A 288,358-nucleotide genomic window follows, 5' to 3' on the forward strand; every position below is an offset into this window, starting at 1 on the left:
AACCACTTTTTAAACCCTTACAGTGACCAAAATTGCCATTTTACAGAGTTTTCGCTTACTCAAAAGCTTCAATTTTGACCAGTTTCAGGCACAGAAATGATTTAAACACACTTATTTTAGTTGAAAAAGTAATAATTCACATCCAACAGTCATTTAAAGTCAAAAGATTAAATGTTAAAATTTCATCAATATTGACCACTTTTTTGAACGTTCGACTGGTCCGGGGTCATTGTTTTTCATCATAAAATTGATTTTTTGGACTCTACCAAAAATTATTCAAAATGTCATTTGGATCGGGCCTCATGTTGAATAACCACTTTTTAAACCCTCACAGTGACCAAAATTGCCATTTTTACAGAGTTTTCGCTTACTCAAAAGCTTCAATTTTGGCCAATTTCAGGCACAGAAATGACTTTAAACACACTTATTTTAGTTGAAAAAGTAATAATTCACATCCAACAGTCATTTAAAGTCAAAAGATTAAATGTTAAAATTTCATCAATTTGACCATTTTCTGAACGTTTGACAGGTCCGGGGTCATCGTTTTTCATCATAAAATTGATTTTTTGGACTCTACCAAAAATGATTCAAAATGTCATTTGGATCGGGCCTCATGTTGAATAACCACTTTTTAAACCCTTACAGTGACCAAAATTGCCATTTTACAGAGTTTTCGCTTACTCAAAAGCTTCAATTTTGACCAATTTCAGTCAGAGACATGACTTTAACCCCTTCAGTGCTAATGACAAGGGTAACTCGTCATGGAGTTTCCATTGATTTCAATGGAAAGTCAATGGATCCACCCGCACACCCCTTAGCAGCCAAGTGGTTACACACACTTATTTTAGTTGAAAAAGTAACAATTCACATCCAACAGTCATTTACCGTCAAAAGATTAAATGTTAAAATTTCATCAATATTGACCATTTTTTGAATGTTCGACAGGTCCGGGGTCATCGTTTTTCATCATAAAATTGATTTTTTGGACTCTACCAAAAATGATTCAAAATGTCATTTGGATCAGGCCTCATGTTGAATAACCACTTTTTAAACCCTCTCAGTGACCAAAATTGCCATTTTACAGAGTTTTCGCTTACTCAAAAGCTTCAATTTTGACCAATTTTAGGCACAGAAATGATTTAAACACACTTATTTTAGTTGAAAAAGTAATAATTCACATCTAACAGTCATTTAAAGTCAAAAGATTAAATGTTAAAAGTTTATCAATATTGACAATTTTCTGAACGTTCGACAGGTCCGGGGTCATCGTTTTTCATCATAAAATTGATTTTTTGGACTCTACCAAAAATGATTCAAAATGTCATTTGGATCGGGCCTCATGTTGAATAACCACTTTTTAAACCCTCACAGTGACCAAAATTGCCATTTTTACAGAGTTTTCGCTTACTCAAAAGCTTCAATTTTGGCCAATTTCAGGCACAGAAATGACTTTAAACATATTTGAAAAAGTAATAATTCACATCCAACAGTCATTTAAAGTCAAAAGATTAAATGTTAAAATTTCATCAATATTGACCATTTTCTGAACGTTCGACAGGTCCGGGGTCATCGTTTTTCATCATAAAATTGATTTTTTGGACTCTACCAAAAATGATTCAAAATGTCATTTGGATCGGGCCTCATGTTGAATAACCACTTTTTAAACCCTCACAGTGACCAAAATTGCCATTTTTACAGAGTTTTCGCTTACTCAAAAGCTTCAATTTTGACCAATTTCAGGCACAGAAATGACTTTAAACACACTTATTTTAGTTGAAAAAGTAATAATTCACATCGAACAGTCATTTAAAGTCAAAAGATTAAATGTTAAAATTTCATTAATATTGACCATTTTTTGAACGTTCGACAGGTCCGGGGTCATCGTTTTTCATCATAAAATTGATTTTTTGGACTCTACCAAAAATGATTCAAAATGTTATTTGGATCGGGCCTCATGTTGAATAACCACTTTTTAAACCCTCACAGTGACCAAAGTTGCCATTTTTACAGAGTTTTCGCTTATTCAAAAGCTTCAATTTTGGCCAATTTCAGGCACAGAAACGACTTTAAACACACTTATTTTAGTTGAAAAAGTAATAATTCACATCCAACAGTCATTTAAAGTCAAAAGATTAAATGTTAAAATTTCATCAATATTGACCACTTTTTTGAACGTTCGACAGGTCCGGGGTCATCGTTTTTCATCATAAAATTGATTTTTTGGACTCTACCAAAAATGATTCAAAATGTCATTTGGATCGGGCCTCATGTTGAATAACCACTTTTTAAACCCTCACAGTGACCAAAATTGCCATTTTTACAGAGTTTTCGCTTACTCAAAAGCTTCAATTTTGGCCAATTTCAGGCACAGAAATGACTTTAAACACACTTATTTTAGTTGAAAAAGTAATAATTCACATCCAACAGTCATTTAAAGTCAAAAGATTAAATGTTAAAATTTCATCAATTTGACCATTTTCTGAACGTTCGACAGGTCCGGGGTCATCGTTTTTCATCATAAAATTGATTTTTTGGACTCTACCAAAAATGATTCAAAATGTCATTTGGATCGGGCCTCATGTTGAATAACCACTTTTTAAACCCTTACAGTGACCAAAATTGCCATTTTACAGAGTTTTCGCTTACTCAAAAGCTTCAATTTTGACCAATTTCAGTCAGAGACATGACTTTAAACACACTTATTTTAGTTGAAAAAGTAACAATTCACATCCAACAGTCATTTACCGTCAAAAGATTAAATGTTAAAATTTCATCAATATTGACCATTTTTTGAATGTTCGACAGGTCCGGGGTCATCGTTTTTCATCATAAAATTGATTTTTTGGACTCTACCAAAAATGATTCAAAATGTCATTTGGATCGGGCCTCATGTTGAATAACCACTTTTTAAACCCTCTCAGTGACCAAAATTGCCATTTTACAGAGTTTTCGCTTACTCAAAAGCTTCAATTTTGGCCAATTTCAGGCACAGAAATGACTTTAAACATACTTATTTTAGTTGAAAAAGTAATAATTCACATCCAACAGTCATTTAAAGTCAAAAGATTAAATGTTAAAATTTCATCAATATTGACCATTTTCTGAACGTTCGACAGGTCCGGGGTCATCGTTTTTCATCATAAAATTGATTTTTTGAACTCTACCAAAAATGATTCAAAATGTCATTTGGATCGGGCCTCATGTTGAATAACCACTTTTTAAACCCTCACAGTGACCAAAATTGCCATTTTTACAGAGTTTTCGCTTACTCAAAAGCTTCAATTTTGACCAATTTCAGGCACAGAAATGATTTAAACACACTTATTTTAGTTGAAAAAGTAAAAATTCACATCCAACAGTCATTTAAAGTCAAAAGATTAAATGTTAAAATTTCATCAATATTTACCATTTTTTGAACGTTCGACAGGTCCGGGGTCATCGTTTTTCATCATAAAATTGATTTTTTGGACTCTACCAAAAATGATTCAAAATTTCATTTGGATCAGGCCTCATGTTGAATAACCACTTTTTAAACCCTTACAGTGACCAAAATTGCCATTTTACAGAGTTTTTGCTTACTCAAAAGCTTCAATTTTGACCAGTTTCAGGCACAGAAATGATTTAAACACACTTATTTTAGTTGAAAAAGTAATAATTCACATCTAACAGTCATTTAAAGTCAAAAGATTAAATGTTAACATTTTATCAATATTGACCATTTTCTGAACGTTCGACAGGTCCGGGGTCATCGTTTTTCATCATAAAATTGATTTTTTGGACTCTACCAAAAATGATTCAAAATGTCATTTGGATCGGGCCTCATGTTGAATAACCACTTTTTAAACCCTCACAGTGACCAAAATTGCCATTTTTACAGAGTTTTCGCTTACTCAAAAGCTTCAATTTTGACCAATTTCAGGCACAGAAATGACTTTAAACACACTTATTTTAGTTGAAAAAGTAATAATTCACATCCAACAGTCATTTAAAGTCAAAAGATTAAATGTTAAAATTTCATCAATATTGACCATTGTCTGAACGTACGACAGGTCCGGGGCATCGTTTTTCATCTTAAAATTGATTTTTTGGACTCTACCAAAAATGATTCAAAATGTCATTTGGATCGGGCCTCATGTTGAATAACCACTTTTTAAACCCTCACAGTGACCAAAATTGCCATTTTTACAGAGTTTTCGCTTACTCAAAAGCTTCAATTTTGACCAATTTCAGGCACAGAAATGACTTTAAACACATTTATTTTAGTTGAAAATGTAATAATTCACATCCAACAGTCATTTAAAGTCAAAAGATTAAATGTTAAAATTTCATCAATATTGACCATTTTTTGAACGTTCGACAGGTCCGGGGTCATCGTTTTTCATCATAAAATTGATTTTTTGGACTCTACCAAAAATGATTCAAAATGTTATTTGGATCGGGCCTCATGTTGAATAACCACTTTTTAAACCCTTACAGTGACCAAAATTGCCATTTTACAGAGTTTTCGCTTACTCAAAAGCTTCAATTTTGACCAATTTCAGGCACAGAAATGATTTAAACACACTTATTTTAGTTGAAAAAGTAATAATTCACATCCAACAGTCATTTAAAGTCAAAAGATTAAATGTTAAAATTTCATCAATATTGACCACTTTTTTGAACGTTCGACTGGTCCGGGGTCATTGTTTTTCATCATAAAATTGATTTTTTGGACTCTACCAAAAATTATTCAAAATGTCATTTGGATCGGGCCTCATGTTGAATAACCACTTTTTAAACCCTCACAGTGACCAAAATTGCCATTTTTACAGAGTTTTCGCTTACTCAAAAGCTTCAATTTTGGCCAATTTCAGGCACAGAAATGACTTTAAACACACTTATTTTAGTTGAAAAAGTAATAATTCACATCCAACAGTCATTTAAAGTCAAAAGATTAAATGTTAAAATTTCATCAATTTGACAATTTTCTGAACGTTCGACAGGTCCGGGGTCATCGTTTTTCATCATAAAATTGATTTTTTGGACTCTACCAAAAATTATTCAAAATGTCATTTGGATCGGGCCTCATGTTGAATAACCACTTTTTAAACCCTTACAGTGACCAAAATTGCCATTTTACAGTGTTTTCGCTTACTCAAAAGCTTCAATTTTGACCAATTTCAGTCAGAGACATGACTTTAAACACACTTATTTTAGTTGAAAAAGTAACAATTCACATCCAACAGTCATTTACCGTCAAAAGATTAAATGTTAAAATTTCATCAATATTGACAATTTTTTGAATGTTCGACAGGTCCGGGGTCATCGTTTTTCATCATAAAATTGATTTTTTGGACTCTACCAAAAATGATTCAAAATGTCATTTGGATCGGGCCTCATGTTGAATAACCACTTTTTAAACCCTCTCAGTGACCAAAATTGCCATTTTACAGAGTTTTCGCTTACTCAAAAGCTTCAATTTTGACCAATTTCAGGCACAGAAATGACTTTAAACACACTTATTTTAGTTGAAAAAGTAATAATTCACATCCAACAGTCATTTAAAGTCAAAAGATTAAATGTTAAAATTTCATCAATATTGACCATTTTCTGAACGTTCGACAGGTCCGGGGTCATCGTTTTTCATCATAAAATTGATTTTTTGGACTCTACCAAAAATGATTCAAAATGTCATTTGGATCGGGCCTCATGTTGAATAACCACTTTTTAAACCCTCACAGTGACCAAAATTGCCATTTTTACAGAGTTTTCGCTTACTCAAAAGCTTCAATTTTGACCAATTTCAGGCACAGAAATGACTTTAAACACACTTATTTTAGTTGAAAAAGTAATAATTCACATCCAACAGTCATTTAAAGTCAAAAGATTAAATGTTAAAATTTCATCAATATTGACCATTTTCTGATCGTTCGACAGGTCCGGGGCCATCGTTTTTCATCATAAAATTGATTTTTTGGACTCTACCAAAAATGATTCAAAATGTTATTTGGATCGGGCCTCATGTTGAATAACCACTTTTTAAACCCTCACAGTGACCAAAATTGCCATTTTTACAGAGTTTTCGCTTACTCAAAAGCTTCAATTTTGACCAATTTCAGGCACAGAAATGACTTTAAACACATTTATTTTAGTTGAAAATGTAATAATTCACATCCAACAGTCATTTAAAGTCAAAAGATTCAATGTTAAAATTTCATCAATATTGACCATTTTTTGAACGTTCGACAGGTCCGGGGTCATCGTTTTTCATCATAAAATTGATTTTTTGGACTCTACCAAAAATGATTCAAAATGTTATTTGGATCGGGCCTCATGTTGAATAACCACTTTTTAAACCCTTACAGTGACCAAAATTGCCATTTTACAGAGTTTTCGCTTACTCAAAAGCTTCAATTTTGACCAGTTTCAGGCACAGAAATGATTTAAACACACTTATTTTAGTTGAAAAAGTAATAATTCACATCCAACAGTCATTTAAAGTCAAAAGATTAAATGTTAAAATTTCATCAATATTGACCACTTTTTTGAACGTTCGACTGGTCCGGGGTCATTGTTTTTCATCATAAAATTGATTTTTTGGACTCTACCAAAAATTATTCAAAATGTCATTTGGATCGGGCCTCATGTTGAATAACCACTTTTTAAACCCTCACAGTGACCAAAATTGCCATTTTTACAGAGTTTTCGCTTACTCAAAAGCTTCAATTTTGGCCAATTTGAGGCACAGAAATGACTTTAAACACACTTATTTTAGTTGAAAAAGTAATAATTCACATCCAACAGTCATTTAAAGTCAAAAGATTAAATGTTAAAATTTCATCAATTTGACCATTTTCTGAACGTTTGACAGGTCCGGGGTCATCGTTTTTCATCATAAAATTGATTTTTTGGACTCTACCAAAAATGATTCAAAATGTCATTTGGATCGGGCCTCATGTTGAATAACCACTTTTTAAACCCTTACAGTGACCAAAATTGCCATTTTACAGAGTTTTCGCTTACTCAAAAGCTTCAATTTTGACCAATTTCAGTCAGAGACATGACTTTACACACACTTATTTTAGTTGAAAAAGTAACAATTCACATCCAACAGTCATTTACCGTCAAAAGATTAAATGTTAAAATTTCATCAATATTGACCATTTTTTGAATGTTCGACAGGTCCGGGGTCATCGTTTTTCATCATAAAATTGATTTTTTGGACTCTACCAAAAATGATTCAAAATGTCATTTGGATCGGGCCTCATGTTGAATAACCACTTTTTAAACCCTCTCAGTGACCAAAATTGCCATTTTACAGAGTTTTCGCTTACTCAAAAGCTTCAATTTTGACCAATTTTAGGCACAGAAATGATTTAAACACACTTATTTTAGTTGAAAAAGTAATAATTCACATCTAACAGTCATTTAAAGTCAAAAGATTAAATGTTAAAAGTTTATCAATATTGACAATTTTCTGAACGTTCGACAGGTCCGGGGTCATCGTTTTTCATCATAAAATTGATTTTTTGGACTCTACCAAAAATGATTCAAAATGTCATTTGGATCGGGCCTCATGTTGAATAACCACTTTTTAAACCCTTACAGTGACCAAAATTGCCATTTTACAGAGTTTTCGCTTACTCAAAAGCTTCAATTTTGACCAGTTTCAGGCACAGAAATGATTTAAACACACTTATTTTAGTTGAAAAAGTAATAATTCACATCCAACAGTCATTTAAAGTCAAAAGATTAAATGTTAAAATTTCATCAATATTGACCACTTTTTTGAACGTTCGACTGGTCCGGGGTCATTGTTTTTCATCATAAAATTGATTTTTTGGACTCTACCAAAAATTATTCAAAATGTCATTTGGATCGGGCCTCATGTTGAATAACCACTTTTTAAACCCTCACAGTGACCAAAATTGCCATTTTTACAGAGTTTTCGCTTACTCAAAAGCTTCAATTTTGGCCAATTTGAGGCACAGAAATGACTTTAAACACACTTATTTTAGTTGAAAAAGTAATAATTCACATCCAACAGTCATTTAAAGTCAAAAGATTAAATGTTAAAATTTCATCAATTTGACCATTTTCTGAACGTTTGACAGGTCCGGGGTCATCGTTTTTCATCATAAAATTGATTTTTTGGACTCTACCAAAAATGATTCAAAATGTCATTTGGATCGGGCCTCATGTTGAATAACCACTTTTTAAACCCTTACAGTGACCAAAATTGCCATTTTACAGAGTTTTCGCTTACTCAAAAGCTTCAATTTTGACCAATTTCAGTCAGAGACATGACTTTACACACACTTATTTTAGTTGAAAAAGTAACAATTCACATCCAACAGTCATTTACCGTCAAAAGATTAAATGTTAAAATTTCATCAATATTGACCATTTTTTGAATGTTCGACAGGTCCGGGGTCATCGTTTTTCATCATAAAATTGATTTTTTGGACTCTACCAAAAATGATTCAAAATGTCATTTGGATCGGGCCTCATGTTGAATAACCACTTTTTAAACCCTCTCAGTGACCAAAATTGCCATTTTACAGAGTTTTCGCTTACTCAAAAGCTTCAATTTTGACCAATTTTAGGCACAGAAATGATTTAAACACACTTATTTTAGTTGAAAAAGTAATAATTCACATCTAACAGTCATTTAAAGTCAAAAGATTAAATGTTAAAAGTTTATCAATATTGACAATTTTCTGAACGTTCGACAGGTCCGGGGTCATCGTTTTTCATCATAAAATTGATTTTTTGGACTCTACCAAAAATGATTCAAAATGTCATTTGGATCGGGCCTCATGTTGAATAACCACTTTTTAAACCCTCACAGTGACCAAAATTGCCATTTTTACAGAGTTTTCGCTTACTCAAAAGCTTCAATTTTGGCCAATTTCAGGCACAGAAATGACTTTAAACATATTTGAAAAAGTAATAATTCACATCCAACAGTCATTTAAAGTCAAAAGATTAAATGTTAAAATTTCATCAATATTGACCATTTTCTGAACGTTCGACAGGTCCGGGGTCATCGTTTTTCATCATAAAATTGATTTTTTGGACTCTACCAAAAATGATTCAAAATGTCATTTGGATCGGGCCTCATGTTGAATAACCACTTTTTAAACCCTCACAGTGACCAAAATTGCCATTTTTACAGAGTTTTCGCTTACTCAAAAGCTTCAATTTTGACCAATTTCAGGCACAGAAATGACTTTAAACACACTTATTTTAGTTGAAAAAGTAATAATTCACATCGAACAGTCATTTAAAGTCAAAAGATTAAATGTTAAAATTTCATCAATATTGACCATTTTTTGAACGTTCGACAGGTCCGGGGTCATCGTTTTTCATCATAAAATTGATTTTTTGGACTCTACCAAAAATGATTCAAAATGTTATTTGGATCGGGCCTCATGTTGAATAACCACTTTTTAAACCCTCACAGTGACCAAAGTTGCCATTTTTACAGAGTTTTCGCTTATTCAAAAGCTTCAATTTTGGCCAATTTCAGGCACAGAAATGACTTTAAACACACTTATTTTAGTTGAAAAAGTAATAATTCACATCCAACAGTCATTTAAAGTCAAAAGATTAAATGTTAAAATTTCATCAATATTGACCACTTTTTTGAACGTTCGACAGGTCCGGGGTCATCGTTTTTCATCATAAAATTGATTTTTTGGACTCTACCAAAAATGATTCAAAATGTCATTTGGATCGGGCCTCATGTTGAATAACCACTTTTTAAACCCTCACAGTGACCAAAATTGCCATTTTTACAGAGTTTTCGCTTACTCAAAAGCTTCAATTTTGGCCAATTTCAGGCACAGAAATGACTTTAAACACACTTATTTTAGTTGAAAAAGTAATAATTCACATCCAACAGTCATTTAAAGTCAAAAGATTAAATGTTAAAATTTCATCAATATTGACCACTTTTTTGAACGTTCGACAGGTCCGGGGTCATCGTTTTTCATCATAAAATTGATTTTTTGGACTCTACCAAAAATGATTCAAAATGTCATTTGGATCGGGCCTCATGTTGAATAACCACTTTTTAAACCCTTACAGTGACCAAAATTGCCATTTTACAGAGTTTTCGCTTACTCAAAAGCTTCAATTTTGACCAATTTCAGTCAGAGACATGACTTTAAACACACTTATTTTAGTTGAAAAAGTAACAATTCACATCCAACAGTCATTTACCGTCAAAAGATTAAATGTTAAAATTTCATCAATATTGACCATTTTTTGAATGTTCGACAGGTCCGGGGTCATCGTTTTTCATCATAAAATTGATTTTTTGGACTCTACCAAAAATGATTCAAAATGTCATTTGGATCGGGCCTCATGTTGAATAACCACTTTTTAAACCCTCTCAGTGACCAAAATTGCCATTTTACAGAGTTTTCGCTTATTCAAAAGCTTCAATTTTGGCCAATTTCAGGCACAGAAATGACTTTAAACACACTTATTTTAGTTGAAAAAGTAATAATTCACATCCAACAGTCATTTAAAGTCAAAAGATTAAATGTTAAAATTTCATCAATATTGACCACTTTTTTGAACGTTCGACAGGTCCGGGGTCATCGTTTTTCATCATAAAATTGATTTTTTGGACTCTACCAAAAATGATTCAAAATGTCATTTGGATCGGGCCTCATGTTGAATAACCACTTTTTAAACCCTCTCAGTGACCAAAATTGCCATTTTACAGAGTTTTCGCTTACTCAAAAGCTTCAATTTTGACCAATTTTAGGCACAGAAATGATTTAAACACACTTATTTTAGTTGAAAAAGTAATAATTCACATCCAACAGTCATTTAAAGTCAAAAGATTAAATGTTAAAATTTCATCAATATTGACCACTTTTTTGAACGTTCGACAGGTCCGGGGTCATCGTTTTTCATCATAAAATTGATTTTTTGGACTCTACCAAAAATGATTCAAAATGTCATTTGGATCGGGCCTCATGTTGAATAACCACTTTTTAAACCCTTACAGTGACCAAAATTGCCATTTTACAGAGTTTTCGCTTACTCAAAAGCTTCAATTTTGACCAATTTCAGTCAGAGACATGACTTTAAACACACTTATTTTAGTTGAAAAAGTAACAATTCACATCCAACAGTCATTTACCGTCAAAAGATTAAATGTTAAAATTTCATCAATATTGACCATTTTTTGAATGTTCGACAGGTCCGGGGTCATCGTTTTTCATCATAAAATTGATTTTTTGGACTCTACCAAAAATGATTCAAAATGTCATTTGGATCGGGCCTCATGTTGAATAACCACTTTTTAAACCCTCACAGTGACCAAAATTGCCATTTTTACAGAGTTTTCGCTTACTCAAAAGCTTCAATTTTGGCCAATTTCAGGCACAGAAATGACTTTAAACATATTTGAAAAAGTAATAATTCACATCCAACAGTCATTTAAAGTCAAAAGATTAAATGTTAAAATTTCATCAATATTGACCATTTTCTGAACGTTCGACAGGTCCGGGGTCATCGTTTTTCATCATAAAATTGATTTTTTGGACTCTACCAAAAATGATTCAAAATGTCATTTGGATCGGGCCTCATGTTGAATAACCACTTTTTAAACCCTCACAGTGACCAAAATTGCCATTTTTACAGAGTTTTCGCTTACTCAAAAGCTTCAATTTTGACCAATTTCAGGCACAGAAATGACTTTAAACACACTTATTTTAGTTGAAAAAGTAATAATTCACATCGAACAGTCATTTAAAGTCAAAAGATTAAATGTTAAAATTTCATCAATATTGACCATTTTCTGAACGTTCGACAGGTCCGGGGTCATCGTTTTTCATCATAAAATTGATTTTTTGGACTCTACCAAAAATGATTCAAAATGTTATTTGGATCGGGCCTCATGTTGAATAACCACTTTTTAAACCCTCACAGTGACCAAAGTTGCAATTTTTACAGAGTTTTCGCTTATTCAAAAGCTTCAATTTTGACCAATTTCAGGCACAGAAATGACTTTAAACACACTTATTTTAGTTGAAAAAGTAATAATTCACATCCAACAGTCATTTAAAGTCAAAAGATTAAATGTTAAAATTTCATCAATATTGACCACTTTTTTGAACGTTCGACAGGTCCGGGGTCATCGTTTTTCATCATAAAATTGATTTTTTGGACTCTACCAAAAATGATTCAAAATGTCATTTGGATCGGGCCTCATGTTGAATAACCACTTTTTAAACCCTCACAGTGACCAAAATTGCCATTTTTACAGAGTTTTCGCTTACTCAAAAGCTTCAATTTTGGCCAATTTCAGGCACAGAAATGACTTTAAACATACTTATTTTAGTTGAAAAAGTAATAATTCACATCCAACAGTCATTTAAAGTCAAAAGATTAAATGTTAAAATTTCATCAATATTGACCATTTTCTGAACGTTCGACAGGTCCGGGGTCATCGTTTTTCATCATAAAATTGATTTTTTTGGACTCTACCAAAAATGATTCAAAATGTTATTTGGATCGGGCCTCATGTTGAATAACCACTTTTTAAACCCTCACAGTGACCAAAGTTGCCATTTTTACAGAGTTTTCGCTTATTCAAAAGCTTCAATTTTGGCCAATTTCAGGCAGAGACATGACTTTAAACACACTTATTTTAGTTGAAAAAGTAATAATTCACATCCAACAGTCATTTAAAGTCAAAAGATTAAATGTTAAAATTTCATCAATATTGACCACTTTTTTGAACTTTCGACAGGTCCGGGGTCATCGTTTTTCATCATAAAATTGATTTTTTGGACTCTACCAAAAATGATTCAAAATGTTATTTGGATCGGGCCTCATGTTGAATAACCACTTTTTAAACCCTTACAGTGACCAAAATTGCCATTTTACAGAGTTTTCGCTTACTCAAAAGCTTCAATTTTGACCAATTTCAGGCACAGAAATGATTTAAACACACCTATTTTAGTTGAAAAAGTAAAAATTCACATCCAACAGTCATTTAAAGTCAAAAGATTAAATGTTAAAATTTCATCAATATTTACCATTTTTTGAACGTTCGACAGGTCCGGGGGGTCATCGTTTTTCATCATAAAATTGATTTTTTGGACTCTACCAAAAATGATTCAAAATTTCATTTGGATCAGGCCTCATGTTGAATAACCACTTTTTAAACCCTTACAGTGACCAAAATTGCCATTTTACAGAGTTTTTACTTACTCAAAAGCTTCAATTTTGACCAGTTTCAGGCACAGAAATGATTTAAACACACTTATTTTAGTTGAAAAAGTAATAATTCACATCCAACAGTCATTTAAAGTCAAAAGATTAAATGTTAAAATGTCATCAATATTGACCACTTTTTTGAACGTTCGACAGGTCCGGGGTCATCGTTTTTCATCATAAAATTGATTTTTTGGACTCTACCAAAAATGATTCAAAATGTCATTTGGATCGGGCCTCATGTTGAATAACCACTTTTTAAACCCTCACAGTGACCAAAATTGCCATTTTTACAGAGTTTTCGCTTACTCAAAAGCTTCAATTTTGGCCAATTTCAGGCACAGAAATGACTTTAAACATAATTATTTTTGTTGAAAAAGTAATAATTCACATCCAACAGTCATTTAAAGTCAAAAGATTAAATGTTAAAATTTCATCAATATTGACCATTTTCTGAACGTTCGACAGGTCCGGGGTCATCGTTTTTCATCATAAAATTGATTTTTTGGACTCTACCAAAAATGATTCAAAAAATGTCATTTGGATCGGGCCTCATGTTGAATAACCACTTTTTAAACCCTCACAGTGACCAAAATTGCCATTTTTACAGAGTTTTCGCTTACTCAAAAGCTTCAATTTTGACCAATTTCAGGCACAGAAATGACTTTAAACACACTTATTTTAGTTGAAAAAGTAATTATTCACATCGAACAGTCATTTAAAGTCAAAAGATTAAATGTTAAAATTTCATCAATATTGACCATTTTTTGAACGTTCGACAGGTCCGGGGTCATCGTTTTACATCATAAAATTGATTTTTTGGACTCTACCAAAAATGATTCAAAATGTCATTTGGATCGGGCCTCATGTTGAATAACCACTTTTTAAACCCTCACAGTGACCAAAATTGCCATTTTTACAGAGTTTTCTCTTACTCAAAAGCTTCAATTTTGACCAATTTCAGGCACAGAAATGACTTTAAACACACTTATTTTAGTTGAAAAAGTAATAATTCACATCCAACAGTCATTTAAAGTCAAAAGATTAAATGTTAAAATTTCATCAATATTGACCACTTTTTTGAACGTTCGACAGGTCCGGGGTCATCGTTTTTCATCATAAAATTGATTTTTTGGACTCTACCAAAAATGATTCAAAATGTCATTTGGATCGGGCCTCATGTTGAATAACCACTTTTTAAACCCTCACAGTGACCAAAATTGCCATTTTTACAGAGTTTTCGCTTACTCAAAAGCTTCAATTCTGGCCACTTTCAGGCACAGAAATGACTTTAAACACACTTATTTTAGTTGAAAAAGTAATAATTCACACCCAACAGTCATTTAAAGTCAAAAGATTAAATGTTAAAATTGCATCAAAATTGACCACTTTTTTGAACGTTCGACAGGTCCGGGGTCATCGTTTTTCATCATAAAATTGATTTTTTGGACTCTACCAAAAATGATTCAAAATGTCATTTGGATCGGGCCTCATGTTGAATAACCACTTTTTAAACCCTCACAGTGACCAAAATTGCCATTTTTACAGAGTTTTCCCTTACTCAAAAGCTTCAATTTTGGCCAATTTCAGGCACAGAAATGACTTTAAACATACTTATTTTAGTTGAAAAAGTAATAATTCACATCCAACAGTCATTTAAAGTCAAAAGATTAAATGTTAAAATTTCATCAATATTGACCATTTTCTGAACGTTCGACAGGTCCGGGGTCATCGTTTTTCATCATAAAATTGATTTTTTTGGACTCTACCAAAAATGATTCAAAATGTTATTTGGATCGGGCCTCATGTTGAATAACCACTTTTTAAACCCTCACAGTGACCAAAGTTGCCATTTTTACAGAGTTTTCGCTTATTCAAAAGCTTCAATTTTGGCCAATTTCAGGCAGAGACATGACTTTAAACACACTTATTTTAGTTGAAAAAGTAATAATTCACATCCAACAGTCATTTAAAGTCAAAAGATTAAATGTTAAAATTTCATCAATATTGACCACTTTTTTGAACGTTCGACAGGTCCGGGGTCATCGTTTTTCATCATAAAATTGATTTTTTGGACTCTACCAAAAATGATTCAAAATGTTATTTGGATCGGGCCTCATGTTGAATAACCACTTTTTAAACCCTTACAGTGACCAAAATTGCCATTTTACAGAGTTTTCGCTTACTCAAAAGCTTCAATTTTGACCAATTTCAGGCACAGAAATGATTTAAACACACTTATTTTAGTTGAAAAAGTAAAAATTCACATCCAACAGTCATTTAAAGTCAAAAGATTAAATGTTAAAATTTCATCAATATTGACCACTTTTTTGAACGTTCGACAGGTCCGGGGTCATCGTTTTTCATCATAAAATTGATTTTTTGGACTCTACCAAAAATGATTCAAAATGTCATTTGGATCGGGCCTCATGTTGAATAACCACTTTTTAAACCCTCACAGTGACCAAAATTGCCATTTTTACAGAGTTTTCCCTTACTCAAAAGCTTCAATTTTGGCCAATTTCAGGCACAGAAATGACTTTAAACATACTTATTTTAGTTGAAAAAGTAATAATTCACATCCAACAGTCATTTAAAGTCAAAAGATTAAATGTTAAAATTTCATCAATATTGACCATTTTCTGAACGTTCGACAGGTCCGGGGTCATCGTTTTTCATCATAAAATTGATTTTTTTGGACTCTACCAAAAATGATTCAAAATGTTATTTGGATCGGGCCTCATGTTGAATAACCACTTTTTAAACCCTCACAGTGACCAAAGTTGCCATTTTTACAGAGTTTTCGCTTATTCAAAAGCTTCAATTTTGGCCAATTTCAGGCAGAGACATGACTTTAAACACACTTATTTTAGTTGAAAAAGTAATAATTCACATCCAACAGTCATTTAAAGTCAAAAGATTAAATGTTAAAATTTCATCAATATTGACCACTTTTTTGAACGTTCGACAGGTCCGGGGTCATCGTTTTTCATCATAAAATTGATTTTTTGGACTCTACCAAAAATGATTCAAAATGTTATTTGGATCGGGCCTCATGTTGAATAACCACTTTTTAAACCCTTACAGTGACCAAAATTGCCATTTTACAGAGTTTTCGCTTACTCAAAAGCTTCAATTTTGACCAATTTCAGGCACAGAAATGATTTAAACACACTTATTTTAGTTGAAAAAGTAAAAATTCACATCCAACAGTCATTTAAAGTCAAAAGATTAAATGTTAAAATTTCATCAATATTGACCACTTTTTTGAACGTTCGACAGGTCCGGGGTCATCGTTTTTCATCATAAAATTGATTTTTTGGACTCTACCAAAAATGATTCAAAATGTCATTTGGATCGGGCCTCATGTTGAATAACCACTTTTTAAACCCTCACAGTGACCAAAATTGCCATTTTTACAGAGTTTTCGCTTACTCAAAAGCTTCAATTCTGGCCACTTTCAGGCACAGAAATGACTTTAAACACACTTATTTTAGTTGAAAAAGTAATAATTCACACCCAACAGTCATTTAAAGTCAAAAGATTAAATGTTAAAATTGCATCAATATTGACCACTTTTTTGAACGTTCGACAGGTCCGGGGTCATCGTTTTTCATCATAAAATTGATTTTTTGGACTCTACCAAAAATGATTCAAAATGTCATTTGGATCGGGCCTCATGTTGAATAACCACTTTTTAAACCCTCACAGTGACCAAAATTGCCATTTTTACAGAGTTTTCGCTTACTCAAAAGCTTCAATTTTGGCCAATTTCAGGCACAGAAATGACTTTAAACATACTTATTTTAGTTGAAAAAGTAATTATTCACATCGAACAGTCATTTAAAGTCAAAAGATTAAATGTTAAAATTTCATCAATATTGACCATTTTTTGAACGTTCGACAGGTCCGGGGTCATCGTTTTACATCATAAAATTGATTTTTTGGACTCTACCAAAAATGATTCAAAATGTCATTTGGATCGGGCCTCATGTTGAATAACCACTTTTTAAACCCTCACAGTGACCAAAATTGCCATTTTTACAGAGTTTTCTCTTACTCAAAAGCTTCAATTTTGACCAATTTCAGGCACAGAAATGACTTTAAACACACTTATTTTAGTTGAAAAAGTAATAATTCACATCCAACAGTAATTTAAAGTCAAAAGATTAAATGTTAAAATTTCATCAATATTGACCACTTTTTTGAACGTTCGACAAGTCCGGGGTCATCGTTTTTCATCATAAAATTGATTTTTTTGGACTCTACCAAAAATGATTCAAAATGTCATTTGGATCGGGCCTCATGTTGAATAACCACTTTTTAAACCCTCACAGTGACCAAAATTGCCATTTTTACCGAGTTTTCGCTTACTCAAAAGCTTCAATTCTGGCCACTTTCAGGCACAGAAATGACTTTAAACACACTTATTTTAGTTGAAAAAGTAATAATTCACACCCAACAGTCATTTAAAGTCAAAAGATTAAATGTTAAAATTGCATCAATATTGACCACTTTTTTGAACGTTCGACAGGTCCGGGGTCATCGTTTTTCATCATAAAATTGATTTTTTGGACTCTACCAAAAATGATTCAAAATGTCATTTGGATCGGGCCTCATGTTGAATAACCACTTTTTAAACCCTCACAGTGACCAAAATTGCCATTTTTACAGAGTTTTCGCTTACTCAAAAGCTTCAATTTTGGCCAATTTCAGGCACAGAAATGACTTTAAACATACTTATTTTAGTTGAAAAAGTAATAATTCACATCCAACAGTCATTTAAAGTCAAAAGATTAAATGTTAAAATTTCATCAATATTGACCATTTTCTGAACGTTCGACAGGTCCGGGGTCATCGTTTTTCATCATAAAATTGATTTTTTGGACTCTACCAAAAATGATTCAAAATGTTATTTGGATCGGGCCTCATGTTGAATAACCACTTTTTAAACCCTTACAGTGACCAAAATTGCCATTTTACAGAGTTTTCGCTTACTCAAAAGCTTCAATTTTGACCAATTTCAGGCACAGAAATGATTTAAACACACTTATTTTAGTTGAAAAAGTAAAAATTCACATCCAACAGTCATTTAAAGTCAAAAGATTAAATGTTAAAATTTCATCAATATTTACCATTTTTTGAACGTTCGACAGGTCCGGGGTCATCGTTTTTCATCATAAAATTGATTTTTTGGACTCTACCAAAAATGATTCAAAATTTCATTTGGATCAGGCCTCATGTTGAATAACCACTTTTTAAACCCTTACAGTGACCAAAATTGCCATTTTACAGAGTTTTCGCTTACTCAAAAGCTTCAATTTTGACCAGTTTCAGGCACAGAAATGATTTAAACACACTTATTTTAGTTGAAAAAGTAATAATTCACATCCAACAGTCATTTAAAGTCAAAAGATTAAATGTTAAAATTTCATCAATATTGACCACTTTTTTGAACGTTCGACAGGTCCGGGGTCATCGTTTTTCATCATAAAATTGATTTTTTGGACTCTACCAAAAATGATTCAAAATGTCATTTGGATCGGGCCTCATGTTGAATAACCACTTTTTAAACCCTCACAGTGACCAAAATTGCCATTTTTACAGAGTTTTCGCTTACTCAAAAGCTTCAATTTTGGCCAATTTCAGGCACAGAAATGACTTTAAACATACTTATTTTTGTTGAAAAAGTAATAATTCACATCCAACAGTCATTTAAAGTCAAAAGATTAAATGTTAAAATTTCATCAATATTGACCATTTTCTGAACGTTCGACAGGTCCGGGGTCATCGTTTTTCATCATAAAATTGATTTTTTGGACTCTACCAAAAATGATTCAAAATGTCATTTGGATCGGGCCTCATGTTGAATAACCACTTTTTAAACCCTCACAGTGACCAAAATTGCCATTTTTACAGAGTTTTCGCTTACTCAAAAGCTTCAATTTTGGCCAATTTCAGGCACAGAAATGACTTTAAACACACTTATTTTAGTTGAAAAAGTAATTATTCACATCGAACAGTCATTTAAAGTCAAAAGAATAAATGTTAAAATTTCATCAATATTGACCATTTTTTGAACGTTCGACAGGTCCGGGGTCATCGTTTTACATCATAAAATTGATTTTTTGGACTCTACCAAAAATGATTCAAAATGTCATTTGGATCGGGCCTCATGTTGAATAACCACTTTTTAAACCCTCACAGTGACCAAAATTGCCATTTTTACAGAGTTTTCGCTTACTCAAAAGCTTCAATTTTGACCAATTTCAGGCACAGAAATGACTTTAAACACACTTATTTTAGTTGAAAAAGTAATAATTCACATCCAACAGTCATTTAAAGTCAAAAGATTAAATGTTAAAATTTCATCAATATTGACCACTTTTTTGAACGTTCGACAGGTCCGGGGTCATCGTTTTTCATCATAAAATTGATTTTTTGGACTCTACCAAAAATGATTCAAAATGTCATTTGGATCGGGCCTCATGTTGAATAACCACTTTTTAAACCCTCACAGTGACCAAAATTGCCATTTTTACAGAGTTTTCGCTTACTCAAAAGCTTTAATTTTGGCCAATTTCAGGCACAGAAATGACTTTAAACATACTTATTTTTGTTGAAAAAGTAATAATTCACATCCAACAGTCATTTAAAGTCAAAAGATTAAATGTTAAAATTTCATCAATATTGACAATTTTCTGAACGTTCGACAGGTCCGGGGTCATCGTTTTTCATCATAAAATTGATTTTTTGGACTCTACCAAAAATGATTCAAAATGTCATTTGGATCGGGCCTCATGTTGAATAACCACTTTTTAAACCCTCACAGTGACCAAAATTGCCATTTTTACAGAGTTTTCGCTTACTCAAAAGCTTCAATTTTGACCAATTTCAGGCACAGAAATGACTTTAAACACACTTATTTTAGTTGAAAAAGTAATTATTCACATCGAACAGTCATTTAAAGTCAAAAGATTAAATGTTAAAATTTCATCAATATTGACCATTTTTTGAACGTTCGACAGGTCCGGGGTCATCGTTTTACATCATAAAATTGATTTTTTGGACTCTACCAAAAATGATTCAAAATGTCATTTGGATCGGGCCTCATGTTGAATAACCACTTTTTAAACCCTCACAGTGACCAAAATTGCCATTTTTACAGAGGTTTCGCTTACTCAAAAGCTTCAATTTTGACCAATTTCAGGCACAGAAATGACTTTAAACACACTTATTTTAGTTGAAAAAGTAATAATTCACATCCAACAGTCATTTAAAGTCAAAAGATTAAATGTTAAAATTTCATCAATATTGACCATTTTTTGAACGTTCGACAGGTCCGGGGTCATCGTTTTTCATCATAAAATTGATTTTTTGGACTCTACCAAAAATGATTCAAAATGTTATTTGGATCGGGCCTCATGTTGAATAACCACTTTTTAAACCCTTACAGTGACCAAAATTGCCATTTTTACAGAGTTTTCGCTTACTCAAAAGCTTCAATTTTGACCAATTTCAGGCACAGAAATGATTTAAACACACTTATTTTAGTTGAAAAAGTAATAATTCACATCCAACAGTCATTTAAAGTCAAAAGATTAAATGTTAAAATTTCATCAATATTGACCACTTTTTTGAACGTTCGACTGGTCCGGGGTCATTGTTTTTCATCATAATATTGATTTTTTGGACTCTACCAAAAATTATTCAAAATGTCATTTGGATCGGGCCTCATGTTGAATAACCACTTTTTAAACCCTCACAGTGACAAAAATTGCCATTTTTACAGAGTTTTCGCTACTCAAAAGCTTCAATTTTGGCCAATTTCAGGCACAGAAATGACTTTAAACACACTTATTTTAGTTGAAAAAGTAATAATTTACATCAAACAGTCATTTAAAGTCAAAAGATTAAATGTTAAAATGTCATCAATATTGACCATTTTCTGAACGTTCGACATGTCCGGGGTCATCGTTTTTCATCATAAAATTGATTTTTTGGACTCTACCAAAAATGATTCAAAATGTCATTTGGATCGGGCCTCATGTTGAATAACCACTTTTTAAACTCTTACAGTGACCAAAATTGCCATTTTTACAGAGTTTTCGCTTACTCAAAAGCTTCAATTTTGACCAATTTCAGGCACAGAAATGACTTTAAACACACTTATTTTAGTTGAAAAAGTAATAATTCACATCCAACTGTCATTTAAAGTCAAAAGATTAAATGTTAAAATTTCATCAATATTGACCATTTTTTGAACGTTCGACAGGTCCGGGGTCATCGTTTTTCATCATAAAATTGATTTTTTGGACTCTACCAAAAATGATTCAAAATGTTATTTGGATCGGGCCTCATGTTGAATAACCACTTTTTAAACCCTTACAGTGACCAAAATTGCCATTTTACAGAGTTTTCGCTTACTCAAAAGCTTCAATTTTGACCAATTTCAGGCACAGAAATGATTTAAACACACTTATTTTAGTTGAAAAAGTAATAATTCACATCCAACAGTCATTTAAAGTCAAAAGATTAAATGTTAAAATTTCATCAATATTGACCACTTTTTTGAACGTTCGACTGGTCCGGGGTCATTGTTTTTCATCATAAAATTGATTTTTTGGACTCTACCAAAAATTATTCAAAATGTCATTTGGATCGGGCCTCATGTTGAATAACCACTTTTTAAACCCTCACAGTGACAAAAATTGCCATTTTTACAGAGTTTTCGCTACTCAAAAGCTTCAATTTTGGCCAATTTCAGGCACAGAAATGACTTTAAACACACTTATTTTAGTTGAAAAAGTAATAATAATTCACATCAAACAGTCATTTAAAGTCAAAAGATTAAATGTTAAAATTTCATCAATATTGACCATTTTCTGAACGTTCGACTGGTCCGGGGTCATCGTTTTTCATCATAAAATTGATTTTTTGGACTCTACCAAAAAGGATTCAAAATGTCATTTGGATCGGGCCTCATGTTGAATAACCACTTTTTAAACCCTCACAGTGACCAAAATTGCCATTTTTACAGAGTTTTCGCTTACTCAAAAGCTTCAATTTTGGCCAATTTCAGGCACAGAAATGACTTTAAACACACTTATTTTAGTTGAAAAAGTAATAATTCACATCCAACAGTCATTTAACGTCAAAAGATTAAATGTTAAAATTTCATCAATATTGACCACTTTTTTGAACGTTCGACAGGTCCGGGGTCATCGTTTTTCATCATAAAATTGATTTTTTGGACTCTACCAAAAATTATTCAAAATGTCATTTGGATCGGGCCTCATGTTGAATAACCACTTTTTAAACCCTCACAGTGACCAAAATTGCCATTTTTACAGAGTTTTCGCTTACTCAAAAGCTTCAATTTTGACCAATTTCAGGCACAGAAATGACTTTAAACACACTTATTTCAGTTTAAAATGTAATAATTCACATCCAACAGTCATTTAAAGTCAAAAGATTAAATGTTAAAATTTCATCAATATTGACCATTTTTTGAACGTTCGACAGGTCCGGGGTCATCATTTTTCATCATAAAATTGATTTTTTGGATTCTACCAAAAATGATTCAAAATGTCATTTGGATCGGGCCTCATGTTGAATAACCACTTTTTAAACCCTCACAGTGACCAAAATTGCCATTTTTACACAGTTTACGCTCACTCAAAAGCTTCAATTTTGACCAATTTCAGGCACAGAAATGACTTTAAACACACTTATTTTAGTTGAAAAAGTAATAATTCACATCCAACAGTCATTTAAAGTCAAAAGATTAAATGTTAAAATTTCATCAATATTGACCATTTTTTGAACGTTCGACAGGTCCGGGGTCATCGTTTTTCATCATAAAATTGATTTTTTGGACTCTACCAAAAATGATTCAAAATGTTATTTGGATCGGGCCTCATGTTGAATAACCACTTTTTAAACCCTTACAGTGACCAAAATTGCCATTTTACAGAGTTTTCGCTTACTCAAAAGCTTCAATTTTGACCAATTTCAGGCACAGAAATTATTTAAACACACTTATTTTAGTTGAAAAAGTAATAATTCACATCCAACAGTCATTTAAAGTCAAAAGATTAAATGTTAAAATTTCATCAATATTGACCATTTTTTGAACGTTCGACTGGTCCGGGGTCATCGTTTTTCATCATAAAATTGATTTTTTGGACTCTACCAAAAATGATTCAAAATGTCATTAGGATCGGGCCTCATGTTGAATAACCACTTTTTAAACCCTCACAGTGACCAAAATTGCCATTTTTTTTTTCATCATAAAATTGATTTTTTGGACTCTACCAAAAATTATCCAAAATGTCATTTGGATAGGGCCTCATGTTGAATAACCACTTTTTAAACCCTCACAGTGACAAAAATTGCCATTTTTACAGAGTTTTCGCTTACTCAAAAGCTTCAATTTTGGCCAATTTCAGGCACAGAAATGACTTTAAACACACTTATTTTAGTTGAAAAAGTAATAATTCACATCCAACAGTCATTTAAAGTCAAAAGATTAAATGTTAAAATTTCATCAATATTGACCATTTTCTGAACGTTCGACAGGTCTGGGGTCATCGTTTTTCATCATAAAATTGATTTTTTGGACTCTACCAAAAATGATTCAAAATGTCATTTGGATCGGGCCTCATGTTGAATAACCACTTTTTAAACCCTCACAGTGACCAAAATTGCCATTTTTACAGAGTTTTCGCTTACTCAAAAGCTTCAATTTGACCAATTTCAGGCACAGAAATGACATTAAACACACTTATTTCAGTTGAAAATGTAATAATTCACATCCAACAGTCATTTAAAGTCAAAAGATTAAATGTTAAAATTTCATCAATATTGACCATTTTTTGAACGTTCGACAGGTCCGAGGTCATCGTTTTTCATCATAAAATTGATTTTTTGGATTCTACCAAAAATGATTAAAAATGTCATTTGGATCGGGCTTCATGTTGAATAACCACTTTTTAAACCCTCACAGTGACCAAAATTGCCATTTTTACACAGTTTTCGCTCACTCAAAAGCTTCAATTTTGACCAATTTCAGGCACAGAAATGACTTTAAACACACTTATTTTAGTTGAAAAAGTAATAATTCACATCCAACAGTCATTTAAAGTCAAAAGATTAAATGTTAAAATTTCATCAATATTGACCATTTTTTGAACGTTCGACAGGTCCGGGGTCATCGTTTTTCATCATAAAATTGATTTTTTGGACTCTACCAAAAATGATTCAAAATGTTATTTGGATCGGGCCTCATGTTGAATAACCACTTTTTAAACCCTTACAGTGACCAAAATTGCCATTTTACAGAGTTTTCGCTTACTCAAAAGCTTCAATTTTGACCAATTTCAGGCAGAGACATGACTTTAAACACACTTATTTTAGTTGAAAAAGTAATAATTCACATCCAACAGTCATTTAAAGTCAAAAGATTAAATGTTAAAATTTCATCAATATTGACCATTTTTTGAATGTTCGACAGGTCCGGGGTCATCGTTTTTCATCATAAAATAGATTTTTTGGACTCTACCAAAAATGATTCAAAATGTCATTTGGATCGGGCCTCATGTTGAATAACCACTTTTTAAACCCTCACAGTGACCAAAATTGCCATTTTACAGAGTTTTTGCTTACTCAAAAGCTTCAATTTTGACCAATTTCAGGCACAGAAATGATTTAAACACACTTATTTTAGTTGAAAAAGTAATAATTCACATCCAACAGTCGTTTAAAGTCAAAAGATTAAATGTTAAAATTTCATCAATATTGACCATTTTTTGAACGTTCGACTGGTCCGGGGTCATCGTTTTTCATCATAAAATTGATTTTTTGGACTCTACCAAAAATGATTCAAAATGTCATTAGGATCGGGCCTCATGTTGAATAACCACTTTTTAAACCCTCACAGTGACCAAAATTGCCATTTTTACAGAGTTTTCGCTTACTCAAAAGCTTCAATTTTGGCCAATTTCAGGCACAGAAATTACTTTAAACACACTTATTTTAGTTGAAAAAGTAATAATTCAAATCCAACAGTCATTTAAAGTCAAAAGATTAAATGTTAAAATTTCATCAATATTGACCATTTTCTGAACGTTCGACAGGTCCGGGGTCATCGTTTTTCATCATAAAATTGATTTTTTGGACTCTACCAAAAATGATTCAAAATGTCATTTGGATCGGGCCTCATGTTGAATAACCACTTTTTAAACCCTCACACTGACCAAAATTGCCATTTTTACAGAGTTTTCGCTTACTCAAAAGCTTCAATTTTGGCCAATTTCAGGCACAGAAATGACTTTAAACACACTTATTTTAGTTGAAAAAGTAATAATTCACATCCAACAGTTATTTAAAGTCAAAAGATTAAATGTTAAAATTTCATCAATATTGACCATTTTTTGAACGTTCGACAGGTCCGGGGTCATCGTTTTTCATCATAAAATTGAATTTTTGGACTCTACCAAAAATGATTCAAAATGTCATTTGGATCAGGCCTCATGTTGAATAACCACTTTTTAAACCCTCACAGTGACCAAAATTGCCATTTTTACAGAGTTTTCTCTTACTTAAAAGCTTCAATTTTGGCCAATTTCAGGCACAGAAATGACTTTAAACACATTTATTTTAGTTGAAAAAGTAATAATTCACATCCAACAGTCATTTAAAGTCAAAAGATTAAATGTTAAAATTTCATCAATATTGACCATTTTTTGAACGTTCGACAGGTCCGGGGTCATCGTTTTTCATCATAAAATTGATTTTTTGGACTCTACCAAAAATGATTCAAAATGTTATTTGGATCGGGCCTCATGTTGAATAACCACTTTTTAAACCCTTACAGTGACCAAAATTGCCATTTTACAGAGTTTTCGCTTACTCAAAAGCTTCAATTTTGACCAATTTCAGGCACAGAAATTATTTAAACACACTTATTTTAGTTGAAAAAGTAATAATTCACATCCAACAGTCATTTAAAGTCAAAAGATTAAATGTTAAAATTTCATCAAAATTGACCATTTTTTGAACGTTCGACTGGTCCGGGGTCATCGTTTTTCATCATAAAATTGATTTTTTGGACTCTACCAAAAATGATTCAAAATGTCATTAGGATCGGGCCTCATGTTGAATAACCACTTTTTAAACCCTCACAGTGACCAAAATTGCCATTTTTTTTTTCATCATAAAATTGATTTTTTGGACTCTACCAAAAATTATCCAAAATGTCATTTGGATCGGGCCTCATGTTGAATAACCACTTTTTAAACCCTCACAGTGACAAAAATTGCCATTTTTACAGAGTTTTCGCTTACTCAAAAGCTTCAATTTTGGCCAATTTCAGGCACAGAAATGACTTTAAACACACTTATTTTAGTTGAAAAAGTAATAATTCACATCCAACAGTCATTTAAAGTCAAAAGATTAAATGTTAAAATTTCATCAATATTGACCATTTTCTGAACGTTCGACAGGTCTGGGGTCATCGTTTTTCATCATAAAATTGATTTTTTGGATTCTACCAAAAATGATTAAAAATGTCATTTGGATCGGGCCTCATGTTGAATAACCACTTTTTAAACCCTCACAGTGACCAAAATTGCCATTTTTACAGAGTTTTCGCTTACTCAAAAGCTTCAATTTGACCAATTTCAGGCACAGAAATGACATTAAACACACTTATTTCAGTTGAAAATGTAATAATTCACATCCAACAGTCATTTAAAGTCAAAAGATTAAATGTTAAAATTTCATCAATATTGACCATTTTTTGAACGTTCGACAGGTCCGGGGTCATCGTTTTTCATCATAAAATTGATTTTTTGGATTCTACCAAAAATGATTAAAAATGTCATTTGGATCGGGCCTCATGTTGAATAACCACTTTTTAAACCCTCACAGTGACCAAAATTGCCATTTTTACACAGTTTTCGCTCACTCAAAAGCTTCAATTTTGACCAATTTCAGGCACAGAAATGACTTTAAACACACTTATTTTAGTTGAAAAAGTAATAATTCACATCCAACAGTCATTTAAAGTCAAAAGATTAAATGTTAAAATTTCATCAATATTGACCATTTTTTGAACGTTCGACAGGTCCGGGGTCATCGTTTTTCATCATAAAATTGATTTTTTGGACTCTACCAAAAATGATTCAAAATGTTATTTGGATCGGGCCTCATGTTGAATAACCACTTTTTAAACCCTTACAGTGACCAAAATTGCCATTTTACAGAGTTTTCGCTTACTCAAAAGCTTCAATTTTGACCAATTTCAGGCAGAGACATGACTTTAAACACACTTATTTTAGTTGAAAAAGTAATAATTCACATCCAACAGTCATTTAAAGTCAAAAGATTAAATGTTAAAATTTCATCAATATTGACCATTTTCTGAACGTTCGACAGGTCTGGGGTCATCGTTTTTCATCATAAAATTGATTTTTTGGACTCTACCAAAAATGATTCAAAATGTCATTTGGATCGGGCCTCATGTTGAATAACCACTTTTTAAACCCTCACAGTGACCAAAATTGCCATTTTTACAGAGTTTTCGCTTACTCAAAAGCTTCAATTTGACCAATTTCAGGCACAGAAATGACATTAAACACACTTATTTCAGTTGAAAATGTAATAATTCACATCCAACAGTCATTTAAAGTCAAAAGATTAAATGTTAAAATTTCATCAATATTGACCATTTTTTGAACGTTCGACAGGTCCGGGGTCATCGTTTTTCATCATAAAATTGATTTTTTGGATTCTACCAAAAATGATTAAAAATGTCATTTGGATCGGGCCTCATGTTGAATAACCACTTTTTAAACCCTCACAGTGACCAAAATTGCCATTTTTACACAGTTTTCGCTCACTCAAAAGCTTCAATTTTGACCAATTTCAGGCACAGAAATGACTTTAAACACACTTATTTTAGTTGAAAAAGTAATAATTCACATCCAACAGTCATTTAAAGTCAAAAGATTAAATGTTAAAATTTCATCAATATTGACCATTTTTTGAACGTTCGACAGGTCCGGGGTCATCGTTTTTCATCATAAAATTGATTTTTTGGACTCTACCAAAAATGATTCAAAATGTTATTTGGATCGGGCCTCATGTTGAATAACCACTTTTTAAACCCTTACAGTGACCAAAATTGCCATTTTACAGAGTTTTCGCTTACTCAAAAGCTTCAATTTTGACCAATTTCAGGCAGAGACATGACTTTAAACACACTTATTTTAGTTGAAAAAGTAATAATTCACATCCAACAGTCATTTAAAGTCAAAAGATTAAATGTTAAAATTTCATCAATATTGACCATTTTTTGAATGTTCGACAGGTCCGGGGTCATCGTTTTTCATCATAAAATTGATTTTTTGGACTCTACCAAAAATGATTCAAAATGTCATTTGGATCGGGCCTCATGTTGAATAACCACTTTTTAAACCCTCACAGTGACCAAAATTGCCATTTTTACAGAGTTTTCGCTTACTCAAAAGCTTCAATTTGACCAATTTCAGGCACAGAAATGACATTAAACACACTTATTTCAGTTGAAAATGTAATAATTCACATCCAACAGTCATTTAAAGTCAAAAGATTAAATGTTAAAATTTCATCAATATTGACCATTTTTTGAACGTTCGACAGGTCCGGGGTCATCGTTTTTCATCATAAAATTGATTTTTTGGATTCTACCAAAAATGATTAAAAATGTCATTTGGATCGGGCCTCATGTTGAATAACCACTTTTTAAACCCTCACAGTGACCAAAATTGCCATTTTTACACAGTTTTCGCTCACTCAAAAGCTTCAATTTTGACCAATTTCAGGCACAGAAATGACTTTAAACACACTTATTTTAGTTGAAAAAGTAATAATTCACATCCAACAGTCATTTAAAGTCAAAAGATTAAATGTTAAAATTTCATCAATATTGACCATTTTTTGAACGTTCGACAGGTCCGGGGTCATCGTTTTTCATCATAAAATTGATTTTTTGGACTCTACCAAAAATGATTCAAAATGTTATTTGGATCGGGCCTCATGTTGAATAACCACTTTTTAAACCCTTACAGTGACCAAAATTGCCATTTTACAGAGTTTTCGCTTACTCAAAAGCTTCAATTTTGACCAATTTCAGGCAGAGACATGACTTTAAACACACTTATTTTAGTTGAAAAAGTAATAATTCACATCCAACAGTCATTTAAAGTCAAAAGATTAAATGTTAAAATTTCATCAATATTGACCATTTTTTGAATGTTCGACAGGTCCGGGGTCATCGTTTTTCATCATAAAATTGATTTTTTGGACTCTACCAAAAATGATTCAAAATGTCATTTGGATCGGGCCTCATGTTGAATAACCACTTTTTAAACCCTCACAGTGACCAAAATTGCCATTTTTACAGAGTTTTCGCTTACTCAAAAGCTTCAATTTTGACCAATTTCAGGCACAGAAATGACTTTAAACACACTTATTTTAGTTGAAAAAGTAATAATTCACATCCAACAGTCATTTAAAGTCAAAAGATTAAATGTTAAAATTTCATCAATATTGACAATTTTCTGAACGTTCGACAGGTCCGGGGCCATCGTTTTTCCTCATAAAATTGATTTTTTTGGACTCTACCAAAAATGATTCAAAATGTCATTTGGATCGGGCCTCATGTTGAATAACCACTTTTTAAACCCTCACAGTGACCAAAATTGCCATTTTTACAGAGTTTTCGCTTACTCAAAAGCTTCCATTTTGACCAATTTCAGGCACAGAAATGACTTTAAACACATTTATTTTAGTTGAAAATGTAATAATTCACATCCAACAGTCATTTAAAGTCAAAGGATTAAATGTTAAAATTTCATCAATATTGACCATTTTTTGAACGTTCGACAGGTCCGGGGTCATCGTTTTTCATCATAAAATTGATTTTTGGACTCTACCAAAAATGATTCAAAATGTTATTTGGATCGGGCCTCATGTTGAAAAACCACTTTTTAAACCCTTACAGTGACCAAAATTGCCATTTTACAGAGTTTTCGCTTACTCAAAAGCTTCAATTTTGACCAATTTCAGGCACAGAAATGATTTAAACACACTTATTTTAGTTGAAAAAGTAATAATTCACATCCAACAGTCGTTTAAAGTCAAAAGATTAAATGTTAAAATTTCATCAATATTGACCATTTTTTGAACGTTCGACTGGTCCGGGGTCATCGTTTTTCATCATAAAATTGATTTTTTGGACTCTACCAAAAATGATTCAAAATGTCATTTGGATCGGGCCTCATGTTGAATAACCACTTTTTAAACCCTCACACTGACCAAAATTGCCATTTTTACAGAGTTTTCGCTTACTCAAAAGCTTCAATTTTGGCCAATTTCAGGCACAGAAATGACTTTAAACACACTTATTTTAGTTGAAAAAGTAATATTTCACATCCAACAGTTATTTAAAGTCAAAAGATTAAATGTTAAAATTTCATCAATATTGACCATTTTTTGAACGTTCGACAGGTCCGGGGTCATCGTTTTTCATCATAAAATTGATTTTTTGGACTCTACCAAAAATGATTCAAAATGTCATTTGGATCAGGCCTCATGTTGAATAACCACTTTTTAAACCCTCACAGTGACCAAAATTGCCATTTTTACAGAATTTTCGCTTACTCAAAAGCTTCAATTTTGACCAATTTCAGGCACAGAAATGACTTTAAACACACTTATTTCAGTTGAAAATGTTATAATTCACATCCAACAGTCATTTAAAGTCAAAAGATTAAATGTTAAAATTTCATCAATATTGACCATTTTTTGAACGTTCGACAGGTCCGGGGTCATCGTTTTTCATCATAAAATTGATTTTTTGGACTCTACCAAAAATGATTCAAAATGTTATTTGGATCGAGCCTCATGTTGAATAACCACTTTTTAAACCCTTACAGTGACCAAAATTGCCATTTTACAGAGTTTTCGCTTACTCAACAGCTTCAATTTTGACCAATTTCAGGCACAGAAATGATTTAAACACACTTATTTTAGTTGAAAAAGTAATAATTCACATCCAACAGTCATTTAAAGTCAAAAGATTAAATGTTAAAATTTCATCAATATTGACCATTTTCTGAACGTTCGACAGGTCCGGGGTCATCGTTTTTCATCATAAAATTGATTTTTTGGACTCTATCAAAAATGATTCAAAATGTCATTTGGATCGGGCCTCATGTTGAATAACCACTTTTTAAACCCTCACAGTGACCAAAATTGCCATTTTTACAGCGTTTTCGCTTACTCAAAAGCTTCAATTTTGGCCAATTTCAGGCACAGAAATGACTTTAAACACACTTATTTTAGTTGAAAAAGTAACAATTCACATCCAACAGTTATTTAAAGTCAAAAGATTAAATGTTAAAATTTCATCAATATTGACCATTTTTTGAACGTTCGACAGGTCCGGGGTCATCGTTTTTCATCATAAAATTGATTTTTTGGACTCTACCAAAAATGATTCAAAATGTTATTTGGATCGGGCCTCATGTTGAATAACCACTTTTTAAACCCTTACAGTGACCAAAATTGCCATTTTTACAGAGTTTTCGCTTACTCAAAAGCTTCAATTTTGACCAATTTCAGGCACAGAAATGATTTAAACACACTTATTTTAGTTGAAAAAGTAATAATTCACATCCAACAGTCATTTAAAGTCAAAAGATTAAATGTTAAAATTTCATCAATATTGACCACTTTTTTGAACGTTCGACTGGTCCGGGGTCATTGTTTTTCATCATAATATTGATTTTTTGGACTCTACCAAAAATTATTCAAAATGTCATTTGGATCGGGCCTCATGTTGAATAACCACTTTTTAAACCCTCACAGTGACAAAAATTGCCATTTTTACAGAGTTTTCGCTACTCAAAAGCTTCAATTTTGGCCAATTTCAGGCACAGAAATGACTTTAAACACACTTATTTTAGTTGAAAAAGTAATAATTTACATCAAACAGTCATTTAAAGTCAAAAGATTAAATGTTAAAATGTCATCAATATTGACCATTTTCTGAACGTTCGACATGTCCGGGGTCATCGTTTTTCATCATAAAATTGATTTTTTGGACTCTACCAAAAATGATTCAAAATGTCATTTGGATCGGGCCTCATGTTGAATAACCACTTTTTAAACTCTTACAGTGACCAAAATTGCCATTTTTACAGAGTTTTCGCTTACTCAAAAGCTTCAATTTTGACCAATTTCAGGCACAGAAATGACTTTAAACACACTTATTTTAGTTGAAAAAGTAATAATTCACATCCAACTGTCATTTAAAGTCAAAAGATTAAATGTTAAAATTTCATCAATATTGACCATTTTTTGAACGTTCGACAGGTCCGGGGTCATCGTTTTTCATCATAAAATTGATTTTTTGGACTCTACCAAAAATGATTCAAAATGTTATTTGGATCGGGCCTCATGTTGAATAACCACTTTTTAAACCCTTACAGTGACCAAAATTGCCATTTTACAGAGTTTTCGCTTACTCAAAAGCTTCAATTTTGACCAATTTCAGGCACAGAAATGATTTAAACACACTTATTTTAGTTGAAAAAGTAATAATTCACATCCAACAGTCATTTAAAGTCAAAAGATTAAATGTTAAAATTTCATCAATATTGACCACTTTTTTGAACGTTCGACTGGTCCGGGGTCATTGTTTTTCATCATAAAATTGATTTTTTGGACTCTACCAAAAATTATTCAAAATGTCATTTGGATCGGGCCTCATGTTGAATAACCACTTTTTAAACCCTCACAGTGACAAAAATTGCCATTTTTACAGAGTTTTCGCTACTCAAAAGCTTCAATTTTGGCCAATTTCAGGCACAGAAATGACTTTAAACACACTTATTTTAGTTGAAAAAGTAATAATAATTCACATCAAACAGTCATTTAAAGTCAAAAGATTAAATGTTAAAATTTCATCAATATTGACCATTTTCTGAACGTTCGACAGGTCCGGGGTCATCGTTTTTCATCATAAAATTGATTTTTTGGACTCTACCAAAAAGGATTCAAAATGTCATTTGGATCGGGCCTCATGTTGAATAACCACTTTTTAAACCCTCACAGTGACCAAAATTGCCATTTTTACAGAGTTTTCGCTTACTCAAAAGCTTCAATTTTGGCCAATTTCAGGCACAGAAATGACTTTAAACACACTTATTTTAGTTGAAAAAGTAATAATTCACATCCAACAGTCATTTAACGTCAAAAGATTAAATGTTAAAATTTCATCAATATTGACCACTTTTTTGAACGTTCGACAGGTCCGGGGTCATCGTTTTTCATCATAAAATTGATTTTTTGGACTCTACCAAAAATTATTCAAAATGTCATTTGGATCGGGCCTCATGTTGAATAACCACTTTTTAAACCCTCACAGTGACCAAAATTGCCATTTTTACAGAGTTTTCGCTTACTCAAAAGCTTCAATTTTGACCAATTTCAGGCACAGAAATGACTTTAAACACACTTATTTCAGTTTAAAATGTAATAATTCACATCCAACAGTCATTTAAAGTCAAAAGATTAAATGTTAAAATTTCATCAATATTGACCATTTTTTGAACGTTCGACAGGTCCGGGGTCATCATTTTTCATCATAAAATTGATTTTTTGGATTCTACCAAAAATGATTCAAAATGTCATTTGGATCGGGCCTCATGTTGAATAACCACTTTTTAAACCCTCACAGTGACCAAAATTGCCATTTTTACACAGTTTACGCTCACTCAAAAGCTTCAATTTTGACCAATTTCAGGCACAGAAATGACTTTAAACACACTTATTTTAGTTGAAAAAGTAATAATTCACATCCAACAGTCATTTAAAGTCAAAAGATTAAATGTTAAAATTTCATCAATATTGACCATTTTTTGAACGTTCGACAGGTCCGGGGTCATCGTTTTTCATCATAAAATAGATTTTTTGGACTCTACCAAAAATGATTCAAAATGTCATTTGGATCGGGCCTCATGTTGAATAACCACTTTTTAAACCCTCACACTGACTAAAATTGCCATTTTTACAGAGTTTTCGCTTACTCAAAAGCTTCAATTTTGGCCAATTTCAGGCACAGAAATTACTTTAAACACACTTATTTTAGTTGAAAAAGTAATATTTCACATCCAACAGTTATTTAAAGTCAAAAGATTAAATGTTAAAATTTCATCAATATTGACCATTTTTTGAACGTTCGACAGGTCCGGGGTCATCGTTTTTCATCATAAAATTGATTTTTTGGACTCTACCAAAAATGATTCAAAATGTCATTTGGATCAGGCCTCATGTTGAATAACCACTTTTTAAACCCTCACAGTGACCAAAATTGCCATTTTTACAGAATTTTCGCTTACTCAAAAGCTTCAATTTTGACCAATTTCAGGCACAGAAATGACTTTAAACACACTTATTTCAGTTGAAAATGTTATAATTCACATCCAACAGTCATTTAAAGTCAAAAGATTAAATGTTAAAATTTCATCAATATTGACCATTTTTTGAACGTTCGACAGGTCCGGGGTCATCGTTTTTCATCATAAAATTGATTTTTTGGACTCTACCAAAAATGATTCAAAATGTTATTTGGATCGAGCCTCATGTTGAATAACCACTTTTTAAACCCTTACAGTGACCAAAATTGCCATTTTACAGAGTTTTCGCTTACTCAACAGCTTCAATTTTGACCAATTTCAGGCACAGAAATGATTTAAACACACTTATTTTAGTTGAAAAAGTAATAATTCACATCCAACAGTCATTTAAAGTCAAAAGATTAAATGTTAAAATTTCATCAATATTGACCATTTTCTGAACGTTCGACAGGTCCGGGGTCATCGTTTTTCATCATAAAATTGATTTTTTGGACTCTATCAAAAATGATTCAAAATGTCATTTGGATCGGGCCTCATGTTGAATAACCACTTTTTAAACCCTCACAGTGACCAAAATTGCCATTTTTACAGCGTTTTCGCTTACTCAAAAGCTTCAATTTTGGCCAATTTCAGGCACAGAAATGACTTTAAACACACTTATTTTAGTTGAAAAAGTAACAATTCACATCCAACAGTTATTTAAAGTCAAAAGATTAAATGTTAAAATTTCATCAATATTGACCATTTTTTGAACGTTCGACAGGTCCGGGGTCATCGTTTTTCATCATAAAATTGATTTTTTGGACTCTACCAAAAATGATTCAAAATGTTATTTGGATCGGGCCTCATGTTGAATAACCACTTTTTAAACCCTTACAGTGACCAAAATTGCCATTTTACAGAGTTTTCGCTTACTCAAAAGCTTCAATTTTGACCAATTTCAGGCACAGAAATGATTTAAACACACTTATTTTAGTTGAAAAAGTAATAATTCACATCCAACAGTCATTTAAAGTCAAAAGATTAAATGTTAAAATTTCATCAATATTGACCACTTTTTTGAACGTTCGACTGGTCCGGGGTCATTGTTTTTCATCATAAAATTGATTTTTTGGACTCTACCAAAAATTATTCAAAATGTCATTTGGATCGGGCCTCATGTTGAATAACCACTTTTTAAACCCTCACAGTGACAAAAATTGCCATTTTTACAGAGTTTTCGCTACTCAAAAGCTTCAATTTTGGCCAATTTCAGGCACAGAAATGACTTTAAACACACTTATTTTAGTTGAAAAAGTAATAATAATTCACATCAAACAGTCATTTAAAGTCAAAAGATTAAATGTTAAAATTTCATCAATATTGACCATTTTCTGAACGTTCGACAGGTCCGGGGTCATCGTTTTTCATCATAAAATTGATTTTTTGGACTCTACCAAAAAGGATTCAAAATGTCATTTGGATCGGGCCTCATGTTGAATAACCACTTTTTAAACCCTCACAGTGACCAAAATTGCCATTTTTACAGAGTTTTCGCTTACTCAAAAGCTTCAATTTTGGCCAATTTCAGGCACAGAAATGACTTTAAACACACTTATTTTAGTTGAAAAAGTAATAATTCACATCCAACAGTCATTTAACGTCAAAAGATTAAATGTTAAAATTTCATCAATATTGACCACTTTTTTGAACGTTCGACAGGTCCGGGGTCATCGTTTTTCATCATAAAATTGATTTTTTGGACTCTACCAAAAATTATTCAAAATGTCATTTGGATCGGGCCTCATGTTGAATAACCACTTTTTAAACCCTCACAGTGACCAAAATTGCCATTTTTACAGAGTTTTCGCTTACTCAAAAGCTTCAATTTTGACCAATTTCAGGCACAGAAATGACTTTAAACACACTTATTTCAGTTTAAAATGTAATAATTCACATCCAACAGTCATTTAAAGTCAAAAGATTAAATGTTAAAATTTCATCAATATTGACCATTTTTTGAACGTTCGACAGGTCCGGGGTCATCATTTTTCATCATAAAATTGATTTTTTGGATTCTACCAAAAATGATTCAAAATGTCATTTGGATCGGGCCTCATGTTGAATAACCACTTTTTAAACCCTCACAGTGACCAAAATTGCCATTTTTACACAGTTTACGCTCACTCAAAAGCTTCAATTTTGACCAATTTCAGGCACAGAAATGACTTTAAACACACTTATTTTAGTTGAAAAAGTAATAATTCACATCCAACAGTCATTTAAAGTCAAAAGATTAAATGTTAAAATTTCATCAATATTGACCATTTTTTGAACGTTCGACAGGTCCGGGGTCATCGTTTTTCATCATAAAATAGATTTTTTGGACTCTACCAAAAATGATTCAAAATGTTATTTGGATCGGGCCTCATGTTGAATAACCACTTTTTAAACCCTTACAGTGACCAAAATTGCCATTTTACAGAGTTTTCGCTTACTCAAAAGCTTCAATTTTGACCAATTTCAGGCACAGAAATTATTTAAACACACTTATTTTAGTTGAAAAAGTAATAATTCACATCCAACAGTCATTTAAAGTCAAAAGATTAAATGTTAAAATTTCATCAATATTGACCATTTTTTGAACGTTCGACTGGTCCGGGGTCATCGTTTTTCATCATAAAATTGATTTTTTGGACTCTACCAAAAATGATTCAAAATGTCATTAGGATCGGGCCTCATGTTGAATAACCACTTTTTAAACCCTCACAGTGACCAAAATTGCCATTTTTTTTTTCATCATAAAATTGATTTTTTGGACTCTACCAAAAATTATCCAAAATGTCATTTGGATAGGGCCTCATGTTGAATAACCACTTTTTAAACCCTCACAGTGACAAAAATTGCCATTTTTACAGAGTTTTCGCTTACTCAAAAGCTTCAATTTTGGCCAATTTCAGGCACAGAAATGACTTTAAACACACTTATTTTAGTTGAAAAAGTAATAATTCACATCCAACAGTCATTTAAAGTCAAAAGATTAAATGTTAAAATTTCATCAATATTGACCATTTTCTGAACGTTCGACAGGTCTGGGGTCATCGTTTTTCATCATAAAATTGATTTTTTGGACTCTACCAAAAATGATTCAAAATGTCATTTGGATCGGGCCTCATGTTGAATAACCACTTTTTAAACCCTCACAGTGACCAAAATTGCCATTTTTACAGAGTTTTCGCTTACTCAAAAGCTTCAATTTGACCAATTTCAGGCACAGAAATGACATTAAACACACTTATTTCAGTTGAAAATGTAATAATTCACATCCAACAGTCATTTAAAGTCAAAAGATTAAATGTTAAAATTTCATCAATATTGACCATTTTTTGAACGTTCGACAGGTCCGAGGTCATCGTTTTTCATCATAAAATTGATTTTTTGGATTCTACCAAAAATGATTAAAAATGTCATTTGGATCGGGCTTCATGTTGAATAACCACTTTTTAAACCCTCACAGTGACCAAAATTGCCATTTTTACACAGTTTTCGCTCACTCAAAAGCTTCAATTTTGACCAATTTCAGGCACAGAAATGACTTTAAACACACTTATTTTAGTTGAAAAAGTAATAATTCACATCCAACAGTCATTTAAAGTCAAAAGATTAAATGTTAAAATTTCATCAATATTGACCATTTTTTGAACGTTCGACAGGTCCGGGGTCATCGTTTTTCATCATAAAATTGATTTTTTGGACTCTACCAAAAATGATTCAAAATGTTATTTGGATCGGGCCTCATGTTGAATAACCACTTTTTAAACCCTTACAGTGACCAAAATTGCCATTTTACAGAGTTTTCGCTTACTCAAAAGCTTCAATTTTGACCAATTTCAGGCAGAGACATGACTTTAAACACACTTATTTTAGTTGAAAAAGTAATAATTCACATCCAACAGTCATTTAAAGTCAAAAGATTAAATGTTAAAATTTCATCAATATTGACCATTTTTTGAATGTTCGACAGGTCCGGGGTCATCGTTTTTCATCATAAAATAGATTTTTTGGACTCTACCAAAAATGATTCAAAATGTCATTTGGATCGGGCCTCATGTTGAATAACCACTTTTTAAACCCTCACAGTGACCAAAATTGCCATTTTACAGAGTTTTTGCTTACTCAAAAGCTTCAATTTTGACCAATTTCAGGCACAGAAATGATTTAAACACACTTATTTTAGTTGAAAAAGTAATAATTCACATCCAACAGTCGTTTAAAGTCAAAAGATTAAATGTTAAAATTTCATCAATATTGACCATTTTTTGAACGTTCGACTGGTCCGGGGTCATCGTTTTTCATCATAAAATTGATTTTTTGGACTCTACCAAAAATGATTCAAAATGTCATTAGGATCGGGCCTCATGTTGAATAACCACTTTTTAAACCCTCACAGTGACCAAAATTGCCATTTTTACAGAGTTTTCGCTTACTCAAAAGCTTCAATTTTGGCCAATTTCAGGCACAGAAATTACTTTAAACACACTTATTTTAGTTGAAAAAGTAATAATTCAAATCCAACAGTCATTTAAAGTCAAAAGATTAAATGTTAAAATTTCATCAATATTGACCATTTTCTGAACGTTCGACAGGTCCGGGGTCATCGTTTTTCATCATAAAATTGATTTTTTGGACTCTACCAAAAATGATTCAAAATGTCATTTGGATCGGGCCTCATGTTGAATAACCACTTTTTAAACCCTCACACTGACCAAAATTGCCATTTTTACAGAGTTTTCGCTTACTCAAAAGCTTCAATTTTGGCCAATTTCAGGCACAGAAATGACTTTAAACACACTTATTTTAGTTGAAAAAGTAATAATTCACATCCAACAGTTATTTAAAGTCAAAAGATTAAATGTTAAAATTTCATCAATATTGACCATTTTTTGAACGTTCGACAGGTCCGGGGTCATCGTTTTTCATCATAAAATTGAATTTTTGGACTCTACCAAAAATGATTCAAAATGTCATTTGGATCAGGCCTCATGTTGAATAACCACTTTTTAAACCCTCACAGTGACCAAAATTGCCATTTTTACAGAGTTTTCTCTTACTTAAAAGCTTCAATTTTGGCCAATTTCAGGCACAGAAATGACTTTAAACACATTTATTTTAGTTGAAAAAGTAATAATTCACATCCAACAGTCATTTAAAGTCAAAAGATTAAATGTTAAAATTTCATCAATATTGACCATTTTTTGAACGTTCGACAGGTCCGGGGTCATCGTTTTTCATCATAAAATTGATTTTTTGGACTCTACCAAAAATGATTCAAAATGTTATTTGGATCGGGCCTCATGTTGAATAACCACTTTTTAAACCCTTACAGTGACCAAAATTGCCATTTTACAGAGTTTTCGCTTACTCAAAAGCTTCAATTTTGACCAATTTCAGGCACAGAAATTATTTAAACACACTTATTTTAGTTGAAAAAGTAATAATTCACATCCAACAGTCATTTAAAGTCAAAAGATTAAATGTTAAAATTTCATCAAAATTGACCATTTTTTGAACGTTCGACTGTTCCGGGGTCATCGTTTTTCATCATAAAATTGATTTTTTGGACTCTACCAAAAATGATTCAAAATGTCATTAGGATCGGGCCTCATGTTGAATAACCACTTTTTAAACCCTCACAGTGACCAAAATTGCCATTTTTTTTTTCATCATAAAATTGATTTTTTGGACTCTACCAAAAAATTATCCAAAATGTCATTTGGATCGGGCCTCATGTTGAATAACCACTTTTTAAACCCTCACAGTGACAAAAATTGCCATTTTTACACAGTTTTCGCTTACTCAAAAGCTTCAATTTTGGCCAATTTCAGGCACAGAAATGACTTTAAACACACTTATTTTAGTTGAAAAAGTAATAATTCACATCCAACAGTCATTTAAAGTCAAAAGATTAAATGTTAAAATTTCATCAATATTGACCATTTTCTGAACGTTCGACAGGTCTGGGGTCATCGTTTTTCATCATAAAATTGATTTTTTGGACTCTACCAAAAATGATTCAAAATGTCATTTGGATCGGGTCTCATGTTGAATAACCACTTTTTAAACCCTCACAGTGACCAAAATTGCCATTTTTACAGAGTTTTCGCTTACTCAAAAGCTTCAATTTGACCAATTTCAGGCACAGAAATGACATTAAACACACTTATTTCAGTTGAAAATGTAATAATTCACATCCAACAGTCATTTAAAGTCAAAAGATTAAATGTTAAAATTTCATCAATATTGACCATTTTTTGAACGTTCGACAGGTCCGGGGTCATCGTTTTTCATCATAAAATTGATTTTTTGGATTCTACCAAAAATGATTAAAAATGTCATTTGGATCGGGCCTCATGTTGAATAACCACTTTTTAAACCCTCACAGTGACCAAAATTGCCATTTTTACACAGTTTTCGCTCACTCAAAAGCTTCAATTTTGACCAATTTCAGGCACAGAAATGACTTTAAACACACTTATTTTAGTTGAAAAAGTAATAATTCACATCCAACAGTCATTTAAAGTCAAAAGATTAAATGTTAAAATTTCATCAATATTGACCATTTTTTGAACGTTCGACAGGTCCGGGGTCATCGTTTTTCATCATAAAATTGATTTTTTGGACTCTACCAAAAATGATTAAAAATGTTATTTGGATCGGGCCTCATGTTGAATAACCACTTTTTAAACCCTTACAGTGACCAAAATTGCCATTTTACAGAGTTTTCGCTTACTCAAAAGCTTCAATTTTGACCAATTTCAGGCAGAGACATGACTTTAAACACACTTATTTTAGTTGAAAAAGTAATAATTCACATCCAACAGTCATTTAAAGTCAAAAGATTAAATGTTAAAATTTCATCAATATTGACCATTTTTTGAATGTTCGACAGGTCCGGGGTCATCGTTTTTCATCATAAAATTGATTTTTTGGACTCTACCAAAAATGATTCAAAATGTCATTTGGATCGGGCCTCATGTTGAATAACCACTTTTTAAACCCTCACAGTGACCAAAATTGCCATTTTTACAGAGTTTTCGCTTACTCAAAAGCTTCAATTTGACCAATTTCAGGCACAGAAATGACATTAAACACACTTATTTCAGTTGAAAATGTAATAATTCACATCCAACAGTCATTTAAAGTCAAAAGATTAAATGTTAAAATTTCATCAATATTGACCATTTTTTGAACGTTCGACAGGTCCGGGGTCATCGTTTTTCATCATAAAATTGATTTTTTGGATTCTACCAAAAATGATTAAAAATGTCATTTGGATCGGGCCTCATGTTGAATAACCACTTTTTAAACCCTCACAGTGACCAAAATTGCCATTTTTACACAGTTTTCGCTCACTCAAAAGCTTCAATTTTGACCAATTTCAGGCACAGAAATGACTTTAAACACACTTATTTTAGTTGAAAAAGTAATAATTCACATCCAACAGTCATTTAAAGTCAAAAGATTAAATGTTAAAATTTCATCAATATTGACCATTTTTTGAACGTTCGACAGGTCCGGGGTCATCGTTTTTCATCATAAAATTGATTTTTTGGACTCTACCAAAAATGATTCAAAATGTTATTTGGATCGGGCCTCATGTTGAATAACCACTTTTTAAACCCTTACAGTGACCAAAATTGCCATTTTACAGAGTTTTCGCTTACTCAAAAGCTTCAATTTTGACCAATTTCAGGCAGAGACATGACTTTAAACACACTTATTTTAGTTGAAAAAGTAATAATTCACATCCAACAGTCATTTAAAGTCAAAAGATTAAATGTTAAAATTTCATCAATATTGACCATTTTTTGAATGTTCGACAGGTCCGGGGTCATCGTTTTTCATCATAAAATTGATTTTTTGGACTCTACCAAAAATGATTCAAAATGTCATTTGGATCGGGCCTCATGTTGAATAACCACTTTTTAAACCCTCACAGTGACCAAAATTGCCATTTTTACAGAGTTTTCGCTTACTCAAAAGCTTCAATTTTGACCAATTTCAGGCACAGAAATGACTTTAAACACACTTATTTTAGTTGAAAAAGTAATAATTCACATCCAACAGTCATTTAAAGTCAAAAGATTAAATGTTAAAATTTCATCAATATTGACAATTTTCTGAACGTTCGACAGGTCCGGGGCCATCGTTTTTCCTCATAAAATTGATTTTTTTGGACTCTACCAAAAATGATTCAAAATGTCATTTGGATCGGGCCTCATGTTGAATAACCACTTTTTAAACCCTCACAGTGACCAAAATTGCCATTTTTACAGAGTTTTCGCTTACTCAAAAGCTTCCATTTTGACCAATTTCAGGCACAGAAATGACTTTAAACACATTTATTTTAGTTGAAAATGTAATAATTCACATCCAACAGTCATTTAAAGTCAAAAGATTAAATGTTAAAATTTCATCAATATTGACCATTTTTTGAACGTTCGACAGGTCCGGGGTCATCGTTTTTCATCATAAAATTGATTTTTGGACTCTACCAAAAATGATTCAAAATGTTATTTGGATCGGGCCTCATGTTGAAAAACCACTTTTTAAACCCTTACAGTGACCAAAATTGCCATTTTACAGAGTTTTCGCTTACTCAAAAGCTTCAATTTTGACCAATTTCAGGCACAGAAATGATTTAAACACACTTATTTTAGTTGAAAAAGTAATAATTCACATCCAACAGTCGTTTAAAGTCAAAAGATTAAATGTTAAAATTTCATCAATATTGACCATTTTTTGAACGTTCGACTGGTCCGGGGTCATCGTTTTTCATCATAAAATTGATTTTTTGGACTCTACCAAAAATGATTCAAAATGTCATTTGGATCGGGCCTCATGTTGAATAACCACTTTTTAAACCCTCACACTGACCAAAATTGCCATTTTTACAGAGTTTTCGCTTACTCAAAAGCTTCAATTTTGGCCAATTTCAGGCACAGAAATGACTTTAAACACACTTATTTTAGTTGAAAAAGTAATATTTCACATCCAACAGTTATTTAAAGTCAAAAGATTAAATGTTAAAATTTCATCAATATTGACCATTTTTTGAACGTTCGACAGGTCCGGGGTCATCGTTTTTCATCATAAAATTGATTTTTTGGACTCTACCAAAAATGATTCAAAATGTCATTTGGATCAGGCCTCATGTTGAATAACCACTTTTTAAACCCTCACAGTGACCAAAATTGCCATTTTTACAGAATTTTCGCTTACTCAAAAGCTTCAATTTTGACCAATTTCAGGCACAGAAATGACTTTAAACACACTTATTTCAGTTGAAAATGTTATAATTCACATCCAACAGTCATTTAAAGTCAAAAGATTAAATGTTAAAATTTCATCAATATTGACCATTTTTTGAACGTTCGACAGGTCCGGGGTCATCGTTTTTCATCATAAAATTGATTTTTTGGACTCTACCAAAAATGATTCAAAATGTTATTTGGATCGAGCCTCATGTTGAATAACCACTTTTTAAACCCTTACAGTGACCAAAATTGCCATTTTACAGAGTTTTCGCTTACTCAACAGCTTCAATTTTGACCAATTTCAGGCACAGAAATGATTTAAACACACTTATTTTAGTTGAAAAAGTAATAATTCACATCCAACAGTCATTTAAAGTCAAAAGATTAAATGTTAAAATTTCATCAATATTGACCATTTTCTGAACGTTCGACAGGTCCGGGGTCATCGTTTTTCATCATAAAATTGATTTTTTGGACTCTATCAAAAATGATTCAAAATGTCATTTGGATCGGGCCTCATGTTGAATAACCACTTTTTAAACCCTCACAGTGACCAAAATTGCCATTTTTACAGCGTTTTCGCTTACTCAAAAGCTTCAATTTTGGCCAATTTCAGGCACAGAAATGACTTTAAACACACTTATTTTAGTTGAAAAAGTAACAATTCACATCCAACAGTTATTTAAAGTCAAAAGATTAAATGTTAAAATTTCATCAATATTGACCATTTTTTGAACGTTCGACAGGTCCGGGGTCATCGTTTTTCATCATAAAATTGATTTTTTGGACTCTACCAAAAATGATTCAAAATGTTATTTGGATCGGGCCTCATGTTGAATAACCACTTTTTAAACCCTTACAGTGACCAAAACTGCCATTTTACAGAGTTTTCGCTTACTCAAAAGCTTCAATTTTGACCAATTTCAGGCACAGAAATGATTTAAACACACTTATTTTAGTTGAAAAAGTAATAAGTCACATCCAACAGTCATTTAAAGTCAAAAGATTAAATGTTAAAATTTCATCAATATTGACCACTTTTTTGAACGTTCGACTGGTCCGGGGTCATCGTTTTTCATCATAAAATTGATTTTTTGGACTCTACCAAAAATGATTCAAAATGTCATTTGGATCGGGCCTCATGTTGAATAACCACTTTTTAAACCCTCACAGTGACCAAAATTGCCATTTTTACAGAGTTTTCGCTCACTCAAAAGCTTCAATTTTGACCAATTTCAGGCACAGAAATGACTTTAAACACACTTATTTTAGTTGAAAAAGTAATAATTCACATCCAACAGTCATTTAAAGTCAAAAGATTAAATGATAAAATTTCATCAATATTGACCATTTTTTGAACGTTCGACAGGTCCGGAGTCATCGTTTTTCATCATAAAATTGATTTTTTGGACTCTACCAAAAATGATTCAAAATGTTATTTGGATCGGGCCTCATGTTGAATAACCACTTTTTAAACCCTTACAGTGACCAAAATTGCCATTTTACAGAGTTTTCGCTTACTCAAAAGCTTCAATTTTGACCAATTTCAGGCACAGAAATGATTTAAACACACTTATTTTAGTTGAAAAAGTAATAATTCACATCCAACAGTTATTTAAAGTCAAAAGATTAAATGTTAAAATTTCATCAATATTGACCATTTTCTGAACGTTCGACAGGTCCGGGGTCATCGTTTTTCATCATAAAATTGATTTTTTGGACTCTACCAAAAATGATTCAAAATGTCATTTGGATCGGGCCTCATGTTGAATAACCACTTTTTAAACCCTCACAGTGACCAAAATTGCCATTTTTACAGTGTTTTCGCTTACTCAAAAGCTTCAATTTTGGCCAATTTCAGGCACAGAAATGACTTTAAACACACTTATTTTAGTTGAAAAAGTAATAATTCACATCCAACAGTTATTTAAAGTCAAAAGATTAAATGTTAAAATTTCATCAATATTGACCATTTTTTGAACGTTCGACAGGTCCGGGGTCATTGTTTTTCATCATAAAATTGATTTTTTGGACTCTACCAAAAATGATTCAAAATGTTATTTGGATCGGGCCTCATGTTGAATAACCACTTTTTAAACCCTTACAGTGACCAAAATTGCCATTTTACAGAGTTTTCGCTTACTCAAAAGCTTCAATTTTGACCAATTTCAGGCACAGAAATGATTTAAACACACTTATTTTAGTTGAAAAAGTAATAATTCACATCCAACAGTCATTTAAAGTCAAAAGATTAAATGTTAAAATTTCATCAATATTGACCACTTTTTTGAACGTTCGACAGGTCCGGGGTCATCGTTTTTCATCATAAAATTGATTTTTTGGACTCTACCAAAAATGATTCAAAATGTCATTTGGATCGGGCCTCATGTTGAATAACCACTTTTTAAACCCTCACAGTGACCAAAATTGCCATTTTTACAGAGTTTTCGCTTACTCAAAAGCTTCAATTTTGGCCAATTTCAGGCACAGAAATGACTTTAAACACACTTATTTTAGTTGTAAAAGTAATAATTCACATCCAACAGTTATTTAAAGTCAAAAGATTAAATGTTAAAATTTCATCAATATTGACCATTTTTTGAACGTTCGACAGGTCCGGGGTCATCGTTTTTCATCATAAAATTGATTTTTTGGACTCTACCAAAAATGATTCAAAATGTCATTTGGATCAGGCCTCATGTTGAATAACCACTTTTTAAACCCTCACAGTGACCAAAATTGCCATTTTTACAGAGTTTTCGCTTACTCAAAAGCTTCAATTTTGACCAATTTCAGGCACAGAAATGACTTTAAACACACTTATTTCAGTTGAAAATGCAATAATTCACATCCAACAGTCATTTAAAGTCAAAAGATTAAATGTTAAAATTTCATCAATATTGACCATTTTTTGAACGTTCGACAGGTCCGGGGTCATCGTTTTTCATCATAAAATTGATTTTTGGGACTCTACCAAAAATGATTCAAAATGTTATTTGGATCGAGCCTCATGTTGAATAACCACTTTTTAAACCCTTACAGTGACCAAAATTGCCATTTTACAGAGTTTTCGCTTACTCAACAGCTTCAATTTTGACCAATTTCAGGCACAGAAATGATTTAAACACACTTATTTTAGTTGAAAAAGTAATAATTCACATCCAACAGTCATTTAAAGTCAAAAGATTAAATGTTAAAATTTCATCAATATTGACCATTTTCTGAACGTTCGACAGGTCCGGGGTCATCGTTTTTCATCATAAAATTGATTTTTTGGACTCTATCAAAAATGATTCAAAATGTCATTTGGATCGGGCCTCATGTTGAATAACCACTTTTTAAACCCTCACAGTGACCAAAATTGCCATTTTTACAGCGTTTTCGCTTACTCAAAAGCTTCAATTTTGGCCAATTTCAGGCACAGAAATGACTTTAAACACACTTATTTTAGTTGAAAAAGTAACAATTCACATCCAACAGTTATTTAAAGTCAAAAGATTAAATGTTAAAATTTCATCAATATTGACCATTTTTTGAACGTTCGACATGTCCGGGGTCATCGTTTTTCATCATAAAATTGATTTTTTGGACTCTACCAAAAATGATTCAAAATGTTATTTGGATCGGGCCTCATGTTGAATAACCACTTTTTAAACCCTTACAGTGACCAAAATTGCCATTTTACAGAGTTTTCGCTTACTCAAAAGCTTCAATTTTGACCAATTTCAGGCACAGAAATGATTTAAACACACTTATTTTAGTTGAAAAAGTAATAAGTCACATCCAACAGTCATTTAAAGTCAAAAGATTAAATGTTAAAATTTCATCAATATTGACCACTTTTTTGAACGTTCGACAGGTCCGGGGTCATCGTTTTTCATCATAAAATTGATTTTTTGGACTCTACCAAAAATGATTCAAAATGTCATTTGGATCGGGCCTCATGTTGAATAACCACTTTTTAAACCCTCACAGTGACCAAAATTGCCATTTTTACAGAGTTTTCGCTTACTCAAAAGCTTCAATTTTGGCCAATTTCAGGCACAGAAATGACTTTAAACACACTTATTTTAGTTGTAAAAGTAATAATTCACATCCAACAGTTATTTAAAGTCAAAAGATTAAATGTTAAAATTTCATCAATATTGACCATTTTTTGAACGTTCGACAGGTCCGGGGTCATCGTTTTTCATCATAAAATTGATTTTTTGGACTCTACCAAAAATGATTCAAAATGTCATTTGGATCAGGCCTCATGTTGAATAACCACTTTTTAAACCCTCACAGTGACCAAAATTGCCATTTTTACAGAGTTTTCGCTTACTCAAAAGCTTCAATTTTGACCAATTTCAGGCACAGAAATGACTTTAAACACACTTATTTCAGTTGAAAATGCAATAATTCACATCCAACAGTCATTTAAAGTCAAAAGATTAAATGTTAAAATTTCATCAATATTGACCATTTTTTGAACGTTCGACAGGTCCGGGGTCATCGTTTTTCATCATAAAATTGATTTTTGGGACTCTACCAAAAATGATTCAAAATGTTATTTGGATCGAGCCTCATGTTGAATAACCACTTTTTAAACCCTTACAGTGACCAAAATTGCCATTTTACAGAGTTTTCGCTTACTCAACAGCTTCAATTTTGACCAATTTCAGGCACAGAAATGATTTAAACACACTTATTTTAGTTGAAAAAGTAACAATTCACATCCAACAGTTATTTAAAGTCAAAAGATTAAATGTTAAAATTTCATCAATATTGACCATTTTTTGAACGTTCGACAGGTCCGGGGTCATCGTTTTTCATCATAAAATTGATTTTTTGGACTCTACCAAAAATGATTCAAAATGTTATTTGGATCGGGCCTCATGTTGAATAACCACTTTTTAAACCCTTACAGTGACCAAAACTGCCATTTTACAGAGTTTTCGCTTACTCAAAAGCTTCAATTTTGACCAATTTCAGGCACAGAAATGATTTAAACACACTTATTTTAGTTGAAAAAGTAATAAGTCACATCCAACAGTCATTTAAAGTCAAAAGATTAAATGTTAAAATTTCATCAATATTGACCACTTTTTTGAACGTTCGACTGGTCCGGGGTCATCGTTTTTCATCATAAAATTGATTTTTTGGACTCTACCAAAAATGATTCAAAATGTCATTTGGATCGGGCCTCATGTTGAATAACCACTTTTTAAACCCTCACAGTGACCAAAATTGCCATTTTTACAGAGTTTTCGCTCACTCAAAAGCTTCAATTTTGACCAATTTCAGGCACAGAAATGACTTTAAACACACTTATTTTAGTTGAAAAAGTAATAATTCACATCCAACAGTCATTTAAAGTCAAAAGATTAAATGATAAAATTTCATCAATATTGACCATTTTTTGAACGTTCGACAGGTCCGGAGTCATCGTTTTTCATCATAAAATTGATTTTTTGGACTCTACCAAAAATGATTCAAAATGTTATTTGGATCGGGCCTCATGTTGAATAACCACTTTTTAAACCCTTACAGTGACCAAAATTGCCATTTTACAGAGTTTTCGCTTACTCAAAAGCTTCAATTTTGACCAATTTCAGGCACAGAAATGATTTAAACACACTTATTTTAGTTGAAAAAGTAATAATTCACATCCAACAGTTATTTAAAGTCAAAAGATTAAATGTTAAAATTTCATCAATATTGACCATTTTCTGAACGTTCGACAGGTCCGGGGTCATCGTTTTTCATCATAAAATTGATTTTTTGGACTCTACCAAAAATGATTCAAAATGTCATTTGGATCGGGCCTCATGTTGAATAACCACTTTTTAAACCCTCACAGTGACCAAAATTGCCATTTTTACAGTGTTTTCGCTTACTCAAAAGCTTCAATTTTGGCCAATTTCAGGCACAGAAATGACTTTAAACACACTTATTTTAGTTGAAAAAGTAATAATTCACATCCAACAGTTATTTAAAGTCAAAAGATTAAATGTTAAAATTTCATCAATATTGACCATTTTTTGAACGTTCGACAGGTCCGGGGTCATTGTTTTTCATCATAAAATTGATTTTTTGGACTCTACCAAAAATGATTCAAAATGTTATTTGGATCGGGCCTCATGTTGAATAACCACTTTTTAAACCCTTACAGTGACCAAAATTGCCATTTTACAGAGTTTTCGCTTACTCAAAAGCTTCAATTTTGACCAATTTCAGGCACAGAAATGATTTAAACACACTTATTTTAGTTGAAAAAGTAATAATTCACATCCAACAGTCATTTAAAGTCAAAAGATTAAATGTTAAAATTTCATCAATATTGACCACTTTTTTGAACGTTCGACAGGTCCGGGGTCATCGTTTTTCATCATAAAATTGATTTTTTGGACTCTACCAAAAATGATTCAAAATGTCATTTGGATCGGGCCTCATGTTGAATAACCACTTTTTAAACCCTCACAGTGACCAAAATTGCCATTTTTACAGAGTTTTCGCTTACTCAAAAGCTTCAATTTTGGCCAATTTCAGGCACAGAAATGACTTTAAACACACTTATTTTAGTTGTAAAAGTAATAATTCACATCCAACAGTTATTTAAAGTCAAAAGATTAAATGTTAAAATTTCATCAATATTGACCATTTTTTGAACGTTCGACAGGTCCGGGGTCATCGTTTTTCATCATAAAATTGATTTTTTGGACTCTACCAAAAATGATTCAAAATGTCATTTGGATCAGGCCTCATGTTGAATAACCACTTTTTAAACCCTCACAGTGACCAAAATTGCCATTTTTACAGACTTTTCGCTTACTCAAAAGCTTCAATTTTGACCAATTTCAGGCACAGAAATGACTTTAAACACACTTATTTCAGTTGAAAATGCAATAATTCACATCCAACAGTCATTTAAAGTCAAAAGATTAAATGTTAAAATTTCATCAATATTGACCATTTTTTGAACGTTCGACAGGTCCGGGGTCATCGTTTTTCATCATAAAATTGATTTTTTGGACTCTACCAAAAATGATTCAAAATGTTATTTGGATCGGGCCTCATGTTGAATAACCACTTTTTAAACCCTTACAGTGACCAAAATTGCCATTTTACAGAGTTTTCGCTTACTCAAAAGCTTCAATTTTGACCAATTTCAAGCACAGAAATGATTTAAACACACTTATTTTAGTTGAAAAAGTAATAATTCACATCCAACAGTCATTTAAAGTCAAAAGATTAAATGTTAAAATTTCATCAATATTGACCATTTTCTGAACGTTCAACAGGTCCGGGGTCATCGTTTTTCATCATAAAATTGATTTTTTGAACTCTACCAAAAATGATTCAAAATGTCATTTGGATCGGGCCTCATGTTGAATAACCACTTTTTAAACCCTCACACTGACCAAAATTGCCATTTTTACAGAGTTTTCGCTTACTCAAAAGCTTCAATTTTGGCCAATTTCAGGCACAGAAATGACTTTAAACACACTTATTTTAGTTGAAAAAGTAATAATTCACATCCAACAGTTATTTAAAGTCAAAAGATTAAATGTTAAAATTTCATCAATATTGACCATTTTTTGAACGTTCGACAGGTCCGGGGTCATCGTTTTTCATCATAAAATTGATTTTTTGGACTCTACCAAAAATGATTTAAATTGTTATTTGGATCGGGCCTCATGTTGAATAACCACTTTTTAAACCCTTACAGTGACCAAAATTGCCATTTTACTGAGTTTTCGCTTACTCAAAAGCTTCAATTTTGACCAATTTCAGGCACAGAAATGATTTAAACACACTTATTTTAGTTGAAAAAGTAATAAGTCACATCCAACAGTCATTTAAAGTCAAAAGATTAAATGTTAAAATTTCATCAATATTGACCACTTTTTTGAACGTTCGACTGGTCCGGGGTCATCGTTTTTCATCATAAAATTGATTTTTTGGACTCTACCTAAAATGATTCAAAATGTTATTTGGATCGGGCCTCATGTTGAAAAACCACTTTTTAAACCCTTACAGTGACCAAAATTGCCATTTTACAGAGTTTTCGCTTACTCAAAAGCTTCAATTTTGACCAATTTCAGGCACAGAAATGATTTAAACACACTTATTTTAGTTGAAAAAGTAATAATTCACATCCAACAGTCGTTTAAAGTCAAAAGATTAAATGTTAAAATTTCATCAATATTGACCATTTTTTGAACGTTCGACTGGTCCGGGGTCATCGTTTTTCATCATAAAATTGATTTTTTGGACTCTACCAAAAATGATTCAAAATGTCATTAGGATCGGGCCTCATGTTGAATAACCACTTTTTAAACCCTCACAGTGACCAAAATTGCCATTTTTACAGAGTTTTCGCTTACTCAAAAGCTTCAATTTTGGCCAATTTCAGGCACAGAAATGACTTTAAACACACTTATTTTAGTTGAAAAAGTAATAATTCACATCCAACAGTTATTTAAAGTCAAAAGATTAAATGTTAAAATTTCATCAATATTGACCATTTTTTGAACGTTCGACAGGTCCGGGGTCATCGTTTTTCATCATAAAATTGATTTTTTGGACTCTACCAAAAATGATTCAAAATGTCATTTGGATCAGGCCTCATGTTGAATAACCACTTTTTAAACCCTCACAGTGACCAAAATTGCCATTTTTACAGAATTTTCGCTTACTCAAAAGCTTCAATTTTGACCAATTTCAGGCACAGAAATGACTTTAAACACACTTATTTCAGTTGAAAATGTTATAATTCACATCCAACAGTCATTTAAAGTCAAAAGATTAAATGTTAAAATTTCATCAATATTGACCATTTTTTGAACGTTCGACAGGTCCGGGGTCATCGTTTTTCATCATAAAATTGATTTTTTGGACTCTACCAAAAATGATTCAAAATGTCATTTGGATCAGGCCTCATGTTGAATAACCACTTTTTAAACCCTCACAGTGACCAAAATTGCCATTTTTACAGAGTTTTCGCTTACTCAAAAGCTTCAATTTTGACCAATTTCAGGCACAGAAATGACTTTAAACACACTTATTTCAGTTGAAAATGCAATAATTCACATCCAACAGTCATTTAAAGTCAAAAGATTAAATGTTAAAATTTCATCAATATTGACCATTTTTTGAACGTTCGACAGGTCCGGGGTCATCGTTTTTCATCATAAAATTGATTTTTTGGATTCTACCAAAAATGATTCAAAATGTCATTTGGATCGGGCCTCATGCTGAATAACCACTTTTTAAACCCTCACAGTGACCAAAATTGCCATTTTTACAGAGTTTTCGCTCACTCAAAAGCTTCAATTTTGACCAATTTCAGGCACAGAAATGACTTTAAACACACTTATTTTAGTTGAAAAAGTAATAATTCACATCCAACAGTCATTTAAAGTCAAAAGATTAAATGTTAAAATTTCATCAATATTGACCATTTTTTGAACGTTCGACAGGTCCGGGGTCATCGTTTTTCATCATAAAATTGATTTTTTGGACTCTACCAAAAATGATTCAAAATGTTATTTGGATCGGGCCTCATGTTGAATAACCACTTTTTAAACCCTTACAGTGACCAAAATTGCCATTTTACAGAGTTTTCGCTTACTCAAAAGCTTCAATTTTGACCAATTTCAAGCACAGAAATGATTTAAACACACTTATTTTAGTTGAAAAAGTAATAATTCACATCCAACAGTCATTTAAAGTCAAAAGATTAAATGTTAAAATTTCATCAATATTGACCATTTTCTGAACGTTCAACAGGTCCGGGGTCATCGTTTTTCATCATAAAATTGATTTTTTGAACTCTACCAAAAATGATTCAAAATGTCATTTGGATCGGGCCTCATGTTGAATAACCACTTTTTAAACCCTCACACTGACCAAAATTGCCATTTTTACAGAGTTTTCGCTTACTCAAAAGCTTCAATTTTGGCCAATTTCAGGCACAGAAATGACTTTAAACACACTTATTTTAGTTGAAAAAGTAATAATTCACATCCAACAGTTATTTAAAGTCAAAAGATTAAATGTTAAAATTTCATCAATATTGACCATTTTTTGAACGTTCGACAGGTCCGGGGTCATCGTTTTTCATCATAAAATTGATTTTTTGGACTCTACCAAAAATGATTCAAAATGTTATTTGGATCGGGCCTCATGTTGAATAACCACTTTTTAAACCCTTACAGTGACCAAAATTGCCATTTTACTGAGTTTTCGCTTACTCAAAAGCTTCAATTTTGACCAATTTCAGGCACAGAAATGATTTAAACACACTTATTTTAGTTGAAAAAGTAATAAGTCACATCCAACAGTCATTTAAAGTCAAAAGATTAAATGTCAAAATTTCATCAATATTGACCACTTTTTTGAACGTTCGACTGGTCCGGGGTCATCGTTTTTCATCATAAAATTGATTTTTTGGACTCTACCAAAAATTATTCAAAATGTCATTTGGATCGGGCCTCATGTTGAATAACCACTTTTTAAACCCTCACAGTGACCAAAATTGCCATTTTTACAGAGTTTTCGCTTACTCAAAAACTTCAATTTTGACCAATTTCAGGCACAGAAATGACTTTAAACACATTTATTTTAGTTGAAAATGTAATAATTCACATCCAACAGTCATTTAAAGTCAAAAGATTAAATGTTAAAATTTCCTCAATATTGACCATTTTTTGAACGTTCGACAGGTCCGGGGTCATCGTTTTTCATCATAAAATTGATTTTTGGACTCTACCAAAAATGATTCAAAATGTTATTTGGATCGGGCCTCATGTTGAAAAACCACTTTTTAAACCCTTACAGTGACCAAAATTGCCATTTTACAGAGTTTTCGCTTACTCAAAAGCTTCAATTTTGACCAATTTCAGGCACAGAAATGATTTAAACACACTTATTTCAGTTGAAAAAGTAATAATTCACATCCAACAGTCGTTTAAAGTCAAAAGATTAAATGTTAAAATTTCATCAATATTGACCATTTTTTGAACGTTCGACTGGTCCGGGGTCATCGTTTTTCATCATAAAATTGATTTTTTGGACTCTACCAAAAATGATTCAAAATGTCATTAGGATCGGGCCTCATGTTGAATAACCACTTTTTAAACCCTCACAGTGACCAAAATTGCCATTTTTACAGAGTTTTCGCTTACTCAAAAGCTTCAATTTTGGCCAATTTCAGGCACAGAAATTACTTTAAACACACTTATTTTAGTTGAAAAAGTAATAATTCAAACCCAACAGTCATTTAAAGTCAAAAGATTAAATGTTAAAATTTCATCAATATTGACCATTTTCTGAACGTTCGACAGGTCCGGGGTCATCGTTTTTCATCATAAAATTGATTTTTTGGACTCTACCAAAAATGATTCAAAATGTCATTTGGATCGGGCCTCATGTTGAATAACCACTTTTTAAACCCTCACACTGACCAAAATTGCCATTTTTACAGAGTTTTCGCTTACTCAAAAGCTTCAATTTTGGCCAATTTCAGGCACAGAAATGACTTTAAACACACTTATTTTAGTTGAAAAAGTAATAATTCACATCCAACAGTTATTTAAAGTCAAAAGATTAAATGTTAAAATTTCATCAATATTGACCATTTTTTGAACGTTCGACAGGTCCGGGGTCATCGTTTTTCATCATAAAATTGATTTTTTGGACTCTACCAAAAATGATTCAAAATGTCATTTGGATCAGGCCTCATGTTGAATAACCACTTTTTAAACCCTCACAGTGACCAAAATTGCCATTTTTACAGAATTTTCGCTTACTCAAAAGCTTCAATTTTGACCAATTTCAGGCACAGAAATGACTTTAAACACACTTATTTCAGTTGAAAATGTTATAATTCACATCCAACAGTCATTTAAAGTCAAAAGATTAAATGTTAAAATTTCATCAATATTGACCATTTTTTGAACGTTCGACAGGTCCGGGGTCATCGTTTTTCATCATAAAATTGATTTTTTGGATTCTACCAAAAATGATTCAAAATGTCATTTGGATCGGGCCTCATGTTGAATAACCACTTTTTAAACCCTCACAGTGACCAAAATTGCCATTTTTACAGAGTTTTCGCTCACTCAAAAGCTTCAATTTTGACCAATTTCAGGCACAGAAATGACTTTAAACACACTTATTTTAGTTGAAAAAGTAATAATTCACATCCAACAGTCATTTAAAGTCAAAAGATTAAATGATAAAATTTCATCAATATTGACCATTTTTTGAACGTTCGACAGGTCCGGGGTCATCGTTTTTCATCATAAAATAGATTTTTTGGACTCTACCAAAAATGATTCAAAATGTTATTTGGATCGGGCCTCATGTTGAATAACCACTTTTTAAACCCTTACAGTGACCAAAATTGCCATTTTACAGAGTTTTCGCTTACTCAACAGCTTCAATTTTGACCAATTTCAGGCACAGAAATGATTTAAACACACTTATTTTAGTTGAAAAAGTAATAATTCACATCCAACAGTCATTTAAAGTCAAAAGATTAAATGTTAAAATTTCATCAATATTGACCACTTTTTTGAACGTTCGACAGGTCCGGGGTCATCGTTTTTCATCATAAAATTGATTTTTTGGACTCTACCAAAAATGATTCAAAATGTCATTTGGATCGGGCCTCATGTTGAATAACCACTTTTTAAACCCTCACAGTGACCAAAATTGCCATTTTTACAGAGTTTTCGCTTACTCAAAAGCTTCAATTTTGGCCAATTTCAGGCACAGAAATGACTTTAAACACACTTATTTTAGTTGTAAAAGTAATAATTCACATCCAACAGTTATTTAAAGTCAAAAGATTAAATGTTAAAATTTCATCAATATTGACCATTTTTTGAACGTTCGACAGGTCCGGGGTCATCGTTTTTCATCATAAAATTGATTTTTTGGACTCTACCAAAAATGATTCAAAATGTCATTTGGATCAGGCCTCATGTTGAATAACCACTTTTTAAACCCTCACAGTGACCAAAATTGCCATTTTTACAGACTTTTCGCTTACTCAAAAGCTTCAATTTTGACCAATTTCAGGCACAGAAATGACTTTAAACACACTTATTTCAGTTGAAAATGCAATAATTCACATCCAACAGTCATTTAAAGTCAAAAGATTAAATGTTAAAATTTCATCAATATTGACCATTTTTTGAACGTTCGACAGGTCCGGGGTCATCGTTTTTCATCATAAAATTGATTTTTTGGACTCTACCAAAAATGATTCAAAATGTTATTTGGATCGGGCCTCATGTTGAATAACCACTTTTTAAACCCTTACAGTGACCAAAATTGCCATTTTACAGAGTTTTCGCTTACTCAAAAGCTTCAATTTTGACCAATTTCAAGCACAGAAATGATTTAAACACACTTATTTTAGTTGAAAAAGTAATAATTCACATCCAACAGTCATTTAAAGTCAAAAGATTAAATGTTAAAATTTCATCAATATTGACCATTTTCTGAACGTTCAACAGGTCCGGGGTCATCGTTTTTCATCATAAAATTGATTTTTTGAACTCTACCAAAAATGATTCAAAATGTCATTTGGATCGGGCCTCATGTTGAATAACCACTTTTTAAACCCTCACACTGACCAAAATTGCCATTTTTACAGAGTTTTCGCTTACTCAAAAGCTTCAATTTTGGCCAATTTCAGGCACAGAAATGACTTTAAACACACTTATTTTAGTTGAAAAAGTAATAATTCACATCCAACAGTTATTTAAAGTCAAAAGATTAAATGTTAAAATTTCATCAATATTGACCATTTTTTGAACGTTCGACAGGTCCGGGGTCATCGTTTTTCATCATAAAATTGATTTTTTGGACTCTACCAAAAATGATTTAAATTGTTATTTGGATCGGGCCTCATGTTGAATAACCACTTTTTAAACCCTTACAGTGACCAAAATTGCCATTTTACTGAGTTTTCGCTTACTCAAAAGCTTCAATTTTGACCAATTTCAGGCACAGAAATGATTTAAACACACTTATTTTAGTTGAAAAAGTAATAAGTCACATCCAACAGTCATTTAAAGTCAAAAGATTAAATGTTAAAATTTCATCAATATTGACCACTTTTTTGAACGTTCGACTGGTCCGGGGTCATCGTTTTTCATCATAAAATTGATTTTTTGGACTCTACCTAAAATGATTCAAAATGTTATTTGGATCGGGCCTCATGTTGAAAAACCACTTTTTAAACCCTTACAGTGACCAAAATTGCCATTTTACAGAGTTTTCGCTTACTCAAAAGCTTCAATTTTGACCAATTTCAGGCACAGAAATGATTTAAACACACTTATTTTAGTTGAAAAAGTAATAATTCACATCCAACAGTCGTTTAAAGTCAAAAGATTAAATGTTAAAATTTCATCAATATTGACCATTTTTTGAACGTTCGACTGGTCCGGGGTCATCGTTTTTCATCATAAAATTGATTTTTTGGACTCTACCAAAAATGATTCAAAATGTCATTAGGATCGGGCCTCATGTTGAATAACCACTTTTTAAACCCTCACAGTGACCAAAATTGCCATTTTTACAGAGTTTTCGCTTACTCAAAAGCTTCAATTTTGGCCAATTTCAGGCACAGAAATGACTTTAAACACACTTATTTTAGTTGAAAAAGTAATAATTCACATCCAACAGTTATTTAAAGTCAAAAGATTAAATGTTAAAATTTCATCAATATTGACCATTTTTTGAACGTTCGACAGGTCCGGGGTCATCGTTTTTCATCATAAAATTGATTTTTTGGACTCTACCAAAAATGATTCAAAATGTCATTTGGATCAGGCCTCATGTTGAATAACCACTTTTTAAACCCTCACAGTGACCAAAATTGCCATTTTTACAGAATTTTCGCTTACTCAAAAGCTTCAATTTTGACCAATTTCAGGCACAGAAATGACTTTAAACACACTTATTTCAGTTGAAAATGTTATAATTCACATCCAACAGTCATTTAAAGTCAAAAGATTAAATGTTAAAATTTCATCAATATTGACCATTTTTTGAACGTTCGACAGGTCCGGGGTCATCGTTTTTCATCATAAAATTGATTTTTTGGACTCTACCAAAAATGATTCAAAATGTCATTTGGATCAGGCCTCATGTTGAATAACCACTTTTTAAACCCTCACAGTGACCAAAATTGCCATTTTTACAGAGTTTTCGCTTACTCAAAAGCTTCAATTTTGACCAATTTCAGGCACAGAAATGACTTTAAACACACTTATTTCAGTTGAAAATGCAATAATTCACATCCAACAGTCATTTAAAGTCAAAAGATTAAATGTTAAAATTTCATCAATATTGACCATTTTTTGAACGTTCGACAGGTCCGGGGTCATCGTTTTTCATCATAAAATTGATTTTTTGGATTCTACCAAAAATGATTCAAAATGTCATTTGGATCGGGCCTCATGCTGAATAACCACTTTTTAAACCCTCACAGTGACCAAAATTGCCATTTTTACAGAGTTTTCGCTCACTCAAAAGCTTCAATTTTGACCAATTTCAGGCACAGAAATGACTTTAAACACACTTATTTTAGTTGAAAAAGTAATAATTCACATCCAACAGTCATTTAAAGTCAAAAGATTAAATGTTAAAATTTCATCAATATTGACCATTTTTTGAACGTTCGACAGGTCCGGGGTCATCGTTTTTCATCATAAAATTGATTTTTTGGACTCTACCAAAAATGATTCAAAATGTTATTTGGATCGGGCCTCATGTTGAATAACCACTTTTTAAACCCTTACAGTGACCAAAATTGCCATTTTACAGAGTTTTCGCTTACTCAAAAGCTTCAATTTTGACCAATTTCAAGCACAGAAATGATTTAAACACACTTATTTTAGTTGAAAAAGTAATAATTCACATCCAACAGTCATTTAAAGTCAAAAGATTAAATGTTAAAATTTCATCAATATTGACCATTTTCTGAACGTTCAACAGGTCCGGGGTCATCGTTTTTCATCATAAAATTGATTTTTTGAACTCTACCAAAAATGATTCAAAATGTCATTTGGATCGGGCCTCATGTTGAATAACCACTTTTTAAACCCTCACACTGACCAAAATTGCCATTTTTACAGAGTTTTCGCTTACTCAAAAGCTTCAATTTTGGCCAATTTCAGGCACAGAAATGACTTTAAACACACTTATTTTAGTTGAAAAAGTAATAATTCACATCCAACAGTTATTTAAAGTCAAAAGATTAAATGTTAAAATTTCATCAATATTGACCATTTTTTGAACGTTCGACAGGTCCGGGGTCATCGTTTTTCATCATAAAATTGATTTTTTGGACTCTACCAAAAATGATTCAAAATGTTATTTGGATCGGGCCTCATGTTGAATAACCACTTTTTAAACCCTTACAGTGACCAAAATTGCCATTTTACTGAGTTTTCGCTTACTCAAAAGCTTCAATTTTGACCAATTTCAGGCACAGAAATGATTTAAACACACTTATTTTAGTTGAAAAAGTAATAAGTCACATCCAACAGTCATTTAAAGTCAAAAGATTAAATGTTAAAATTTCATCAATATTGACCACTTTTTTGAACGTTCGACTGGTCCGGGGTCATCGTTTTTCATCATAAAATTGATTTTTTGGACTCTACCAAAAATTATTCAAAATGTCATTTGGATCGGGCCTCATGTTGAATAACCACTTTTTAAACCCTCACAGTGACCAAAATTGCCATTTTTACAGAGTTTTCGCTTACTCAAAAACTTCAATTTTGACCAATTTCAGGCACAGAAATGACTTTAAACACATTTATTTTAGTTGAAAATGTAATAATTCACATCCAACAGTCATTTAAAGTCAAAAGATTAAATGTTAAAATTTCCTCAATATTGACCATTTTTTGAACGTTCGACAGGTCCGGGGTCATCGTTTTTCATCATAAAATTGATTTTTGGACTCTACCAAAAATGATTCAAAATGTTATTTGGATCGGGCCTCATGTTGAAAAACCACTTTTTAAACCCTTACAGTGACCAAAATTGCCATTTTACAGAGTTTTCGCTTACTCAAAAGCTTCAATTTTGACCAATTTCAGGCACAGAAATGATTTAAACACACTTATTTCAGTTGAAAAAGTAATAATTCACATCCAACAGTCGTTTAAAGTCAAAAGATTAAATGTTAAAATTTCATCAATATTGACCATTTTTTGAACGTTCGACTGGTCCGGGGTCATCGTTTTTCATCATAAAATTGATTTTTTGGACTCTACCAAAAATGATTCAAAATGTCATTAGGATCGGGCCTCATGTTGAATAACCACTTTTTAAACCCTCACAGTGACCAAAATTGCCATTTTTACAGAGTTTTCGCTTACTCAAAAGCTTCAATTTTGGCCAATTTCAGGCACAGAAATTACTTTAAACACACTTATTTTAGTTGAAAAAGTAATAATTCAAACCCAACAGTCATTTAAAGTCAAAAGATTAAATGTTAAAATTTCATCAATATTGACCATTTTCTGAACGTTCGACAGGTCCGGGGTCATCGTTTTTCATCATAAAATTGATTTTTTGGACTCTACCAAAAATGATTCAAAATGTCATTTGGATCGGGCCTCATGTTGAATAACCACTTTTTAAACCCTCACACTGACCAAAATTGCCATTTTTACAGAGTTTTCGCTTACTCAAAAGCTTCAATTTTGGCCAATTTCAGGCACAGAAATGACTTTAAACACACTTATTTTAGTTGAAAAAGTAATAATTCACATCCAACAGTTATTTAAAGTCAAAAGATTAAATGTTAAAATTTCATCAATATTGACCATTTTTTGAACGTTCGACAGGTCCGGGGTCATCGTTTTTCATCATAAAATTGATTTTTTGGACTCTACCAAAAATGATTCAAAATGTCATTTGGATCAGGCCTCATGTTGAATAACCACTTTTTAAACCCTCACAGTGACCAAAATTGCCATTTTTACAGAATTTTCGCTTACTCAAAAGCTTCAATTTTGACCAATTTCAGGCACAGAAATGACTTTAAACACACTTATTTCAGTTGAAAATGTTATAATTCACATCCAACAGTCATTTAAAGTCAAAAGATTAAATGTTAAAATTTCATCAATATTGACCATTTTTTGAACGTTCGACAGGTCCGGGGTCATCGTTTTTCATCATAAAATTGATTTTTTGGATTCTACCAAAAATGATTCAAAATGTCATTTGGATCGGGCCTCATGTTGAATAACCACTTTTTAAACCCTCACAGTGACCAAAATTGCCATTTTTACAGAGTTTTCGCTCACTCAAAAGCTTCAATTTTGACCAATTTCAGGCACAGAAATGACTTTAAACACACTTATTTTAGTTGAAAAAGTAATAATTCACATCCAACAGTCATTTAAAGTCAAAAGATTAAATGATAAAATTTCATCAATATTGACCATTTTTTGAACGTTCGACAGGTCCGGGGTCATCGTTTTTCATCATAAAATAGATTTTTTGGACTCTACCAAAAATGATTCAAAATGTTATTTGGATCGGGCCTCATGTTGAATAACCACTTTTTAAACCCTTACAGTGACCAAAATTGCCATTTTACAGAGTTTTCGCTTACTCAACAGCTTCAATTTTGACCAATTTCAGGCACAGAAATGATTTAAACACACTTATTTTAGTTGAAAAAGTAATAATTCACATCCAACAGTCATTTAAAGTCAAAAGATTAAATGTTAAAATTTCATCAATATTGACCATTTTCTGAACGTTCGACAGGTCCGGGGTCATCGTTTTTCATCATAAAATTGATTTTTTGGACTCTACCAAAAATGATTCAAAATGTTATTTGGATCGGGCCTCATGTTGAATAACCACTTTTTAAACCCTTACAGTGACCAAAACTGCCATTTTACAGAGTTTTCGCTTACTCAAAAGCTTCAATTTTGACCAATTTCAGGCACAGAAATGATTTAAACACACTTATTTTAGTTGAAAAAGTAATAATTCACATCCAACAGTCATTTAAAGTCAAAAGATTAAATGATAAAATTTCATCAATATTGACCATTTTTTGAACGTTCGACAGGTCCGGAGTCATCGTTTTTCATCATAAAATTGATTTTTTGGACTCTACCAAAAATGATTCAAAATGTTATTTGGATCGGGCCTCATGTTGAATAACCACTTTTTAAACCCTTACAGTGACCAAAATTGCCATTTTACAGAGTTTTCGCTTACTCAAAAGCTTCAATTTTGACCAATTTCAGGCACAGAAATGATTTAAACACACTTATTTTAGTTGAAAAAGTAATAATTCACATCCAACAGTCATTTAAAGTCAAAAGATTAAATGTTAAAATTTCATCAATATTGACCATTTTCTGAACGTTCGACAGGTCCGGGGTCATCGTTTTTCATCATAAAATTGATTTTTTGGACTCTACCAAAAATGATTCAAAATGTCATTTGGATCGGGCCTCATGTTGAATAACCACTTTTTAAACCCTCACAGTGACCAAAATTGCCATTTTTACAGTGTTTTCGCTTACTCAAAAGCTTCAATTTTGGCCAATTTCAGGCACAGAAATGACTTTAAACACACTTATTTTAGTTGAAAAAGTAATAATTCACATCCAACAGTTATTTAAAGTCAAAAGATTAAATGTTAAAATTTCATCAATATTGACCATTTTTTGAACGTTCGACAGGTCCGGGGTCATTGTTTTTCATCATAAAATTGATTTTTTGGACTCTACCAAAAATGATTCAAAATGTTATTTGGATCGGGCCTCATGTTGAATAACCACTTTTTAAACCCTTACAGTGACCAAAATTGCCATTTTACAGAGTTTTCGCTTACTCAAAAGCTTCAATTTTGACCAATTTCAGGCACAGAAATGATTTAAACACACTTATTTTAGTTGAAAAAGTAATAATTCACATCCAACAGTCATTTAAAGTCAAAAGATTAAATGTTAAAATTTCATCAATATTGACCACTTTTTTGAACGTTCGACAGGTCCGGGGTCATCGTTTTTCATCATAAAATTGATTTTTTGGACTCTACCAAAAATGATTCAAAATGTCATTTGGATCGGGCCTCATGTTGAATAACCACTTTTTAAACCCTCACAGTGACCAAAATTGCCATTTTTACAGAGTTTTCGCTTACTCAAAAGCTTCAATTTTGGCCAATTTCAGGCACAGAAATGACTTTAAACACACTTATTTTAGTTGAAAAAGTAATAATTCACATCCAACAGTTATTTAAAGTCAAAAGATTAAATGTTAAAATTTCATCAATATTGACCATTCTTTGAACGTTCGACAGGTCCGGGGTCATCGTTTTTCATCATAAAATTGATTTTTTGGACTCTACCAAAAATGATTCAAAATGTCATTTGGATCAGGCCTCATGTTGAATAACCACTTTTTAAACCCTCACAGTGACCAAAATTGCCATTTTTACAGAGTTTTCGCTTACTCAAAAGCTTCAATTTTGACCAATTTCAGGCACAGAAATGACTTTAAACACACTTATTTCAGTTGAAAATGTAATAATTCACATCCAACAGTCATTTAAAGTCAAAAGATTAAATGTTAAAATTTCATCAATATTGACCATTTTTTGAACGTTCGACAGGTCCGGGGTCATCGTTTTTCATCATAAAATTGATTTTTTGGATTCTACCAAAAATGATTCAAAATGTCATTTGGATCGGGCCTCATGCTGAATAACCACTTTTTAAACCCTCACAGTGACCAAAATTGCCATTTTTACAGAGTTTTCGCTTACTCAAAAGCTTCAATTTTGGCCAATTTCAAGCACAGAAATGATTTAAACACACTTATTTTAGTTGAAAAAGTAATAATTCACATCCAACAGTCATTTAAAGTCAAAAGATTAAATGTTAAAATTTCATCAATATTGACCATTTTTTGAACGTTCAACAGGTCCGGGGTCATCGTTTTTCATCATAAAATTGATTTTTTGGACTCTACCAAAAATGATTCAAAATGTCATTTGGATCGGGCCTCATGTTGAATAACCACTTTTTAAACCCTCACAGTGACCAAAATTGCCATTTTTACAGAGTTTTCGCTTACTCAAAAGCTTCAATTTTGGCCAATTTCAGGCACAGAAATGACTTTAAACACACTTATTTTAGTTGAAAAAGTAATAATTCACATCCAACAGTTATTTAAAGTCAAAAGATTAAATGTTAAAATTTCATCAATATTGACCATTTTTTGAACGTTCGACAGGTCCGGGGTCATCGTTTTTCATCATAAAATAGATTTTTTGGACTCTACCAAAAATGATTCAAAATGTTATTTGGATCGGGCCTCATGTTGAATAACCACTTTTTAAACCCTTACAGTGACCAAAATTGCCATTTTACAGAGTTTTCGCTTACTCAAAAGCTTCAATTTTGACCAATTTCAGGCACAGAAATGATTTAAACACACTTATTTTAGTTGAAAAAGTAATAAGTCACATCCAACAGTCATTTAAAGTCAAAAGATTAAATGTTAAAATTTCATCAATATTGACCACTTTTTTGAACGTTCGACTGGTCCGGGGTCATCGTTTTTCATCATAAAATTGATTTTTTGGACTCTACCAAAAATTATTCAAAATGTCATTTGGATCGGGCCTCATGTTGAATAACCACTTTTTAAACCCTCACAGTGACCAAAATTGCCATTTTTACAGAGTTTTCGCTTACTCAAAAGCTTCAATTTTGGCCAATTTCAGGCACAGAAATGACTTTAAACACACTTATTTTAGTTGAAAAAGTAAAAATTCACATCCAACAGTCATTTAAAGTCAAAAGATTAAATGTTAAAATTTCATCAATATTGACCATTTTTTGAACGTTCGACAGGTCCGGGGACATCGTTTTTCATCATAAAATTGATTTTTTGGACTCTACCAAAAATGATTCAAAATGTCATTTGGATCGGGCCTCATGTTGAATAACCACTTTTTAAACCCTCACAGTGACCAAAATTGCCATTTTTACAGAGTTTTCGCTTACTCAAAAGCTTCAATTTTGACCAATTTCAGGCACAGAAATGACTTTAAACACATTTATTTTAGTTGAAAATGTAATAATTCACATCCAACAGTCATTTAAAGTCAAAAGATTAAATGTTAAAATTTCATCAATATTGACCATTTTTTGAACGTTCGACAGGTCGGGGTCATCGTTTTTCATCATAAAATTGATTTTTTGGACTCTACCAAAAATGATTCAAAATGTTATTTGGATCGGGCCTCATGTTGAATAACCACTTTTTAAACCCTCACAGTGACCAAAATTGCCATTTTTACAGAGTTTTCGCTTACTCAAAAGCTTCAATTTTGGCCAATTTTAGGCACAGAAATGACTTTAAACACACTTATTTTAGTTGAAAAAGTAATAATTCACATCCAACAGTCATTTAACGTCAAAAGATTAAATGTTAAAATTTCATCAATATTGACCACATTTTTGAACGTTCGACAGGTCCGGGGTCATCGTTTTTCATCATAAAATAGATTTTTTGGACTCTACCAAAAATTATTCAAAATGTCATTTGGATCGGGCCTCATGTTGAATAACCACTTTTTAAACCCTCACAGTGACCAAAATTGCCATTTTTACAGAGTTTTTGCTTACTCAAAAGCTTCAATTTTGACCAATTTCAGGCACAGAAATTACTTTAAACACACTTATTTCAGTTGAAAATGTAATAATTCACATCCAACAGTCATTTAAAGTCAAAAGATTAAATGTTAAAATTTCATCAATATTGACCATTTTTTGAACGTTCGACAGGTCCGGGGTCATCGTTTTTCATCATAAAATTGATTTTTGGACTCTACCAAAAATGATTCAAAATGTTATTTGGATCGGGCCTCATGTTGAAAAACCACTTTTTAAACCCTTACAGTGACCAAAATTGCCATTTTACAGAGTTTTCGCTTACTCAAAAGCTTCAATTTTGACCAATTTCAGGCACAGAAATGATTTAAACACACTTATTTTAGTTGAAAAAGTAATAATTCACATCCAACAGTCGTTTAAAGTCAAAAGATTAAATGTTAAAATTTCATCAATATTGACCATTTTTTGAACGTTCGACTGGTCCGGGGTCATCGTTTTTCATCATAAAATTGATTTTTTGGACTCTACCAAAAATGATTCAAAATGTCATTAGGATCGGGCCTCATGTTGAATAACCACTTTTTAAACCCTCACAGTGACCAAAATTGCCATTTTTACAGAGTTTTCGCTTACTCAAAAGCTTCAATTTTGGCCAATTTCAGGCACAGAAATTACTTTAAACACACTTATTTTAGTTGAAAAAGTAATAATTCAAATCCAACAGTCATTTAAAGTCAAAAGATTAAATGTTAAAATTTCATCAATATTGACCATTTTCTGAACGTTCGACAGGTCCGGGGTCATCGTTTTTCATCATAAAATTGATTTTTTGGACTCTACCAAAAATGATTCAAAATGTCATTTGGATCGGGCCTCATGTTGAATAACCACTTTTTAAACCCTCACACTGACCAAAATTGCCATTTTTACAGAGTTTTCGCTTACTCAAAAGCTTCAATTTTGGCCAATTTCAGGCACAGAAATGACTTTAAACACACTTATTTTAGTTGAAAAAGTAATAATTCACATCCAACAGTTATTTAAAGTCAAAAGATTAAATGTTAAAATTTCATCAATATTGACCATTTTTTGAACGTTCGACAGGTCCGGGGTCATCGTTTTTCATCATAAAATTGATTTTTTGGACTCTACCAAAAATGATTCAAAATGTCATTTGGATCAGGCCTCATGTTGAATAACCACTTTTTAAACCCTCACAGTGACCAAAATTGCCATTTTTACAGAATTTTCGCTTACTCAAAAGCTTCAATTTTGACCAATTTCAGGCACAGAAATGACTTTAAACACACTTATTTCAGTTGAAAATGTTATAATTCACATCCAACAGTCATTTAAAGTCAAAAGATTAAATGTTAAAATTTCATCAATATTGACCATTTTTTGAACGTTCGACAGGTCCGGGGTCATCGTTTTTCATCATAAAATTGATTTTTTGGATTCTACCAAAAATGATTCAAAATGTCATTTGGATCGGGCCTCATGTTGAATAACCACTTTTTAAACCCTCACAGTGACCAAAATTGCCATTTTTGCAGAGTTTTCGCTCACTCAAAAGCTTCAATTTTGACCAATTTCAGGCACAGAAATGACTTTAAACACACTTATTTTAGTTGAAAAAGTAATATTTCACATCCAACAGTCATTTAAAGTCAAAAGATTAAATGATAAAATTTCATCAATATTGACCATTTTTTGAACGTTCGACAGGTCCGGGGTCATCGTTTTTCATCATAAAATTGATTTTTTGGACTCTACCAAAAATGATTCAAAATGTTATTTGGATCGGGCCTCATGTTGAATAACCACTTTTTAAACCCTTACAGTGACCAAAATTGCCATTTTACAGAGTTTTCGCTTACTCAACAGCTTCAATTTTGACCAATTTCAGGCACAGAAATGATTTAAACACACTTATTTTAGTTGAAAAAGTAATAATTCACATCCAACAGTCATTTAAAGTCAAAAGATTAAATGTTAAAATTTCATCAATATTGACCATTTTCTGAACGTTCGACAGGTCCGGGGTCATCGTTTTTCATCATAAAATTGATTTTTTGGACTCTATCAAAAATGATTCAAAATGTCATTTGGATCGGGCCTCATGTTGAATAACCACTTTTTAAACCCTCACAGTGACCAAAATTGCCATTTTTACAGCGTTTTCGCTTACTCAAAAGCTTCAATTTTGGCCAATTTCAGGCACAGAAATGACTTTAAACACACTTATTTTAGTTGAAAAAGTAACAATTCACATCCAACAGTTATTTAAAGTCAAAAGATTAAATGTTAAAATTTCATCAATATTGACCATTTTTTGAACGTTCGACAGGTCCGGGGTCATCGTTTTTCATCATAAAATTGATTTTTTGGACTCTATCAAAAATGATTCAAAATGTCATTTGGATCGGGCCTCATGTTGAATAACCACTTTTTAAACCCTCACAGTGACCAAAATTGCCATTTTTACAGCGTTTTCGCTTACTCAAAAGCTTCAATTTTGGCCAATTTCAGGCACAGAAATGACTTTAAACACACTTATTTTAGTTGAAAAAGTAACAATTCACATCCAACAGTTATTTAAAGTCAAAAGATTAAATGTTAAAATTTCATCAATATTGACCATTTTTTGAACGTTCGACAGGTCCGGGGTCATCGTTTTTCATCATAAAATTGATTTTTTGGACTCTACCAAAAATGATTCAAAATGTCATTTGGATCGGGCCTCATGTTGAATAACCACTTTTTAAACCCTCTCAGTGACCAAAATTGCCATTTTACAGAGTTTTCGCTTACTCAAAAGCTTCAATTTTGACCAATTTTAGGCACAGAAATGATTTAAACACACTTATTTTAGTTGAAAAAGTAATAATTCACATCCAACAGTCATTTAAAGTCAAAAGATTAAATGTTAAAATTTCATCAATATTGACCATTTTCTGAACGTTCGACAGGTCCGGGGCCATCGTTTTTCATCATAAAATTGATTTTTTGAACTCTACCAAAAATGATTCAAAATGTCATTTGGATCGGGCCTCATGTTGAATAACCACTTTTTAAACCCTCACAGTGACCAAAATTGCCATTTTTACACAGTTTTCGCTTACTCAAAAGCTTCAATTTTGACCAATTTCAGGCACAGAAATGACTTTAAACACATTTATTTTAGTTGAAAATGTAATAATTCACATCCAACAGTCATTTAAAGTCAAAAGATTAAATGTTAAAATTTCATCAATATTGACCATTTTTTGAACGTTCGACAGGTCCGGGGTCATCGTTTTTCATCATAAAATTGATTTTTTGGACTCTACCAAAAATGATTCAAAATGTTATTTGGATCGGGCCTCATGTTGAATAACCACTTTTTAAACCCTCACAGTGACCAAAATTGCCATTTTTACAGAGTTTTCGCTTACTCAAAAGCTTCAATTTTGGCCAATTTTAGGCACAGAAATGACTTTAAACACACTTATTTTAGTTGAAAAAGTAATAATTCACATCCAACAGTCATTTAACGTCAAAAGATTAAATGTTAAAATTTCATCAATATTGACCACATTTTTGAACGTTCGACAGGTCCGGGGTCATCGTTTTTCATCATAAAATAGATTTTTTGGACTCTACCAAAAATGATTCAAAATGTCATTTGGATCGGGCCTCATGTTGAATAACCACTTTTTAAACCCTCACAGTGACCAAAATTGCCATTTTTACAGAGTTTTTGCTTACTCAAAAGCTTCAATTTTGACCAATTTCAGGCACAGAAATTACTTTAAACACACTTATTTCAGTTGAAAATGTAATAATTCACATCCAACAGTCATTTAAAGTCAAAAGATTAAATGTTAAAATTTCATCAATATTGACCATTTTTTGAACGTTCGACAGGTCCGGGGTCATCGTTTTTCATCATAAAATTGATTTTTGGACTCTACCAAAAATGATTCAAAATGTTATTTGGATCGGGCCTCATGTTGAAAAACCACTTTTTAAACCCTTACAGTGACCAAAATTGCCATTTTACAGAGTTTTCGCTTACTCAAAAGCTTCAATTTTGACCAATTTCAGGCACAGAAATGATTTAAACACACTTATTTTAGTTGAAAAAGTAATAATTCACATCCAACAGTCGTTTAAAGTCAAAAGATTAAATGTTAAAATTTCATCAATATTGACCATTTTTTGAACGTTCGACTGGTCCGGGGTCATCGTTTTTCATCATAAAATTGATTTTTTGGACTCTACCAAAAATGATTCAAAATGTCATTAGGATCGGGCCTCATGTTGAATAACCACTTTTTAAACCCTCACAGTGACCAAAATTGCCATTTTTACAGAGTTTTCGCTTACTCAAAAGCTTCAATTTTGGCCAATTTCAGGCACAGAAATTACTTTAAACACACTTATTTTAGTTGAAAAAGTAATAATTCAAATCCAACAGTCATTTAAAGTCAAAAGATTAAATGTTAAAATTTCATCAATATTGACCATTTTCTGAACGTTCGACAGGTCCGGGGTCATCGTTTTTCATCATAAAATTGATTTTTTGGACTCTACCAAAAATGATTCAAAATGTCATTTGGATCGGGCCTCATGTTGAATAACCACTTTTTAAACCCTCACACTGACCAAAATTGCCATTTTTACAGAGTTTTCGCTTACTCAAAAGCTTCAATTTTGGCCAATTTCAGGCACAGAAATGACTTTAAACACACTTATTTTAGTTGAAAAAGTAATAATTCACATCCAACAGTTATTTAAAGTCAAAAGATTAAATGTTAAAATTTCATCAATATTGACCATTTTTTGAACGTTCGACAGGTCCGGGGTCATCGTTTTTCATCATAAAATTGATTTTTTGGACTCTACCAAAAATGATTCAAAATGTCATTTGGATCAGGCCTCATGTTGAATAACCACTTTTTAAACCCTCACAGTGACCAAAATTGCCATTTTTACAGAATTTTCGCTTACTCAAAAGCTTCAATTTTGACCAATTTCAGGCACAGAAATGACTTTAAACACACTTATTTCAGTTGAAAATGTTATAATTCACATCCAACAGTCATTTAAAGTCAAAAGATTAAATGTTAAAATTTCATCAATATTGACCATTTTTTGAACGTTCGACAGGTCCGGGGTCATCGTTTTTCATCATAAAATTGATTTTTTGGATTCTACCAAAAATGATTCAAAATGTCATTTGGATCGGGCCTCATGTTGAATAATCACTTTTTAAACCCTCACAGTGACCAAAATTGCCATTTTTGCAGAGTTTTCGCTCACTCAAAAGCTTCAATTTTGACCAATTTCAGGCACAGAAATGACTTTAAACACACTTATTTTAGTTGAAAAAGTAATATTTCACATCCAACAGTCATTTAAAGTCAAAAGATTAAATGATAAAATTTCATCAATATTGACCATTTTTTGAACATTCGACAGGTCCGGGGTCATCGTTTTTCATCATAAAATTGATTTTTTGGACTCTACCAAAAATGATTCAAAATGTTATTTGGATCGGGCCTCATGTTGAATAACCACTTTTTAAACCCTTACAGTGACCAAAATTGCCATTTTACAGAGTTTTCGCTTACTCAACAGCTTCAATTTTGACCAATTTCAGGCACAGAAATGATTTAAACACACTTATTTTAGTTGAAAAAGTAATAATTCACATCCAACAGTCATTTAAAGTCAAAAGATTAAATGTTAAAATTTCATCAATATTGACCATTTTCTGAACGTTCGACAGGTCCGGGGTCATCGTTTTTCATCATAAAATTGATTTTTTGGACTCTATCAAAAATGATTCAAAATGTCATTTGGATCGGGCCTCATGTTGAATAACCACTTTTTAAACCCTCACAGTGACCAAAATTGCCATTTTTACAGCGTTTTCGCTTACTCAAAAGCTTCAATTTTGGCCAATTTCAGGCACAGAAATGACTTTAAACACACTTATTTTAGTTGAAAAAGTAACAATTCACATCCAACAGTTATTTAAAGTCAAAAGATTAAATGTTAAAATTTCATCAATATTGACCATTTTTTGAACGTTCGACAGGTCCGGGGTCATCGTTTTTCATCATAAAATTGATTTTTTGGACTCTACCAAAAATGATTCAAAATGTCATTTGGATCGGGCTTCATGTTGAATAACCACTTTTTAAACCCTCACAGTGACCAAAATTGCCATTTTTACAGAGTTTTCGCTTACTCAAAAGCTTCAATTTTGACCAATTTCAGGCACAGAAATGACTTTAAACACATTTATTTTAGTTGAAAATGTAATAATTCACATCCAACAGTCATTTAAAGTCAAAAGATTAAATGTTAAAATTTCATCAATATTGACCATTTTTTGAACGTTCGACAGGTCCGGGGTCATCGTTTTTCATCATAAAATTGATTTTTTGGACTCTACTAAAAATGATTCAAAATGTTATTTGGATCGGGCCTCATGTTGAATAACCACTTTTTAAACCCTCACAGTGACCAAAATTGCCATTTTTACAGAGTTTTCGCTTACTCAAAAGCTTCAATTTTGGCCAATTTTAGGCACAGAAATGACTTTAAACACACTTATTTTAGTTGAAAAAGTAATAATTCACATCCAACAGTCATTTAACGTCAAAAGATTAAATGTTAAAATTTCATCAATATTGACCACTTTTTTGAACGTTCGACAGGTCCGGGGTCATCGTTTTTCATCATAAAATAGATTTTTTGGACTCTACCAAAAATGATTCAAAATGTCATTTGGATCGGGCCTCATGTTGAATAACCACTTTTTAAACCCTCACAGTGACCAAAATTGCCATTTTTACAGAGTTTTTGCTTACTCAAAAGCTTCAATTTTGACCAATTTCAGGCACAGAAATTACTTTAAACACACTTATTTCAGTTGAAAATGTAATAATTCACATCCAACAGTCATTTAAAGTCAAAAGATTAAATGTTAAAATTTCATCAATATTGACCATTTTTTGAACGTTCGACAGGTCCGGGGTCATCGTTTTTCATCATAAAATAGATTTTTGGACTCTACCAAAAATGATTCAAAATGTTATTTGGATCGGGCCTCATGTTGAAAAACCACTTTTTAAACCCTTACAGTGACCAAAATTGCCATTTTACAGAGTTTTCGCTTACTGAAAAGCTTCAATTTTGACCAATTTCAGGCACAGAAATGATTTAAACACACTTATTTTAGTTGAAAAAGTAATAATTCACATCCAACAGTCGTTTAAAGTCAAAAGATTAAATGTTAAAATTTCATCAATATTGACCATTTTTTGAACGTTCGACTGGTCCGGGGTCATCGTTTTTCATCATAAAATTGATTTTTTGGACTCTACCAAAAATGATTCAAAATGTCATTAGGATCGGGCCTCATGTTGAATAACCACTTTTTAAACCCTCACAGTGACCAAAATTGCCATTTTTACAGAGTTTTCGCTTACTCAAAAGCTTCAATTTTGGCCAATTTCAGGCACAGAAATTACTTTAAACACACTTATTTTAGTTGAAAAAGTAATAATTCAAATCCAACAGTCATTTAAAGTCAAAAGATTAAATGTTAAAATTTCATCAATATTGACCATTTTCTGAACGTTCGACAGGTCCGGGGTCATCGTTTTTCATCATAAAATTGATTTTTTGGACTCTACCAAAAATGATTCAAAATGTCATTTGGATCGGGCCTCATGTTGAATAACCACTTTTTAAACCCTCACACTGACCAAAATTGCCATTTTTACAGAGTTTTCGCTTACTCAAAAGCTTCAATTTTGGCCAATTTCAGGCACAGAAATGACTTTAAACACACTTATTTTAGTTGAAAAAGTAATAATTCACATCCAACAGTTATTTAAAGTCAAAAGATTAAATGTTAAAATTTCATCAATATTGACCATTTTTTTGAACGTTCGACAGGTCCGGGGTCATCGTTTTTCATCATAAAATTGATTTTTTGGACTCTACCAAAAATGATTCAAAATGTCATTTGGATCAGGCCTCATGTTGAATAACCACTTTTTAAACCCTCACAGTGACCAAAATTGCCATTTTTACAGAATTTTCGCTTACTCAAAAGCTTCAATTTTGACCAATTTCAGGCACAGAAATGACTTTAAACACACTTATTTCAGTTGAAAATGTTATAATTCACATCCAACAGTCATTTAAAGTCAAAAGATTAAATGTTAAAATTTCATCAATATTGACCATTTTTTGAACGTTCGACAGGTCCGGGGTCATCGTTTTTCATCATAAAATTGATTTTTTGGATTCTACCAAAAATGATTCAAAATGTCATTTGGATCGGGCCTCATGTTGAATAACCACTTTTTAAACCCTCACAGTGACCAAAATTGCCATTTTTACAGAGTTTTCGCTCACTCAAAAGCTTCAATTTTGACCAATTTCAGGCACAGAAATGACTTTAAACACACTTATTTTAGTTGAAAAAGTAACAATTCACATCCAACAGTTATTTAAAGTCAAAAGATTAAATGTTAAAATTTCATCAATATTGACCATTTTTTGAACGTTCGACAGGTCCGGGGGTCATCGTTTTTCATCATAAAATTGATTTTTTGGACTCTACCAAAAATGATTCAAAATGTCATTTGGATCGGGCTTCATGTTGAATAACCACTTTTTAAACCCTCACAGTGACCAAAATTGCCATTTTTACAGAGTTTTCGCTTACTCAAAAGCTTCAATTTTGACCAATTTCAGGCACAGAAATGACTTTAAACACATTTATTTTAGTTGAAAATGTAATAATTCACATCCAACAGTCATTTAAAGTCAAAAGATTAAATGTTAAAATTTCATCAATATTGACCATTTTTTGAACGTTCGACAGGTCCGGGGTCATCGTTTTTCATCATAAAATTGATTTTTTGGACTCTACCAAAAATGATTCAAAATGTTATTTGGATCGGGCCTCATGTTGAATAACCACTTTTTAAACCCTCACAGTGACCAAAATTGCCATTTTTACAGAGTTTTCGCTTACTCAAAAGCTTCAATTTTGGCCAATTTTAGGCACAGAAATGACTTTAAACACACTTATTTTAGTTGAAAAAGTAATAATTCACATCCAACAGTCATTTAACGTCAAAAGATTAAATGTTAAAATTTCATCAATATTGACCACTTTTTTGAACGTTCGACAGGTCCGGGGTCATCGTTTTTCATCATAAAATAGATTTTTTGGACTCTACCAAAAATGATTCAAAATGTCATTTGGATCGGGCCTCATGTTGAATAACCACTTTTTAAACCCTCACAGTGACCAAAATTGCCATTTTTACAGAGTTTTTGCTTACTCAAAAGCTTCAATTTTGACCAATTTCAGGCACAGAAATTACTTTAAACACACTTATTTCAGTTGAAAATGTAATAATTCACAACCAACAGTCATTTAAAGTCAAAAGATTAAATGTTAAAATTTCATCAATATTGACCATTTTTTGAACGTTCGACAGGTCCGGGGTCATCGTTTTTCATCATAAAATAGATTTTTGGACTCTACCAAAAATGATTCAAAATGTTATTTGGATCGGGCCTCATGTTGAAAAACCACTTTTTAAACCCTTACAGTGACCAAAATTGCCATTTTACAGAGTTTTCGCTTACTGAAAAGCTTCAATTTTGACCAATTTCAGGCACAGAAATGATTTAAACACACTTATTTTAGTTGAAAAAGTAATAATTCACATCCAACAGTCGTTTAAAGTCAAAAGATTAAATGTTAAAATTTCATCAATATTGACCATTTTTTGAACGTTCGGTCCGGGGTCATCGTTTTTCATCATAAAATTGATTTTTTGGACTCTACCAAAAATGATTCAAAATGTCATTAGGATCGGGCCTCATGTTGAATAACCACTTTTTAAACCCTCACAGTGACCAAAATTGCCATTTTTACAGAGTTTTCGCTTACTCAAAAGCTTCAATTTTGGCCAATTTCAGGCACGGAAATTACTTTAAACACACTTATTTTAGTTGAAAAAGTAATAATTCACATCCAACAGTCATTTAACGTCAAAAGATTAAATGTTAAAATTTCATCAATATTGACCACATTTTTGAACGTTCGACAGGTCCGGGGTCATCGTTTTTCATCATAAAATAGATTTTTTGGACTCTACCAAAAATGATTCAAAATGTCATTTGGATCGGGCCTCATGTTGAATAACCACTTTTTAAACCCTCACAGTGACCAGAATTGCCATTTTTACAGAGTTTTTGCTTACTCAAAAGCTTCAATTTTGACCAATTTCAGGCACAGAAATTACTTTAAACACACTTATTTCAGTTGAAAATGTAATAATTCACATCCAACAGTCATTTAAAGTCAAAAGATTAAATGTTAAAATTTCATCAATATTGACCATTTTTTGAACGTTCGACAGGTCCGGGGTCATCGTTTTTCATCATAAAATTGATTTTTGGACTCTACCAAAAATGATTCAAAATGTTATTTGGATCGGGCCTCATGTTGAAAAACCACTTTTTAAACCCTTACAGTGACCAAAATTGCCATTTTACAGAGTTTTCGCTTACTCAAAAGCTTCAATTTTGACCAATTTCAGGCACAGAAATGATTTAAACACACTTATTTTAGTTGAAAAAGTAATAATTCACATCCAACAGTCGTTTAAAGTCAAAAGATTAAATGTTAAAATTTCATCAATATTGACCATTTTTTGAACGTTCGACTGGTCCGGGGTCATCGTTTTTCATCATAAAATTGATTTTTTGGACTCTACCAAAAATGATTCAAAATGTCATTAGGATCGGGCCTCATGTTGAATAACCACTTTTTAAACCCTCACAGTGACCAAAATTGCCATTTTTACAGAGTTTTCGCTTACTCAAAAGCTTCAATTTTGGCCAATTTCAGGCACAGAAATTACTTTAAACACACTTATTTTAGTTGAAAAAGTAATAATTCAAATCCAACAGTCATTTAAAGTCAAAAGATTAAATGTTAAAATTTCATCAATATTGACCATTTTCTGAACGTTCGACAGGTCCGGGGTCATCGTTTTTCATCATAAAATTGATTTTTTGGACTCTACCAAAAATTATTCAAAATGTCATTTGGATCGGGCCTCATGTTGAATAACCACTTTTTAAACCCTTACAGTGACCAAAATTGCCATTTTACAGAGTTTTCGCTTACTCAAAAGCTTCAATTTTGGCCAATTTCAGGCACAGAAATTACTTTAAACACACTTATTTTAGTTGAAAAAGTAATAATTCAAATCCAACAGTCATTTAAAGTCAAAAGATTAAATGTTAAAATTTCATCAATATTGACCATTTTCTGAACGTTCGACAGGTCCGGGGTCATCGTTTTTCATCATAAAATTGATTTTTTGGACTCTACCAAAAATTATTCAAAATGTCATTTGGATCGGGCCTCATGTTGAATAACCACTTTTTAAACCCTTACAGTGACCAAAATTGCCATTTTACAGAGTTTTCGCTTACTCAAAAGCTTCAATTTTGACCAATTTCAGGCACAGAAATGATTTAAACACACTTATTTTAGTTGAAAAAGTAATAATTCACATCCAACAGTCATTTAAAGTCAAAAGATTAAATGTTAAAATTTCATCAATATTGACCACTTTTTTGAACGTTCGACAGGTCCGGGGTCATCGTTTTTCATCATAAAATTGATTTTTTGGACTCTACCAAAAATGATTCAAAATGTCATTTGGATCAGGCCTCATGTTGAATAACCACTTTTTAAACCCTCACAGTGACCAAAATTGCCATTTTTACAGAGTTTTCGCTTACTCAAAAGCTTCAATTTTGACCAATTTCAGGCACAGAAATGACTTTAAACACACTTATTTCAGTTGAAAATGTAATAATTCACATCCAACAGTCATTTAAAGTCAAAAGATTAAATGTTAAAATTTCATCAATATTGACCATTTTTTGAACGTTCGACAGGTCCGGGGTCATCGTTTTTCATCATAAAATTGATTTTTTGGATTCTACCAAAAATGATTCAAAATGTCATTTGGATCGGGCCTCATGCTGAATAACCACTTTTTAAACCCTCACAGTGACCAAAATTGCCATTTTTACAGAGTTTTCGCTTACTCAAAAGCTTCAATTTTGGCCAATTTCAAGCACAGAAATGATTTAAACACACTTATTTTAGTTGAAAAAGTAATAATTCACATCCAACAGTCATTTAAAGTCAAAAGATTAAATGTTAAAATTTCATCAATATTGACCATTTTTTGAACGTTCAACAGGTCCGGGGTCATCGTTTTTCATCATAAAATTGATTTTTTGGACTCTACCAAAAATGATTCAAAATGTCATTTGGATCGGGCCTCATGTTGAATAACCACTTTTTAAACCCTCACAGTGACCAAAATTGCCATTTTTACAGAGTTTTCGCTTACTCAAAAGCTTCAATTTTGGCCAATTTCAGGCACAGAAATGACTTTAAACACACTTATTTTAGTTGAAAAAGTAATAATTCACATCCAACAGTTATTTAAAGTCAAAAGATTAAATGTTAAAATTTCATCAATATTGACCATTTTTTGAACGTTCGACAGGTCCGGGGTCATCGTTTTTCATCATAAAATAGATTTTTTGGACTCTACCAAAAATGATTCAAAATGTTATTTGGATCGGGCCTCATGTTGAATAACCACTTTTTAAACCCTTACAGTGACCAAAATTGCCATTTTACAGAGTTTTCGCTTACTCAAAAGCTTCAATTTTGACCAATTTCAGGCACAGAAATGATTTAAACACACTTATTTTAGTTGAAAAAGTAATAAGTCACATCCAACAGTCATTTAAAGTCAAAAGATTAAATGTTAAAATTTCATCAATATTGACCACTTTTTTGAACGTTCGACTGGTCCGGGGTCATCGTTTTTCATCATAAAATTGATTTTTTGGACTCTACCAAAAATTATTCAAAATGTCATTTGGATCGGGCCTCATGTTGAATAACCACTTTTTAAACCCTCACAGTGACCAAAATTGCCATTTTTACAGAGTTTTCGCTTACTCAAAAGCTTCAATTTTGGCCAATTTCAGGCACGGAAATGACTTTAAACACACTTATTTTAGTTGAAAAAGTAAAAATTCACATCCAACAGTCATTTAAAGTCAAAAGATTAAATGTTAAAATTTCATCAATATTGACCATTTTTTGAACGTTCGACAGGTCCGGGATCATCGTTTTTCATCATAAAATTGATTTTTTGGACTCTACCAAAAATGATTCAAAATTTCATTTGGATCAGGCCTCATGTTGAATAACCACTTTTTAAACCCTTACAGTGACCAAAATTGCCATTTTACAGAGTTTTCGCTTACTCAAAAGCTTCAATTTTGACCAATTTCAGGCACAGAAATGATTTAAACACACTTATTTTAGTTGAAAAAGTAATAATTCACATCCAACAGTCATTTAAAGTCAAAAGATTAAATGTTAAAATTTCATCAATATTGACCACTTTTTTGAACGTTCGACAGGTCCGGGGGTCATCGTTTTTCATCATAAAATTGATTTTTTGGACTCTACCAAAAATGATTCAAAATGTCATTTGGATAGGGCCTCATGTTGAATAACCACTTTTTAAACCCTCACAGTGACCAAAATTGCCATTTTTACAGAGTTTTCGCTTACTCAAAAGCTTCAATTTTGGCCAATTTCAGGCACAGAAATGACTTTAAACACACTTATTTTAGTTGAAAAAGTAATAATTCACATCCAACAGTCATTTAAAGTCAAAAGATTAAATGTTAAAATTTTATCAATATTGACCATTTTCTGAACGTTCGACAGGTCTGGGGTCATCGTTTTTCATCATAAAATAGATTTTTTGGACTCTACCAAAAATGATTCAAAATGTCATTTGGATCGGGCCTCATGTTGAATAACCACTTTTTAAACCCTCACAGTGACCAAAATTGCAATTTTTACAGAGTTTTCGCTTACTCAAAAGCTTCAATTTTGACCAATTTCAGGCACAGAAATGACTTTAAACACACTTATTTTAGTTGAAAAAGTAATAATTCACATCCAACAGTCATTTAAAGTCAAAAGATTTAATGTTAAAATTTCATCAATATTGACCATTTTCTGAACGTTCGACAGGTCCGGGGTCATCGTTTTTCATCATAAAATTGATTTTTTGGACTCTACCAAAAATGATTCAAAATGTCATTTGGATCGGGCCTCATGTTGAATAACCACTTTTTAAACCCTCACAGTGACCAAAATTGCCATTTTTACAGAGTTTTCGCTTACTCAAAAGCTTCAATTTTGGCCAATTTCAGGCACAGAAATGACTTTAAACACACTTATTTTAGTTGAAAAAGTAATAATTCACATCCAACAGTTATTTAAAGTCAAAAGATTAAATGTTAAAATTTCATCAATATTGACCATTTTTTGAACGTTCGACAGGTCCGGGGTCATCGTTTTTCATCATAAAATTGATTTTTTGGACTCTACCAAAAATGATTCAAAATGTTATTTGGATCGGGCCTCATGTTGAATAACCACTTTTTAAACCCTCACAGTGACAAAAATTGCCATTTTTACAGAGTTTTCGCTTACTCAAAAGCTTCAATTTTGGCCAATTTCAGGCACAGAAATGACTTTAAACACACTTATTTTAGTTGAAAAAGTAATAATTCACATCCAACAGTCATTTAAAGTCAAAAGATTAAATGTTAAAATTTCATCAATATTGACCATTTTCTGAACGTTCGACAGGTCCGGGGTCATCGTTTTTCATCATAAAATTGATTTTTTGGACTCTACCAAAAATGATTCAAAATGTCATTTGGATCGGGCCTCATGTTGAATAACCACTTTTTAAACCCTCACAGTGACCAAAATTGCCATTTTTAAGAGTTTTCGCTTACTCAAAAGCTTCAATTTGACCAATTTCAGGCACAGAAATGACATTAAACACACTTATTTCAGTTGAAAATGTAATAATTCACATCCAACAGTCATTTAAAGTCAAAAGATTAAATGTTAAAATTTCATCAATATTGACCATTTTTTGAACGTTCGACAGGTCCGGGGTCATCGTTTTTCATCATAAAATTGATTTTTTTGGACTCTACCAAAAATTATTCAAAATGTCATTTGGATCGGGCCTCATGTTGAATAACCACTTTTTAAACCCTCACAGTGACCAAAATTGCCATTTTTACAGAGTTTTCGCTTACTCAAAAGCTTCAATTTTGGCCAATTTCAGGCACAGAAATGACTTTAAACACACTTATTTTAGTTGAAAAAGTAATAATTCACATCCAACAGTTATTTAAAGTCAAAAGATTAAATGTTAAAATTTCATCAATATTGACCATTTTTTGAACGTTCGACAGGTCCGGGGTCATCGTTTTTCATCATAAAATTGATTTTTTGGACTCTACCAAAAATGATTCAAAATGTTATTTGGATCGGGCCTCATGTTGAATAACCACTTTTTAAACCCTTACAGTGACCAAAATTGCCATTTTACAGAGTTTTCGCTTACTCAAAAGCTTCAATTTTGACCAATTTCAGGCACAGAAATGACTTTAAACACACTTATTTTAGTTGAAAAAGTAATAATTCACATCCAACAGTCATTTAAAGTCAAAAGATTAAATGTTAAAATTTCATCAATATTGACCATTTTCTGAACGTTCGACAGGTCCGGGGTCATCGTTTTTCATCATAAAATTGATTTTTTGGACTCTACCAAAAATGATTCAAAATGTCATTTGGATCGGGCCTCATGTTGAATAACCACTTTTTAAACCCTCACAGTGACCAAAATTGCCATTTTTAAGAGTTTTCGCTTACTCAAAAGCTTCAATTTGACCAATTTCAGGCACAGAAATGACATTAAACACACTTATTTCAGTTGAAAATGTAATAATTCACATCCAACAGTCATTTAAAGTCAAAAGATTAAATGTTAAAATTTCATCAATATTGACCATTTTTTGAACGTTCGACAGGTCCGGGGTCATCGTTTTTCATCATAAAATTGATTTTTTTGGACTCTACCAAAAATTATTCAAAATGTCATTTGGATCGGGCCTCATGTTGAATAACCACTTTTTAAACCCTCACAGTGACCAAAATTGCCATTTTTACAGAGTTTTCGCTTACTCAAAAGCTTCAATTTTGGCCAATTTCAGGCACAGAAATGACTTTAAACACACTTATTTTAGTTGAAAAAGTAATAATTCACATCCAACAGTTATTTAAAGTCAAAAGATTAAATGTTAAAATTTCATCAATATTGACCATTTTTTGAACGTTCGACAGGTCCGGGGTCATCGTTTTTCATCATAAAATTGATTTTTTGGACTCTACCAAAAATGATTCAAAATGTTATTTGGATCGGGCCTCATGTTGAATAACCACTTTTTAAACCCTTACAGTGACCAAAATTGCCATTTTACAGAGTTTTCGCTTACTCAAAAGCTTCAATTTTGACCAATTTCAGGCACAGAAATGACTTTAAACACACTTATTTTAGTTGAAAAAGTAATAATTCACATCCAACAGTCATTTAAAGTCAAAAGATTAAATGTTAAAATTTCATCAATATTGACCATTTTCTGAACGTTCGACATGTCCGGGGTCATCGTTTTTCATCATAAAATTGATTTTTTGGACTCTACCAAAAATGATTCAAAATGTCATTTGGATCGGGCCTCATGTTGAATAACCACTTTTTAAACCCTCACAGTGACCAAAATTGCAATTTTTACAGAGTTTTCGCTACTCAAAAGCTTCAATTTTGGCCAATTTCAGGCACAGAAATGACTTTAAACACACTTATTTTAGTTGAAAAAGTAATAATTCACATCCAACAGTTATTTAAAGTCAAAAGATTAAATGTTAAAATTTCATCAATATTGACCATTTTTTGAACGTTCGACAGGTCCGGGGTCATCGTTTTTCATCATAAAATTGATTTTTTGGACTCTACCAAAAATGATTCAAAATGTTATTTGGATCGGGCCTCATGTTGAATAACCACTTTTTAAACCCTTACAGTGACCAAAATTGCCATTTTACAGAGTTTTCGCTTACTCAAAAGCTTCAATTTTGACCAATTTCAGGCACAGAAATTATTTAAACACACTTATTTTAGTTGAAAAAGTAATAATTCACATCCAACAGTCATTTAAAGTCAAAAGATTAAATGTTAAAATTTCATCAATATTGACCATTTTTTGAACGTTCGACTGGTTAGGGGTCATCGTTTTTCATCATAAAATTGATTTTTTGGACTCTACCAAAAATGATTCAAAATGTCATTAGGATCGGGCCTCATGTTGAATAACCACTTTTTAAACCCTCACAGTGACCAAAATTGCCATTTTTTTTTTCATCATAAAATTGATTTTTTGGACTCTACCAAAAATTATCCAAAATGTCATTTGGATCGGGCCTCATGTTGAATAACCACTTTTTAAACCCTCACAGTGACAAAAATTGCCATTTTTACAGAGTTTTCGCTTACTCAAAAGCTTCAATTTTGGCCAATTTCAGGCACAGAAATGACTTTAAACACACTTATTTTAGTTGAAAAAGTAATAATTCACATCCAACAGTCATTTAAAGTCAAAAGATTAAATGTTAAAATTTCATCAATATTGACCATTTTCTGAACGTTCGACAGGTCCGGGGTCATCGTTTTTCATCATAAAATTGATTTTTTGGACTCTACCAAAAATGATTCAAAATGTCATTTGGATCGGGCCTCATGTTGAATAACCACTTTTTAAACCCTCACAGTGACCAAAATTGCCATTTTTAAGAGTTTTCGCTTACTCAAAAGCTTCAATTTGACCAATTTCAGGCACAGAAATGACATTAAACACACTTATTTCAGTTGAAAATGTAATAATTCACATCCAACAGTCATTTAAAGTCAAAAGATTAAATGTTAAAATTTCATCAATATTGACCATTTTTTGAACGTTCGACAGGTCCGGGGTCATCGTTTTTCATCATAAAATTGATTTTTTGGATTCTACCAAAAATGATTCAAAATGTCATTTGGATCGGGCCTCATGTTGAATAACCACTTTTTAAACCCTCACAGTGACCAAAATTGCCATTTTTACACAGTTTTCGCTCACTCAAAAGCTTAAATTTTGACCAATTTCTGGCACAGAAATGACTTTAAACACACTTATTTTAGTTGAAAAAGTAATAATTCACATCCAACAGTCATTTAAAGTCAAAAGATTAAATGTTAAAATTTCATCAATATTGACCATTTTTTGAACGTTCGACAGGTCCGGGGTCATCGTTTTTCATCATAAAATTGATTTTTTGGACTCTACCAAAAATGATTCAAAATGTTATTTGGATCGGGCCTCATGTTGAATAACCACTTTTTAAACCCTTACAGTGACCAAAATTGCCATTTTACAGAGTTTTCGCTTACTCAAAAGCTTCAATTTTGACCAATTTCAGGCAGAGACATGACTTTAAACACACTTATTTTAGTTGAAAAAGTAACAATTCACATCCAACAGTCATTTACCGTCAAAAGATTAAATGTTAAAATTTCATCAATATTGACCATTTTTTGAATGTTCGACAGGTCCTGGGTCATCGTTTTTCATCATAAAATTGATTTTTTGGACTCTACCAAAAATGATTCAAAATGTCATTTGGATCGGGCCTCATGTTGAATAACCACTTTTTAAACCCTCACAGTGACCAAAATTGCCATTTTTAAGAGTTTTCGCTTACTCAAAAGCTTCAATTTGACCAATTTCAGGCACAGAAATGACATTAAACACACTTATTTCAGTTGAAAATGTAATAATTCACATCCAACAGTCATTTAAAGTCAAAAGATTAAATGTTAAAATTTCATCAATATTGACCATTTTTTGAACGTTCGACAGGTCCGGGGTCATCGTTTTTCATCATAAAATTGATTTTTTGGATTCTACCAAAAATGATTCAAAATGTCATTTGGATCGGGCCTCATGTTGAATAACCACTTTTTAAACCCTCACAGTGACCAAAATTGCCATTTTTACACAGTTTTCGCTCACTCAAAAGCTTAAATTTTGACCAATTTCTGGCACAGAAATGACTTTAAACACACTTATTTTAGTTGAAAAAGTAATAATTCACATCCAACAGTCATTTAAAGTCAAAAGATTAAATGTTAAAATTTCATCAATATTGACCATTTTTTGAACGTTCGACAGGTCCGGGGTCATCGTTTTTCATCATAAAATTGATTTTTTGGACTCTACCAAAAATGATTCAAAATGTTATTTGGATCGGGCCTCATGTTGAATAACCACTTTTTAAACCCTTACAGTGACCAAAATTGCCATTTTACAGAGTTTTCGCTTACTCAAAAGCTTCAATTTTGACCAATTTCAGGCAGAGACATGACTTTAAACACACTTATTTTAGTTGAAAAAGTAACAATTCACATCCAACAGTCATTTACCGTCAAAAGATTAAATGTTAAAATTTCATCAATATTGACCATTTTTTGAATGTTCGACAGGTCCTGGGTCATCGTTTTTCATCATAAAATTGATTTTTTGGACTCTACCAAAAATGATTCAAAATGTCATTTGGATCGGGCCTCATGTTGAATAACCACTTTTTAAACCCTCTCAGTGACCAAAATTGCCATTTTACAGAGTTTTCGCTTACTCAAAAGCTTCAATTTTGACCAATTTTAGGCACAGAAATGATTTAAACACACTTATTTTAGTTGAAAAAGTAATAATTCACATCCAACAGTCATTTAAAGTCAAAAGATTAAATGTTAAAATTTCATCAATATTGACCATTTTCTGAACGTTCGACAGGTCCGGGGCCATCGTTTTTCATCATAAAATTGATTTTTTGGACTCTACCAAAAATGATTCAAAATGTCATTTGGATCGGGCCTCATGTTGAATAACCACTTTTTAAACCCTCACAGTGACCAAAATTGCCATTTTTACAGAGTTTTCGCTTACTCAAAAGCTTCAATTTTGACCAATTTCAGGCACAGAAATGACTTTAAACACATTTATTTTAGTTGAAAATGTAATAATTCACATCCAACAGTCATTTAAAGTCAAAAGATTAAATGTTAAAATTTCATCAATATTGACCATTTTTTGAACGTTCGACAGGTCCGGGGTCATCGTTTTTCATCATAAAATTGATTTTTTGGACTCTACCAAAAATGATTCAAAATGTTATTTGGATCGGGCCTCATGTTGAATAACCACTTTTTAAACCCTCACAGTGACCAAAATTGCCATTTTTACAGAGTTTTCGCTTACTCAAAAGCTTCAATTTTGGCCAATTTTAGGCACAGAAATGACTTTAAACACACTTATTTTAGTTGAAAAAGTAATAATTCACATCCAACAGTCATTTAACGTCAAAAGATTAAATGTTAAAATTTCATCAATATTGACCACATTTTTGAACGTTCGACAGGTCCGGGGTCATCGTTTTTCATCATAAAATAGATTTTTTGGACTCTACCAAAAATTATTCAAAATGTCATTTGGATCGGGCCTCATGTTGAATAACCACTTTTTAAACCCTCACAGTGACCAAAATTGCCATTTTTACAGAGTTTTTGCTTACTCAAAAGCTTCAATTTTGACCAATTTCAGGCACAGAAATTACTTTAAACACACTTATTTCAGTTGAAAATGTAATAATTCACATCCAACAGTCATTTAAAGTCAAAAGATTAAATGTTAAAATTTCATCAATATTGACCATTTTTTGAACGTTCGACAGGTCCGGGGTCATCGTTTTTCATCATAAAATTGATTTTTGGACTCTACCAAAAATGATTCAAAATGTTATTTGGATCGGGCCTCATGTTGAAAAACCACTTTTTAAACCCTTACAGTGACCAAAATTGCCATTTTACAGAGTTTTCGCTTACTCAAAAGCTTCAATTTTGACCAATTTCAGGCACAGAAATGATTTAAACACACTTATTTTAGTTGAAAAAGTTATAATTCACATCCAACAGTCGTTTAAAGTCAAAAGATTAAATGTTAAAATTTCATCAATATTGACCATTTTTTGAACGTTCGACTGGTCCGGGGTCATCGTTTTTCATCATAAAATTGATTTTTTGGACTCTACCAAAAATGATTCAAAATGTCATTAGGATCGGGCCTCATGTTGAATAACCACTTTTTAAACCCTCACAGTGACCAAAATTGCCATTTTTACAGAGTTTTCGCTTACTCAAAAGCTTCAATTTTGGCCAATTTCAGGCACAGAAATTACTTTAAACACACTTATTTTAGTTGAAAAAGTAATAATTCAAATCCAACAGTCATTTAAAGTCAAAAGATTAAATGTTAAAATTTCATCAATATTGACCATTTTCTGAACGTTCGACAGGTCCGGGGTCATCGTTTTTCATCATAAAATTGATTTTTTGGACTCTACCAAAAATGATTCAAAATGTCATTTGGATCGGGCCTCATGTTGAATAACCACTTTTTAAACCCTCACACTGACCAAAATTGCCATTTTTACAGAGTTTTCGCTTACTCAAAAGCTTCAATTTTGGCCAATTTCAGGCACAGAAATGACTTTAAACACACTTATTTTAGTTGAAAAAGTAATAATTCACATCCAACAGTTATTTAAAGTCAAAAGATTAAATGTTAAAATTTCATCAATATTGACCATTTTTTGAACGTTCGACAGGTCCGGGGTCATCGTTTTTCATCATAAAATTGATTTTTTGGATTCTACCAAAAATGATTCAAAATGTCATTTGGATCGGGCCTCATGTTGAATAACCACTTTTTAAACCCTCACAGTGACCAAAATTGCCATTTTTACACAGTTTTCGCTCACTCAAAAGCTTAAATTTTGACCAATTTCTGGCACAGAAATGACTTTAAACACACTTATTTTAGTTGAAAAAGTAATAATTCACATCCAACAGTCATTTAAAGTCAAAAGATTAAATGTTAAAATTTCATCAATATTGACCATTTTTTGAACGTTCGACAGGTCCGGGGTCATCGTTTTTCATCATAAAATTGATTTTTTGGACTCTACCAAAAATGATTCAAAATGTTATTTGGATCGGGCCTCATGTTGAATAACCACTTTTTAAACCCTTACAGTGACCAAAATTGCCATTTTACAGAGTTTTCGCTTACTCAAAAGCTTCAATTTTGACCAATTTCAGGCAGAGACATGACTTTAAACACACTTATTTTAGTTGAAAAAGTAACAATTCACATCCAACAGTCATTTACCGTCAAAAGATTAAATGTTAAAATTTCATCAATATTGACCATTTTTTGAATGTTCGACAGGTCCTGGGTCATCGTTTTTCATCATAAAATTGATTTTTTGGACTCTACCAAAAATGATTCAAAATGTCATTTGGATCGGGCCTCATGTTGAATAACCACTTTTTAAACCCTCTCAGTGACCAAAATTGCCATTTTACAGAGTTTTCGCTTACTCAAAAGCTTCAATTTTGACCAATTTTAGGCACAGAAATGATTTAAACACACTTATTTTAGTTGAAAAAGTAATAATTCACATCCAACAGTCATTTAAAGTCAAAAGATGAAATGTTAAAATTTCATCAATATTGACCATTTTTTGAACGTTCGACAGGTCCGGGGTCATCGTTTTTCATCATAAAATTGATTTTTTGGACTCTACCAAAAATGATTCAAAATGTTATTTGGATCGGGCCTCATGTTGAATAACCACTTTTTAAACCCTCACAGTGACCAAAATTGCCATTTTTACAGAGTTTTCGCTTACTCAAAAGCTTCAATTTTGGCCAATTTTAGGCACAGAAATGACTTTAAACACACTTATTTTAGTTGAAAAAGTAATAATTCACATCCAACAGTCATTTAACGTCAAAAGATTAAATGTTAAAATTTCATCAATATTGACCACATTTTTGAACGTTCGACAGGTCCGGGGTCATCGTTTTTCATCATAAAATAGATTTTTTGGACTCTACCAAAAATTATTCAAAATGTCATTTGGATCGGGCCTCATGTTGAATAACCACTTTTTAAACCCTCACAGTGACCAAAATTGCCATTTTTACAGAGTTTTTGCTTACTCAAAAGCTTCAATTTTGACCAATTTCAGGCACAGAAATTACTTTAAACACACTTATTTCAGTTGAAAATGTAATAATTCACATCCAACAGTCATTTAAAGTCAAAAGATTAAATGTTAAAATTTCATCAATATTGACCATTTTTTGAACGTTCGACAGGTCCGGGGTCATCGTTTTTCATCATAAAATTGATTTTTGGACTCTACCAAAAATGATTCAAAATGTTATTTGGATCGGGCCTCATGTTGAAAAACCACTTTTTAAACCCTTACAGTGACCAAAATTGCCATTTTACAGAGTTTTCGCTTACTCAAAAGCTTCAATTTTGACCAATTTCAGGCACAGAAATGATTTAAACACACTTATTTTAGTTGAAAAAGTTATAATTCACATCCAACAGTCGTTTAAAGTCAAAAGATTAAATGTTAAAATTTCATCAATATTGACCATTTTTTGAACGTTCGACTGGTCCGGGGTCATCGTTTTTCATCATAAAATAGATTTTTTGGACTCTACCAAAAATGATTCAAAATGTCATTAGGATCGGGCCTCATGTTGAATAACCACTTTTTAAACCCTCACAGTGACCAAAATTGCCATTTTTACAGAGTTTTCGCTTACTCAAAAGCTTCAATTTTGGCCAATTTCAGGCACAGAAATTACTTTAAACACACTTATTTTAGTTGAAAAAGTAATAATTCAAATCCAACAGTCATTTAAAGTCAAAAGATTAAATGTTAAAATTTCATCAATATTGACCATTTTCTGAACGTTCGACAGGTCCGGGGTCATCGTTTTTCATCATAAAATTGATTTTTTGGACTCTACCAAAAATGATTCAAAATGTCATTTGGATCGGGCCTCATGTTGAATAACCACTTTTTAAACCCTCACACTGACCAAAATTGCCATTTTTACAGAGTTTTCGCTTACTCAAAAGCTTCAATTTTGGCCAATTTCAGGCACAGAAATGACTTTAAACACACTTATTTTAGTTGAAAAAGTAATAATTCACATCCAACAGTTATTTAAAGTCAAAAGATTAAATGTTAAAATTTCATCAATATTGACCATTTTTTGAACGTTCGACAGGTCCGGGGTCATCGTTTTTCATCATAAAATTGATTTTTTGGACTCTACCAAAAATGATTCAAAATGTCATTTGGATCAGGCCTCATGTTGAATAACCACTTTTTAAACCCTCACAGTGACCAAAATTGCCATTTTTACAGAATTTTCGCTTACTCAAAAGCTTCAATTTTGACCAATTTCAGGCACAGAAATGACTTTAAACACACTTATTTCAGTTGAAAATGTTATAATTCACATCCAACAGTCATTTAAAGTCAAAAGATTAAATGTTAAAATTTCATCAATATTGACCATTTTTTGAACGTTCGACAGGTCCGGGGTCATCGTTTTTCATCATAAAATTGATTTTTTGGATTCTACCAAAAATGATTCAAAATGTCATTTGGATTGGGCCTCATGTTGAATAACCACTTTTTAAACCCTCACAGTGACCAAAATTGCCATTTTTGCAGAGTTTTCGCTCACTCAAAAGCTTCAATTTTGACCAATTTCAGGCACAGAAATGACTTTAAACACACTTATTTTAGTTGAAAAAGTAATATTTCACATCCAACAGTCATTTAAAGTCAAAAGATTAAATGATAAAATTTCATCAATATTGACCATTTTTTGAACGTTCGACAGGTCCGGGGTCATCGTTTTTCATCATAAAATTGATTTTTTGGACTCTACCAAAAATGATTCAAAATGTTATTTGGATCGGGCCTCATGTTGAATAACCACTTTTTAAACCCTTACAGTGACCAAAATTGCCATTTTACAGAGTTTTCGCTTACTCAACAGCTTCAATTTTGACCAATTTCAGGCACAGAAATGATTTAAACACACTTATTTTAGTTGAAAAAGTAATAATTCACATCCAACAGTCATTTAAAGTCAAAAGATTAAATGTTAAAATTTCATCAATATTGACCATTTTCTGAACGTTCGACAGGTCCGGGGTCATCGTTTTTCATCATAAAATTGATTTTTTGGACTCTATCAAAAATGATTCAAAATGTCATTTGGATCGGGCCTCATGTTGAATAACCACTTTTTAAACCCTCACAGTGACCAAAATTGCCATTTTTACAGCGTTTTCGCTTACTCAAAAGCTTCAATTTTGGCCAATTTCAGGCACAGAAATGACTTTAAACACACTTATTTTAGTTGAAAAAGTAACAATTCACATCCAACAGTTATTTAAAGTCAAAAGATTAAATGTTAAAATTTCATCAATATTGACCATTTTTTGAACGTTCGACAGGTCCGGGGTCATCGTTTTTCATCATAAAATTGATTTTTTGGACTCTATCAAAAATGATTCAAAATGTCATTTGGATCGGGCCTCATGTTGAATAACCACTTTTTAAACCCTCACAGTGACCAAAATTGCCATTTTTACAGCGTTTTCGCTTACTCAAAAGCTTCAATTTTGGCCAATTTCAGGCACAGAAATGACTTTAAACACACTTATTTTAGTTGAAAAAGTAACAATTCACATCCAACAGTTATTTAAAGTCAAAAGATTAAATGTTAAAATTTCATCAATATTGACCATTTTTTGAACGTTCGACAGGTCCGGGGTCATCGTTTTTCATCATAAAATTGATTTTTTGGACTCTACCAAAAATGATTCAAAATGTCATTTGGATCGGGCCTCATGTTGAATAACCACTTTTTAAACCCTCTCAGTGACCAAAATTGCCATTTTACAGAGTTTTCGCTTACTCAAAAGCTTCAATTTTGACCAATTTTAGGCACAGAAATGATTTAAACACACTTATTTTAGTTGAAAAAGTAATAATTCACATCCAACAGTCATTTAAAGTCAAAAGATTAAATGTTAAAATTTCATCAATATTGACCATTTTCTGAACGTTCGACAGGTCCGGGGCCATCGTTTTTCATCATAAAATTGATTTTTTGAACTCTACCAAAAATGATTCAAAATGTCATTTGGATCGGGCCTCATGTTAAATAACCACTTTTTAAACCCTCACAGTGACCAAAATTGCCATTTTTACAGAGTTTTCGCTTACTCAAAAGCTTCAATTTTGACCAATTTCAGGCACAGAAATTACTTTAAACACATTTATTTTAGTTGAAAATGTAATAATTCACATCCAACAGTCATTTAAAGTCAAAAGATTAAATGTTAAAATTTCATCAATATTGACCATTTTTTGAACGTTCGACAGGTCCGGGGTCATCGTTTTTCATCATAAAATAGATTTTTTGGACTCTACCAAAAATGATTCAAAATGTTATTTGGATCGGGCCTCATGTTGAATAACCACTTTTTAAACCCTCACAGTGACCAAAATTGCCATTTTTACAGAGTTTTCGCTTACTCAAAAGCTTCAATTTTGGCCAATTTTAGGCACAGAAATGACTTTAAACACACTTATTTTAGTTGAAAAAGTAATAATTCACATCCAACAGTCATTTAACGTCAAAAGATTAAATGTTAAAATTTCATCAATATTGACCACATTTTTGAACGTTCGACAGGTCCGGGGTCATCGTTTTTCATCATAAAATAGATTTTTTGGACTCTACCAAAAATGATTCAAAATGTCATTTGGATCGGGCCTCATGTTGAATAACCACTTTTTAAACCCTCACAGTGACCAAAATTGCCATTTTTACAGAGTTTTTGCTTACTCAAAAGCTTCAATTTTGACCAATTTCAGGCACAGAAATTACTTTAAACACACTTATTTCAGTTGAAAATGTAATAATTCACATCCAACAGTCATTTAAAGTCAAAAGATTAAATGTTAAAATTTCATCAATATTGACCATTTTTTGAACGTTCGACAGGTCCGGGGTCATCGTTTTTCATCATAAAATTGATTTTTGGACTCTACCAAAAATGATTCAAAATGTTATTTGGATCGGGCCTCATGTTGAAAAACCACTTTTTAAACCCTTACAGTGACCAAAATTGCCATTTTACAGAGTTTTCGCTTACTCAAAAGCTTCAATTTTGACCAATTTCAGGCACAGAAATGATTTAAACACACTTATTTTAGTTGAAAAAGTAATAATTCACATCCAATAGTCGTTTAAAGTCAAAAGATTAAATGTTAAAATTTCATCAATATTGACCATTTTTTGAACGTTCGACTGGTCCGGGGTCATCGTTTTTCATCATAAAATTGATTTTTTGGACTCTACCAAAAATGATTCAAAATGTCATTAGGATCGGGCCTCATGTTGAATAACCACTTTTTAAACCCTCACAGTGACCAAAATTGCCATTTTTACAGAGTTTTCGCTTACTCAAAAGCTTCAATTTTGGCCAATTTCAGGCACAGAAATTACTTTAAACACACTTATTTTAGTTGAAAAAGTAATGATTCAAATCCAACAGTCATTTAAAGTCAAAAGATTAAATGTTAAAATTTCATCAATATTGACCATTTTCTGAACGTTCGACAGGTCCGGGGTCATCGTTTTTCATCATAAAATTGATTTTTTGGACTCTACCAAAAATGATTCAAAATGTCATTTGGATCGGGCCTCATGTTGAATAACCACTTTTTAAACCCTCACAGTGACCAAAATTGCCATTTTTACACAGTTTTCGCTCACTCAAAAGCTTAAATTTTGACCAATTTCTGGCACAGAAATGACTTTAAACACACTTATTTTAGTTGAAAAAGTAATAATTCACATCCAACAGTCATTTAAAGTCAAAAGATTAAATGTTAAAATTTCATCAATATTGACCATTTTTTGAACGTTCGACAGGTCCGGGGTCATCGTTTTTCATCATAAAATTGATTTTTTGGACTCTACCAAAAATGATTCAAAATGTTATTTGGATCGGGCCTCATGTTGAATAACCACTTTTTAAACCCTTACAGTGACCAAAATTGCCATTTTACAGAGTTTTCGCTTACTCAAAAGCTTCAATTTTGACCAATTTCAGGCAGAGACATGACTTTAAACACACTTATTTTAGTTGAAAAAGTAACAATTCACATCCAACAGTCATTTACCGTCAAAAGATTAAATGTTAAAATTTCATCAATATTGACCATTTTTTGAATGTTCGACAGGTCCTGGGTCATCGTTTTTCATCATAAAATTGATTTTTTGGACTCTACCAAAAATGATTCAAAATGTCATTTGGATCGGGCCTCATGTTGAATAACCACTTTTTAAACCCTCTCAGTGACCAAAATTGCCATTTTACAGAGTTTTCGCTTACTCAAAAGCTTCAATTTTGACCAATTTTAGGCACAGAAATGATTTAAACACACTTATTTTAGTTGAAAAAGTAATAATTCACATCCAACAGTCATTTAAAGTCAAAAGATTAAATGTTAAAATTTCATCAATATTGACCATTTTCTGAACGTTCGACAGGTCCGGGGCCATCGTTTTTCATCATAAAATTGATTTTTTGGACTCTACCAAAAATGATTCAAAATGTCATTTGGATCGGGCCTCATGTTGAATAACCACTTTTTAAACCCTCACAGTGACCAAAATTGCCATTTTTACAGAGTTTTCGCTTACTCAAAAGCTTCAATTTTGACCAATTTCAGGCACAGAAATGACTTTAAACACATTTATTTTAGTTGAAAATGTAATAATTCACATCCAACAGTCATTTAAAGTCAAAAGATTAAATGTTAAAATTTCATCAATATTGACCATTTTTTGAACGTTCGACAGGTCCGGGGTCATCGTTTTTCATCATAAAATTGATTTTTTGGACTCTACCAAAAATGATTCAAAATGTTATTTGGATCGGGCCTCATGTTGAATAACCACTTTTTAAACCCTCACAGTGACCAAAATTGCCATTTTTACAGAGTTTTCGCTTACTCAAAAGCTTCAATTTTGGCCAATTTTAGGCACAGAAATGACTTTAAACACACTTATTTTAGTTGAAAAAGTAATAATTCACATCCAACAGTCATTTAACGTCAAAAGATTAAATGTTAAAATTTCATCAATATTGACCACATTTTTGAACGTTCGACAGGTCCGGGGTCATCGTTTTTCATCATAAAATAGATTTTTTGGACTCTACCAAAAATTATTCAAAATGTCATTTGGATCGGGCCTCATGTTGAATAACCACTTTTTAAACCCTCACAGTGACCAAAATTGCCATTTTTACAGAGTTTTTGCTTACTCAAAAGCTTCAATTTTGACCAATTTCAGGCACAGAAATTACTTTAAACACACTTATTTCAGTTGAAAATGTAATAATTCACATCCAACAGTCATTTAAAGTCAAAAGATTAAATGTTAAAATTTCATCAATATTGACCATTTTTTGAACGTTCGACTGGTCCGGGGTCATCGTTTTTCATCATAAAATTGATTTTTTGGACTCTACCAAAAATGATTCAAAATGTCATTAGGATCGGGCCTCATGTTGAATAACCACTTTTTAAACCCTCACAGTGACCAAAATTGCCATTTTTACAGAGTTTTCGCTTACTCAAAAGCTTCAATTTTGGCCAATTTCAGGCACAGAAATTACTTTAAACACACTTATTTTAGTTGAAAAAGTAATAATTCAAATCCAACAGTCATTTAAAGTCAAAAGATTAAATGTTAAAATTTCATCAATATTGACCATTTTCTGAACGTTCGACAGGTCCGGGGTCATCGTTTTTCATCATAAAATTGATTTTTTGGACTCTACCAAAAATGATTCAAAATGTCATTTGGATCGGGCCTCATGTTGAATAACCACTTTTTAAACCCTCACACTGACCAAAATTGCCATTTTTACAGAGTTTTCGCTTACTCAAAAGCTTCAATTTTGGCCAATTTCAGGCACAGAAATGACTTTAAACACACTTATTTTAGTTGAAAAAGTAATAATTCACATCCAACAGTTATTTAAAGTCAAAAGATTAAATGTTAAAATTTCATCAATATTGACCATTTTTTGAACGTTCGACAGGTCCGGGGTCATCGTTTTTCATCATAAAATTGATTTTTTGGATTCTACCAAAAATGATTCAAAATGTCATTTGGATCGGGCCTCATGTTGAATAACCACTTTTTAAACCCTCACAGTGACCAAAATTGCCATTTTTACACAGTTTTCGCTCACTCAAAAGCTTAAATTTTGACCAATTTCTGGCACAGAAATGACTTTAAACACACTTATTTTAGTTGAAAAAGTAATAATTCACATCCAACAGTCATTTAAAGTCAAAAGATTAAATGTTAAAATTTCATCAATATTGACCATTTTTTGAACGTTCGACAGGTCCGGGGTCATCGTTTTTCATCATAAAATTGATTTTTTGGACTCTACCAAAAATGATTCAAAATGTTATTTGGATCGGGCCTCATGTTGAATAACCACTTTTTAAACCCTTACAGTGACCAAAATTGCCATTTTACAGAGTTTTCGCTTACTCAAAAGCTTCAATTTTGACCAATTTCAGGCAGAGACATGACTTTAAACACACTTATTTTAGTTGAAAAAGTAACAATTCACATCCAACAGTCATTTACCGTCAAAAGATTAAATGTTAAAATTTCATCAATATTGACCATTTTTTGAACGTTCGACAGGTCCGGGGTCATCGTTTTTCATCATAAAATTGATTTTTTGGACTCTACCAAAAATGATTCAAAATGTTATTTGGATCGGGCCTCATGTTGAATAACCACTTTTTAAACCCTCACAGTGACCAAAATTGCCATTTTTACAGAGTTTTCGCTTACTCAAAAGCTTCAATTTTGGCCAATTTTAGGCACAGAAATGACTTTAAACACACTTATTTTAGTTGAAAAAGTAATAATTCACATCCAACAGTCATTTAACGTCAAAAGATTAAATGTTAAAATTTCATCAATATTGACCACATTTTTGAACGTTCGACAGGTCCGGGGTCATCGTTTTTCATCATAAAATAGATTTTTTGGACTCTACCAAAAATTATTCAAAATGTCATTTGGATCGGGCCTCATGTTGAATAACCACTTTTTAAACCCTCACAGTGACCAAAATTGCCATTTTTACAGAGTTTTTGCTTACTCAAAAGCTTCAATTTTGACCAATTTCAGGCACAGAAATTACTTTAAACACACTTATTTCAGTTGAAAATGTAATAATTCACATCCAACAGTCATTTAAAGTCAAAAGATTAAATGTTAAAATTTCATCAATATTGACCATTTTTTGAACGTTCGACAGGTCCGGGGTCATCGTTTTTCATCATAAAATTGATTTTTGGACTCTACCAAAAATGATTCAAAATGTTATTTGGATCGGGCCTCATGTTGAAAAACCACTTTTTAAACCCTTACAGTGACCAAAATTGCCATTTTACAGAGTTTTCGCTTACTCAAAAGCTTCAATTTTGACCAATTTCAGGCACAGAAATGATTTAAACACACTTATTTTAGTTGAAAAAGTTATAATTCACATCCAACAGTCGTTTAAAGTCAAAAGATTAAATGTTAAAATTTCATCAATATTGACCATTTTTTGAACGTTCGACTGGTCCGGGGTCATCGTTTTTCATCATAAAATTGATTTTTTGGACTCTACCAAAAATGATTCAAAATGTCATTAGGATCGGGCCTCATGTTGAATAACCACTTTTTAAACCCTCACAGTGACCAAAATTGCCATTTTTACAGAGTTTTCGCTTACTCAAAAGCTTCAATTTTGGCCAATTTCAGGCACAGAAATTACTTTAAACACACTTATTTTAGTTGAAAAAGTAATAATTCAAATCCAACAGTCATTTAAAGTCAAAAGATTAAATGTTAAAATTTCATCAATATTGACCATTTTCTGAACGTTCGACAGGTCCGGGGTCATCGTTTTTCATCATAAAATTGATTTTTTGGACTCTACCAAAAATGATTCAAAATGTCATTTGGATCGGGCCTCATGTTGAATAACCACTTTTTAAACCCTCACACTGACCAAAATTGCCATTTTTACAGAGTTTTCGCTTACTCAAAAGCTTCAATTTTGGCCAATTTCAGGCACAGAAATGACTTTAAACACACTTATTTTAGTTGAAAAAGTAATAATTCACATCCAACAGTTATTTAAAGTCAAAAGATTAAATGTTAAAATTTCATCAATATTGACCATTTTTTGAACGTTCGACAGGTCCGGGGTCATCGTTTTTCATCATAAAATTGATTTTTTGGACTCTACCAAAAATGATTCAAAATGTCATTTGGATCAGGCCTCATGTTGAATAACCACTTTTTAAACCCTCACAGTGACCAAAATTGCCATTTTTACAGAATTTTCGCTTACTCAAAAGCTTCAATTTTGACCAATTTCAGGCACAGAAATGACTTTAAACACACTTATTTCAGTTGAAAATGTTATAATTCACATCCAACAGTCATTTAAAGTCAAAAGATTAAATGTTAAAATTTCATCAATATTGACCATTTTTTGAACGTTCGACAGGTCCGGGGTCATCGTTTTTCATCATAAAATTGATTTTTTGGATTCTACCAAAAATGATTCAAAATGTCATTTGGATCGGGCCTCATGTTGAATAACCACTTTTTAAACCCTCACAGTGACCAAAATTGCCATTTTTGCAGAGTTTTCGCTCACTCAAAAGCTTCAATTTTGACCAATTTCAGGCACAGAAATGACTTTAAACACACTTATTTTAGTTGAAAAAGTAATATTTCACATCCAACAGTCATTTAAAGTCAAAAGATTAAATGATAAAATTTCATCAATATTGACCATTTTTTGAACGTTCGACAGGTCCGGGGTCATCGTTTTTCATCATAAAATTGATTTTTTGGACTCTACCAAAAATGATTCAAAATGTTATTTGGATCGGGCCTCATGTTGAATAACCACTTTTTAAACCCTTACAGTGACCAAAATTGCCATTTTACAGAGTTTTCGCTTACTCAACAGCTTCAATTTTGACCAATTTCAGGCACAGAAATGATTTAAACACACTTATTTTAGTTGAAAAAGTAATAATTCACATCCAACAGTCATTTAAAGTCAAAAGATTAAATGTTAAAATTTCATCAATATTGACCATTTTCTGAACGTTCGACAGGTCCGGGGTCATCGTTTTTCATCATAAAATTGATTTTTTGGACTCTATCAAAAATGATTCAAAATGTCATTTGGATCGGGCCTCATGTTGAATAACCACTTTTTAAACCCTCACAGTGACCAAAATTGCCATTTTTACAGCGTTTTCGCTTACTCAAAAGCTTCAATTTTGGCCAATTTCAGGCACAGAAATGACTTTAAACACACTTATTTTAGTTGAAAAAGTAACAATTCACATCCAACAGTTATTTAAAGTCAAAAGATTAAATGTTAAAATTTCATCAATATTGACCATTTTTTGAACGTTCGACAGGTCCGGGGTCATCGTTTTTCATCATAAAATTGATTTTTTGGACTCTATCAAAAATGATTCAAAATGTCATTTGGATCGGGCCTCATGTTGAATAACCACTTTTTAAACCCTCACAGTGACCAAAATTGCCATTTTTACAGCGTTTTCGCTTACTCAAAAGCTTCAATTTTGGCCAATTTCAGGCACAGAAATGACTTTAAACACACTTATTTTAGTTGAAAAAGTAACAATTCACATCCAACAGTTATTTAAAGTCAAAAGATTAAATGTTAAAATTTCATCAATATTGACCATTTTTTGAACGTTCGACAGGTCCGGGGTCATCGTTTTTCATCATAAAATTGATTTTTTGGACTCTACCAAAAATGATTCAAAATGTCATTTGGATCGGGCCTCATGTTGAATAACCACTTTTTAAACCCTCTCAGTGACCAAAATTGCCATTTTACAGAGTTTTCGCTTACTCAAAAGCTTCAATTTTGACCAATTTTAGGCACAGAAATGATTTAAACACACTTATTTTAGTTGAAAAAGTAATAATTCACATCCAACAGTCATTTAAAGTCAAAAGATTAAATGTTAAAATTTCATCAATATTGACCATTTTCTGAACGTTCGACAGGTCCGGGGCCATCGTTTTTCATCATAAAATTGATTTTTTGAACTCTACCAAAAATGATTCAAAATGTCATTTGGATCGGGCCTCATGTTGAATAACCACTTTTTAAACCCTCACAGTGACCAAAATTGCCATTTTTACAGAGTTTTCGCTTACTCAAAAGCTTCAATTTTGACCAATTTCAGGCACAGAAATGACTTTAAACACATTTATTTTAGTTGAAAATGTAATAATTCACATCCAACAGTCATTTAAAGTCAAAAGATTAAATGTTAAAATTTCATCAATATTGACCATTTTTTGAACGTTCGACAGGTCCGGGGTCATCGTTTTTCATCATAAAATTGATTTTTTGGACTCTACCAAAAATGATTCAAAATGTTATTTGGATCGGGCCTCATGTTGAATAACCACTTTTTAAACCCTCACAGTGACCAAAATTGCCATTTTTACAGAGTTTTCGCTTACTCAAAAGCTTCAATTTTGGCCAATTTTAGGCACAGAAATGACTTTAAACACACTTATTTTAGTTGAAAAAGTAATAATTCACATCCAACAGTCATTTAACGTCAAAAGATTAAATGTTAAAATTTCATCAATATTGACCACATTTTTGAACGTTCGACAGGTCCGGGGTCATCGTTTTTCATCATAAAATAGATTTTTTGGACTCTACCAAAAATGATTCAAAATGTCATTTGGATCGGGCCTCATGTTGAATAACCACTTTTTAAACCCTCACAGTGACCAAAATTGCCATTTTTACAGAGTTTTTGCTTACTCAAAAGCTTCAATTTTGACCAATTTCAGGCACAGAAATTACTTTAAACACACTTATTTCAGTTGAAAATGTAATAATTCACATCCAACAGTCATTTAAAGTCAAAAGATTAAATGTTAAAATTTCATCAATATTGACCATTTTTTGAACGTTCGACAGGTCCGGGGTCATCGTTTTTCATCATAAAATTGATTTTTGGACTCTACCAAAAATGATTCAAAATGTTATTTGGATCGGGCCTCATGTTGAAAAACCACTTTTTAAACCCTTACAGTGACCAAAATTGCCATTTTACAGAGTTTTCGCTTACTCAAAAGCTTCAATTTTGACCAATTTCAGGCACAGAAATGATTTAAACACACTTATTTTAGTTGAAAAAGTAATAATTCACATCCAATAGTCGTTTAAAGTCAAAAGATTAAATGTTAAAATTTCATCAATATTGACCATTTTTTGAACGTTCGACTGGTCCGGGGTCATCGTTTTTCATCATAAAATTGATTTTTTGGACTCTACCAAAAATGATTCAAAATGTCATTAGGATCGGGCCTCATGTTGAATAACCACTTTTTAAACCCTCACAGTGACCAAAATTGCCATTTTTACAGAGTTTTCGCTTACTCAAAAGCTTCAATTTTGGCCAATTTCAGGCACAGAAATTACTTTAAACACACTTATTTTAGTTGAAAAAGTAATAATTCAAATCCAACAGTCATTTAAAGTCAAAAGATTAAATGTTAAAATTTCATCAATATTGACCATTTTCTGAACGTTCGACAGGTCCGGGGTCATCGTTTTTCATCATAAAATTGATTTTTTGGACTCTACCAAAAATGATTCAAAATGTCATTTGGATCGGGCCTCATGTTGAATAACCACTTTTTAAACCCTCACACTGACCAAAATTGCCATTTTTACAGAGTTTTCGCTTACTCAAAAGCTTCAATTTTGGCCAATTTCAGGCACAGAAATGACTTTAAACACACTTATTTTAGTTGAAAAAGTAATAATTCACATCCAACAGTTATTTAAAGTCAAAAGATTAAATGTTAAAATTTCATCAATATTGACCATTTTTTGAACGTTCGACAGGTCCGGGGTCATCGTTTTTCATCATAAAATTGATTTTTTGGACTCTACCAAAAATGATTCAAAATGTCATTTGGATCAGGCCTCATGTTGAATAACCACTTTTTAAACCCTCACAGTGACCAAAATTGCCATTTTTACAGAATTTTCGCTTACTCAAAAGCTTCAATTTTGACCAATTTCAGGCACAGAAATGACTTTAAACACACTTATTTCAGTTGAAAATGTTATAATTCACATCCAACAGTCATTTAAAGTCAAAAGATTAAATGTTAAAATTTCATCAATATTGACCATTTTTTGAACGTTCGACAGGTCCGGGGTCATCGTTTTTCATCATAAAATTGATTTTTTGGATTCTACCAAAAATGATTCAAAATGTCATTTGGATCGGGCCTCATGTTGAATAATCACTTTTTAAACCCTCACAGTGACCAAAATTGCCATTTTTGCAGAGTTTTCGCTCACTCAAAAGCTTCAATTTTGACCAATTTCAGGCACAGAAATGACTTTAAACACACTTATTTTAGTTGAAAAAGTAATATTTCACATCCAACAGTCATTTAAAGTCAAAAGATTAAATGATAAAATTTCATCAATATTGACCATTTTTTGAACATTCGACAGGTCCGGGGTCATCGTTTTTCATCATAAAATTGATTTTTTGGACTCTACCAAAAATGATTCAAAATGTTATTTGGATCGGGCCTCATGTTGAATAACCACTTTTTAAACCCTTACAGTGACCAAAATTGCCATTTTACAGAGTTTTCGCTTACTCAACAGCTTCAATTTTGACCAATTTCAGGCACAGAAATGATTTAAACACACTTATTTTAGTTGAAAAAGTAATAATTCACATCCAACAGTCATTTAAAGTCAAAAGATTAAATGTTAAAATTTCATCAATATTGACCATTTTCTGAACGTTCGACAGGTCCGGGGTCATCGTTTTTCATCATAAAATTGATTTTTTGGACTCTATCAAAAATGATTCAAAATGTCATTTGGATCGGGCCTCATGTTGAATAACCACTTTTTAAACCCTCACAGTGACCAAAATTGCCATTTTTACAGCGTTTTCGCTTACTCAAAAGCTTCAATTTTGGCCAATTTCAGGCACAGAAATGACTTTAAACACACTTATTTTAGTTGAAAAAGTAACAATTCACATCCAACAGTTATTTAAAGTCAAAAGATTAAATGTTAAAATTTCATCAATATTGACCATTTTTTGAACGTTCGACAGGTCCGGGGTCATCGTTTTTCATCATAAAATTGATTTTTTGGACTCTACCAAAAATGATTCAAAATGTCATTTGGATCGGGCTTCATGTTGAATAACCACTTTTTAAACCCTCACAGTGACCAAAATTGCCATTTTTACAGAGTTTTCGCTTACTCAAAAGCTTCAATTTTGACCAATTTCAGGCACAGAAATGACTTTAAACACATTTATTTTAGTTGAAAATGTAATAATTCACATCCAACAGTCATTTAAAGTCAAAAGATTAAATGTTAAAATTTCATCAATATTGACCATTTTTTGAACGTTCGACAGGTCCGGGGTCATCGTTTTTCATCATAAAATTGATTTTTTGGACTCTACTAAAAATGATTCAAAATGTTATTTGGATCGGGCCTCATGTTGAATAACCACTTTTTAAACCCTCACAGTGACCAAAATTGCCATTTTTACAGAGTTTTCGCTTACTCAAAAGCTTCAATTTTGGCCAATTTTAGGCACAGAAATGACTTTAAACACACTTATTTTAGTTGAAAAAGTAATAATTCACATCCAACAGTCATTTAACGTCAAAAGATTAAATGTTAAAATTTCATCAATATTGACCACTTTTTTGAACGTTCGACAGGTCCGGGGTCATCGTTTTTCATCATAAAATAGATTTTTTGGACTCTACCAAAAATGATTCAAAATGTCATTTGGATCGGGCCTCATGTTGAATAACCACTTTTTAAACCCTCACAGTGACCAAAATTGCCATTTTTACAGAGTTTTTGCTTACTCAAAAGCTTCAATTTTGACCAATTTCAGGCACAGAAATTACTTTAAACACACTTATTTCAGTTGAAAATGTAATAATTCACATCCAACAGTCATTTAAAGTCAAAAGATTAAATGTTAAAATTTCATCAATATTGACCATTTTTTGAACGTTCGACAGGTCCGGGGTCATCGTTTTTCATCATAAAATAGATTTTTGGACTCTACCAAAAATGATTCAAAATGTTATTTGGATCGGGCCTCATGTTGAAAAACCACTTTTTAAACCCTTACAGTGACCAAAATTGCCATTTTACAGAGTTTTCGCTTACTGAAAAGCTTCAATTTTGACCAATTTCAGGCACAGAAATGATTTAAACACACTTATTTTAGTTGAAAAAGTAATAATTCACATCCAACAGTCGTTTAAAGTCAAAAGATTAAATGTTAAAATTTCATCAATATTGACCATTTTTTGAACGTTCGACTGGTCCGGGGTCATCGTTTTTCATCATAAAATTGATTTTTTGGACTCTACCAAAAATGATTCAAAATGTCATTAGGATCGGGCCTCATGTTGAATAACCACTTTTTAAACCCTCACAGTGACCAAAATTGCCATTTTTACAGAGTTTTCGCTTACTCAAAAGCTTCAATTTTGGCCAATTTCAGGCACAGAAATTACTTTAAACACACTTATTTTAGTTGAAAAAGTAATAATTCAAATCCAACAGTCATTTAAAGTCAAAAGATTAAATGTTAAAATTTCATCAATATTGACCATTTTCTGAACGTTCGACAGGTCCGGGGTCATCGTTTTTCATCATAAAATTGATTTTTTGGACTCTACCAAAAATGATTCAAAATGTCATTTGGATCGGGCCTCATGTTGAATAACCACTTTTTAAACCCTCACACTGACCAAAATTGCCATTTTTACAGAGTTTTCGCTTACTCAAAAGCTTCAATTTTGGCCAATTTCAGGCACAGAAATGACTTTAAACACACTTATTTTAGTTGAAAAAGTAATAATTCACATCCAACAGTTATTTAAAGTCAAAAGATTAAATGTTAAAATTTCATCAATATTGACCATTTTTTTGAACGTTCGACAGGTCCGGGGTCATCGTTTTTCATCATAAAATTGATTTTTTGGACTCTACCAAAAATGATTCAAAATGTCATTTGGATCAGGCCTCATGTTGAATAACCACTTTTTAAACCCTCACAGTGACCAAAATTGCCATTTTTACAGAATTTTCGCTTACTCAAAAGCTTCAATTTTGACCAATTTCAGGCACAGAAATGACTTTAAACACACTTATTTCAGTTGAAAATGTTATAATTCACATCCAACAGTCATTTAAAGTCAAAAGATTAAATGTTAAAATTTCATCAATATTGACCATTTTTTGAACGTTCGACAGGTCCGGGGTCATCGTTTTTCATCATAAAATTGATTTTTTGGATTCTACCAAAAATGATTCAAAATGTCATTTGGATCGGGCCTCATGTTGAATAACCACTTTTTAAACCCTCACAGTGACCAAAATTGCCATTTTTACAGAGTTTTCGCTCACTCAAAAGCTTCAATTTTGACCAATTTCAGGCACAGAAATGACTTTAAACACACTTATTTTAGTTGAAAAAGTAACAATTCACATCCAACAGTTATTTAAAGTCAAAAGATTAAATGTTAAAATTTCATCAATATTGACCATTTTTTGAACGTTCGACAGGTCCGGGGTCATCGTTTTTCATCATAAAATTGATTTTTTGGACTCTACCAAAAATGATTCAAAATGTCATTTGGATCGGGCTTCATGTTGAATAACCACTTTTTAAACCCTCACAGTGACCAAAATTGCCATTTTTACAGAGTTTTCGCTTACTCAAAAGCTTCAATTTTGACCAATTTCAGGCACAGAAATGACTTTAAACACATTTATTTTAGTTGAAAATGTAATAATTCACATCCAACAGTCATTTAAAGTCAAAAGATTAAATGTTAAAATTTCATCAATATTGACCATTTTTTGAACGTTCGACAGGTCCGGGGTCATCGTTTTTCATCATAAAATTGATTTTTTGGACTCTACCAAAAATGATTCAAAATGTTATTTGGATCGGGCCTCATGTTGAATAACCACTTTTTAAACCCTCACAGTGACCAAAATTGCCATTTTTACAGAGTTTTCGCTTACTCAAAAGCTTCAATTTTGGCCAATTTTAGGCACAGAAATGACTTTAAACACACTTATTTTAGTTGAAAAAGTAATAATTCACATCCAACAGTCATTTAACGTCAAAAGATTAAATGTTAAAATTTCATCAATATTGACCACTTTTTTGAACGTTCGACAGGTCCGGGGTCATCGTTTTTCATCATAAAATAGATTTTTTGGACTCTACCAAAAATGATTCAAAATGTCATTTGGATCGGGCCTCATGTTGAATAACCACTTTTTAAACCCTCACAGTGACCAAAATTGCCATTTTTACAGAGTTTTTGCTTACTCAAAAGCTTCAATTTTGACCAATTTCAGGCACAGAAATTACTTTAAACACACTTATTTCAGTTGAAAATGTAATAATTCACATCCAACAGTCATTTAAAGTCAAAAGATTAAATGTTAAAATTTCATCAATATTGACCATTTTTTGAACGTTCGACAGGTCCGGGGTCATCGTTTTTCATCATAAAATAGATTTTTGGACTCTACCAAAAATGATTCAAAATGTTATTTGGATCGGGCCTCATGTTGAAAAACCACTTTTTAAACCCTTACAGTGACCAAAATTGCCATTTTACAGAGTTTTCGCTTACTGAAAAGCTTCAATTTTGACCAATTTCAGGCACAGAAATGATTTAAACACACTTATTTTAGTTGAAAAAGTAATAATTCACATCCAACAGTCGTTTAAAGTCAAAAGATTAAATGTTAAAATTTCATCAATATTGACCATTTTTTGAACGTTCGGTCCGGGGTCATCGTTTTTCATCATAAAATTGATTTTTTGGACTCTACCAAAAATGATTCAAAATGTCATTAGGATCGGGCCTCATGTTGAATAACCACTTTTTAAACCCTCACAGTGACCAAAATTGCCATTTTTACAGAGTTTTCGCTTACTCAAAAGCTTCAATTTTGGCCAATTTCAGGCACAGAAATTACTTTAAACACACTTATTTTAGTTGAAAAAGTAATAATTCACATCCAACAGTCATTTAACGTCAAAAGATTAAATGTTAAAATTTCATCAATATTGACCACATTTTTGAACGTTCGACAGGTCCGGGGTCATCGTTTTTCATCATAAAATAGATTTTTTGGACTCTACCAAAAATGATTCAAAATGTCATTTGGATCGGGCCTCATGTTGAATAACCACTTTTTAAACCCTCACAGTGACCAAAATTGCCATTTTTACAGAGTTTTTGCTTACTCAAAAGCTTCAATTTTGACCAATTTCAGGCACAGAAATTACTTTAAACACACTTATTTCAGTTGAAAATGTAATAATTCACATCCAACAGTCATTTAAAGTCAAAAGATTAAATGTTAAAATTTCATCAATATTGACCATTTTTTGAACGTTCGACAGGTCCGGGGTCATCGTTTTTCATCATAAAATTGATTTTTGGACTCTACCAAAAATGATTCAAAATGTTATTTGGATCGGGCCTCATGTTGAAAAACCACTTTTTAAACCCTTACAGTGACCAAAATTGCCATTTTACAGAGTTTTCGCTTACTCAAAAGCTTCAATTTTGACCAATTTCAGGCACAGAAATGATTTAAACACACTTATTTTAGTTGAAAAAGTAATAATTCACATCCAACAGTCGTTTAAAGTCAAAAGATTAAATGTTAAAATTTCATCAATATTGACCATTTTTTGAACGTTCGACTGGTCCGGGGTCATCGTTTTTCATCATAAAATTGATTTTTTGGACTCTACCAAAAATGATTCAAAATGTCATTAGGATCGGGCCTCATGTTGAATAACCACTTTTTAAACCCTCACAGTGACCAAAATTGCCATTTTTACAGAGTTTTCGCTTACTCAAAAGCTTCAATTTTGGCCAATTTCAGGCACAGAAATTACTTTAAACACACTTATTTTAGTTGAAAAAGTAATAATTCAAATCCAACAGTCATTTAAAGTCAAAAGATTAAATGTTAAAATTTCATCAATATTGACCATTTTCTGAACGTTCGACAGGTCCGGGGTCATCGTTTTTCATCATAAAATTGATTTTTTGGACTCTACCAAAAATGATTCAAAATGTCATTTGGATCGGGCCTCATGTTGAATAACCACTTTTTAAACCCTCACACTGACCAAAATTGCCATTTTTACAGAGTTTTCGCTTACTCAAAAGCTTCAATTTTGGCCAATTTCAGGCACAGAAATGACTTTAAACACACTTATTTTAGTTGAAAAAGTAATAATTCACATCCAACAGTTATTTAAAGTCAAAAGATTAAATGTTAAAATTTCATCAATATTGACCATTTTTTGAACGTTCGACAGGTCCGGGGTCATCGTTTTTCATCATAAAATTGATTTTTTGGACTCTACCAAAAATGATTCAAAATGTCATTTGGATCAGGCCTCATGTTGAATAACCACTTTTTAAACCCTCACAGTGACCAAAATTGCCATTTTTACAGAATTTTCGCTTACTCAAAAGCTTCAATTTTGACCAATTTCAGGCACAGAAATGACTTTAAACACACTTATTTCAGTTGAAAATGTTATAATTCACATCCAACAGTCATTTAAAGTCAAAAGATTAAATGTTAAAATTTCATCAATATTGACCATTTTTTGAACGTTCGACAGGTCCGGGGTCATCGTTTTTCATCATAAAATTGATTTTTTGGATTCTACCAAAAATGATTCAAAATGTCATTTGGATCGGGCCTCATGTTGAATAATCACTTTTTAAACCCTCACAGTGACCAAAATTGCCATTTTTGCAGAGTTTTCGCTCACTCAAAAGCTTCAATTTTGACCAATTTCAGGCACAGAAATGACTTTAAACACACTTATTTTAGTTGAAAAAGTAATATTTCACATCCAACAGTCATTTAAAGTCAAAAGATTAAATGATAAAATTTCATCAATATTGACCATTTTTTGAACATTCGACAGGTCCGGGGTCATCGTTTTTCATCATAAAATTGATTTTTTGGACTCTACCAAAAATGATTCAAAATGTTATTTGGATCGGGCCTCACGTTGAATAACCACTTTTTAAACCCTTACAGTGACCAAAATTGCCATTTTACAGAGTTTTCGCTTACTCAACAGCTTCAATTTTGACCAATTTCAGGCACAGAAATGATTTAAACACACTTATTTTAGTTGAAAAAGTAATAATTCACATCCAACAGTCATTTAAAGTCAAAAGATTAAATGTTAAAATTTCATCAATATTGACCATTTTCTGAACGTTCGACAGGTCCGGGGTCATCGTTTTTCATCATAAAATTGATTTTTTGGACTCTATCAAAAATGATTCAAAATGTCATTTGGATCGGGCCTCATGTTGAATAACCACTTTTTAAACCCTCACAGTGACCAAAATTGCCATTTTTACAGCGTTTTCGCTTACTCAAAAGCTTCAATTTTGGCCAATTTCAGGCACAGAAATGACTTTAAACACACTTATTTTAGTTGAAAAAGTAACAATTCACATCCAACAGTTATTTAAAGTCAAAAGATTAAATGTTAAAATTTCATCAATATTGACCATTTTTTGAACGTTCGACAGGTCCGGGGTCATCGTTTTTCATCATAAAATTGATTTTTTGGACTCTACCAAAAATGATTCAAAATGTCATTTGGATCGGGCTTCATGTTGAATAACCACTTTTTAAACCCTCACAGTGACCAAAATTGCCATTTTTACAGAGTTTTCGCTTACTCAAAAGCTTCAATTTTGACCAATTTCAGGCACAGAAATGACTTTAAACACATTTATTTTAGTTGAAAATGTAATAATTCACATCCAACAGTCATTTAAAGTCAAAAGATTAAATGTTAAAATTTCATCAATATTGACCATTTTTTGAACGTTCGACAGGTCCGGGGTCATCGTTTTTCATCATAAAATTGATTTTTTGGACTCTACCAAAAATGATTCAAAATGTTATTTGGATCGGGCCTCATGTTGAAAAACCACTTTTTAAACCCTTACAGTGACCAAAATTGCCATTTTACAGAGTTTTCGCTTACTGAAAAGCTTCAATTTTGACCAATTTCAGGCACAGAAATGATTTAAACACACTTATTTTAGTTGAAAAAGTAATAATTCACATCCAACAGTCGTTTAAAGTCAAAAGATTAAATGTTAAAATTTCATCAATATTGACCATTTTTTGAACGTTCGACTGGTCCGGGGTCATCGTTTTTCATCATAAAATTGATTTTTTGGACTCTACCAAAAATGATTCAAAATGTCATTAGGATCGGGCCTCATGTTGAATAACCACTTTTTAAACCCTCACAGTGACCAAAATTGCCATTTTTACAGAGTTTTCGCTTACTCAAAAGCTTCAATTTTGGCCAATTTCAGGCACAGAAATTACTTTAAACACACTTATTTTAGTTGAAAAAGTAATAATTCAAATCCAACAGTCATTTAAAGTCAAAAGATTAAATGTTAAAATTTCATCAATATTGACCATTTTCTGAACGTTCGACAGGTCCGGGGTCATCGTTTTTCATCATAAAATTGATTTTTTGGACTCTACCAAAAATGATTCAAAATGTCATTTGGATCGGGCCTCATGTTGAATAACCACTTTTTAAACCCTCACACTGACCAAAATTGCCATTTTTACAGAGTTTTCGCTTACTCAAAAGCTTCAATTTTGGCCAATTTCAGGCACAGAAATGACTTTAAACACACTTATTTTAGTTGAAAAAGTAATAATTCACATCCAACAGTTATTTAAAGTCAAAAGATTAAATGTTAAAATTTCATCAATATTGACCATTTTTTGAACGTTCGACAGGTCCGGGGTCATCGTTTTTCATCATAAAATTGATTTTTTGGACTCTACCAAAAATGATTCAAAATGTCATTTGGATCAGGCCTCATGTTGAATAACCACTTTTTAAACCCTCACAGTGACCAAAATTGCCATTTTTACAGAATTTTCGCTTACTCAAAAGCTTCAATTTTGACCAATTTCAGGCACAGAAATGACTTTAAACACACTTATTTCAGTTGAAAATGTTATAATTCACATCCAACAGTCATTTAAAGTCAAAAGATTAAATGTTAAAATTTCATCAATATTGACCATTTTTTGAACGTTCGACAGGTCCGGGGTCATCGTTTTTCATCATAAAATTGATTTTTTGGATTCTACCAAAAATGATTCAAAATGTCATTTGGATCGGGCCTCATGTTGAATAACCACTTTTTAAACCCTCACAGTGACCAAAATTGCCATTTTTACAGAGTTTTCGCTCACTCAAAAGCTTCAATTTTGACCAATTTCAGGCACAGAAATGACTTTAAACACACTTATTTTAGTTGAAAAAGTAATATTTCACATCCAACAGTCATTTAAAGTCAAAAGATTAAATGATAAAATTTCATCAATATTGACCATTTTTTGAACGTTCGACAGGTCCGGGGTCATCGTTTTTCATCATAAAATTGATTTTTTGGACTCTACCAAAAATGATTCAAAATGTTATTTGGATCGGGCCTCATGTTGAATAACCACTTTTTAAACCCTTACAGTGACCAAAATTGCCATTTTACAGAGTTTTCGCTTACTCAACAGCTTCAATTTTGACCAATTTCAGGCACAGAAATGATTTAAACACACTTATTTTAGTTGAAAAAGTAATAATTCACATCCAACAGTCATTTAAAGTCAAAAGATTAAATGTTAAAATTTCATCAATATTGACCATTTTCTGAACGTTCGACAGGTCCGGGGTCATCGTTTTTCATCATAAAATTGATTTTTTGGACTCTATCAAAAATGATTCAAAATGTCATTTGGATCGGGCCTCATGTTGAATAACCACTTTTTAAACCCTCACAGTGACCAAAATTGCCATTTTTACAGCGTTTTCGCTTACTCAAAAGCTTCAATTTTGGCCAATTTCAGGCACAGAAATGACTTTAAACACACTTATTTTAGTTGAAAAAGTAACAATTCACATCCAACAGTTATTTAAAGTCAAAAGATTAAATGTTAAAATTTCATCAATATTGACCATTTTTTGAACGTTCGACAGGTCCGGGGTCATCGTTTTTCATCATAAAATTGATTTTTTGGACTCTACCAAAAATGATTCAAAATGTCATTTGGATCGGGCTTCATGTTGAATAACCACTTTTTAAACCCTCACAGTGACCAAAATTGCAATTTTTACAGAGTTTTCGCTTACTCAAAAGCTTCAATTTTGACCAATTTCAGGCACAGAAATGACTTTAAACACATTTATTTTAGTTGAAAATGTAATAATTCACATCCAACAGTCATTTAAAGTCAAAAGATTAAATGTTAAAATTTCATCAATATTGACCATTTTTTGAACGTTCGACAGGTCCGGGGTCATCGTTTTTCATCATAAAATTGATTTTTTGGACTCTACCAAAAATGATTCAAAATGTTATTTGGATCGGGCCTCATGTTGAATAACCACTTTTTAAACCCTCACAGTGACCAAAATTGCCATTTTTACAGAGTTTTCGCTTACTCAAAAGCTTCAATTTTGGCCAATTTTAGGCACAGAAATGACTTTAAACACACTTATTTTAGTTGAAAAAGTAATAATTCACATCCAACAGTCATTTAACGTCAAAAGATTAAATGTTAAAATTTCATCAATATTGACCACTTTTTTGAACGTTCGACAGGTCCGGGGTCATCGTTTTTCATCATAAAATAGATTTTTTGGACTCTACTAAGCATGGGCGGATTTTGCGTATTGGCAATCCGCGGATCTGCGTATTTGCGTATTTGCGGATTGCGACAATACGCAAAATCCGCGGATCCCAGCGTATTTTTTTTTTTGCGTGTTCGCACGGGTTTCTGCAAGTTCGCGAGGGTTTTATTGTACAAAACGCTCGCGAACGTGCAGAAACCCGTGCGAACACAATGTGGCTACTCATGGCCAAACGGACGGGCTTCCATGCGAGTGGGCATGCCTCTTGTGTGTATAAAAGGTCAGAGACCGATCAGAGCAGCAGATGAAGATGTTAAATCATGCCTCAAGACAAACGTATTCCATTTCCAATCCATAGCACTTTTAAGGGCACATTGTGATATTACGGCTCTGCAAGAGCTCGAAAAGAGGGTTTTTAAAAATAAATGTTTTTATTAGCATTTAAGTCAAAGTAGAACAGTGACACAACTGCAAACAGATCAAGGAGACATGAAAGAAAGGGGGGGTTCGAGGAAGGGGAAAAGGGAGGAGGAAGGGCAGCACAATATATCTTAGCACAGTAGATTACATCAGATTCTGGTAGTGCGTAATCAGTTTTAATGGCAGTGTGAGGCTAGATTGGGTAAAGAAGGCACATTGCCCAGCCTCGACGGCGCTCTCGATTGTTTCTGGGCTGATGAATGAGTCACTGCATTTGAGCTTCAACAAGTTCCAGGGACCATCTGTGTACTGTTTCCAACGGCGCCAGCAAGCTGCCAGCGCCGTTGAAAAATAGTTACAAAGTTAGCTGCACCTGCTCTGTGCAAGCTAACTTTGTAACTATTTTACAACGGCGTTGGCAGCTTGCTGGCGCCATTACATGAGTGGGTGGGGGGAAGGGTGGGGGGAATCCGTTACATCCGCGGATTTTGTCGGATTTTTGGGAAAATACGTAAAATACACGGATTGCGTATTCACCAAAAATCCGAAAAATCCGTGGACGTAACGTATTTGCCGCCCATGCTTAGACTCTACCAAAAATGATTCAAAATGTCATTTGGATCGGGCCTCATGTTGAATAACCACTTTTTAAACCCTCACAGTGACCAAAATTGCCATTTTTACAGAGTTTTTGCTTACTCAAAAGCTTCAATTTTGACCAATTTCAGGCACAGAAATTACTTTAAACACACTTATTTCAGTTGAAAATGTAATAATTCACATCCAACAGTCATTTAAAGTCAAAAGATTAAATGTTAAAATTTCATCAATATTGACCATTTTTTGAACGTTCGACAGGTCCGGGGTCATCGTTTTTCATCATAAAATAGATTTTTGGACTCTACCAAAAATGATTCAAAATGTTATTTGGATCGGGCCTCATGTTGAAAAACCACTTTTTAAACCCTTACAGTGACCAAAATTGCCATTTTACAGAGTTTTCGCTTACTGAAAAGCTTCAATTTTGACCAATTTCAGGCACAGAAATGATTTAAACACACTTATTTTAGTTGAAAAAGTAATAATTCACATCCAACAGTCGTTTAAAGTCAAAAGATTAAATGTTAAAATTTCATCAATATTGACCATTTTTTGAACGTTCGACTGGTCCGGGGTCATCGTTTTTCATCATAAAATTGATTTTTTGGACTCTACCAAAAATGATTCAAAATGTCATTAGGATCGGGCCTCATGTTGAATAACCACTTTTTAAACCCTCACAGTGACCAAAATTGCCATTTTTACAGAGTTTTCGCTTACTCAAAAGCTTCAATTTTGGCCAATTTCAGGCACAGAAATTACTTTAAACACACTTATTTTAGTTGAAAAAGTAATAATTCAAATCCAACAGTCATTTAAAGTCAAAAGATTAAATGTTAAAATTTCATCAATATTGACCATTTTCTGAACGTTCGACAGGTCCGGGGTCATCGTTTTTCATCATAAAATTGATTTTTTGGACTCTACCAAAAATGATTCAAAATGTCATTTGGATCGGGCCTCATGTTGAATAACCACTTTTTAAACCCTCACACTGACCAAAATTGCCATTTTTACAGAGTTTTCGCTTACTCAAAAGCTTCAATTTTGGCCAATTTCAGGCACAGAAATGACTTTAAACACACTTATTTTCGTTGAAAAAGTAATAATTCACATCCAACAGTTATTTAAAGTCAAAAGATTAAATGTTAAAATTTCATCAATATTGACCATTTTTTGAACGTTCGACAGGTCCGGGGTCATCGTTTTTCATCATAAAATTGATTTTTTGGACTCTACCAAAAATGATTCAAAATGTCATTTGGATCAGGCCTCATGTTGAATAACCACTTTTTAAACCCTCACAGTGACCAAAATTGCCATTTTTACAGAATTTTCGCTTACTCAAAAGCTTCAATTTTGACCAATTTCAGGCACAGAAATGACTTTAAACACACTTATTTCAGTTGAAAATGTTATAATTCACATCCAACAGTCATTTAAAGTCAAAAGATTAAATGTTAAAATTTCATCAATATTGACCATTTTTTGAACGTTCGACAGGTCCGGGGTCATCGTTTTTCATCATAAAATTGATTTTTTGGATTCTACCAAAAATGATTCAAAATGTCATTTGGATCGGGCCTCATGTTGAATAACCACTTTTTAAACCCTCACAGTGACCAAAATTGCCATTTTTACAGAGTTTTCGCTCACTCAAAAGCTTCAATTTTGACCAATTTCAGGCACAGAAATGACTTTAAACACACTTATTTTAGTTGAAAAAGTAATATTTCACATCCAACAGTCATTTAAAGTCAAAAGATTAAATGATAAAATTTCATCAATATTGACCATTTTTTGAACGTTCGACAGGTCCGGGGTCATCGTTTTTCATCATAAAATTGATTTTTTGGACTCTACCAAAAATGATTCAAAATGTTATTTGGATCGGGCCTCATGTTGAATAACCACTTTTTAAACCCTCACAGTGACCAAAATTGCCATTTTTACAGAGTTTTCGCTTACTCAAAAGCTTCAATTTTGGCCAATTTTAGGCACAGAAATGACTTTAAACACATTTATTTTAGTTGAAAATGTAATAATTCACATCCAACAGTCACTTAAAGTCAAAAGATTAAATGTTAAAATTTCATCAATATTGACCATTTTTTGAACGTTCGACAGGTCCGGGGTCATCGTTTTTCATCATAAAATTGATTTTTTGGACTCTACCAAAAATGATTCAAAATGTTATTTGGATCGGGCCTCATGTTGAATAACCACTTTTTAAACCCTCACAGTGACCAAAATTGCCATTTTTACAGAGTTTTCGCTTACTCAAAAGCTTCAATTTTGGCCAATTTTAGGCACAGAAATGACTTTAAACACACTTATTTTAGTTGAAAAAGTAATAATTCACATCCAACAGTCATTTAACGTCAAAAGATTAAATGTTAAAATTTCATCAATATTGACCACTTTTTTGAACGTTCGACAGGTCCGGGGTCATCGTTTTTCATCATAAAATAGATTTTTTGGACTCTACCAAAAATGATTCAAAATGTCATTTGGATCGGGCCTCATGTTGAATAACCACTTTTTAAACCCTCACAGTGACCAAAATTGCCATTTTTACAGAGTTTTTGCTTACTCAAAAGCTTCAATTTTGACCAATTTCAGGCACAGAAATTACTTTAAACACACTTATTTCAGTTGAAAATGTAATAATTCACATCCAACAGTCATTTAAAGTCAAAAGATTAAATGTTAAAATTTCATCAATATTGACCATTTTTTGAACGTTCGACAGGTCCGGGGTCATCGTTTTTCATCATAAAATAGATTTTTGGACTCTACCAAAAATGATTCAAAATGTTATTTGGATCGGGCCTCATGTTGAAAAACCACTTTTTAAACCCTTACAGTGACCAAAATTGCCATTTTACAGAGTTTTCGCTTACTGAAAAGCTTCAATTTTGACCAATTTCAGGCACAGAAATGATTTAAACACACTTATTTTAGTTGAAAAAGTAATAATTCACATCCAACAGTTATTTAAAGTCAAAAGATTAAATGTTAAAATTTCATCAATATTGACCATTTTTTGAACGTTCGACAGGTCCGGGGTCATCGTTTTTCATCATAAAATTGATTTTTTGGACTCTACCAAAAATGATTCAAAATGTCATTTGGATCAGGCCTCATGTTGAATAACCACTTTTTAAACCCTCACAGTGACCAAAATTGCCATTTTTACAGAATTTTCGCTTACTCAAAAGCTTCAATTTTGACCAATTTCAGGCACAGAAATGACTTTAAACACACTTATTTCAGTTGAAAATGTTATAATTCACATCCAACAGTCATTTAAAGTCAAAAGATTAAATGTTAAAATTTCATCAATATTGACCATTTTTTGAACGTTCGACAGGTCCGGGGTCATCGTTTTTCATCATAAAATTGATTTTTTGGATTCTACCAAAAATGATTCAAAATGTCATTTGGATCGGGCCTCATGTTGAATAACCACTTTTTAAACCCTCAAAGTGACCAAAATTGCCATTTTTACAGAGTTTTCGCTCACTCAAAAGCTTCAATTTTGACCAATTTCAGGCACAGAAATGACTTTAAACACACTTATTTTAGTTGAAAAAGTAATATTTCACATCCAACAGTCATTTAAAGTCAAAAGATTAAATGATAAAATTTCATCAATATTGACCATTTTTTGAACGTTCGACAGGTCCGGGGTCATCGTTTTTCATCATAAAATTGATTTTTTGGACTCTACCAAAAATGATTCAAAATGTTATTTGGATCGGGCCTCATGTTGAATAACCACTTTTTAAACCCTTACAGTGACCAAAATTGCCATTTTACAGAGTTTTCGCTTACTCAACAGCTTCAATTTTGACCAATTTCAGGCACAGAAATGATTTAAACACACTTATTTTAGTTGAAAAAGTAATAATTCACATCCAACAGTTATTTAAAGTCAAAAGATTAAATGTTAAAATTTCATCAATATTGACCATTTTTTGAACGTTCGACAGGTCCGGGGTCATCGTTTTTCATCATAAAATTGATTTTTTTGGACTCTACCAAAAATGATTCAAAATGTCATTTGGATCAGGCCTCATGTTGAATAACCACTTTTTAAACCCTCACAGTGACCAAAATTGCCATTTTTACAGAATTTTCGCTTACTCAAAAGCTTCAATTTTGACCAATTTCAGGCACAGAAATGACTTTAAACACACTTATTTCAGTTGAAAATGTTATAATTCACATCCAACAGTCATTTAAAGTCAAAAGATTAAATGTTAAAATTTCATCAATATTGACCATTTTTTGAACGTTCGACAGGTCCGGGGTCATCGTTTTTCATCATAAAATTGATTTTTTGGATTCTACCAAAAATGATTCAAAATGTCATTTGGATCGGGCCTCATGTTGAATAACCACTTTTTAAACCCTCACAGTGACCAAAATTGCCATTTTTACAGAGTTTTCGCTCACTCAAAAGCTTCAATTTTGACCAATTTCAGGCACAGAAATGACTTTAAACACACTTATTTTAGTTGAAAAAGTAATATTTCACATCCAACAGTCATTTAAAGTCAAAAGATTAAATGATAAAATTTCATCAATATTGACCATTTTTTGAACGTTCGACAGGTCCGGGGTCATCGTTTTTCATCATAAAATTGATTTTTTGGACTCTACCAAAAATGATTCAAAATGTTATTTGGATCGGGCCTCATGTTGAATAACCACTTTTTAAACCCTTACAGTGACCAAAATTGCCATTTTACAGAGTTTTCGCTTACTCAACAGCTTCAATTTTGACCAATTTCAGGCACAGAAATGATTTAAACACACTTATTTTAGTTGAAAAAGTAATAATTCACATCCAACAGTCATTTAAAGTCAAAAGATTAAATGTTAAAATTTCATCAATATTGACCATTTTCTGAACGTTCGACAGGTCCGGGGTCATCGTTTTTCATCATAAAATTGATTTTTTGGACTCTACCAAAAATGATTCAAAATGTTATTTGGATCGGGCCTCATGTTGAATAACCACTTTTTAAACCCTCACAGTGACCAAAATTGCCATTTTTACAGAGTTTTCGCTTACTCAAAAGCTTCAATTTTGGCCAATTTTAGGCACAGAAATGACTTTAAACACATTTATTTTAGTTGAAAATGTAATAATTCACATCCAACAGTCACTTAAAGTCAAAAGATTAAATGTTAAAATTTCATCAATATTGACCATTTTTTGAACGTTCGACAGGTCCGGGGTCATCGTTTTTCATCATAAAATTGATTTTTTGGACTCTACCAAAAATGATTCAAAATGTTATTTGGATCGGGCCTCATGTTGAATAACCACTTTTTAAACCCTCACAGTGACCAAAATTGCCATTTTTACAGAGTTTTCGCTTACTCAAAAGCTTCAATTTTGGCCAATTTTAGGCACAGAAATGACTTTAAACACACTTATTTTAGTTGAAAAAGTAATAATTCACATCCAACAGTCATTTAAAGTCAAAAGATTAAATGTTAAAATTTCATCAATATTGACCATTTTTTGAACGTTCGACAGGTCCGGGGTCATCGTTTTTCATCATAAAATAGATTTTTGGACTCTACCAAAAATGATTCAAAATGTTATTTGGATCGGGCCTCATGTTGAAAAACCACTTTTTAAACCCTTACAGTGACCAAAATTGCCATTTTACAGAGTTTTCGCTTACTGAAAAGCTTCAATTTTGACCAATTTCAGGCACAGAAATGATTTAAACACACTTATTTTAGTTGAAAAAGTAATAATTCACATCCAACAGTCGTTTAAAGTCAAAAGATTAAATGTTAAAATTTCATCAATATTGACCATTTTTTGAACGTTCGACTGGTCCGGGGTCATCGTTTTTCATCATAAAATTGATTTTTTGGACTCTACCAAAAATGATTCAAAATGTCATTAGGATCGGGCCTCATGTTGAATAACCACTTTTTAAACCCTCACAGTGACCAAAATTGCCATTTTTACAGAGTTTTCGCTTACTCAAAAGCTTCAATTTTGGCCAATTTCAGGCACAGAAATTACTTTAAACACACTTATTTTAGTTGAAAAAGTAATAATTCAAATCCAACAGTCATTTAAAGTCAAAAGATTAAATGTTAAAATTTCATCAATATTGACCATTTTCTGAACGTTCGACAGGTCCGGGGTCATCGTTTTTCATCATAAAATTGATTTTTTGGACTCTACCAAAAATGATTCAAAATGTCATTTGGATCGGGCCTCATGTTGAATAACCACTTTTTAAACCCTCACACTGACCAAAATTGCCATTTTTACAGAGTTTTCGCTTACTCAAAAGCTTCAATTTTGGCCAATTTCAGGCACAGAAATGACTTTAAACACACTTATTTTAGTTGAAAAAGTAATAATTCACATCCAACAGTTATTTAAAGTCAAAAGATTAAATGTTAAAATTTCATCAATATTGACCATTTTTTGAACGTTCGACAGGTCCGGGGTCATCGTTTTTCATCATAAAATTGATTTTTTGGACTCTACCAAAAATGATTCAAAATGTCATTTGGATCAGGCCTCATGTTGAATAACCACTTTTTAAACCCTCACAGTGACCAAAATTGCCATTTTTACAGAATTTTCGCTTACTCAAAAGCTTCAATTTTGACCAATTTCAGGCACAGAAATGACTTTAAACACACTTATTTCAGTTGAAAATGTTATAATTCACATCCAACAGTCATTTAAAGTCAAAAGATTAAATGTTAAAATTTCATCAATATTGACCATTTTTTGAACGTTCGACAGGTCCGGGGTCATCGTTTTTCATCATAAAATTGATTTTTTGGACTCTACCAAAAATGATTCAAAATGTCATTTGGATCGGGCTTCATGTTGAATAACCACTTTTTAAACCCTCACAGTGACCAAAATTGCCATTTTTACAGAGTTTTCGCTTACTCAAAAGCTTCAATTTTGACAAATTTCAGGCACAGAAATGACTTTAAACACATTTATTTTAGTTGAAAATGTAATAATTCACATCCAACAGTCATTTAAAGTCAAAAGATTAAATGTTAAAATTTCATCAATATTGACCATTTTTTGAACGTTCGACAGGTCCGGGGTCATCGTTTTTCATCATAAAATTGATTTTTTGGACTCTACCAAAAATGATTCAAAATGTTATTTGGATCGGGCCTCATGTTGAATAACCACTTTTTAAACCCTCACAGTGACCAAAATTGCCATTTTTACAGAGTTTTCGCTTACTCAAAAGCTTCAATTTTGGCCAATTTTAGGCACAGAAATGACTTTAAACACACTTATTTTAGTTGAAAAAGTAATAATTCACATCCAACAGTCATTTAACGTCAAAAGATTAAATGTTAAAATTTCATCAATATTGACCACTTTTTTGAACGTTCGACAGGTCCGGGGTCATCGTTTTTCATCATAAAATAGATTTTTTGGACTCTACTAAGCATGGGCGGATTTTGCGTATTGGCAATCCGCGGATCTGCGTATTTGCGTATTTGCGGATTGCGACAATACGCAAAATCCGCGGATCCCAGCGTATTTTTTTTTTTGCGTGTTCGCACGGGTTTCTGCAAGTTCGCGAGGGGTTTATTGTACAAAACGCTCGCGAACGTGCAGAAACCCGTGCGAACACAATGTGGCTACTCATGGCCAAACGGACGGGCTTCCATGCGAGTGGGCATGCCTCTTGTGTGTATAAAAGGTCAGAGACCGATCAGAGCAGCAGATGAAGATGTTAAATCATGCCTCAAGACAAACGTATTCCATTTCCAATCCATAGCACTTTTAAGGGCACATTGTGATATTACGGCTCTGCAAGAGCTCGAAAAGAGGGTTTTTAAAAATAAATGTTTTTATTAGCATTTAAGTCAAAGTAGAACAGTGACACAACTGCAAACAGATCAAGGAGACATGAAAGAAAGGGGGGGTTCGAGGAAGGGGAAAAGGGAGGAGGAAGGGCAGCACAATATATCTTAGCACAGTAGATTACATCAGATTCTGGTAGTGCGTAATCAGTTTTAATGGCAGTGTGAGGCTAGATTGGGTAAAGAAGGCACATTGCCCAGCCTCGACGGCGCTCTCGATTGTTTCTGGGCTGATGAATGAGTCACTGCATTTGAGCTTCAACAAGTTCCAGGGACCATCTGTGTACTGTTTCCAACGGCGCCAGCAAGCTGCCAGCGCTGTTGAAAAATAGTTACAAAGTTAGCTGCACCTGCTCTGTGCAAGCTAACTTTGTAACTATTTTACAACGGCGTTGGCAGCTTGCTGGCGCCATTACATGAGTGGGTGGGGGGAAGGGTGGGGGGAATCCGTTACATCCGCGGATTTTGTCGGATTTTTGGGAAAATACGTAAAATACACGGATTGCGTATTCACCAAAAATCCGAAAAATCCGTGGACGTAACGTATTTGCCGCCCATGCTTAGACTCTACCAAAAATGATTCAAAATGTCATTTGGATCGGGCCTCATGTTGAATAACCACTTTTTAAACCCTCACAGTGACCAAAATTGCCATTTTTACAGAGTTTTTGCTTACTCAAAAGCTTCAATTTTGACCAATTTCAGGCACAGAAATTACTTTAAACACACTTATTTCAGTTGAAAATGTAATAATTCACATCCAACAGTCATTTAAAGTCAAAAGATTAAATGTTAAAATTTCATCAATATTGACCATTTTTTGAACGTTCGACAGGTCCGGGGTCATCGTTTTTCATCATAAAATAGATTTTTGGACTCTACCAAAAATGATTCAAAATGTTATTTGGATCGGGCCTCATGTTGAAAAACCACTTTTTAAACCCTTACAGTGACCAAAATTGCCATTTTACAGAGTTTTCGCTTACTGAAAAGCTTCAATTTTGACCAATTTCAGGCACAGAAATGATTTAAACACACTTATTTTAGTTGAAAAAGTAATAATTCACATCCAACAGTCGTTTAAAGTCAAAAGATTAAATGTTAAAATTTCATCAATATTGACCATTTTTTGAACGTTCGACTGGTCCGGGGTCATCGTTTTTCATCATAAAATTGATTTTTTGGACTCTACCAAAAATGATTCAAAATGTCATTAGGATCGGGCCTCATGTTGAATAACCACTTTTTAAACCCTCACAGTGACCAAAATTGCCATTTTTACAGAGTTTTCGCTTACTCAAAAGCTTCAATTTTGGCCAATTTCAGGCACAGAAATTACTTTAAACACACTTATTTTAGTTGAAAAAGTAATAATTCAAATCCAACAGTCATTTAAAGTCAAAAGATTAAATGTTAAAATTTCATCAATATTGACCATTTTCTGAACGTTCGACAGGTCCGGGGTCATCGTTTTTCATCATAAAATTGATTTTTTGGACTCTACCAAAAATGATTCAAAATGTCATTTGGATCGGGCCTCATGTTGAATAACCACTTTTTAAACCCTCACACTGACCAAAATTGCCATTTTTACAGAGTTTTCGCTTACTCAAAAGCTTCAATTTTGGCCAATTTCAGGCACAGAAATGACTTTAAACACACTTATTTTCGTTGAAAAAGTAATAATTCACATCCAACAGTTATTTAAAGTCAAAAGATTAAATGTTAAAATTTCATCAATATTGACCATTTTTTGAACGTTCGACAGGTCCGGGGTCATCGTTTTTCATCATAAAATTGATTTTTTGGACTCTACCAAAAATGATTCAAAATGTCATTTGGATCAGGCCTCATGTTGAATAACCACTTTTTAAACCCTCACAGTGACCAAAATTGCCATTTTTACAGAATTTTCGCTTACTCAAAAGCTTCAATTTTGACCAATTTCAGGCACAGAAATGACTTTAAACACACTTATTTCAGTTGAAAATGTTATAATTCACATCCAACAGTCATTTAAAGTCAAAAGATTAAATGTTAAAATTTCATCAATATTGACCATTTTTTGAACGTTCGACAGGTCCGGGGTCATCGTTTTTCATCATAAAATTGATTTTTTGGATTCTACCAAAAATGATTCAAAATGTCATTTGGATCGGGCCTCATGTTGAATAACCACTTTTTAAACCCTCACAATGACCAAAATTGCCATTTTTACAGAGTTTTCGCTCACTCAAAAGCTTCAATTTTGACCAATTTCAGGCACAGAAATGACTTTAAACACACTTATTTTAGTTGAAAAAGTAATATTTCACATCCAACAGTCATTTAAAGTCAAAAGATTAAATGATAAAATGTCATCAATATTGACCATTTTTTGAACGTTCGACAGGTCCGGGGTCATCGTTTTTCATCATAAAATTGATTTTTTGGACTCTACCAAAAATGATTCAAAATGTTATTTGGATCGGGCCTCATGTTGAATAACCACTTTTTAAACCCTTACAGTGACCAAAATTGCCATTTTACAGAGTTTTTGCTTACTCAACAGCTTCAATTTTGACCAATTTCAGGCACAGAAATGATTTAAACACACTTATTTTAGTTGAAAAAGTAATAATTCACATCCAACAGTCATTTAAAGTCAAAAGATTAAATGTTAAAATTTCATCAATATTGACCATTTTCTGAACGTTCGACAGGTCCGGGGTCATCGTTTTTCATCATAAAATTGATTTTTTGGACTCTACCAAAAATGATTCAAAATGTTATTTGGATCGGGCCTCATGTTGAATAACCACTTTTTAAACCCTCACAGTGACCAAAATTGCCATTTTTACAGAGTTTTCGCTTACTCAAAAGCTTCAATTTTGGCCAATTTTAGGCACAGAAATGACTTTAAACACATTTATTTTAGTTGAAAATGTAATAATTCACATCCAACAGTCACTTAAAGTCAAAAGATTAAATGTTAAAATTTCATCAATATTGACCATTTTTTGAACGTTCGACAGGTCCGGGGTCATCGTTTTTCATCATAAAATTGATTTTTTGGACTCTACCAAAAATGATTCAAAATGTTATTTGGATCGGGCCTCATGTTGAATAACCACTTTTTAAACCCTCACAGTGACCAAAATTGCCATTTTTACAGAGTTTTCGCTTACTCAAAAGCTTCAATTTTGGCCAATTTTAGGCACAGAAATGACTTTAAACACACTTATTTTAGTTGAAAAAGTAATAATTCACATCCAACAGTCATTTAACGTCAAAAGATTAAATGTTAAAATTTCATCAATATTGACCACTTTTTTGAACGTTCGACAGGTCCGGGGTCATCGTTTTTCATCATAAAATAGATTTTTTGGACTCTACCAAAAATGATTCAAAATGTCATTTGGATCGGGCCTCATGTTGAATAACCACTTTTTAAACCCTCACAGTGACCAAAATTGCCATTTTTACAGAGTTTTTGCTTACTCAAAAGCTTCAATTTTGACCAATTTCAGGCACAGAAATTACTTTAAACACACTTATTTCAGTTGAAAATGTAATAATTCACATCCAACAGTCATTTAAAGTCAAAAGATTAAATGTTAAAATTTCATCAATATTGACCATTTTTTGAACGTTCGACAGGTCCGGGGTCATCGTTTTTCATCATAAAATAGATTTTTGGACTCTACCAAAAATGATTCAAAATGTTATTTGGATCGGGCCTCATGTTGAAAAACCACTTTTTAAACCCTTACAGTGACCAAAATTGCCATTTTACAGAGTTTTCGCTTACTGAAAAGCTTCAATTTTGACCAATTTCAGGCACAGAAATGATTTAAACACACTTATTTTAGTTGAAAAAGTAATAATTCACATCCAACAGTCGTTTAAAGTCAAAAGATTAAATGTTAAAATTTCATCAATATTGACCATTTTTTGAACGTTCGACTGGTCCGGGGTCATCGTTTTTCATCATAAAATTGATTTTTTGGACTCTACCAAAAATGATTCAAAATGTCATTAGGATCGGGCCTCATGTTGAATAACCACTTTTTAAACCCTCACAGTGACCAAAATTGCCATTTTTACAGAGTTTTCGCTTACTCAAAAGCTTCAATTTTGGCCAATTTCAGGCACAGAAATTACTTTAAACACACTTATTTTAGTTGAAAAAGTAATAATTCAAATCCAACAGTCATTTAAAGTCAAAAGATTAAATGTTAAAATTTCATCAATATTGACCATTTTCTGAACGTTCGACAGGTCCGGGGTCATCGTTTTTCATCATAAAATTGATTTTTTGGACTCTACCAAAAATGATTCAAAATGTCATTTGGATCGGGCCTCATGTTGAATAACCACTTTTTAAACCCTCACACTGACCAAAATTGCCATTTTTACAGAGTTTTCGCTTACTCAAAAGCTTCAATTTTGGCCAATTTCAGGCACAGAAATGACTTTAAACACACTTATTTTAGTTGAAAAAGTAATAATTCACATCCAACAGTTATTTAAAGTCAAAAGATTAAATGTTAAAATTTCATCAATATTGACCATTTTTTGAACGTTCGACAGGTCCGGGGTCATCGTTTTTCATCATAAAATTGATTTTTTGGACTCTACCAAAAATGATTCAAAATGTCATTTGGATCAGGCCTCATGTTGAATAACCACTTTTTAAACCCTCACAGTGACCAAAATTGCCATTTTTACAGAATTTTCGCTTACTCAAAAGCTTCAATTTTGACCAATTTCAGGCACAGAAATGACTTTAAACACACTTATTTCAGTTGAAAATGTTATAATTCACATCCAACAGTCATTTAAAGTCAAAAGATTAAATGTTAAAATTTCATCAATATTGACCATTTTTTGAACGTTCGACAGGTCCGGGGTCATCGTTTTTCATCATAAAATTGATTTTTTGGATTCTACCAAAAATGATTCAAAATGTCATTTGGATCGGGCCTCATGTTGAATAACCACTTTTTAAACCCTCAAAGTGACCAAAATTGCCATTTTTACAGAGTTTTCGCTCACTCAAAAGCTTCAATTTTGACCAATTTCAGGCACAGAAATGACTTTAAACACACTTATTTTAGTTGAAAAAGTAATATTTCACATCCAACAGTCATTTAAAGTCAAAAGATTAAATGATAAAATTTCATCAATATTGACCATTTTTTGAACGTTCGACAGGTCCGGGGTCATCGTTTTTCATCATAAAATTGATTTTTTGGACTCTACCAAAAATGATTCAAAATGTTATTTGGATCGGGCCTCATGTTGAATAACCACTTTTTAAACCCTTACAGTGACCAAAATTGCCATTTTACAGAGTTTTCGCTTACTCAACAGCTTCAATTTTGACCAATTTCAGGCACAGAAATGATTTAAACACACTTATTTTAGTTGAAAAAGTAATAATTCACATCCAACAGTTATTTAAAGTCAAAAGATTAAATGTTAAAATTTCATCAATATTGACCATTTTTTGAACGTTCGACAGGTCCGGGGTCATCGTTTTTCATCATAAAATTGATTTTTTGGACTCTACCAAAAATGATTCAAAATGTCATTTGGATCAGGCCTCATGTTGAATAACCACTTTTTAAACCCTCACAGTGACCAAAATTGCCATTTTTACAGAATTTTCGCTTACTCAAAAGCTTCAATTTTGACCAATTTCAGGCACAGAAATGACTTTAAACACACTTATTTCAGTTGAAAATGTTATAATTCACATCCAACAGTCATTTAAAGTCAAAAGATTAAATGTTAAAATTTCATCAATATTGACCATTTTTTGAACGTTCGACAGGTCCGGGGTCATCGTTTTTCATCATAAAATTGATTTTTTGGATTCTACCAAAAATGATTCAAAATGTCATTTGGATCGGGCCTCATGTTGAATAACCACTTTTTAAACCCTCACAGTGACCAAAATTGCCATTTTTACAGAGTTTTCGCTCACTCAAAAGCTTCAATTTTGACCAATTTCAGGCACAGAAATGACTTTAAACACACTTATTTTAGTTGAAAAAGTAATATTTCACATCCAACAGTCATTTAAAGTCAAAAGATTAAATGATAAAATTTCATCAATATTGACCATTTTTTGAACGTTCGACAGGTCCGGGGTCATCGTTTTTCATCATAAAATTGATTTTTTGGACTCTACCAAAAATGATTCAAAATGTTATTTGGATCGGGCCTCATGTTGAATAACCACTTTTTAAACCCTTACAGTGACCAAAATTGCCATTTTACAGAGTTTTCGCTTACTCAACAGCTTCAATTTTGACCAATTTCAGGCACAGAAATGATTTAAACACACTTATTTTAGTTGAAAAAGTAATAATTCACATCCAACAGTCATTTAAAGTCAAAAGATTAAATGTTAAAATTTCATCAATATTGACCATTTTCTGAACGTTCGACAGGTCCGGGGTCATCGTTTTTCATCATAAAATTGATTTTTTGGACTCTACCAAAAATGATTCAAAATGTTATTTGGATCGGGCCTCATGTTGAATAACCACTTTTTAAACCCTCACAGTGACCAAAATTGCCATTTTTACAGAGTTTTCGCTTACTCAAAAGCTTCAATTTTGGCCAATTTTAGGCACAGAAATGACTTTAAACACATTTATTTTAGTTGAAAATGTAATAATTCACATCCAACAGTCACTTAAAGTCAAAAGATTAAATGTTAAAATTTCATCAATATTGACCATTTTTTGAACGTTCGACAGGTCCGGGGTCATCGTTTTTCATCATAAAATTGATTTTTTGGACTCTACCAAAAATGATTCAAAATGTTATTTGGATCGGGCCTCATGTTGAATAACCACTTTTTAAACCCTCACAGTGACCAAAATTGCCATTTTTACAGAGTTTTCGCTTACTCAAAAGCTTCAATTTTGGCCAATTTTAGGCACAGAAATGACTTTAAACACACTTATTTTAGTTGAAAAAGTAATAATTCACATCCAACAGTCATTTAAAGTCAAAAGATTAAATGTTAAAATTTCATCAATATTGACCATTTTTTGAACGTTCGACAGGTCCGGGGTCATCGTTTTTCATCATAAAATAGATTTTTGGACTCTACCAAAAATGATTCAAAATGTTATTTGGATCGGGCCTCATGTTGAAAAACCACTTTTTAAACCCTTACAGTGACCAAAATTGCCATTTTACAGAGTTTTCGCTTACTGAAAAGCTTCAATTTTGACCAATTTCAGGCACAGAAATGATTTAAACACACTTATTTTAGTTGAAAAAGTAATAATTCACATCCAACAGTCGTTTAAAGTCAAAAGATTAAATGTTAAAATTTCATCAATATTGACCATTTTTTGAACGTTCGACTGGTCCGGGGTCATCGTTTTTCATCATAAAATTGATTTTTTGGACTCTACCAAAAATGATTCAAAATGTCATTAGGATCGGGCCTCATGTTGAATAACCACTTTTTAAACCCTCACAGTGACCAAAATTGCCATTTTTACAGAGTTTTCGCTTACTCAAAAGCTTCAATTTTGGCCAATTTCAGGCACAGAAATTACTTTAAACACACTTATTTTAGTTGAAAAAGTAATAATTCACATCCAACAGTTATTTAAAGTCAAAAGATTAAATGTTAAAATTTCATCAATATTGACCATTTTTTGAACGTTCGACAGGTCCGGGGTCATCGTTTTTCATCATAAAATTGATTTTTTGGACTCTACCAAAAATGATTCAAAATGTCATTAGGATCGGGCCTCATGTTGAATAACCACTTTTTAAACCCTCACAGTGACCAAAATTGCCATTTTTACAGAGTTTTCGCTTACTCAAAAGCTTCAATTTTGGCCAATTTCAGGCACAGAAATGACTTTAAACACACTTATTTTAGTTGAAAAAGTAATAATTCACATCCAACAGTTATTTAAAGTCAAAAGATTAAATGTTAAAATTTCATCAATATTGACCATTTTTTGAACGTTCGACAGGTCCGGGGTCATCGTTTTTCATCATAAAATTGATTTTTTGGACTCTACCAAAAATGATTCAAAATGTCATTTGGATCAGGCCTCATGTTGAATAACCACTTTTTAAACCCTCACAGTGACCAAAATTGCCATTTTTACAGAATTTTCGCTTACTCAAAAGCTTCAATTTTGACCAATTTCAGGCACAGAAATGACTTTAAACACACTTATTTCAGTTGAAAATGTTATAATTCACATCCAACAGTCATTTAAAGTCAAAAGATTAAATGTTAAAATTTCATCAATATTGACCATTTTTTGAACGTTCGACAGGTCCGGGGTCATCGTTTTTCATCATAAAATTGATTTTTTGGACTCTACCAAAAATGATTCAAAATGTCATTTGGATCGGGCCTCATGTTGAATAACCACTTTTTAAACCCTCAAAGTGACCAAAATTGCCATTTTTACAGAGTTTTCGCTCACTCAAAAGCTTCAATTTTGACCAATTTCAGGCACAGAAATGACTTTAAACACACTTATTTTAGTTGAAAAAGTAATATTTCACATCCAACAGTCATTTAAAGTCAAAAGATTAAATGATAAAATTTCATCAATATTGACCATTTTTTGAACGTTCGACAGGTCCGGGGTCATCGTTTTTCATCATAAAATTGATTTTTTGGACTCTACCAAAAATGATTCAAAATGTTATTTGGATCGGGCCTCATGTTGAATAACCACTTTTTAAACCCTTACAGTGACCAAAATTGCCATTTTACAGAGTTTTCGCTTACTCAACAGCTTCAATTTTGACCAATTTCAGGCACAGAAATGATTTAAACACACTTATTTTAGTTGAAAAAGTAATAATTCACATCCAACAGTCATTTAAAGTCAAAAGATTAAATGTTAAAATTTCATCAATATTGACCATTTTCTGAACGTTCGACAGGTCCGGGGTCATCGTTTTTCATCATAAAATTGATTTTTTGGACTCTATCAAAAATGATTCAAAATGTCATTTGGATCGGGCCTCATGTTGAATAACCACTTTTTAAACCCTCACAGTGACCAAAATTGCCATTTTTACAGCGTTTTCGCTTACTCAAAAGCTTCAATTTTGGCCAATTTCAGGCACAGAAATGACTTTAAACACACTTATTTTAGTTGAAAAAGTAACAATTCACATCCAACAGTTATTTAAAGTCAAAAGATTAAATGTTAAAATTTCATCAATATTGACCATTTTTTGAACGTTCGACAGGTCCGGGGTCATCGTTTTTCATCATAAAATTGATTTTTTGGACTCTACCAAAAATGATTCAAAATGTTATTTGGATCGGGCCTCATGTTGAATAACCACTTTTTAAACCCTTACAGTGACCAAAACTGCCATTTTACAGAGTTTTCGCTTACTCAAAAGCTTCAATTTTGACCAATTTCAGGCACAGAAATGATTTAAACACACTTATTTTAGTTGAAAAAGTAATAAGTCACATCCAACAGTCATTTAAAGTCAAAAGATTAAATGTTAAAATTTCATCAATATTGACCACTTTTTTGAACGTTCGACTGGTCTGGGGTCATCGTTTTTCATCATAAAATTGATTTTTTGGACTCTACCAAAAATGATTCAAAATGTCATTTGGATCGGGCCTCATGTTGAATAACCACTTTTTAAACCCTCACAGTGACCAAAATTGCCATTTTTACAGAGTTTTCGCTCACTCAAAAGCTTCAATTTTGACCAATTTCAGGCACAGAAATGACTTTAAACACACTTATTTTAGTTGAAAAAGTAATATTTCACATCCAACAGTCATTTAAAGTCAAAAGATTAAATGATAAAATTTCATCAATATTGACCATTTTTTGAACGTTCGACAGGTCCGGGGTCATCGTTTTTCATCATAAAATTGATTTTTTGGACTCTACCAAAAATGATTCAAAATGTTATTTGGATCGGGCCTCATGTTGAATAACCACTTTTTAAACCCTTACAGTGACCAAAATTGCCATTTTACAGAGTTTTCGCTTACTCAACAGCTTCAATTTTGACCAATTTCAGGCACAGAAATGATTTAAACACACTTATTTTAGTTGAAAAAGTAATAATTCACATCCAACAGTCATTTAAAGTCAAAAGATTAAATGTTAAAATTTCATCAATATTGACCATTTTCTGAACGTTCGACAGGTCCGGGGTCATCGTTTTTCATCATAAAATTGATTTTTTGGACTCTATCAAAAATGATTCAAAATGTCATTTGGATCGGGCCTCATGTTGAATAACCACTTTTTAAACCCTCACAGTGACCAAAATTGCCATTTTTACAGCGTTTTCGCTTACTCAAAAGCTTCAATTTTGGCCAATTTCAGGCACAGAAATGACTTTAAACACACTTATTTTAGTTGAAAAAGTAACAATTCACATCCAACAGTTATTTAAAGTCAAAAGATTAAATGTTAAAATTTCATCAATATTGACCATTTTTTGAACGTTCGACAGGTCCGGGGTCATCGTTTTTCATCATAAAATTGATTTTTTGGACTCTACCAAAAATGATTCAAAATGTTATTTGGATCGGGCCTCATGTTGAATAACCACTTTTTAAACCCTTACAGTGACCAAAACTGCCATTTTACAGAGTTTTCGCTTACTCAAAAGCTTCAATTTTGACCAATTTCAGGCACAGAAATGATTTAAACACACTTATTTTAGTTGAAAAAGTAATAATTCACATCCAACAGTCATTTAAAGTCAAAAGATTAAATGTTAAAATTTCATCAATATTGACCACTTTTTTGAACGTTCGACAGGTCCGGGGTCATCGTTTTTCATCATAAAATTGATTTTTTGGACTCTACCAAAAATGATTCAAAATGTCATTTGGATCGGGCCTCATGTTGAATAACCACTTTTTAAACCCTCACAGTGACCAAAATTGCCATTTTTACAGAGTTTTCGCTTACTCAAAAGCTTCAATTTTGGCCAATTTCAGGCACAGAAATGACTTTAAACACACTTATTTTAGTTGTAAAAGTAATAATTCACATCCAACAGTTATTTAAAGTCAAAAGATTAAATGTTAAAATGTCATCAATATTGACCATTTTTTGAACGTTCGACAGGTCCGGGGTCATCGTTTTTCATCATAAAATTGATTTTTTGGACTCTACCAAAAATGATTCAAAATGTCATTTGGATCAGGCCTCATGTTGAATAACCACTTTTTAAACCCTCACAGTGACCAAAATTGCCATTTTTACAGAGTTTTCGCTTACTCAAAAGCTTCAATTTTGACCAATTTCAGGCACAGAAATGACTTTAAACACACTTATTTCAGTTGAAAATGCAATAATTCACATCCAACAGTCATTTAAAGTCAAAAGATTAAATGTTAAAATTTCATCAATATTGACCATTTTTTGAACGTTCGACAGGTCCGGGGTCATCGTTTTTCATCATAAAATTGATTTTTTGGATTCTACCAAAAATGATTCAAAATGTCATTTGGATCGGGCCTCATGCTGAATAACCACTTTTTAAACCCTCACAGTGACCAAAATTGCCATTTTTACAGAGTTTTCGCTCACTCAAAAGCTTCAATTTTGGCCAATTTCAGGCACAGAAATGACTTTAAACACACTTATTTTAGTTGAAAAAGTAATAATTCACATCCAACAGTCATTTAAAGTCAAAAGATTAAATGTTAAAATTTCATCAATATTGACCATTTTTTGAACGTTCGACAGGTCCGGGGTCATCGTTTTTCATCATAAAATTGATTTTTTGGACTCTACCAAAAATTATTCAAAATGTTATTTGGATCGGGCCTCATGTTGAATAACCACTTTTTAAACCCTTACAGTGACCAAAATTGCCATTTTACAGAGTTTTCGCTTACTCAAAAGCTTCAATTTTGACCAATTTCAAGCACAGAAATGATTTAAACACACTTATTTTAGTTGAAAAAGTAATAATTCACATCCAACAGTCATTTAAAGTCAAAAGATTAAATGTTAAAATTTCATCAATATTGACCATTTTCTGAACGTTCAACAGGTCCGGGGTCATCGTTTTTCATCATAAAATTGATTTTTTGAACTCTACCAAAAATGATTCAAAATGTCATTTGGATCGGGCCTCATGTTGAATAACCACTTTTTAAACCCTCACAGTGACCAAAATTGCCATTTTTACAGAGTTTTCGCTTACTCAAAAGCTTCAATTTTGGCCAATTTCAGGCACAGAAATGACTTTAAACACACTTATTTTAGTTGAAAAAGTAATAATTCACATCCAACAGTTATTTAAATTCAAAAGATTAAATGTTAAAATTTCATCAATATTGACCATTTTTTGAACGTTCGACAGGTCCGGGGTCATCGTTTTTCATCATAAAATTGATTTTTTGGACTCTACCAAAAATGATTCAAAATGTTATTTGGATCGGGCCTCATGTTGAATAACCACTTTTTAAACCCTCACAGTGACCAAAATTGCCATTTTTACAGAGTTTTCGCTTACTCAAAAGCTTCAATTTTGACCAATTTCAGGCACAGAAATGATTTAAACACACTTATTTTAGTTGAAAAAGTAATAAGTCACATCCAACAGTCATTTAAAGTCAAAAGATTAAATGATAAAATTTCATCAATATTGACCATTTTTTGAACGTTCGACAGGTCCGGGGTCATCGTTTTTCATCATAAAATTGATTTTTTGGACTCTACCAAAAATGATTCAAAATGTTATTTGGATCGGGCCTCATGTTGAATAACCACTTTTTAAACCCTTACAGTGACCAAAATTGCCATTTTACAGAGTTTTCGCTTACTCAACAGCTTCAATTTTGACCAATTTCAGGCACAGAAATGATTTAAACACACTTATTTTAGTTGAAAAAGTAATAATTCACATCCAACAGTCATTTAAAGTCAAAAGATTAAATGTTAAAATTTCATCAATATTGACCATTTTCTGAACGTTCGACAGGTCCGGGGTCATCGTTTTTCATCATAAAATTGATTTTTTGGACTCTATCAAAAATGATTCAAAATGTCATTTGGATCGGGCCTCATGTTGAATAACCACTTTTTAAACCCTCACAGTGACCAAAATTGCCATTTTTACAGCGTTTTCGCTTACTCAAAAGCTTCAATTTTGGCCAATTTCAGGCACAGAAATGACTTTAAACACACTTATTTTAGTTGAAAAAGTAACAATTCACATCCAACAGTTATTTAAAGTCAAAAGATTAAATGTTAAAATTTCATCAATATTGACCATTTTTTGAACGTTCGACAGGTCCGGGGTCATCGTTTTTCATCATAAAATTGATTTTTTGGACTCTACCAAAAATGATTCAAAATGTTATTTGGATCGGGCCTCATGTTGAATAACCACTTTTTAAACCCTTACAGTGACCAAAACTGCCATTTTACAGAGTTTTCGCTTACTCAAAAGCTTCAATTTTGACCAATTTCAGGCACAGAAATGATTTAAACACACTTATTTTAGTTGAAAAAGTAATAATTCACATCCAACAGTCATTTAAAGTCAAAAGATTAAATGTTAAAATTTCATCAATATTGACCACTTTTTTGAACGTTCGACAGGTCCGGGGTCATCGTTTTTCATCATAAAATTGATTTTTTGGACTCTACCAAAAATGATTCAAAATGTCATTTGGATCGGGCCTCATGTTGAATAACCACTTTTTAAACCCTCACAGTGACCAAAATTGCCATTTTTACAGAGTTTTCGCTTACTCAAAAGCTTCAATTTTGGCCAATTTCAGGCACAGAAATGACTTTAAACACACTTATTTTAGTTGTAAAAGTAATAATTCACATCCAACAGTTATTTAAAGTCAAAAGATTAAATGTTAAAATTTCATCAATATTGACCATTTTTTGAACGTTCGACAGGTCCGGGGTCATCGTTTTTCATCATAAAATTGATTTTTTGGACTCTACCAAAAATCATTCAAAATGTCATTTGGATCAGGCCTCATGTTGAATAACCACTTTTTAAACCCTCACAGTGACCAAAATTGCCATTTTTACAGAGTTTTCGCTTACTCAAAAGCTTCAATTTTGACCAATTTCAGGCACAGAAATGACTTTAAACACACTTATTTCAGTTGAAAATGCAATAATTCACATCCAACAGTCATTTAAAGTCAAAAGATTAAATGTTAAAATTTCATCAATATTGACCATTTTTTGAACGTTCGACAGGTCCGGGGTCATCGTTTTTCATCATAAAATTGATTTTTTGGATTCTACCAAAAATGATTCAAAATGTCATTTGGATCGGGCCTCATGCTGAATAACCACTTTTTAAACCCTCACAGTGACCAAAATTGCCATTTTTACAGAGTTTTCGCTCACTCAAAAGCTTCAATTTTGGCCAATTTCAGGCACAGAAATGACTTTAAACACACTTATTTTAGTTGAAAAAGTAATAATTCACATCCAACAGTCATTTAAAGTCAAAAGATTAAATGTTAAAATTTCATCAATATTGACCATTTTTTGAACGTTCGACAGGTCCGGGGTCATCGTTTTTCATCATAAAATTGATTTTTTGGACTCTACCAAAAATTATTCAAAATGTTATTTGGATCGGGCCTCATGTTGAATAACCACTTTTTAAACCCTTACAGTGACCAAAATTGCCATTTTACAGAGTTTTCGCTTACTCAAAAGCTTCAATTTTGACCAATTTCAAGCACAGAAATGATTTAAACACACTTATTTTAGTTGAAAAAGTAATAATTCACATCCAACAGTCATTTAAAGTCAAAAGATTAAATGTTAAAATTTCATCAATATTGACCATTTTCTGAACGTTCAACAGGTCCGGGGTCATCGTTTTTCATCATAAAATTGATTTTTTGAACTCTACCAAAAATGATTCAAAATGTCATTTGGATCGGGCCTCATGTTGAATAACCACTTTTTAAACCCTCACAGTGACCAAAATTGCCATTTTTACAGAGTTTTCGCTTACTCAAAAGCTTCAATTTTGGCCAATTTCAGGCACAGAAATGACTTTAAACACACTTATTTTAGTTGAAAAAGTAATAATTCACATCCAACAGTTATTTAAATTCAAAAGATTAAATGTTAAAATTTCATCAATATTGACCATTTTTTGAACGTTCGACAGGTCCGGGGTCATCGTTTTTCATCATAAAATTGATTTTTTGGACTCTACCAAAAATGATTCAAAATGTCATTTGGATCGGGCCTCATGTTGAATAACCACTTTTTAAACCCTTACAGTGACCAAAATTGCCATTTTACAGAGTTTTCGCTTACTCAAAAGCTTCAATTTTGACCAATTTCAGGCACAGAAATGATTTAAACACACTTATTTTAGTTGAAAAAGTAATAAGTCACATCCAACAGTCATTTAAAGTCAAAAGATTAAATGTTAAAATTTCATCAATATTGACCACTTTTTTGAATGTTCGACTGGTCCGGGGTCATCGTTTTTCATCATAAAATTGATTTTTTGGACTCTACCAAAAATTATTCAAAATGTCATTTGGATCGGGCCTCATGTTGAATAACCACTTTTTAAACCCTCACAGTGACCAAAATTGCCATTTTTACAGAGTTTTCGCTTACTCAAAAGCTTCAATTTTGACCAATTTCAGGCACAGAAATGATTTAAACACACTTATTTTAGTTGAAAAAGTAATAAGTCACATCCAACAGTCATTTAAAGTCAAAAGATTAAATGTTAAAATTTCATCAATATTGACCACTTTTTTGAACGTTCGACTGGTCCGGGGTCATCGTTTTTCATCATAAAATTGATTTTTTGGACTCTACCAAAAATGATTCAAAATGTCATTTGGATCGGGCCTCATGTTGAATAACCACTTTTTAAACCCTCACAGTGACCAAAATTGCCATTTTTACAGAGTTTTCGCTCACTCAAAAGCTTCAATTTTGACCAATTTCAGGCACAGAAATGACTTTAAACACACTTATTTTAGTTGAAAAAGTAATATTTCACATCCAACAGTCATTTGAAATCAAAAGATTAAATGATAAAATTTCATCAATATTGACCATTTTTTGAACGTTCGACAGGTCCGGGGTCATCGTTTTTCATCATAAAATTGATTTTTTGGACTCTACCAAAAATGATTCAAAATGTTATTTGGATCGGGCCTCATGTTGAATAACCACTTTTTAAACCCTTACAGTGACCAAAATTGCCATTTTACAGAGTTTTCGCTTACTCAACAGCTTCAATTTTGACCAATTTCAGGCACAGAAATGATTTAAACACACTTATTTTAGTTGAAAAAGTAATAATTCACATCCAACAGTCATTTAAAGTCAAAAGATTAAATGTTAAAATTTCATCAATATTGACCATTTTCTGAACGTTCGACAGGTCCGGGGTCATCGTTTTTCATCATAAAATTGATTTTTTGGACTCTATCAAAAATGATTCAAAATGTCATTTGGATCGGGCCTCATGTTGAATAACCACTTTTTAAACCCTCACAGTGACCAAAATTGCCATTTTTACAGCGTTTTCGCTTACTCAAAAGCTTCAATTTTGGCCAATTTCAGGCACAGAAATGACTTTAAACACACTTATTTTAGTTGAAAAAGTAACAATTCACATCCAACAGTTATTTAACGTCAAAAGATTAAATGTTAAAATTTCATCAATATTGACCACTTTTTTGAACGTTCGACAGGTCCGGGGTCATCGTTTTTCATCATAAAATAGATTTTTTGGACTCTACCAAAAATGATTCAAAATGTCATTTGGATCGGGCCTCATGTTGAATAACCACTTTTTAAACCCTCACAGTGACCAAAATTGCCATTTTTACAGAGTTTTTGCTTACTCAAAAGCTTCAATTTTGACCAATTTCAGGCACAGAAATTACTTTAAACACACTTATTTCAGTTGAAAATGTAATAATTCACATCCAACAGTCATTTAAAGTCAAAAGATTAAATGTAAAAATGTCATCAATATTGACCATTTTTTGAACGTTCGACAGGTCCGGGGTCATCGTTTTTCATCATAAAATTGATTTTTGGACTCTACCAAAAATGATTCAAAATGTTATTTGGATCGGGCCTCATGTTGAAAAACCACTTTTTAAACCCTTACAGTGACCAAAATTGCCATTTTACAGAGTTTTCGCTTACTCAAAAGCTTCAATTTTGACCAATTTCAGGCACAGAAATGATTTAAACACACTTATTTTAGTTGAAAAAGTAATAATTCACATCCAACAGTCGTTTAAAGTCAAAAGATTAAATGTTAAAATTTCATCAATATTGACCATTTTTTGAACGTTCGACTGGTCCGGGGTCATCGTTTTTCATCATAAAATTGATTTTTTGGACTCTACCAAAAATGATTCAAAATGTCATTAGGATCGGGCCTCATGTTGAATAACCACTTTTTAAACCCTCACAGTGACCAAAATTGCCATTTTTACAGAGTTTTCGCTTACTCAAAAGCTTAAATTTTGGCCAATTTCAGGCACAGAAATTACTTTAAACACACTTATTTTAGTTGAAAAAGTAATAATTCAAATCCAACAGTCATTTAAAGTCAAAAGATTAAATGTTAAAATTTCATCAATATTGACCATTTTCTGAACGTTCGACAGGTCCGGGGTCATCGTTTTTCATCATAAAATTGATTTTTTGGACTCTACCAAAAATGATTCAAAATGTCATTTGGATCGGGCCTCATGTTGAATAACCACTTTTTAAACCCTCACACTGACCAAAATTGCCATTTTTACAGAGTTTTCGCTTACTCAAAAGCTTCAATTTTGGCCAATTTCAGGCACAGAAATGACTTTAAACACACTTATTTTAGTTGAAAAAGTAATAATTCACATCCAACAGTTATTTAAAGTCAAAAGATTAAATGTTAAAATTTCATCAATATTGACCATTTTTTGAACGTTCGACAGGTCCGGGGTCATCGTTTTTCATCATAAAATTGATTTTTTGGACTCTACCAAAAATGATTCAAAATGTCATTTGGATCAGGCCTCATGTTGAATAACCACTTTTTAAACCCTCACAGTGACCAAAATTGCCATTTTTACAGAATTTTCGCTTACTCAAAAGCTTCAATTTTGACCAATTTCAGGCACAGAAATGACTTTAAACACACTTATTTCAGTTGAAAATGTTATAATTCACATCCAACAGTCATTTAAAGTCAAAAGATTAAATGTTAAAATTTCATCAATATTGACCATTTTTTGAACGTTCGACAGGTCCGGGGTCATCGTTTTTCATCATAAAATCGATTTTTTGAAATTCTACCAAAAATGATTCAAAATGTCATTTGGATCGGGCCTCATGTTGAATAACCACTTTTTAAACCCTCACAGTGACCAAAATTGCCATTTTTACAGAGTTTTCGCTCACTCAAAAGCTTCAATTTTGACCAATTTCAGGCACAGAAATGACTTTAAACACACTTATTTTAGTTGAAAAAGTAATATTTCACATCCAACAGTCATTTAAAGTCAAAAGATTAAATGATAAAATTTCATCAATATTGACCATTTTTTGAACGTTCGACAGGTCCGGGGTCATCGTTTTTCATCATAAAATTGATTTTTTGGACTCTACCAAAAATGATTCAAAATGTTATTTGGATCGGGCCTCATGTTGAATAACCACTTTTTAAACCCTTACAGTGACCAAAATTGCCATTTTACAGAGTTTTCGCTTACTCAACAGCTTCAATTTTGACCAATTTCAGGCACAGAAATGATTTAAACACACTTATTTTAGTTGAAAAAGTAATAATTCACATCCAACAGTCATTTAAAGTCAAAAGATTAAATGTTAAAATTTCATCAATATTGACCATTTTCTGAACGTTCGACAGGTCCGGGGTCATCGTTTTTCATCATAAAATTGATTTTTTGGACTCTATCAAAAATGATTCAAAATGTCATTTGGATCGGGCCTCATGTTGAATAACCACTTTTTAAACCCTCACAGTGACCAAAATTGCCATTTTTACAGCGTTTTCGCTTACTCAAAAGCTTCAATTTTGGCCAATTTCAGGCACAGAAATGACTTTAAACACACTTATTTTAGTTGAAAAAGTAACAATTCACATCCAACAGTTATTTAAAGTCAAAAGATTAAATGTTAAAATTTCATCAATATTGACCATTTTTTGAACGTTCAACAGGTCCGGGGTCATCGTTTTTCATCATAAAATTGATTTTTTGGACTCTACCAAAAATGATTCAAAATGTTATTTGGATCGGGCCTCATGTTGAATAACCACTTTTTAAACCCTTACAGTGACCAAAACTGCCATTTTACAGAGTTTTCGCTTACTCAAAAGCTTCAATTTTGACCAATTTCAGGCACAGAAATGATTTAAACACACTTATTTTAGTTGAAAAAGTAATATTTCACATCCAACAGTCATTTAAAGTCAAAAGATTAAATGATAAAATTTCATCAATATTGACCATTTTTTGAACGTTCGACAGGTCCGGGGTCATCGTTTTTCATCATAAAATTGATTTTTTGGACTCTACCAAAAATGATTCAAAATGTTATTTGGATCGGGCCTCATGTTGAATAACCACTTTTTAAACCCTTACAGTGACCAAAATTGCCATTTTACAGAGTTTTCGCTTACTCAACAGCTTCAATTTTGACCAATTTCAGGCACAGAAATGATTTAAACACACTTATTTTAGTTGAAAAAGTAATAATTCACATCCAACAGTCATTTAAAGTCAAAAGATTAAATGTTAAAATTTCATCAATATTGACCATTTTCTGAACGTTCGACAGGTCCGGGGTCATCGTTTTTCATCATAAAATTGATTTTTTGGACTCTATCAAAAATAATTCAAAATGTCATTTGGATCGGGCCTCATGTTGAATAACCACTTTTTAAACCCTCACAGTGACCAAAATTGCCATTTTTACAGCGTTTTCGCTTACTCAAAAGCTTCAATTTTGGCCAATTTCAGGCACAGAAATGACTTTAAACACACTTATTTTAGTTGAAAAAGTAACAATTCACATCCAACAGTTATTTAAAGTCAAAAGATTAAATGTTAAAATTTCATCAATATTGACCATTTTTTGAACGTTCGACAGGTCCGGGGTCATCGTTTTTCATCATAAAATTGATTTTTTGGACTCTACCAAAAATGATTCAAAATGTTATTTGGATCGGGCCTCATGTTGAATAACCACTTTTTAAACCCTTACAGTGACCAAAACTGCCATTTTACAGAGTTTTCGCTTACTCAAAAGCTTCAATTTTGACCAATTTCAGGCACAGAAATGATTTAAACACACTTATTTTAGTTGAAAAAGTAATAATTCACATCCAACAGTTATTTAAAGTCAAAAGATTAAATGTTAAAATTTCATCAATATTGACCATTTTCTGAACGTTCGACAGGTCCGGGGTCATCGTTTTTCATCATAAAATTGATTTTTTGGACTCTACCAAAAATAATTCAAAATGTCATTTGGATCGGGCCTCATGTTGAATAACCACTTTTTAAACCCTTACAGTGACCAAAATTGCCATTTTACAGAGTTTTCGCTTACTCAAAAGCTTCAATTTTGACCAATTTCAGGCACAGAAATGATTTAAACACACTTATTTTAGTTGAAAAAGTAATAATTCACATCCAACAGTCATTTAAAGTCAAAAGATTAAATGTTAAAATTTCATCAATATTGACCACTTTTTTGAACGTTCGACAGGTCCGGGGTCATCGTTTTTCATCATAAAATTGATTTTTTGGACTCTACCAAAAATGATTCAAAATGTCATTTGGATCGGGCCTCATGTTGAATAACCACTTTTTAAACCCTCACAGTGACCAAAATTGCCATTTTTACAGAGTTTTCGCTTACTCAAAAGCTTCAATTTTGGCCAATTTCAGGCACAGAAATGACTTTAAACACACTTATTTTAGTTGTAAAAGTAATAATTCACATCCAACAGTTATTTAAAGTCAAAAGATTAAATGTTAAAATTTCATCAATATTGACCATTTTCTGAACGTTCGACAGGTCCGGGGTCATCGTTTTTCATCATAAAATTGATTTTTTGGACTCTATCAAAAATAATTCAAAATGTCATTTGGATCGGGCCTCATGTTGAATAACCACTTTTTAAACCCTCACAGTGACCAAAATTGCCATTTTTACAGCGTTTTCGCTTACTCAAAAGCTTCAATTTTGGCCAATTTCAGGCACAGAAATGACTTTAAACACACTTATTTTAGTTGAAAAAGTAACAATTCACATCCAACAGTTATTTAAAGTCAAAAGATTAAATGTTAAAATTTCATCAATATTGACCATTTTTTGAACGTTCGACAGGTCCGGGGTCATCGTTTTTCATCATAAAATTGATTTTTTGGACTCTACCAAAAATGATTCAAAATGTTATTTGGATCGGGCCTCATGTTGAATAACCACTTTTTAAACCCTTACAGTGACCAAAACTGCCATTTTACAGAGTTTTCGCTTACTCAAAAGCTTCAATTTTGACCAATTTCAGGCACAGAAATGATTTAAACACACTTATTTTAGTTGAAAAAGTAATAATTCACATCCAACAGTTATTTAAAGTCAAAAGATTAAATGTTAAAATTTCATCAATATTGACCATTTTCTGAACGTTCGACAGGTCCGGGGTCATCGTTTTTCATCATAAAATTGATTTTTTGGACTCTACCAAAAATAATTCAAAATGTCATTTGGATCGGGCCTCATGTTGAATAACCACTTTTTAAACCCTTACAGTGACCAAAATTGCCATTTTACAGAGTTTTCGCTTACTCAAAAGCTTCAATTTTGACCAATTTCAGGCACAGAAATGATTTAAACACACTTATTTTAGTTGAAAAAGTAATAATTCACATCCAACAGTCATTTAAAGTCAAAAGATTAAATGTTAAAATTTCATCAATATTGACCACTTTTTTGAACGTTCGACAGGTCCGGGGTCATCGTTTTTCATCATAAAATTGATTTTTTGGACTCTACCAAAAATGATTCAAAATGTCATTTGGATCGGGCCTCATGTTGAATAACCACTTTTTAAACCCTCACAGTGACCAAAATTGCCATTTTTACAGAGTTTTCGCTTACTCAAAAGCTTCAATTTTGGCCAATTTCAGGCACAGAAATGACTTTAAACACACTTATTTTAGTTGTAAAAGTAATAATTCACATCCAACAGTTATTTAAAGTCAAAAGATTAAATGTTAAAATTTCATCAATATTGACCATTTTTTGAACGTTCGACAGGTCCGGGGTCATCGTTTTTCATCATAAAATTGATTTTTTGGACTCTACCAAAAATGATTCAAAATGTCATTTGGATCAGGCCTCATGTTGAATAACCACTTTTTAAACCCTCACAGTGACCAAAATTGCCATTTTTACAGAGTTTTCGCTTACTCAAAAGCTTCAATTTTGACCAATTTCAGGCACAGAAATGACTTTAAACACACTTATTTTAGTTGAAAAAGTAATAATTCACATCCAACAGTCATTTAAAGTCAAAAGATTAAATGTTAAAATTTCATCAATTTGACCATTTTTTGAACGTTCGACAGGTCCGGGGTCATCGTTTTTCATCATAAAATTGATTTTTTGGACTCTACCAAAAATTATTCAAAATGTTATTTGGATCGGGCCTCATGTTGAATAACCACTTTTTAAACCCTTACAGTGACCAAAATTGCCATTTTACAGAGTTTTCGCTTACTCAAAAGCTTCAATTTTGACCAATTTCAAGCACAGAAATGATTTAAACACACTTATTTTAGTTGAAAAAGTAATAATTCACATCCAACAGTCATTTAAAGTCAAAAGATTAAATGTTAAAATTTCATCAATATTGACCATTTTCTGAACGTTCAACAGGTCCGGGGTCATCGTTTTTCATCATAAAATTGATTTTTTGAACTCTACCAAAAATGATTCAAAATGTCATTTGGATCGGGCCTCATGTTGAATAACCACTTTTTAAACCCTCACAGTGACCAAAATTGCCATTTTTACAGAGTTTTCGCTTACTCAAAAGCTTCAATTTTGGCCAATTTCAGGCACAGAAATGACTTTAAACACACTTATTTTAGTTGAAAAAGTAATAATTCACATCCAACAGTTATTTAAAGTCAAAAGATTAAATGTTAAAATTTCATCAATATTGACCATTTTTTGAACGTTCGACAGGTCCGGGGTCATCGTTTTTCATCATAAAATTGATTTTTTGGACTCTACCAAAAATGATTCAAAATGTTATTTGGATCGGGCCTCATGTTGAATAACCACTTTTTAAACCCTTACAGTGACCAAAATTGCCATTTTACAGAGTTTTCGCTTACTCAAAAGCTTCAATTTTGACCAATTTCAGGCACAGAAATGATTTAAACACACTTATTTTAGTTGAAAAAGTAATAAGTCACATCCAACAGTCATTTAAAGTCAAAAGATTAAATGTTAAAATTTCATCAATATTGACCACTTTTTTGAACGTTCGACTGGTCCGGGGTCATCGTTTTTCATCATAAAATTGATTTTTTGGACTCTACCAAAAATTATTCAAAATGTCATTTGGATCGGGCCTCATGTTGAATAACCACTTTTTAAACCCTCACAGTGACCAAAATTGCCATTTTTACAGAGTTTTCGCTTACTCAAAAGCTTCAATTTTGACCAATTTCAGGCACAGAAATGATTTAAACACACTTATTTTAGTTGAAAAAGTAATAAGTCACATCCAACAGTCATTTAAAGTCAAAAGATTAAATGTTAAAATTTCATCAATATTGACCACTTTTTTGAACGTTCGACTGGTCCGGGGTCATCGTTTTTCATCATAAAATTGATTTTTTGGACTCTACCAAAAATGATTCAAAATGTCATTTGGATCGGGCCTCATGTTGAATAACCACTTTTTAAACCCTCACAGTGACCAAAATTGCCATTTTTACAGAGTTTTCGCTCACTCAAAAGCTTCAATTTTGACCAATTTCAGGCACAGAAATGACTTTAAACACACTTATTTTAGTTGAAAAAGTAATATTTCACATCCAACAGTCATTTAAAGTCAAAAGATTAAATGTTAAAATTTCATCAATATTGACCATTTTCTGAACGTTCGACAGGTCCGGGGTCATCGTTTTTCATCATAAAATTGATTTTTTGGACTCTATCAAAAATGATTCAAAATGTCATTTGGATCGGGCCTCATGTTGAATAACCACTTTTTAAACCCTCACAGTGACCAAAATTGCCATTTTTACAGCGTTTTCGCTTACTCAAAAGCTTCAATTTTGGCCAATTTCAGGCACAGAAATGACTTTAAACACACTTATTTTAGTTGAAAAAGTAACAATTCACATCCAACAGTTATTTAAAGTCAAAAGATTAAATGTTAAAATTTCATCAATATTGACCATTTTTTGAACGTTCGACAGGTCCGGGGTCATCGTTTTTCATCATAAAATTGATTTTTTGGACTCTACCAAAAATGATTCAAAATGTCATTTGGATCGGGCCTCATGTTGAATAACCACTTTTTAAACCCTCACAGTGACCAAAATTGCCATTTTTACAGTGTTTTCGCTTACTCAAAAGCTTCAATTTTGGCCAATTTCAGGCACAGAAATGACTTTAAACACACTTATTTTAGTTGAAAAAGTAATAATTCACATCCAACAGTTATTTAAAGTCAAAAGATTAAATGTTAAAATTTCATCAATATTGACCATTTTTTGAACGTTCGACAGGTCCGGGGTAATCGTTTTTCATCATAAAATTGATTTTTTGGATTCTACCAAAAATGATTCAAAATGTCATTTGGATCGGGCCTCATGTTGAATAACCACTTTTTAAACCCTCACAGTGACCAAAATTGCCATTTTTACAGAGTTTTCGCTTACTCAAAAGCTTCAATTTTGACCAATTTCAGGCACAGAAATGATTTAAACACACTTATTTTAGTTGAAAAAGTAATAAGTCACATCCAACAGTTATTTAAAGTCAAAAGATTAAATGTTAAAATTTCATCAATATTGACCACTTTTTTGAACGTTCGACTGGTCCGGGGTCATCGTTTTTCATCATAAAATTGATTTTTTGGACTCTACCAAAAATGATTCAAAATGTCATTTGGATCGGGCCTCATGTTGAATAACCACTTTTTAAACCCTCACAGTGACCAAAATTGCCATTTTTACAGAGTTTTCGCTCACTCAAAAGCTTCAATTTTGACCAATTTCAGGCACAGAAATGACTTTAAACACACTTATTTTAGTTGAAAAAGTAATATTTCACATCCAACAGTCATTTAAAGTCAAAAGATTAAATGTTAAAATTTCATCAATATTGACCATTTTCTGAACGTTCGACAGGTCCGGGGTCATCGTTTTTCATCATAAAATTGATTTTTTGGACTCTATCAAAAATGATTCAAAATGTCATTTGGATCGGGCCTCATGTTGAATAACCACTTTTTAAACCCTCACAGTGACCAAAATTGCCATTTTTACAGCGTTTTCGCTTACTCAAAAGCTTCAATTTTGGCCAATTTCAGGCACAGAAATGACTTTAAACACACTTATTTTAGTTGAAAAAATAACAATTCACATCCAACAGTTATTTAAAGTCAAAAGATTAAATGTTAAAATTTCATCAATATTGACCATTTTTTGAACGTTCGACAGGTCCGGGGTCATCGTTTTTCATCATAAAATTGATTTTTTGGACTCTACCAAAAATGATTCAAAATGTCATTTGGATCGGGCCTCATGTTGAATAACCACTTTTTAAACCCTCACAGTGACCAAAATTGCCATTTTTACAGTGTTTTCGCTTACTCAAAAGCTTCAATTTTGGCCAATTTCAGGCACAGAAATGACTTTAAACACACTTATTTTAGTTGAAAAAGTAATAATTCACATCCAACAGTTATTTAAAGTCAAAAGATTAAATGTTAAAATTTCATCAATATTGACCATTTTTTGAACGTTCGACAGGTCCGGGGTAATCGTTTTTCATCATAAAATTGATTTTTTGGATTCTACCAAAAATGATTCAAAATGTCATTTGGATCGGGCCTCATGCTGAATAACCACTTTTTAAACCCTCACAGTGACCAAAATTGCCATTTTTACAGAGTTTTCGCTCACTCAAAAGCTTCAATTTTGACCAATTTCAGGCACAGAAATGACTTTAAACACATTTATTTTAGTTGAAAATGTAATAATTCACATCCAACAGTCATTTAAAGTCAAAAGATTAAATGTTAAAATTTCATCAATATTGACCATTTTTTGAACGTTCGACAGGTCCGGGGTCATCGTTTTTCATCATAAAATTGATTTTTTGGACTCTACCAAAAATGATTCAAAATGTTATTTGGATCGGGCCTCATGTTGAATAACCACTTTTTAAACCCTTACAGTGACCAAAATTGCCATTTTACAGAGTTTTCGCTTACTCAAAAGCTTCAATTTTGACCAATTTCAGGCACAGAAATGATTTAAACACACTTATTTTAGTTGAAAAAGTAATAATTCACATCCAACAGTCATTTAAAGTCAAAAGATTAAATGTTAAAATTTCATCAATATTGACCATTTTCTGAACGTTCAACAGGTCCGGGGTCATCGTTTTTCATCATAAAATTGATTTTTTGAACTCTACCAAAAATGATTCAAAATGTCATTTGGATCGGGCCTCATGTTGAATAACCACTTTTTAAACCCTCACAGTGACCAAAATTGCCATTTTTACAGAGTTTTCGCTTACTCAAAAGCTTCAATTTTGGCCAATTTCAGGCACAGAAATGACTTTAAACACACTTATTTTAGTTGAAAAAGTAATAATTCACATCCAACAGTTATTTAAAGTCAAAAGATTAAATGTTAAAATTTCATCAATATTGACCATTTTTTGAACGTTCGACAGGTCCGGGGTCATCGTTTTTCATCATAAAATTGATTTTTTGGACTCTACCAAAAATGATTCAAAATGTTATTTGGATCGGGCCTCATGTTGAATAACCACTTTTTAAACCCTTACAGTGACCAAAATTGCCATTTTACAGAGTTTTCGCTTACTCAAAAGCTTCAATTTTGACCAATTTCAGGCACAGAAATGATTTAAACACACTTATTTTAGTTGAAAAAGTAATAAGTCACATCCAACAGTCATTTAAAGTCAAAAGATTAAATGTTAAAATTTCATCAATATTGACCACTTTTTTGAACGTTCGACTGGTCCGGGGTCATCGTTTTTCATCATAAAATTGATTTTTTGGACTCTACCAAAAATTATTCAAAATGTCATTTGGATCGGGCCTCGTGTTGAATAACCACTTTTTAAACCCTCACAGTGACCAAAATTGCCATTTTTACAGAGTTTTCGCTTACTCAAAAGCTTCAATTTTGACCAATTTCAGGCACAGAAATGACTTTAAACACATTTATTTTAGTTGAAAATGTAATAATTCACATCCAACAGTCATTTAAAGTCAAAAGATTAAATGTTAAAATTTCATCAATATTGACCATTTTTTGAACGTTCGACAGGTCCGGGGTCATCGTTTTTCATCATAAAATTGATTTTTTGGACTCTACCAAAAATGATTCAAAATGTTATTTGGATCGGGCCTCATGTTGAATAACCACTTTTTAAACCCTCACAGTGACCAAAATTGCCATTTTTACAGAGTTTTCGCTTACTCAAAAGCTTCAATTTTGGCCAATTTCAGGCACAGAAATGACTTTAAACACACTTATTTTAGTTGAAAAAGTAATAATTCACATCCAACAGTCATTTAACGTCAAAAGATTAAATGTTAAAATTTCATCAATATTGACCACTTTTTTGAACGTTCGACAGGTCCGGGGTCATCGTTTTTCATCATAAAATTGATTTTTTGGACTCTACCAAAAATGATTCAAAATGTTATTTGGATCGGGCCTCATGTTGAATAACCACTTTTTAAACCCTTACAGTGACCAAAACTGCCATTTTACAGAGTTTTCGCTTACTCAAAAGCTTCAATTTTGACCAATTTCAGGCACAGAAATGATTTAAACACACTTATTTTAGTTGAAAAAGTAATAATTCACATCCAACAGTTATTTAAAGTCAAAAGATTAAATGTTAAAATGTCATCAATATTGACCATTTTCTGAACGTTCGACAGGTCCGGGGTCATCGTTTTTCATCATAAAATTGATTTTTTGGACTCTACCAAAAATGATTCAAAATGTCATTTGGATCGGGCCTCATGTTGAATAACCACTTTTTAAACCCTCACAGTGACCAAAATTGCCATTTTTACAGTGTTTTCGCTTACTCAAAAGCTTCAATTTTGGCCAATTTCAGGCACAGAAATGACTTTAAACACACTTATTTTAGTTGAAAAAGTAATAATTCACATCCAACAGTTATTTAAAGTCAAAAGATTAAATGTTAAAATTTCATCAATATTGACCATTTTTTGAACGTTCGACAGGTCCGGGGTCATTGTTTTTCATCATAAAATTGATTTTTTGGACTCTACCAAAAATGATTCAAAATGTTATTTGGATCGGGCCTCATGTTGAATAACCACTTTTTAAACCCTTACAGTGACCAAAATTGCCATTTTACAGAGTTTTCGCTTACTCAAAAGCTTCAATTTTGACCAATTTCAGGCACAGAAATGATTTAAACACACTTATTTTAGTTGAAAAAGTAATAATTCACATCCAACAGTCATTTAAAGTCAAAAGATTAAATGTTAAAATTTCATCGATATTGACCACTTTTTTGAACGTTCGACAGGTCCGGGGTCATCGTTTTTCATCATAAAATTGATTTTTTGGACTCTACCAAAAATGATTCAAAATGTCATTTGGATCGGGCCTCATGTTGAATAACCACTTTTTAAACCCCCACAGTGACCAAAATTGCCATTTTTACAGAGTTTTCGCTTACTCAAAAGCTTCAATTTTGACCAATTTCAGGCACAGAAATGACTTTAAACACACTTATTTCAGTTGAAAATGCAATAATTCACATCCAACAGTCATTTAAAGTCAAAAGATTAAATGTTAAAATTTCATCAATATTGACCATTTTTTGAACGTTCGACAGGTCCGGGGTCATCGTTTTTCATCATAAAATTGATTTTTTGGATTCTACCAAAAATGATTCAAAATGTCATTTGGATCGGGCCTCATGCTGAATAACCACTTTTTAAACCCTCACAGTGACCAAAATTGCCATTTTTACAGAGTTTTCGCTCACTCAAAAGCTTCAATTTTGACCAATTTCAGGCACAGAAATGACTTTAAACACACTTATTTTAGTTGAAAAAGTAATAATTCACATCCAACAGTCATTTAAAGTCAAAAGATTAAATGTTAAAATTTCATCAATATTGACCATTTTTTGAACGTTCGACAGGTCCGGGCTCATCGTTTTTCATCATAAAATTGATTTTTTGGACTCTACCAAAAATGATTCAAAATGTTATTTGGATCGGGCCTCATGTTGAATAACCACTTTTTAAACCCTTACAGTGACCAAAATTGCCATTTTACAGAGTTTTCGCTTACTCAAAAGCTTCAATTTTGACCAATTTCAGGCACAGAAATGATTTAAACACACTTATTTTAGTTGAAAAAGTAATAATTCACATCCAACAGTCATTTAAAGTCAAAAGATTAAATGTTAACATTTCATCAATATTGACCACTTTTTTGAACGTTCGACAGGTCCGGGGTCATCGTTTTTGATCATAAAATTGATTTTTTGGACTCTACCAAAAATGATTCAAAATGTCATTTGGATCGGGCCTCATGTTGAATAACCACTTTTTAAACCCTCACAGTGACCAAAATTGCCATTTTTACAGAGTTTTCGCTTACTCAAAAGCTTCAATTTTGGCCAATTTCAGGCACAGAAATGACTTTAAACACACTTATTTTAGTTGTAAAAGTAATAATTCACATCCAACAGTTATTTAAAGTCAAAAGATTAAATGTTAAAATTTCATCAATATTGACCATTTTTTGAACGTTCGACAGGTCCGGGGTCATCGTTTTTCATCATAAAATTGATTTTTTGGACTCTACCAAAAATGATTCAAAATGTCATTTGGATCAGGCCTCATGTTGAATAACCACTTTTTAAACCCTCACAGTGACCAAAATTGCCATTTTTACAGAGTTTTCGCTTACTCAAAAGCTTCAATTTTGACCAATTTCAGGCACAGAAATGACTTTAAACACACTTATTTTAGTTGAAAAAGTAATAATTCACATCCAACAGTCATTTAAAGTCAAAAGATTAAATGTTAAAATTTCATCAATAGTGACCATTTTTTGAACGTTCGACAGGTCCGGGGTCATCGTTTTTCATCATAAAATTGATTTTTTGGACTCTACCAAAAATGATTCAAAATGTTATTTGGATCGGGCCTCATGTTGAATAACCACTTTTTAAACCCTTACAGTGACCAAAATTGCCATTTTACAGAGTTTTCGCTTACTCAAAAGCTTCAATTTTGACCAATTTCAGGCACAGAAATGATTTAAACACACTTATTTTAGTTGAAAAAGTAATAAGTCACATCCAACAGTCATTTAAAGTCAAAAGATTAAATGTTAAAATTTCATCAATATTGACCACTTTTTTGAACGTTCGACTGGTCCGGGGTCATCGTTTTTCATCATAAAATTGATTTTTTGGACTCTACCAAAAATTATTCAAAATGTCATTTTGATCGGGCCTCATGTTGAATAACCACTTTTTAAACCCTCACAGTGACCAAAATTGCCATTTTTACAGAGTTTTCGCTTACTCAAAAGCTTCAATTTTGACCAATTTCAGGCACAGAAATGACTTTAAACACATTTATTTTAGTTGAAAATGTAATAATTCACATCCAACAGTCATTTAAAGTCAAAAGATTAAATGTTAAAATTTCATCAATATTGACCATTTTTTGAACGTTCGACAGGTCCGGGGTCATCGTTTTTCATCATAAAATTGATTTTTTGGACTCTACCAAAAATGATTCAAAATGTTATTTGGATCGGGCCTCATGTTGAATAACCACTTTTTAAACCCTCACAGTGACCAAAATTGCCATTTTTACAGAGTTTTCGCTTACTCAAAAGCTTCAATTTTGGCCAATTTCAGGCACAGAAATGACTTTAAACACACTTATTTTAGTTGAAAAAGTAATAATTCACATCCAACAGTCATTTAACGTCAAAAGATTAAATGTTAAAATTTCATCAATATTGACCACTTTTTTGAACGTTCGACAGGTCCGGGGTCATCGTTTTTCATCATAAAATTGATTTTTTGGACTCTACCAAAAATGATTCAAAATGTCATTTGGATCGGGCCTCATGTTGAATAACCACTTTTTAAACCCTCACAGTGACCAAAATTGCCATTTTTACAGAGTTTTTGCTTACTCAAAAGCTTCAATTTTGACCAATTTCAGGCACAGAAATTACTTTAAACACACTTATTTCAGTTGAAAATGTAATAATTCACATCCAACAGTCATTTAAAGTCAAAAGATTAAATGTTAAAATTTCATCAATATTGACCATATTTTGAACGTTCGACAGGTCCGGGGTCATCGTTTTTCATCATAAAATTGATTTTTGGACTCTACCAAAAATGATTCAAAATGTTATTTGGATCGGGCCTCATGTTGAAAAACCACTTTTTTAACCCTTACAGTGACCAAAATTGCCATTTTACAGAGTTTTCGCTTACTCAAAAGCTTCAATTTTGACCAATTTCAGGCACAGAAATGATTTAAACACACTTATTTTAGTTGAAAAAGTAATAATTCACATCCAACAGTCGTTTAAAGTCAAAAGATTAAATGTTAAAATTTCATCAATATTGACCATTTTTTGAACGTTCGACTGGTCCGGGGTCATCGTTTTTCATCATAAAATTGATTTTTTGGACTCTACCAAAAATGATTCAAAATGTCATTAGGATCGGGCCTCATGTTGAATAACCACTTTTTAAACCCTCACAGTGACCAAAATTGCCATTTTTACAGAGTTTTCGCTTACTCAAAAGCTTCAATTTTGGCCAATTTCAGGCACAGAAATTACTTTAAACACACTTATTTTAGTTGAAAAAGTAATAATTCAAATCCAACAGTCATTTAAAGTCAAAAGATTAAATGTTAAAATTTCATCAATATTGACCATTTTCTGAACGTTCGACAGGTCCGGGGTCATCGTTTTTCATCATAAAATTGATTTTTTGGACTCTACCAAAAATGATTCAAAATGTCATTTGGATCGGGCCTCATGTTGAATAACCACTTTTTAAACCCTCACACTGACCAAAATTGCCATTTTTACAGAGTTTTCGCTTACTCAAAAGCTTCAATTTTGGCCAATTTCAGGCACAGAAATGACTTTAAACACACTTATTTTAGTTGAAAAAGTAATAATTCACATCCAACAGTTATTTAAAGTCAAAAGATTAAATGTTAAAATTTCATCAATATTGACCATTTTTTGAACGTTCGACAGGTCCGGGGTCATCGTTTTTCATCATAAAATTGATTTTTTGGACTCTACCAAAAATGATTCAAAATGTCATTTGGATCAGGCCTCATGTTGAATAACCACTTTTTAAACCCTCACAGTGACCAAAATTGCCATTTTTACAGAATGTTCGCTTACTCAAAAGCTTCAATTTTGACCAATTTCAGGCACAGAAATGACTTTAAACACACTTATTTCAGTTGAAAATGTTATAATTCACATCCAACAGTCATTTAAAGTCAAAAGATTAAATGTTAAAATTTCATCAATATTGACCATTTTTATGAACGTTCGACAGGTCCGGGGTCATCGTTTTTCATCATAAAATTGATTTTTTGGATTCTACCAAAAATGATTCAAAATGTCATTTGGATCGGGCCTCATGTTGAATAACCACTTTTTAAACCCTCACAGTGACCAAAATTGCCATTTTTACAGAGTTTTCGCTCACTCAAAAGCTTCAATTTTGACCAATTTCAGGCACAGAAATGACTTTAAACACACTTATTTTAGTTGAAAAAGTAATAATTCACATCCAACAGTCATTTAAAGTCAAAAGATTAAATGATAAAATTTCATCAATATTGACCATTTTTTGAACGTTCGACAGGTCCGGGGTCATCGTTTTTCATCATAAAATTGATTTTTTGGACTCTACCAAAAATGATTCAAAATGTTATTTGGATCGGGCCTCATGTTGAATAACCACTTTTTAAACCCTTACAGTGACCAAAATTGCCATTTTACAGAGTTTTCGCTTACTCAAGAGCTTCAATTTTGACCAATTTCAGGCACAGAAATGATTTAAACACACTTATTTTAGTTGAAAAAGTAATAATTCACATCCAACAGTCATTTAAAGTCAGAAGATTAAATGTTAAAATTTCATCAATATTGACCATTTTCTGAACGTTCGACAGGTCCGGGGTCATCGTTTTTCATCATAAAATTGATTTTTTGGACTCTATCAAAAATGATTCAAAATGTCATTTGGATCGGGCCTCATGTTGAATAACCACTTTTTAAACCCTCACAGTGACCAAAATTGCCATTTTTACAGCGTTTTCGCTTACTCAAAAGCTTCAATTTTGGCCAATTTCAGGCACAGAAATGACTTTAAACACACTTATTTTAGTTGAAAAAGTAACAATTCACATCCAACAGTTATTTAAAGTCAAAAGATTAAATGTTAAAATTTCATCAATATTGACCATTTTTTGAACGTTCGACAGGTCCGGGGTCATCGTTTTTCATCATAAAATTGATTTTTTGGACTCTACCAAAAATGATTCAAAATGTTATTTGGATCGGGCCTCATGTTGAATAACCACTTTTTAAACCCTTACAGTGACCAAAACTGCCATTTTACAGAGTTTTCGCTTACTCAAAAGCTTCAATTTTGACCAATTTCAGGCACAGAAATGATTTAAACACACTTATTTTAGTTGAAAAAGTAATAAGTCACATCCAACAGTCATTTAAAGTCAAAAGATTAAATGTTAAAATTTCATCAATATTGACCACTTTTTTGAACGTTCGACTGGTCCGGGGTCATCGTTTTTCATCATAAAATTGATTTTTTGGACTCTACCAAAAATGATTCAAGATGTCATTTGGATCGGGCCTCATGTTGAATAACCACTTTTTAAACCCTCACAGTGACCAAAATTGCCATTTTTACAGAGTTTTCGCTCACTCAAAAGCTTCAATTTTGACCAATTTCAGGCACATAAATGACTTTAAACACACTTATTTTAGTTGAAAAAGTAATAATTCACATCCAACAGTCATTTAAAGTCAAAAGATTAAATGATAAAATTTCATCAATATTGACCATTTTTTGAACGTTCGACAGGTCCGGAGTCATCGTTTTTCATCATAAAATTGATTTTTTGGACTCTACCAAAAATGATTCAAAATGTTATTTGGATCGGGCCTCATGTTGAATAACCACTTTTTAAACCCTTACAGTGACCAAAATTGCCATTTTACAGAGTTTTCGCTTACTCAAAAGCTTCAATTTTGACCAATTTCAGGCACAGAAATGTTTTAAACACACTTATTTTAGTTAAAAAAGTAATAATTCACATCCAACAGTCATTTAAAGTCAAAAGATTAAATGTTAAAATTTCATCAATATTGACCATTTTCTGAACGTTCGACAGGTCCGGGATCATCGTTTTTCATCATAAAATTGATTTTTTGGACTCTACCAAAAATGATTCAAAATGTCATTTGGATCGGGCCTCATGTTGAATAACCACTTTTTAAACCCTCACAGTGACCAAAATTGCCATTTTTACAGTGTTTTCGCTTACTCAAAAGCTTCAATTTTGGCCAATTTCAGGCACAGAAATGACTTTAAACACACTTATTTTAGTTGAAAAAGTAATAATTCACATCCAACAGTTATTTAAAGTCAAAAGATTAAATGTTAAAATTTCATCAATATTGACCATTTTTTGAACGTTCGACAGGTCCGGGGTCATTGTTTTTCATCATAAAATTGATTTTTTGGACTCTACCAAAAATGATTCAAAATGTTATTTGGATCGGGCCTCATGTTGAATAACCACTTTTTAAACCCTCACAGTGACCAAAATTGCCATTTTTACAGAGTTTTCGCTTACTCAAAAGCTTCAATTTTGGCCAATTTCAGGCACAGAAATGACTTTGAACACACTTATTTTAGTTGAAAAAGTAATAATTCACATCCAACAGTTATTTAAAGTCAAAAGATTAAATGTTAAAATTTCATCAATATTGACCATTTTTTGAACGTTCGACAGGTCCGGGGTCATCGTTTTTCATCATAAAATTGATTTTTTGGACTCTACCAAAAATGATTCAAAATGTCATTTGGATCAGGCCTCATGTTGAATAACCACTTTTTTAACCCTCACAGTGACCAAAATTGCCATTTTTACAGAGTTTTCGCTTACTCAAAAGCTTCAATTTTGACCAATTTCAGGCACAGAAATGACTTTAAACACACTTATTTCAGTTGAAAATGTAATAATTCACATCCAACAGTCATTTAAAGTCAAAAGATTAAATGTTAAAATTTCATCAATATTGACCATTTTTTGAACGTTCGACAGGTCCGGGGTCATCGTTTTTCATCATAAAATTGATTTTTTGGATTCTACCAAAAATGATTCAAAATGTCATTTGGATCGGGCCTCATGCTGAATAACCACTTTTTAAACCCTCACAGTGACCAAAATTGCCATTTTTACAGAGTTTTCGCTCACTCAAAAGCTTCAATTTTGACCAATTTCAGGCACAGAAATGACTTTAAACACACTTATTTTAGTTGAAAAAGTAATAATTCACATCCAACAGTCATTTAAAGTCAAAAGATTAAATGTTAAAATTTCATCAATATTGACCATTTTCTGAACGTTCAACAGGTCCGGGGTCATCGTTTTTCATCATAAAATTGATTTTTTGGACTCTACCAAAAATGATTCAAAATGTTATTTGGATCGGGCCTCATGTTGAATAACCACTTTTTAAACCCTTACAGTGACCAAAATTGCCATTTTACAGAGTTTTCGCTTACTCAAAAGCTTCAATTTTGACCAATTTCAGGCACAGAAATGATTTAAACACACTTATTTTAGTTGAAAAAGTAGTAAGTCACATCCAACAGTCATTTAAAGTCAAAAGATTAAATGTTAAAATTTCATCAATATTGACCACTTTTTTGAACGTTCGACTGGTCCGGGGTCATCGTTTTTCATCATAAAATTGATTTTTTGGACTCTACCAAAAATTATTCAAAATGTTATTTGGATCGGGCCTCATGTTAAATAACCACTTTTTAAACCCTCACAGTGACCAAAATTGCCATTTTTACAGAGTTTTCGCTTACTCAAAAGCTTCAATTTTGGCCAATTTCAGGCACAGAAATGACTTTAAACACACTTATTTTAGTTGAAAAAGTAATAATTCACATCCAACAGTTATTTAAAGTCAAAAGATTAAATGTTAAAATTTCATCAATATTGACCATTTTTTGAACGTTCGACAGGTCCGGGGTCATCGTTTTTCATCATAAAATTGATTTTTTGGACTCTACCAAAAATGATTCAAAATGTCATTTGGATCAGGCCTCATGTTGAATAACCACTTTTTTAACCCTCACAGTGACCAAAATTGCCATTTTTACAGAGTTTTCGCTTACTCAAAAGCTTCAATTTTGACCAATTTCAGGCACAGAAATGACTTTAAACACACTTATTTCAGTTGAAAATGTAATAATTCACATCCAACAGTCATTTAAAGTCAAAAGATTAAATGTTAAAATTTCATCAATATTGACCATTTTTTGAACGTTCGACAGGTCCGGGGTCATCGTTTTTCATCATAAAATTGATTTTTTGGATTCTACCAAAAATGATTCAAAATGTCATTTGGATCGGGCCTCATGCTGAATAACCACTTTTTAAACCCTCACAGTGACCAAAATTGCCATTTTTACAGAGTTTTCGCTTACTCAAAAGCTTCAATTTTGACCAATTTCAGGCACAGAAATGATTTAAACACACTTATTTTAGTTGAAAAAGTAATAATTCACATCCAACAGTCATTTAAAGTCAAAAGATTAAATGTTAAAATTTCATCAATATTGACCATTTTCTGAACGTTCAACAGGTCCGGGGTCATCGTTTTTCATCATAAAATTGATTTTTTGGACTCTACCAAAAATGATTCAAAATGTTATTTGGATCGGGCCTCATGTTGAATAACCACTTTTTAAACCCTTACAGTGACCAAAATTGCCATTTTACAGAGTTTTCGCTTACTCAAAAGCTTCAATTTTGACCAATTTCAGGCACAGAAATGATTTAAACACACTTATTTTAGTTGAAAAAGTAGTAAGTCACATCCAACAGTCATTTAAAGTCAAAAGATTAAATGTTAAAATTTCATCAATATTGACCACTTTTTTGAACGTTCGACTGGTCCGGGGTCATCGTTTTTCATCATAAAATTGATTTTTTGGACTCTACCAAAAATGATTCAAAATGTCATTTGGATCGGGCCTCATGTTGAATAACCACTTTTTAAACCCTCACAGTGACCAAAATTGCCATTTTTACAGAGTTTTCGCTTACTCAAAAGCTTCAATTTTGGCCAATTTCAGGCACAGAAATGACTTTAAACACACTTATTTTAGTTGAAAAAGTAAAAATTCACATCCAACAGTCATTTAAAGTCAAAAGATTAAATGTTAAAATTTCATCAATATTGACCATTTTTTGAACGTTCGACAGGTCCGGGGTCATCGTTTTTCATCATAAAATTGATTTTTTGGACTCTACCAAAAATGATTCAAAATTTCATTTGGATCAGGCCTCATGTTGAATAACCACTTTTTAAACCCTTACAGTGACCAAAATTGCCATTTTACAGAGTTTTCGCTTACTCAAAAGCTTCAATTTTGACCAATTTCAGGCACAGAAATGACTTTAAACACACTTATTTTAGTTGAAAAAGTAATAATTCACATCCAACAGTCATTTAAAGTCAAAAGATTAAATGTTAAAATTTCATCAATATTGACCATTTTCTGAACGTTCGACAGGTCCGGGGTCATCGTTTTTCATCATAAAATTGATTTTTGGACTCTACCAAAAATGATTCAAAATGTCATTTGGATCGGGCCTCATGTTGAATAACCACTTTTTAAACCCTCACAGTGACCAAAATTGCCATTTTTACAGAGTTTTCGCTTACTCAAAAGCTTCAATTTTGGCCAATTTCAGGCACAGAAATGACTTTAAACACACTTATTTTAGTTGAAAAAGTAATAATTCACATCCAACAGTTATTTAAAGTCAAAAGATTAAATGTTAAAATTTCATCAATATTGACCATTTTTTGAACGTTCGACAGGTCCGGGGTCATCGTTTTTCATCATAAAATTGATTTTTTGGACTCTACCAAAAATGATTCAAAATGTTATTTGGATCGGGCCTCATGTTGAATAACCACTTTTTAAACCCTTACAGTGACCAAAATTGCCATTTTACAGAGTTTTCGCTTACTCAAAAGCTTCAATTTTGACCAATTTCAGGCACAGAAATGACTTTAAACACACTTATTTTAGTTGAAAAAGTAATAATTCACATCCAACAGTCATTTAAAGTCAAAAGATTAAATGTTAAAATTTCATCAATATTGACCATTTTCTGAACGTTCGACAGGTCCGGGGTCATCGTTTTTCATCATAAAATTGATTTTTTGGACTCTACCAAAAATGATTCAAAATGTCATTTGGATCGGGCCTCATGTTGAATAACCACTTTTTAAACCCTCACAGTGACCAAAATTGCAATTTTTACAGAGTTTTCGCTTACTCAAAAGCTTCAATTTTGGCCAATTTCAGGCACAGAAATGACTTTAAACACACTTATTTTAGTTGAAAAAGTAATAATTCACATCCAACAGTTATTTAAAGTCAAAAGATTAAATGTTAAAATTTCATCAATATTGACCATTTTTTGAACGTTCGACAGGTCCGGGGTCATCGTTTTTCATCATAAAATTGATTTTTTCGACTCTACCAAAAATGATTCAAAATGTTATTTGGATCGGGCCCCATGTTGAATAACCACTTTTTAAACCCTTACAGTGACCAAAATTGCCATTTTACAGAGTTTTCGCTTACTCAAAAGCTTCAATTTTGACCAATTTCAGGCACAGAAATGATTTAAACACACTTATTTTAGTTGAAAAAGTAATAAGTCACATCCAACAGTCATTTAAAGTCAAAAGATTAAATGTTAAAATTTCATCAATATTGACCACTTTTTTGAACGTTCGACTGGTCCGGGGTCATCGTTTTTCATCATAAAATTGATTTTTTGGACTCTACCAAAAATGATTCAAAATGTCATTTGGATCGGGCCTCATGTTGAATAACCACTTTTTAAACCCTCACAGTGACCAAAATTGCCATTTTTACAGAGTTTTCGCTTACTCAAAAGCTTCAATTTTGGCCAATTTCAGGCACAGAAATGACTTTAAACACACTTATTTTAGTTGAAAAAGTAATAATTCACATCCAACAGTCATTTAAAGTCAAAAGATTAAATGTTAAAATTTCATCAATATTGACCACTTTTTTGAACGTCCGACAGGTCCGGGGTCATCGTTTTTCATCATAAAATTGATTTTTTGGACTCTACCAAAAATGATTCAAAATGTCATTTGGATCGGGCCTCATGTTGAATAACCACTTTTTAAACCCTCACAGTGACAAAAATTGCCATTTTTACAGAGTTTTCGCTTACTCAAAAGCTTACATTTTGGCCAATTTCAGGCACAGAAATGACTTTAAACATACTTATTTTAGTTGAAAAAGTAATAATTCACATCCAACAGTCATTTAAAGTCAAAAGATTAAATGTTAAAATTTCATCAATATTGACCATTTTCTGAACGTTCGACAGGTCCGGGGTCATCGTTTTTCATCATAAAATTGATTTTTTGGACTCTACCAAAAATGATTCAAAATGTCATTTGGATCGGGCCTCATGTTGAATTACCACTTTTTAAACCCTCACAGTGACCAAAATTGCCATTTTTACAGAGTTTTCGCTTACTCAAAAGCTTCAATTTTGGCCAATTTAAGGCACAGAAATGACTTTAAACACACTTATTTTAGTTGAAAAAGTAATAATTCACATCCAACAGTCATTTAAAGTCAAAAGATTAAATGTTAAAATTTCATCAATATTGACCATTTTTTGAACGTTCGACAGGTCCGGGGTCATCGTTTTTCATCATAAAATTGATTTTTTGGACTCTACCAAAAATGATTCAAAATGTCATTTGGATCGGGCCTTATGTTGAATAACCACTTTTTAAACCCTTACAGTGACCAAAATTGCCATTTTACAGAGTTTTCGCTTACTCAAAAGCTTCAATTTTGACCAATTTCAGGCAGAGAAATGACTTTAAACACACTTATTTTAGTTGAAAAAGTAATAATTCACATCCAACACTCATTTACCGTCAAAAGATTAAATGTTAAAATTTCATCAATATTGACCATTTTTTGAACGTTCGACAGGTCCGGGGTCATCGTTTTTCATCATAAAATTGATTTTTTGGACTCTACCAAAAATGATTCAAAATGTCATTTGGATCGGGCCTCATGTTGAATAACCACTTTTTAAACCCTCACAGTGACCAAAATTGCCATTTTACAGAGTTTTCGCTTACTCAAAAGCTTCAATTTTGACCAATTTCAGGCACAGAAATGATTTAAACACACTTATTTTAGTTGAAAAAGTAATAATTCACATCCAACAGTCATTTAAAGTCAAAAGATTAAATGTTAAAATTTCATCAATATTGACCATTTTCTGAACGTTCGACAGGTCCGGGGTCATCGTTTTTTATCATAAAATAGATTTTTTGGACTCTACCAAAAATGATTCAAAATGTCATTTGGATCGGGCCTCATGTTGAATAACCACTTTTTAAACCCTCACAGTGACCAAAATTGCCATTTTTACAGTGTTTTCGCTTACTCAAAAGCTTCAATTTTGGCCAATTTCAGGCACAGAAATGACTTTAAACACACTTATTTTAGTTGAAAAAGTAATAATTCACATCCAACAGTTATTTAAAGTCAAAAGATTAAATGTTAAAATTTCATCAATATTGACCATTTTTTGAACGTTCGACAGGTCCGGGGTCATCGTTTTTCATCATAAAATTGATTTTTTGGACTCTACCAAAAATGATTCAAAATGTTATTTGGATCGGGCCTCATGTTGAATAACCACTTTTTAAACCCTTACAGTGACCAAAATTGCCATTTTACAGAGTTTTCGCTTACTCAAAAGCTTCAATTTTGACCAATTTCAGGCACAGAAATGATTTAAACACACTTATTTTAGTTGAAAAAGTAATAATTCACATCCAACAGTCATTTAAAGTCAAAAGATTAAATGTTAAAATTTCATCAATATTGACCACTTTTTTGAACGTTCGACAGGTCCGGGGTCATCGTTTTTCATCATAAAATTGATTTTTTGGACTCTACCAAAAATGATTCAAAATGTCATTTGGATCGGGCCTCATGTTGAATAACCACTTTTTAAACCCTCACAGTGACCAAAATTGCCATTTTTACAGAGTTTTCGCTTACTCAAAAGCTTCAATTTTGGCCAATTTCAGGCACAGAAATGACTTTAAACACACTTATTTTAGTTGAAAAAGTAATAATTCACATCCAACAGTTATTTAAAGTCAAAAGATTAAATGTTAAAATTTCATCAATATTGACCATTTTTTGAACGTTCGACAGGTCCGGGGTCATCGTTTTTCATCATAAAATTGATTTTTTGGACTCTACCAAAAATGATTCAAAATGTTATTTGGATCGGGCCTCATGTTGAATAACCATTTTTTAAACCCTTACAGTGACCAAAATTGCCATTTTACAGAGTTTTCGCTTACTCAAAAGCTTCAATTTTGACCAATTTCAGGCACAGAAATGATTTAAACACACTTATTTTAGTTGAAAAAGTAATAAGTCACATCCAACAGTCATTTAAAGTCAAAAGATTAAATGTTAAAATTTCATCAATATTGACCATTTTCTGAACGTTCGACAGGTCCGGGGTCATCGTTTTTCATCATAAAATTGATTTTTTGGACTCTACCAAAAATGATTCAAAATGTCATTTGGATCGGGCCTCATGTTGAATAACCACTTTTTAAACCCTCACAGTGACCAAAATTGCCATTTTTACAGAGTTTTCGCTTACTCAAAAGCTTCAATTTTGGCCAATTTCAGGCACAGAAATGACTTTAAACACACTTATTTTAGTTGAAAAAGTAATAATTCACATCCAACAGTCATTTAAAGTCAAAAGATTAAATGTTATAATTTCATCAATATTGACCATTTTTTGAACGTTCGACAGGTCCGGGGTCATCGTTTTTCATCATAAAATTGATTTTTTGGACTCTACCAAAAATGATTCAAAATGTCATTTGGATCGGGCCTCATGTTGAATAACCACTTTTTAAACCCTTACAGTGACCAAAATTGCCATTTTACAGAGTTTTCGCTTACTCAAAAGCTTCAATTTTGACCAATTTCAGTCAGAGACATGACTTTAAACACACTTATTTTAGTTGAAAAAGTAACAATTCACATCCAACAGTCATTTACCGTCAAAAGATTAAATGTTAAAATTTCATCAATATTGACCATTTTTTGAATGTTCGACAGGTCCGGGGTCATCGTTTTTCATCATAAAATTGATTTTTTGGACTCTACCAAAAATGATTCAAAATGTCATTTGGATCGGGCCTCATGTTGAATAACCACTTTTTAAACCCTCTCAGTGACCAAAATTTCAATTTTACAGAGTTTTCGCTTACTCAAAAGCTTCAATTTTGACCAATTTTAGGCACAGAAATGATTTAAACACACTTATTTTAGTTGAAAAAGTAATAATTCACATCTAACAGTCATTTAAAGTCAAAAGATTAAATGTTAAAATTTTATCAATATTGACCATTTTCTCAACGTTCGACAGGTCCGGGGTCATCGTTTTTCATCATAAAATTTATTTTTTGGACTCTACCAAAAATGATTCAAAATGTCATTTGGATCGGGCCTCATGTTGAATAACCACTTTTTAAACCCTCACAGTGACCAAAATTGCCATTTTTACAGAGTTTTCGCTTACTCAAAAGCTTCAATTTTGACCAATTTCAGGCACAGAAATGACTTTAAACACACTTATTTTAGTTGAAAAAGTAATAATTCACATCCAACAGTCATTTAAAGTCAAAAGATTAAATGTTAAAATTTCATCAATATTGACCATTTTCTGAACGTTCAACAGGTCCGGGGTCATCGTTTTTCATCATAAAATTGATTTTTTGGACTCTAACAAAAATGATTCAAAATGTCATTTGGATCGGGCCTCATGTTGAATAACCACTTTTTAAACCCTCACAGTGACCAAAATTGCCATTTTTACAGAGTTTTCGCTTACTCAAAAGCTTCAATTTTGGCCAATTTCAGGCACAGAAATGACTTTAAACACACTTATTTTAGTTGAAAAAGTAATAATTCACATCCAACAGTTATTTAAAGTCAAAAGATTAAATGTTAAAATTTCATCAATATTGACCATTTTTTGAACGTTCGACAGGTCCGGGGTCATCGTTTTTCATCATAAAATTGATTTTTTGGACTCTACCAAAAATGATTCAAAATGTTATTTGGATCGGGCCTCATGTTGAATAACCACTTTTTAAACCCTTACAGTGACCAAAATTGCCATTTTACAGAGTTTTCGCTTACTCAAAAGCTTCAATTTTGACCAATTTCAGGCACAGAAATGATTTAAACACACTTATTTTAGTTGAAAAAGTAGTAAGTCACATCCAACAGTCATTTAAAGTCAAAAGATTAAATGTTAAAATTTCATCAATATTGACCACTTTTTTGAACGTTCGACTGGTCCGGGGTCATCATTTTTCATCATAAAATTGATTTTTTGGACTCTACCAAAAATGATTCAAAATGTCATTTGGATCGGGCCTCATGTTGAATAACCACTTTTTAAACCCTCACAGTGACCAAAATTGCCTTTTTTACAGAGTTTTCGCTTACTCAAAAGCTTCAATTTTGGCCAATTTCAGGCACAGAAATGACTTTAAACACACTTATTTTAGTTGAAAAAGTAATAATTCACATCCAACAGTTATTTAAAGTCAAAAGATTAAATGTTGAAATTTCATCAATATTGACCATTTTTTGAACGTTCGACAGGTCCGGGGTCATCGTTTTTCATCATAAAATTGATTTTTTGGACTCTACCAAAAATGATTCAAAATGTTATTTGGATCGGGCCTCATGTTGAATAACCACTTTTTAAACCCTTACAGTGACCAAAATTGCCATTTTACAGAGTTTTCGCTTACTCAAAAGCTTCAATTTTGACCAATTTCAGGCACAGAAATGACTTTAAACACACTTATTTTAGTTGAAAAAGTAATAATTCACATCCAACAGTCATTTAAAGTCAAAAGATTAAATGTTAAAATTTCATCATTATTGACCATTTTCTGAACGTTCGACAGGTCCGGGGTCATCGTTTTTCATCATAAAATTGATTTTTTGGACTCTATCAAAAATGATTCAAAATGTCATTTGGATCGGGCCTCATGTTGAATAACCACTTTTTAAACCCTCACAGTGACCAAAATTGCAATTTTTACAAAGTTTTCGCTTACTCAAAAGCTTCAATTTTGGCCAATTTCAGGCACAGAAATGACTTTAAACACACTTATTTTAGTTGAAAAAGTAATAATTCACATCCAACAGTTATTTAAAGTCAAAAGATTAAATGTTAAAATTTCATCAATATTGACCATTTTTTGAACGTTCGACAGGTCCGGGGTCATCGTTTTTCATCATAAAATTGATTTTTTTGGACTCTACCAAAAATGATTCAAAATGTTATTTGGATCGGGCCTCATGTTGAATAACCACTTTTTAAACCCTTACAGTGACCAAAATTGCCATTTTACAGAGTTTTCGCTTACTCAAAAGCTTCAATTTTGACCAATTTCAGGCACAGAAATGATTTAAACACACTTATTTTAGTTGAAAAAGTAATAAGTCACATCCAACAGTCATTTAAAGTCAAAAGATTAAATGTTAAAATTTCATCAATATTGACCATTTTTTGAACGTTCGACAGGTCCGGGGTCATCGTTTTTCATCATAAAATTGATTTTTGGACTCTACCAAAAATGATTCAAAATGTTATTTGGATCGGGCCTCATGTTGAAAAACCACTTTTTAAACCCTTACAGTGACCAAAATTGCCATTTTACAGAGTTTTCGCTTACTCAAAAGCTTCAATTTTGACCAATTTCAGGCACAGAAATGATTTAAACACACTTATTTTAGTTGAAAAAGCAATAATTCACATCCAACAGTCGTTTAAAGTCAAAAGATTAAATGTTAAAATTTCATCAATATTGACCATTTTTTGAACGTTCGACTGGTCCGGGGTCATCGTTTTTCATCATAAAATTGATTTTTTGGACTCTACCAAAAATGATTCAAAATGTCATTAGGATCGGGCCTCATGTTGAATAACCACTTTTTAAACCCTCACAGTGACCAAAATTGCCATTTTTACAGAGTTTTCGCTTACTCAAAAGCTTCAATTTTGGCCAATTTCAGGTACAGAAATTACTTTAAACACACTTATTTTAGTTGAAAAAGTAATAATTCAAATCCAACAGTCATTTAAAGTCAAAAGATTAAATGTTAAAATTTCATCAATATTGACCATTTTCTGAACGTTCGACAGGTCCGGGGTCATCGTTTTTCATCATAAAATTGATTTTTTGGACTCTACCAAAAATGATTCAAAATGTCATTTGGATCGGGCCTCATGTTGAATAACCACTTTTTAAACCCTCACACTGACCAAAATTGCCATTTTTACAGAGTTTTCGCTTACTCAAAAGCTTCAATTTTGGCCAATTTCAGGCACAGAAATGACTTTAAACACACTTATTTTAGTTGAAAAAGTAATAATTCACATCCAACAGTTATTTAAAGTCAAAAGATTAAATGTTAAAATTTCATCAATATTGACCATTTTTTGAACGTTCGACAGGTCCGGGGTCATCGTTTTTCATCATAAAATTGATTTTTTGGACTCTACCAAAAATGATTCAAAATGTCATTTGGATCAGGCCTCATGTTGAATAACCACTTTTTAAACCCTCACAGTGACCAAAATTGCCATTTTTACAGAATGTTCGCTTACTCAAAAGCTTCAATTTTGACCAATTTCAGGCACAGAAATGACTTTAAACACACTTATTTCAGTTGAAAATGTTATAATTCACATCCAACAGTCATTTAAAGTCAAAAGATTAAATGTTAAAATTTCATCAATATTGACCATTTTTTGAACGTTCGACAGGTCCGGGGTCATCGTTTTTCATCATAAAATTGATTTTTTGGATTCTACCAAAAATGATTCAAAATGTCATTTGGATCGGGCCTCATGTTGAATAACCACTTTTTAAACCCTCACAGTGACCAAAATTGCCATTTTTACAGAGTTTTCGCTCACTCAAAAGCTTCAATTTTGACCAATTTCAGGCACAGAAATGACTTTAAACACACTTATTTTAGTTGAAAAAGTAATAATTCACATCCAACAGTCATTTAAAGTCAAAAGATTAAATGATAAAATGTCATCAATATTGACCATTTTTTGAACGTTCGACAGGTCCGGGGTCATCGTTTTTCATCATAAAATTGATTTTTTGGACTCTACCAAAAATGATTCAAAATGTTATTTGGATCGGGCCTCATGTTGAATAACCACTTTTTAAACCCTTACAGTGACCAAAATTGCCATTTTACAGAGTTTTCGCTTACTCAACAGCTTCAATTTTGACCAATTTCAGGCACAGAAATGATTTAAACACACTTATTTTAGTTGAAAAAGTAATAATTCACATCCAACAGTCATTTAAAGTCAGAAGATTAAATGTTAAAATTTCATCAATATTGACCATTTTCTGAACGTTCGACAGGTCCGGGGTCATCGTTTTTCATCATAAAATTGATTTTTTGGACTCTATCAAAAATGATTCAAAATGTCATTTGGATCGGGCCTCATGTTGAATAACCACTTTTTAAACCCTCACACTGACCAAAATTGCCATTTTTACAGAGTTTTCGCTTACTCAAAAGCTTCAATTTTGGCCAATTTCAGGCACAGAAATGACTTTAAACACACTTATTTTAGTTGAAAAAGTAATAATTCACATCCAACAGTTATTTAAAGTCAAAAGATTAAATGTTAAAATTTCATCAATATTGACCATTTTTTGAACGTTCGACAGGTCCGGGGTCATCGTTTTTCATCATAAAATTGATTTTTTGGACTCTACCAAAAATGATTCAAAATGTCATTTGGATCAGGCCTCATGTTGAATAACCACTTTTTAAACCCTCACAGTGACCAAAATTGCCATTTTTACAGAATGTTCGCTTACTCAAAAGCTTCAATTTTGACCAATTTCAGGCACAGAAATGACTTTAAACACACTTATTTCAGTTGAAAATGTTATAATTCACATCCAACAGTCATTTAAAGTCAAAAGATTAAATGTTAAAATTTCTTCAATATTGACCATTTTTTGAACGTTCGACAGGTCCGGGGTCATCGTTTTTCATCATAAAATTGATTTTTTGGATTCTACCAAAAATGATTCAAAATGTCATTTGGATCGGGCCTCATGTTGAATAACCACTTTTTAAACCCTCACAGTGACCAAAATTGCCATTTTTACAGAGTTTTCGCTTACTCAAAAGCTTCAATTTTGGCCAATTTCAGGCACAGAAATGACTTTAAACACACTTATTTTAGTTGAAAAAGTAATAATTCACATCCAACAGTTATTTAAAGTCAAAAGATTAAATGTTAAAATTTAATCAATATTGACCATTTTTTGAACGTTCGACAGGTCCGGGGTCATCGTTTTTCATCATAAAATTGATTTTTTGGACTCTACCAAAAATGATTCAAAATGTTATTTGGATCGGGCCTCATGTTGAATAACCACTTTTTAAACCCTTACAGTGACCAAAATTGCCATTTTACAGAGTTTTCGCTTACTCAAAAGCTTCAATTTGACCAATTTCAGGCACAGAAATGATTTAAACACACTTATTTTAGTTGAAAAAGTAGTAAGTCACATCCAACAGTCATTTAAAGTCAAAAGATTAAATGTTAAAATTTCATCAATATTGACCACTTTTTTGAACGTTCGACTGGTCCGGGGTCATCGTTTTTCATCATAAAATTGATTTTTTGGACTCTACCAAAAATTATTCAAAATGTCATTTGGATCGGGCCTCATGTTGAATAACCACTTTTTAAACCCTCACAGTGACCAAAATTGCCATTTTTACAGAGTTTTCGCTTACTCAAAAGCTTCAATTTTGGCCAATTTCAGGCACAGAAATGACTTTAAACACACTTATTTTAGTTGAAAAAGTAAAAATTCACATCCAACAGTCATTTAAAGTCAAAAGATTAAATGTTAAAATTTCATCAATATTGACCATTTTTTGAACGTTCGACAGGTCCGGGGTCATCGTTTTTCATCATAAAATTGATTTTTTGGACTCTACCAAAAATGATTCAAAATTTCATTTGGATCAGGCCTCATGTTGAATAACCACTTTTTAAACCCTTACAGTGACCAAAATTGCCATTTTACAGAGTTTTCGCTTACTCAAAAGCTTCAATTTTGACCAATTTCAGGCACAGAAATGATTTAAACACACTTATTTTAGTTGAAAAAGTAATAATTCACATCCAACAGTCATTTAAAGTCAAAAGATTAAATGTTAAAATTTCATCAATATTGACCACTTTTTTGAACGTTCGACAGGTCCGGGGTCATCGTTTTTCATCATAAAATTGATTTTTTGGACTCTACCAAAAATGATTCAAAATGTCATTTGTATCGGGCCTCATGTTGAATAACCACTTTTTAAACCCTCACAGTGACCAAAATTGCCATTTTTACAGAGTTTTCGCTTACTCAAAAGCTTCAATTTTGACCAATTTCACGCACAGAAATGACTTTAAACACACTTATTTTAGTTGAAAAAGTAATAATTCACATCCAACAGTCATTTAAAGTCAAAAGATTAAATGTTAAAATTTCATCAATATTGACCATTTTCTGAACGTTCGACAGGTCCGGGGTCATCGTTTTTCATCATAAAATTGATTTTTTGGACTCTACCAAAAATGATTCAAAATGTCATTTGGATCGGGCCTCATGTTGAATAACCACTTTTTAAACCCTCACAGTGACCAAAATTGCAATTTTTACAAAGTTTTCGCTTACTCAAAAGCTTCAATTTTGGCCAATTTCAGGCACAGAAATGACTTTAAACACACTTATTTTAGTTGAAAAAGTAATAATTCACATCCAACAGTTATTTAAAGTCAAAAGATTAAATGTTAAAATTTCATCAATATTGACCATTTTTTGAACGTTCGACAGGTCCGGGGTCATCGTTTTTCATCATAAAATTGATTTTTTGGACTCTACCAAAAATGATTCAAAATGTTATTTGGATCGGGCCTCATGTTGAATAACCACTTTTTAAACCCTTACAGTGACCAAAATTGCCATTTTACAGAGTTTTCGCTTACTCAAAAGCTTCAATTTTGACCAATTTCAGGCACAGAAATGATTTAAACACACTTATTTTAGTTGAAAAAGTAATAAGTCACATCCAACAGTCATTTAAAGTCAAAAGATTAAATGTTAAAATTTCATCAATATTGACCATTTTTTGAACGTTCGACAGGTCCGGGGTCATCGTTTTTCATCATAAAATTGATTTTTGGACTCTACCAAAAATGATTCAAAATGTTATTTGGATCGGGCCTCATGTTGAAAAACCACTTTTTAAACCCTTACAGTGACCAAAATTGCCATTTTACAGAGTTTTCGCTTACTCAAAAGCTTCAATTTTGACCAATTTCAGGCACAGAAATGATTTAAACACACTTATTTTAGTTGAAAAAGTAATAATTCACATCCAACAGTCGTTTAAAGTCAAAAGATTAAATGTTAAAGTTTCATCAATATTGACCATTTTTTGAACGTTCGACTGGTCCGGGGTCATCGTTTTTCATCATAAAATTGATTTTTTGGACTCTACCAAAAATGATTCAAAATGTCATTAGGATCGGGCCTCATGTTGAATAACCACTTTTTAAACCCTCACAGTGACCAAAATTGCCATTTTTACAGAGTTTTCGCTTACTCAAAAGCTTCAATTTTGGCCAATTTCAGGCACAGAAATTACTTTAAACACACTTATTTTAGTTGAAAAAGTAATAATTCAAATCCAACAGTCATTTAAAGTCAAAAGATTAAATGTTAAAATTTCATCAATATTGACCATTTTCTGAACGTTCGACAGGTCCGGGGTCATCGTTTTACATCATAAAATTGATTTTTTGGACTCTACCAAAAATGATTCAAAATGTCATTTGGATCGGGCCTCATGTTGAATAACCACTTTTTAAACCCTCACACTGACCAAAATTGCCATTTTTACAGAGTTTTCGCTTACTCAAAAGCTTCAATTTTGGCCAATTTCAGGCACAGAAATGACTTTAAACACACTTATTTTAGTTGAAAAAGTAATAATTCACATCCAACAGTTATTTAAAGTCAAAAGATTAAATGTTAAAATTTCATCAATATTGACCATTTTTTGAACGTTCGACAGGTCCGGGGTCATCGTTTTTCATCATAAAATTGATTTTTTGGACTCTACCAAAAATGATTCAAAATGTCATTTGGATCAGGCCTCATGTTGAATAACCACTTTTTAAACCCTCACAGTGACCAAAATTGCCATTTTTACAGAATGTTCGCTTACTCAAAAGCTTCAATTTTGACCAATTTCAGGCACAGAAATGACTTTAAACACACTTATTTCAGTTGAAAATGTTATAATTCACATCCAACAGTCATTTAAAGTCAAAAGATTAAATGTTAAAATTTCATCAATATTGACCATTTTTTGAACGTTCGACAGGTCCGGGGTCATCGTTTTTCATCATAAAATTGATTTTTTGGATTCTACCAAAAATGATTCAAAATGTCATTTGGATCGGGCCTCATGTTGAATAACCACTTTTTAAACCCTCACAGTGACCAAAATTGCCATTTTTACAGAGTTTTCGCTCACTCAAAAGCTTCAATTTTGACCAATTTCAGGCACAGAAATGACTTTAAACACACTTATTTTAGTTGAAAAAGTAATAATTCACATCCAACAGTCATTTAAAGTCAAAAGATTAAATGATAAAATTTCATCAATATTGACCATTTTTTGAACGTTCGACAGGTCCGGGGTCATCGTTTTTCATCATAAAATTGATTTTTTGGACTCTACCAAAAATGATTCAAAATGTTATTTGGATCGGGCCTCATGTTGAATAACCACTTTTTAAACCCTCACAGTGACCAAAATTGCCATTTTACAGAGTTTTCGCTTACTCAACAGCTTCAATTTTGACCAATTTCAGGCACAGAAATGATTTAAACACACTTATTTTAGTTGAAAAAGTAATAATTCACATCCAACAGTCATTTAAAGTCAGAAGATTAAATGTTAAAATTTCATCAATATTGACCATTTTCTGAACGTTCGACAGGTCCGGGGTCATCGTTTTTCATCATAAAATTGATTTTTTGGACTCTATCAAAAATGATTCAAAATGTCATTTGGATCGGGCCTCATGTTGAATAACCACTTTTTAAACCCTCACAGTGACCAAAATTGCCATTTTTACAGCGTTTTCGCTTACTCAAAAGCTTCAATTTTGGCCAATTTCAGGCACAGAAATGACTTTAAACACACTTATTTTAGTTGAAAAAGTAACAATTCACATCCAACAGTTATTTAAAGTCAAAAGATTAAATGTTAAAATTTCATCAATATTGACCATTTTTTGAACGTTCGACAGGTCCGGGGTCATCGTTTTTCATCATAAAATTGATTTTTTGGACTCTACCAAAAATGATTCAAAATGTTATTTGGATCGGGCCTCATGTTGAATAACCACTTTTTAAACCCTTACAGTGACCAAAACTGCCATTTTACAGAGTTTTCGCTTACTCAAAAGCTTCAATTTTGACCAATTTCAGGCACAGAAATGATTTAAACACACTTATTTTAGTTGAAAAAGTAATAAGTCACATCCAACAGTCATTTAAAGTCAAAAGATTAAATGTTAAAATTTCATCAATATTGACCACTTTTTTGAACGTTCGACTGGTCCGGGGTCATCGTTTTTCATCATAAAATTGATTTTTTGGACTCTACCAAAAATGATTCAAAATGTCATTTGGATCGGGCCTCATGTTGAATAACCACTTTTTAAACCCTCACAGTGACCAAAATTGCCATTTTTACAGAGTTTTCGCTCACTCAAAAGCTTCAATTTTGACCAATTTCAGGCACAGAAATGACTTTAAACACACTGATTTTAGTTGAAAAAGTAATAATTCACATCCAACAGTCATTTAAAGTCAAAAGATTAAATGATAAAATTTCATCAATATTGACCATTTTTTGAACGTTCGACAGGTCCGGAGTCATCGTTTTTCATCATAAAATTGATTTTTTGGACTCTACCAAAAATGATTCAAAATGTTATTTGGATCGGGCCTCATGTTGAATAACCACTTTTTAAACCCTTACAGTGACCAAAATTGCCATTTTACAGAGTTTTCGCTTACTCAAAAGATTCAATTTTGACCAATTTCAGGCACAGAAATGATTTAAACACACTTATTTTAGTTAAAAAAGTAATAATTCACATCCAACAGTCATTTAAAGTCAAAAGATTAAATGTTAAAATTTCATCAATATTGACCATTTTCTGAACGTTCGACAGGTCCGGGGTCATCGTTTTTCATCATAAAATTGATTTTTTGGACTCTACCAAAAATGATTCAAAATGTCATTTGGATCGGCCCTCATGTTGAATAACCACTTTTTAAACCCTCACAGTGACCAAAATTGCCATTTTTACAGTGTTTTCGCTTACTCAAAAGCTTCAATTTTGACCAATTTCAGGCACAGAAATGATTTAAACACACTTATTTTAGTTGAAAAAGTAATAATTCACATCCAACAGTCGTTTAAAGTCAAAAGATTAAATGTTAAATTTTCATCAATATTGACCATTTTTTGAACGTTCGACTGGTCCGGGGTCATCGTTTTTCATCATAAAATTGATTTTTTGGACTCTACCAAAAATGATTCAAAATGTCATTAGGATCGGGCCTCATGTTGAATAACCACTTTTTAAACCCTCACAGTGACCAAAATTGCCATTTTTACAGAGTTTTCGCTTACTCAAAAGCTTCAATTTTGGCCAATTTCAGGCACAGAAATTACTTTAAACACACTTATTTTAGTTGAAAAAGTAATAATTCAAATCCAACAGTCATTTAAAGTCAAAAGATTAAATGTTAAAATTTCATCAATATTGACCATTTTCTGAACGTTCGACAGGTCCGGGGTCATCGTTTTTCATCATAAAATTGATTTTTTGGACTCTACCAAAAATGATTCAAAATGTCATTTGGATCGGGCCTCATGTTGAATAACCACTTTTTAAACCCTCACACTGACCAAAATTGCCATTTTTACAGAGTTTTCGCTTACTCAAAAGCTTCAATTTTGGCCAATTTCAGGCACAGAAATGACTTTAAACACACTTATTTTAGTTGAAAAAGTAATAATTCACATCCAACAGTTATTTAAAGTCAAAAGATTAAATGTTAAAATTTCATCAATATTGACCATTTTTTGAACGTTCGACAGGTCCGGGGTCATCGTTTTTCATCATAAAATTGATTTTTTGGATTCTACCAAAAATGATTCAAAATGTCATTTGGATCGGGCCTCATGTTGAATAACCACTTTTTAAACCCTCACAGTGACCAAAATTGCCATTTTTACAGAGTTTTTGCTCACTCAAAAGCTTCAATTTTGACCAATTTCAGGCACAGAAATGACTTTAAACACACTTATTTTAGTTGAAAAAGTAATAATTCACATCCAACAGTCATTTAAAGTCAAAAGATTAAATGATAAAATTTCATCAATATTGACCATTTTTTGAACGTTCGACAGGTCCGGGGTCATCGTTTTTCATCATAAAATTGATTTTTTGGACTCTACCAAAAATGATTCAAAATGTTATTTGGATCGGGCCTCATGTTGAATAACCACTTTTTAAACCCTCACAGTGACCAAAATTGCCATTTTACAGAGTTTTCGCTTACTCAACAGCTTCAATTTTGACCAATTTCAGGCACAGAAATGATTTAAACACACTTATTTTAGTTGAAAAAGTAATAATTCACATCCAACAGTCATTTAAAGTCAGAAGATTAAAAGTTAAAATTTCATCAATATTGACCATTTTCTGAACGTTCGACAGGTCCGGGGTCATCGTTTTTCATCATAAAATTGATTTTTTGGACTCTATCAAAAATGATTCAAAATGTCATTTGGATCGGGCCTCATGTTGAATAACCACTTTTTAAACCCTCACAGTGACCAAAATTGCCATTTTTACAGCGTTTTCGCTTACTCAAAAGCTTCAATTTTGGCCAATTTCAGGCACAGAAATGACTTTAAACACACTTATTTTAGTTGAAAAAGTAACAATTCACATCCAACAGTTATTTAAAGTCAAAAGATTAAATGTTAAAATTTCATCAATATTGACCATTTTTTGAACGTTCGACAGGTCCGGGGTCATCGTTTTTCATCATAAAATTGATTTTTTGGACTCTACCAAAAATGATTCAAAATGTTATTTGGATCGGGCCTCATGTTGAATAACCACTTTTTAAACCCTTACAGTGACCAAAACTGCCATTTTACAGAGTTTTCGCTTACTCAAAAGCTTCAATTTTGACCAATTTCAGGCACAGAAATGATTTAAACACACTTATTTTAGTTGAAAAAGTAATAAGTCACATCCAACAGTCATTTAAAGTCAAAAGATTAAATGTTAAAATTTCATCAATATTGACCACTTTTTTGAACGTTCGACTGGTCCGGGGTCATCGTTTTTCATCATAAAATTGATTTTTTGGACTCTACCAAAAATGATTCAAAATGTCATTTGGATCGGGCCTCATGTTGAATAACCACTTTTTAAACCCTCACAGTGACCAAAATTGCCATTTTTACAGAGTTTTCGCTCACTCAAAAGCTTCAATTTTGACCAATTTCAGGCACAGAAATGACTTTAAACACACTTATTTTAGTTGAAAAAGTAATAATTCACATCCAACAGTCATTTAAAGTCAAAAGATTAAATGATAAAATTTCATCAATATTGACCATTTTTTGAACGTTCGACAGGTCCGGAGTCATCGTTTTTCATCATAAAATTGATTTTTTGGACTCTACCAAAAATGATTCAAAATGTTATTTGGATCGGGCCTCATGTTGAATAACCACTTTTTAAACCCTTACAGTGACCAAAATTGCCATTTTACAGAGTTTTCGCTTACTCAAAAGATTCAATTTTGACCAATTTCAGGCACAGAAATGATTTAAACACACTTATTTTAGTTAAAAAAGTAATAATTCACATCCAACAGTCATTTAAAGTCAAAAGATTAAATGTTAAAATTTCATCAATATTGACCATTTTCTGAACGTTCGACAGGTCCGGGGTCATCGTTTTTCATCATAAAATTGATTTTTTGGACTCTACCAAAAATGATTCAAAATGTCATTTGGATCGGGCCTCATGTTGAATAACCACTTTTTAAACCCTCACAGTGACCAAAATTGCCATTTTTACAGTGTTTTCGCTTACTCAAAAGCTTCAATTTTGGCCAATTTCAGGCACAGAAATGACTTTAAACACACTTATTTTAGTTGAAAAAGTAATAATTCACATCCAACAGTTATTTAAAGTCAAAAGATTAAATGTTAAAATTTCATCAATATTGACCATTTTTTGAACGTTCGACAGGTCCGGGGTCATTGTTTTTCATCATAAAATTGATTTTTTGGACTCTACCCAAAATGATTCAAAATGTTATTTGGATCGGGCCTCATGTTGAATAACCACTTTTTAAACCCTTACAGTGACCAAAATTGCCATTTTACAGAGTTTTCGCTTACTCAAAAGCTTCAATTTTGACCAATTTCAGGCACAGAAATGATTTAAACACACTTATTTTAGTTGAAAAAGTAATAATTCACATCCAACAGTCATTTAAAGTCAAAAGATTAAATGTTAAAATTTCATCAATATTGACCACTTTTTTGAACGTTCGACAGGTCCGGGGTCATCGTTTTTCATCATAAAATTGATTTTTTGGACTCTACCAAAAATGATTCAAAATGTGGTGTTGGGTTCAAATCAGGCCTACATACTCTGCTAAACTCTCGAACACCTTAGTATAGAAGTTGGCACGGACACTGGAAAAGGTAAAAGACAAGTTTATTAAGACCCCATGGGGTGGTGATACATTCCAACAGCACCCTTCGGTAATGTAAGAAGTAGCACACCGAACACCGGTGCGCGACCTCTTTTATATAGTTTAATAGCAATAAAAAGATAGGCGGTTACAAGTTACACATTTTAGGTACATATAAGGTCATTTTTGGAACACAGCCAACATGTGGGAGGAGTTTCAGCAGCAGTGGTCAGTTAGCATGAACATTCCTGAAGAGTGACCAATTGGTGCGTAATGCGCATGTGCGCTTGACCAGTACTAAAAATAGCCTGTTGCCGAGCAGACTAGTGACCATGGGTATCGAGAAAGGACAAAAGGGGCACACTGACCACGAGGCAGCGTGTTCATTGAAATGGAAGTCAGAGGGATTCAAAATGGCCCCCGTTCGTTTTGGTCAAGTTTACAGAAAAGACCGTGTAGCTGTGCTAAACGCTAACTCAGGAGCTGTCAAAACACGACAGACGGCCCTTTTAGCGTTTAGCAAAAGCTACCTCATAGTGGACATAGTCAGAACGTTCATCCTCAATGTTAATAGCCATAATTTTCAATACTTCATCATTGCTCAGTTTCTCTTGCTTGACAATAGTTCGTTTGGACGGAATGCAGGCTGTGATACATATAGAACATAATGTAGGGCCACATTGAATACATAGACAAAGGAAAAATAGTACTCCAATAAAAACACAGAGAATCGTTAACAATTTCCAGCCCCAAGTACTAAGCAGGGTCCAGAACCAACCAGAAAAGGTCCATGTTCCATTCTCTGGGTGGATCTCAGCAGCTATCTTGTGTAATTTTGTAATCGAATCATATACAGAAGGTGAGTTATCTGGTACGTACACGCAACAACTACTTCCGATAACGCGGCATGCTCCACCTCTATCAGCTAGTATCACATCTAGAACCATTCTATTCTGGAGCGCTACAATTCTGGTAATTTGCAATTCCTCAGTAATGTTCCCTAAAGCAGAAGCAGTTTCGTTGGCAACGGCTTCCACCACACGTGTAAGCCGCCTTATCTTTCTACTATTTAAGGCAGCTCCTACGAATGAAAATAACCCCAAATTGAAATCTACATATTGTTGTAAAGTGGTATCAGTCTGGTCTATTTCATCAAGGTCTATTGATCGTTTCACTCTATTCAATATGAAATCGTGGTACAAAACATAATCATTGTGATACATGGGAGGAGCGATAAACACAGGTGGTAATACAAATGCTACATAACACGTTCCTAACCAACCCAATGGTAGACGATGGTATCCCTTATTTCCACAAATGAAATATGTGTTATGCGAAGCTACAAATGCAATTCCAGTTGGTGTATCAAAGGTAAGTGTAATATTACACTCACTGCGACCTACGGGGATTGTACCTTTATTTCTAATACACAAATCTGCTTTTGTATCGATGACGGTTATTATGTGCATGTTCGTAACATTTATAAATCTTTGATTCGTATACACACGAGGTGTAGAAACATTGTCCGGACGATATTCTTCCCATTCAAATTTAGTTCCTTCAGCGTGTGGATAGCCATCTTCATCCTTATAGCATATTTTATTCAACCGAAAAAGTAATCCACCTTTCGTTGGCCATCGCAAAGTAAAAAGAAGAGTGTACCAAGCATGACAAGAACCATTATGAGAAAACGGGAGAGGAATGAGTGGTGTTCCTCCCTTCTTCTGGTGTCCGGGCAACATTCCACATACCCAACAATTGGACGTGTTGGTCATGTTATGAGTATGATGCAGAATCTTAATAAAACTGTTATTCAAATAAGTCTGCCTATGTCTTTCTTCGTGAAAAGGCAGAGTGAAATGAAAATGTTCAGACGGACTTGGAGTGGTGGGCAGTAAATGTTCTCGTGCAGGAAACAACAGTTCTATAGTCCAAGCTAATACTGCGATCACCACTACGGTCAAGACAAACAAAACAGCACCAAGAATTCTCCTTTTTCGTGTCGAAGGAGATGCCATAGTTCATAAAACAATACTCTTCAAAAAGCAACACTAAGCGAGAAAAAATAAAACGATGGTTCTGAACCGAGGCTGCCGTTGATTTGTTCTCCGGGATTCAAGACGGGTGTCGCTACACTGGGCAGAACTGATCCCCCCCCCTTGATATTCCCGGCTTCCGTTTCACAAACCTCAGAGCGGTCACCAACCAGTTTCAAAAAGAGCACAAAAGAAATCTTATTTCCTGGGGCGTAGATTGTACTTCACTTTATCAGAAACAACGTGGTCCGGGAAGGCTCCCTCCAATTCATCAGGCGTGACAGCTGGGCTCTTTTCTGTATCCAAAATCTTTCTGTAGTCGGATAGCACCACAGGGCTCACCAGATCCGGAGAGACGCGTCGGCAGTGCGTTGAATGAATCCACCGCTTCTTGTTGGTGACTCTCACAGCAGTTCGCGTAGCCAGCAGCACTTGCTCAGGGCCATGCCATCTCGGTTCCAAACTGCTGGATCGCTCAAAGATTTTGACCATCACGTGGTCCCCAGGACGGAGATCGTGAGCCTCACCAGCGGAGTTATCAGGGAGCGCCTCTCGAACCTGTTGATGAATAGAAAGCAAATCATTTGTTAATCGTGCCAGATAATCGTTCATCATTATACAAGGCATATCATGTATCAAACGAGGTTTTGGAACTCCCCAGATATTCATAGGCCTTCCAAACACTGCTTCATAGGGTGTGAGGCCAGATCGAGAATGTGGCACTGATCGAATGGACAGCAATGCCAGAGGCAAAGCGTCCGGCCATTTCAGAGATGTAGATGCCACTATCTTTGCTAGCTTCAGCTTCAGAGTTGCATTGTATCGTTCTACTAAACCTGCTGATTGCGGATGAAAGACAGCATGGAATCGTTGTTTGATTCCCAATCCTTTCAGGACATATTCCACTACTTTTCCAATGAAATGAGGGCCATTATCACTCCACATAAGTTTACAAACACCGTAGCGCGGGAAGTACTCCTTCAGTAACACCTTAGCTGTTGTCAACGCTGTATTGTCTTTCGTAGGGTAAGCCTCAATCCATTTGCTGAAGGCACACACCACTACTAGAACATATTTGAGATTATTACAGCGTTCCAGCTGGATGTAATCCATTTGTAGTACTTCGAATGGTGCAGTAGGTGGAACAAACCCACCTTTAGGAGTATAAGTCCCTTGTCCAGGATTGTGCTGCAAACATATCAGACAGGTCTGCACTACTCTCTTAGCCGTGCTAGCAATGTCAGCATTTTCCCAAACTCGTGTAAGCAATTTAGTAATTGCGAGAGCTCCAATGTGTGCCAGTCCATGTGTCATTTGCACCATTGTTTGTAAATAGGCCATGGGTAGTTTCCATCTCTCCATATCTTTACTACGCCAGCAACCCTCATCATCCAATACTCCCTCGGTGGCCCATTTCACAAGTTCTGCCTCTGATGCTGACTTCTGTATATCGAGTATTTCTTCTCTAGCATCATGCCACCGCTCAGCTTGTGACTTCACCACATACATGGGGAAATTATTTTGCAGCATAGCGGTCTCTCTCGCAATACGATCAGCAAAAGCATTGCCCTGTCCTATTTTGTCCGTCACCTTTTTATGTGCACTGCACTTGACTATTGCAACTTTCTTTGGGCATAACAGTGCATTCAGGAGATCGCGTACCAACTCTCCATGCATGATGTGTACTCCGTGTGAAGTCAGGAATCCTCGTTCCTTCCAAAGTAGGCCAAAATCATGCACTACTCCAAAAGCGTAACGACTATCCGTGTAAATGTTCACACATAATCCAGCACTTAACTCACATGCCTTCGTTAAGGCTATTAACTCAGCCGCTTGAGCCGATTTTTGGGGTATCCGTGCTGCTTCTACCACAGTCTTAAGTGTCGTGATCGCATAAGCTGCGGAAGTCGTACCATCTGGTAGCCTCACACATGACCCATCAACCCACAGTTCCCCATCTACATCTGGAAATGGCGTATCCTGTAAATCGATACGACCCTTTGTCTGTTCCTCAGTCAGAAAAACACAATCATGTTGTTCTTCCTTCTGGGTCTCAGCAACAGGATCCGGCAATAAAGTAGCAGGATTTAGTGTTGCACATCGTTTTAGTGTGATGTGCGGCGCCAACAACGTTAGCTCATATCCTGTCAGACGGGCACTGGTTAGATGCTGTGTTTTCGTTTGATTTAGTAACGCATCTACCGCATGGGGAACTAGCACCAACAATTTGTGTGACAAAACTATTCCCTCACTTTGTCGTATCGCAACTGCTGTTGCTGCAACTGCTCGAAAACATCCAGGCAACCCTCGAGCCACAGGGTCGAGTACCGCCGAGAAGTATGCACAAGGCCTCTGCTTGTCTCCGTGTGTCTGCACTAACATTGACAATGCGCACCCATCCTTCTCGTGTACATATAATGTAAAAATCTTCATGTAATCAGGTGTACCTAACACTGGTGCAGAACAAAGAGCTTGTCTCAATTGCTCAAAAGCATTCTGACATTCATCCGTCCATTCAATGGGAATCGGTGTATCTTTAGACAACAATGCTAACAATGGTTTAACAATATGTGAAAAACCCAATATCCATTGCCTACAAAAAGACGTCAAACCTATAAAGGCGCGAACATCTTTCTGAGTGCGAGGAACTGGGGTGTCTAATATTGCTTGAATTCGATCTGGTGTCAACGCACGGCCCTCCTTAGACAAAAGATGACCAAGGTAGGTCACCTTTGGTCTACAATATTGCAGCTTTTTTTTCGAAACTTTATGATTATGTTTGGCCAGGAAGGAAAGCAAAGCAAAGGTGCTCTTCTCACATTGTTCTGGCGTGTCTGCAGCAAGTAAGATATCGTCTACATATTGAATGAGAACCACTCCCTCTTGTAAGTCAAAAGAATCAAGCTGTCTTTTTAATGCTTGACTATAAATGCTAGGACTTTCAGTATAGCCTTGAGGAATTCGACAGAATCTGTACGATTTATTATTTAATGTAAAGCCGAATAGATATCGGCTGTCAGGATGTACAGGGATCGAAAAGAAGGCATTCTTCAAATCGATAACTGTAAAAGTAGTTGCCGTCGATGGAACCAACGTAAGCAACGTGGTGATATCAGACACCACTGGGTACTGAGGCACTACTATCTTGTTTATTTCCCTCAAATCAATAATGAAACGGTAAACCTTAGCATCTGTATCTCTCTTAAGAATCGGTAAAATTGGGCTATTGCAAACATTGTAGGGAACTTCCTCAACTACTCCTGCAGAAATCAAATCATTTACAATGTGTATCAAAGCAAGTTCACCTTCTCTAGAAATCTTATATTGTGGGACACGTGGTAAAGATACTCCCTCCTTTACAGTAATTCGTACTGGAGGGATTAACATCTGCCCCACATCCGTGTCAGAAGTGGCCCATAACGTATTTGGTAAGGAGGCCAATACTTCAGATTCATGGAGAAAACACACTCGCTCAAAGGCTGGGTAATTCTCATTCAGCACAACTCGCACTCCTTCTGGGGCACAGCGAATAGTAGCTCGAAAGTGTTTTAACATATCGAGTCCAATAATATTGTCGGGTGTATTTGGGGACAACAAAAAGGGACAAGGGGCAGCAAATTTATCAACATGAAATGCAACAGGTTGAGACAGTGGGCTAGAAGTAGGTGTTCCATCGAACCCTATTGCTGTAATTACCTCGCCAGACAGGGGAGCCCTTGGAACCAAGTGTTTGGACAAAGCGCTACGAGTAGCTCCTGTATCGACCAGAAATTGATCAGTAGAACCCAAAACATGTGCTTCTATGTATGGACCCCTCTGATCAACTGGTACCTCAACCGATTCCACACCCCATCCTACGCAATCCTATGCGTAATGCTCATTCCGTGGTTCAGCAGGATCACCCTCATTTATCTGATATTGATTGCGGTTATCAAACGTATTATAATCTGACTGACCACGACCCCTTGCTCCACATCCTCCACGGTCATTCATGCCATAACCTCCTCAATCATTCGTGCCATAACCTCCTCTTGACCCTCCATAATAATTCCTAGATCTCCCACTTCCTCGTCCCCTCAAATTACGCTGCTCTCGAAACACCGGACAGTCTGCAATCCAATGCCCAAACTGTTTGCAGTATGCACATTGATTCACAGAAATGTCAGAACGAGGGGGAGGAGCATTACTGTATGATCCTCGCCCTCCTCTATTGTTCCCTCTCGTAGCCTGAACCTGAGCTAACATTACCTTCGTCTTCAATTCCTTCGCCTTCTTTTCACTACTTTCTTTCGCCTCCAATTCCTGTCTTTCATAATATTGAGCCTTAGTCAATAAAGAAGCAGGGGTTGCTGTGGTCCATGAACTTTCACTCGCTTTTAATCGTTTCGCAATCTCCGGTAGGAGATTAGCTACATACTTATCAACGAATAGATGCCTGCCAGTATCTTCTGTCAATAATTGACCACTGTAATCATGGAACGCTTCCTCGAAGCGAGAGAAAAAATCAGAAACTGATTCATCCGCTTTCTGCTTACACGAGGCTAATATAGTCCAATCAATCTTTTTAGCGGGAGCAAGAGTCTTTAATTTTGTTAGTATGGCACCTGGAAGGTCTAATATTAATTGACACGGTTTACATGCTGGTTCTCTATCTAAATCAGCCTGAGCAATATCTTTCCAAGTGGCCCCGAGAGTCGTCTGGTCATCAAACCTACGAATTACTCTCCACATATCAGGGGGCAATATCAACCCGAAAAATAGATCAATATCAACTAACGTCATGATACATGAAGAAATTGCACTTTCAACATTTTCATAAAAAGCCGCAGGGTTTTTACGGGGATCAGGTAAAGCATTCTTAAGCGCCATAACATCTGCTCTATTCCAAGGCGTATAAACCCAATTATATACAAAATACCCTTTCGCGTCTTTGGAGCTTTTATCATCATCTGTGCCATCCCCTTTATGAGGGACATATAAAGGCGCAGCTTCTCGCATAGGTCTAACATTAATCGCAGCGATCTTATCTGTTTCAAAGATAGGGCATTCTTTGGATATCCCCGTTGCTCCGGACGTAGACGAATTCTTCGACTTTTCCAACTCCCGTAGCCGTGTCGTCTCATTACGCAGTTCAAGCAAACGCTTGAAGAAGTCGTCCGCATCTGAAAGAACAAAAAGACCTTTACGAAAATTCTCACGATCCTTGGATATCTCCTTAGGTTCTAACTCGAGAGAATATTTTCTATATCGCTCAACAACTTCATCTCCAAAATGATCTAAAAAATACAGTCGTTCCTTATCAGACCACTGTTCCATTTGTTTAGTAACATCAGAAACAGTAACAGTATTACTATTTAGCTTTCGCGCAATCGAGCGCAATTCCGTAGCTCGTTCCGTATATAACCTGGTACGCTGCGTTCGATCACTATCCTCGTCCGAGTCCTCGTTCGGAGCCGTAGGTGCGACGTACGGAGGCGGACAACGATCTAGTAATGAAAAATCATCCGTTTCATTAGTAAGGACTGGATAGAGAGGACGCCTGATAGGGAATTGACCATTAACCTGTAGATTACGTTCTCGTCTCTCCCTCTCTTTCTTTTCCTGTAATTCCTTCTCCTGTAGCTGTAAAGCTTTGTCATGTGCAGCCTTCCGCTGCACTTTCTCCGCCAAGGCTTCCTCACGCTTCGCTCGTTCACGCACCTCTTTCTCCCACGTACGCACACAATCAAACATATCTTGTCTAGACCTTCGTTGAAACAAGCACTGCTCTACATATTGTACCTTTCGAAGGTCAAACGACCCATATAGTGGCCACTGTAATTCACGATCAGTCTTAGTATACTTATGCCATAATGCACTATACATTATAGGTGGAATACCGTATTTTAACATACATTTCACGATTTGGAGTCCCCTCTGGGGGAGCCGGCTGTTTTTCACTTAATCGATAATTGGTACCATTTTCAGAACAGCACATCCTACGGAGTGTGCTAAAAACAGGCATGTTTCAAAAAGTACCACGAAACCGCGATACTACAAAATGACACCTAACACGGTGCACTATTCAAATCAAATAAATCAGAGAAATATCCCTACATGCCTGCCTATGTGAGGTGCACTTCACATATTCAAATTCAAATTCATAGATTCAAAACGTTAGCTAACAAATTCAAATTCAAAATCAAAGTTTCAAAAAGCCACAGTAAGTGTCAGTAGACTACCTCACCACTCAAAAGCTTACCAATTTTCTTTTCAAACGTCCAAAGTCCAACTGCCAAGTTCTGTGGTCGAATCAGCCAAAACGGCACATCACGACAATCCAAGATCAGAATCTCAGTCGAGGACCGGCGCCACCTGGAAGGTCAGATCGGAAGGACGGGAAAACACACCGTGGGTGCCGAGACTCGGGTCACTCAATGGCAGCGATCGCGTCCATGGCGAGTTTCCTAACCTTCGTCACGACCTTTCCTTCGGGCATCCGAGTCGTCGATGAGTCCCTTCGTGGTCGCCAATTGTGGTGTTGGGTTCAAATCAGGCCTACATACTCTGCTAAACTCTCGAACACCTTAGTATAGAAGTTGGCACGGACACTGGAAAAGGTAAAAGACAAGTTTATTAAGACCCCATGGGGTGGTGATACATTCCAACAGCACCCTTCGGTAATGTAAGAAGTAGCACACCGAACACCGGTGCGCGACCTCTTTTATATAGTTTAATAGCAATAAAAAGATAGGCGGTTACAAGTTACACATTTTAGGTACATATAAGGTCATTTTTGGAACACAGCCAACATGTGGGAGGAGTTTCAGCAGCACTGGTCAGTTAGCATGAACATTCCTGAAGAGTGACCAATTGGTGCGTAATGCGCATGTGCGCTTGACCAGTACTAAAAATAGCCTGTTGCCGAGCAGACTAGTGACCATGGGTATCGAGAAAGGACAAAAGGGGCACACTGACCACGAGGCAGCGTGTTCATTGAAACGGAAGTCAGAGGGATTCAAAATGGCCCCCGTTCGTTTTGGTCAAGTTTACAGAAAAGACCGTGTAGCTGTGCTAAACGCTAACTCAGGAGCTGTCAAAACACGACAAAAATGTCATTTGGATCGGGCCTCATGTTGAATAACCACTTTTTAAACCCTCACAGTGACCAAAATTGCCATTTTTACAGAGTTTTCGCTTACTCAAAAGCTTCAATTTTGGCCAATTTCAGGCACAGAAATGACTTTAAACACACTTATTTTAGTTGAAAAAGTAATAATTCACATCCAACAGTTATTTAAAGTCAAAAGATTAAATGTTAAAATTTCATCAATATTGACCATTTTTTGAACGTTCGACAGGTCCGGGGTCATCGTTTTTCATCATAAAATTGATTTTTTGGACTCTACCAAAAATGATTCAAAATGTCATTTGGATCAGGCCTCATGTTGAATAACCACTTTTTTAACCCTCACAGTGACCAAAATTGCCATTTTTACAGAGTTTTCGCTTACTCAAAAGCTTCAATTTTGACCAATTTCAGGCACAGAAATGACTTTAAACACACTTATTTCAGTTGAAAATGTAATAATTCACATCCAACAGTCATTTAAAGTCAAAAGATTAAATGTTAAAATTTCATCAATATTGACCATTTTTTGAACGTTCGACAGGTCCGGGGTCATCGTTTTTCATCATAAAATTGATTTTTTGGATTCTACCAAAAATGATTCAAAATGTCATTTGGATCGGGCCTCATGCTGAATAACAACTTTTTAAACCCTCACAGTGACCAAAATTGCCATTTTTACAGAGTTTTCGCTCACTCAAAAGCTTCAATTTTGACCAATTTCAGGCACAGAAATGACTTTAAACACACTTATTTTAGTTGAAAAAGTAATAATTCACATCCAACAGTCATTTAAAGTCAAAAGATTAAATGTTAAAATTTCATCAATATTGACGATTTTTTGAACGTTCGACAGGTCCGGGGTCATCGTTTTTCATCATAAAATTGATTTTTTGGACTCTACCAAAAATGATTCAAAATGTTATTTGGATCGGGCCTCATGTTGAATAACCACTTTTTAAACCCTTACAGTGACCAAAATTGCCATTTTACAGAGTTTTCGCTTACTCAAAAGCTTCAATTTTGACCAATTTCAAGCACAGAAATGATTTAAACACACTTATTTTAGTTGAAAAAGTAATAATTCACATCCAACAGTCATTTAAAGTCAAAAGATTAAATGTTAAAATTTCATCAATATTGACCATTTTCTGAACGTTCAACAGGTCCGGGGTCATCGTTTTTCATCATAAAATAGATTTTTTGGACTCTACCAAAAATGATTCAAAATGTCATTTGGATCGGGCCTCATGTTGAATAACCACTTTTTAAACCCTCACAGTGACCAAAATTGCCATTTTTACAGAGTTTTCGCTTACTCAAAAGCTTCAATTTTGGCCAATTTCAGGCACAGAAATGACTTTAAACACACTTATTTTAGTTGAAAAAGTAATAATTCACATCCAACAGTTATTTAAAGTCAAAAGATTAAATGTTAAAATTTCATCAATATTGACCATTTTTTGAACGTTCGACAGGTCCGGGGTCATCGTTTTTCATCATAAAATTGATTTTTTGGACTCTACCAAAAATGATTCAAAATGTTATTTGGATCGGGCCTCATGTTGAATAACCACTTTTTAAACCCTTACAGTGACCAAAATTGCCATTTTACAGAGTTTTCGCTTACTCAAAAGCTTCAATTTTGACCAATTTCAGGCACAGAAATGATTTAAACACACTTATTTTAGTTGAAAAAGTAATAAGTCACATCCAACAGTCATTTAAAGTCAAAAGATTAAATGTTAAAATTTCATCAATATTGACCATTTTTTGAACGTTCGACAGGTCCGGGGTCATCGTTTTTCATCATAAAATTGATTTTTGGACTCTACCAAAAATGATTCAAAATGTTATTTGGATCGGGCCTCATGTTGAAAAACCACTTTTTAAACCCTTACAGTGACCAAAATTGCCATTTTACAGAGTTTTCGCTTACTCAAAAGCTTCAATTTTGACCAATTTCAGGCACAGAAATGATTTAAACACACTTATTTTAGTTGAAAAAGTAATAATTCACATCCAACAGTCGTTTAAAGTCAAAAGATTAAATGTTAAAATTTCATCAATATTGACCATTTTTTGAACGTTCGACTGGTCCGGGGTCATCGTTTTTCATCATAAAATTGATTTTTTGGACTCTACCAAAAATGATTCAAAATGTCATTAGGATCGGGCCTCATGTTGAATAACCACTTTTTAAACCCTCACAGTGACCAAAATTGCCATTTTTACAGAGTTTTCGCTTACTCAAAAGCTTCAATTTTGGCCAATTTCAGGCACAGAAATTACTTTAAACACACTTATTTTAGTTGAAAAAGTAATAATTCAAATCCAACAGTCATTTAAAGTCAAAAGATTAAATGTTAAAATTTCATCAATATTGACCATTTTCTGAACGTTCGACAGGTCCGGGGTCATCGTTTTTCATCATAAAATTGATTTTTTGGACTCTACCAAAAATGATTCAAAATGTCATTTGGATCGGGCCTCATGTTGAATAACCACTTTTTAAACCCTCACACTGACCAAAATTGACATTTTTACAGAGTTTTCGCTTACTCAAAAGCTTCAATTTTGGCCAATTTCAGGCACAGAAATGACTTTAAACACACTTATTTTAGTTGAAAAAGTAATAATTCACATCCAACAGTTATTTAAAGTCAAAAGATTAAATGTTAAAATTTCATCAATATTGACCATTTTTTGAACGTTCGACAGGTCCGGGGTCATCGTTTTTCATCATAAAATTGATTTTTTGGACTCTACCAAAAATGATTCAAAATGTCATTTGGATCAGGCCTCATGTTGAATAACCACTTTTTAAACCCTCACAGTGACCAAAATTGCCATTTTTACAGAATGTTCGCTTACTCAAAAGCTTCAATTTTGACCAATTTCAGGCACAGAAATGACTTTAAACACACTTATTTCAGTTGAAAATGTTATAATTCACATCCAACAGTCATTTAAAGTCAAAAGATTAAATGTTAAAATTTCATCAATATTGACCATTTTTTGAACGTTCGACAGGTCCGGGGTCATCGTTTTTCATCATAAAATTGATTTTTTGGATTCTACCAAAAATGATTCAAAATGTCATTTGGATCGGGCCTCATGTTGAATAACCACTTTTTAAACCCTCACAGTGACCAAAATTGCCATTTTTACAGAGTTTTCGCTCACTCAAAAGCTTCAATTTTGACCAATTTCAGGCACAGAAATGACTTTAAACACACTTATTTTAGTTGAAAAAGTAATAATTCACATCCAACAGTCATTTAAAGTCAAAAGATTAAATGATAAAATTTCATCAATATTGACCATTTTTTGAACGTTCGACAGGTCATCGTTTTTCATCATAAAATTGATTTTTTGGACTCTACCAAAAATGATTCAAAATGTTATTTGGATCGGGCCTCATGTTGAATAACCACTTTTTAAACCCTTACAGTGACCAAAACTGCCATTTTACAGAGTTTTCGCTTACTCAAAAGCTTCAATTTTGACCAATTTCAGGCACAGAAATGATTTAAACACACTTATTTTAGTTGAAAAAGTAATAAGTCACATCCAACAGTCATTTAAAGTCAAAAGATTAAATGTTAAAATTTCATCAATATTGACCACTTTTTTGAACGTTCGACTGGTCCGGGGTCATCGTTTTTCATCATAAAATTGATTTTTTGGACTCTACCAAAAATGATTCAAAATGTCATTTGGATCGGGCCTCATGTTGAATAACCACTTTTTAAACCCTCACAGTGACCAAAATTGCCATTTTTACAGAGTTTTCGCTCACTCAAAAGCTTCAATTTTGACCAATTTCAGGCACAGAAATGACTTTAAACACACTTATTTTAGTTGAAAAAGTAATAATTCACATCCAACAGTCATTTAAAGTCAAAAGATTAAATGATAAAATTTCATCAATATTGACCATTTTTTGAACGTTCGACAGGTCCGGAGTCATCGTTTTTCATCATAAAATTGATTTTTTGGACTCTACCAAAAATGATTCAAAATGTTATTTGGATCGGGCCTCATGTTGAATAACCACTTTTTAAACCCTTACAGTGACCAAAATTGCCATTTTACAGAGTTTTCGCTTACTCAAAAGATTCAATTTTGACCAATTTCAGGCACAGAAATGATTTAAACACACTTATTTTAGTTAAAAAAGTAATAATTCACATCCAACAGTCATTTAAAGTCAAAAGATTAAATGTTAAAATTTCATCAATATTGACCATTTTCTGAACGTTCGACAGGTCCGGGGTCATCGTTTTTCATCATAAAATTGTGTTTTTGGACTCTACCAAAAATGATTCAAAATGTCATTTGGATCGGGCCTCATGTTGAATAACCACTTTTTAAACCCTCACAGTGACCAAAATTGCCATTTTTACAGTGTTTTCGCTTACTCAAAAGCTTCAATTTTGGCCAATTTCAGGCACAGAAATGACTTTAAACACACTTATTTTAGTTGAAAAAGTAATAATTCACATCCAACAGTTATTTAAAGTCAAAAGATTAAATGTTAAAATTTCATCAATATTGACCATTTTTTGAACGTTCGACAGGTCCGGGGTCATTGTTTTTCATCATAAAATTGATTTTTTGGACTCTACCAAAAATGATTCAAAATGTTATTTGGATCGGGCCTCATGTTGAATAACCACTTTTTAAACCCTTACAGTGACCAAAATTGCCATTTTACAGAGTTTTCGCTTACTCAAAAGCTTCAATTTTGACCAATTTCAGGCACAGAAATGATTTAAACACACTTATTTTAGTTGAAAAAGTAATAATTCACATCCAACAGTCATTTAAAGTCAAAAGATTAAATGTTAAAATTTCATCAATATTGACCACTTTTTTGAACGTTCGACAGGTCCGGGGTCATCGTTTTTCATCATAAAATAGATTTTTTGGACTCTACCAAAAATGATTCAAAATGTCATTTGGATCGGGCCTCATGTTGAATAACCACTTTTTAAACCCTCACAGTGACCAAAATTGCCATTTTTACAGAGTTTTCGCTTACTCAAAAGCTTCAATTTTGGCCAATTTCAGGCACAGAAATGACTTTAAACACACTTATTTTAGTTGAAAAAGTAATAATTCACATCCAACAGTTATTTAAAGTCAAAAGATTAAATGTTAAAATTTCATCAATATTGACCATTTTTTGAACGTTCGACAGGTCCGGGGTCATCGTTTTTCATCATAAAATTGATTTTTTGGACTCTACCAAAAATGATTCAAAATGTCATTTGGATCAGGCCTCATGCTGAATAACCACTTTTTAAACCCTCACAGTGACCAAAATTGCCATTTTTACAGAGTTTTCGCTCACTCAAAAGCTTCAATTTTGACCAATTTCAGGCACAGAAATGACTTTAAACACACTTATTTTAGTTGAAAAAGTAATAATTCACATCCAACAGTCATTTAAAGTCAAAAGATTAAATGTTAAAATTTCATCAATATTGACGATTTTTTGAACGTTCGACAGGTCCGGGGTCATCGTTTTTCATCATAAAATTGATTTTTTGGACTCTACCAAAAATGATTCAAAATGTTATTTGGATCGGGCCTCATGTTGAATAACCACTTTTTAAACCCTTACAGTGACCAAAATTGCCATTTTACAGAGTTTTCGCTTACTCAAAAGCTTCAATTTTGACCAATTTCAAGCACAGAAATGATTTAAACACACTTATTTTAGTTGAAAAAGTAATAATTCACATCCAACAGTCATTTAAAGTCAAAAGATTAAATGTTAAAATTTCATCAATATTGACCATTTTCTGAACGTTCAACAGGTCCGGGGTCATCGTTTTTCATCATAAAATAGATTTTTTGGACTCTACCAAAAATGATTCAAAATGTCATTTGGATCGGGCCTCATGTTGAATAACCACTTTTTAAACCCTCACAGTGACCAAAATTGCCATTTTTACAGAGTTTTCGCTTACTCAAAAGCTTCAATTTTGGCCAATTTCAGGCACAGAAATGACTTTAAACACACTTATTTTAGTTGAAAAAGTAATAATTCACATCCAACAGTTATTTAAAGTCAAAAGATTAAATGTTAAAATTTCATCAATATTGACCATTTTTTGAACGTTCGACAGGTCCGGGGTCATCGTTTTTCATCATAAAATTGATTTTTTGGACTCTACCAAAAATGATTCAAAATGTTATTTGGATCGGGCCTCATGTTGAATAACCACTTTTTAAACCCTTACAGTGACCAAAATTGCCATTTTACAGAGTTTTCGCTTACTCAAAAGCTTCAATTTTGACCAATTTCAGGCACAGAAATGATTTAAACACACTTATTTTAGATGAAAAAGTAGTAAGTCACATCCAACAGTCATTTAAAGTCAAAAGATTAAATGTTAAAATTTCATCAATATTGACCACTTTTTTGAACGTTCGACTGGTCCGGGGTCATCGTTTTTCATCATAAAATTGATTTTTTGGACTCTACCAAAAATTATTCAAAATGTCATTTGGATCGGGCCTCATGTTGAATAACCACTTTTTAAACCCTCACAGTGACCAAAATTGCCATTTTTACAGAGTTTTCGCTTACTCAAAAGCTTCAATTTTGGCCAATTTCAGGCACAGAAATGACTTTAAACACACTTATTTTAGTTGAAAAAGTAAAAATTCACATCCAACAGTCATTTAAAGTCAAAAGATTAAATGTTAAAATTTCATCAATATTGACCATTTTTTGAACGTTCGACAGGTCCGGGGTCATCGTTTTTCATCATAAAATTGATTTTTTGGACTCTACCAAAAATGATTCAAAATTTCATTTGGATCAGGCCTCATGTTGAATAACCACTTTTTAAACCCTTACAGTGACCAAAATTGCCATTTTACAGAGTTTTCGCTTACTCAAAAGCTTCAATTTTGGCCAATTTCAGGCACAGAAATGATTTAAACACACTTATTTTAGTTGAAAAAGTAATAAGTCACATCCAACAGTCATTTAAAGTCAAAAGATTAAATGTTAAAATTTCATCAATATTGACCACTTTTTTGAACGTTCGACTGGTCCGGGGTCATCGTTTTTCATCATAAAATTGATTTTTTGGACTCTACCAAAAATTATTCAAAATGTCATTTGGATCGGGCCTCATGTTGAATAACCACTTTTTAAACCCTCACAGTGACCAAAATTGCCATTTTTACAGAGTTTTCGCTTACTCAAAAGCTTCAATTTTGGCCAATTTCAGGCACAGAAATGACTTTAAACACACTTATTTTAGTTGAAAAAGTAATAATTCACATCCAACAGTCATTTAAAGTCAAAAGATTAAATGTTAAAATTTCATCAATATTGACCACTTTTTTGAACGTCCGACAGGTCCGGGGTCATCGTTTTTCATCATAAAATTGATTTTTTGGACTCTACCAAAAATGATTCAAAATGTCATTTGGATCGGGCCTCATGTTGAATAACCACTTTTTAAACCCTCACAGTGACCAAAATTGCCATTTTTACAGAGTTTTCGCTTACTCAAAAGCTTAAATTTTGGCCAATTTCAGGCACAGAAATGACTTTAAACATACTTATTTTAGTTGAAAAAGTAATAATTCACATCCAACAGTCATTTAAAGTCAAAAGATTAAATGTTAAAATTTCATCAATATTGACCATTTTCTGAACGTTCGACAGGTCCGGGGTCATCGTTTTTCATCATAAAATTGATTTTTTGGACTCTACCAAAAATGATTCAAAATGTCATTTGGATCGGGCCTCATGTTGAATTACCACTTTTTAAACCCTCACAGTGACCAAAATTGCCATTTTTACAGAGTTTTCGCTTACTCAAAAGCTTCAATTTTGACCAATTTCAGGCACAGAAATGACTTTAAACACACTTATTTTAGTTGAAAAAGTAATAATTCACATCGAACAGTCATTTAAAGTCAAAAGATTAAATGTTAAAATTTCATCAATATTGACCATTTTTTGAACGTTCGACAGGTCCGGGGTCATCTTTTTTCATCATAAAATTGATTTTTTGGACTCTACCAAAAATGATTCAAAATGTTATTTGGATCGGGCCTTATGTTGAATAACCACTTTTTAAACCCTTACAGTGACCAAAATTGCCATTTTACAGAGTTTTCGCTTACTCAAAAGCTTCAATTTTGACCAATTTCAGGCAGAGAAATGACTTTAAACACACTTATTTTAGTTGAAAAAGTAATAATTCACATCCAACACTCATTTACCGTCAAAAGATTAAATGTTAAAATTTCATCAATATTGACCATTTTTTGAACGTTCGACAGGTCCGGGGTCATCGTTTTTCATCATAAAATTGATTTTTTGGACTCTACCAAAAATGATTCAAAATGTCATTTGGATCGGGCCTCATGTTGAATAACCACTTTTTAAACCCTCACAGTGACCAAAATTGCCATTTTTACAGTGTTTTCGCTTACTCAAAAGCTTCAATTTTGACCAATTTCAGGCACAGAAATGACTTTAAACACACTTATTTTAGTTGAAAAAGTAATAATTCACATCCAACAGTTATTTAAAGTCAAAAGATTAAATGTTAAAATTTCATCAATATTGACCATTTTTTGAACGTTCGACAGGTCCGGGGTCATCGTTTTTCATCATAAAATTGTTTTTTTGGACTCTACCAAAAATGATTCAAAATGTTATTTGGATCGGGCCTCATGTTGAATAACCACTTTTTAAACCCTTACAGTGACCAAAATTGCCATTTTACAGAGTTTTCGCTTACTCAAAAGCTTCAATTTTGACCAATTTCAGGCACAGAAATGATTTAAACACACTTATTTTAGTTGAAAAAGTAATAATTCACATCCAACAGTCATTTAAAGTCAAAAGATTAAATGTTAAAATTTCATCAATATTGACCACTTTTTTGAACGTTCGACAGGTCCGGGGTCATCGTTTTTCATCATAAAATTGATTTTTTGGACTCTACCAAAAATGATTCAAAATGTCATTTGGATCGGGCCTCATGTTGAATAACCACTTTTTAAACCCTCACAGTGACCAAAATTGCCATTTTTACAGAGTTTTCGCTTACTCAAAAGCTTCAATTTTGGCCAATTTCAGGCACAGAAATGACTTTAAACACACTTATTTTAGTTGAAAAAGTAATAATTCACATCCAACAGTTATTTAAAGTCAAAAGATTAAATGTTAAAATTTCATCAATATTGACCATTTTTTGAACGTTCGACAGGTCCGGGGTCATCGTTTTTCATCATAAAATTGATTTTTTGGACTCTACCAAAAATGATTCAAAATGTCATTTGGATCAGGCCTCATGTTGAATAACCACTTTTTAAACCCTCACAGTGACCAAAATTGCCATTTTTACAGAGTTTTCGCTTACTCAAAAGCTTCAATTTTGACCAATTTCAGGCACAGAAATGACTTTAAACACACTTATTTCAGTTGAAAATGTAATAATTCACATCCAACAGTCATTTAAAGTCAAAAGATTAAATGTTAAAATTTCATCAATATTGACCATTTTTTGAACGTTCGACAGGTCCGGGGTCATCGTTTTTCATCATAAAATTGATTTTTTGGACTCTACCAAAAATGATTCAAAATGTTATTTGGATCGGGCCTCATGTTGAATAACCACTTTTTAAACCCTTACAGTGACCAAAATTGCCATTTTACAGAGTTTTCGCTTACTCAAAAGCTTCAATTTTGACCAATTTCAAGCACAGAAATGATTTAAACACACTTATTTTAGTTGAAAAAGTAATAATTCACATCCAACAGTCATTTAAAGTCAAAAGATTAAATGTTAAAATTTCATCAATATTGACCATTTTCTGAACGTTCGACAGGTCCGGGGTCATCGTTTTTCATCATAAAATTGATTTTTTGGACTCTACCAAAAATGATTCAAAATGTCATTTGGATCGGGCCTCATGTTGAATAACCACTTTTTAAACCCTCACAGTGACCAAAATTGCCATTTTTACAGAGTTTTCGCTTACTCAAAAGCTTCAATTTTGGCCAATTTCAGGCACAGAAATGACTTTAAACACACTTATTTTAGTTGAAAAAGTAATAATTCACATCCAACAGTTATTTAAAGTCAAAAGATTAAATGTTAAAATTTCATCAATATTGACCATTTTTTGAACGTTCGACAGGTCCGGGGTCATCGTTTTTCATCATAAAATTGATTTTTTGGACTCTACCAAAAATGATTCAAAATGTTATTTGGATCGGGCCTCATGTTGAATAACCACTTTTTAAACCCTTACAGTGACCAAAATTGCCATTTTACAGAGTTTTCGCTTACTCAAAAGCTTCAATTTTGACCAATTTCAGGCACAGAAATGATTTAAACACACTTATTTTAGTTGAAAAAGTAATAAGTCACATCCAACAGTCATTTAAAGTCAAAAGATTAAATGTTAAAATTTCATCAATATTGACCACTTTTTTGAACGTTCGACTGGTCCGGGGTCATCGTTTTTCATCATAAAATTGATTTTTTGGACTCTACCAAAAATTATTCAAAATGTCATTTGGATCGGGCCTCATGTTGAATAACCACTTTTTAAACCCTCACAGTGACCAAAATTGCCATTTTTACAGAGTTTTCGCTTTCTCAAAAGCTTCAATTTTGGCCAATTTCAGGCACAGAAATGACTTTAAACACACTTATTTTAGTTGAAAAAGTAAAAATTCACATCCAACAGTCATTTAAAGTCAAAAGATTAAATGTTAAAATTTCATCAATATTGACCATTTTTTGAACGTTCAACAGGTCCGGGGTCATCGTTTTTCATCATAAAATTGATTTTTTGGACTCTACCAAAAATGATTCAAAATTTCATTTGGATCAGGCCTCATGTTGAATAACCACTTTTTAAACCCTTACAGTGACCAAAATTGCCATTTTACAGAGTTTTCGCTTACTCAAAAGCTTCAATTTTGACCAATTTCAGGCACAGAAATGATTTAAACACATTTATTTTAGTTGAAAATGTAATAATTCACATCCAACAGTCATTTAAAGTCAAAAGATTAAATGTTAAAATTTCATCAATATTGACCATTTTTTGAACGTTCGACAGGTCCGGGGTCATCGTTTTTCATCATAAAATTGATTTTTTGGACTCTACCAAAAATGATTCAAAATGTTATTTGGATCGGGCCTCATGTTGAATAACCACTTTTTAAACCCTTACAGTGACCAAAATTGCCATTTTACAGAGTTTTCGCTTACTCAAAAGCTTCAATTTTGACCAATTTCAGGCACAGAAATGATTTAAACACACTTATTTTAGTTGAAAAAGTAATAATTCACATCCAACAGTCATTTAAAGTCAAAAGATTAAATGTACAAATTTCATCAATATTGACCACTTTTTTGAACGTTCGACTGGTCCGGGGTCATTGTTTTTCATCATAAAATTGATTTTTTGGACTCTACCAAAAATTATTCAAAATGTCATTTGGATCGGGCCTCATGTTGAATAACCACTTTTTAAACCCTCACAGTGACCAAAATTGCCATTTTTACAGAGTTTTCGCTTATTCAAAAGCTTCAATTTTGGCCAATTTCAGGCACAGAAATGACTTTAAACACACTTATTTTAGTTGAAAAAGTAATAATTCACATCCAACAGTCATTTAACGTCAAAAGATTAAATGTTAAAATTTCATCAATATTGACCACTTTTTTGAACGTTCGACAGGTCCGGGGTCATCGTTTTTCATCATAAAATAGATTTTTTGGACTCTACCAAAAATGATTCAAAGTGTCATTTGGATCGGGCCTCATGTTGAATAACCACTTTTTAAACCCTCACAGAGACCAAAATTGCCATTTTTACAGAGTTTTTGCTTACTCAAAAGCTTCAATTTTGACCAATTTCAGGCACAGAAATTACTTTAAACACACTTATTTCAGTTGAAAATGTAATAATTCACATCCAACAGTCATTTAAAGTCAAAAGATTAAATGTTAAAATTTTATCAATATTGACCATTTTCTGAACGTTCGACAGGTCCGGGGTCATCGTTTTTCATCATAAAATTTATTTTTTGGACTCTACCAAAAATGATTCAAAATGTCATTTGGATCGGGCCTCATGTTGAATAACCACTTTTTAAACCCTCACAGTGACCAAAATTGCCATTTTTACAGAGTTTTCGCTTACTCAAAAGCTTCAATTTTGACCAATTTCAGGCACAGAAATGACTTTAAACACACTTATTTTAGTTGAAAAAGTAATAATTCACATCCAACAGTCATTTAAAGTCAAAAGATTAAATGTTAAAATTTCATCAATATTGACCATTTTTTGAACGTTCGATAGGTCCGGGGTCATCGTTTTTCATCATAAAATTGATTTTTTGGACTCTACCAAAAATGATTCAAAATGTTATTTGGATCGGGCCTCATGTTGAATAACCACTTTTTAAACCCTTACAGTGACCAAAATTGCCATTTTACAGAGTTTTCGCTTACTCAAAAGCTTCAATTTTGACCAATTTCAGGCACAGAAATGATTTAAACACACTTATTTTAGTTGAAAAAGTAGTAAGTCACATCCAACAGTCATTTAAAGTCAAAAGATTAAATGTTAAAATTTCATCAATATTGACCACTTTTTTGAACGTTCGACTGGTCCGGGGTCATCGTTTTTCATCATAAAATTGATTTTTTGGACTCTACCAAAAATGATTCAAAATGTCATTTGTATCGGGCCTCATGTTGAATAACCACTTTTTAAACCCTCACAGTGACCAAAATTGCCATTTTTACAGAGTTTTCGCTTACTCAAAAGCTTCAATTTTGGCCAATTTCAGGCACAGAAATGACTTTAAACACACTTATTTTAGTTGAAAAAGTAAAAATTCACATCCAACAGTCATTTAAAGTCAAAAGATTAAATGTTAAAATTTCATCAATATTGACCATTTTTTGAACGTTCGACAGGTCCGGGGTCATCGTTTTTCATCATAAAATTGATTTTTTGGACTCTACCAAAAATGATTCAAAATTTCATTTGGATCAGGCCTCATGTTGAATAACCACTTTTTAAACCCTTACAGTGACCAAAATTGCCATTTTACAGAGTTTTCGCTTACTCAAAAGCTTCAATTTTGACCAATTTCAGGCACAGAAATGATTTAAACACACTTATTTTAGTTGAAAAAGTAATATTTCACATCCAACAGTCATTTAAAGTCAAAAGATTAAATGTTAAAATTTCATCAATATTGACCACTTTTTTGAACGTTCGACAGGTCCGGGGTCATCGTTTTTCATCATAAAATTGATTTTTTGGACTCTACCAAAAATGATTCAAAATGTTATTTGGATCGGGCCTCATGTTGAATAACCACTTTTTAAACCCTTACAGTGACCAAAATTGCCATTTTACAGAGTTTTCGCTTACTCAAAAGCTTCAATTTTGACCAATTTCAGGCACAGAAATGACTTTAAACACACTTATTTTAGTTGAAAAAGTAATAATTCACATCCAACAGTCATTTAAAGTCAAAAGATTAAATGTTAAAATTTCATCAATATTGACCATTTTCGGAACGTTCGACAGGTCCGGGGTCATCGTTTTTCATCATAAAATTGATTTTTTGGACTCTACCAAAAATGATTCAAAATGTCATTTGGATCGGGCCTCATGTTGAATAACCACTTTTTAAACCCTCACAGTGACCAAAATTGCAATTTTTACAAAGTTTTCGCTTACTCAAAAGCTTCAATTTTGGCCAATTTCAGGCACAGAAATGACTTTAAACACACTTATTTTAGTTGAAAAAGTAATAATTCACATCCAACAGTTATTTAAAGTCAAAAGATTAAATGTTAAAATTTCATCAATATTGACCATTTTTTGAACGTTCGACAGGTCCGGGGTCATCGTTTTTCATCATAAAATTGATTTTTTGGACTCTACCAAAAATGATTCAAAATGTTATTTGGATCGGGCCTCATGTTGAATAACCACTTTTTAAACCCTTACAGTGACCAAAATTGCCATTTTACAGAGTTTTCGCTTACTCAAAAGCTTCAATTTTGACCAATTTCAGGCACAGAAATGATTTAAACACACTTATTTTAGTTGAAAAAGTAATAAGTCACATCCAACAGTCATTTAAAGTCAAAAGATTAAATGTTAAAATTTCATCAATATTGACCACTTTTTTGAACGTTCGACTGGTCCGGGGTCATCGTTTTTCATCATAAAATTGATTTTTTGGACTCTACCAAAAATTATTCAAAATGTCATTTGGATCGGGCCTCATGTTGAATAACCACTTTTTAAACCCTCACAGTGACCAAAATTGCCATTTTTACAGAGTTTTCGCTTACTCAAAAGCTTCAATTTTGGCCAATTTCAGGCACAGAAATGACTTTAAACACACTTATTTTAGTTGAAAAAGTAATAATTCACATCAAACAGTCATTTAAAGTCAAAAGATTAAATGTTAAAATTTCATCAATATTGACCACTTTTTTGAACGTCCGACAGGTCCGGGGTCATCGTTTTTCATCATAAAATTGATTTTTTGGATTCTACCAAAAATGATTCAAAATGTCATTTGGATCGGGCCTCATGCTGAATAACAACTTTTTAAACCCTCACAGTGACCAAAATTGCCATTTTTACAGAGTTTTCGCTTACTCAAAAGCTTCAATTTTGGCCAATATCAGGCACAGAAATGACTTTAAACACACTTATTTTAGTTGAAAAAGTAATAATTCACATCCAACAGTTATTTAAAGTCAAAAGATTAAATGTTAAAATTTCATCAATATTGACCATTTTTTGAACGTTCGACAGGTCCGGGGTCATCGTTTTTCATCATAAAATTGATTTTTTGGACTCTACCAAAAATGATTCAAAATGTTATTTGGATCGGGCCTCATGTTGAATAACCACTTTTTAAACCCTTACAGTGACCAAAATTGCCATTTTACAGAGTTTTCGCTTACTCAAAAGCTTCAATTTTGACCAATTTCAGGCACAGAAATGATTTAAACACACTTATTTTAGTTGAAAAAGTAATAATTCACATCCAACAGTCATTTAAAGTCAAAAGATTAAATGTACAAATTTCATCAATATTGACCACTTTTTTGAACGTTCGACTGGTCCGGGGTCATTGTTTTTCATCATAAAATTGATTTTTTGGACTCTACCAAAAATTATTCAAAATGTCATTTGGATCGGGCCTCATGTTGAATAACCACTTTTTAAACCCTCACAGTGACCAAAATTGCCATTTTTACAGAGTTTTCGCTTATTCAAAAGCTTCAATTTTGGCCAATTTCAGGCACAGAAATGACTTTAAACACACTTATTTTAGTTGAAAAAGTAATAATTCACATCCAACAGTCATTTAACGTCAAAAGATTAAATGTTAAAATTTCATCAATATTGACCACTTTTTTGAACGTTCGACAGGTCCGGGGTCATCGTTTTTCATCATAAAATAGATTTTTTGGACTCTACCAAAAATGATTCAAAATGTCATTTGGATCGGGCCTCATGTTGAATAACCACTTTTTAAACCCTCACAGAGACCAAAATTGCCATTTTTACAGAGTTTTTGCTTACTCAAAAGCTTCAATTTTGACCAATTTCAGGCACAGAAATTACTTTAAACACACTTATTTCAGTTGAAAATGTAATAATTCACATCCAACAGTCATTTAAAGTCAAAAGATTAAATGTTAAAATTTTATCAATATTGACCATTTTCTGAACGTTCGACAGGTCCGGGGTCATCGTTTTTCATCATAAAATTTATTTTTTGGACTCTACCAAAAATGATTCAAAATGTCATTTGGATCGGGCCTCATGTTGAATAACCACTTTTTAAACCCTCACAGTGACCAAAATTGCCATTTTTACAGAGTTTTCGCTTACTCAAAAGCTTCAATTTTGACCAATTTCAGGCACAGAAATGACTTTAAACACACTTATTTTAGTTGAAAAAGTAATAATTCACATCCAACAGTCATTTAAAGTCAAAAGATTAAATGTTAAAATTTCATCAATATTGACCATTTTTTGAACGTTCGACAGGTCCGGGGTCATCGTTTTTCATCATAAAATTGATTTTTTGGACTCTACCAAAAATGATTCAAAATGTTATTTGGATCGGGCCTCATGTTGAATAACCACTTTTTAAACCCTTACAGTGACCAAAATTGCCATTTTACAGAGTTTTCGCTTACTCAAAAGCTTCAATTTTGACCAATTTCAGGCACAGAAATGATTTAAACACACTTATTTTAGTTGAAAAAGTAGTAAGTCACATCCAACAGTCATTTAAAGTCAAAAGATTAAATGTTAAAATTTCATCAATATTGACCACTTTTTTGAACGTTCGACTGGTCCGGGGTCATCGTTTTTCATCATAAAATTGATTTTTTGGACTCTACCAAAAATGATTCAAAATGTCATTTGTATCGGGCCTCATGTTGAATAACCACTTTTTAAACCCTCACAGTGACCAAAATTGCCATTTTTACAGAGTTTTCGCTTACTCAAAAGCTTCAATTTTGGCCAATTTCAGGCACAGAAATGACTTTAAACACACTTATTTTAGTTGAAAAAGTAAAAATTCACATCCAACAGTCATTTAAAGTCAAAAGATTAAATGTTAAAATTTCATCAATATTGACCATTTTTTGAACGTTCGACAGGTCCGGGGTCATCGTTTTTCATCATAAAATTGATTTTTTGGACTCTACCAAAAATGATTCAAAATTTCATTTGGATCAGGCCTCATGTTGAATAACCACTTTTTAAACCCTTACAGTGACCAAAATTGCCATTTTACAGAGTTTTCGCTTACTCAAAAGCTTCAATTTTGACCAATTTCAGGCACAGAAATGATTTAAACACACTTATTTTAGTTGAAAAAGTAATATTTCACATCCAACAGTCATTTAAAGTCAAAAGATTAAATGTTAAAATTTCATCAATATTGACCACTTTTTTGAACGTTCGACAGGTCCGGGGTCATCGTTTTTCATCATAAAATTGATTTTTTGGACTCTACCAAAAATGATTCAAAATGTTATTTGGATCGGGCCTCATGTTGAATAACCACTTTTTAAACCCTTACAGTGACCAAAATTGCCATTTTACAGAGTTTTCGCTTACTCAAAAGCTTCAATTTTGACCAATTTCAGGCACAGAAATGACTTTAAACACACTTATTTTAGTTGAAAAAGTAATAATTCACATCCAACAGTCATTTAAAGTCAAAAGATTAAATGTTAAAATTTCATCAATATTGACCATTTTCGGAACGTTCGACAGGTCCGGGGTCATCGTTTTTCATCATAAAATTGATTTTTTGGACTCTACCAAAAATGATTCAAAATGTCATTTGGATCGGGCCTCATGTTGAATAACCACTTTTTAAACCCTCACAGTGACCAAAATTGCAATTTTTACAAAGTTTTCGCTTACTCAAAAGCTTCAATTTTGGCCAATTTCAGGCACAGAAATGACTTTAAACACACTTATTTTAGTTGAAAAAGTAATAATTCACATCCAACAGTTATTTAAAGTCAAAAGATTAAATGTTAAAATTTCATCAATATTGACCATTTTTTGAACGTTCGACAGGTCCGGGGTCATCGTTTTTCATCATAAAATTGATTTTTTGGACTCTACCAAAAATGATTCAAAATGTTATTTGGATCGGGCCTCATGTTGAATAACCACTTTTTAAACCCTTACAGTGACCAAAATTGCCATTTTACAGAGTTTTCGCTTACTCAAAAGCTTCAATTTTGACCAATTTCAGGCACAGAAATGATTTAAACACACTTATTTTAGTTGAAAAAGTAATAAGTCACATCCAACAGTCATTTAAAGTCAAAAGATTAAATGTTAAAATTTCATCAATATTGACCACTTTTTTGAACGTTCGACTGGTCCGGGGTCATCGTTTTTCATCATAAAATTGATTTTTTGGACTCTACCAAAAATTATTCAAAATGTCATTTGGATCGGGCCTCATGTTGAATAACCACTTTTTAAACCCTCACAGTGACCAAAATTGCCATTTTTACAGAGTTTTCGCTTACTCAAAAGCTTCAATTTTGGCCAATTTCAGGCACAGAAATGACTTTAAACACACTTATTTTAGTTGAAAAAGTAATAATTCACATCAAACAGTCATTTAAAGTCAAAAGATTAAATGTTAAAATTTCATCAATATTGACCACTTTTTTGAACGTCCGACAGGTCCGGGGTCATCGTTTTTCATCATAAAATTGATTTTTTGGACTCTACCAAAAATGATTCAAAATGTCATTTGGATCGGGCCTCATGTTGAATAACCACTTTTTAAACCCTCACAGTGACCAAAATTGCCATTTTTACAGAGTTTTCGCTTACTCAAAAGCTTCAATTTTGGCCAATTTCAGGCACAGAAATGACTTTAAACATACTTATTTTAGTTGAAAAAGTAATAATTCACATCCAACAGTCATTTAAAGTCAAAAGATTAAATGTTAAAATTTCATCAATATTGACCATTTTCTGAACGTTTGACAGGTCCTGGGTCATCGTTTTTCATCATAAAATTGATTTTTTGGACTCTACCAAAAATGATTCAAAATGTCATTTGGATCGGGCCTCATGTTGAATTACCACTTTTTAAACCCTCACAGTGACCAAAATTGACATTTTTACAGAGTTTTCGCTTACTCAAAAGCTTCAATTTTGACCAATTTCAGGCACAGAAATGACTTTAAACACACTTATTTTAGTTGAAAAAGTAATAATTCACATCGAACAGTCATTTAAAGTCAAAAGATTAAATGTTAAAATTTCATCAATATTGACCATTTTTTGAACGTTCGACAGGTCCGGGGTCATCGTTTTTCATCATAAAATTGATTTTTTGGACTCTACCAAAAATGATTCAAAATGTTATTTGGATCGGGCCTTATGTTGAATAACCACTTTTTAAACCCTTACAGTGACCAAAATTGCCATTTTACAGAGTTTTCGCTTACTCAAAAGCTTCAATTTTGACCAATTTCAGGCAGAGAAATGACTTTAAACACACTTATTTTAGTTGAAAAAGTAATAATTCACATCCAACACTCATTTACCGTCAAAAGATTAAATGTTAAAATTTCATCAATATTGACCATTTTTTGAACGTTCGACAGGTCCGGGGTCATCGTTTTTCATCATAAAATTGATTTTTTGGACTCTACCAAAAATGATTCAAAATGTCATTTGGATCGGGCCTCATGTTGAATAACCACTTTTTAAACCCTCACAGTGACCAAAATTGCCATTTTACAGAGTTTTCGCTTACTCAAAAGCTTCAATTTTGACCAATTTCAGGCACAGAAATGATTTAAACACACTTATTTTAGTTGAAAAAGTAATAATTCACATCCAACAGTCATTTAAAGTCAAAAGATTAAATGTTAAAATTTCATCAATATTGACCATTTTCTGAACGTTCGACAGGTCCGGGGTCATCGTTTTTCATCATAAAATAGATTTTTTGGACTCTACCAAAAATGATTCAAAATGTCATTTGGATCGGGCCTCATGTTGAATAACCACTTTTTAAACCCTCACAGTGACCAAAATTGCCATTTTTACAGAGTTGTCGCTTACTCAAAAGCTTCAATTTTGGCCAATTTCAGGCACAGAAATGACTTTAAACACACTTATTTTAGTTGAAAAAGTAATAATTCACATCCGACAGTTATTTAAAGTGAAAAGATTAAATGTTAAAATTTCATCAATATTGACCATTTTTTGAACGTTCGACAGGTCCAGGGTCATCGTTTTTCATCATAAAATTGATTTTTTGGACTCTACCAAAAATGATTCAAAATGTCATTTGGATCAGGCCTCATGTTGAATAACCACTTTTTAAACCCTCACAGTGACCAAAATTGCCATTTTTACAGAGTTTTCGCTTACTCAAAAGCTTCAATTTTGACCAATTTCAGGCACAGAAATGACTTTAAACACACTTATTTCAGTTGAAAATGTAATAATTCACATCCAACAGTCATTTAAAGTCAAAAGATTAAATGTTAAAATTTCATCAATATTGACCATTTTTTGAACGTTCGACAGGTCCGGGGTCATCGTTTTTCATCATAAAATTGATTTTTTGGACTCTACCAAAAATGATTCAAAATGTTATTTGGATCGGGCCTCATGTTGAATAACCACTTTTTAAACCCTTACAGTGACCAAAATTGCCATTTTACAGAGTTTTCGCTTACTCAAAAGCTTCAATTTTGACCAATTTCAAGCACAGAAATGATTTAAACACACTTATTTTAGTTGAAAAAGTAATAATTCACATCCAACAGTCATTTAAAGTCTAAAGATTAAATGTTAAAATTTCATCAATATTGACCATTTTCTGAACGTTCGACAGGTCCGGGGTCATCGTTTTTCATCATAAAATTGATTTTTTGGACTCTACCAAAAATGATTCAAAATGTCATTTGGATCGGGCCTCATGTTGAATAACCACTTTTTAAACCCTCACAGTGACCAAAATTGCCATTTTTACAGAGTTTTCGCTTACTCAAAAGCTTCAATTTTGGCCAATTTCAGGCACAGAAATGACTTTAAACACACTTATTTTAGTTGAAAAAGTAATAATTCACATCCAACAGTTATTTAAAGTCAAAAGATTAAATGTTAAAATTTCATCAATATTGACCATTTTTTGAACGTTCGACAGGTCCGGGGTCATCGTTTTTCATCATAAAATTGATTTTTTGGACTCTACCAAAAATGATTCAAAATGTTATTTGGATCGGGCCTCATGTTGAATAACCACTTTTTAAACCCTTACAGTGACCAAAATTGCCATTTTACAGAGTTTTCGCTTACTCAAAAGCTTCAATTTTGACCAATTTCAGGCACAGAAATGATTTAAACACACTTATTTTAGTTGAAAAAGTAATAAGTCACATCCAACAGTCATTTAAAGTCAAAAGATTAAATGTTAAAATTTCATCAATATTGACCACTTTTTTGAACGTTCGACTGGTCCGGGGTCATCGTTTTTCATCATAAAATTGATTTTTTGGACTCTACCAAAAATTATTCAAAATGTCATTTGGATCGGGCCTCATGTTGAATAACCACTTTTTAAACCCTCACAGTGACCAAAATTGCCATTTTTACAGAGTTTTCGCTTACTCAAAAGCTTCAATTTTGGCCAATTTCAGGCACAGAAATGACTTTAAACACACTTATTTTAGTTGAAAAAGTAAAAATTCACATCCAACAGTCATTTAAAGTCAAAAGATTAAATGTTAAAATTTCATCAATATTGACCATTTTTTGAACGTTCGACAGGTCCGGGGTCATCGTTTTTCATCATAAAATTGATTTTTTGGACTCTACCAAAAATGATTCAAAATTTCATTTGGATCAGGCCTCATGTTGAATAACCACTTTTTAAACCCTTACAGTGACCAAAATTGCCATTTTACAGAGTTTTCGCTTACTCAAAAGCTTCAATTTTGACCAATTTCAGGCACAGAAATGATTTAAACACATTTATTTTAGTTGAAAATGTAATAATTCACATCCAACAGTCATTTAAAGTCAAAAGATTAAATGTTAAAATTTCATCAATATTGACCATTTTTTGAACGTTCGACAGGTCCGGGGTCAACGTTTTTCATCATAAAATTGATTTTTTGGACTCTACCAAAAATGATTCAAAATGTTATTTGGATCGGGCCTCATGTTGAATAACCACTTTTTAAACCCTTACAGTGACCAAAATTGCCATTTTACAGAGTTTTCGCTTACTCAAAAGCTTCAATTTTGACCAATTTCAGGCACAGAAATGATTTAAACACACTTATTTTAGTTGAAAAAGTAATAATTCACATCCAACAGTTATTTAAAGTCAAAAGATTAAAGGTTAAAATTTCATCAATATTGACCATTTTTTGAACGTTCGACAGGTCCGGGGTCATCGTTTTTCATCATAAAATTGATTTTTTGGACTCTACCAAAAATGATTCAAAATGTTATTTGGATCGGGCCTCATGTTGAATAACCACTTTTTAAACCCTTACAGTGACCAAAATTGCCATTTTACAGAGTTTTCGCTTACTCAAAAGCTTCAATTTTGACCAATTTCAGGCACAGAAATGATTTAAACACACTTATTTTAGTTGAAAAAGTAATAAGTCACATCCAACAGTCATTTAAAGTCAAAAGATTAAATGTTAAAATTTCATCAATATTGACCACTTTTTTGAACGTTCGACTGGTCCGGGGTCATCGTTTTTCATCATAAAATTGATTTTTTGGACTCTACCAAAAATTATTCAAAATGTCATTTGGATCGGGCCTCATGTTGAATAACCACTTTTTAAACCCTCACAGTGACCAAAATTGCCATTTTTACAGAGTTTTCGCTTACTCAAAAGCTTCAATTTTGGCCAATTTCAGGCACAGAAATGACTTTAAACACACTTATTTTAGTTGAAAAAGTAAAAATTCACATCCAACAGTCATTTAAAGTCAAAAGATTAAATGTTAAAATTTCATCAATATTGACCATTTTTTGAACGTTCGACAGGTCCGGGGTCATCGTTTTTCATCATAAAATTGATTTTTTGGACTCTACCAAAAATGATTCAAAATTTCATTTGGATCAGGCCTCATGTTGAATAACCACTTTTTAAACCCTTACAGTGACCAAAATTGCCATTTTACAGAGTTTTCGCTTACTCAAAAGCTTCAATTTTGACCAATTTCAGGCACAGAAATGATTTAAACACATTTATTTTAGTTGAAAATGTAATAATTCACATCCAACAGTCATTTAAAGTCAAAAGATTAAATGTTAAAATTTCATCAATATTGACCATTTTTTGAACGTTCGACAGGTCCGGGGTCATCGTTTTTCATCATAAAATTGATTTTTTGGACTCTACCAAAAATGATTCAAAATGTTATTTGGCTCGGGCCTCATGTTGAATAACCACTTTTTAAACCCTTACAGTGACCAAAATTGCCATTTTACAGAGTTTTCGCTTACTCAAAAGCTTCAATTTTGACCAATTTCAGGCACAGAAATAATTTAAACACACTTATTTTAGTTGAAAAAGTAATAATTCACATCCAACAGTCATTTAAAGTCAAAAGATTAAATGTACAAATTTCATCAATATTGACCACTTTTTTGAACGTTCGACTGGTCCGGGGTCATTGTTTTTCATCATAAAATTGATTTTTTGGACTCTACCAAAAATTATTCAAAATGTCATTTGGATCGGGCCTAATGTTGAATAACCACTTTTTAAACCCTCACAGTGACCAAAATTGCCATTTTTACAGAGTTTTCGCTTACTCAAAAGCTTCAATTTTGGCCAATTTCAGGCACAGAAATGACTTTAAACACACTTATTTTAGTTGAAAAAGTAATAATTCACATCCAACAGTCATTTAACGTCAAAAGATTAAATGTTAAAATTTCATCAATATTGACCACTTTTTTGAACGTTCGACAGGTCCGGGGTCATCGTTTTTCATCATAAAATAGATTTTTTGGACTCTACCAAAAATGATTCAAAATGTCATTTGGATCGGGCCTCATGTTGAATAACCACTTTTTAAACCCTCACAGTGACCAAAATTGCCATTTTTACAGAGTTTTTGCTTACTCAAAAGCTTCAATTTTGACCAATTTCAGGCACAGAAATTACTTTAAACACACTTATTTCAGTTGAAAATGTAATAATTCACATCCAACAGTCATTTAAAGTCAAAAGATTAAATGTTAAAATTTCATCAATATTGACCATTTTTTGAACGTTCGACAGGTCCGGGGTCATCGTTTTTCATCATAAAATTGATTTTTTGGACTCTACCAAAAATGATTCAAAATGTCATTTGGATCGGGCCTCATGTTGAATAACCACTTTTTAAACCCTTACAGTGACCAAAATTGCCATTTTACAGAGTTTTCGCTTACTCAAAAGCTTCAATTTTGACCAATTTCAGGCACAGAAATGACTTTAAACACACTTATTTCAGTTGAAAATGTAATAATTCACATCCAACAGTCATTTAAAGTCAAAAGATTAAATGTTAAAATTTCATCAATATTGACCATTTTTTGAACGTTCGACAGGTCCGGGGTCATCGTTTTTCATCATAAAATTGATTTTTTGGACTCTACCAAAAATGATTCAAAATGTTATTTGGATCGGGCCTCATGTTGAATAACCACTTTTTAAACCCTTACAGTGACCAAAATTGCCATTTTACAGAGTTTTCGCTTACTCAAAAGCTTCAATTTTGACCAATTTCAAGCACAGAAATGATTTAAACACACTTATTTTAGTTGAAAAAGTAATAATTCACATCCAACAGTCATTTAAAGTCTAAAGATTAAATGTTAAAATTTCATCAATATTGACCATTTTCTGAACGTTCGACAGGTCCGGGGTCATCGTTTTTCATCATAAAATTGATTTTTTGGACTCTACCAAAAATGATTCAAAATGTCATTTGGATCGGGCCTCATGTTGAATAACCACTTTTTAAACGCTCACAGTGACCAAAATTGCCATTTTTACAGAGTTTTCGCTTACTCAAAAGCTTCAATTTTGGCCAATTTCAGGCACAGAAATGACTTTAAACACACTTATTTTAGTTGAAAAAGTAATAATTCACATCCAACAGTTATTTAAAGTCAAAAGATTAAATGTTAAAATTTCATCAATATTGACAATTTTTTGAACGTTCGACAGGTCCGGGGTCATCGTTTTTCATCATAAAATTGATTTTTTGGACTCTACCAAAAATGATTCAAAATGTTATTTGGATCGGGCCTCATGTTGAATAACCACTTTTTAAACCCTTACAGTGACCAAAATTGCCATTTTACAGAGTTTTCGCTTACTCAAAAGCTTCAATTTTGACCAATTTCAGGCACAGAAATGATTTAAACACACTTATTTTAGTTGAAAAAGTAATAATTCACATCCAACAGTCATTTAAAGTCAAAAGATTAAATGTACAAATTTCATCAATATTGACCACTTTTTTGAACGTTCGACTGGTCCGGGGTCATTGTTTTTCATCATAAAATTGATTTTTTGGACTCTACCAAAAATTATTCAAAATGTCATTTGGATCGGGCCTAATGTTGAATAACCACTTTTTAAACCCTCACAGTGACCAAAATTGCCATTTTTACAGAGTTTTCGCTTACTCAAAAGCTTCAATTTTGGCCAATTTCAGGCACAGAAATGACTTTAAACACACTTATTTTAGTTGAAAAAGTAATAATTCACATCCAACAGTCATTTAACGTCAAAAGATTAAATGTTAAAATTTCATCAATATTGACCACTTTTTTGAACGTTCGACAGGTCCGGGGTCATCGTTTTTCATCATAAAATAGATTTTTTGGACTCTACCAAAAATGATTCAAAATGTCATTTGGATCGGGCCTCATGTTGAATAACCACTTTTTAAACCCTCACAGAGACCAAAATTGCCATTTTTACAGAGTTTTTGCTTACTCAAAAGCTTCAATTTTGACCAATTTCAGGCACAGAAATTACTTTAAACACACTTATTCCAGTTGAAAATGTAATAATTCACATCCAACAGTCATTTGAAGTCAAAAGATTAAATGTTAAAATTTCATCAATATTGACCATTTTTTGAACGTTCGACAGGTCCGGGGTCATCGTTTTTCATCATAAAATTGATTTTTTGGACTCTACCAAAAATGATTCAAAATGTCATTTGGATCGGGCCTCATGTTGAATAACCACTTTTTAAACCCTTACAGTGACCAAAATTGCCATTTTACAGAGTTTTCGCTTACTCAAAAGCTTCAATTTTGACCAATTTCAGTCAGAGACATGACTTTAAACACACTTATTTTAGTTGAAAAAGTAACAATTCACATCCAACAGTCATTTAACGTCAAAAGATTAAATGTTAAAATTTCATCAATATTGACCATTTTCTGAACGTTCGACAGGTCCGGGGTCATCGTTTTTCATCATAAAATTGATTTTTTGGACTCTACCAAAAATGATTCAAAATGTCATTTGGATCGGGCCTCATGTTGAATAACCACTTTTTAAACCCTCACAGTGACCAAAATTGCCATTTTTACAGAGTTTTCGCTTACTCAAAAGCTTCAATTTTGACCAATTTCAGGCACAGAAATGACTTTAAACACACTTATTTTAGTTGAAAAAGTAATAATTCACATCCAACAGTCATTTAAAGTCAAAAGATTAAATGTTAAAATTTCATCAATATTGACCATTTTCTGAACGTTCGACAGGTCCGGGGCCATCGTTTTTCATCATAAAATTGATTTTTTGGACTCTACCAAAAATGATTCAAAATGTCATTTGGATCGGGCCTCATGTTGAATAACCACTTTTTAAACCCTTACAGTGACCAAAATTGCCATTTTACAGAGTTTTCGCTTACTCAAAAGCTTCAATTTTGACCAATTTCAGTCAGAGACATGACTTTAAACACACTTATTTTAGTTGAAAAAGTAACAATTCACATCCAACAGTCATTTACCGTCAAAAGATTAAATGTTAAAATTTCATCAATATTGACCATTTTTTGAATGTTCGACAGGTCCGGGGTCATCGTTTTTCATCATAAAATTGATTTTTTGGACTCTACCAAAAATGATTCAAAATGTCATTTGGATCGGGCCTCATGTTGAATAACCACTTTTTAAACCATCTCAGTGACCAAAATTGCAATTTTACAGAGTTTTCGCTTACTCAAAAGCTTCAATTTTGACCAATTTTAGGCACAGAAATGATTTAAACACACTTATTTTAGTTGAAAAAGTAATAATTCACATCCAACAGTCATTTAAAGTCAAAAGATTAAATGTTAAAATTTCATCAATATTGACCACTTTTTTGAACGTTCGACTGGTCCGGGGTCATTGTTTTTCATCATAAAATTGATTTTTTGGACTCTACCAAAAATTATTCAAAATGTCATTTGGATCGGGCCTCATGTTGAATAACCACTTTTTAAACCCTCACAGTGACCAAAATTGCCATTTTTACAGAGTTTTCGCTTACTCAAAAGCTTCAATTTTGGCCAATTTCAGGCACAGAAATGACTTTAAACACACTTATTTTAGTTGAAAAAGTAATAATTCACATCCAACAGTCATTTAAAGTCAAAAGATTAAATGTTAAAATTTCATCAATTTGACCATTTTCTGAACGTTCGACAGGTCCGGGGTCATCGTTTTTCATCATAAAATTGATTTTTTGGACTCTACCAAAAATGATTCAAAATGTCATTTGGATCGGGCCTCATGTTGAATAACCACTTTTTAAACCCTTACAGTGACCAAAATTGCCATTTTACAGAGTTTTCGCTTACTCAAAAGCTTCAATTTTGACCAATTTCAGTCAGAGACATGACTTTAAACACACGTATTTTAGTTGAAAAAGTAACAATTCACATCCAACAGTCATTTACCGTCAAAAGATTAAATGTTAAAATTTCATCAATATTGACCATTTTTTGAATGTTCGACAGGTCCGGGGTCATCGTTTTTCATCATAAAATTGATTTTTTGGACTCTACCAAAAATGATTCAAAATGTCATTTGGATCGGGCCTCATGTTGAATAACCACTTTTTAAACCCTCTCAGTGACCAAAATTGCCATTTTACAGAGTTTTCGCTTACTCAAAATCTTCAATTTTGACCAATTTTAGGCACAGAAATGATTTAAACACACTTATTTTAGTTGAAAAAGTAATAATTCACATCTAACAGTCATTTAAAGTCAAAAGATTAAATGTTAAAATTTTATCAATATTGACCATTTTCTGAACGTTCGACAGGTCCGGGGTCATCGTTTTTCATCATAAAATTGATTTTTTGGACTCTACCAAAAATGATTCAAAATGTCTTTTGGATCGGGCCTCATGTTGAATAACCACTTTTTAAACCCTCACAGTGACCAAAATTGCCATTTTTACAGAGTTTTCGCTTACTCAAAAGCTTCAATTTTGGCCAATTTCAGGCACAGAAATGACTTTAAACATATTTGAAAAAGTAATAATTCACATCCAACAGTCATTTAAAGTCAAAAGATTAAATGTTAAAATTTCATCAATATTGACCATTTTCTGAACGTTCGACAGGTCCGGGGTCATCGTTTTTCATCATAAAATTGATTTTTTGGACTCTACCAAAAATGATTCAAAATGTTATTTGGATCGGGCCTCATGTTGAATAACCACTTTTTAAACCCTCACAGTGACCAAAGTTGCCATTTTTACAGAGTTTTCGCTTATTCAAAAGCTTCAATTTTGGCCAATTTCAGGCACAGAAATGACTTTAAACACACTTATTTTAGTTGAAAAAGTAATAATTCACATCCAACAGTCATTTAAAGTCAAAAGATTAAATGTTAAAATTTCATCAATATTGACCACTTTTTTGAACGTTCGACAGGTCCGGGGTCATCGTTTTTCATCATAAAATTGATTTTTTGGACTCTACCAAAAATGATTCAAAATGTCATTTGGATCGGGCCTCATGTTGAATAACCACTTTTTAAACCCTCACAGTGACCAAAATTGCCATTTTTACAGAGTTTTCGCTTACTCAAAAGCTTCAATTCTGGCCACTTTCAGGCACAGAAATGACTTTAAACACACTTATTTTAGTTGAAAAAGTAATAATTCACATCCAACAGTCATTTAAAGTCAAAAGATTAAATGTTAAAATTTCATCAATATTGACCATTTTTTTGAACGTTCGACTGGTCCGGGGTCATTGTTTTTCATCATAAAATTGATTTTTTGGACTCTACCAAAAATGATTCAAAATGTCATTTGGATCGGGCCTCATGTTGAATAACCACTTTTTAAACCCTCACAGTGACCAAAATTGCCATTTTTACAGAGTTTTCGCTTACTCAAAAGCTTCAATTTTGGCCAATTTCAGGCACAGAAATGACTTTAAACACACTTATTTTAGTTGAAAAAGTAATAATTCACATCCAACAGTCATTTAAAGTCAAAAGATTAAATGTTAAAATTGCATCAATATTGACCATTTTTTGAACGTTCGACAGGTCCGGGGTCATCGTTTTTCATCATAAAATTGATTTTTTGGACTCTACCAAAAATGATTCAAAATGTTATTTGGATCGGGCCTCATGTTGAATAACCACTTTTTAAACCCTTACAGTGACCAAAATTGCCATTTTACAGAGTTTTCGCTTACTCAAAAGCTTCAATTTTGACCAATTTCAAGCACAGAAATGATTTAAACACACTTATTTTAGTTGAAAAAGTAATAATTCACATCCAACAGTCATTTAAAGTCAAAAGATTAAATGTTAAAATTTCATCAATATTGACCATTTTCTGAACGTTCGACAGGTCCGGGGTCATCGTTTTTCATCATAAAATTGATTTTTTGGACTCTACCAAAAATGATTCAAAATGTCATTTGGATCGGGCCTCATGTTGAATAACCACTTTTTAAACCCTCACAGTGACCAAAATTGCCATTTTTACAGAGTTTTCGCTTACTCAAAAGCTTCAATTTTGGCCAATTTCAGGCACAGAAATGACTTTAAACACACTTATTTTAGTTGAAAAAGTAATAATTCACATCCAACAGTTATTTAAAGTCAAAAGATTAAATGTTAAAATTTCATCAATATTGACCATTTTTTGAACGTTCGACAGGTCCGGGGTCATCGTTTTTCATCATAAAATTGATTTTTTGGACTCTACCAAAAATGATTCAAAATGTTATTTGGATCGGGCCTCATGTTGAATAACCACTTTTTAAACCCTTACAGTGACCAAAATTGCCATTTTACAGAGTTTTCGCTTACTCAAAAGCTTCAATTTTGACCAATTTCAGGCACAGAAATGATTTAAACACACTTATTTTAGTTGAAAAAGTAATAAGTCACATCCAACAGTCATTTAAAGTCAAAAGATTAAATGTTAAAATTTCATCAATATTGACCACTTTTTTGAACGTTCGACTGGTCCGGGGTCATCGTTTTTCATCATAAAATTGATTTTTTGGACTCTACCAAAAATTATTCAAAATGTCATTTGGATCGGGCCTCATGTTGAATAACCACTTTTTAAACCCTCACAGTGACCAAAATTGCCATTTTTACAGAGTTTTCGCTTACTCAAAAGCTTCAATTTTGGCCAATTTCAGGCACAGAATAACTTTAAACACACTTATTTTAGTTGAAAAAGTAATAATTCACATCCAACAGTCATTTAAAGTCAAAAGATTAAATGTTAAAATTGCATCAATATTGACCATTTTTTGAACGTTCGACAGGTCCGGGGTCATCGTTTTTCATCATAAAATTGATTTTTTGGACTCTACCAAAAATGATTCAAAATGTTATTTGGATCGGGCCTCATGTTGAATAACCACTTTTTAAACCCTTACAGTGACCAAAATTGCCATTTTACAGAGTTTTCGCTTACTCAAAAGCTTCAATTTTGACCAATTTCAAGCACAGAAATGATTTAAACACACGTATTTTAGCTGAAAAAGTAATAATTCACATCCAACAGTCATTTAAAGTCAAAAGATTAAATGTTAAAATTTCATCAATATTGACCATTTTCTGAACGTTCGACAGGTCCGGGGTCATCGTTTTTCATCATAAAATTGATTTTTTGGACTCTACCAAAAATGATTCAAAATGTCATTTGGATCGGGCCTCATGTTGAATAACCACTTTTTAAACCCTCACAGTGACCAAAATTGCCATTTTTACAGAGTTTTCGCTTACTCAAAAGCTTCAATTTTGGCCAATTTCAGGCACAGAAATGACTTTAAACACACTTATTTTAGTTGAAAAAGTAATAATTCACATCCAACAGTTATTTAAAGTCAAAAGATTAAATGTTAAAATTTCATCAATATTGACCATTTTTTGAACGTTCGACAGGTCCGGGGTCATCGTTTTTCATCATAAAATTGATTTTTTGGACTCTACCAAAAATGATTCAAAATGTTATTTGGATCGGGCCTCATGTTGAATAACCACTTTTTAAACCCTTACAGTGACCAAAATTGCCATTTTACAGAGTTTTCGCTTACTCAAAAGCTTCAATTTTGACCAATTTCAGGCACAGAAATGATTTAAACACACTTATTTTAGTTGAAAAAGTAATAAGTCACATCCAACAGTCATTTAAAGTCAAAAGATTAAATGTTAAAATTTCATCAATATTGACCACTTTTTTGAACGTTCGACTGGTCCGGGGTCATCGTTTTTCATCATAAAATTGATTTTTTGGACTCTACCAAAAATTATTCAAAATGTCATTTGGATCGGGCCTCATGTTGAATAACCACTTTTTAAACCCTCACAGTGACCAAAATTGCCATTTTTACAGAGTTTTCGCTTACTCAAAAGCTTCAATTTTGGCCAATTTCAGGCACAGAATGACTTTAAACACACTTATTTTAGTTGAAAAAGTAAAAATTCACATCCAACAGTCATTTAAAGTCAAAAGATTAAATGTTAAAATTTCATCAATATTGACCATTTTTTGAACGTTCGACAGGTCCGGGGTCATCGTTTTTCATCATAAAATTGATTTTTTGGACTCTACCAAAAATGATTCAAAATGTCATTTGGATCGGGCCTCATGTTGAATAACCACTTTTTAAACCCTTACAGTGACCAAAATTGCCATTTTACAGAGTTTTCGCTTACTCAAAAGCTTCAATTTTGACCAATTTCAGTCAGAGACATGACTTTAAACACACTTATTTTAGTTGAAAAAGTAACAATTCACATCCAACAGTCATTTACCGTCAAAAGATTAAATGTTAAAATTTCATCAATATTGACCATTTTTTGAATGTTCGACAGGTCCGGGGTCATCGTTTTTCATCATAAAATTGATTTTTTGGACTCTACCAAAAATGATTCAAAATGTCATTTGGATCGGGCCTCATGTTGAATAACCACTTTTTAAACCCTCTCAGTGACCAAAATTGCCATTTTACAGAGTTTTCGCTTACTCAAAAGCTTCAATTTTGACCAATTTTAGGCACAGAAATGATTTAAACACACTTATTTTAGTTGAAAAAGTAATAATTCACATCTAACAGTCATTTAAAGTCAAAAGATTAAATGTTAAAATTTTATCAATATTGACCATTTTCTGAACGTTCGACTGGTCCGGGGTCATCGTTTTTCATCATAAAATTGATTTTTTGGACTCTACCAAAAATTATTCAAAATGTCATTTGGATCGGGCCTCATGTTGAATAACCACTTTTTAAACCCTCACAGTGACCAAAATTGCCATTTTTACAGAGTTTTCGCTTACTCAAAAGCTTCAATTTTGGCCAATTTCAGGCACAGAATGACTTTAAACACACTTATTTTAGTTGAAAAAGTAAAAATTCACATCCAACAGTCATTTAAAGTCAAAAGATTAAATGTTAAAATTTCATCAATATTGACCATTTTTTGAACGTTCGACAGGTCCGGGGTCATCGTTTTTCATCATAAAATTGATTTTTTGGACTCTACCAAAAATGATTCAAAATGTCATTTGGATCGGGCCTCATGTTGAATAACCACTTTTTAAACCCTTACAGTGACCAAAATTGCCATTTTACAGAGTTTTCGCTTAGTCAAAAGCTTCAATTTTGACCAATTTCAGTCAGAGACATGACTTTAAACACACTTATTTTAGTTGAAAAAGTAACAATTCACATCCAACAGTCATTTACCGTCAAAAGATTAAATGTTAAAATTTCATCAATATTGACCATTTTTTGAATGTTCGACAGGTCCGGGGTCATCGTTTTTCATCATAAAATTGATTTTTTGGACTCTACCAAAAATGATTCAAAATGTCATTTGGATCGGGCCTCATGTTGAATAACCACTTTTTAAACCCTCTCAGTGACCAAAATTGCCATTTTACAGAGTTTTCGCTTACTCAAAAGCTTCAATTTTGACCAATTTTAGGCACAGAAATGATTTAAACACACTTATTTTAGTTGAAAAAGTAATAATTCACATCTAACAGTCATTTAAAGTCAAAAGATTAAATGTTAAAATTTTATCAATATTGACCATTTTCTGAACGTTCGACAGGTCCGGGGTCATCGTTTTTCATCATAAAATTGATTTTTTGGACTCTACCAAAAATGATTCAAAATGTCATTTGGATCGGGCCTCATGTTGAATAACCACTTTTTAAACCCTCACAGTGACCAAAATTGCCATTTTTACAGAGTTTTCGCTTACTCAAAAGCTTCAATTTTGACCAATTTCAGGCACAGAAATGACTTTAAACACACTTATTTTAGTTGAAAAAGTAATAATTCACATCCAACAGTCATTTAAAGTCAAAAGATTAAATGTTAAAATTTCATCAATATTGACCATTTTCTGAACGTTCGACAGGTCCGGGGTCATCGTTTTTCATCATAAAATTGATTTTTTGGACTCTACCAAAAATGATTCAAAATGTCATTTGGATCGGGCCTCATGTTGAATAACCACTTTTTAAACCCTCACAGTGACCAAAATTGCCATTTTTACAGAGTTTTCGCTTACTCAAAAGCTTCAATTTTGACCAATTTCAGGCACAGAAATGACTTTAAACACACTTATTTTAGTTGAAAAAGTAATAATTCACATCCAACAGTCATTTAAAGTCAAAAGATTAAATGTTAAAATTTCATCAATATTGACCATTTTCTGAACGTTCGACAGGTCCGGGGCCATCGTTTTTCATCATAAAAGTGATTTTTTGGACTCTACCAAAAATGATTCAAAATGTCATTTGGATCGGGCCTCATGTTGAATAACCACTTTTTAAACCCTCACAGTGACCAAAATTGCCATTTTTACAGAGTTTTCGCTTACTCAAAAGCTTCAATTTTGACCAATTTCAGGCACAGAAGTGACTTTAAACACATTTATTTTAGTTGAAAATGTAATAATTCACATCCAACAGTCATTTAAAGTCAAAAGATTAAATGTTAAAATTTCATCAATATTGACCATTTTTTGAACGTTCGACAGGTCCGGGGTCATCGTTTTTCATCATAAAATTGATTTTTTGGACTCTACCAAAAATGATTCAAAATGTTATTTGGATTGGGCCTCATGTTGAATAACCACTTTTTAAACCCTTACAGTGACCAAAATTGCCATTTTACAGAGTTTTCGCTTACTCAAAAGCTTCAATTTTGACCAATTTCAGGCACAGAAATTATTTAAACACACTTATTTTAGTTGAAAAAGTAATAATTCACATCCAACAGTCATTTAAAGTCAAAAGATTAAATGTTAAAATTTCATCAATATTGACCACTTTTTTGAACGTTCGACTGGTCCGGGGTCATTGTTTTTCATCATAAAATTGATTTTTTGGACTCTACCAAAAATTATTCAAAATGTCATTTGGATCGGGCCTCATGTTGAATAACCACTTTTTAAACCCTTACAGTGACCAAAATTGCCATTTTACAGAGTTTTCGCTTACTCAAAAGCTTCAATTTTGACCAATTTCAGTCAGAGACATGACTTTAAACACACTTATTTTAGTTGAAAAAGTAACAATTCACATCCAACAGTCATTTACCGTCAAAAGATTAAATGTTAAAATTTCATCAATATTGACCATTTTTTGAATGTTCGACAGGTCCGGGGTCATCGTTTTTCATCATAAAATTGATTTTTTGGACTCTACCAAAAATGATTCAAAATGTCATTTGGATCGGGCCTCATGTTGAATAACCACTTTTTAAACCCTCTCAGTGACCAAAATTGCCATTTTTACAGAGTTTTCGCTTACTCAAAAGCTTCAATTTTGGCCAATTTCAGGCACAGAAATGATTTAAACACACTTATTTTAGTTGAAAAAGTAATAATTCACATCCAACAGTCATTTAAAGTCAAAAGATTAAATGTTAAAATTTCATCAATATTGACCACTTTTTTGAACGTCCGACAGGTCCGGGGTCATCGTTTTTCATCATAAAATTGATTTTTTGGACTCTACCAAAAATGATTCAAAATGTCATTTGGATCGGGCCTCATGTTGAATAACCACTTTTTAAACCCTCACAGTGACCAAAATTGCCATTTTTACAGAGTTTTCGCTTACTCAAAAGCTTAAATTTTGGCCAATTTCAGGCACAGAAATGACTTTAAACATACTTATTTTAGTTGAAAAAGTAATAATTCACATCCAACAGTCATTTAAAGTCAAAAGATTAAATGTTAAAATTTCATCAATATTGACCATTTTCTGAACGTTCGACAGGTCCGGGGTCATCGTTTTTCATCATAAAATTGATTTTTTGGACTCTACCAAAAATGATTCAAAATGTCATTTGGATCGGGCCTCATGTTGAATAACCACTTTTTAAACCCTCACAGTGACCAAAATTGCCATTTTTACAGAGTTTTCGCTTACTCAAAAGCTTCAATTTTGACCAATTTCAGGCACAGAAATGACTTTAAACACACTTATTTTAGTTGAAAAAGTAATAATTCACATCGAACAGTCATTTAAAGTCAAAAGATTAAATGTTAAAATTTCATCAATATTGACCATTTTTTGAACGTTCGACAGGTCCGGGGTCATCGTTTTTCATCATAAAATTGATTTTTTGGACTCTACCAAAAATGATTCAAAATGTCATTTGGATCGGGCCTCATGTTGAATAAACACTTTTTAAACCCTCACAGTGACCAAAATTGCCATTTTTACAGAGTTTTCGCTTACTCAAAAGCTTCAATTTTGACCAATTTCAGGCACAGAAATGACTTTAAACACACTTATTTTAGTTGAAAAAGTAATAATTCACATCCAACAGTCATTTAAAGTCAAAAGATTAAATGTTAAAATTTCATCAATATTGACCATTTTCTGAACGTTCGACAGGTCCGGGGCCATCGTTTTTCATCATAAAATTGATTTTTTGGACTCTACCAAAAATGATTCAAAATGTCATTTGGATCGGGCCTCATGTTGAATAACCACTTTTTAAACCCTCACAGTGACCAAAATTGCCATTTTTACAGAGTTTTCGCTTACTCAAAAGCTTCAATTTTGACCAATTTCAGGCACAGAAATGACTTTAAACACATTTATTTTAGTTGAAAATGTAATAATTCACATCCAACAGTCATTTAAAGTCAAAAGATTAAATGTTAAAATTTCATCAATATTGACCACTTTTTTGAACGTTCGACTGGTCCGGGGTCATTGTTTTTCATCATAAAATTGATTTTTTGGACTCTACCAAAAATTATTCAAAATGTCATTTGGATCGGGCCTCATGTTGAATAACCACTTTTTAAACCCTCACAGTGACCAAAATTGCCATTTTTACAGAGTTTTCGCTTACTCAAAAGCTTCAATTTTGGCCAATTTCAGGCACAGAAATGACTTTAAACACACTTATTTTAGTTGAAGAAGTAATAATTCACATCCAACAGTCATTTAAAGTCAAAAGATTAAATGTTAAAATTTCATCAATTTGACCATTTTCTGAACGTTCAACAGGTCCGGGGTCATCGTTTTTCATCATAAAATTGATTTTTTGGACTTTTTTTTTGGACTTTACCAAAAATTATTCAAAATGTCATTTGGATCGGGCCTCATGTTGAATAACCACTTTTTAAACCCTTACAGTGACCAAAATTGCCATTTGACAGAGTTTTCGCTTACTCAAAAGCTTCAATTTTGACCAATTTCAGTCAGAGACATGACTTTAAACACACTTATTTTAGTTTAAAAAGTAACAATTCACATCCAACAGTCATTTACCGTCAAAAGATTAAATGTTAAAATTTCATCAATATTGACCATTTTTTGAATGTTCGACAGGTCCGGGGTCATCGTTTTTCATCATAAAATTGATTTTTTGGACTCTACCAAAAATGATTCAAAATGTCATTTGGATCGGGCCTCATGTTGAATAACCACTTTTTAAACCCTCTCAGTGACCAAAATTGCCATTTTACAGAGTTTTCGCTTACTCAAAAGCTTCAATTTTGACCAATTTTAGGCACAGAAATGATTTAAACACACTTATTTTAGTTGAAAAAGTAATAATTCACATCTAACAGTCATTTAAAGTCAAAAGATTAAATGTTAAAATTTCATCAATATTGACCATTTTTTGAACGTTCGACAGGTCCGGGGTCATCGTTTTTCATCATAAAATTGATTTTTTGGACTCTACCAAAAATGATTCAAAATGTTATTTGGATCGGGCCTCATGTTGAATAACCACTTTTTAAACCCTCACAGTGACCAAAGTTGCCATTTTTACAGAGTTTTCGCTTATTCAAAAGCTTCAATTCTGGCCACTTTCAGGCACAGAAATGACTTTAAACACACTTATTTTAGTTGAAAAAGTAATAATTCACATCCAACAGTCATTTACCGTCAAAAGATTGAATGTTAAAATTTCATCAATATTGACCATTTTTTGAACGTTCGACAGGTCCGGGGTCATCGTTTTTTATCATAAAATTGATTTTTTGGACTCTACCAAAAATGATTCAAAATGTTATTTGGATCGGGCCTCATGTTGAATAACCACTTTTTAAACCCTCACAGTGACCAAAGTTGCCATTTTTACAGAGTTTTCGCTTACTCAAAAGCTTCAATTCTGGCCACTTTCAGGCACAGAAATGACTTTAAACACACTTATTTTAGTTGAAAAAGTAATAATTCACATCCAACAGTCATTTAAAGTCAAAAGATTAAATGTTAAAATTTCATCAATATTGACCATTTTTTTGAACGTTCGACTGGTCCGGGGTCATTGTTTTTCATCATAAAATTGATTTTTTGGACTCTACCAAAAATTATTCAAAATGTCATTTGGATCGGGCCTCATGTTGAATAACCACTTTTTAAACCCTCACAGTGACCAAAATTGCCATTTTTACAGAGTTTTCGCTTACTCAAAAGCTTCAATTTTGGCCAATTTCAGGCACAGAAATGACTTTAAACACACTTATTTTAGTTGAAAAAGTAATAATTCACATCCAACAGTCATTTAAAGTCAAAAGATTAAATGTTAAAATTTCATCAATTTGACCATTTTCTGAACGTTCGACAGGTCCGGGGTCATCGTTTTTCATCATAACATTGATTTTTTGGACTCTACCAAAAATGATTCAAAATGCCATTTGGATCGGGCCTCATGTTGAATAACCACTTTTTAAACCCTCACAGTGACCAAAATTGCCATTTTTACAGAGTTTTCGCTTACTCAAAAGCTTCAATTTTGGCCAATTTCAGGCACAGAAATTACTTTAAACACACTTATTTTAGTTGAAAAAGTAATAATTCACATCCAACAGTCATTTAAAGTCAAAAGATTAAATGTTAAAATTGCATCAATATTGACCACTTTTTTGAACGTTCGACAGGTCATCGTTTTTCATCATAAAATTGATTTTTTGGACTCTACCAAAAATGATTCAAAATGTCATTTGGATCGGGCCTCATGTTGAATAACCACTTTTTAAACCCTCACAGTGACCAAAATTGCCATTTTTACAGAGTTTTCGCTTACTCAAAAGCTTCAATTTTGACCAATTTCAGGCACAGAAATGACTTTAAACACACTTATTTTAGTTGAAAAAGTAATAATTCACATCGAACAGTCATTTAAAGTCAAAAGATTAAATGTTAAAATTTCATCAATATTGACCACTTTTTTGAACGTTCGACAGGTCCGGGGTCATCGTTTTTCATCATAAAATTGATTTTTTGGACTCTACCAAAAATTATTCAAAATGTTATTTGGATCGGGCCTCATGTTGAATAACCACTTTTTAAACCCTTACAGTGACCAAAATTGCCATTTTACAGAGTTTTCGCTTACTCAAAAGCTTCAATTTTGACCAATTTCAGGCACAGAAATGATTTAAACACACTTATTTTAGTTGAAAAAGTAAAAATTCACATCCAACAGTCATTTAAAGTCAAAAGATTAAATGTTAAAATTTCATCAATATTTACCATTTTTTGAACGTTCGACAGGTCCGGGGTCATCGTTTTTCATCATAAAATTGATTTTTTGGACTCTACCAAAAATGATTCAAAATTTCATTTGGATCAGGCCTCATGTTGAATAACCACTTTTTAAACCCTTCCAGTGACCAAAATTGCCATTTTACAGAGTTTTTGCTTACTCAAAAGCTTCAATTTTGACCAGTTTCAGGCACAGAAATGATTTAAACACACTTATTTTAGTTGAAAAAGTAATAATTCACATCCAACAGTCATTTAAAGTCAAAAGATTAAATGTTAAAATTTCATCAATTTTGACCACTTTTTTGAACGTTCGACAGGTCCGGGGTCATCGTTTTTCATCATAAAATTGATTTTTTGGACTCTACCAAAAATGATTCAAAATGTCATTTGGATCGGGCCTCATGTTGAATAACCACTTTTTAAACCCTCACAGTGACCAAAATTGCCATTTTTACAGAGTTTTCGCTTACTCAAAAGCTTCAATTTTGGCCAATTTCAGGCACAGAAATGACTTTAAACATACTTATTTTAGTTGAAAAAGTAATAATTCACATCCAACAGTCATTTAAAGTCAAAGATTAAATGTTAAAATTTCATCAATATTGACCATTTTCTGAACGTTCGACAGGTCCGGGGTCATCGTTTTTCATCATAAAATTGATTTTTTGGACTCTACCAAACTGATTTTCAAAATGTCATTTGGATCGGGCCTCATGTTGAATAACCACTTTTTAAACCCTCACAGTGTCCAAAATTGCCATTTTTACAGAGTTTTCGCTTACTCAAAAGCTTCAATTTTGACCAATTTCAGGCACAGAAATGACTTTAAACACACTTATTTTAGTTGAAGAAGTAATAATTCACATCCAACAGTCATTTAAAGTCAAAAGATTAAATGTTAAAATTTCATCAATTTGACCATTTTCTGAACGTTCAACAGGTCCGGGGTCATCGTTTTTCATCATAAAATTGATTTTTTGGACTTTTTTTTTGGACTTTACCAAAAATTATTCAAAATGTCATTTGGATCGGGCCTCATGTTGAATAACCACTTTTTAAACCCTTACAGTGACCAAAATTGCCATTTGACAGAGTTTTCGCTTACTCAAAAGCTTCAATTTTGACCAATTTCAGTCAGAGACATGACTTTAAACACACTTATTTTAGTTTAAAAAGTAACAATTCACATCCAACAGTCATTTACCGTCAAAAGATTAAATGTTAAAATTTCATCAATATTGACCATTTTTTGAATGTTCGACAGGTCCGGGGTCATCGTTTTTCATCATAAAATTGATTTTTTGGACTCTACCAAAAATGATTCAAAATGTCATTTGGATCGGGCCTCATGTTGAATAACCACTTTTTAAACCCTCTCAGTGACCAAAATTGCCATTTTACAGAGTTTTCGCTTACTCAAAAGGTTCAATTTTGACCAATTTTAGGCACAGAAATGATTTAAACACACTTATTTTAGTTGAAAAAGTAATAATTCACATCTAACAGTCATTTAAAGTCAAAAGATTAAATGTTAAAATTTCATCAATATTGACCATTTTTTGAACGTTCGACAGGTCCGGGGTCATCGTTTTTCATCATAAAATTGATTTTTTGGACTCTACCAAAAATGATTCAAAATGTTATTTGGATCGGGCCTCATGTTGAATAACCACTTTTTAAACCCTCACAGTGACCAAAGTTGCCATTTTTACAGAGTTTTCGCTTATTCAAAAGCTTCAATTCTGGCCACTTTCAGGCACAGAAATGACTTTAAACACACTTATTTTAGTTGAAAAAGTAATAATTCACATCCAACAGTCATTTACCGTCAAAAGATTGAATGTTAAAATTTCATCAATATTGACCATTTTTTGAACGTTCGACAGGTCCGGGGTCATCGTTTTTTATCATAAAATTGATTTTTTGGACTCTACCAAAAATGATTCAAAATGTTATTTGGATCGGGCCTCATGTTGAATAACCACTTTTTAAACCCTCACAGTGACCAAAGTTGCCATTTTTACAGAGTTTTCGCTTACTCAAAAGCTTCAATTCTGGCCACTTTCAGGCACAGAAATGACTTTAAACACACTTATTTTAGTTGAAAAAGTAATAATTCACATCCAACAGTCATTTAAAGTAAAAAGATTAAATGTTAAAATTTCATCAATATTGACCATTTTTTTGAACGTTCGACTGGTCCGGGGTCATTGTTTTTCATCATAAAATTGATTTTTTGGACTCTACCAAAAATTATTCAAAATGTCATTTGGATCGGGCCTCATGTTGAATAACCACTTTTTAAACCCTCACAGTGACCAAAATTGCCATTTTTACAGAGTTTTCGCTTACTCAAAAGCTTCAATTTTGGCCAATTTCAGGCACAGAAATGACTTTAAACACACTTATTTTAGTTGAAAAAGTAATAATTCACATCCAACAGTCATTTAAAGTCAAAAGATTAAATGTTAAAATTTCATCAATTTGACCATTTTCTGAACGTTCGACAGGTCCGGGGTCATCGTTTTTCATCATAAAATTGATTTTTTGGACTCTACCAAAAATGATTCAAAATGCCATTTGGATCGGGCCTCATGTTGAATAACCACTTTTTAAACCCTCACAGTGACCAAAATTGCCATTTTTACAGAGTTTTCGCTTACTCAAAAGCTTCAATTTTGGCCAATTTCAGGCACAGAAATTACTTTAAACACACTTATTTTAGTTGAAAAAGTAATAATTCACATCCAACAGTCATTTAAAGTCAAAAGATTAAATGTTAAAATTGCATCAATATTGACCACTTTTTTGAACGTTCGACAGGTCATCGTTTTTCATCATAAAATTGATTTTTTGGACTCTACCAAAAATGATTCAAAATGTCATTTGGATCGGGCCTCATGTTGAATAACCACTTTTTAAACCCTCACAGTGACCAAAATTGCCATTTTTACAGAGTTTTCGCTTACTCAAAAGCTTCAATTTTGACCAATTTCAGGCACAGAAATGATTTAAACACACTTATTTTAGTTGAAAAAGTAAAAATTCACATCCAACAGTCATTTAAAGTCAAAAGATTAAATGTTAAAATTTCATCAATATTTACCATTTTTTGAACGTTCGACAGGTCCGGGGTCATCGTTTTTCATCATAAAATTGATTTTTTGGACTCTACCAAAAATGATTCAAAATTTCATTTGGATCAGGCCTCATGTTGAATAACCACTTTTTAAACCCTTCCAGTGACCAAAATTGCCATTTTACAGAGTTTTTGCTTACTCAAAAGCTTCAATTTTGACCAGTTTCAGGCACAGAAATGATTTAAACACACTTATTTTAGTTGAAAAAGTAATAATTCACATCCAACAGTCATTTAAAGTCAAAAGATTAAATGTTAAAATTTCATCAATTTTGACCACTTTTTTGAACGTTCGACAGGTCCGGGGTCATCGTTTTTCATCATAAAATTGATTTTTTGGACTCTACCAAAAATGATTCAAAATGTCATTTGGATCGGGCCTCATGTTGAATAACCACTTTTTAAACCCTCACAGTGACCAAAATTGCCATTTTTACAGAGTTTTCGCTTACTCAAAAGCTTCAATTTTGGCCAATTTCAGGCACAGAAATGACTTTAAACATACTTATTTTAGTTGAAAAAGTAATAATTCACATCCAACAGTCATTTAAAGTCAAAGATTAAATGTTAAAATTTCATCAATATTGACCATTTTCTGAACGTTCGACAGGTCCGGGGTCATCGTTTTTCATCATAAAATTGATTTTTTGGACTCTACCAAACTGATTTTCAAAATGTCATTTGGATCGGGCCTCATGTTGAATAACCACTTTTTAAACCCTCACAGTGTCCAAAATTGCCATTTTTACAGAGTTTTCGCTTACTCAAAAGCTTCAATTTTGACCAATTTCAGGCACAGAAATGACTTTAAACACACTTATTTTAGTTGAAAAAGTAATAATTCACATCCAACAGTCATTTACCGTCAAAAGATTAAATGTTAAAATTTCATTAATATTGACCATTTTTTGAACGTTCGACAGCTCCGGGGTCATTGTTTTTCATCATAAAATTGATTTTTTGGACTCTACCAAAAATTATTCAAAATGTCATTTGGATCGGGCCTCATGTTGAATAACCACTTTTTAAACCCTTACAGTGACCAAAATTGCCATTTTACAGAGTTTTCGCTTACTCAAAAGCTTCAATTTTGACCAATTTCAGTCAGAGACATGACTTTAAACACACTTATTTTAGTTGAAAAAGTAACAATTCACATCCAACAGTCATTTACCGTCAAAAGATTAAATGTTAAAATTTCATCAATATTGACCATTTTTTGAATGTTCGACAGGTCCGGGGTCATCGTTTTTCATCATAAAATTGATTTTTTGGACTCTACCAAAAATGATTCAAAATGTCATTTGGATCGGGCCTCATGTTGAATAACCACTTTTTAAACCCTCTCAGTGACCAAAATTGCCATTTTTACAGAGTTTTCGCTTACTCAAAAGCTTCAATTTTGGCCAATTTCAGGCACAGAAATGATTTAAACACACTTATTTTAGTTGAAAAAGTAATAATTCACATCCAACAGTCATTTAAAGTCAAAAGATTAAATGTTAAAATTTCATCAATATTGACCACTTTTTTGAACGTCCGACAGGTCCGGGGTCATCGTTTTTCATCATAAAATTGATTTTTTGGACTCTACCAAAAATGATTCAAAATGTCATTTGGATCGGGCCTCATGTTGAATAACCACTTTTTAAACCCTCACAGTGACCAAAATTGCCATTTTTACAGAGTTTTCGCTTACTCAAAAGCTTAAATTTTGGCCAATTTCAGGCACAGAAATGACTTTAAACATACTTATTTTAGTTGAAAAAGTAATAATTCACATCCAACAGTCATTTAAAGTCAAAAGATTAAATGTTAAAATTTCATCAATATTGACCATTTTCTGAACGTTCGACAGGTCCGGGGTCATCGTTTTTCATCATAAAATTGATTTTTTGGACTCTACCAAAAATGATTCAAAATGTCATTTGGATCGGGCCTCATGTTGAATAACCACTTTTTAAACCCTCACAGTGACCAAAATTGCCATTTTTACAGAGTTTTCGCTTACTCAAAAGCTTCAATTTTGACCAATTTCAGGCACAGAAATGACTTTAAACACACTTATTTTAGTTGAAAAAGTAATAATTCACATCGAACAGTCATTTAAAGTCAAAAGATTAAATGTTAAAATTTCATCAATATTGACCATTTTTTGAACGTTCGACAGGTCCGGGGTCATCGTTTTTCATCATAAAATTGATTTTTTGGACTCTACCAAAAATGATTCAAAATGTCATTTGGATCGGGCCTCATGTTGAATAAACACTTTTTAAACCCTCACAGTGACCAAAATTGCCATTTTTACAGAGTTTTCGCTTACTCAAAAGCTTCAATTTTGACCAATTTCAGGCACAGAAATGACTTTAAACACACTTATTTTAGTTGAAAAAGTAATAATTCACATCCAACAGTCATTTAAAGTCAAAAGATTAAATGTTAAAATTTCATCAATATTGACCATTTTCTGAACGTTCGACAGGTCCGGGGCCATCGTTTTTCATCATAAAATTGATTTTTTGGACTCTACCAAAAATGATTCAAAATGTCATTTGGATCGGGCCTCATGTTGAATAACCACTTTTTAAACCCTCACAGTGACCAAAATTGCCATTTTTACAGAGTTTTCGCTTACTCAAAAGCTTCAATTTTGACCAATTTCAGGCACAGAAATGACTTTAAACACATTTATTTTAGTTGAAAATGTAATAATTCACATCCAACAGTCATTTAAAGTCAAAAGATTAAATGTTAAAATTTCATCAATATTGACCACTTTTTTGAACGTTCGACTGGTCCGGGGTCATTGTTTTTCATCATAAAATTGATTTTTTGGACTCTACCAAAAATTATTCAAAATGTCATTTGGATCGGGCCTCATGTTGAATAACCACTTTTTAAACCCTCACAGTGACCAAAATTGCCATTTTTACAGAGTTTTCGCTTACTCAAAAGCTTCAATTTTGGCCAATTTCAGGCACAGAAATGACTTTAAACACACTTATTTTAGTTGAAGAAGTAATAATTCACATCCAACAGTCATTTAAAGTCAAAAGATTAAATGTTAAAATTTCATCAATTTGACCATTTTCTGAACGTTCAACAGGTCCGGGGTCATCGTTTTTCATCATAAAATTGATTTTTTGGACTTTTTTTTTGGACTTTACCAAAAATTATTCAAAATGTCATTTGGATCGGGCCTCATGTTGAATAACCACTTTTTAAACCCTTACAGTGACCAAAATTGCCATTTGACAGAGTTTTCGCTTACTCAAAAGCTTCAATTTTGACCAATTTCAGTCAGAGACATGACTTTAAACACACTTATTTTAGTTTAAAAAGTAACAATTCACATCCAACAGTCATTTACCGTCAAAAGATTAAATGTTAAAATTTCATCAATATTGACCATTTTTTGAATGTTCGACAGGTCCGGGGTCATCGTTTTTCATCATAAAATTGATTTTTTGGACTCTACCAAAAATGATTCAAAATGTCATTTGGATCGGGCCTCATGTTGAATAACCACTTTTTAAACCCTCTCAGTGACCAAAATTGCCATTTTACAGAGTTTTCGCTTACTCAAAAGCTTCAATTTTGACCAATTTTAGGCACAGAAATGATTTAAACACACTTATTTTAGTTGAAAAAGTAATAATTCACATCTAACAGTCATTTAAAGTCAAAAGATTAAATGTTAAAATTTCATCAATATTGACCATTTTTTGAACGTTCGACAGGTCCGGGGTCATCGTTTTTCATCATAAAATTGATTTTTTGGACTCTACCAAAAATGATTCAAAATGTTATTTGGATCGGGCCTCATGTTGAATAACCACTTTTTAAACCCTCACAGTGACCAAAGTTGCCATTTTTACAGAGTTTTCGCTTATTCAAAAGCTTCAATTCTGGCCACTTTCAGGCACAGAAATGACTTTAAACACACTTATTTTAGTTGAAAAAGTAATAATTCACATCCAACAGTCATTTACCGTCAAAAGATTGAATGTTAAAATTTCATCAATATTGACCATTTTTTGAACGTTCGACAGGTCCGGGGTCATCGTTTTTTATCATAAAATTGATTTTTTGGACTCTACCAAAAATGATTCAAAATGTTATTTGGATCGGGCCTCATGTTGAATAACCACTTTTTAAACCCTCACAGTGACCAAAGTTGCCATTTTTACAGAGTTTTCGCTTACTCAAAAGCTTCAATTCTGGCCACTTTCAGGCACAGAAATGACTTTAAACACACTTATTTTAGTTGAAAAAGTAATAATTCACATCCAACAGTCATTTAAAGTCAAAAGATTAAATGTTAAAATTTCATCAATATTGACCATTTTTTTGAACGTTCGACTGGTCCGGGGTCATTGTTTTTCATCATAAAATTGATTTTTTGGACTCTACCAAAAATTATTCAAAATGTCATTTGGATCGGGCCTCATGTTGAATAACCACTTTTTAAACCCTCACAGTGACCAAAATTGCCATTTTTACAGAGTTTTCGCTTACTCAAAAGCTTCAATTTTGGCCAATTTCAGGCACAGAAATGACTTTAAACACACTTATTTTAGTTGAAAAAGTAATAATTCACATCCAACAGTCATTTAAAGTCAAAAGATTAAATGTTAAAATTTCATCAATTTGACCATTTTCTGAACGTTCGACAGGTCCGGGGTCATCGTTTTTCATCATAAAATTGATTTTTTGGACTCTACCAAAAATGATTCAAAATGCCATTTGGATCGGGCCTCATGTTGAATAACCACTTTTTAAACCCTCACAGTGACCAAAATTGCCATTTTTACAGAGTTTTCGCTTACTCAAAAGCTTCAATTTTGGCCAATTTCAGGCACAGAAATTACTTTAAACACACTTATTTTAGTTGAAAAAGTAATAATTCACATCCAACAGTCATTTAAAGTCAAAAGATTAAATGTTAAAATTGCATCAATATTGACCACTTTTTTGAACGTTCGACAGGTCATCGTTTTTCATCATAAAATTGATTTTTTGGACTCTACCAAAAATGATTCAAAATGTCATTTGGATCGGGCCTCATGTTGAATAACCACTTTTTAAACCCTCACAGTGACCAAAATTGCCATTTTTACAGAGTTTTCGCTTACTCAAAAGCTTCAATTTTGACCAATTTCAGGCACAGAAATGACTTTAAACACACTTATTTTAGTTGAAAAAGTAATAATTCACATCGAACAGTCATTTAAAGTCAAAAGATTAAATGTTAAAATTTCATCAATATTGACCACTTTTTTGAACGTTCGACAGGTCCGGGGTCATCGTTTTTCATCATAAAATTGATTTTTTGGACTCTACCAAAAATTATTCAAAATGTTATTTGGATCGGGCCTCATGTTGAATAACCACTTTTTAAACCCTTACAGTGACCAAAATTGCCATTTTACAGAGTTTTCGCTTACTCAAAAGCTTCAATTTTGACCAATTTCAGGCACAGAAATGATTTAAACACACTTATTTTAGTTGAAAAAGTAAAAATTCACATCCAACAGTCATTTAAAGTCAAAAGATTAAATGTTAAAATTTCATCAATATTTACCATTTTTTGAACGTTCGACAGGTCCGGGGTCATCGTTTTTCATCATAAAATTGATTTTTTGGACTCTACCAAAAATGATTCAAAATTTCATTTGGATCAGGCCTCATGTTGAATAACCACTTTTTAAACCCTTCCAGTGACCAAAATTTCCATTTTACAGAGTTTTTGCTTACTCAAAAGCTTCAATTTTGACCAGTTTCAGGCACAGAAATGATTTAAACACACTTATTTTAGTTGAAAAAGTAATAATTCACATCCAACAGTCATTTAAAGTCAAAAGATTAAATGTTAAAATTTCATCAATTTTGACCACTTTTTTGAACGTTCGACAGGTCCGGGGTCATCGTTTTTCATCATAAAATTGATTTTTTGGACTCTACCAAAAATGATTCAAAATGTCATTTGGATCGGGCCTCATGTTGAATAACCACTTTTTAAACCCTCACAGTGACCAAAATTGCCATTTTTACAGAGTTTTCGCTTACTCAAAAGCTTCAATTTTGGCCAATTTCAGGCACAGAAATGACTTTAAACATACTTATTTTAGTTGAAAAAGTAATAATTCACATCCAACAGTCATTTAAAGTCAAAGATTAAATGTTAAAATTTCATCAATATTGACCATTTTCTGAACGTTCGACAGGTCCGGGGTCATCGTTTTTCATCATAAAATTGATTTTTTGGACTCTACCAAACTGATTTTCAAAATGTCATTTGGATCGGGCCTCATGTTGAATAACCACTTTTTAAACCCTCACAGTGTCCAAAATTGCCATTTTTACAGAGTTTTCGCTTACTCAAAAGCTTCAATTTTGACCAATTTCAGGCACAGAAATGACTTTAAACACACTTATTTTAGTTGAAGAAGTAATAATTCACATCCAACAGTCATTTAAAGTCAAAAGATTAAATGTTAAAATTTCATCAATTTGACCATTTTCTGAACGTTCAACAGGTCCGGGGTCATCGTTTTTCATCATAAAATTGATTTTTTGGACTTTTTTTTTGGACTTTACCAAAAATTATTCAAAATGTCATTTGGATCGGGCCTCATGTTGAATAACCACTTTTTAAACCCTTACAGTGACCAAAATTGCCATTTGACAGAGTTTTCGCTTACTCAAAAGCTTCAATTTTGACCAATTTCAGTCAGAGACATGACTTTAAACACACTTATTTTAGTTTAAAAAGTAACAATTCACATCCAACAGTCATTTACCGTCAAAAGATTAAATGTTAAAATTTCATCAATATTGACCATTTTTTGAATGTTCGACAGGTCCGGGGTCATCGTTTTTCATCATAAAATTGATTTTTTGGACTCTACCAAAAATGATTCAAAATGTCATTTGGATCGGGCCTCATGTTGAATAACCACTTTTTAAACCCTCTCAGTGACCAAAATTGCCATTTTACAGAGTTTTCGCTTACTCAAAAGGTTCAATTTTGACCAATTTTAGGCACAGAAATGATTTAAACACACTTATTTTAGTTGAAAAAGTAATAATTCACATCTAACAGTCATTTAAAGTCAAAAGATTAAATGTTAAAATTTCATCAATATTGACCATTTTTTGAACGTTCGACAGGTCCGGGGTCATCGTTTTTCATCATAAAATTGATTTTTTGGACTCTACCAAAAATGATTCAAAATGTTATTTGGATCGGGCCTCATGTTGAATAACCACTTTTTAAACCCTCACAGTGACCAAAGTTGCCATTTTTACAGAGTTTTCGCTTATTCAAAAGCTTCAATTCTGGCCACTTTCAGGCACAGAAATGACTTTAAACACACTTATTTTAGTTGAAAAAGTAATAATTCACATCCAACAGTCATTTACCGTCAAAAGATTGAATGTTAAAATTTCATCAATATTGACCATTTTTTGAACGTTCGACAGGTCCGGGGTCATCGTTTTTTATCATAAAATTGATTTTTTGGACTCTACCAAAAATGATTCAAAATGTTATTTGGATCGGGCCTCATGTTGAATAACCACTTTTTAAACCCTCACAGTGACCAAAGTTGCCATTTTTACAGAGTTTTCGCTTACTCAAAAGCTTCAATTCTGGCCACTTTCAGGCACAGAAATGACTTTAAACACACTTATTTTAGTTGAAAAAGTAATAATTCACATCCAACAGTCATTTAAAGTCAAAAGATTAAATGTTAAAATTTCATCAATATTGACCATTTTTTTGAACGTTCGACTGGTCCGGGGTCATTGTTTTTCATCATAAAATTGATTTTTTGGACTCTACCAAAAATTATTCAAAATGTCATTTGGATCGGGCCTCATGTTGAATAACCACTTTTTAAACCCTCACAGTGACCAAAATTGCCATTTTTACAGAGTTTTCGCTTACTCAAAAGCTTCAATTTTGGCCAATTTCAGGCACAGAAATGACTTTAAACACACTTATTTTAGTTGAAAAAGTAATAATTCACATCCAACAGTCATTTAAAGTCAAAAGATTAAATGTTAAAATTTCATCAATTTGACCATTTTCTGAACGTTCGACAGGTCCGGGGTCATCGTTTTTCATCATAAAATTGATTTTTTGGACTCTACCAAAAATGATTCAAAATGCCATTTGGATCGGGCCTCATGTTGAATAACCACTTTTTAAACCCTCACAGTGACCAAAATTGCCATTTTTACAGAGTTTTCGCTTACTCAAAAGCTTCAATTTTGGCCAATTTCAGGCACAGAAATTACTTTAAACACACTTATTTTAGTTGAAAAAGTAATAATTCACATCCAACAGTCATTTAAAGTCAAAAGATTAAATGTTAAAATTGCATCAATATTGACCACTTTTTTGAACGTTCGACAGGTCATCGTTTTTCATCATAAAATTGATTTTTTGGACTCTACCAAAAATGATCCAAAATGTCATTTGGATCGGGCCTCATGTTGAATAACCACTTTTTAAACCCTCACAGTGACCAAAATTGCCATTTTTACAGAGTTTTCGCTTACTCAAAAGCTTCAATTTTGACCAATTTCAGGCACAGAAATGACTTTAAACACACTTATTTTAGTTGAAAAAGTAATAATTCACATCGAACAGTCATTTAAAGTCAAAAGATTAAATGTTAAAATTTCATCAATATTGACCACTTTTTTGAACGTTCGACAGGTCCGGGGTCATCGTTTTTCATCATAAAATTGATTTTTTGGACTCTACCAAAAATTATTCAAAATGTTATTTGGATCGGGCCTCATGTTGAATAACCACTTTTTAAACCCTTACAGTGACCAAAATTGCCATTTTACAGAGTTTTCGCTTACTCAAAAGCTTCAATTTTGACCAATTTCAGGCACAGAAATGATTTAAACACACTTATTTTAGTTGAAAAAGTAAAAATTCACATCCAACAGTCATTTAAAGTCAAAAGATTAAATGTTAAAATTTCATCAATATTTACCATTTTTTGAACGTTCGACTGGTCCGGGGTCATCGTTTTTCATCATAAAATTGATTTTTTGGACTCTACCAAAAATGATTCAAAATTTCATTTGGATCAGGCCTCATGTTGAATAACCACTTTTTAAACCCTTCCAGTGACCAAAATTGCCATTTTACAGAGTTTTTGCTTACTCAAAAGCTTCAATTTTGACCAGTTTCAGGCACAGAAATGATTTAAACACACTTATTTTAGTTGAAAAAGTAATAATTCACATCCAACAGTCATTTAAAGTCAAAAGATTAAATGTTAAAATTTCATCAATTTTGACCACTTTTTTGAACGTTCGACAGGTCCGGGGTCATCGTTTTTCATCATAAAATTGATTTTTTGGACTCTACCAAAAATGATTCAAAATGTCATTTGGATCGGGCCTCATGTTGAATAACCACTTTTTAAACCCTCACAGTGACCAAAATTGCCATTTTTACAGAGTTTTCGCTTACTCAAAAGCTTCAATTTTGGCCAATTTCAGGCACAGAAATGACTTTAAACATACTTATTTTAGTTGAAAAAGTAATAATTCACATCCAACAGTCATTTAAAGTCAAAGATTAAATGTTAAAATTTCATCAATATTGACCATTTTCTGAACGTTCGACAGGTCCGGGGTCATCGTTTTTCATCATAAAATTGATTTTTTGGACTCTACCAAACTGATTTTCAAAATGTCATTTGGATCGGGCCTCATGTTGAATAACCACTTTTTAAACCCTCACAGTGTCCAAAATTGCCATTTTTACAGAGTTTTCGCTTACTCAAAAGCTTCAATTTTGACCAATTTCAGGCACAGAAATGACTTTAAACACACTTATTTTAGTTGAAAAAGTAATAATTCACATCCAACAGTCATTTACCGTCAAAAGATTAAATGTTAAAATTTCATTAATATTGACCATTTTTTGAACGTTCGACAGCTCCGGGGTCATTGTTTTTCATCATAAAATTGATTTTTTGGACTCTACCAAAAATTATTCAAAATGTCATTTGGATCGGGCCTCATGTTGAATAACCACTTTTTAAACCCTCACAGTGACAAAAATTGCCATTTTTACAGAGTTTTCGCTTACTCAAAAGCTTCAATTTTGGCCAATTTCAGGCACAGAAATGACTTTAAACACACTTATTTTAGTTGAAAAAGTAATAATTTACATCAAACAGTCATTTAAAGTCAAAAGATTAAATGTTAAAATTTCATCAATATTGACCATTTTCTGAACGTTCGACAGGTCCGGGGTCATCGTTTTTCATCATAAAATTGATTTTTTGGACTCTACCAAAAATGATTCAAAATGTCATTTGGATCGGGCCTCATGTTGAATAACCACTTTTTAAACCCTCACAGTGACCAAAATTGCCATTTTTACAGAGTTTTCGCTTACTCAAAAGCTTCAATTTTGGCCAATTTCAGGCACAGAAATGACTTTAAACACACTTATTTTAGTTGAAAAAGTAATAATTCACATCCAACAGTCATTTAAAGTCAAAAGATTAAATGTTAAAATTGCATCAATATTGACCACTTTTTTGAACGTTCGACAGGTCCGGGGTCATCGTTTTTCATCATAAAATTGATTTTTTGGACTCTACCAAAAATGATTCAAAATGTCATTTGGATCGGGCCTCATGTTGAATAACCACTTTTTAAACCCTCACAGTGACCAAAATTGCCATTTTTACAGAGTTTTCGCTTACTCAAAAGCTTCAATTTTGGCCAATTTCAGGCACAGAAATGACTTTAAACATACTTATTTTAGTTGAAAAAGTAATAATTCACATCCAACAGTCATTTAAAGTCAAAAGATTAAATGTTAAAATTTCATCAATATTGACCATTTTCTGAACGTTCGACAGGTCCGGGGTCATCGTTTTTCATCATAAAATTGATTTTTTGAACTCTACCAAAAATGATTCAAAATGTCATTTGGATCGGGCCTCATGTTGAATAACCACTTTTTAAACCCTTACAGTGACCAAAATTGCCATTTTACAGAGTTTTCGCTTACTCAAAAGCTTCAATTTTGACCAATTTCAGGCACAGAAATGATTTAAACACACTTATTTTAGTTGAAAAAGTAATAATTCACATCCAACAGTCATTTAAAGTCAAAAGATTAAATGTTAAAATTTCATCAATATTGACCATTTTTTGAACGTTCGACTGGTCCGGGGTCATCGTTTTTCATCATAAAATTGATTTTTTGGACTCTACCAAAAATGATTCAAAATGTCATTAGGATCGGGCCTCATGTTGAATAACCACTGTTTAAACCCTCACAGTGACCAAAATTGCCATTTTTTTTTTCATCATAAAATTGATTTTTTGGACTCTACCAAAAATGATTCAAAATGTCATTTGGATCGGGCCTCATGTTGAATAACCACTTTTTAAACCCTCACAGTGACCAAAATTGCCATTTTTACAGAGTTTTCGCTTACTCAAAAGCTTCAATTTTGGCCAATTTCAGGCACAGAAATGACTTTAAACACACTTATTTTAGTTGAAAAAGTAATAATTCACATCCAACAGTCATTTAAAGTCAAAAGATTAAATGTTAAAATTGCATCAATATTGACCACTTTTTTGAACGTTCGACAGGTCCGGGGTCATCGTTTTTCATCATAAAATTGATTTTTTGGACTCTACCAAAAATGATTCAAAATGTCATTTGGATCGGGCCTCATGTTGAATAACCACTTTTTAAACCCTCACAGTGACCAAAATTGCCATTTTTACAGAGTTTTCGCTTACTCAAAAGCTTCAATTTTGGCCAATTTCAGGCACAGAAATGACTTTAAACATACTTATTTTAGTTGAAAAAGTAATAATTCACATCCAACAGTCATTTAAAGTCAAAAGATTAAATGTTAAAATTTCATCAATATTGACCATTTTCTGAACGTTCGACAGGTCCGGGGTCATCGTTTTTCATCATAAAATTGATTTTTTGAACTCTACCAAAAATGATTCAAAATGTCATTTGGATCGGGCCTCATGTTGAATAACCACTTTTTTAACCCTTACAGTGAGCAAAATTGCCATTTTACAGAGTTTTCGCTTACTCAAAAGCTTCAATTTTGACCAATTTCAGGCACAGAAATGATTTAAACACACTTATTTTAGTTGAAAAAGTAATAATTCACATCCAACAGTCATTTAAAGTCAAAAGATTAAATGTTAAAATTTCATCAATATTGACCATTTTTTGAACGTTCGACTGGTCCGGGGTCATCGTTTTTCATCATAAAATTGATTTTTTGGACTCTACCAAAAATGATTCAAAATGTCATTAGGATCGGGCCTCATGTTGAATAACCACTGTTTAAACCCTCACAGTGACCAAAATTGCCATTTTTTTTTTCATCATAAAATTGATTTTTTGGACTCTACCAAAAATTATCCAAAATGTCATTTGGATCGGGCCTCATGTTGAATAACCACTTTTTAAACCCTCACAGTGACAAAAATTGCCATTTTTACAGAGTTTTCGCTTACTCAAAAGCTTCAATTTTGGCCAATTTCAGGCACAGAAATGACTTTAAACACACTTATTTTAGTTGAAAAAGTAATAATTCACATCCAACAGTCATTTACAGTCAAAAGATTAAATGTTAAAATTTCATCAATATTGACCATTTTCTGAACGTTCGACAGGTCCAGGGTCATCGTTTTTCATCATAAAATTGATTTTTTGGACTCTACCAAAAATGATTCAAAATGTCATTTGGATCGGGCCTCATGTTGAATAACCACTTTTTAAACCCTCACAGTGACCAAAATTGCCATTTTTACAGAGTTTTCGCTTACTCAAAAGCTTCAATTTGACCAATTTCAGGCACAGAAATGACATTAAACACACTTATTTCAGTTGAAAATGTAATAATTCACATCCAACAGTCATTTAAAGTCAAAAGATTAAATGTTAAAATTTCATCAATATTGACCATTTTTTGAACGTTCGACAGGTCCGGGGTCATCGTTTTTCATCATAAAATTGATTTTTTGGATTCTACCAAAAATGATTCAAAATGTCATTTGGATCGGGCCTCATGTTGAATAACCACTTTTTAAACCCTCACAGTGACCAAAATTGCCATTTTTACACAGTTTTCGCTCACTCAAAAGCTTCAATTTTGACCAATTTCAGGCACAGAAATGACTTTAAACACACTTATTTTAGTTGAAAAAGTAATAATTCACATCCAACAGTCATTTAAAGTCAAAAGATTAAATGTTAAAATTTCATCAATATTGACCATTTTTTGAACGTTCGACAGGTCCGGGGTCATCGTTTTTCATCATAAAATTGATTTTTTGGACTCTACAAAAAATGATTCAAAATGTTATTTGGATCGGGCCTCATGTTGAATAACCACTTTTTAAACCCTTACAGTGACCAAAATTGCCATTTTACAGAGTTTTCGCTTACTCAAAAGCTTCAATTTTGACCAATTTCAGGCACAGAAATGATTTAAACACACTTATTTTAGTTGAAAAAGTAATAATTCAAATCCAACAGTCATTTAAAGTCAAAAGATTAAATGTTAAAATTTCATCAATATTGACCATTTTCTGAACGTTCGACAGGTCCGGGGTCATCGTTTTTCATCATAAAATTGATTTTTTGGACTCTACCAAAAATGATTCAAAATGTCATTTGGATCGGGCCTCATGTTGAATAACCACTTTTTAAACCCTCACAGTGACCAAAATTGCCATTTTTACAGAGTTTTCGCTTACTCAAAAGCTTCAATTTTGGCCAATTTCAGGCACAGAAATGACTTTAAACACACTTATTTTAGTTGAAAAAGTAATAATTCACATCCAACAGTCATTTAAAGTCAAAAGATTAAATGTTAAAATTGCATCAATATTGACCACTTTTTTGAACGTTCGACAGGTCCGGGGTCATCGTTTTTCATCATAAAATTGATTTTTTGGACTCTACCAAAAATGATTCAAAATGTCATTTGGATCGGGCCTCATGTTGAATAACCACTTTTTAAACCCTCACAGTGACCAAAATTGCCATTTTTACAGAGTTTTCGCTTACTCAAAAGCTTCAATTTTAGCCAATTTCAGGCACAGAAATGACTTTAAACATACTTATTTTAGTTGAAAAAGTAATAATTCACATCCAACAGTCATTTAAAGTCAAAAGATTAAATGTTAAAATTTCATCAATATTGACCATTTTCTGAACGTTCGACAGGTCCGGGGTCATCGTTTTTCATCATAAAATTGATTTTTTGAACTCTACCAAAAATGATTCAAAATGTCATTTGGATCGGGCCTCATGTTGAATAACCACTTTTTAAACCCTCACAGTGACCAAAATTGCCATTTTTACAGAGTTTTCGCTTACTCAAAAGCTTCAATTTTGACCAATTTCAGGCACAGAAATGACTTTAAACACACTTATTTTAGTTGAAAAAGTAATAATTCACATCGAACAGTCATTTAAAGTCAAAAGATTAAATGTTAAAATTTCATCAATATTGACCATTTTTTGAACGTTCGACAGGTCCGGGGTCATCGTTTTTCATCATAAAATTGATTTTTTGGACTCTACCAAAAATGATTCAAAATGTTATTTGGATCGGGCCTCATGTTGAATAACCACTTTTTAAACCCTTACAGTGACCAAAATTGCCATTTTACAGAGTTTTTGCTTACTCAAAAGCTTCAATTTTGACCAGTTTCAGGCACAGAAATGATTTAAACACACTTATTTTAGTTGAAAAAGTAATAATTCACATCCAACAGTCATTTAAAGTCAAAAGATTAAATGTTAAAATTTCATCAATATTGACCATTTTCTGAACGTTCGACAGGTCCGGGGTCATCGTTTTTCATCATAAAATTGATTTTTTGGACTCTACCAAAAATTATTCAAAATGTCATTTGGATAGGGCCTCATGTTGAATAACCACTTTTTAAACCCTCACAGTGACCAAAATTGCCATTTTTACAGAGTTTTCGCTTACTCAAAAGCTTCAATTTTGGCCAATTTCAGGCACAGAAATGACTTTAAACATACTTATTTTAGTTGAAAAAGTAATAATTCACATCCAACAGTCATTTAAAGTCAAAAGATTAAATGTTAAAATGTCATCAATATTGACCATTTTCTGAACGTTCGACAGGTCCGGGGTCATCGTTTTTCATCATAAAATTGATTTTTTGGACTCTACCAAACTGATTTTCAAAATGTAATTTGGATCGGGCCTCATGTTGAATAACCACTTTTTAAACCCTCACAGTGACCAAAATTGCCATTTTTACAGAGTTTTCGCTTACTCAAAAGCTTAAATTTTGACCAATTTCAGGCACAGAAATGGCTTTAAACACACTTATTTTAGTTGAAAAAGTAATTATTCACATCGAACAGTCATTTAAAGTCAAAAGATTAAATGTTAAAATTTCATCAATATTGACCATTTTTTGAACGTTCGACAGGTCCGGGGTCATCGTTTTACATCATAAAATTGATTTTTTGGACTCTACCAAAAATGATTCAAAATGTTATTTGGATCGGGCCTCATGTTGAATAACCACTTTTTAAACCCTTACAGTGACCAAAATTGCCATTTTACAGAGTTTTCGCTTACTCAAAAGCTTCAATTTTGACCAATTTCAGGCAGAGAAATGACTTTAAACACCCTTATTTTAGTTGAAAAAGTAATAATTCACATCCAACAGTCATTTACCGTCAAAAGATTAAATGTTAAAATGTCATTAATATTGACCATTTTTTGAACGTTCGACAGGTCCGGGGTCATCGTTTTTCATCATAAAATTGATTTTTTGGACTCTACCAAAAATGATTCAAAATGTTATTTGGATCGGGCCTCATGTTGAATAACCACTTTTTAAACCCTTACAGTGACCAAAATTGCCATTTTACAGAGTTTTTGCTTACTCAAAAGCTTCAATTTTGACCAATTTCAGGCACAGAAATGATTTAAACACACTTATTTTAGTTGAAAAAGTAATAATTCACATCCAACAGTCATTTAAAGTCAAAAGATTAAATGTTAAAATTTCATCAATATTGACCACTTTTTTGAACGTTCGACTGGTCCGGGGTCATTGTTTTTCATCATAAAATTGATTTTTTGGACTCTACCAAAAATTATTCAAAATGTCATTTGGATCGGGCCTCATGTTGAATAACCACTTTTTAAACCCTCACAGTGACAAAAATTGCCATTTTTACAGAGTTTTCGCTTACTCAAAAGCTTCAATTTTGGCCAATTTCAGGCACAGAAATGACTTTAAACACACTTATTTTAGTTGAAAAAGTAATAATTTACATCAAACAGTCATTTAAAGTCAAAAGATTAAATGTTAAAATTTCATCAATATTGACCATTTTTTGAACGTTCGACAGGTCCGGGGTCATCATTTTTCATCATAAAATTGATTTTTTGGATTCTACCAAAAATGATTCAAAATGTCATTTGGATCGGGCCTCATGTTGAATAACCACTTTTTAAACCCTCACAGTGACCAAAATTGCCATTTTTACACAGTTTTCGCTCACTCAAAAGCTTCAATTTTGACCAATTTCAGGCACAGAAATGACTTTAAACACACTTATTTTAGTTGAAAAAGTAATAATTCTCATCCAACAGTCATTTAAAGTCAAAAGATTAAATGTTAAAATTTCATCAATATTGACCATTTTTTGAACGTTCGACAGGTCCGGGGTCATCGTTTTTCATCATAAAATTGATTTTTTGGACTCTACCAAAAATGATTCAAAATGTTATTTGGATCGGGCCTCATGTTGAATAACCACTTTTTAAACCCTTACAGTGACCAAAATTGCCATTTTACAGAGTTTTCGCTTACTCAAAAGCTTCAATTTTGACCAATTTCAGGCACAGAAATGATTTAAACACACTTATTTTAGTTGAAAAAGTAATAATTCACATCCAACAGTCATTTAAAGTCAAAAGATTAAATGTTAAAATTTCATCAATATTGACCATTTTTTGAACGTTCGACTGGTCCGGGGTCATCGTTTTTCATCATAAAATTGATTTTTTGGACTCTACCAAAAATGATTCAAAATGTCATTAGGATCGGGCCTCATGTTGAATAACCACTGTTTAAACCCTCACAGTGACCAAAATTGCCATTTTTTTTTTCATCATAAAATTGATTTTTTGGACTCTACCAAAAATTATCCAAAATGTCATTTGGATCGGGCCTCATGTTGAATAACCACTTTTTAAACCCTCACAGTGACAAAAATTGCCATTTTTACAGAGTTTTCGCTTACTCAAAAGCTTCAATTTTGGCCAATTTCAGGCACAGAAATGACTTTAAACACACTTATTTTAGTTGAAAAAGTAATAATTCACATCCAACAGTCATTTACAGTCAAAAGATTAAATGTTAAAATTTCATCAATATTGACCATTTTCTGAACGTTCGACAGGTCCAGGGTCATCGTTTTTCATCATAAAATTGATTTTTTGGACTCTACCAAAAATGATTCAAAATGTCATTTGGATCGGGCCTCATGTTGAATAACCACTTTTTAAACCCTCACAGTGACCAAAATTGCCATTTTTACAGAGTTTTCGCTTACTCAAAAGCTTCAATTTGACCAATTTCAGGCACAGAAATGACATTAAACACACTTATTTCAGTTGAAAATGTAATAATTCACATCCAACAGTCATTTAAAGTCAAAAGATTAAATGTTAAAATTTCATCAATATTGACCATTTTTTGAACGTTCGACAGGTCCGGGGTCATCGTTTTTCATCATAAAATTGATTTTTTGGATTCTACCAAAAATGATTCAAAATGTCATTTGGATCGGGCCTCATGTTGAATAACCACTTTTTAAACCCTCACAGTGACCAAAATTGCCATTTTTACACAGTTTTCGCGCACTCAAAAGCTTCAATTTTGACCAATTTCAGGCACAGAAATGACTTTAAACACACTTATTTTAGTTGAAAAAGTAATAATTCACATCCAACAGTCATTTAAAGTCAAAAGATTAAATGTTAAAATTTCATCAATATTGACCATTTTTTGAACGTTCGACAGGTCCGGGGTCATCGTTTTTCATCATAAAATTGATTTTTTGGACTCTACAAAAAATGATTCAAAATGTTATTTGGATCGGGCCTCATGTTGAATAACCACTTTTTAAACCCTTACAGTGACCAAAATTGCCATTTTACAGAGTTTTCGCTTACTCAAAAGCTTCAATTTTGACCAATTTCAGGCACAGAAATGATTTAAACACACTTATTTTAGTTGAAAAAGTAATAATTCAAATCCAACAGTCATTTAAAGTCAAAAGATTAAATGTTAAAATTTCATCAATATTGACCATTTTCTGAACGTTCGACAGGTCCGGGGTCATCGTTTTTCATCATAAAATTGATTTTTTGGACTCTACCAAAAATGATTCAAAATGTCATTTGGATCGGGCCTCATGTTGAATAACCACTTTTTAAACCCTCACAGTGACCAAAATTGCCATTTTTACAGAGTTTTCGCTTACTCAAAAGCTTAAATTTTGACCAATTTCAGGCACAGAAATGGCTTTAAACACACTTATTTTAGTTGAAAAAGTAATTATTCACATCGAACAGTCATTTAAAGTCAAAAGATTAAATGTTAAAATTTCATCAATATTGACCATTTTTTGAACGTTCGACAGGTCCGGGGTCATCGTTTTACATCATAAAATTGATTTTTTGGACTCTACCAAAAATGATTCAAAATGTTATTTGGATCGGGCCTCATGTTGAATAACCACTTTTTAAACCCTTACAGTGACCAAAATTGCCATTTTACAGAGTTTTCGCTTACTCAAAAGCTTCAATTTTGACCAATTTCAGGCAGAGAAATGACTTTAAACACCCTTATTTTAGTTGAAAAAGTAATAATTCACATCCAACAGTCATTTACCGTCAAAAGATTAAATGTTAAAATGTCATTAATATTGACCATTTTTTGAACGTTCGACAGGTCCGGGGTCATCGTTTTTCATCATAAAATTGATTTTTTGGACTCTACCAAAAATGATTCAAAATGTTATTTGGATCGGGCCTCATGTTGAATAACCACTTTTTAAACCCTTACAGTGACCAAAATTGCCATTTTACAGAGTTTTTGCTTACTCAAAAGCTTCAATTTTGACCAATTTCAGGCACAGAAATGATTTAAACACACTTATTTTAGTTGAAAAAGTAATAATTCACATCCAACAGTCATTTAAAGTCAAAAGATTAAATGTTAAAATTTCATCAATATTGACCACTTTTTTGAACGTTCGACTGGTCCGGGGTCATTGTTTTTCATCATAAAATTGATTTTTTGGACTCTACCAAAAATTATTCAAAATGTCATTTGGATCGGGCCTCATGTTGAATAACCACTTTTTAAACCCTCACAGTGACAAAAATTGCCATTTTTACAGAGTTTTCGCTTACTCAAAAGCTTCAATTTTGGCCAATTTCAGGCACAGAAATGACTTTAAACACACTTATTTTAGTTGAAAAAGTAATAATTTACATCAAACAGTCATTTAAAGTCAAAAGATTAAATGTTAAAATTTCATCAATATTGACCATTTTTTGAACGTTCGACAGGTCCGGGGTCATCATTTTTCATCATAAAATTGATTTTTTGGATTCTACCAAAAATGATTCAAAATGTCATTTGGATCGGGCCTCATGTTGAATAACCACTTTTTAAACCCTCACAGTGACCAAAATTGCCATTTTTACACAGTTTTCGCTCACTCAAAAGCTTCAATTTTGACCAATTTCAGGCACAGAAATGACTTTAAACACACTTATTTTAGTTGAAAAAGTAATAATTCACATCCAACAGTCATTTAAAGTCAAAAGATTAAATGTTAAAATTTCATCAATATTGACCATTTTTTGAACGTTCGACAGGTCCGGGGTCATCGTTTTTCATCATAAAATTGATTTTTTGGACTCTACCAAAAATGATTCAAAATGTTATTTGGATCGGGCCTCATGTTGAATAACCACTTTTTAAACCCTTACAGTGACCAAAATTGCCATTTTACAGAGTTTTCGCTTACTCAAAAGCTTCAATTTTGACCAATTTCAGGCACAGAAATGATTTAAACACACTTATTTTAGTTGAAAAAGTAATAATTCACATCCAACAGTCATTTAAAGTCAAAAGATTAAATGTTAAAATTTCATCAATATTGACCATTTTTTGAACGTTCGACTGGTCCGGGGTCATCGTTTTTCATCATAAAATTGATTTTTTGGACTCTACCAAAAATGATTCAAAATGTCATTAGGATCGGGCCTCATGTTGAATAACCACTGTTTAAACCCTCACAGTGACCAAAATTGCCATTTTTTTTTTCATCATAAAATTGATTTTTTGGACTCTACCAAAAATTATCCAAAATGTCATTTGGATCGGGCCTCATGTTGAATAACCACTTTTTAAACCCTCACAGTGACAAAAATTGCCATTTTTACAGAGTTTTCGCTTACTCAAAAGCTTCAATTTTGGCCAATTTCAGGCACAGAAATGACTTTAAACACACTTATTTTAGTTGAAAAAGTAATAATTCACATCCAACAGTCATTTACAGTCAAAAGATTAAATGTTAAAATTTCATCAATATTGACCATTTTCTGAACGTTCGACAGGTCCAGGGTCATCGTTTTTCATCATAAAATTGATTTTTTGGACTCTACCAAAAATGATTCAAAATGTCATTTGGATCGGGCCTCATGTTGAATAACCACTTTTTAAACCCTCACAGTGACCAAAATTGCCATTTTTACAGAGTTTTCGCTTACTCAAAAGCTTCAATTTGACCAATTTCAGGCACAGAAATGACATTAAACACACTTATTTCAGTTGAAAATGTAATAATTCACATCCAACAGTCATTTAAAGTCAAAAGATTAAATGTTAAAATTTCATCAATATTGACCATTTTTTGAACGTTCGACAGGTCCGGGGTCATCGTTTTTCATCATAAAATTGATTTTTTGGATTCTACCAAAAATGATTCAAAATGTCATTTGGATCGGGCCTCATGTTGAATAACCACTTTTTAAACCCTCACAGTGACCAAAATTGCCATTTTTACACAGTTTTCGCGCACTCAAAAGCTTCAATTTTGACCAATTTCAGGCACAGAAATGACTTTAAACACACTTATTTTAGTTGAAAAAGTAATAATTCACATCCAACAGTCATTTAAAGTCAAAAGATTAAATGTTAAAATTTCATCAATATTGACCATTTTTTGAACGTTCGACAGGTCCGGGGTCATCGTTTTTCATCATAAAATTGATTTTTTGGACTCTACAAAAAATGATTCAAAATGTTATTTGGATCGGGCCTCATGTTGAATAACCACTTTTTAAACCCTTACAGTGACCAAAATTGCCATTTTACAGAGTTTTCGCTTACTCAAAAGCTTCAATTTTGACCAATTTCAGGCACAGAAATGATTTAAACACACTTATTTTAGTTGAAAAAGTAATAATTCAAATCCAACAGTCATTTAAAGTCAAAAGATTAAATGTTAAAATTTCATCAATATTGACCATTTTCTGAACGTTCGACAGGTCCGGGGTCATCGTTTTTCATCATAAAATTGATTTTTTGGACTCTACCAAAAATGATTCAAAATGTCATTTGGATCGGGCCTCATGTTGAATAACCACTTTTTAAACCCTTACAGTGACCAAAATTGCCATTTTACAGAGTTTTCGCTTACTCAAAAGTTTCAATTTTGACCAATTTCAGGCAGAGACATGACTTTAAACACACTTATTTTAGTTGAAAAAGTAACAATTCACATCCAACAGTCATTTACCGTCAAAAGATTAAATGTTAAAATTTCATCAATATTGACCATTTTTTGAATGTTCGACAGGTCCGGGGTCATCGTTTTTCATCATAAAATTGATTTTTTGGACTCTACCAAAAATGATTCAAAATGTCATTTGGATCGGGCCTCATGTTGAATAACCACTTTTTAAACCCTCTCAGTGACCAAAATTGCCATTTTACAGAGTTTTCGCTTACTCAAAAGCTTCAATTTTGACCAATTTTAGGCACAGAAATGATTTAAACACACTTATTTTAGTTGAAAAAGTAATAATTCACATCTAACAGTCATTTAAAGTCAAAAGATTAAATGTTAAAATTTTATCAATATTGACCATTTTCTGAACGTTCGACAGGTCCGGGGTCATCGTTTTTCATCATAAAATTGATTTTTTGGACTCTACCAAAAATGATTCAAAATGTCATTTGGATCGGGCCTCATGTTGAATAACCACTTTTTAAACCCTCACAGTGACCAAAATTGCCATTTTTACAGAGTTTTCGCTTACTCAAAAGCTTCAATTTTGACCAATTTCAGGCACAGAAATGACTTTAAACACACTTATTTTAGTTGAAAAAGTAATAATTCACATCCAACAGTCATTTAAAGTCAAAAGATTAAATGTTAAAATTTCATCAATATTGACCATTTTCTGAACGTTCGACAGGTCCGGGGCCATCGTTTTTCATCATAAAATTGATTTTTTGGACTCTACCAAAAATGATTCAAAATGTCATTTGGATCGGGCCTCATGTTGAATAACCACTTTTTAAACCCTCACAGTGACCAAAATTGCCATTTTTACAGAGTTTTCGCTTACTCAAAAGCTTCAATTTTGACCAATTTCAGGCACAGAAATGACTTTAAACACATTTATTTTAGTTGAAAATGTAATAATTCACATCCAACAGTCATTTAAAGTCAAAAGATTAAATGTTAAAATTTCATCAATATTGACCATTTTTTGAACGTTCGACAGGTCCGGGGTCATCGTTTTTCATCATAAAATTGATTTTTTGGACTCTACCAAAAATGATTCAAGATGTTATGGGCCTCATGTTGAATAACTACTTTTTAAACCCTCACAGTGACCAAAATTGCCATTTTTACAGAGTTTTTGCTTACTCAAAAGCTTCAATTTTGGCCAATTTCAGGCACAGAAATTACTTTAAACACACTTATTTTAGTGGAAAATGTAATAATTCACATCCAACAGTCATTTAAAGTCAAAAGATTAAATGTTAAAATTTCATCAATATTGACCATTTTTTGAACGTTCGACAGGTCCGGGGTCATCGTTTTTCATCATAAAATTGATTTTTTGGATTCTACCAAAAATGATTCAAAATGTCATTTGGATCGGGCCTCATGTTGAATAACCACTTTTTAAACCCTCACAGTGACCAAAATTGCCATTTTTACAGAGTTTTTCGCTCACTCAAAAGCTTCAATTTTGACCAATTTCAGGCACAGAAATGACTTTAAACACACTTATTTTAGTTGAAAAAGTAATAATTCACATCCAACAGTCATTTAAAGTCAAAAGATTAAATGTTAAAATTTCATCAATATTGACCATTTTTTGAACGTTCGACAGGTCCGGGGTCATCGTTTTTCATCATAAAATTGATTTTTTTGACTCTACCAAAAATGATTCAAAATGTTATTTGGATCGGGCCTCATGTTGAATAACCACTTTTTAAACCCTTACAGTGACCAAAATTGCCATTTTACTGAGTTTTCGCTTACTCAAAAGCTTCAATTTTGACCAATTTCAGGCACAGAAATTACTTTAAACACACTTATTTTAGTTGAAAAAGTAATAATTCACATCCAACAGTCATTTACCGTCAAAAGATTAAATGTTAAAATTTCATCAATATTGACCATTTTTTGAACGTTCGACAGGTCCGGGGTCATCGTTTTTCATCATAAAATTGATTTTTTGGACTCTACCAAAAATGATTCAAAATGTCATTTGGATCGGGCCTCATGTTGAATAACCACTTTTTAAACCCTCACAGTGACCAAAATTGCCATTTTACAGAGTTTTCGCTTACTCAAAAGCTTCAATTTTGACCAATTTTAGGCACAGAAATGATTTAAACACACTTATTTTAGTTGAAAAAGTAATAATTCACATCTAACAGTCATTTAAAGTCAAAAGATTAAATGTTAAAATTTCATCAATATTGACCATTTTTTGAACGTTCGATAGGTCCGGGGTCATCGTTTTTCATCATAAAATTGATTTTTTGGACTCTACCAAAAATGATTCAAAATGTCATTTGGATAGGGCCTCATGTTGAATAACCACTTTTTAAACCCTCACAGTGACCAAAATTGCCATTTTTACAGAGTTTTCGCTTACTCAAAAGCTTCAATTTTGGCCAATTTCAGGCACAGGAATGACTTTAAACACACTTATTTTAGTTGAAAAAGTAATAATTCACATCCAACAGTCATTTAAAGTCAAAAGATTAAATGTTAAAATTTTATCAATATTGACCATTTTCTGAACGTTCGACAGGTCCGGGGTCATCGTTTTTCATCATAAAATTGATTTTTTGGACTCTACCAAAAATGATTCAAAATGTCATTAGGATCGGGCCTCATGTTGAATAACCACTTTTTAAACCCTCACAGTGACCAAAATTGCCATTTTTACAGAGTTTTCGCTTACTCAAAAGCTTCAATTTTGGCCAATTTAAGGCACAGAAATGACTTTAAACACACTTATTTTAGTTGAAAAAGTAATAATTCACATCCAACAGTCATTTAAAGTCAAAAGATTAAATGTTAAAATTTCATCAATATTGACCATTTTTTGAACGTTCGACAGGTCCGGGGTCATCGTTTTTCATCATAAAATTGATTTTTTGGACTCTACCAAAAATGATTCAAAATGTCATTAGGATCGGGCCTCATGTTGAATAACCACTTTTTAAACCCTCACAGTGACCTTAATTGCCATTTTTACAGAGTTTTCGCTTACTCAAAAGCTTCAATTTTGGCCAATTTAAGGCACAGAAATGACTTTAAACACACTTATTTTAGTTGAAAAAGTAATAATTCACATCCAACAGTCATTTAAAGTCAAAAGATTAAATGTTAAAATTTCATCAATATTGACCATTTTTTGAACGTTCGACAGGTCCGGGGTCATCGTTTTTCATCATAAAATTGATTTTTTGGACTCTACCAAAAATGATTCAAAATGTTATTTGGATCGGGCCTCATGTTGAATAAGCACTTTTTAAACCCTCACAGTGACCAAAATTGCCATTTTTACAGAGTTTTTGCTTACTCAAAAGCTTCAATTTTGGCCAATTTCAGGCACAGAAATGACTTTAAACACACTTATTTTAGTTGAAAAAGTAATAATTCACATCCAACAGTCATTTAACGTCAAAAGATTAAATGTTGAAATTTCATCAATATTGACCACTTTTTTGAACGTTCGACAGGTCCGGGGTCATCGTTTTTCATCATAAAATTTCTTTTTTGGACTCTACCAAAAATGATTCAAAATGTCATTTGGATCGGGCCTCATGTTGAATAACTACTTTTTAAACCCTCACAGTGACCAAAATTGCCATTTTTACAGAGTTTTTGCTTACTCAAAAGCTTCAATTTTGGCCAATTTCAGGCACAGAAATTACTTTAAACACACTTATTTTAGTTGAAAAAGTAATAATTCACATCCAACAGTCATTTACCGTCAAAAGATTAAATGTTAAAATTTCATCAATATTGACCATTTTTTGAACGTTCGACAGGTCCGGGGTCATCGTTTTTCATCATAAAATTGATTTTTTGGACTCTACCAAAAATGATTCAAAATGTCATTTGGATCGGGCCTCATGTTGAATAACCACTTTTTAAACCCTCACAGTGACCAAAATTGCCATTTTACAGAGTTTTCGCTTACTCAAAAGCTTCAATTTTGACCAATTTTAGGCACAGAAATGATTTAAACACACTTATTTTAGTTGAAAAAGTAATAATTCACATCTAACAGTCATTTAAAGTCAAAAGATTAAATGTTAAAATTTCATCAATATTGACCATTTTTTGAATGTTCGACAGGTCCGGGGTCATCGTTTTTCATCATAAAATTGATTTTTTAGACTCTACCAAAAATGATTCAAAATGTCATTTGGATAGGGCCTCATGTTGAATAACCACTTTTTAAACCCTTACAGTGACCAAAATTGCCATTTTACTGAGTTTTCGCTTACTCAAAAGCTTCAATTTTGACCAATTTCAGGCACAGAAATTACTTTAAACACACTTATTTTAGTTGAAAAAGTAATAATTCACATCCAACAGTCATTTACCGTCAAAAGATTAAATGTTAAAATTTCATCAATATTGACCATTTTTTGAACGTTCGACAGGTCCGGGGTCATCGTTTTTCATCATAAAATTGATTTTTTGGACTCTACCAAAAATGATTCAAAATGTCATTTGGATCGGGCCTCATGTTGAATAACCACTTTTTAAACCCTCACAGTGACCAAAATTGCCATTTTACAGAGTTTTCGCTTACTCAAAAGCTTCAATTTTGACCAATTTTAGGCACAGAAATGATTTAAACACACTTATTTTAGTTGAAAAAGTAATAATTCACATCTAACAGTCATTTAAATTCAAAAGATTAAATGTTAAAATTTCATCAATATTGACCATTTTTTGAACGTTCGACAGGTCCGGGGTCATCGTTTTTCATCATAAAATTGATTTTTTGGACTCTACCAAAAATGATTCAAAATGTTATTTGGATCGGGCCTCATGTTGAATAAGCACTTTTTAAACCCTCACAGTGACCAAAATTGCCATTTTTACAGAGTTTTTGCTTACTCAAAAGCTTCAATTTTGGCCAATTTCAGGCACAGAAATGACTTTAAACACACTTATTTTAGTTGAAAAAGTAATAATTCACATCCAACAGTCATTTAACGTCAAAAGATTAAATGTTGAAATTTCATCAATATTGACCACTTTTTTGAACGTTCGACAGGTCCGGGGTCATCGTTTTTCATCATAAAATTTCTTTTTTGGACTCTACCAAAAATGATTCAAAATGTCATTTGGATCGGGCCTCATGTTGAATAACTACTTTTTAAACCCTCACAGTGACCAAAATTGCCATTTTTACAGAGTTTTTGCTTACTCAAAAGCTTCAATTTTGGCCAATTTCAGGCACAGAAATTACTTTAAACACACTTATTTTAGTTGAAAAAGTAATAATTCACATCCAACAGTCATTTACCGTCAAAAGATTAAATGTTAAAATTTCATCAATATTGACCATTTTTTGAACGTTCGACAGGTCCGGGGTCATCGTTTTTCATCATAAAATTGATTTTTTGGACTCTACCAAAAATGATTCAAAATGTCATTTGGATCGGGCCTCATGTTGAATAACCACTTTTTAAACCCTCACAGTGACCAAAATTGCCATTTTACAGAGTTTTCGCTTACTCAAAAGCTTCAATTTTGACCAATTTTAGGCACAGAAATGATTTAAACACACTTATTTTAGTTGAAAAAGTAATAATTCACATCTAACAGTCATTTAAAGTCAAAAGATTAAATGTTAAAATTTCATCAATATTGACCATTTTTTGAATGTTCGACAGGTCCGGGGTCATCGTTTTTCATCATAAAATTGATTTTTTAGACTCTACCAAAAATGATTCAAAATGTCATTTGGATAGGGCCTCATGTTGAATAACCACTTTTTAAACCCTTACAGTGACCAAAATTGCCATTTTACTGAGTTTTCGCTTACTCAAAAGCTTCAATTTTGACCAATTTCAGGCACAGAAATTACTTTAAACACACTTATTTTAGTTGAAAAAGTAATAATTCACATCCAACAGTCATTTACCGTCAAAAGATTAAATGTTAAAATTTCATCAATATTGACCATTTTTTGAACGTTCGACAGGTCCGGGGTCATCGTTTTTCATCATAAAATTGATTTTTTGGACTCTACCAAAAATGATTCAAAATGTCATTTGGATCGGGCCTCATGTTGAATAACCACTTTTTAAACCCTCACAGTGACCAAAATTGCCATTTTACAGAGTTTTCGCTTACTCAAAAGCTTCAATTTTGACCAATTTTAGGCACAGAAATGATTTAAACACACTTATTTTAGTTGAAAAAGTAATAATTCACATCTAACAGTCATTTAAATTCAAAAGATTAAATGTTAAAATTTCATCAATATTGACCATTTTTTGAACGTTCGACAGGTCCGGGGTCATCGTTTTTCATCATAAAATTGATTTTTTGGACTCTACCAAAAATGATTCAAAATGTTATTTGGATCGGGCCTCATGTTGAATAAGCACTTTTTAAACCCTCACAGTGACCAAAATTGCCATTTTTACAGAGTTTTTGCTTACTCAAAAGCTTCAATTTTGGCCAATTTCAGGCACAGAAATTACTTTAAACACACTTATTTTAGTTGAAAAAGTAATAATTCACATCCAACAGTCATTTACCGTCAAAAGATTAAATGTTAAGATTTCATCAATATTGACCATTTTTTGAACGTTCGACAGGTCCGGGGTCATCGTTTTTCATCATAAAATTGATTTTTTGGACTCTACCAAAAATGATTCAAAATGTCATTTGGATCGGGCCTCATGTTGAATAACTACTTTTTAAACCCTCACAGTGACCAAAATTGCCATTTTTACAGAGTTTTTGCTTACTCAAAAGCTTCAATTTTGGCCAATTTCAGGCACAGAAATTACTTTAAACACACTTATTTTAGTTGAAAAAGTAATAATTCACATCCAACAGTCATTTACCGTCAAAAGATTAAATGTTAAGATTTCATCAATATTGACCATTTTTTGAACGTTCGACAGGTCCGGGGTCATCGTTTTTCATCATAAAATTGATTTTTTGGACTCTACCAAAAATGATTCAAAATGTCATTTGGATCGGGCCTCATGTTGAATAACCACTTTTTAAACCCTCACAGTGACCAAAATTGCCATTTTACAGAGTTTTCGCTTACTCAAAAGCTTCAATTTTGACCAATTTTAGGCACAGAAATGATTTAAACACACTTATTTTAGTTGAAAAAGTAATAATTCACATCTAACAGTCATTTAAAGTCAAAAGATTAAATGTTAAAATTTCATCAATATTGACCATTTTTTGAATGTTTGACAGGTCCGGGGTCATCGTTTTTCATCATAAAATTGATTTTTTGGACTCTACCAAAAATGATTCAAAATGTCATTAGGATCGGGCCTCATGTTGAATAACCACTTTTTAAACCCCCCACAGTGACCAAAATTGCCATTTTTACAGAGTTTTCGCTTACTCAAAAGCTTCAATTTTGGCCAATTTAAGGCACAGAAATGACTTTAAACACACTTATTTTAGTTGAAAAAGTAATAATTCACATCCAACAGTCATTTAAAGTCAAAAGATTAAATGTTAAAATTTCATCAATATTGACCATTTTTTGAACGTTCGACAGGTCCGGGGTCATCGTTTTTCATCATAAAATTGATTTTTTTGGACTCTACCAAAAATGATTCAAAATGTCATTTGGATAGGGCCTCATGTTGAATAACCACTTTTTAAACCCTCAAAGTGACCAAAATTGCCATTTTTACAGAGTTTTCGCTTACTCAAAAGCTTCAATTTTGGCCAATTTCAGGCACAGGAATGACTTTAAACACACTTATTTTAGTTGAAAAAGTAATAATTCACATCCAACAGTCATTTAAAGTCAAAAGATTAAATGTTAAAATTTTATCAATATTGACCATTTTCTGAACGTTCGACAGGTCCGGGGTCATCGTTTTTCATCATAAAATTGATTTTTTGGACTCTACCAAAAATGATTCAAAATGTCATTAGGATCGGGCCTCATGTTGAATAACCACTTTTTAAACCCTCACAGTGACCAAAATTGCCATTTTTACAGAGTTTTCGCTTACTCAAAAGCTTCAATTTTGGCCAATTTAAGGCACAGAAATGACTTTAAACACACTTATTTTAGTTGAAAAAGTAATAATTCACATCCAACAGTCATTTAAAGTCAAAAGATTAAATGTTAAAATTTCATCAATATTGACCATTTTTTGAACGTTCGACAGGTCCGGGGTCATCGTTTTTCATCATAAAATTGATTTTTTGGACTCAACCAAAAATGATTCAAAATGTTATTTGGATCGGGCCTCATGTTGAATAAGCACTTTTTAAACCCTCACAGTGACCAAAATTGCCATTTTTACAGAGTTTTTGCTTACTCAAAAGCTTCAATTTTGGCCAATTTCAGGCACAGAAATGACTTTAAACACACTTATTTTAGTTGAAAAAGTAATAATTCACATCCAACAGTCATTTAACGTCAAAAGATTAAATGTTGAAATTTCATCAATTTTGACCACTTTTTTGAACGTTCGACAGGTCCGGGGTCATCGTTTTTCATCATAAAATTTCTTTTTTGGACTCTACCAAAAATGATTCAAAATGTCATTTGGATCGGGCCTCATGTTGAATAACCACTTTTTAAACCCTCACAGTGACCAAAATTGCCATTTTACAGAGTTTTCGCTTACTCAAAAGCTTCAATTTTGACCAATTTTAGGCACAGAAATGATTTAAACACACTTATTTTAGTTGAAAAAGTAATAATTCACATCTAACAGTCATTTAAATTCAAAAGATTAAATGTTAAAATTTCATCAATATTGACCATTTTTTGAACGTTCGACAGGTCCGGGGTCATCGTTTTTCATCATAAAATTGATTTTTTGGACTCTACCAAAAATGATTCAAAATGTTATTTGGATCGGGCCTCATGTTGAATAAGCACTTTTTAAACCCTCACAGTGACCAAAATTGCCATTTTTACAGAGTTTTTGCTTACTCAAAAGCTTCAATTTTGGCCAATTTCAGGCACAGAAATTACTTTAAACACACTTATTTTAGTTGAAAAAGTAATAATTCACATCCAACAGTCATTTACCGTCAAAAGATTAAATGTTAAGATTTCATCAATATTGACCATTTTTTGAACGTTCGACAGGTCCGGGGTCATCGTTTTTCATCATAAAATTGATTTTTTGGACTCTACCAAAAATGATTCAAAATGTCATTAGGATCGGGCCTCATGTTGAATAACCACTTTTTAAACCCTCACAGTGACCAAAATTGCCATTTTTACAGAGTTTTCGCTTACTCAAAAGCTTCAATTTTGGCCAATTTAAGGCACAGAAATGACTTTAAACACACTTATTTTAGTTGAAAAAGTAATAATTCACATCCAACAGTCATTTAAAGTCAAAAGATTAAATGTTAAAATTTCATCAATATTGACCATTTTTTGAACGTTCGACAGGTCCGGGGTCATCGTTTTTCATCATAAAATTGATTTTTTGGACTCAACCAAAAATGATTCAAAATGTTATTTGGATCGGGCCTCATGTTGAATAAGCACTTTTTAAACCCTCACAGTGACCAAAATTGCCATTTTTACAGAGTTTTTGCTTACTCAAAAGCTTCAATTTTGGCCAATTTCAGGCACAGAAATGACTTTAAACACACTTATTTTAGTTGAAAAAGTAATAATTCACATCCAACAGTCATTTAACGTCAAAAGATTAAATGTTGAAATTTCATCAATTTTGACCACTTTTTTGAACGTTCGACAGGTCCGGGGTCATCGTTTTTCATCATAAAATTTCTTTTTTGGACTCTACCAAAAATGATTCAAAATGTCATTTGGATCGGGCCTCATGTTGAATAACCACTTTTTAAACCCTCACAGTGACCAAAATTGCCATTTTACAGAGTTTTCGCTTACTCAAAAGCTTCAATTTTGACCAATTTTAGGCACAGAAATGATTTAAACACACTTATTTTAGTTGAAAAAGTAATAATTCACATCTAACAGTCATTTAAATTCAAAAGATTAAATGTTAAAATTTCATCAATATTGACCATTTTTTGAACGTTCGACAGGTCCGGGGTCATCGTTTTTCATCATAAAATTGATTTTTTGGACTCTACCAAAAATGATTCAAAATGTTATTTGGATCGGGCCTCATGTTGAATAAGCACTTTTTAAACCCTCACAGTGACCAAAATTGCCATTTTTACAGAGTTTTTGCTTACTCAAAAGCTTCAATTTTGGCCAATTTCAGGCACAGAAATTACTTTAAACACACTTATTTTAGTTGAAAAAGTAATAATTCACATCCAACAGTCATTTACCGTCAAAAGATTAAATGTTAAGATTTCATCAATATTGACCATTTTTTGAACGTTCGACAGGTCCGGGGTCATCGTTTTTCATCATAAAATTTCTTTTTTGGACTCTACCAAAAATGATTCAAAATGTCATTTGGATCGGGCCTCATGTTGAATAACTACTTTTTAAACCCTCACAGTGACCAAAATTGCCATTTTTACAGAGTTTTCGCTTACTCAAAAGCTTCAATTTTGGCCAATTTCAGGCACAGAAATGACTTTAAACACACTTATTTTAGTTGAAAAAGTAATAATTCACATCCAACAGTCATTTAACGTCAAAAGATTAAATGTTGAAATTTCATCAATATTGACCACTTTTTTGAACGTTCGATAGGTCCGGGGTCATCGTTTTTCATCATAAAATTTCTTTTTTGGACTCTACCAAAAATGATTCAAAATGTCATTTGGATCGGGCCTCATGTTGAATAACTACTTTTTAAACCCTCACAGTGACCAAAATTGCCATTTTTACAGAGTTTTCGCTTACTCAAAAGCTTCAATTTTGACCAATTTCAGGCACAGAAATGACTTTAAACACACTTATTTCAGTGGAAAATGTAATAATTCACATCCAACAGTCATTTAAAGTCAAAAGATTAAATGTTAAAATTTCATCAATATTGACCATTTTTTGAACGTTCGACAGGTCCGGGGTCATCGTTTTTCATCATAAAATTGATTTTTTGGATTCTACCAAAAATGATTCAAAATGTCATTTGGATCGGGCCTCATGTTGAATAACCACTTTTTAAACCCTCACAGTGACCAAAATTGCCATTTTTACAGAGTTTTCGCTCACTCAAAAGCTTCAATTTTGACCAATTTCAGGCACAGAAATGACTTTAAACACACTTATTTTAGTTGAAAAAGTAATAATTCACATCCAACAGTCATTTAAAGTCAAAAGATTAAATGTTAAAATTTCATCAATATTGACCATTTTTTGAACCTTCGACAGGTCCGGGGTCATCGTTTTTCATCATAAAATTGATTTTTTGGACTCTACCAAAAATGATTCAAAATGTTATTTGGATCGGGCCTCATGTTGAATAACCACTTTTTAAACCCTTACAGTGACCAAAATTGCCATTTTTACAGAGTTTTCGCTTACTCAAAAGCTTCAATTTTGGCCAATTTCAGGCACAGAAATGACTTTAAACACACTTATTTTAGTTGAAAAAGTAATAATTCACATCCAACAGTTATTTAAAGTCAAAAGATTAAATGTTAAAATTTCATCAATATTGACCATTTTTTGAACCTTCGACAGGTCCGGGGTCATCGTTTTTCATCATAAAATTGATTTTTTGGATTCTACCAAAAATGATTCAAAATGTCATTTGGATCGGGCCTCATGTTGAATAACTACTTTTTAAACCCTCACAGTGACCAAAATTGCCATTTTTACAGAGTTTTCGCTTACTCAAAAGCTTCAATTTTGGCCAATTTCAGGCACAGAAATGACTTTAAACACACTTATTTTAGTTGAAAAAGTAATAATTCACATCCAACAGTCATTTAACGTCAAAAGATTAAATGTTGAAATTTCATCAATATTGACCACTTTTTTGAACGTTCGACAGGTCCGGGGTCATCGTTTTTCATCATAAAATTTCTTTTTTGGACTCTACCAAAAATGATTCAAAATGTCATTTGGATCGGGCCTCATGTTGAATAACTACTTTTTAAACCCTCACAGTGACCAAAATTGCCATTTTTACAGAGTTTTCGCTTACTCAAAAGCTTCAATTTTGACCGATTTCAGGCACAGAAATGACTTTAAACACACTTATTTCAGTGGAAAATGTAATAATTCACATCCAACAGTCATTTAAAGTCAAAAGATTAAATGTTAAAATTTCATCAATATTGACCATTTTTTGAACGTTCGACAGGTCCGGGGTCATCGTTTTTCATCATAAAATTGATTTTTTGGATTCTACCAAAAATGATTCAAAATGTCATTTGGATCGGGCCTCATGTTGAATAACCACTTTTTAAACCCTCACAGTGACCAAAATTGCCATTTTTACAGAGTTTTCGCTCACTCAAAAGCTTCAATTTTGACCAATTTCAGGCACAGAAATGACTTTAAACACACTTATTTTAGTTGAAAAAGTAATAATTCACATCCAACAGTCATTTAAAGTCAAAAGATTAAATGTTAAAATTTCATCAATATTGACCATTTTTTGAACCTTCGACAGGTCCGGGGTCATCGTTTTTCATCATAAAATTGATTTTTTGGACTCTACCAAAAATGATTCAAAATGTTATTTGGATCGGGCCTCATGTTGAATAACCACTTTTTAAACCCTTACAGTGACCAAAATTGCCATTTTTACAGAGTTTTCGCTTACTCAAAAGCTTCAATTTTGGCCAATTTCAGGCACAGAAATGACTTTAAACATACTTATTTTAGTTGAAAAAGTAATAATTCACATCCAACAGTTATTTAAAGTCAAAAGATTAAATGTTAAAATTTCATCAATATTGACCATTTTTTGAACGTTCGACAGGTCCGGGGTCATCGTTTTTCATCATAAAATTGATTTTTTGGACTCTACCAAAAATGATTCAAAATGTCATTTGGATCGGGCCTCATGTTGAATAACCACTTTTTAAACCCTCACAGTGACCAAAATTGCCATTTTTACAGAGTTTTCGCTTACTCAAAAGCTTAAATTTTGGCCAATTTCAGGCACAGAAATGACTTTAAACATACTTATTTTAGTTGAAAAAGTAATAATTCACATCCAACAGTCATTTAAAGTCAAAAGATTAAATGTTAAAATTTCATCAATATTGACCATTTTCTGAACGTTCGACAGGTCCGGGGTCATCGTTTTTCATCATAAAATTGATTTTTTGGACTCTACCAAAAATGATTCAAAATGTCATTTGGATCGGGCCTCATGTTGAATTACCACTTTTTAAACCCTCACAGTGACCAAAATTGCCATTTTTACAGAGTTTTCGCTTACTCAAAAGCTTCAATTTTGACCAATTTCAGGCACAGAAATGACTTTAAACACACTTATTTTAGTTGAAAAAGTAATAATTCACATCCAACAGTCATTTACCGTCAAAAGATTAAATGTTAAAATTTCATCAATATTGACCATTTTTTGAACGTTCGACAGGTCGGGGTCATCGTTTTTCATCATAAAATTGATTTTTTGGACTCTACCAAAAATGATTCAAAATGTCATTTGGATCGGGCCTCATGTTGAATAACCACTTTTTAAACCCTCACAGTGACCAAAATTGCCATTTTACAGAGTTTTCTCTTACTCAAAAGCTTCAATTTTGACCAATTTTAGGCACAGAAATGATTTAAACACACTTATTTTAGTTGAAAAAGTAATAATTCACATCTAACGGTCATTTAAAGTCAAAAGATTAAATGTTAAAATTTCATCAATATTGACCACTTTTTTTAATGTTCGACTGGTCCGGGGTCATCGTTTTTCATCATAAAATTGATTTTTTGGACTCTACCAAAAATGATTCAAAATGTCATTTGGATAGGGCCTCATGTTGAATAACCACTTTTTGAACCCTCACAGTGACCAAAATTGCCATTTTTACAGAGTTTTCGCTTACTCAAAAGCTTCAATTTTGGCCAATTTCAGGCACAGAAATGACTTTAAACACACTTATTTTAGTTGAAAAAGTAATAATTCACATCCAACAGTCATTTAAAGTCAAAAGATTAAATGTTAAAATTTTATCAATATTGACCATTTTCTGAACGTTCGACAGGTCCGGGGTCATTGTTTTTCATCATAAAAATGATTTTTTGGACTCTACCAAAAATGATTCAAAATGTTATTTGAATCGGGCCTCATGTTGAATAACCACTTTTTAAACCCTTACAGTGTCCAAAATTGCCATTTTACAGAGTTTTCGCTTACTCAAAAGCTTCAATTTTGACCAATTTCAGGCACAGAAATGATTTAAACACACTTATTTTAGTTGAAAAAGTAATATTTCACATCCAACAGTCATTTAAAGTCAAAAGATTAAATGTTAAAATTTCATCAATATTGACCACTTTTTTGAACGTTCGACAGGTCCGGGGTCATCGTTTTTCATCATAAAATTGATTTTTTGGACTCTACCAAAAATGATTCAAAATGTCATTTGGATCGGGCCTCATGTTGAATAACCACTTTTTAAACCCTCACAGTGACCAAAATTGCCATTTTTACAGAGTTTTCGCTTACTCAAAAGCTTCAATTTTGGCCAATTTCAGGCACAGAAATGACTTTAAACACACTTATTTTAGTTGAAAAAGTAATAATTCACATCCAACAGTCATTTAAAGTCAAAAGATTAAATGTTAACATTTTATCAATATTGACCATTTTCTGAACGTTCGACAGGTCCGGGGTCATCGTTTTTCATCATAAAATTGATTTTTTGGACTCTACCAAAAATGATTCAAAATGTCATTTGGATCGGGCCTCATGTTGAATAACCACTTTTTAAACCCTCACAGTGACCAAAATTGCCATTTTTACAGAGTTTTCGCTTACTCAAAAGCTTCAATTTTGACCAATTTCAGGCACAGAAATGACTTTAAACACACTTATTTTAGTTGAAAAAGTAATAATTCACATCCAACAGTCATTTAAAGTCAAAAGATTAAATGTTAAAATTTCATCAATGTTGACCATTTTTTGAACGTTCGACTGGTCCGGGGTCATCGTTTTTCATCATAAAATTGATTTTTTGGACTCTACCAAAAATGATTCAAAATGTCATTTGGATCGGGCCTCATGTTGAATAACCACTTTTTAAACCCTCACAGTGACCAAAATTGCCATTTTTACAGAGTTTTCGCTTACTCAAAAGCTTCAATTTTGACCAATTTCAGGCACAGAAATGACTTTAAACACACTTATTTTAGTTGAAAAAGTAATAATTCACATCCAACAGTCATTTAAAGTCAAAAGATTAAATGTCAAAATTTCATCAATATTGACCATTTTATGAACGTTCGACAGGTCCGGGGTCATCGTTTTTCATCATAAAACTGATTTTTTGGACTCTACCAAAAATGATTCAAAATGTCATTTGGATCGGGCCTCATGTTGAATAACCACTTTTTAAACCCTCACAGTGACCAAAATTGCCATTTTTACAGAGTTTTCGCTTACTCAAAAGCTTCAATTTTGACCAATTTCAGGCACAGAAATGACTTTAAACACACTTATTTTAGTTGAAAAAGTAATAATTCACATCCAACAGTCATTTACCGTCAAAAGATTAAATGTTAAAATTTCATCAATATTGACCATTTTTTGAACGTTCGACAGGTCGGGGTCATCGTTTTTCATCATAAAATTGATTTTTTGGACTCTACCAAAAATGATTCAAAATGTCATTTGGATCGGGCCTCATGTTGAATAACCACTTTTTAACCCCTCACAGTGACCAAAATTGCCATTTTACAGAGTTTTCTCTTACTCAAAAGCTTCAATTTTGACCAATTTTAGGCACAGAAATGATTTAAACACACTTATTTTAGTTGAAAAAGTAATAATTCACATCTAACGGTCATTTAAAGTCAAAAGATTAAATGTTAAAATTTCATCAATATTGACCACTTTTTTTAATGTTCGACTGGTCCGGGGTCATCGTTTTTCATCATAAAATTGATTTTTTGGACTCTACCAAAAATGATTCAAAATGTCATTTGGATAGGGCCTCATGTTGAATAACCACTTTTTAAACCCTCACAGTGACCAAAATTGCCATTTTTACAGAGTTTTCGCTTACTCAAAAGCTTCAATTTTGGCCAATTTCAGGCACAGAAATGACTTTAAACACACTTATTTTAGTTGAAAAAGTAATAATTCACATCCAACAGTCATTTAAAGTCAAAAGATTAAATGTTAAAATTTTATCAATATTGACCATTTTCTGAACGTTCGACAGGTCCGGGGTCATTGTTTTTCATCATAAAAATGATTTTTTGGACTCTACCAAAAATGATTCAAAATGTCATTTGGATCGGGCCTCATGTTGAATAACCACTTTTTAAACCCTCACAGTGACCAAAATTGCCATTTTTACAGAGTTTTCGCTTACTCAAAAGCTTCAATTTTGACCAATTTCAGGCACAGAAATGACTTTAAACACACTTATTTTAGTTGGAAAAGTAATAATTCACACCCAACAGTCATTTAAAGTCAAAAGATTAAATGTTAAAATTTCATCAATATTGACCATTTTTTGAACGTTCGACAGGTCCGGGGTCATCGTTTTTCATCATAAAATTGATTTTTTGGACTCTACCAAAAATGATTCAAAATGTTATTTGAATCGGGCCTCATGTTGAATAACCACTTTTTAAACCCTTACAGTGTCCAAAATTGCCATTTTACAGAGTTTTCGCTTACTCAAAAGCTTCAATTTTGACCAATTTCAGGCACAGAAATGATTTAAACACACTTATTTTAGTTGAAAAAGTAATAATTCACATCCAACAGTCATTTAAAGTCAAAAGATTAAATGTTAAAATTTCATCAATATTGACCACTTTTTTGAACGTTCGACTGGTCCGGGGTCATCGTTTTTCATCATAAAATTGATTTTTTGGACTCTACCAAAAATTATTCAAAATGTCATTTGGATCGGGCCTCATGTTGAATAACCACTTTTTAAACCCTCACAGTGACCAAAATTGCCATTTTTACAGAGTTTTCGCTTACTCAAAAGCTTCAATTTTGGCCAATTTCAGGCACAGAAATGACTTTAAACACACTTATTTTAGTTGAAAATGTAATAATTCACATCCAACAGTCATTTAACGTCAAAAGATTAAATGTTAAAAATTTCATCAATATTGACCACTTTTTTGAACGTTCGACAGGTCCGGGGTCATCGTTTTTCATCATAAAATTGATTTTTTGGACTCTACCAAAAATGATTCAAAATGTCATTTGGATCGGGCCTCATGTTGAATAACCACTTTTTAAACCCTCACAGTGACCAAAATTGCCATTTTTACAGAGTTTTCGCTTACTCAAAAGCTTCAATTTTGGCCAATTTCAGGCACAGAAATGACTTTAAACACACTTATTTTAGTTGAAAAAGTAATAATTCACATCCAACAGTCATTTAAAGTCAAAAGATTAAATGTTAACATTTTATCAATATTGACCATTTTCTGAACGTTCGACAGGTCCGGGGTCATCGTTTTTCATCATAAAATTGATTTTTTGGACTCTACCAAAAATGATTCAAAATGTCATTTGGATCGGGCCTCATGTTGAATAACCACTTTTTAAACCCTCACAGTGACCAAAATTGCCATTTTTACAGAGTTTTCGCTTACTCAAAAGCTTCAATTTTGACCAATTTCAGGCACAGAAATGACTTTAAACACACTTATTTTAGTTGAAAAAGTAATAATTCACATCCAACAGTCATTTAAAGTCAAAAGATTAAATGTTAAAATTTCATCAATATTGACCATTTTTTGAACGTTCGACTGGTCCGGGGTCATCGTTTTTCATCATAAAATTGATTTTTTTGGACTCTACCAAAAATGATTCAAAATGTCATTTGGATCGGGCCTCATGTTGAATAACCACTTTTTAAACCCTCACAGTGACCAAAATTGCCATTTTTACAGAGTTTTCGCTTACTCAAAAGCTTCAATTTTGACCAATTTCAGGCACAGAAATGACTTTAAACACACTTATTTTAGTTGAAAAAGTAATAATTCACATCCAACAGTCATTTAAAGTCAAAAGATTAAATGTCAAAATTTCATCAATATTGACCATTTTATGAACGTTCGACAGGTCCGGGGTCATCGTTTTTCATCATAAAACTGATTTTTTGGACTCTACCAAAAATGATTCAAAATGTCATTTGGATCGGGCCTCATGTTGAATAACCACTTTTTAAACCCTCACAGTGACCAAAATTGCCATTTTTACAGAGTTTTCGCTTACTCAAAAGCTTCAATTTTGACCAATTTCAGGCACAGAAATGACTTTAAACACACTTATTTTAGTTGAAAAAGTAATAATTCACATCCAACAGTCATTTAAAGTCAAAAGATTAAATGTTAAAATTTCATCAATATTGACCATTTTTTGAACGTTCGACAGGTCCGGGGTCATCGTTTTTCATCATAAAATTGATTTTTTGGACTCTACCAAAAATGATTCAAAATGTTATTTGGATCGGGCCTCATGTTGAATAAGCACTTTTTAAACCCTCACAGTGACCAAAATTGCCATTTTTACAGAGTTTTTGCTTACTCAAAAGCTTCAATTTTGGCCAATTTCAGGCACAGAAATGACTTTAAACACACTTATTTTAGTTGAAAAAGTAATAATTCACATCCAACAGTCATTTAACGTCAAAAGATTAAATGTTGAAATTTCATCAATATTGACCACTTTTTTGAACGTTCGACAGGTCCGGGGTCATCGTTTTTCATCATAAAATTTCTTTTTTGGACTCTACCAAAAATGATTCAAAATGTCATTTGGATCGGGCCTCATGTTGAATAACTACTTTTTAAACCCTCACAGTGACCAAAATTGCCATTTTTACAGAGTTTTCGCTTACTCAAAAGCTTCAATTTTGACCAATTTCAGGCACAGAAATGACTTTAAACACACTTATTTCAGTGGAAAATGTAATAATTCACATCCAACAGTCATTTAAAGTCAAAAGATTAAATGTTAAAATTTCATCAATATTGACCATTTTTTGAACGTTCGACAGGTCCGGGGTCATCGTTTTTCATCATAAAATTGATTTTTTGGATTCTACCAAAAATGATTCAAAATGTCATTTGGATCGGGCCTCATGTTGAATAACCACTTTTTAAACCCTCACAGTGACCAAAATTGCCATTTTTACAGAGTTTTCGCTCACTCAAAAGCTTCAATTTTGACCAATTTCAGGCACAGAAATGACTTTAAACACACTTATTTTAGTTGAAAAAGTAATAATTCACATCCAACAGTCATTTAAAGTCAAAAGATTAAATGTTAAAATTTCATCAATATTGACCATTTTTTGAACGTTCGACAGGTCCGGGGTCATCGTTTTTCCTCATAAAATTGATTTTTTGGACTCTACCAAAAATGATTCAAAATGTCATTTGGATAGGGCCTCATGTTGAATAACCACTTTTTAAACCCTCACAGTGACCAAAATTGCCATTTTTACAGAGTTTTCGCTTACTCAAAAGCTTCAATTTTGGCCAATTTCAGGCACAGGAATGACTTTAAACACACTTATTTTAGTTGAAAAAGTAATAATTCACATCCAACAGTCATTTAAAGTCAAAAGATTAAATGTTAAAATTTTATCAATATTGACCATTTTCTGAACGTTCGACAGGTCCGGGGTCATCGTTTTTCATCATAAAATTGATTTTTTGGACTCTACCAAAAATGATTCAAAATGTCATTAGGATCGGGCCTCATGTTGAATAACCACTTTTTAAACCCTCACAGTGACCAAAATTGCCATTTTTACAGAGTTTTCGCTTACTCAAAAGCTTCAATTTTGGCCAATTTAAGGCACAGAAATGACTTTAAACACACTTATTTTAGTTGAAAAAGTAATAATTCACATCCAACAGTCATTTAAAGTCAAAAGATTAAATGTTAAAATTTCATCAATATTGACCATTTTTTGAACGTTCGACAGGTCCGGGGTCATCGTTTTTCCTCATAAAATTGATTTTTTGGACTCTACCAAAAATGATTCAAAATGTCATTTGGATAGGGCCTCATGTTGAATAACCACTTTTTAAACCCTCACAGTGACCAAAATTGCCATTTTTACAGAGTTTTCGCTTACTCAAAAGCTTCAATTTAGGCCAATTTCAGGCACAGGAATGACTTTAAACACACTTATTTTAGTTGAAAAAGTAATAATTCACATCCAACAGTCATTTAAAGTCAAAAGATTAAATGTTAAAATTTCATCAATATTGACCATTTTTTGAACGTTCGACAGGTCCGGGGTCATCGTTTTTCATCATAAAATTGATTTTTTGGACTCTACCAAAAATGATTCAAAATGTTATTTGGATCGGGCCTCATGTTGAATAAGCACTTTTTAAACCCTCACAGTGACCAAAATTGCCATTTTTACAGAGTTTTTGCTTACTCAAAAGCTTCAATTTTGGCCAATTTCAGGCACAGAAATGACTTTAAACACACTTATTTTAGTTGAAAAAGTAATAATTCACATCCAACAGTCATTTAACGTCAAAAGATTAAATGTTGAAATTTCATCAATATTGACCACTTTTTTGAACGTTCGACAGGTCCGGGGTCATCGTTTTTCATCATAAAATTTCTTTTTTGGACTCTACCAAAAATGATTCAAAATGTCATTTGGATCGGGCCTCATGTTGAATAACCACTTTTTAAACCCTCACAGTGACCAAAATTGCCATTTTTACAGAGTTTTCGCTTACTCAAAAGCTTCAATTTTGGCCAATTTCAGGCACAGGAATGACTTTAAACACACTTATTTTAGTTGAAAAAGTAATAATTCACATCCAACAGTCATTTAAAGTCAAAAGATTAAATGTTAAAATTTTATCAATATTGACCATTTTCTGAACGTTCGACAGGTCCGGGGTCATCGTTTTTCATCATAAAATTGATTTTTTGGACTCTACCAAAAATGATTCAAAATGTCATTAGGATCGGGCCTCATGTTGAATAACCACTTTTTAAACCCTCACAGTGACCAAAATTGCCATTTTTACAGAGTTTTCGCTTACTCAAAAGCTTCAATTTTGGCCAATTTAAGGCACAGAAATGACTTTAAACACACTTATTTTAGTTGAAAAAGTAATAATTCACATCCAACAGTCATTTAAAGTCAAAAGATTAAATGTTAAAATTTCATCAATATTGACCATTTTTTGAACGTTCGACAGGTCCGGGGTCATCGTTTTTCATCATAAAATTGATTTTTTGGACTCTACCAAAAATGATTCAAAATGTCATTTGGATAGGGCCTCATGTTGAATAACCACTTTTTAAACCCTCACAGTGACCAAAATTGCCATTTTTACAGAGTTTTCGCTTACTCAAAAGCTTCAATTTTGGCCAATTTCAGGCACAGGAATGACTTTAAACACACTTATTTTAGTTGAAAAAGTAATAATTCACATCCAACAGTCATTTAAAGTCAAAAGATTAAATGTTAAAATTTCATCAATATTGACCATTTTTTGAACGTTCGACAGGTCCGGGGTCATCGTTTTTCATCATAAAATTGATTTTTTGGACTCTACCAAAAATGATTCAAAATGTTATTTGGATCGGGCCTCATGTTGAATAAGCACTTTTTAAACCCTCACAGTGACCAAAATTGCCATTTTTACAGAGTTTTTGCTTACTCAAAAGCTTCAATTTTGGCCAATTTCAGGCACAGAAATGACTTTAAACACACTTATTTTAGTTGAAAAAGTAATAATTCACATCCAACAGTCATTTAACGTCAAAAGATTAAATGTTGAAATTTCATCAATATTGACCACTTTTTTGAACGTTCGACAGGTCCGGGGTCATCGTTTTTCATCATAAAATTTCTTTTTTGGACTCTACCAAAAATGATTCAAAATGTCATTTGGATCGGGCCTCATGTTGAATAACTACTTTTTAAACCCTCACAGTGACCAAAATTGCCATTTTTACAGCTTACTCAAAAGCTTCAATTTTGGCCAATTTCAGGCACAGAAATGACTTTAAACACACTTATTTTAGTTGAAAAAGTAATAATTCACATCCAACAGTCATTTAAAGTCAAAAGATTAAATGTTAACATTTTATCAATATTGACCATTTTCTGAACGTTCGACAGGTCCGGGGTCATCGTTTTTCATCATAAAATTGATTTTTTTGGACTCTACCAAAAATGATTCAAAATGTCATTTGGATCGGGCCTCATGTTGAATAACCACTTTTTAAACCCTCACAGTGACCAAAATTGCCATTTTTACAGAGTTTTCGCTTACTCAAAAGCTTCAATTTTGACCAATTTCAGGCACAGAAATGACTTTAAACACACTTATTTTAGTTGAAAAAGTAATAATTCACATCCAACAGTCATTTAAAGTCAAAAGATTAAATGTTAAAATTTCATCAATATTGACCATTTTTTGAACGTTCGACTGGTCCGGGGTCATCGTTTTTCATCATAAAATTGATTTTTTGGACTCTACCAAAAATGATTCAAAATGTCATTTGGATCGGGCCTCATGTTGAATAACCACTTTTTAAACCCTCACAGTGACCAAAATTGCCATTTTTACAGAGTTTTCGCTTACTCAAAAGCTTCAATTTTGACCAATTTCAGGCACAGAAATGACTTTAAACACACTTATTTTAGTTGAAAAAGTAATAATTCACATCCAACAGTCATTTAAAGTCAAAAGATTAAATGTCAAAATTTCATCAATATTGACCATTTTATGAACGTTCGACAGGTCCGGGGTCATCGTTTTTCATCATAAAACTGATTTTTTGGACTCTACCAAAAATGATTCAAAATGTCATTTGGATCGGGCCTCATGTTGAATAACCACTTTTTAAACCCTCACAGTGACCAAAATTGCCATTTTTACAGAGTTTTCGCTTACTCAAAAGCTTCAATTTTGACCAATTTTAGACACAGAAATGATTTAAACACACTTATTTTAGTTGAAAAAGTAATAATTCACATCTAACAGTCATTTAAAGTCAAAAGATTAAATGTTAAAATTTCATCAATATTGACCATTTTTTGAACGTTCGACAGGTCCGGGGTCATCGTTTTTCATCATAAAATTGATTTTTTGGACTCTACCAAAAATGATTCAAAATGTCATTTGGATAGGGCCCCATGTTGAATAACCACTTTTTAAACCCTCACAGTGACCAAAATTGCCATTTTTACAGAGTTTTCGCTTACTCAAAAGCTTCAATTTTGGCCAATTTCAGGCACAGGAATGACTTTAAACACACTTATTTTAGTTGAAAAAGTAATAATTCACATCCAACAGTCATTTAAAGTCAAAAGATTAAATGTTAAAATTTTATCAATATTGACCATTTTCTGAACGTTCGACAGGTCCGGGGTCATCGTTTTTCATCATAAAATGGATTTTTTGGACTCTACCAAAAATGATTCAAAATGTCATTAGGATCGGGCCTCATGTTGAATAACCACTTTTTAAACCCTCACAGTGACCAAAATTGCCATTTTTACAGAGTTTTCGCTTACTCAAAAGCTTAAATTTTGGCCAATTTAAGGCACAGAAATGACTTTAAACACACTTATTTTAGTTGAAAAAGTAATAATTCACATCCAACAGTCATTTAAAGTCAAAAGATTAAATGTTAAAATTTCATCAATATTGACCATTTTTTGAACGTTCGACAGGTCCGGGGTCATCGTTTTTCATCATAAAATTGATTTTTTGGACTCTACCAAAAATGATTCAAAATGTCATTTGGATAGGGCCTCATGTTGAATAACCACTTTTTAAACCCTCACAGTGACCAAAATTGCCATTTTTACAGAGTTTTCGCTTACTCAAAAGCTTCAATTTTGGCCAATTTCAGGCACAGGAATGACTTTAAACACACTTATTTTAGTTGAAAAAGTAATAATTCACATCCAACAGTCATTTAAAGTCAAAAGATTAAATGTTAAAATTTTATCAATATTGACCATTTTCTGAACGTTCGACAGGTCCGGGGTCATCGTTTTTCATCATAAAATTGATTTTTTGGACTCTACCAAAAATGATTCAAAATGTCATTAGGATCGGGCCTCATGTTGAATAACCACTTTTTAAACCCTCACAGTGACCAAAATTGCCATTTTTACAGAGTTTTCGCTTACTCAAAAGCTTCAATTTTGGCCAATTTAAGGCACAGAAATGACTTTAAACACACTTATTTTAGTTGAAAAAGTAATAATTCACATCCAACAGTCATTTAAAGTCAAAAGATTAAATGTTAAAATTTCATCAATATTGACCATTTTTTGAACGTTCGACAGGTCCGGGGTCATCGTTTTTCATCATAAAATTGATTTTTTGGACTCTACCAAAAATGATTCAAAATGTTATTTGGATCGGGCCTCATGTTGAATAAGCACTTTTTAAACCCTCACAGTGACCAAAATTGCCATTTTTACAGAGTTTTTGCTTACTCAAAAGCTTCAATTTTGACCAATTTCAGGCACAGAAATGACTTTAAACACACTTATTTCAGTGGAAAATGTAATAATTCACATCCAACAGTCATTTAAAGTCAAAAGATTAAATGTTAAAATTTCATCAATATTGACCATTTTTTGAACGTTCGACAGGTCCGGGGTCATCGTTTTTCATCATAAAATGGATTTTTTGGACTCTACCAAAAATGATTCAAAATGTCATTTGGATAGGGCCTCATGTTGAATAACCACTTTTTAAACCCTCACAGTGACCAAAATTGCCATTTTTACAGAGTTTTCGCTTACTCAAAAGCTTCAATTTTGGCCAATTTCAGGCACAGGAATGACTTTAAACACACTTATTTTAGTTGAAAAAGTAATAATTCACATCCAACAGTCATTTAAAGTCAAAAGATTAAATGTTAAAATTTTATCAATATTGACCATTTTCTGAACGTTCGACAGGTCCGGGGTCATCGTTTTTCATCATAAAATGGATTTTTTGGACTCTACCAAAAATGATTCAAAATGTCATTAGAATCGGGCCTCATGTTGAATAACCACTTTTTAAACCCTCACAGTGACCAAAATTGCCATTTTTACAGAGTTTTCGCTTACTCAAAAGCTTCAATTTTGGCCAATTTAAGGCACAGAAATGACTTTAAACACACTTATTTTAGTTGAAAAAGTAATAATTCACATCCAACAGTCATTTAAAGTCAAAAGATTAAATGTTAAAATTTCATCAATATTGACCATTTTTTGAACGTTCGACAGGTCCGGGGTCATCGTTTTTCATCATAAAATTGATTTTTTGGACTCTACCAAAAATGATTCAAAATGTCATTTGGATAGGGCCTCATGTTGAATAACCACTTTTTAAACCATCACAGTGACCAAAATTGCCATTTTTACAGAGTTTTCGCTTACTCAAAAGCTTCAATTTTGGCCAATTTCAGGCACAGGAATGACTTTAAACACACTTATTTTAGTTGAAAAAGTAATAATTCACATCCAACAGTCATTTAAAGTCAAAAGATTAAATGTTAAAATTTTATCAATATTGACCATTTTCTGAACGTTCGACAGGTCCGGGGTCATCGTTTTTCATCATAAAATTGATTTTTTGGACTCTACCAAAAATGATTCAAAATGTCATTAGGATCGGGCCTCATGTTGAATAACCACTTTTTAAACCCTCACAGTGACCAAAATTGCCATTTTTACAGAGTTTTTGCTTACTCAAAAGCTTCAATTTTGGCCAATTTCAGGCACAGAAATGACTTTAAACACACTTATTTTAGTTGAAAAAGTAATAATTCACATCCAACAGTCATTTAACGTCAAAAGATTAAATGTTGAAATTTCATCAATATTGACCACTTTTTTGAACGTTCGACAGGTCCGGGGTCATCGTTTTTCATCATAAAATTTCTTTTTTGGACTCTACCAAAAATGATTCAAAATGTCATTTGGATCGGGCCTCATGTTGAATAACTACTTTTTAAACCCTCACAGTGACCAAAATTGCCATTTTTACAGAGTTTTCGCTTACTCAAAAGCTTCAATTTTGACCAATTTCAGGCACAGAAATGACTTTAAACACACTTATTTCAGTGGAAAATGTAATAATTCACATCCAACAGTCATTTAAAGTCAAAAGATTAAATGTTAAAATTTCATCAATATTGACCATTTTTTGAACGTTCGACAGGTCCGGGGTCATCGTTTTTCATCATAAAATTGATTTTTTGGATTCTACCAAAAATGATTCAAAATGTCATTTGGATCGGGCCTCATGTTGAATAACCACTTTTTAAACCCTCACAGTGACCAAAATTGCCATTTTTACAGAGTTTTCGCTCACTCAAAAGCTTCAATTTTGACCAATTTCAGGCACAGAAATGACTTTAAACACACTTATTTTAGTTGAAAAAGTAATAATTCACATCCAACAGTCATTTAAAGTCAAAAGATTAAATGTTAAAATTTCATCAATATTGACCATTTTTTGAACGTTCGACAGGTCCGGGGTCATCGTTTTTCATCATAAAATTGATTTTTTGGACTCTACCAAAAATGATTCAAAATGTTATTTGGATCGGGCCTCATGTTGAATAACCACTTTTTAAACCCTTACAGTGACCAAAATTGCCATTTTTACAGAGTTTTCGCTTACTCAAAAGCTTCAATTTTGGCCAATTTCAGGCACAGAAATGACTTTAAACACACTTATTTTAGTTGAAAAAGTAATAATTCACATCCAACAGTTATTTAAAGTCAAAAGATTAAATGTTAAAATTTCATCAATATTGACCATTTCTTGAACGTTCGACAGGTCCGGGGTCATCGTTTTTCATCATAAAATTGATTTTTTGGACTCTACCAAAAATGATTCAAAATGTTATTTGGATCGGGCCTCATGTTGAATAACCACTTTTTAAACCCTTACAGTGACCAAAATTGCCATTTTACAGAGTTTTCGCTTACTCAAAAGCTTCAATTTTGACCAATTTCAGGCACAGAAATGACTTTAAACACACTTATTTTAGTTGAAAAAGTAATAATTCACATCCAACAGTCATTTAAAGTCAAAAGATTAAATGTTAAAATTTCATCAATATTGACCATTTTCTGAACGTTCGACAGGTCCGGGGTCATCGTTTTTCATCATAAAATTGATTTTTTGGACTCTACCAAAAATGATTCAAAATGTCATTTGGATCGGGCCTCATGTTGAATAACCACTTTTTAAACCCTCACAGTGACCAAAATTGCCATTTTTACAGAGTTTTCGCTTACTCAAAAGCTTCAATTTTGGCCAATTTCAGGCACAGAAATGACTTTAAACACACTTATTTTAGTTGAAAAAGTAATATTTCACATCCAACAGTTATTTAAAGTCAAAAGATTAAATTTTAAAATTTCATCAATATTGACCATTTTTTGAACGTTCGACAGGTCCGGGGTCATCGTTTTTCATCATAAAATTGATTTTTTGGACTCTACCAAAAATGATTCAAAATGTTATTTGGATCGGGCCTCATGTTGAATAACCACTTTTTAAACCCTTACAGTGACCAAAATTGCCATTTTACAGAGTTTTCGCTTACTCAAAAGCTTCAATTTTGACCAATTTCAGGCACAGAAATGATTTAAACACACTTATTTTAGTTGAAAAAGTAATAAGTCACATCCAACAGTCATTTGAAGTCAAAAGATTAAATGTTAAAATTACATCAATATTGACCACTTTTTTGAACGTTCGACTGGTCCGGGGTCATCGTTTTTCATCATAAAATTGATTTTTTGGACTCTACCAAAAATTATTCAAAATGTCATTTGGATCAGGCCTCATGTTGAATAACCACTTTTTAAACCCTTACAGTGACCAAAATTGCCATTTTACAGAGTTTTCGCTTACTCAAAAGCTTCAATTTTGACCAATTTCAGGCACAGAAATGACTTTAAACACACTTATTTTAGTTGAAAAAGTAATAATTCACATCCAACAGTCATTTACCGTCAAAAGATTAAATGTTAAAATTTCATCAATATTGACCATTTTTTGAACGTTCGACAGGTCGGGGTCATCGTTTTTCATCATAAAATTGATTTTTTGGACTCTACTAAAAATGATTCAAAATGTCATTTGGATCGGGCCTCATGTTGAATAACCACTTTTTAAACCCTCACAGTGACCAAAATTGCCATTTTACAGAGTTTTCTCTTACTCAAAAGCTTCAATTTTGACCAATTTTAGGCACAGAAATGATTTAAACACACTTATTTTAGTTGAAAAAGTAATAATTCACATCTAACGGTCATTTAAAGTCAAAAGATTAAATGTAAAAATTTCATCAATATTGACCACTTTTTTTAATGTTCGACTGGTCCGGGGTCATCGTTTTTCATCATAAAATTGATTTTTTGGACTCTACCAAAAATGATTCAAAATGTCATTTGGATAGGGCCTCATGTTGAATAACCACTTTTTAAACCCTCACAGTGACCAAAATTGCCATTTTTACAGAGTTTTCGCTTACTCAAAAGCTTCAATTTTGGCCAATTTCAGGCACAGAAATGACTTTAAACACACTTATTTTAGTTGAAAAAGTAATAATTCACATCCAACAGTCATTTAAAGTCAAAAGATTAAATGTTAAAATTTTATCAATATTGACCATTTTCTGAACGTTCGACAGGTCCGGGGTCATTGTTTTTCATCATAAAAATGATTTTTTGGACTCTACCAAAAATGATTCAAAATGTCATTTGGATCGGGCCTCATGTTGAATAACCACTTTTTAAACCCTTACAGTGACCAAAATTGCCATTTTACAGAGTTTTCGCTTACTCAAAAGCTTCAATTTTGACCAATTTCAGGCACAGAAATGACTTTAAACACACTTATTTTAGTTGAAAAAGTAATAATTCACATCCAACAGTCATTTACCGTCAAAAGATTAAATGTTAAAATTTCATCAATATTGACCATTTTTTGAACGTTCGACAGGTCGGGGTCATCGTTTTTCATCATAAAATTGATTTTTTGGACTCTACCAAAAATGATTCAAAATGTCATTTGGATCGGGCCTCATGTTGAATAACCACTTTTTAAACCCTCACAGTGACCAAAATTGCCATTTTACAGAGTTTTCTCTTACTCAAAAGCTTCAATTTTGACCAATTTTAGGCACAGAAATGATTTAAACACACTTATTTTAGTTGAAAAAGTAATAATTCACATCTAACGGTCATTTAAAGTCAAAAGATTAAATGTAAAAATTTCATCAATATTGACCACTTTTTTTAATGTTCGACTGGTCCGGGGTCATCGTTTTTCATCATAAAATTGATTTTTTGGACTCTACCAAAAATGATTCAAAATGTCATTTGGATAGGGCCTCATGTTGAATAACCACTTTTTAAACCCTCACAGTGACCAAAATTGCCATTTTTACAGAGTTTTCGCTTACTCAAAAGCTTCAATTTTGGCCAATTTCAGGCACAGAAATGACTTTAAACACACTTATTTTAGTTGAAAAAGTAATAATTCACATCCAACAGTCATTTAAAGTCAAAAGATTAAATGTTAAAATTTTATCAATATTGACCATTTTCTGAACGTTCGACAGGTCCGGGGTCATTGTTTTTCATCATAAAAATGATTTTTTGGACTCTACCAAAAATGATTCAAAATGTCATTTGGATCGGGCCTCATGTTGAATAACCACTTTCTAAACCCTCACAGTGACCAAAATTGCCATTTTTACAGAGTTTTCGCTTACTCAAAAGCTTCAATTTTGACCAATTTCAGGCACAGAAATGACTTTAAACACACTTATTTTAGTTGGAAAAGTAATAATTCACACCCAACAGTCATTTAAAGTCAAAAGATTAAATGTTAAAATTTCATCAATATTGACCATTTTTTGAACGTTCGACAGGTCCGGGGTCATCGTTTTTCATCATAAAATTGATTTTTTGGACTCTACCAAAAATGATTCAAAATGTTATTTGAATCGGGCCTCATGTTTAATAACCACTTTTTAAACCCTTACAGTGACCAAAATTGCCATTTTACAGAGTTTTCGCTTACTCAAAAGCTTCAATTTTGACCAATTTCAGGCACAGAAATGATTTAAACACACTTATTTTAGTTGAAAAAGTAATAATTCACATCCAACAGTCATTTAAAGTCAAAAGATTAAATGTTAAAATTTCATCAATATTGACCACTTTTTTGAACGTTCGACTGGTCCGGGGTCATCGTTTTTCATCATAAAATTGATTTTTTGGACTCTACCAAAAATTATTCAAAATGTCATTTGGATCGGGCCTCATGTTGAATAACCACTTTTTAAACCCTCACAGTGACCAAAATTGCCATTTTTACAGAGTTTTCGCTTACTCAAAAGCTTCAATTTTGGCCAATTTCAGGCACAGAAATGACTTTAAACACACTTATTTTAGTTGAAAATGTAATAATTCACATCCAACAGTCATTTAACGTCAAAAGATTAAATGTTAAAAATTTCATCAATATTGACCACTTTTTTGAACGTTCGACAGGTCCGGGGTCATCGTTTTTCATCATAAAATTGATTTTTTGGACTCTACCAAAAATGATTCAAAATGTCATTTGGATCGGGCCTCATGTTGAATAACCACTTTTTAAACCCTCACAGTGACCAAAATTGCCATTTTTACAGAGTTTTCGCTTACTCAAAAGCTTCAATTTTGGCCAATTTCAGGCACAGAAATGACTTTAAACACACTTATTTTAGTTGAAAAAGTAATAATTCACATCCAACAGTCATTTAAAGTCAAAAGATTAAATGTTAACATTTTATCAATATTGACCATTTTCTGAACGTTCGACAGGTCCGGGGTCATCGTTTTTCATCATAAAATTGATTTTTTGGACTCTACCAAAAATGATTCAAAATGTCATTTGGATCGGGCCTCATGTTGAATAACCACTTTTTAAACCCTCACAGTGACCAAAATTGCCATTTTTACAGAGTTTTCGCTTACTCAAAAGCTTCAATTTTGACCAATTTCAGGCACAGAAATGACTTTAAACACACTTATTTTAGTTGAAAAAGTAATAATTCACATCCAACAGTCATTTAAAGTCAAAAGATTAAATGTTAAAATTTCATCAATATTGACCATTTTTTGAACGTTCGACTGGTCCGGGGTCATCGTTTTTCATCATAAAATTGATTTTTTGGACTCTACCAAAAATGATTCAAAATGTCATTTGGATCGGGCCTCATGTTGAATAACCACTTTTTAAACCCTCACAGTGACCAAAATTGCCATTTTTACAGAGTTTTCGCTTACTCAAAAGCTTCAATTTTGACCAATTTCAGGCACAGAAATGACTTTAAACACACTTATTTTAGTTGAAAAAGTAATAATTCACATCCAACAGTCATTTAAAGTCAAAAGATTAAATGTCAAAATTTCATCAATATTGACCATTTTATGAACGTTCGACAGGTCCGGGGTCATCGTTTTTCATCATAAAACTGATTTTTTGGACTCTACCAAAAATGATTCAAAATGTCATTTGGATCGGGCCTCATGTTGAATAACCACTTTTTAAACCCTCACAGTGACCAAAATTGCCATTTTTACAGAGTTTTCGCTTACTCAAAAGCTTCAATTTTGACCAATTTCAGGCACAGAAATGACTTTAAACACACTTATTTTAGTTGAAAAAGTAATAATTCACATCCAACAGTCATTTAAAGTCAAAAGATTAAATGTTAAAATTTCATCAATATTGACCATTTTTTGAACGTTCGACAGGTCCGGGGTCATCGTTTTTCATCATAAAATTGATTTTTTGGACTCTACCAAAAATGATTCAAAATGTTATTTGGATCGGGCCTCATGTTGAATAAGCACTTTTTAAACCCTCACAGTGACCAAAATTGCCGTTTTTACAGAGTTTTCGCTTACTCAAAAGCTTCAATTTTGACCAATTTCAGGCACAGAAATGACTTTAAACACACTTATTTCAGTGGAAAATGTAATAATTCACATCCAACAGTCATTTAAAGTCAAAAGATTAAATGTTAAAATTTCATCAATATTGACCATTTTTTTAACGTTCGACAGGTCCGGGGTCATCGTTTTTCATCATAAAATTGATTATTTGGATTCTACCAAAAATGATTCAAAATGTCATTTGGATCGGGCCTCATGTTGAATAACCACTTTTTAAACCCTCACAGTGACCAAAATTGCCATTTTTACAGAGTTTTTGCTCACTCAAAAGCTTCAATTTTGACCAATTTCAGGCACAGAAATGACTTTAAACACACTTATTTTAGTTGAAAAAGTAATAATTCACATCCAACAGTCATTTAAAGTCAAAAGATTAAATGTTAAAATTTCATCAATATTGACCATTTTTTGAACGTTCGACAGGTCCGGGGTCATCGTTTTTCATCATAAAATTGATTTTTTGGACTCTACCAAAAATGATTCAAAATGTTATTTGGATCGGGCCTCATGTTGAATAACCACTTTTTAAACCCTTACAGTGACCAAAATTGCCATTTTACTGAGTTTTCGCTTACTCAAAAGCTTCAATTTTGACCAATTTCAGGCACAGAAATTACTTTAAACACACTTATTTTAGTTGAAAAAGTAATAATTCACATCCAACAGTCATTTACCGTCAAAAGATTAAATGTTAAAATTTCATCAATATTGACCATTTTTTGAACGTTCGACAGGTCCGGGGTCATCGTTTTTCATCATAAAATTGATTTTTTGGACTCTACCAAAAATGATTCAAAATGTCATTTGGATCGGGCCTCATGTTGAATAACCACTTTTTAAACCCTCACAGTGACCAAAATTGCCATTTTACAGAGTTTTCGCTTACTCAAAAGCTTCAATTTTGACCAATTTTAGGCACAGAAATGATTTAAACACACTTATTTTAGTTGAAAAAGTAATATTTCACATCTAACAGTCATTTAAAGTCAAAAGATTAAATGTTAAAATTTCATCAATATTGACCATTTTTTGAACGTTCGACAGGTCCGGGGTCATCGTTTTTCATCATAAAATTGATTTTTTGGACTCTACCAAAAATGATTCAAAATGTCATTTGGATAGGGCCTCATGTTGAATAACCACTTTTTAAACCCTCACAGTGACCAAAATTGCAATTTTTACAGAGTTTTCGCTTACTCAAAAGCTTCAATTTTGGCCAATTTCAGGCACAGAAATGATTTAAACACACTTATTTTAGTTGAAAAAGTAATAATTCACATCTAACAGTCATTTAAAGTCAAAAGATTAAATGTTAAAATTTCATCAATATTGACCATTTTCTGAACGTTCGACAGGTCCGGGGTCATCGTTTTTCATCATAAAATTGATTTTTTGGACTCTACCAAAAATGATTCAAAATGTCATTTGGATCGGGCCTCATGTTGAATAACCACTTTTTAAAACCTCACAGTGACCAAAATTGCCATTTTTACAGAGTTTTCGCTTACTCAAAAGCTTCAATTTTGGCCAATTTCAGGCACAGAAATGACTTTAAACACACTTATTTTAGTTGAAAAAGTAATAATTCACATCCAACAGTTATTTAAAGTCAAAAGATTAAATTTTAAAATTTCATCAATATTGACCATTTTTTGAACGTTCGACAGGTCCGGGGTCATCGTTTTTCATCATAAAATTGATTTTTTGGACTCTACCAAAAATGATTCAAAATGTTATTTGGATCGGGCCTCATGTTGAATAACCACTTTTTAAACCCTTACAGTGACCAAAATTGCCATTTTACAGAGTTTTCGCTTACTCAAAAGCTTCAATTTTGACCAATTTCAGGCACAGAAATGATTTAAACACACTTATTTTAGTTGAAAAAGTAATAAGTCACATCCAACAGTCATTTAAAGTCAAAAGATTAAATGTTAAAATTTCATCAATATTGACCACTTTTTTGAACGTTCGACTGGTCCGGGGTCATCGTTTTTCATCATAAAATTGATTTTTTGGACTCTACCAAAAATTATTCAAAATGTCATTTGGATCAGGCCTCATGTTGAATAACCACTTTTTAAACCCTTACAGTGACCAAAATTGCCATTTTACAGAGTTTTCGCTTACTCAAAAGCTTCAATTTTGACCAATTTCAGGCACAGAAATGACTTTAAACACACTTATTTTAGTTGAAAAAGTAATAATTCACATCCAACAGTCATTTAAAGTCAAAAGATTAAATGTTAAAATTTCATCAATATAGACCACTTTTTTGAACGTCCGACAGGTCGGGGGTCATAGTTTTTCATCATAAAATTGATTTTTTGGACTCTACCAAAAATGATTCAAAATGTCATTTGGATCGGGCCTCATGTTGAATAACCACTTTTTAAACCCTCACAGTGACCAAAATTGCCATTTTTACAGAGTTTTCGCTTACTCAAAAGCTTAAATTTTGGCCAATTTCAGGCACAGAAATGACTTTAAACATACTTATTTTAGTTGAAAAAGTAATAATTCACATCCAACAGTCATTTAAAGTCAAAAGATTAAATGTTAAAATTTCATCAATATTGACCATTTTCTGAACGTTCGACAGGTCCGGGGTCATCGTTTTTCATCATAAAATTGATTTTTTGGACTCTACCAAAAATGATTCAAAATGTCATTTGGATCGGGCCTCATGTTGAATTACCACTTTTTAAACCCTCACAGTGACCAAAATTGCCATTTTTACAGAGTTTTCGCTTACTCAAAAGCTTCAATTTTGACCAATTTCAGGCACAGAAATGACTTTAAACACACTTATTTTAGTTGAAAAAGTAATAATTCACATCGAACAGTCATTTAAAGTCAAAAGATTAAATGTTAAAATTTCATCAATATTGACCATTTTTTGAACGTTCGACAGGTCCGGGGTCATCGTTTTTCATCATAAAATTGATTTTTTGGACTCTACCAAAAATGATTCAAAATGTTATTTGGATCGGGCCTCATGTTGAATAACCACTTTTTAAACCCTTACAGTGACCAAAATTGCCATTTTACAGAGTTTTCGCTTACTCAAAAGCTTCAATTTTGTCCAATTTCAGGCACAGAAATGATTTAAACACACTTATTTTAGTTGAAAAAGTAATAATTCACATCTAACAGTCATTTAAAGTCAAAAGATTAAATGTTAAAATTTCATCAATATTGACCATTTTCTGAACGTTCGACATGTCCGGGGTCATCGTTTTTCATCATAAAATTGATTTTTTGGACTCTACCAAAAATGATTCAAAATGTTATTTGGATCGGGCCTCATGTTGAATAACCACTTTTTAAACCCTTACAGTGACCAAAATTGCCATTTTACAGAGTTTTCGCTTACTCAAAAGCTTCAATTTTGACCAATTTCAGGCACAGAAATGATTTAAACACACTTATTTTAGTTGAAAAAGTAATAAGTCACATCCAACAGTCATTTAAAGTCAAAAGATTAAATGTTAAAATTTCATCAATATTGACCACTTTTTTGAACGTTCGACTGGTCCGGGGTCATCGTTTTTCATCATAAAATTAATTTTTTGGACTCTACCAAAAATTATTCAAAATGTCAT

Source organism: Lissotriton helveticus, chromosome 5_1 (genome assembly GCF_964261635.1).
Source record: "Lissotriton helveticus chromosome 5_1, aLisHel1.1, whole genome shotgun sequence".
In the NCBI taxonomy this organism is placed as follows: Eukaryota; Metazoa; Chordata; class Amphibia; order Caudata; family Salamandridae; genus Lissotriton; species Lissotriton helveticus.